The 264,943-nt window shown below is 41.3% G+C and overlaps 2 protein-coding genes across 4 annotated transcripts; one reads left to right on the top strand and one right to left on the bottom strand.

Annotated features, from left to right (window-relative positions):
• Nucleotides 1-36,074: 36,074 nt before the first annotated feature.
• Nucleotides 36,075-190,890, top strand: GRIK1 (glutamate ionotropic receptor kainate type subunit 1). Of its 2 annotated transcripts, XM_035115111.2 has the most exons (17): nt 36,075-37,369; nt 121,755-121,922; nt 125,918-126,175; nt 129,483-129,664; nt 135,184-135,237; nt 136,841-137,014; nt 140,760-140,903; nt 155,223-155,330; nt 163,747-163,860; nt 164,332-164,535; nt 165,462-165,685; nt 172,830-172,948; nt 178,665-178,882; nt 179,291-179,516; nt 181,648-181,898; nt 184,253-184,418; nt 190,405-190,529. In XM_035115111.2, the coding sequence occupies exons 1-16, from the start codon at nt 37,246-37,248 to the stop codon at nt 184,400-184,402; spliced, it is 2,718 nt and encodes a 905-aa protein (XP_034971002.1). In that variant the 5' UTR covers nt 36,075-37,245; the 3' UTR covers nt 184,403-184,418; nt 190,405-190,529. The 2 variants fall into 2 exon arrangements, with proteins under 2 accessions (XP_034971002.1, XP_034971001.1); XM_035115110.2 differs by lacking the exon at nt 184,253-184,418 and having other exon boundaries at nt 190,405-190,890.
• Nucleotides 190,891-225,313: 34,423 nt separating this feature from the next.
• BACH1 (BTB domain and CNC homolog 1) lies at nt 225,314-256,729 on the bottom strand. 2 transcript variants are annotated; one of them, XM_060273622.1, is made up of 5 exons: nt 255,271-256,729; nt 241,062-241,355; nt 236,717-238,075; nt 234,212-234,418; nt 225,314-232,152 (listed from the first exon to the last, which is right to left on the bottom strand). In XM_060273622.1, the coding sequence occupies exons 2-5, from the start codon at nt 241,296-241,298 to the stop codon at nt 231,874-231,876; spliced, it is 2,082 nt and encodes a 693-aa protein (XP_060129605.1). In that variant the 5' UTR covers nt 241,299-241,355; nt 255,271-256,729; the 3' UTR covers nt 225,314-231,873. The 2 variants fall into 2 exon arrangements, with proteins under 2 accessions (XP_060129605.1, XP_034971589.1); XM_035115698.2 differs by lacking the exon at nt 255,271-256,729 and adding an exon at nt 239,950-239,991 and having other exon boundaries at nt 241,062-241,151.
• Between the last annotated feature and the right edge of the window lie 8,214 nt (nt 256,730-264,943).

Here is a 264,943-nt window from a genome sequence, read left to right on the forward strand (position 1 = left end):
AATCCACATTCATAAAAATGATCTTTGAAGAATGGTACTTCTGATAACAACTGGTTCTCATATCACCCTAATAAAATAGTAGGACGAGATCACACATTTCTTATTCATGACCAATGACATTTCCATGCCTTTAATACATTTATATAAAGAGCAGGCTGATAGTCAGAATTATTGCAAGCACCTCCCCTGTTTGCACCACCCGAACATGCATTTGGACAGAGGTGCAGTTGGAGATTGTCCTCGGTTTGAAATAGTGCCGGATCTACCATTTCACCATAGGGGAGCAAAATTCTGTACTGCCTTTCATGTCCTTGAGAGTAAGTCCCCATGCTATACCTAGGGCAGTGTGTCTCCACCATATGCAGGCAAACCACCCAAAGTCAGTCAATCCACAAGGAATTCTTACAAAGCAAAATAATGCCCTCCCTTCCCCTTTGTCCTCCCTCCCACCACTGAGAGAAGGAAGTCTGCAGATTTATGCCCCATCCTGCCGCTGCCACAGCTTTTCACCTTCTTCTTCCTGGAGTGGGCAAGGAGGGTCACATGCTGCCTAGGTTTGGGCCTGGGTTGAAAATAGTGTGAAATGCCTTGATTTTTTACCTGTATGGTAACGTGGTCGTTTTTGTCCTTTCTATCTGTCGCATGTTATGGTCTGAAGAGAGACATGGTATCTACATTTACATTATACTGGCTAGTCCTTTAGAAATACTTGGATATGATGACTATTCATCTGTTCAGGGAAACTGACCAATGTCGTTTCCATATCCATGTTGCTGGTATCCATTATTACTAGCTCCCTCTTTGTCTGATTCCTTTATTGTTGTGATTTTATCTTTGAATAAGTCTTCAAGGGCAACTCTCCCAGGTATTGGTTGAGTTCTAGCATAAGATAGCCTCTGTTTTAGGGTCTTACAAAGTTTTGCTGTGCATATTACTAAAGCTGGCTGCTTACTTGAATTTGGCTTGAATTGTGGTGGCACCAGGCAGTGGCAGCTCTCAAATTTCAGTGACGCCCTGTGCAAAGCTAAAATATGGCACGCCCACCTTTCTTGCTCCATGCTACACCATTGATGTGGTGCCCCCTGCAGCATGCTCTCCAGTGTGGCCAAATTAGTTGTGGTACCCTAAAACCGCCTCTACACCTACACCACTGTTCTTTATGTTTATGTTTTACTAATGAACCCACAGATAATACTTCACCAAATTTAATGCTAACTGTAGACCCTTTCACAGATCTGTTTAGTGTCTGTTCCAAGTGCAAATCAGGAGACACTTGACTGAATATTGCCTTTGTTCCTTTCACTATTAATGTTCCATTAATTATTTCCAAGATGCCTAGTGGCCATCATCTTGAATCATGAACCCCTTGTAACTCTTGACACTAACTTACATTTAGATATGAGTGAAGGACACAAAAATGAACATCTGGTTTCAAGGTGTCTGGTGGCTGCCATTTTGAATTATGAGGCCCTTGCAACTCTGAAAATTCACAAAAAAATGTGAACAAAAAAAGATGTTCACAGAAAAATGAACATCTTTGCCAAATTTCAGCTTTAACGGATGCACTTCAAATGAAACCACAACATAATTGCTTGTACTGGGTGACTATAACTGAGAGTGGATTTCCCTGTTTACTTTATGCCCTGAATTGCTTGTTTTTAATATATAGTGCTCTATACCATGCATACAAATGAATATGGAAAGGGCATGTTTGTAGTTCTTTCTAGTAACCCATCAGTGAATTTCTATCTAACTATTTATTACAAAAGCAGGTGTTCCCTTTGCATTTTGATCATAAGGCAGGAAAAAAGGCAGAAAAAAATACCATCTCAATATGATCTGTAATTTTCCAAAAGCAGGTTTGGCTGGCCTAAGGATAGTAACACGTTCATGGTTATCATAGCATAAAAGCAGATCTGCTGGTCATTCTCTTTCCACAGTATCTCTGAAACATAACTTGAATAATAGAATCATAGAATCAGAAAGGACTATGTGGATCAGCTAGTCCAACCCCCTGCAATGCAGAATTTTTTCACCAAGCATGGGTCTTAAACCTACAACCCTGAGATTAAGAGACTCATGCTCTCCTGGCTGAGACATCCCAGCTGTTAAGTTCATTTGATCTCTTTTCATATGTACCTACAGCCCTCTTCAAATGGCAAGGAGCATCACACATAAAGTAAATGTGCAAAGTGCATCTTAACAGCATTGGTAGAATCCTGCAGAATGACAGAACCTCAACAGTGAAATTATAATAATGAAATGCCAAGACCAGCAATCACTGTTTGCACATTCTTTCCTCGTCCCCATAGCCACACTGCATATGGGAGGGGTGGTTGTGGTAGAATGCTGTATGGAATACAAAAATGTTGCTTGAATAGTGAGGCAATTGTTGGTGCATAAACAATTATTTTCCAACTCCCAACTGATGAGGAAATGCTGGCTGAGAATACCAATAAGACTACTAGATCTACCTGTAGTAATTATCTGCCGATTCATAAACAGAAATAATTTCACAGTGCATACACACACACACACACACACACACCTTTCTTACCAAAATACATCCCTTTCCTAGTGCCCCATTCCATCTATGGAAATGAAGTAAGGAAAGAAAGGATGAGTTAGCTAGCTGCCAAAGTTTGCAACACCAGTACTTTGAAGTGGTTGACTATGGCTCATGTTATTCTGAGGTTCTGCACTTGTGGCACGCTTCAGCTGCTATTCAGATCTGAACTCAGAAATCTGATAGTACTCATTTAATATGAAACAAAGATGCCTAGGAAATCTTTTGGTCAGCACTCTTCCCATATGTCTAAACATGCAAAGAAATAGACATCAACATGTTTATATTTTTCTTAAATCTTCTCTTTTGGATTGCACTGAATGCAAACTTTATTGATGAATTTGTAAGAGCAACTTCCACCAGTGATTTTGGTAGAAAGAATCAATTAATTCAAAGGTTTTCTGAGGCTTGTGGACAACTGGAGGATGGGGAAAAGAAAGCAAACTGTGTAGTGCAGCAACATAAGACACAAAAGTCTTCAGGCTTCCAAACCGGAGGGACTTTCTCAAATCCACACTTTCTGAAACAATATGATAAATTTGCCTCTTAATGCAAACTAAGTCAAATTTCTCCCCCTTCTTGACCTGCAAATCTTGAAGTGGAGTAATACCTGCAAATCTTGAAGTGGAGTAATGAAGGGGATATCAATCAGTAATGAAGGGGATAATCAATCACTTTGATTATGATTGGTTGTGGCAGCTGTTATCAGAAATTGCTTCAACTGCATTTCCCATATACATTTTTACATACCTTTTCCCTTAAGGAATGTTTATCCCATTAAATATTCCCAATAACAAGCAGTAGCTTAAGCATAAAATAATATACATCAATATTCAGATGAAGTTTCCTGTCTATTTTAGCTTGTAGATTTGCTGACCTAGTGGCCATCTTATCTAAAGAGACATCCAGTCTTTGCAAATTTTGTGTAATGGTTCGCTGAAGCCTATAATATACTGTTTGTCCTTGAAAATGTTTTATGAGCACATCACTACACAAACGCACATACACACATTAGGGAGCTTAATGGAAATATTTTCTTCACCGCCTGTTCATTTACTAGAATTTCAGAGACTTATTTTTAAAACTATTTTTTCATTCATTTAGGAAGAATGTTATCCATTTAGACGAAAATGTTTTCCCTCCCATAAGTTTTTATGCTTGTAAGGAACAGGTATTACATTTTTTTTTTTAGCTATTGTGATCATTTTTAGGAGACGATTTTAAGTGAGTGAGATGCTAACAAACAGAAGGGGTATATTCTAGCTAATGAGAATCCACAATATCCAATTTAAAAAGAAGAGATCCACCCTTAGTAGGGATGTATAATAGAAAGGAGAAGCATAAGCTGAGTTCATTTGCTGATGAAATGGCATGATATGCTAACAATCAGCCTAACAGTGCAAGCCTGCTCAGAAGTCAAGCATGGTCAAGCTGTGGAACTCATTCCCCCAGGAGGTAGTGATGGCCACCAGCTTGGATGGCTTTGAGGGAGAAGTAGACTAATTTGGGGAGGAGAGGGCTATCAATGACTAATAGCCATGATGGCTATGTTCTACCTCCATAGTTGGAGGCAGCAATGCTTCCGAATATCAGTAGCTGGAAACCAGGGGAGGGAAGAGTTCTCTAGTGCTCATGTTCTGATTGCTGATGTCACACAGGCATCTGGTTGGCCACTGTGAAAAAAGGATGTTGGACTAGATGGGCCATTGGTCTGATCCAGCAGTCTATTCTTATGTTCTTTAGTCCAGGGGTCGGCAAAATAATGCCCGGGGGCTAGATCAGGCCCAATTGCCTTCAGGATCCGGCCCACGGACTGTGTGTGGATCGGTGTAGGGATTCTGTTCATTCGGGCTGCGCCATCCCCCCCCGCACCATTCTATTTCCCCCCTGCCTCCGTACACACCACGGCGGCACCTCCCCCCTTTTCCCTCCTGGCTTCTCCCTGCCCTGCCTAGAGGAGGAAGGGGGCTGGGCTGAGCTGGCTGAGCACCATTTTAAGCAGCCCTTTCATGCTCATCTTTCCTCCACTGGCGCCGCCACCACCGCCACCACCGCCACCCTGGTGCTCCTGTGGGCCAGAGAGCAGAGCAGAGCGGACAAGCTCGCTCTGCCTCCCCACGAGAAGCAGCAGCAGCAGCAGCAGCAGCAGCAGCAGCAGCAGCAGCGGTGGCAGTGGCAGCAGCCCCAGGTAAGCGATGGTGCTGGTGCTGGGGGGTGGGGAGGAGGCCTACTTGCCCCCCTCGCCTCTTCTTCCAGCTCCCCCCCCCCCGGTGTCACTTCTTCGGTCTGCCACAAGGTCTGAGGGACAGTGGACCGGCCCACGGCTAAAAAAAAATGCTGACCCCCAGCTTAATCAATCCCACTGCATTCAGTTTAAATATATACATATCCCCCCCCTCGCCAAATGATGCAAAGCCATTTCACCATCTTAGAAGAGGCAAAATGGTGAATGCTTATTCTAAGGTAGTTCCTGGAACCAAAGTTTTTGGAAGTTCTTTGAAGCTCTGCATTCCGCAGTGGTACCTACTTATTAACTTAATGATTTGCTTGTTATGTCTATATCCCACCCTTCTTCCAAGAAGCCCAGGGTGGTATTCATATACTGTATGGTCCCACTCTTTTTAAATCTTCGTTACAGCCCTGTGAGGTAAGATAGAGGGAGGGCTTGTCCACAAATGAGCATTATATAGCTGTTAACTCACTTCTTCCTCCCATTCAAATTAGACTGGAGTAGTAGTCCATACCCATTTGTGATTGATTTTGTATATAAGGAGCAACTTCAGTCTTTCTCATTCTTACCAATACCTGTTTTTTTCCTGTGTTTATTTGTTGATTCTGTTATGCTGATTAAGTACCAACAGGGCAAGCACACTGTGCACACATCTTGTTTTTATAGATATATAAATTTTTCCCGTCCAGGAAGCAAGCGAAAAAACACAGTCAGGCAATTATAAATTTGTTTGTGTAGTTGTTGTTTTTTTAAGATAAGATATCTGAGGGATCAAAATGGGGACAGGGGGAAATCCTCCATTCAGGAGCATACTGGAAATAATTATGAGTACAGATTTGGGGGAAAAGAAAACATTGAGGAAGTAATGAGCATGGAAAAGGGAGCAGCAGAAAGTGATGATTCATCTACTCACCCCAAACACCAAAACAACCCTGACTAAAGCAGTTTGGAGCTAATTTCCTCCAATTTATTGGATTATACCCAGATTGGGTGAACCCAAATACAGTAGTGCCTCTGTTGTCGAACGTTTTGGTTTTCGAACGTCGAAAACCCAGAAGTGAATGCTTCTGTTTTCAAACGCGCCTTGGAAGTCAAACGGCTTCCGAGGCTTGTTTCTCAATTTTCTCAATGCGATTTGCTGACCGCCCATTGAGTCAAACGGTCTTCCGAAACAGGTTACATTCAACAACCGAGGTACCACTGTATAGAGAGGAAAGCATGGAGTAACTTCATGTGGTCCTATGAAAATTAAATGGGAATGCACACACCCAATAAACCCAAGTGTGGACAAGCCTGAGAGACAGTAACCAGCCCAAGATTATCCAGGTCCAAAGGTTTTTAAAAGTGAAAGTCTAACTGATTAATTGACTAAAGACTGAAGTCCTAATTCTAATGAAGCTGAAGTCAGTAAAGAGATCCTTTAAAAAACATGACCTTTTTAAAAAAGCAGGCAACTGAAAGAAAGTATATACCGTATGTAAGATTACATTAATTATTTGTCACCAGGGGAGTAAATTCTAAGTAAACTTTTGGGGTGATAGATTTTACTCAGTTCTACTGCCGGTAAGTATAAGCTCATGTTATAATTGGGAAATAAGGTGGTTCTGTCTGTGACCACCAACAGTTCACAGCTAAACAGTGACATCCGATGGCTAATGAATGGAGCCCAGGTGTTTATATTCTCCTTACCTGGCCTAGCCTATATGTTATGCTCACAAAGGGAAGGCTGCTTTAAACTGTTACTATGTAGCGGAGGCATTCAGTACAAGAACAGTTAATACCATGGATCCAGTGACTTTTCTCCATGCCTTTCCAAGCAGTGGCAATTAGTTTCTCTTGGTATTGACACTGTAAGCAGAGCCAGAATCAGGGCAAGTCAATTATGTAGGATGCAGCAGTAGCTAAACATCACTGAAGGTTTAAGTCAGAGATGGGAAACCTTTTCCAGCATGGAACCATTCCCTTGTCAGCATTTTCTGGGGGCTGCATGACTGTGGTGGGGGTGGTGGCCTGGGTTTTGCCAACCCAGTCATATATTGCCTTAGCTCAGTGTAGTGTGGGAATGGCTGCTTATCCCTTTTTTTGGTGGGTTGCACTTATAGCCCCTTGTGGGTCTGCCACAATCTTCAGCTGCCAGGACCCACAGACTTGGCTGGCCATTGAAATTTTACCTGGCCAGCCACATTGCAGGGCAGGACTGCCCACCCAAACCACTAAATTTGAACGGGTCTATCAGGGCCCCGAACACAGATAGCTAGGGAGGAGCAAAGTGGTTGTGTGGTCACAATGCCATTGTGTGAATTGGTTCCGACTCCCAAGGGGTCTTCCTCAGTTGTCAATGAATGTGTAACATACAATGTTGTCACCAGAATTTTGTGAGAAGCATTTGGTCCTTAGCATTAATTTTATCATCGTTTGCCACATTTGTTTGATGATAAGGCTTCATTTGGTATTGTGCCAATAGTATCTTAGAAATTTCATTCATATGTTTTAGGTGCGTACATACGTCTTGTAAGATTAAAGTTGAATTATATTTTTGTACAAGGTTGCAATTTTTTGTACATTTTTGCCCCTTCCAAATTCTGTGACTAAGGGTTCATCCACATTTACCCGTACCTTTTGCCCCACGTTTTCTAGGCACATGCCCACGCTTTCCCTGTATGTGTCTCCCCCCTCCCCCCGCCACTTTCCCCAGGAAAAGCTGGTAATTTGTGCTGTATTGGAGCAAACAGCAATCCAGGTTTTCTGCAGATTGCCATTTACTCTGATTCAGTGGTAAAGAGTAGGTTTCCCTGGGGAAAGTGCTGGGATAAAAATGAATAAAAATAAGCTGTACTGGAAAGCAGAAACCTGTGCCTAGAAATGCTGAGCCAAAGTAAATATGGATGAACCCTAAGTCAACAAAGAACTTGTCTATTTCCAGCGGATGTAGGAGAGGAAAGAGCAGGAACAGCGGGAGTGGGAAAGGCAGCTTCATTCAGAAAAAACAGCTAGATAATTTATGTTTGAACATCAGAGAAAAGAAGGACGAGCAAAGGGAGAAAGAAATAAAAAGCTGAGGTTTCATAAGGAATGTCCAAAAAAAAAATACAAAGGCATCTTTGGAGATAACATCATGCCTTTCCCTCCCCCCGTAAACAGAAAAAATAGTTATTTAGGCATTCAGCAACATGCTATTACAAACATTCTTTCTGTGTGAGTATATCAGCTTGTTAGAAGGAATTACTGTATTACCTCCTCCCCCGTACACCATTTTGGGGGTTCTTCGGAATCCCCCAAACAAATTTCAGGGTGGGTGGAGATGGAGGAATGTCCCATTGCACAAGTAGATGCCTTTCTGCAGGGGTTTTGCTGATGGGGTTTGTTAGGTGAATCATGCCTTTCATAATTTGTGGTACGAAGAAATTATTTACGGTAGCTTCAACAAGTTTTCTTTAAAAAGGTGTAGAAAATTACTTCTATTCCCCCCCCCCCCATCTAAGCTGCATTTATGTGAGATTTTAATTTCACTCCATTATACCAGCCACTTTGACAGCAACACTGGGCACTTTCTGTGCCTACTTTTAAAAGCCTGTTGGAAAAAAATTCTATTCTGCCAGCCCTAAGAGTACATCCCCTGCTATCATGTGGTCTATCATGTTTGTTTTTAATTTATTTTTGTTTTTCACTTGTCACGATTGTATTGCTTGCTTTTATATTTTTATACTGTTATAAACTGCTGTGGTATATTTTTATGACACAGCGGTATATAAATATTTTACAAACAACTAACTTGGGCCTAAAAAAATAACAGGGAGCCCATATAGAACAAAACACTACATGGCTGGGGACAAAGGGTACCTTCTTCTGTACATGCCCTGAATGCTTTATTTATGACTATTCAAGAATGCCCTGTTTTCCCACCATGTTGAATCGCTTCTCCATATAGAATTCGCTTTTTAAATAGGCCTACAAGACCCTTCAGGAAGCCTTTTCTGGTCAACTTATTTCTCTGCTTCTGGTTGTTTTTTCAGAACCTTTTCAGTCCCTAAATAGAGGAAACCCCATTATAACTTTACTTTTCATTCTTTTATTGATACATCAGAACAACAACAAAACAGAAAAACAACAAAAACAATATACAGCAATAAAAAGAAATTAGAAATTAGATAATGACAATAGAAGTTACAACCAACGAAACTTAAACATTTACACCACGTAAATATAAATAACATACAATTTTGACTTCCTTCACCCTGATATCGGCTTTTTAATTTATTTCTTTTCAACTGTTTCCTTGGTGAATTATTGTTATGATTATCAAACTGTTGAAGCTGCTGCAGGGGTTAAGTGTTTCTTGCTTCAATAGTATTCAAAAAATGAGTACAAGCTTACCAGAGGAGGATGCTTTGATCCAATGAATTAGAATTGACATTTTCCTTTACGTTTCAGGGGTTGAAAATGTTAATCTTCATTTTGCAGCTCTATTAATCAGTTGGCCAGAACTGAGACACATCTTCTCTTTTTACTGCAGCAGCTTACAAATAATTCTTGATTCGAACCTCTGACCCGGAAGTAAAACCCTTTGAAGTGCTCAGTGTTCACCATCAGCAGCCCAGGTTGACCCCACCAGCCAGAAAAGCTGTTGCAGATATTTTATTCACACTGATTTCAAACATCACTCATCATCCTGACCTTGCTTCGCCTTAAGCCACTTCTGCGTTCCTCCAAGGACTTTAGAGCCCTGATAGAATACTTCAGGAGTCTGTCTCTCTTTCCTGGGCAGCATTTGTACTGCATGTCGTGCCAATAAGATATATTTGAATATAAATTTATCTGGCATACCGTATACCCCTGCAGCACAGGTTACCGGTGCTTTGAGCAATTCCTTCTCTCCTGCATCATCTCTGTCCTTTTGATCTCATTTTGCTTTTTGCTCTTTGTTATTTCCTTGTATATGTTAATCAAAGCTCTGGAGAGTCATTCCAGAAGCGGGACCTAAGGTGATTCTTGAAGTGAGGATTTGCGCACTGCATTGCTGTGATCTGTATGTCTGATCATATTTATTTTTTCCACATTAGTCATCTGCCTTCATTGAATACTACAGGACATCATTCATTACAGCTATACCCTATTCATAGAATCATAGAGTTGGAAGAGACCACAAGGGCCATCCAGTCCAACCCCCTGCCAAGCAGGAAACACCATCAAAGCATTCCTGACAGATGGCTGTCAAGCCTCCACTTAAGGACCTCCAAAGAAGGAGACTCCACCACACTCCTTGGCAGCAAGTTCCACTGTCGAACAGCTCTTACTGTCAGGAAGTTCTTCCTAATGTTTAGGTGGAATCTTCTTTCTTGTAGCTTGAATCCATTGCTCCGTGTCCGCTTCTCTGGAGCAGCAGAAAACAACCTTTCACCTTCTTCTATATGTCACCCTTTTATATATTTGAACATGGCTATTAAATGCAATTAGCTGGAAATGATGGCCCTTAGTTTCAAAATATATAGTACTTTAAGCATGCGTAAGACCACAAGCCACTGAAATATTTGTATGGACAAACAGGACAGATTGCTCAGAACCCACTGGAGTATGGTCCCTTACAATTAGCTGTTAAGTGTAATTAATTGTAACTAATAATTTGGACCAGAGTACAAATTTCCTTCCTTGCCATGCACTTTCATTTTGTGTTATGTCTTTTTTAGATAGCAAGTGTGAGGGGCAGGGGCTATTTTATTTTGGTGATCTGGTGATCTGGATAGCAGGATAAACATACGTTGAATAAAATGGTAGTTGAAGGATAGAAAGTTTTGGTGTAAGTCGTGTCCTACTCTTCATGACCCCATGGACCATAGCATGCCAGGCACTCCTGTCTTCCACTGCCTCCCGCAGTTTGGTCAAACTCATGTTAGTAGCTTCGAGAACACTGTCCAACCATCTCATCCACTATCGTCCCCTTCTCCTAGTGCCCTCAATCTTTCCCAGCATCAGGGTCTTTTCCAGGGAGTCTTCTCTTCTCATGAGGTGGCCAAAGTATTGGAGCCTCAGCTTCAGGATCTGTCCTTCCAGTGAGCACTCAGGGCTGATTTCCTTCAGAATGGATAAGTTTGATCTTCTTGCAGTCCATGGGACTCTCAAGAGTCTCCTCCAGTACCATAATTCAAAAGCATCAATTCTTCGGCGATCAGCCTTCTTATCTTGGTGTAAGATAAGTTCTTACCTTGGTGTAAGATAGGTATAGTGTATTTTGTGATGGTAAATTGTGTGCAAGATGTTTAATTTGGCAGTGTTGTTTTAGGTTGATACATGAGATTTTCTTAAAATTTCTTATCTGCCTGGTTGTAATTTACTGGATTATCTTGTATACTTTGTGCATTTTTCTTGGAACAGAGAAAGTTTCGAAACCAGAATATCTCCCCCCCCCCCCAAGATAAACCACAACCCGCACTTTATTTAAATGTTCACTTCTGTACCTTCCTTCCTACACAGTTTTGGTCTCTTGTTGTTGACTGTTTACACCCAGTTGTGGAGCCAGGTGCATAATAGTGTTCAAAAGCAAACATCAAAGGCCTCTCATTTGAAAGGAACATCTAACTTGGGTAGCTGAGCGGCACAAAGGGTGTTCTATTGCTGCATCGAAGAAGATGCTTGAGTAACATGATAACTGGAAAGTCACTCATATCCAGGTACTGGTATTTAAGCATAGTGTTCATACAGCCAAACCTGCCAGCGACCAGTCCTTCAGGCATTTAGCCAGCAAACTGTTTCTTTTCCATTATGCTTCTATAAATGTCTTTTTAATTGTCTGCACCTCGTTGCTCTTTTCTAATTGTGCAGTTTTATGGTGATTTTAGGAATTTTTACTTGTTTTGATTTAATTCCTAAAGTGGGATCTGTGGTATAACATACCCTCCAATACGTGGAATCCGTAAACCAGGACACACGTCTTCCCATCTGTGCTCCCACATGAGTCACATGGCCCACATGAGATCATGGAGCCCCGAAGACATGCTAGCAGGGGCTGTGTTTTGGGACACTCTGCAAGATTGCAGCCCTGAAAAAGTGGTGTTCTTGGAGTGAAATCGCATGAGATCATGGAGACGAAAATGGCCACCATACTCTTGTGAAAGAAAAAGTGAAAACTTGTGATATCTGGGTTTGAGGATTGAAGAAAGATTGGTTTTTAGAAAGTGGAATAGCTGGATGTTACCTTGGAGTGAATATTTTGAATAATTTTCTATATATAGCTGACAGACGAAGAATCAGAAGTTCTTTCCCCCCCCCTCTTTCCCTCTTTTTCTTTCTTTTTCTCTTTTTGAATTGTGTTTTTACTTATAGTATTTAAAAAATTGGGTATTTGATATTAACTTTTGTATATCTTTTTTCAAACTTTTATAAAATCTTTGGGGGGGTGTGTACAAAAAAGAGCAATTCTTCAACAAGCTTTTTAAAGTTCAAAGGCTGTGGATTCAAGAACTTTACCTGAATACTTGTTTGTCACAAAGAGCTATATTTATAGGCCACTTTATTGCAGGATTAAGAACTCTTAAGTTCAAGTATGGGCAACGGGCTCAAGCATACTCAGGTATTTACTGGACTGTGGACATTATGCTCAACTGAGCTCAGAATTTTCCAGTGTGCTGCTGGCATGAAAAACTACAAAGTACATGCTCACACAAGATTGCCAAAGGATTTCTCAATTACTGAATTGATTAGGACTTTCAAATCTTTATTTCAAAGACAAGATCATGCAGATGGAAGCATTAGGCACTCCTGCTAATGCATCCTTCAATTAATGGGCACTGTCAGCAATAACAAACACTTGTCTGCTTCCATTTTAAATCAGCCATGCTGTGTATTTCTTGCCTCCTTTCTTCCAGTTAAATTGAGAGTTAAAGATGTAATTATTTTTAAGATGTATTACCACTGAGTGATACAGAGCCCCAGGGGTTTAACTGCTTTATTGACAAGCAAGGAATTATGTTGGCAGCTGCACTGCAAATGCAGTTTTGCAAACGGATGACCTGATCATAAGGGACCCATAGAGCTGAAACCTGAATTGAAAGCCACTGCTGGAGAGGCAGGACTCTCATCAAAATGAGCCAGATTACAGGTGGCATGAAAGGCTTCTACTGGAGAGAAGCTTGCAGTTGGAGGAGATCACACTTTGCTTGATTGACAAGTAGGTTGACCTATTATATTTGCTAGTGTCACTTCATACCACAACTGCATGAACATTGCAACTTTACATCCACGCTGTACTCAATGAGGATAATATTTAGCCATACCCAATGTCCACCCCACCTATGTCACCATAGGTGCAAGTCAGCACCCAAACAGCTTATATACTCCCAGTATATGAATCCCACACAGGAAGGCCATTACTCCTGCAATAGACATTCAATATGGGGATTTTCTCTCTCTCTCTAAGCTCACATTGCACCCATCTGAAGAGAAAAAGGGTGAAGGCAACTGAGCTGAAAGAACACTTTGCACAAAATGTGTCTCAACAACACGCAGGGGTAGCAGAGCATATTAACACTTCCCTGCCTAGACCCCTGACAGAAACCTCTCTTTGGGACTCCAGTTGCAAGCTGCAGCAGGACAGACCACCTTGCAGAAGAAAGGAAGGGGAGAGGAAGCAGTCAGCTCTACATGCAGGTTAGGCTTCTGTTGGCAAAGGCCAGGCTCCCCATTCTGGTCATTGCTATTGCTAGCTAAACATTCACAAGCATTTTTGCTGTGCAGGAAGACAGATGCATGCATGCAAAACTCCCCTACAACCTGCAAGGGGGTAGAGGCAAGTAAGATCACAGCAACTTCAGTGTTCCAGTGTAATTAATTTTGAAAAGAATACACACTCGTGGGGAAGGATGGTCAAACTGAAAGATGCCCGCTGCCCCTTATTGCACTTCTATTTCCTATCCAACCTGTAAAAGATACATGGACATTGAAAAAGAAAAAGAACACACACTCCTCAAGCCAGCCCCCTCCCAGGCTTGAAATTTTGAAAAATGTTTCTCCTGTTCCCTGTTCCTGATAACATTGCTGGAAATGCTGCCCCACTTTTCATGGTCTGCAAATGGGGTTGCAGTAAGCAGAGTAACATCCCTGGCACAGTTTAGCTGTCACCTCCTTGTGTCTCAGTTTTGACTGTATTCCTGTCGGCACTCACCAGCTGAGTTTGCTGTTAGAGGGAACGGTATATAGTGTGCTGTCATTTGGGGTGACTGTTATGATTAAACATTAAATAGTTGCATATTACTTACTGATACATCTTTTTAACAGTTTGTTTTTTTATCACCAGTATCAAATATGGTTCTGACCTTTCTACATGCTGGCGACAGCTTCTGGGTGGTCTGATTAAACCAGAAGCTAATTCAAATTGGTGGGCTTGTTTTATTGCCCCTCCACACCCAGTTTAATAACAGTGGGATATGTCAGGGTTTGGTAACTCCATAAACAACCAATAATATATATGAAATCAAACAGAAAATACAATAACCTTATCCCCACCAGCTTTGAAAGAGCTTATTGCAGTGTATGGTGATTATGCCCGCAAGCAAACAACAAATTGTAAATTAAACTAATACCAGGTTTACCATTAGGAAGCAAACATTTTAAGAAGGGTGGAGGGAAGCTAAATTAATCCCAAAGTGGATTGGGCCCCCTCATTACATAAGACACTAATCCACAGCAAAAGCCCTTTTAGTAACATATGGGCTGCAATAATTTCCGGTGCTTTTTGCTTCTTAAGCATAACAAGCTGTTAACATAGGGAAGTTTTCTCTGCATTAGAAGTTTGTAAAGAAGTGCAAAATGAAATCTCCCATTTAGAAAGAAAGAAAGAAAGAAAGAGAAAGAAATGATGTTTGATATTGATAGTTGCTTTTTTAAAAAGCACTTCAGTATTTCACATGCAACTGGAGACTCCCACAGTTATCATTTGGTTGTTAATTTAAGGAAAGCAGGACTTATTTTAGAAAAGTTAGGTGGTTAGAGTATCTAAATCCTTCATAAGGCTGATGTTTTCTTTTCCAGCTCTATGCAAATGATTGTAGAGGAAATTAATTTTGCTGAGACTCACCCTGCTCACAGCATCTTTGCCACCAGTAACAGATCTTTGCCTTTTGCATTGCCTTTTGCTTATCCAGTGTCAGCAAAATGTTTCATTCCAGAAATATTCAATCCCCAGACTCATTTTCTATTAACTCCAAACCATTGAAGAGAATCTGTATAAGGGAGGAAGAGGGATGCACTTCATGAAAATTTAAAGTTTAATCACCATTGTGAACGTACCGTGAATTATCTTTCTAAATCTATTCATTATAGGCATTAACTAACGTGGCACTAGCATATATTTTTTCCAAAGCATAGGCGTATTGTCAGTTCAAACGACAAGTTGCTATTTAGAACTCTTCTTTCTCTTACTGGCTTTTTGTTCTTTAATGCAATGCTTCTCAGAGCCCAAACATAGAGAGGGGGGCAACTGACAGCTTGGTCCATCAATTAAATCTACACAAATTTTCCCTGGCCTCACTTTACATGGTCTTCAGCACCTATTGAAGTCACCCAGTATTCCACCCCTATCATAGTCCCTTCTTTCCTGTTCATTTCTTGCTCCCTCCCTCCAACCTGGCTTTTAAAACTGTTTCCTCAATCGTTCTGTATGGTCTTTGCACACAGAGCATCAAGCTAACTTCTTCTTCTTCTTCTTCTTCTTCTTCTTCTTCTTCTTCTTCTTCTTCTTCTTCTTCATGAAGAGTACAACTGTGTGGGCACTGGAAACTTCCATCATGTGGGCCCATACTTCCCTCACCTCGATTCTGTACTCTGTCTCACTCTGCCAAGCTTCTCTGGCACTCCACTGAGTGGGGTTCACTGTGCAGGCACATTGTAAGGCTGGTGCTGATGTATTGCCCTGGAATCTTCCCCATTGCGGCTACTTCCTGCAATGCAGGCTGATGGCACAGCTTGGCTCCACTGTGGCAGCTCCAGGTGATCTCAGAGACTCTGCTGTGCTGCTTGCTCCCTCTACTAGTGATGCCAGCCATGCAGAAGCTATGTATCATCCACCTTCTGCCCTGCAACAGTAAAGGCACATCTGAGCTTGAGGGAGGAAGAACTCAGGCACCCATTGTCTCCATCCCCAGTCTCTAGAGGCACCATCTAGTTTGGTGCCAGCATCGAATACATGCATCATGATCATGCAGGGTTGCTAACTATAAGGTGTGACTGTGCAATGGTGACGAAGTCGATAAATTAATTCTGCGTGAATGTTTCACTGTGTGGAACTATAGTCTAGAACTATAGAACCCAAGTGAAAATTGTATGATTAAATCAATAACAACAATAGGATTAGAAAAGACAGGATGGGTTGAGGAACTGGGATGAATTTAGGCAGAAAAAGCTTCACTCCAACAGCTTCGTCCAGTGCTGTTTTTCTAGAAAAAGAGGTGTTAGAACTCACCATGAACTCACCCTCATTTTCTTAGAATGGCAATGGCGCCCACTTGAGAGGGGCTGGAACTGAGTTCCTGTGAGCTCTAGCTGAAAAAAAGCTGCAAGGGGAAGAAGCATGTGAGACCAAGGTTATTTGTTCCCTTGGCATCCAATGGTAGAGACATTATTTTCACTTTTTAGCAAACACTTGTCTGTAACAGGGAGGTATGGGGATTGTGTCCCAGACACCATGAAAAAATTGAGGGGGAGCTTTGACTCAGGATACCTTACAAAGATCCCATTTTGCCCCTGACAAGTTCAGAATCTTCTAAACTCCAGCCTGTGGCTCAGGATTTGTGATTCACCCAATCATTTGCACTTCCCTATTTTATACATTCATATACTAAAACATGGCGTACTAAAACATGGCGTGCTATGGTCCATGGGGTCACGAAGAGTCGGACACGACTAAACGACTAAACAACAACAACAATACTAAAACAGTACTTTTTAAAAGAAATATTTTGCTTGTTTAATCAAAGATGCGTTTTTAGCCATCAAAGAAATATTTTAATCAATTAATTTAACCAATTAATTGTTTAAAGTTTGTTGCTCAAAACAAATACACAGTCTTCCTCTGTTTATCCCTGTTTATCCCTATCTCCATCCCTATCTCCCTACTTTGTATTGTCTCCCCTGCATTACATTTCATGTTGTAAGCTTGTCTGGGCAGCAATCTGTCCTTTTGTACTTCATAAAACATTATGCACATCATAGATGATTCTATATACTGTAAGTCATATTTAAATATTCATTAAAATTCTATACTGCCCTCCAGCTGAGGATCTCAGGACAGTTTACAATATAAAAACAAAACAAAAAATACATAACATAGTAGCAAATGAAAACAATAACGAAAACACAGTAAGTAAATAAATAAATATAATAATAATAATAATAATAATAATAATAATAATAATAATAATATGAAGAACAGGAGACTAAAGAAAACGAACTGACTTCTAGGTCATGGTGATGTATGCAAAGGTGAAACAGGTGAAATTGCATAGACTACTCCCTTTTGTTCAATTTGAAACTGAAGCTGTGTTAAAAGTCTAGAACACACAGCTAGGATGTAAATGTATTTCTTGACTGATTATGCAAACCCATACACTCACCTCACTGAGATTCGGGCTTTAAACCATTTATTCCTTTTGTGGGATAAAAATATTACTAGAACACAAAGAAAAGATAAAACTTAAATTCTCATTGCAGCTATATGCCCATTTGATGTAAGACTTTGTCTGAATACGAATATTATCTCTATTATTTCCCTCAAGTGTGTAATGGTTTCCATTAGTAATAATAGTAAACCTATCCCCAAAACTGTTGGGGTTAATAACTTACTGTTTGCAAATTGCTCTGGAAAGTGCAGATATACTGTTCGCACTTGGGGTTGTTAGTGGGCTTTGCTCATGGGCAGCAGCGAAAAGAAATTCTGCCTCATCACAATTGCTCTGTGAATTTTCAGCCTTTAAAATAACTACAATAGTTAAATTTATATGGCACAGGAGATGCATTGATCTGGACACACACTGACTGGACAGTGTACTGCCACACAAACATTAAAAACAAGGAACAGAGCTAGAAAGGGGAGTAACTGTTTTTTTCGTTCCCTCATTCCTTGAAAGCAGAAATAATAGCTGGAAGTAACTAGTCTATATACTGTATATGAGATGGTAACCTGTGGCCCTCCAGATGTTGTTGAACTGCCTCTATGGCCATTACTCAGTGATGATAGAAATTGTCATTTGACAACATCTGGATGGTCACAGGTTCCTCATTACAGTGATAAAGGCAGTTCAGTCTCATGGTTGATGTGTTATGATATGTTGCTATATACAGCCCCAATTCATGCATCCCCATAATTAGTGGATCCCCAAACATGAAGAACATTAAGTTGAGCCTTGGTGGATCAGGCCAAAGGCCTATCTAGCTCAGCATCATGTTACCACAGTGGCCACCAAGATGCCTATAGGATAGGAAAGCAGTAGCGCCATCCCACTCTGCCCTGTCCTTCCTATAGAGTCCATATCCCATTATATGGGAGGTATTGCCATTTTCAAGACACACAATCAAAGACACAATAATGATAGAGAACCTGCCTTATTTATTATTTGCTTATTTGTTATAAAATTTGTCACCTAGATGTTGTTGGACTGTGACTCCCATGATTATGATTGATTGAATTTGTATACCGCCAACTCCTAGGAGCCAAGGGTTCCCCCCCCCCCCCATAAAATATTAGAAGCCCCAATCCCTAAGTTGATGAGCATTGATTCAAATGATGTGCGTTATGTGGTCAATTATGTGGGACAGGGCTTAACTGGCACCCCAATATTTTATTCAAATCGGCACTCTCATCATGCCTGACCTTTGGTCATACAGGCTGGGGCTGATAAGAATCGGAGTCTGAAAACATCTAGAGCAAGGGTTGTCAACATCATGGCCATGGGTTCAAGGGTGCCCACCAGTACCTCCCATTGCACATGCGAGAGTTCTCAGCAAATATCCCCTCAAAAGTCCACAGCACATGTGAGACCCTTGGCTATTTCTCCTCAGTTTCTGTTTGCACTGGCTTGGCATCTTGCCACACTGAAAATACACACACTCCCCTTCAACATGTCCATGTTTCTTTGGATGCCAGCTTGAACACCTAGCCTCCCTTCCATTCTGAATAATGAGAGGTGCAGATAGCTTCTCTCTAAGATCGAGTGGAGTGGTGGCTGATGTAAACACCATTTCTTCCACTGAGCAGGGGCATGCTCACACCTTTTTGTAGACCTCTCTCTCTGCTCTTTTAGATGTGGCAGACACTTTTAATTGTGCCACATACATCCATTTTGCAACTGGCACTCACAATACTTTCTCAAAATTTGGGGCCTCTAGATTGGCCATCCTCTGATCTAGAGGGCCACAGGTTTACCACTCAGTACTCAAGACTGAGTACCTAGACAGCATCTTAAAAAGCAGAGACATCACCTTGCCAACAAAGGTCCGTATAGTTAAAGCTATGGTTTTCCCAGTAGTGATGTATGGAAGTGAGAGCTGGACCATAAAGAAGGCTGATCGCCGAAGAATCGATGCTTTTGAATTATGATGCTGGAGGAGACTCTTGAGAGTCCCATGGACTGCAAGAAGATCAAACCTATCCATTCTGAAGGAAATCAGCCCTGAGTGTTCATTGGAAGGACAGATCCTGAAGCTGAGGCTCCAATACTTTGGCCACCTCATGAGAAGAGGAGACTCCCTGGAAAAGACCCTGGTATTGGGAAAGATGGAGGGCACAATGAGAAGGGGGCGACAGAGGACGAGATGGTTGGACAGTGTTCTCGAAGCTACCAACATGAGTCTGACCAAACTGCAGGAGGCAGTGGAAGACAGGAGTGCCTGGTGTGCTCTGGTCCATAGGGTCACGAAGAGTCGGACACAACTAAACAACAACAACCACTCAAGACTGCTGTGCAAATGATGTCTGAAGGGAAATCTTATACATGTCTACTCAGAAGTTAGTCCCATTTAGCTCAATGAGGTTATTCCCAGGTAAGTGTGCAAAGAAGTGCATCCTACATAATGCTGACTTGCAGAGGCGTGGAAGCCTTGATAGCTGTGAGACTCTCTAGAGTTTTCCCCCTAATATGTTACTGTGTTAAACCAGTTATTGGACTACACATCTCATCCTGATTTGAAATTAATGGAGTTGTAATGAGCCAAGCACACCAAAATATTCCTATGATATGGTTCAGTAGTAATCAGACATCTCATACATTTTTTCTGCATGTGTTGTAAGCATCATAGCTCTCAAGAAGTCAGAGAGGCACAATTTGAATATAGTACAACATGAATGTTGCAAACATCCAAATGATTCTTTGTATCCATGTCTGTCTAATGAAATGAAACTATTTCTCTTGATCCTTTCTGTTTTGTTAGCATTTTCATCTGCAACAGTTACATTTCCAGACAATTCAGAAGTTGCCTTTTGCATTCATTTCCTTCAGTAACAATATCTGAGTTCGTGGCAGCAGCCTAATAAAGATGCATTGCTCTTACTGTAGCTAATATATCCTGCTCAATATACTTGTTACAGCTTAAACTTGCTTTACATTTTCTTCAAAAAGAACCATGGTTGTAAATCCCTGGGTGCAGGGGCGGGGGGGAGAGGTATCACGAAACAAGATTCAAAAGGCAGAATATTTCTAAAACCTGGTCACGCCAAACCATTCAATAAATAAAAGGGGGTGGGAAGCAACTTAACAAGTAGAACAAAACCTGTTCTATGAGCCATTGTTGGATTTTGCAGATTATAACAAGTACAGGCTTGGCAGATCGCTGTCATCAGGCTTGGCAGATCTCTGAGGATCACTCGCCTCAGGTGGGTGGTGACTGGGCAGTGCAGTGTTCTCCTGGATGCAACTGATCATCTCTAGACCAATCTCAGTCTAGTTTCCGATCTAATTTTGAAATAGCAACTGTTTGGGTCACTCTGATGGATTATCTGTGCAGTGGTACCTTGGGTTACAAACACCTCGAGTTACAAACACTTCGGTTTACAGACTCCGCTAACCCGGAAGTAGTACCTCAGGTTAAGAACAGTAAGAGCTGTTCGACAGTGGAATTTGCTGCCAAGGAGTGTGGTGGAGTCTCCTTCTTTGGAGGTCTTTAAGCGGAGGCTTGACAGGCATCTGTCAGGAATGCTTTGATGGTGTTTCCTGCTTGGCAGGGGGTTGGACTGGATGACCCTTGTGGTCTCTTCCAACTCTATGATTCTATTATTCTACCTCAGGATGGGAACAGAAATCGTGCAGTGGTGACATGGTGGCAGTGGGAGGCCCCATTAGCTAAAGTGATACCTCAGGTTAAGAACAGTTTCATGTTAAGAACAGACCTCCGGAACAAATTAAGTTCATAACCAGAGGTACCACTGTATTGGCAGAGACAAAAGGGTTATGTGACCCTGTTTATTTTCCTTGATTTCTCAGTGGCCTGGCCTTCAGCATCACTGACCATAGTATCTTTCTCTACTTTATGGGTTATGCATTAGATGAATTGATTTGTGATTATTCTACTCCTTCCAGTAGGGCAGGTTCCAGAAAGTGGTGCAGGGAAACTGTTATGCCATCCCATGGGAACTGAGAAAATGAGATTAACACAGACAATAATGGTAGGAGGCATGTCAAAAGATTGACTTCTGAAAACATGTAATGATTCAGATTTTCTCTGCATCCTCCATATAGCTTTTACATAAATGTAATTACAGTACAAAAACATTTTAGAGCAGCATTTGTGTAAAGAAAACATTGTTGTATGTTTTTTTTGTGATCCAGTGTTTTCTAGTGGTTAGAGTGGTGGTCTAGGACTGGGGAGATCAAGGTTCAAATTCCCATTTGGCCACTGGGTAACATTGGGCCAGTCACTGCTTCTCAGTCTAACATACCTCTCAGAGTTGTGGGGATTAAACGAGGAGGGGGAGAATCATGCATGCCATCTTGAGCTCCTTGGATAAAAATGTGGGATATAAATGCAATCAATCAATCAATGCATATTGTTTGTGGGAAACAGCCTGGGAAACCTACCTTCTCCACTAATGCACAAGAGCCTATGGACATTGGGAAGTAAGCAACCAATTCCACCATGTCTCTAAAAAAGACGCTAAGCCAGTATCCCATTTGTAGCTTTGTCTACAGTTGTACCTAATTTAAATGAAGCTGTCATGATCTGCTGGTGTTCTGGAATCGGCTGTGCTCAGAACAGCTGACCACAGCCACTAAGTAGACAATCAGCACTCTGCTAGTGTCATCCCTAGCAAAGTGTGCTGCTAATGTCTAAGGACACCAAGAGACTATTGCTTTAGCTGGGCTTACAATTTGAGTGTAAACATCAGTTCCAGCTGAAAAAAGCCCTGCTTTTCACTGGGAACACCTGGGATTGAATATTGAACTTTATGCATGCAAAACATACACTCATCCACTAATTACAGAGAAGCTTTCAGCCATGTGAATCCCACCTGCAATCTGAATTGCTATAGGTTTACCACCCCATTGGTTTTCATAAGAACCAGACCTGGGTCTCTCTGCAAATTAGGTAATTCCACTCAGATGGCCTCAATTGTGGCTTGGTGTGTGTGTGTGTGTGTGCGTGCGCGCTTTATGACAAGACTAAACTGAGCCCTGACAGATCAGTTGGGCTGAACAGGGAGAGAGCAAAGAAAGGTATAGAATAGCATTCCTTTCAGTATAGCATCCAGTTAACTGATTGTGAATTACAGTATTGTGGCTTTTCCCTTGTCTCAAATACCAAGCATACAAGCATTCCTATTTATGTTGGGGCTTGTAATGGCCCTATTTCTCATTTGGAATGAAAAAGACTCTACTGCAGAGGATGAAGAACCGGTGACCTTCCAGATGTTTCTGCACTCCTTTCATCCCTGCCTATTGGGCCATGGCATTTGGGACCATTAGGATTTGGAGGCCAACTTCTCATGGAGAGCCACACACTCCCACAACTGCTGCTCTGCATTCTTTCCCCTTCTGGCAGTGTTCTCCAAGAGCACTGAATACATGATCTGGGAACAGAACAGTTTCCTCAAGCAAGGAATGAATTCAAGGAAAATAAACTTGGGGAATTAAACTTCAGTGTGCCTAACTAGTAAATGATAAATATTTTGCGCTGTCCCTCAGGTAATCACAAATACTAGTTTAAAACCATAAAAACATTTAGAACCTTTTCCTTTGCAGGAGGAATTTATTTTAGCTGACAGAGTAAAGCCATCTCTCATCTCTGGTGCTAATACAGCATGTAGTTTGTGACCTTTTCTAAGGGACAAAATGTTTTGCCCGTATTCCCTTTCATACTATAGCGGAAAGTAATGAGTTCTGGGTTGCTTTACAAGTTCTTCACGTAATGTAAGAGTGCCTCTGTAGCCATGAAAAGACAGCTGCTTTATTGCAATAACACAGAGATTCGAATGGAAGAGTCTTAGGGCTTTCCACACTGCAGAGTGCTGCAGCATAAGAACTGCAGACAGCTGGTTCAAGGGACTTCTTGCATCAAATTCCTCTCTTACCATGAACACGGTTTTACTGTAGCACTTGATGGGGTGGGGAAATGGAATTGTGAAATAATGTTGCTAATTTTACATATAAGTTAAAGCTTCCTTTTAAATAATTGTAAAACAGATAAACAATGAATACTCAATGACCGTTTAAAATCAATTCCAGCTGGAAGATAGGCAGTGCAATTCTATTGATCTTTATTCAGCAATAAAATGTTTTACATGCAGCAGTGTGCTCCTAAGTAAGCAGAGTTGCGCCACTGCAACCCTAAGCCTGCTTATTCAGAATTAATCCCTTTCTAAATGCAAAAAAAGAAATAGGAATGATGATGCATAGTAGTAATACTTTTAATTTGTACACCACTTTTCTACACAGATGTACCCAAAGTGACTCATAACCAAGAGCAGAAATACAGTCTTCATATTAGCACAATACACTTATAGAACAGTTAAAGCAATCCACCCAAGCATGCAAATGTATAACCTCATAAAATTAGCCGCAATCCTTCCTGGAGGAGCATTCCTGCCTGGAATGAAAAGGATATCTGTAATCCAAGGTAAAGCCCCAAACCGCAGTGCCAATACAACAAATTCTCTAAAACTGCTTTCTGAATATAATGAACTTGACATAAATATTAAAACTCAGGGCATACTTTCGGCTTCCTTGTGTTGCAAAGGCAGGCTGCAAACAAGGTCTGACTATGCAGAAGACCATGTCAAGAATAATATCGGCTGTAGGGATAAAATAAGAAAACCTTGTGTGAGTAAAGTCTGAACAAATCATGAGAAGCATATATGCATTTGGGGCACACAGCCTCCTAATATGCCCTTGTCAACAAACTGTCATGGTAGGTCATATCCAAGGTCTGTTTCAAGTGGGCTGAGTAGAGAGGAAGGTTGGTAGAAATTAGTCAGAGGTCATCTTCTTAGATGCAACCCAGTTACAACCAGTATTTTACCTTGAAGCTCATGAGGAAACCATGGTCTATCAACCTAACCAAGGGTTTGTAGTGAAGGGAAAACAGGATTGTAAACCATTTTGTATGCTGACAATATATTTTTTAAAAAATTCGTTAATCTCTTCCTATATGTTCCCTAAGTCACATATCTTATCTCTATATCTACCACTGTGATCTATTAACCTGTGTTTATGGGTGGGTAGTTTTGATATTTCTTTAGCATTCCGGTCCAAAGGCCTGGCACCCTGCCAAAGAACAGAAATACCATAATATAGCGGTGAAGCAAAATTAATGTAATACCCAAGGTAAGGTAAAGGGACCCCTGACCATTAGGTCCAGTCGTGACCGACTCTGGGGTTGCGCGCTCATCTCGCATTATTGGCTGAGGGAGCCGGCGTATAGCTTCCAGGTCATGTGGCCAGCATGACAAAGCCACTTCTGGCAAACCAGAGCAGCACATGGAAACGCCATTTACCTTCCCACTGTAGCGGTTCCTATTTATCTACTTGCATTTTGACATGCTTTCGAACTGCTAGGTTGGCAGGAGCTGGGACTAAGCAACGGGAGCTCACCCCGTCACAGGAATTCGAACCGCCGACCTTCTGATCAGCAAGCCCTAGGCTCAGTGGTTTAACCACAGCGCCACCTGGGTCCCTAATTATTTGTACAGGATACAAATTTGTACAGGATACAAATAATTATGCTGTAACATTTTTCTCCTTCAAATCAATGATGTGCAAATCTATAGTCTCTAAGATGCTAAACAGATATATGGTGCAACCGTACTTGGAATGCCATTCTGGTCTCCTCATCTCGAAAATGTTATTGTAGAACTAGAAAAGATTCAGAAACAGGTGCCCAAAATGACCGAGGGGGTGGGACCAGCATTATCAGAAGTCCAAAGAGTTCTGGCACACTTCCAGCTTTTGAGGCTTCTAGCCATAATAAAAACAACAATGACAGCAGCTGAAAGCAAAGAAGGCACTGAAAACAGAGCAAGAGGTATAAACACATGTGTTGCTGTGTTTTCTAACAGAGAAATAGCTTTGCTATTTCGAGGAATGAGAAGGCTTGGTTAAATTTTAACACTTGCTGAATCCAGGGATCAGAGGGGTCTGGCATAAAGCTTAACACTCCAAACTCATAACACAGTTTAACCTGGTAAGATGTTTTAAAATATTTCTCCCTGTCTAATATTACTGATGCTGCAAACACCCACAATTTCATTTTTAAAAAATGGCATAGCTTTGGACTGGGTATCAAGCTTATTGCATCCAAAGGGATGCTGAACCCTTCTTCCTTCCTTCCTTCCTTCCTTCCTTCCTTCCTTCCTTCCTTCCTTCCTTCCTTCCTTCCTTCCTTCCTTCCTTCCCTTTGCTCTTTAACTTCTGCTTCTTTTCTTAGAACTGGGCTGGAAGAATATTGCCTGGGATAACAGTCCAGGTAATCTCAGTCAGGGAAGCTCCGGGTGACCTAATCCATACACTGCTTTGGGAATACAATTTAGACACCATCCCATTCCCACTACTACACTTACCTTATACAGCATAGCAGGGCTGGGGGAGCTGTGTTCCTCCAGACAACACTGGACTACAAATCCCATCATCTCTGCCCACATACTGGTTGGAGCTGAGGGGTGTTGGGAGTCCAAAAACACCTGTAGGATTCACAGGTTACCTGTCCCTTTCACAGGGAAATACTATTTCAGTTATCAGTTTTCCAGCTGAGGGGAATAAAGATGCCACCATTTCCCCTTGCTATTATTTGAAACACTCAATTATTAGTACTCCCGCTTCTTTTTCTCCTCATGCCAAAATGTCAAATTCAGAACCAGATGTGGAGCTTATGTTACCTAAGGTGAGAAAAACACCACCTGAACCAACATGGGAAGATCAGGAATTGGTGCTATTCAACATTACACAGAAAGTCTGCAGCAGTCCAAGGGATTAAAAATAACTGTGTTGATTGATTTCTCACTTTTGCAAAGGCATTTTTTTATTGCTAAAAACACTGCATTATGTATCATAGTCACAGTGGAGGAACTTGACCTATATCAAATGGATTGTTTCAATTATCTGCACTTCAAGATAATTAAAATTAAGAATCACAAGAAGTCCAAAGTGATCTATGGGGAAGGCTGGCAGCGTACTTGACAACGTTACTAGAGATACGGTCGACCTTTCCTGACCTCAAGTTTGATCCATGTACCTAACAATAAGCACGAGGGCAGAAAATGGCTCAAGTTTTTCTCCACCCCAGCTATCACACAGTATTCTGAAGCATCCATTTTCAGTTGATGGCAATGCTGGCAACTAACTTCCAGACGTATTCACAATACAGCAAAAACAAGCTATCCTGACTGAGATATATTATCCTGTCTCGTTTTGTGCAGAAAACACAATGAAGTGTTTCTATAGGATCAAATAACAAGATAGTCATCAGCTAGCTGCACTGAACTCATTCATGCAGCAACACAACAGAGTGGACAGAATGTGAATTAATCCAAAGTCAAGGATAAAACAAAACAAACAACAGAGCTGAAGTCTGTGCGGCCCATTACCAATCCATATACTACTAATTGTATCTGTTTTTATTTGGGGTGGGGTGGGGTGGAAATCAAATGAAGAATGAAAGAACTAGGTATTGGGAGACAAAGTTAAGGGAAGCTGCTTGATTTAAATAATTGTTTCATTGGGATTTATTTATTCATTACAAATTTATCTTATTGTTCTTCCAAAAAGCTCAAACCAGTGTGTGAACACGTGTATCTACTTCCTCGTTTTTTAAAATCACAATCCTGTGAAGTCAGTCAGGCTCAGAGATAGTGGCGGGCAACTTTATGGCTGCTTGAGGATTTGGTGCCCAGCCCTCCCTGCACCTAGTTTAACACTCTAACGATTACATAATGTTGGCTCACCATGAATCACAAACACAACAAGAATAGAAGCTCTTGATCTAGTTAGCAGATTGATACAAGTTTTATCTCTCAATTCGAGTTGCAGGTTGGAGATAGTGGAGGTGGGGGAGGGAATGGCACTGACAGCATCCTTGACATAACCGTGCCCCTGCTGCCTAGATATGCCTCCTACACAGCTGGTTTTCACACATTGCTCCATCCTTCCCTTCATCACATTCCTGCTACTCTGACTGCTTGCACCCACTGACTTGAGTCTGTCTCTCTTCTCTGGCTGCACTGCACCTTAGTCATTCCTTCCCCTTTGCACCAGTTGGTTGTTTGGCTGCTGGCTTTGGTCTGCCCCGTGACTACACTCCCACTCTTGTGATCTTGAAAGGATTCCACAGTTGGTGATGAGGGTTTGTCACTGCTTTTGGCTTTGCTTCTTTCCTCTATGATGGGCTTCTCAGCTGCTTGCCAGTCACTAGCAGTCTCAGACTTTATCTTGCTCCTGCTCCCAGATCTTGGCTTAGATTGTACAACTTCGTATAACGGCAAGAACCCCAAACTGCCAATGATGTTGACTCATTAGTCATGACAAAATGTAATTTATGAAGCTTTGGGTTTTGAAGAAAAGAAAAACCATATATTATTCCATACGTATCTAATTCAGACATAGCTGGGAAGTAATTCTATAGGAAAACAGATTTCTCTTTCTTTCTTTCTTTCTTTCTATCTTTTGGTACTGAGGGGTGGGGAGAGAATAGTGGGTTGGCTCCCAAACACTGTTAATGTAATAACATTTGTGGCCAGCATTTATTTATTTATTTAGAAACTCAGTATGCATTGACAATAAATTAGAATTTCTGGGTTGGGGGTCAGAAGATTGTGTACGTATGTTTCTAAGAAGTGGGGCGGATATAAGAAGTCTGGAAAGCATTAGAATCTGAGAGGAAACTGTTTAGAATCATATATTGATTCTAAGCGAGGTACAAAGGACAGAGTAGATGTGTATACAATATGCTAAATTAATCTTGAGGTGAGGAGAAAAGAAGTATAAGGAGAAATCAATAATAAGTGAATATATAAAGATAATAAGTGAATGCTGAAAGGTACGTTCAACAAGGAAGGTTGCTAAAAGTTCAGTGTTTTAGAACATTGTGTGCCAAACCTGTAACGCCCACAACAGAAATACTCTGGATCAATTTAAAGTAAATGTTACACTTCCCATCATAAATATTTTTTAAATAATTTGCTGCTTGTAGCGTTTCAACAGTTCCATAGTTCAGTTAAACATTGTGTCCAGTAATGTTGCTTTGGTGAGCTATATTCTAAGCATTTAGAAGCTGGTTCAACACACTTTATTTTGGGCTGTTTGTTTTCTTTTCTTTCTTAGAAACAATACATTCCCCCCTCCAACAGATATTGGAATGTGATATTTTTGTATTAATAAGCATGTCGTTGTTCACAATAGGCTGCAGGTCACTGATAAGTTTGAGAGTTTTCACAGTAGTGACAAGTTGTTGTTTTTTGTTTAGTCGTTTAGTCATGTCCGACTCTTCGTGACCCCATGGACCATAGCACGCCAGGCACTCCTGTCTTCCACTGCCTCCCGCAGTTTGGTCAAACTCATGTTCATAGCTTTGAGAACAATGTCCAGCCATCTCGTCCTCTGTCATCCCCTTCTCCTAGTGCCCTCAATCTTTCCCAACATCAGGGTCTTTTCCAGGGAGTCTTCTCTTCTCATGAGGTGGCCAAAGTATTGGAGCCTCAGCTTCACGATCTGTCCTTCCAGTGAGCGCTCAGGGCTGATTTCCTTCAGAATGGATAGGTTTGATCTTCTTGCAGTCCATGGGACTCTCAAGTCTCCTCCAGCACCATAATTCAAAACACAAGTAGTGTCCTGCAATTTTCTCTTCTAGGTCTGTCATGTAGACGATGGTTCCTGAATATGTCTGGCCCTGTTGATCTTCTCTTTCACTTTGCTGAGTAGGTATTGTAGCCTGAGGAATGCCTGACATTAATTCTTCAGCTGTGAATGTCTGTCTCATTAGTCTGAACAGATGCATTCAGGATCGCTCCAGTAGCAGTCCTACATCAAAGCTACAGGGATAAAGTTTATAATGTAGGACATATAAATAGCCTTCATTTGACTACCCTAAGCTGGACTCTTGAAATAAAAGTCAAATTTACTCCCATAATAGGCCAAGTTGCCGTAGCAATTTTGGCATGACTTGAAACAACAATAGCAATACATTTTAAGCAACCTAAAATAATTGGTTGTGTTGTTGCAAGTAAGCTCCCATTTCTAATATAAAGGGACATATAAGGGGCATAACATTTATGTTTGTTCAATTTGGTCCAGTTCAAATTGATTAAATATTTTTAGGCTGCAGGCCTATGAACAGTTACCTCAGAGCTCAGTGGAACTTCTGTGCAGGATTGTGCTGCTCGCTAATCAATTCATTCTATTCAAATATATTTGCATATTTTATTTCCATATTACCAAAACTTCAGTGGCCGAATTCAGAGGCCTGCACTACGTATGCCCATGGACTGACATGTCCAGTGAGATTTTGTGTGTTTTCCTTTAGGGAGAAGATCCCCATGTTGTTTCACTAGCTACTTATGAAATCCTCTGCTGTGCCAAAAATTATGATGAGGCATGCAACATGGGGGCTGCTGTTAAACAACAACAACAACCCAAAGCACCTTTGGAGATGTGGAAATAATGGTGCAATTATTTGGACTGTTGGCCATTAAATTGCCTTTATTGAGGTTTAAAGGAAGTATATTTTACATTTAGAAGACAACTGAAGGAAGCCCTGTTTAGGGAAGTTTTTAATGTTTGATGCTGTACTGTTTTTAATATTCAGTTGGAAGCCACCCAGAGTGGATGGAGAAACCCAGCCAGATAGGCGGGGTATAAATATATTATTATTATTATTATTATTATTATTATTATTATTATTATTATTATTATTATTGGAGAGGGCTGCAGCTCAGTGATAGATAGACCATCTTCACTGCATGCTGAAGGTCCCAGGTTCTGTTTTGGGCATCTCCAGGTGTGGCTGAAGGAGATCCCTGTCTAAAATCCTGGTGAGCCACTGCCAGTCATTGAAGACAATACTGAACAAAGTAGACCAGTGTCTGACTTGGCATAAGGCAGCTCCCTACGATCCTAAATAACTTCCAGTATAACAAACAGGACGGCTACGCATTGTTAGAAGGAGTTCTTGTTTTTGTTCTTTAGTCGTTTAGTCGTGTCCGACTCTTCATGACCCCATGGACCAGAGCACTGTTAGAAGGAGACACTGTCTTAATTCCCCCCCCCTTAATTTGCTATTATGATAGCACACCAGAACCAAAGTAGCTAAAGCCAAGTGTGCTCTTAACTCAGTTCTTGTTGTTGTTCTTTAGTCGTTTAGTTGTGTCCGACTCTTCATGACCCCATGGACCAGAGCACTGTTAGAAGGAGACTCAGTCTTAATTCCCCCCTTTAATTTGCTATTATGATAGCACACCAGAACCAAAGTAGCCAAAGCAAGAAGTGTGCCCTTAACTCACAACCCAATTGATTACAACCTGTCCTCATCAATTAAAACTGTCCCCCAGCAATTAACTGATCAATTTAGTTGATTAAGCTACTGATGAAAAGCTGCAGCCCTGGGGAAAGGGGCTTTTGTTTGGTGCTGCTTGCAGGGGAGCCATAATGTTTGCAAGCATCAGTCGAGACATAGATTCGCCTGGACTGATCACACAGAGAGACTCCCTGCCAGTGCTACGCATGCCTGGCAACCACTACTGCGAAGGCTCTGCATGCAGTTGGCAGGTTCCACATTGTAAGCGGCTTGCAAGCATTGTGGTTTGCGAGCATGGAGTGCCTTTGGAGCTTAGAACATTCTCAAGGTATTCCAATGCATTTTACTAATGCATGGAATTAAATATTGGCAGTGCAATGAATGAGTAAGCAAATGTGGCAGTCAGCCTGCTCTGAACAGCATCTCACATGCAAAAGGCTCTGGGCGCTGAAATCTGCTCAACACAGAAAGGAGCACTGGCCAGAAAAGAGCTGGGATTTCCTCTTGACTCTTGTTTGTTTCATTTGAGGGTACATCAGGATGCTGGCCAGAGAAAGGCAACAGCGAACATGATTTGGATGTGAACTGAAACCTAGGCTGGTACTTCAGACAATGCAGTCCTCCAAGTGCACTGAAATATAGTGTTGCCACTGGATACTAATTCAAGAACTGATGTGAATTCTGAACTGTTGACTCAAGAGGTCCAGAGGCTAAAAATCTCCAGGAGAGCCATAATAAGAACGGATGACATTCTCTTTTAAAACAAATTTGCAAATATTGCCTGTACCTTTCACACACAGTCTATTTTGATTTACAGTGTGTTTTCTACCCCCTGCTATAACAAAGCAAGTACTTAAAAGTTAAGCAAGACTTATGCCTAAGGTTACTGTTGGTAAAATTTTAAATCCTCACATCATCCTTAATTGGTACAGCCTAGCATAGTAATACAGTTTGAACCCTAGAATCATAGAGTTGGAAGAGACCACAAGGGCCATCCAGTCCAACCCCCTGCCAAGCAGGAAACACCATCAAAGCATTCTTGACATATGCCTGTCAAGCCTCTGCTTAAAGACCTCCAAAGAAGGAGACTCCACCACACTTGGCAAGCAGCTCCTCACCCACAATAATACAACCACCAGACTTAACATGGACACTGGTACCAGAGCCTGCAATAAACCCAGATGCCAACTTTGCTGCCACATACACCCGGACAACATCATTACTGGCCCCAACAACATCCAACATACCATCTCAGGACTATTTAATTGCTCATCTTCTAACATTGTGTATGCCATCAAATGCCAACGGTGCCCTTCAGCTCTCTATATTGGACAAACAGGCCAAACCCTACGCCAAAGGATAAATGGACATAAATCTGACATCAGGAACCATAAGACTGAAAAACCAGTAGGAGAACACTTCAATCTCCCAGGACATTCTATACAAGATCTCAAAGCAGCTGTTTTATTACAGAGAAATTTCAGGAACAGACTGGAAAGGGAAGTTGCTGAATTGGAAATCATTACCAAGCTTAAAACCATGGAAGCACCTGGGATGAATAGAGACATCGGATTCTTATCTCATTATGCATGATCAAGCTTTCTTTAGCACCTCAGCCCAGGACTAATTGCAGCCATCAGCAGCCATTAACACCCATCTACAGGTTTACCACTCCCATCAGCCCATCTCCCATTCCCACCCACCCCCACCACCCTCTGTATATATATAGGGTCTGACACTTCTGTTTCTAGTGTATCTGAAGAAGTGTGCATGCACATGAAAGCTCATACCAAAATATAAACTTAGTTGGTCTTTAAGGTGCTACTGAAGGAATAAATTTTTATTTTCCTCCTCTATATGACATCCTTTTATATATTTGAACATGGCTATCATATCACCCCTTAACCTTCTCTTCTCCAGGCTAAACATATCCAGCTCCCTAAGCCGTTCCTCATAAGGCATCGTTTCCAGGCCTTTGACCATTTTGGTTGCCCTCTTCTGGACACGTTCCAGCTTGTCAGTATCCTTGTTGAACTGTGGTGCCCAGAACTGGACACAGTACTCCAGGTGAGGTCTGACCAGAGCAGAATACAGTGGTACTATTACTTCCCTTGATCTAGATCAGGCATCCCCACACTTCGGCCCTCCAGATGTTTTAGACTACAATTCCCATCTTCCCTGACCACTGGTCCTGTTAGCTAGAGATCATGGGAGTTGTAGGCCAAAACATCCGGAGGGCCGCAGTTTGGGGATGCCTGATCTAGATGCTATACTCCTATTGATGCAGCCCAGAATTGCATTGGCTTTTTCAGCTGCTGCATCACACTGTTGACTCATGCCAAGTTTGTGGTCTACCAAGACTCCTAGATCCTTTTCACATGTACTGCTCTCAAGCCAGGTGTCTCCCATCCTGTATTTGTGCCTTTCATATTTTTTTGCCCAAGTGTAGTACTTTACATTTCTCCTTGTTAAAATTCATCTTGTTTGCTTTGGCCCAGTTGTCTAATCTATTAAGGTCATTTTGAAGTGTGATCCTGTCCTCTGGGGTATTAGCCACCCCTCCCAATTTGGTGTCATCTGCAAACTTGCTCAGGATGCCCTCAAGCCCATCATCCAAGTCATTGATAAAGATGTTGAATAAGACTGGGCCCAAGATAGAACCCTGTGGCACCCCACTTCCAGGATGAGGAGGAGCCATTGATGAGCACCCTAATCAAAGCCTTTTTGTAGCATTTGAATAGTCTAGTGTTTACTTTTGAATATTTGTATCATACATGAATTCAGTAGCTGGCAGTAACAAATATCCTATGTTTTGTTATACTTGTTCATTTTCTTGTACTTTGCTTCCTGTGTGAAAAAGCATTTACATGATTTTTAGGAGTAAAATAAGTTACTAGTACAGCCAGTGCATTTTCCATTTCAATTTTGTAATTTTCTGCTTGAGAAACATTGCCTTATGTCAATGAAGTGGATAGTATGGTGACTGACTTTTAAATTGATACTTGTCCATGCATCCCCATTATGAATCAAGTCAGGAGAGCAGTGGAAATAAAACTTGTTAATCATCATTCAGTCATATTCCGTCAGTGGAAACGACAATATATTGGCGGGTCCCACATGAATGCTGCTGCCTTTGATTCATATTTTCATGGAATTCACAGGTAAATTCCTTGCAAAGTGTTTGTAAATTATGTTTTTAAATGCTGCGTTGCAGGGAACTGATCATGGCAGGCCAGAACTCCCCACATCTTGGAGCCTGATTTTTATCTTATATTTTCAGTCTCCAGTAAGCCAATTCTGAATAAACCCTGTTCATTAGGAAATCTATGTTTGCATGAGGATTGTTTGGTAGTCAGCTCCATGGAGAACATACAGTATAGGGACTCACTGCAACTAGAATAAATATGGCCTCTGAGATGCAATCCAGACCATAGCTTGCCACAAGCTGAAAACAGGTGCACTCAGAAGGTTACTAGTGGGTTCAGGTAAAAGGTAAAGGGACCCATGACCATTAGGTCCAGTCGTGACCGACTCTGGGGTTGTGCGCTCATCTCGCATTATTGGCCGAGAGAGCCGGCGTGTAGCTTCCAGGTCATGTGGCCAGCATGACAAAGCCGCTTCTGGCAAACCAGAGCAGCACATGGAAATGCCGTTTACCTTCCCGCTGTAGCGGTTCCTATTTATTTACTTGCATTTTGATGTGCTTTCGAACTGCTAGGTTGGCAGGAGCTGGGACTGAGCAATGGGAGCTCACCCCGTTGTGGGGATTCGAACCGCCGACCTTCTGATCAGCAAGCCCTAGGCTCAGTGGTTTAGCCCACAGCGCCACCCTGCAATCCAGACCATAGCTTGCCACAAACTGAAAACAGGTGCACTCAGAAGGTTACTAGTGGGTTCAGGAGGTTACCACTAATGTGGTTGTGAAAAAGGGCAACTGCTTTGTCCACCAGAAACCCAAGCCATGGTTTGGCCCATGTGGGAATGCCAAGCAGCAGCAGGCAAATTGCAGTGGAGGCTTGAGATGAGCACCACACCCCATAGTGGCCTTTGACTTGACTTAACCATCCGTCCAGGGGCATTGCCCCACCAACCTGCCTTGCCTCCCCCATGGCCCTGGGACTCCTCATAAGGAAGCTGTTCCTGGAGGAAGAACTGTGAGGGGAGAGGCTCCATCAGGCAAGGTCTTCTTCCACCTGCCTTGCCTCACCCTCCAGTCTCTGTTTTTCAATTTGTATTGAATTTTTTTTATGCACTGTGGCTTGCTGTTGTTTTATTGACTGTTGTTTTGAAATTATTTATTGTAAATGTTAAGAGTGGGTTTCTGTTTAATTTTCATATGCTGATATTATTCTATACTATTCTAATGATTGTTGAGTGTTACATTATTTGATTTCTTATTTTAAAGCTATGTTTTATTATCACATTTTTTATTGCATTAGATTGCTATAAGGGTGTTTTGTATTTCATTAGATTCTGTTTCTTCAGCTTGTAAACCGCCTTGAGTATTGTATGATAGAAAGGCGGTATACAAATTAAAAGTGATGATGATGAACCTCAGCCTGCTTGTCATCTTACTTACATGCAGTCTTGGGAGCATAGGAGCCAACTCCCAGGGGCTAAAGTTCCTTTGCCCCCCCCCAGTAAAATATGTGTGCATTCCCATTCAAATGGTGTGTACCACATCTTGTGACTGATTGCATGGGGTGGGGCTTACCTGCGCCCCCATATTTTATTCACGTTGGTACCCCTGCCTGCCAACTTCCTCTGTCTCCTACTTGTAGGAAGGAGGTGGCTCTGCCTGTCATTGACTCTCGCGCAACCTCCCATTTGCCAATCGTCTAGCATGGCCACTTGAGGTTCCTGGCAAGGAACAAGGTCCCATGGGCTTCTCAAAAAGGTTGCATGCTGGATATGAGGTGTTGGTTGCTGAAGTGGCTCGCGGGAAAGCCATCTCTGGACTCCCCCCCCCCCCCAAAAAAAAGCAGGAGGAGCGATGAATTCATCTGCAGGTGCACTTGGTCAACTGATGGACTGTCCTTACTCGGGCAAGTGAATGAGCCTTTCAGGTTATTACTATGATCGCGACATACCAGCGTAAGGGAAGTAATAAAGTGAAGCCCGTCACAATTCTATAGCTGGGTTCAGGCCATACTTTTCAAGCACCTGGCTCCCCCTCCGAATCATGACTCGCAGCTGATCCCTATATATGTGTATCAACGCAGCCCCTCTAGCTTTATTGAGGGCGTGGCTGCAGGCTCTGGCACGCTGAGCGCCCTCAACTCGCGCCACTTTCCACCCCGGGCAGCTTGCTGGGCTGAGTAAAGTAAGTAACCCTCGGGGAGGGAGAGTTTTTAGTCTGGCTCGCTGCTTAGCCCCGCAACCTCTAAGCGGCGTTTCCGAAACGGGTTGAGCTTGCAATTAGCGGCGAGCGAAAGGCACTCTGCATATGCTCAGCGGCGCTGTCTCCTCCGATCTCCGCATGCCCGGAGCTGAGTCTTGGCAGCGGCCCCCGAGGGACCCCGGTTTAGTATAGACGTTCAGTAGGCCTATTTAATTCGGTAGAAGCCGACGAAGGGGCAGGAGAGACATGCCAAGCGGGTGGGCCGGAGAGGAGAGCTGCGCCGCCTGACGTCACCAAAGGATTTTCGTTCACTTTCCGTCCAATTGATCGGCTTCGAGTTGACAGTGTCCCCTTTAATGAGCCCCGAGAGCGGCGCCGGCCAATGCGGAGAGGAGCTTTGCCGGGATCATCAGGCGGCGAGCAGAGAATCAATCAATGCTGGAGCGAAGGCGCCCAAAGTAGTTTAGTTTGTGCGGGGAAAGAGAGAGAGAGGGAGGCAGGCGCGCACGGAGAAGCTGCGCCTCGGTCCCCGCTCCCATCTGCTGGAGATCCGCCTCGGCCAGGGGACCTTCCCGCTTCCCCTCCCGCTCCAGCCCGGATCTTTTCCCCGCTCGAGCGCCTTTTCTCCCGAGGGACACTTTCGCACTTGGCGGCAGGTCTCATGAGGGAGCCGCGTCGCCGGCCATTTCGAGCGGCAACTTTCCAACCTCACGAACCGCTTCGCTGATCTCTGGGAGGAAATCTTCCTTCTCCCCACCCCACCCCCCACCCAGAGAGAGAGAGAGAGAGACAGCATCCCCGACAGCTGTTGGATGCAGAGGGGTAGCGTGATGGACTAAAAGGGGGAGAAAGTGGGGGTGGGAGACGACGGGAGAGATCGTAGTGGATCCCCTTAAGCAGCAAGATCGGCAGATCTTCATGGTGTAAATATAACCCATCCACACACACACGCCGCGATCCGACCCCCTGCACCCCCCAACCATCCACCACGCCGCTCCTTACCAGGATGAAACAAAACCCCGAGCAAGAATGAGGGATCGCGATCCTGCCCGAGTGGGAGCAGCAGCTTCTGCATGAGGGGCGAGCAGAAGCGGGGCCGAGAGGCTGAAGCATGAATCCCGGCGAGGAGTGAAGAAGATGGAGAGACCCCTTTGCTGCGAGCCGAGGCACTCCGCGATGGAGGCCGGCGCAGGACTCTTCTTCCTCCTGCTTTACCTTTGCCTAGGCGTCCCCCAGACTTCCCAGCAAGTGCTCCGGATCGGTGAGTGCCGGGCGAGAGGGGGGCGGGGGCCCGGAACGGCGGGGCTTGGGTGTGCATTTGTTTTACATAGGGGAAATCCGCCTTGTTGGCTTTTGTGCACGAAATACATTCTCCCCACCCCACCCTTTAAAATAACAAATCGCACGCACAGGGATGAAAATGGGGTAAGGCATCCCCGCCCCATAACCACGCTGTGAGAAAAATCAATTGGCAATAATTCTTCTATGCACATGTATTTCTCTCTGTGTGTCGGCTATATGTGTGTATGTGTCTATATCCTTCACATGACTTGGAAAGCTTGACTTGTTACCTGCTGAAGCGCTTGCCCAAGTCCGCAGTGTGCGGGGGTGAGTGGGCACACTCGTAGCCCCGGGCTGCTGAGAGGCTGGCTGGCTGGCTGCAGTGCATGCAATTGACCTCTTGCCTCCCCCACCCCCCAGCTCTGGTCGGTCCCTGTTCCTTGGGAGGTGTCTATGGATTGCCTCCTGGCTTTCTCTTTCCTCGTGTTTCTTGGATGAGTAGCACTCTCCCCCCACTTTCCAAATGCAGCTACTCAGGTCTGAGAAACAGACAGAACGAGCAAAAGATTGTGTGCGTGTGTGTGGGGTTTTTTAAGGTGAGTTGCACTCTTCAGTACTCAGCCCTGAAAAAGGAACGGTTTTGTTCCCCTTTAGGGCTCCCTTTTCAGGTTATCTTTGGTTTGGAAACCACTCTGTGTATGGATTTCTACCCCCCACCCCTTGCATTTGTAAGCCCGTTTGTCATTTGCAAGAATGGAGCAGTAAAGGGTTAATTTCCCTGCCCCCCCAACTGAATTCCATGTGTGTTTGTGTGGACCACTTCCATATAATTTGATGTGGCAAATCTCTTGTTTGTGAATCCCCTGCCCTGCCCCCCCCCAGTATTAATGAAAGATACCGAAAGTACAGAAGTGTGTTTATGTGTATGAGAGCAAGTAGGTTAGAGGGTGTTAGTTTACATTAATTCTGAGTCAACTATGTTCTGGTGGTTCTATTCAGTCACTTGAAACTGATGGTGTTGAAGTGCTCATACTTCACATCAAGTTCTTTTGGGTGTCAAACTAGGGAAATGTTGGCGGCTTCTCTCTATTTAACAAAGCACAACCTTGAATAAAATATACGGCATTTAAAATACCGTACTTGCTGACAGGGGATTTGAAGCTAGTGTGGTTATTCTTTGTAAAAAAAAATAATGGCACCCAAGAAACAGTGTGACTTGATGACTTCAAGGAGCAAGCCAGAAAGTGTTTCTTTGAATCTGAACAAAGTGTTGGAGCTAAAAATTGTACAGTATTGTTGACCCATTGGGGTGATGGTGTGTCACAGCTCTTTTCCCCACACTGATACTGATTACTTGGCAGAAATACACCACAAAGCCTGCACATGTGTGCGGTTTACTGTAGAGAGAATTAAAGAGAAAACTTTGCTCCATGGAAACCAGGCAAAGTTCAGAGGAAGTGTTTCTTCCCACAGTGGACTTCTTGTGTCAGTCAAGTGAGACAGTGAATACAAAGTATCAAAAGAAACGGAAGCAGACACTGGGGGAAAGCAACAAGCAGAATACATGACTCAAGCAGGATTCCCAAACATGTTTCTTTTTGCTGACTGAACTTGCATAACAAAGTGGCTAACAGATGCATGTTAAGTTTGTCCTTTAACCAGGAAACTGTGGGACTATCTCAGAGATTGAATGCTTTGTAACTGTGAAGAAAGGCCTATTAAATGGAAAGGAATCCAGTTATATCCATAGGCATGTGGCTGTATAATTTGAATTAAGCTCCAGTAAAAATTGTTCTCATGCTGATAGGATCTCTCTCCTACAAAACAGGCAAAATGTTCCTTGCAAGTCGAGTGGGACTTGGCGATGCTATTTCATATCTTTCTTTTGTGAGTACGTAACTGTTTTTTTGTATAGGAAAATGCCTATATCTCCTCCAGTCTGAATAGTGCTTTATAACATGAGAGCACAGTGCAGTAGCAATATAATAAAGGGGAAAAAATGCTGCAGGGACATATGCATTAAAAATTAAAAGCAGCAATAATCCTCATACAGCCATGTTTCTGCGAACCTCGGAGACCTATGGTTGAAGGGTGGTATATAAATTCAATAAAAAGAATGTTTCTGAGATCAGCCATGGGAAACTGTCCACACTAGACAGTGTTCTGTAAGAACCTACATGCAAACATAAGTAATGGAAAGAGTCCATAATATGCCAAAGGGTTATCTTGGGTGTTGTTCCTGAAAGGCCTTCACTTGCATCCTATCTAACCTTGATCCTGAGAACTCATATGCACTCTACCTACATGAATAATCCTTGTAAAGTCAATGAGCCCCCCCCCCTTGTGATTAAATGGAAGCTTGATGCGTAATGGGAATATGTTCAACAGTGTGCGAGCTGCTTTAGAGAATGCACATCAAGATGGGCTTAGGATGCAATCTCTGAACTAGTTACACTTAATTATTGCACTGAAATTGTTGTGGAAACTATATCAGATTATGGAAGATGAAAATGGCAGATCAGCAGCCCTAATTCATCTTAAATTGCTGTGCTGTATCTGAAGCCTGATTTCATTCTTAAGGAGCGTTCTTAGCTGGCTAGCTGGAAAATCTCTGTCCTCCCCCCCCCCATGTAGTAATGCACAATTAACACTGACCCTTATAGTTTCTATGGGGCTATATTGTGTAAGAAGGCAGAAAGGGGCTCTGTGTTCTTCCTGTTCTTCTTCCATCCACTCAAGAGTGATACAAAGACCCTGCTGTGGCTCATCTGTGCTACACAGAAATTATGGGAGAAACACTGGAACATGAACACTTGTAGCAACTTAAGTTAGGGTCCCAGGGTTGCACTAACTCTTCTGATCACTAAAGTGAGGAGCTATCAGGTTGATAGCTTGAATCTCTGCACTCCAGAACCCAGAAAGAAGCACGGACATAATACAAAACCATAGTCTAGTGTTGCATCACAAGCTTGCTCTCCCATTCCTTCTCGCTCTTCAGTGTGACTGTGAGAAGATGATGGGAAATGTCCACTTCCATTTACAACTATTCATAATTTGTTTTGTCCAATTGTCCGGTTGTATGGTTATTTTAAAGCATGATTTGTCCAAGCAAACTGAGAGCAAACAATAGCTTCCGATCCTGGCTTCAGATAAACTAGGGATGGGAAACTTATTGCCCACCAGCTGTTGTTGCGCTCTAACTCCCATTGGCTCCAGTCAGCATGTCCAACAGTCAATGATGATGAGTTGTTGTACAGCAGCATCTGCAGGGATGAGCCATAGTGAAAACTAACCAAATTCCCAGTTAAAATAAAATAAAAATCAGCAGTTGGTTGAAAACAGAAGCAGATGCTTATAATCTCTTCTTGGCCAGATCAGACGAAGAATGCTAAGTGGGGGTTTGGGGTGGGGAATATACTTGTGTACCTCACTAAAAGGTATTTGTGCCGAATTTCTCAAGACTGTACACCACAGGATGACATCATATGGTTAGTAACTTAGCAGGAATTAGTCTACTATAGGAGTACTTTGCTGTTAAGCTCAGTCAGATATGAAAACTGACAGCATTAACAGATGGCAACATCTTCTTCCCCAAACTGACAAGGGGAATTTCAAAGAGTGAGCTTCATAGCTTCCATTTCCCCTCATATGATGAATTCTTGCGAGTCTGTCCTATTGTATTTCTTAAGAAGGGATATCTCTTCCTGTTCTTTGACACATGGCAGAGCAGGCTCCGGTGCAGAAACTGTCCATACACTCCACAATTTCTTATTGTTCCATTTATCTGCATCATCTTGAACCAAAGTACTTATTCCCAAATAAGTTTTTTAAAACCGCAAACAAACAAAGGTAGAGCAAGTAGAACTGCAATTGGGTTTCTGTTGGTGGAAGGTGTATTAGTTGCACGTCCAATGTTGCAATTTTGACCATGCTGTGCTGTTGCCATGTCATTATCACTTATTAGAAACTGGTCTTGGCTTTTAACTTCAGGACCTGGTTTTGAAGTATCTGCACCCATGAAAAGATACAGCTGCATGCTTTGATTCTGTCCTAGAAAAAAATATTTTCTTTTTATCTTTATTTTCTTATTACACTGAAAATATATGTTCTCCTGTCTATATTGATTAATAAATCTCTTCTTATTTAAGTGAGTCTGTTTTCTGCCAAAATCCACTTAGCAGGATTTGCTAAAGATTGCAATTATGTCTATTGCTTGGTTAAGCTCTTGGGAAAGTGTTCATTTGGGAATGTAGTGTGGAAAGGAATTGAAAGGCATGCAGCACAATGCTGTGCAAGTTTAATCTGAAGTAAGTCCCTATGTGTTCATAGGTTCAATCCTAGGTTCATTGAGATCTACAGAATGACAGGGATAACACTCAGCACTAAGGCAATGATCTGCCATCTGAATTAATTACTAGCAGTTGGTGACATCAGGGCCATGTTGGTGTAAAATAACCTCCGAGGATACTGACATTATTCAAAGTGTCTGTATGATGAGATTAGTATCGGAGTTAAAACTGGGATAAGTGTTCAAGTTACCAATGACACCTAGGTGTTCAGGGCTAAGGTGAGGAATAAGCAGCCTCCAAAACAGCTCATTTCTATGCCACATACATTTGCGTAATGTTTACATGCCTTATTCTACCACTAGAACTTCTGTTACAACTGTGAGTGCTTTGATGACTCACCATTGTACTAGCCAGGCAGAGAGCCTTCTTGGCAGTGGCACCCTTTCTGCGGAACGTCCTCCCATCAGATGGGGAGATAAAGAATTAAACAACTTTTAGAAAACATCTGAAGGGAGCCGTGTTCAGGAAAGTTTTTAATATCTGGCATTTTATACTTTTCTATATATTGCTGGAAGCCGCCCAGAGTGGCTGGGGAAACCCAGCCAGATGGGCGGGGTATAAACAATAAAAAGAACAATAATTTCAAAATGCCTATTGGCAGATGCTTATGACATCACAGAGAGCACTAATAACATCCCCTCCACATATCCTCTCTAGGTATTTAGTATCAGACCTCATAGACTGGAGTTGGCAAACTCCATCCACAATCTAACCATGTTCATTTGAATGTCTGCAAAGGGCCCTGGATGTATGACTGTATGTATATAGAGCTAGCTATATGTAACCGATAACTTGGCAAATGGTTGCTTCTGTTTCCCTGAGGAGCCTGAGAGATGGGTGATTTGTCAACATCAGCAATTGAGCCCACAGCTATGCAATTATTTCTACTCAAATCTCTTAATGTCCAGCTTTCTCTTATTCAACAAGTCTGGCTTCAGTTGAATTGCACTTGTGTATATATATATATATATATATATATATATATATATATATATATATATACTACTGATTATTAAAGATGACTAACTTGAGAAAGAGGTTAACTTAATATGAATATTGTCATAGGAGGTGGGGAGATCATGCAAAGTTCTTAAGGTAGTGTCAATTATTGCTCTTACCCTTGGTTTAATTTTTGGGAAATTTCATACCCATTTTTCCAAGCACTAAGTCAGTGCAGTATACACTGAATAAAAACTTCTCAGAAATGAAAGGTTCAATTGTGTGATGCAGTCTCAAAGTACTGTGCCCCCAATTTACTGGGAAGTTGTCCTGTACAAACCCCATTGAAGTGAATTTGTAAAACTCCCATTCATTTCAAAGACGACTGATGCAGGCAGCTTCTTCTGAAAACCTTACTGAAATGGAATAAAATTGCACTGGAATAGGGGATCAGAGACTTACTTCCTCTATACATAAAGAATGGACTGGCTTTTTGACAATATAACATTTTGATTTCAGTGGGTTACTGACTTTATGATTTCCAAGTACATGTTACAAAAGCCTTTCCTTTGATGTATGTGCTTGCAATGCACTCCACAGTAATAGCAGAAATGTTATTTTATATATGCACACACTCTCATGTATATTACAAAAAAGAGTCCAAGTTCATGAACCCAATACTGTACATTTGATTTGATATCCAAGAATTTTCATTTTCTGTAGTGAGAAGAAGATCAAGACTTTATCAAACAGTTTATGATGCTTTGATGAGATTAACTAGTGGATGATACAACCTGACCCCTCAAAGTGGAAATATACACGCAAAGCTCATGTCACAGAGCTCCAGCTGTTGGGGTCCTTGGATAAGAAGTTGTCCACCGTAGTCACCTTGTCTGAGTGGGACCACCTCTTTCATCTCTCTGTCATCACTGTTCATCAACTTGCCTTCTACATTGGCCTCCATCTGTAGAGCTGTCCAAAAAGAGAGGACAAGGTGGGTGGAAGCAGTTCCTCCTCCTTTCGCTTCTCACTTGTTTAGAAGGGCCAGATGAATCAGTAGTGATAGGAAGGATATTGTACAATACATCAAAAATAAAATAAGCAATAAAATACAATTAAAAACCATGCAGCATCTAGAACAATATATTACAATTGCTAGAGCAGGGAGAAAAACAATTAAGTGGTCCACAAAGATGCTCAGGAATTTTCAAGGCAAGTTTGAGAACTATGTGAACAGAGCATCCTTGAAAGGGGCTGGCTGGCACCCTGAGCAGGAACACTCCACTCTGCCGTATAAAATTTTTTGCAGGCCCAACTTGACTATAATGAATATGTTCAGTCCTGTGCTTTTTCACTGCTTAATGCCAACGTGTTAATCAATCTTGCAAAGGCATCTTATTACAGTTTTCTATATGTGAGTGAGAATTAGTCCCTTTATCATTACTGTCTTAAAACCCATGGTTACAAAAATATATTTACACCAGATGAATAAAAGGCAAATGTCCTGAAAATATAGTAAACACATATATTTATCAGTTATGTGAATTGATACTGATTGATAGCTTTGCTTGTACCAAAATGCAAACATCCATTTAGCCAAATGAGGATATGATGATGTAGGGATTAGAAAATGCCTGCTGCATCACATTTGATTATTGTAGAATATCTGCTTTTGAATGAGCAGGAATAAAAATGCCACATTCTTTTGAAATCCATATGCAATCAAAGAGCTATGTTTTTCATTTTTAGACAAAAAGTGGCAATCTGAGTTTTATATTGCAAAGTCCATCACCTGCAGGTTGTGTTGTAATTTGTTTAATTTGCAACAATTTCACATAAATTACACACCTGTTACGAAAGCCCATTGATTGACTATTACAGTTGTCAGATGAATAGTCATGTGACCAACAGCTTCTATTGAGATTTTGTGTAACCACTGTAAAAGAAACCCATTTTGTTATCAACCACATATACTCCAGTCCAGCAGACAAAGTGACATTCTCTATGGTGCAAGTACGACTGCACAATTCCACATACTTGCACTCCTCAGTTTCAGGAGCTGCTGCAGTTCTTGCAGGAGGAAGTTCTCCTGTTTGCCTACCACTGGAAGGGAGCCTGGAGATGCCTATTTGTGCCACACCCAGGACTCAGTTGGGAATCTTGCCTTCACCTTTCTTAGAGTACAACAGTATATCTTTCTCCTGTGTAGATTAGGTTAGCTCATGTGGAATTTCAGCAGTCAGAAATTGAACCCCCCTCCACTGCAATATGTTGTTCACATTTTAGTGTTCTATTTTAGACGCCATCATATACAGCTAGGCAATTCATTTAAGAGGGAAACCCCAAAGGTTAACATTTTAGAGACAGATCCAGCTGTTGTTGTGATGCTCAACTGTAGATAGGCTAGAAAACCAGCAGTGTAAGGTGCAACAAAGGCACGAGTCCCCAGGTCTGGTTCCTTGGGGGAGGGAATCTACTATGCAGAGAGAAGAGAGAAGAGGGTATAAGCTGGGCATGCAAGATGCAAACTGTTGCCTTGGCAAACCCAAGTCTGACATGGAAGATTTTATCACCCTTTAAGGTCAGGAAAAAATTCATTTGGTTGGAATAATTAATACGGAGCCTGAGACAACTTAATTAAATGCTGGGAGCCCTTTCTTCAGGATCTCTGAGTGGCTTAGCACAAGGACAAGGCAACACAGAACCAGAGGTTCAAGTCTTTAGCCCCAGAGACTCCTGTAACTCTTATTATGGATCACCCTGAATATAAATAGAAACCACATTTTTATTTAAAATGTATGTATACAGCCCTTCATTCTGTTCAGAATTTCAAGGCTCTCTCTCATCTATTTAGTAGTAGTAGTAGTAGTAGTATTAACCTCAATTTTGATCCTGGCCTTCCAAAGGAGGCAGTTGTATAACATCATAAATAAAGCATTTTTTTAATTAAAAAAGGAATTAAACACTGAAAACATATTTTCATTATATATATATATATATATATACACATACATACACACACATATATATATAGAGAGAGAGAGAGTTGCTGAGCATACCAGTTGCCTGGAAGCAGAGAAATGCTTTCAGGCAACATATAAATGATGGCAAGATGGGGGACAGCATCACTTCAGTAGGGAGGGAATTCCATAATCAGGATGCTGCCTTTTGTGGGTTGTTGCTCTCTGGGCCGTACCTACCACCAAAGTTGGGTTAAACATAAAAGAATAGGAAAGTGAGGGGTGCCAGTGAAGAGCCCTCCTAAGTACTTTAAAGCATGTGCTAGCAATATGCTTGGATAAACAAAAATGTTTTAGCCTGGCATAGAAAAGCTTCCAATGTGTGAACACAAGGTAAACCATTAGCGGGGATGGAGACCTCTTGATGATGGATGGATGGATGGATGGAGACAACTCCCAACACCCTGGACCATTGGCTATGCTGACTGGGGCTGATTGGAACTGGGAGGGAGCCACACTCCCTCCACTCCTGCTTTAGAGAATACATTTGTCTTGGCTATTCCAGAGCTTTGGTTCTAGCAGCTGAGGACTATGCGAAATTCTATGATGGGCTGCAAAAACTTGGTTGGGACACTGGCTCCCTCTGCTGCTCCTTCCCACATGCTGCGACCTTACATAAAACTGATGTGTTATGGTCCTGTGTGAGTGCCTGGAGGCGGTTGGAGGATGGATGGCGGCAGATTGAGGTTGAACCCTGACAAGGCAGAAGTACTGTTTTTGAGGGACAAGAAGCGGATAGGCATGGAGGACTCCCTGGTCTTGAATGGGGTAACTGTGCCCCTGAAGGACCAGGTGCGCAGCCTGGGAGTCATTTTGGACTCACAGCTGTCCATGGAGACACAGGTCAATTCTGTGTCCAGGGCAGCTGTTTATCAGCTCCATCTGGTACACAGGCTGAGACCCTGCCTGCCTGCAGACTGTCTCGCCAGAGTGGTGCATGCTCTAGTTATCTCTCGCTTGGACTACTGCAATGCACTCTACTTGGGGCTTCCTTTGAAGGTGACCCGGAAACTACAACTAATCCAGAATGCAGCAGCTAGACTGGTGACTGGGAGCGGGCGCCAAGACCACATAACACCAGTCTTGAAAGACCTACATTGGCTCCCAGTACTTTTCCGAGCACAATTCAAAGTGGTGCTGCTGACCTTTATAGCCTCGGTCCAGGATACCTGAAGGAGTGTCTCCACCCCCATCATTCTGCCCAGACACTGAGGTCCAGCGCCGAGGGCCTTCTGGCGGTTCCCTAGTTGCAAGAAGCCAAGTTACAGGGAACCAGACAGAGGGCCTTCTCGGTAGTGGCGCCCGCCCTGTGGAACGCCCTCCCATCAGATGTCAAAGAAAAACAACTACCAGATTTTAGAAGACATCTGAAGGCAGCTCTGTTTAGGGAGGCTTTAATGTTTAATTGATTATTGTATTTTATTTTTCTGTTGGAAGCTGCCCAGAGTGGCTGGGGAAACCCAGCCAGATGGGTGGGGTATAAATAATAAATTATTATTATTATTATTATATATCTAAGTGGCAATGGACACTACAGCTTCAGCAGAATGGTGAAGAGGCGACTCCCATATGCTACTATTGAAAGCTTGCAGTGAAATTGTGTGCTCTGCTGCCAGTGTGCATAGGATTAGACTTTAAGAGCCACACTTTATCAAATATGTTTGTATTTTCCAGAGGGGATAACTGCTACATTAATAGCTTGTCTAGTTATTTTTTCCATTTTGGTTTGCTTTTCTGATTCTTACTGTGGCTACTAATCACTTCAGGGGACTAGAATAATATTCGTCTCTGATATTTTCTATCCAACTCTCCCAAAGCCGGCAAAACTAGAAAGGTCTTCATATGCAACGGTTCCTGTTTCTTATACTGTAATTTGAATATGGTGCCTGATATTCTTTCATTACCTGAACCTTGAGATCAGTTCACATAATATTTAGTCTTCTTCCACTTATTTATATACCCTTTTAAAAAGTTGGTCTCAAAGCGGTTGATAGAAAAAAGAAAATAAATATACCGTAGTAATAGCACAATGGTGGATGGAAGGCTGTATGTTTACTAAGTATTGACTCTTGATATAAAAGCTTTTTTATTGCATTGTCAGAAAAATTAGCACAGTGGCTGAAGCTTTGTGGAGGAAAGGCAGAATCAGAGTCCATTCTGGCAGTTTGGTGGGACATTGTCGCATATGTGACTAAAAACAGATGTCCCCATTATGCCCCTGTTCAATATGAGTCTTTCTGCAAAACCTCCGTTCCTCCTAGTTTATCTGACATGCTCTTTCTTTCTTCCCTTCCTCTGCTGAGTACCTGAAAAGACAAAGGAGACAATTGATTTGATGGTGGGGTTTGTTGTTCTTTTTGTTCTTTTCCTTTGTTGTATTCTTATTATCTGCAAATGATTTTTTTACCACAATAACCACAATACATAATAAAAGAAATGATATCACCACTATGTAATGTGACGAACATGGCCAAAACTTCCAGTTAAAAGCCCTCTCCTTTGTCTAAGACTCTTACTGCCGTCCCAGCCCTCAGCTCACTGGAAATATCAACCCTAGCTTCAAAGAGAAAGCAAAACCACCGCAAGGAATTTCAGATAGCCTACCTTCCAAAAACAGAGACTCTTCTTTCACCAGGGTCCCATGTCCTGAGCCAAGAAAGGTCACTCATCATGTACATTAGTTCCAGTTTCCCTCATGAATCTGCTCTTTCAGCAAATTCTGTAATGCTGGGCAAACTCAGCAGCTCCCATGATCATGGCATTAGTTTCTCAGCCAACACAAGGATGACTGGCTTAACTGAGCAAGCATATCAACCGGCAGCCGAGGCCCATCGTGTTTTGCCTCCTGAGGTGAAATGAGAATGCGCAATGCTCCATGATAATCTTTTCTGTCCACAGTTCCCCCACTTCCACTGGAATGGCACCCAATTTGCCAATCTTGGTGAGAGCCAGGGCAGTTCAGAAGGTGTTGTCTCTCATCTTCTCTGCCCCAGGGCAGGGAAGATGAGCAGCTATGTTGTGCACAGAAACAGCCCCTCTCATCAAACTCAGTGAGAGCTGAGCTGGGGCACTCTGGAAGATGGAAGCAGTGGGGAAGGCAGGGCGCCACCTCTTGTGCTTCTACCACCTGAGGCGGGTGCTTCACCCTGTCTCATCAATGGGCTGGCTCTCCCAACTAGTTCCATGATTTGGTGTAGGCTCACCCATCCATCAGTACTGCTTAAATAATGTCTTGAGCCCAGGTCCCAGGGCTGAGCTGAGGAATTGCTGCACACTATTTTGTCTAACAGTTGTCTTTGGCCACATGAATATGTTATCCTCCTGCCCAGGTATATTCAGAACTGGCCATGAAGGTGTATTGCAATAATAAGATATACTAGAAATGTTGGGTGAGAAATCAGGCCTCTGCTTTTCTCTCCGCTTTGCACCAGCATGTAAACAGCATCCAGCAATTTCTGGCTCTGACAGATTCCATGCTTTGCTATAGTTTCATAGCAGTCAATCAGAAGACTTGGTGCCATAGGAAATTCTGATGTGAGAGAGGTCTTTCTTCAGGTAATTTGCTTACTTGAGCTTGTAATTTTATTTCAGCATAAAAATGAATGAATCAAAGAATTGGCAAGATGTTATTCCTTGGAGGTTTGTGTCTTGCTCTGCTGTGGTATTCAAACATGGGTGAATTTCAGATTTATGCAAAAGGCAACCACTTAGATTCCAATTAAATCCAAATGGTCAGTAATTAGCTCTTGTTTTAAAGCCTCTCAGGAATTCTAAAAGAAACAATCTTCAGAAGGAGCAGCAATTAGAGAATGATGCTAGATTATGCTTAAATTCCTTTAAATTGCATTAAAACTTGAGTTCTTTCTGAAAGATAGAAAGCATTTCAATAACTGGAAAATATATGGATAGGAACAAAATATATAATTGTTTGCAATGTGCATTCAGATTTATAAAAGATAATCTGAAGACTAATTTGAATACAGAACTGAACATTTCTTGCCCTCAGTGGCTCATGCTATAGTCAATGCCTTTGCTGCAAAAATGAAGGCACAAAGGTTTGTCCTGAAAGCTCCATAAGCCATTAATTAATGCACAACTAAATTCCTCGCCTTACAAATGGCTGATATTAAATAAAGGTTGAAAACTGCCCAATTTCTTGCCATTTCCACCCCAATGATTTACTGTGTCATTCTCAGCTAAATGGAGTATACTTTTTAATCAATACAAAGCTCCGTCTGCACAATACATTTAAAGCAGTATGGAGTCCCCATACTGGGATCCTGGGAACCATAGTTTGTGAAGCATGCTGACAGATGTTAGGAGACCCCCTGTTTCGTTCACAGAGCTACAATTCCCAACATAATTCCCTGGAATTAGGAATTGATTGTTAAAGCACTCTGGAATTGTGGCCATGTGAGAGGGAATAGGCATCTCCTAACAACTCTCAGCACCCTAAACATACTTCAGGTCCCAGGATTCTTTGGGGGAGCTATGACTACAGTGGTACCTCTAGTTACGAACTTATTTCATTCTGGAGGTCCATTCTTAAACTGAAACTGTTCTTAACTAGAGGCGTGCTTTCGCCAATGGGGCCTCTTGCTGCCGCTGGGCTGCCGGCGGGCTGCCGGCACACGATTTCCGTTCTCATCCTGGGGCAAAGTTCTCAAATCAAGGTCACTCTTCCAGGTTAGCGGAGTTTGTAACCTGAAGCATTTGTAACCTGAGGAGTTTGTAACCCGAGGTGCCACTGTATTTAAAGTGGTATGGAAATGCATAGCGTAGATAGGGCCAAAGTTGTTTGTGGCTTATGACTGCAGTGGCTGATGTATTGCTTCTTTCGATATGTACGTATCCAAGTCCCAAGGGCAGCAGTGGAGACCCTTATCCAAGTGCCCTTGCTACAAGAGAAAGGGGTTTCTTAGCAATGGCCTGTGGGTTATGGAATGCCCTCCTCAGAGAGCTGGGTCAGGCACATACTGTACTATAATGTCCTTTCAGCGCCAGGCATTTCACAAACCTTTTTAACCGCCATGCTTTTAATTTCCGGCATTGTGCTGTATGTTCATGCATTGGCTCAACTCCATGGAAATGGTATTTATTTATTTATTTATTTATACATACATACCCTGCCCATTTGGCTGGGTTTCCCCCGCCACTCTGGGCGGCTTCCAACAAACACCAAAATACATTAAAATATCACAAATTAAAAACTTCCCTAAACAGGGCTGCCCCTTAGGTGTTTTCTAAATGTCAGGTAGTTGTTCATCTCCCTGACCTCCGATGCAAGGGCGTTCCACAGGGCGGGCGCCACTACCGAAAAGGCCCTCTGCCTGGTTCCCTGTAGTAAGGCCTTTTATTTATTAGTTGCCACTGCTTGTGATCTTTGGCTTCTCTCTCTGATATTAAATTACCATTTTTATCATTGCTGCTGTGTATTCTTGATGTGTATTTTAAAATGTTTTTTAGCATTTTTGTATGCTGTCCAAAGTATGTATGCGTGTGTGTGTGTGTGTGTGTGTGTGTGTACACGCACACACACACAAACATATATGTGTGTTCACCTAAAGCAGGCTTCCCCAAACTTTGGCCCTCCAGATGTTTTGTCCTACAATTCCCATCTTCCCCGACCACTGGTCCCGTTAGCTAGGGATCATGGGAGTTGTAGGCCAAAACATCTGGAGGGCCGCAGTTTGGGGATGCCTGACCTAAAGCAATGTGCCTGTGGTTTCCAGGCAGTCACCAGCTTGAGCCTTCAGAGCATACCCTGGATTTATATACCTATACGTGCATACAATGTATCAATATATATGTGTGATCTCTCCCTCTCCCTTTCCCTCTCCCTCCCTCCATCACAGGTTTTCCATATCATGCTTAGTGTCCCACTTCTGCAAATAATTTCACACCCAATCAATACTGAAAACACTTCTCCTAATTTTCCCTACTCAAGGGGCAATTGTTTTCATCTCCCATGCCTGCTATAAAACTAAGTACATTCTGTTTATACTGGTGGAGGACAACCTCTTCGGTGTTTTCCCTCCTCTCTTCATTATGGACTATTTTGTACATACTGTTCAGTAATAAAGCTTAAATCTTTCCTCCCCTCCAAGTATTTTAAGCAACTGCCTTTAATCTTCTTTTCTCAGAAAGGCTTGATTTGACTGACTGGTCCAGAGATTGTTCAGCAGTTAAAAAAAAATCCTGTCCAAAGAACTGATTAGTTTTACTGCATAGCTTTGGATCTGTGACCTCGAAGCCCAGTTTGTCCTAGTTTATGGAGAGTTTATGATTTAGGAAAGGGAATGTTCCCGTTACCTTGCTTTCGCCTTTCTCTGCTGATGCAAATAAAACTTTACAGTAAAATAGTTGTTTAAAATCAAATGTTTTAAACAACAGGCTTATAAAAAAATAATGATCAGCTGCCTCTATAATTCATAAGTGATTGTATCAATTTGCCACTGAAGTGAATGGGAATTGTGCAAAAACACTCAGGTGAACAATGCAGGAGATAGTTGCTGCACTGCTCCTTTGCGACTCTTGTTCATTTCACATGGAACAGTTCCCAGTGGACTGCATTCAAAGTAGCTAGTATTTATTTTTTCTTTTTCTTTTTAAATTGTGTGTGTATGAGTATGAATACTAAAGGAGACCCAACTACTCGTATTCACAGCCAGAAAATTATGGAGGGTGTAAGAACCTTTTCCTGTTTTTACTCTTGTTTCTGGCACAATCTATACAGAATTTAAAAGGAAGGGTTTAGCATGCAGTCAGCTCACTCCCACTGAAGACAACAGGCTTTTAATGGGCTTGAACTTCAAGTATCTTACTATCCCTATCTTGTTTGTTCTGACAATGGCTTTAAGAGGTCGATCAGCGTAGTTGTTATTTTACAGAAAGGTGACTGTGGTGGAAGGGACTCCAGATCAAGAACCACTTCTCACTTTACATCTTTTAGATGTACACCAAGTGTGTGCCTAAAAGTGTGAAGTATGAATATGCTAAACATTCCTTTGAAAACATGTACACTTTGTGGCAAACTTGCTTGTTTGGGGGCAATGCATAAAATGGTCTAATGTTTGTATACTCCATTCACAGAAACATTAAGACCTCAAAGTTACTGTAAACGGTATATGATGCTTTGATTCTGCCATGATAACATTAGTTATTTTGTGACGCTAGGTCCATGGAATCTTGATCTGAAGAGTAGAACATATTGCCAATGGAATGAAGTTAGTTACTGTAGCAACAGTATCACATTTGTATAACTCTTAGTGCTCTCCACGTGTTACCATTAAGTGTTAAGGAAACGTGTGAGAGGTCACCCCAGTTCATTCCAGGGTTCTAAACATAAGGAAGACCTCAGCAAATACATTTCAGGCAGTTGTATTCCACTAGTAGGAGAGTGATGGAAACAGCAACAAAGGACTGCAGATCCAGCGCATTGTTCTCTGTTGCCTGACCCTGTGATTTCTTAATGCTTAATGGTAGCGCTGGAAGAGAGCTTGTTTGATTGTGGTAATCTGTGTAGATAATAGGCTTCTACAGATGGACTGAGCCATTCCTATGGGTACATTAGCCTTCAACCAGAATTTTAGCGATCATTTGGCTATTTAAGAAACATCTGGGGTCTAGGTCAACTCCAATTAAAACTGATAAGAAAGGAGCTTCCCAATTTTATTCATAATGCAGTTGAAGTGGGCCTATAAGGAATTATTTTGGCCTAATAAGGAATTATTTGGCACCCTTTGATGCAAAGTAAGCTAGCTGCCTTTCAAAAATAAATATTTTACCAGAACAAGCAATGTAATTCTACTGGGGAATTCTTCCCAATATTTGGAGAATCAGCATAGAAAAAGAAAGGGAACGAGTAAAGAAATGAAAGGGAACAAATAAGAAAATGAAAGGGAATGAATAAGAAAATAAAACTCAGAGTGCTCCTAGATAGCAAATTCAATCAAGCATGAGACTCCTAATCTCAGGGTTGTGGGTTCGAGCCCCACATTGTGCAAAAGATTCCTGCATGCAGGACCACACACACACACACACACAAATTAATTCTTCAAGTTGGGTAGTTATAGGTGCAGAGCTAGCAAAGCGACTAGAGGGAGGGAAAATCAAAGGGCAAAATGGCCCACTAGCTGATTTCTGAATCTTTCTTTAACATCTACTCAGAGGATGAAGGAAGCTACAGTGGAACCTCGGTTTACGAACACCTCGGTTTATGAATTTTTGGTTTACGAACTATCCTAACCCGGAAGTTAGTAAACCAAGGTGCCTGAGGCCTACTGAGCGTCCAATGCCTTCGGGGAGGCCGGGCCTTCGCTCCGATGCCTCCTAGAGGCCCGGAGCGAAGGCCCGGCCTCCCCGAAGGCATCGGAGCGAAGGCCAAACCTCCCCGAAGACACTGGAGCGTCTGATACCTTTAGGGAGGCTGGGCCTTCGCTCCGATGCCTCCCAGAGGCTGGGGAGCGCTTCCGCGGCTGGGGTGCAGCCGCGGAAGTGCTCCCTGGCCTCCGCGAAGGCATAGGAGCAAAGCGGATTAATCCGTTCTAGACGAGGAAAATCACCTCCTAAAGCAGCAGGGCCTTCGCTCCGATGCCTTCACGTAGGCCAGGGGAGCTCCCGGCCTCCGCGAAGGCATTGGAGCGAAGGCCCTGCTGCTTTAGCGGGTGTTTTTACTCGCCTAGAAAGGATTAATCAACTAATCAAGATAAGATAAGATAAGATCTTCTGCATTATTTGACAAAGAAGATGAGAGTGTTGCTAGATACTCTCTTCCCACTCCTATACAATTTCAGAGTACACTCGTATCTAGGCAAATCATTCAGATCTTTTAAAAATGTCAAAGGTTGGCAAATGTTCCACAAATGTGTCCTCACGACCAGGACATTCCCCTCAGTTTGTGGTGAAATGTTTCATCTCTTTTCCTTTCATGCATCCCATCTCCCTGGAGGTTAGAAATCTCATTTTACTCGGGCTGGTGATAAATTATTCAACTGAAATAAGTAGAGACCATAAGGATAAAAGTTACCTTCAACAGACTTATTTGCGCACTCGATTGTCCTGAACTAATGTGGTTTTTGCCTGATCGACTTGAGAAAAGGGACTCTAATCATATGTACATTAACGGTAAAGGGACCCCTGACCATTAGGTCCAGTTGTGACCGACTCTGGGGTTGCGGCGCTCATCTCGCAGTATTGGCCGAGGGAGCCGGTGTACAGCTTCCAGGTCATGTGGCCAGCATGACAAAGCTGCTTCTGGCGAACCAGAGCAGCACACAGAAACGCCGTTTACCTTCCCGCTGTAGCGGTACCTATTTATCTACTTGCACTTTGAGGTGTTTTCGAACTGCTAGGTTGGCAGGAGCTGGGACCGAGCAACGGGAGCTCACCCCGTCGCAGGGATTCGAACCACCGACCTGATCGGCAAGCTCTAGGCTCTGTGGTTTAACCCACAGCGCCACAGGCCAATAAGGAATTTGTTCCTTGCTGAGCACCTGCATTTCAGTGCTTGGGGGCAGGGTGATCATTCACAGGTTCTGTTTCCGTTGAAGCAGAACTTTAGGGAAGTGGCTGTAATTTTCTGATAACTCTTTTCAAAGGAAAGCATGGGGCGAAAAAGAAATTATGATTTAAAATATTGAAGATGACAGCCATCTCTTTGATATGCCTCATTTAACAGTAAAAGTTAACAGACAAGTGTCACGGGACTTTCCCTGTCTCTGATTTACTTGGGAGTTTCTGAGAGTAACTGGAAAAATCCATCGTTAGAGCTTTTTTGGCATTATCATTGCTCTGACATTTGGTTTAACATGATTATAATTCTATGTAGGGTCTGGCAGTAAAACAGATAGGAGTTTTCTGCCAGATCTTGTTCCTCCACATGTAAAGGGATTTCTATTTTGTTCTTTCCCCTTTAAGGCTTTTTTTCCTTTTTAGTATAAAATTATGAAAATGTCAACATGGATCTGCAGCTCTCAAATTTGAGTTTTCTCACAGGTAACTGTGATAATTTATGATGGGGTGGGGATATCTCCACAGGGACTCTTTACCTTTTCATTACACAGTGATGAAGCTTTTTGGCAAATGCATTCCCATATAACCTGATTGAAATTTCATTGCTATTTTGGAGAATCTAGAGTTGTTTACATCTTATTGGGGCAACTTCTCTGGAGGGATTCACAAGGGATCTTTCCCCCAAGAAGAAACCCATAACTGTGTAGCAACTTTTCATGGATCTCCATTGCTGATAACTTTCCTGACCAGATTATCAGGATAATCAGAGCAGATTGTGCCACTGTTTTGTCGCACTGTTCTGGGAGTGTTTGGGGAAAGGATACAACTATTGAACCTCCTAAGATGAAATTTGCACAGGAACTGAAATGGAGTAGTCTCAAAGGAAAGTCTGGAGGCCCTCCATCAGCATGTACTCATAAGGAATAGACACAGCTTTGCTCACTAAAATTTGGAAAGGAAACTGATAGAAAATCCAGAATGTGCGACCTCAAAAATACTGCTAGAAAGTGATCTGCATGCCTTTGTGTGACTGACAAATGTCCGCAATGGGGATAACTACAATCTGATAAAGTGGGGCCCTCTTAAAAGTGTGCATGGAGACAGATTTCTTCCAGTCTAGGAAGTCACCATGCTATTCTGTGTATATTCCGCTAGGTTTATTTCTTTTAAAATCATGCAAAAAAACTGGGGGTCACTTTATATATGGGTAGTGCATAGGGTGGCTGTTTGATTGGTTGCTGCCACGGCTGTTCACGGCTATTGTGCGTGCTATTGGTTGCTGTGTCAATGGGTGGTGTTGATCTGCTGACGCTGCAGCAATTGGGTGGGTGATTGGCAGCTTCTGCTGGTAAGGTGATAGACGAAAGGTAGATTTTACGATGTGTGGGGCTGAGCGATTTTTGGCAACCCCCCCAAAAAAGCTCAACAACTCTGTGCCATCTCCCTCCCCCCATTTTCTTAAATTTGAGTCCCAAAAATAGGGGGCGTCTTATACACGAAAAAGTACGGCACATAGTTTTTGCTCAAGGGCTGTTGTATAAATTGCACCCTAGTTTATGTTCTCTCAAAAGTAGCCCCACTGTTTTCTATGGGACTTGTTTGCTACTTACGGTAAATAAGATTGAAAGTTCTCCATTAAAAGGTACCATGTTTAAAGGTACCATGTGGGGAACCTGGAGGACAGATACTTTGTGCACATTAAGGTATTTTTGTAAAACTGAAAACACTTTCTTACTGACAATTTATCAGTGTTTTAGAAAGTGAAATGTCATAGGCTTTTGGGAAATATAGGAAAAATACAGGAGCCAGCATATGAGTAAGATGTGCTGTGGTATCATGCAGGCCCTTTTCTGGTGATTCAGTGTTGCATCCAGTCTTGAACAAAGGACTATACAGCTGCAAATACAGTGGTGCCTCGGGTTACAGAAGCTTCAGGTTACAGACTCCGCTAACCCATAAATAGTACCTCGGGTTAAGAACTTTGCTTCAGGATGAGAACAGAAATCGGGTGGCGGCAGCATGCCGGCAGTGGGAGGCCCCATTAGCTAAAGTGGTACCTCAGGTTAAGAACAGTTTCAGGTTAAGAACGGACCTCCAGAACAAGTTAAGTTCTTAACCCGAGGTACTACTGTATAACATTTTAAGAGTATTATACAAAAGTGACACTAGCTGGCGATGGTGAGCTAATGGTAAATTCAGCATACGGTATATTTTAAAACTTTTTTTTTTTGAAAAAGCATTTTCACAGCATTTTTCCTATATATCTAGAGTCAGCCTAAGTCTAGTGCACTAAGTTCTTTAAACCAAACACGTATCACTGAGAGATAACTCTGTCTTGAATTCAATGAGACACACATGCTGAAGTATTGCAATAATGGAGCACAAAAAGAAGGAGACGCAACATAGCACTAACCTGTAAGTTACTGTACTTCGGAAGTAGAGTCTCATCATATTCAGTTTATTATTGCATGGCCGTTGATTTGTGATCAGTTTTCATGCTATGTAGATTAAAGGGCTGTGGCGTGCATTTTTCTGAGTATGTACATACGTTCACATCTGGTGTTTCATATCACACCATGCTGCTGAATATTCTGTCGTTCACGACCAACTTTTCCAAATATTCTGTGAAGTTTCAGTTTGGCAGCAGTTTCCAAATTTTATAATAATTTCCAAAATGTCTGCAACTTCCAAATTCACAGGGCTTCATGTATAGTGACGGAGTCTGTAGAGAGATCTTGAAATTATCTCTCTAGAAACAACAAAAGCGCCATTAATTGCTGCTTGGTTGATTTATATTTTGACAAAAATATATTATTCTGACTGAAGGCAGCACCAGCTAATTTGTTGTTATTCATCCATATAATTAAAGCACATTAAGATTCTCAACTTGAAAAGCTTTGAAGAACTAAAGGACAAAGCCCTGCCTACATCTATGCCCCATCCCCAACTGGTGATTGTCAGCGATTGTCAGGGTTCTGAGGAGTGTGCAGTGGAGGCAGGGGTCCCCCGAGGCTGATCCAGGAGAGGGACTCAGTGATTTACGGGCTTTTGTGCCATCTGTGAAGCAGGAGCCAAGGCTGAAGGAAGGGGAAGAGTCTGAACAATTAGAGATTGGGAAGGATGTGCAAGACATGTCAGAAGCAGAGGAATGGACTGTTCCTGAAAGGAGTAGGCTGGTAGAATTTCCCCCACCCTCTTCCCCACTGTCTCCATGGACCAGGAGGGGCTTGAAGAGGCAGGCATAGCAGCAACATCTGTATAGGATGTATAGGAGAAGGATGTATAGGATGTATAGGAGAAGGCGTATGGTGTTGTCGTAAAACCTATACCAGTGGATCCCAAACTCCCCACCCATGGAGCCCTTGAAAACTACTGAGAATCTTGGATAGACCACTTAATTACTTTTCTGCCTGATGTAGCAATTCAAATGTTAATACGATCAAAAGACCAAAAAAGAAACAAAACACCAAATAAGAAATACCAAAAAAGAAATAAAAGCAGTACGAATAATTTTAAAAACCAGTACAGCTGTTCTTTTTCAACTTTTATTTGCCTTTTCAAAAACAAGAACAGAGCATATTTAACCCCCTCCCTTCCCCTTCCCCGTCCAACTTGCAACTTCGTACCAAATACAGCAGGTATACATATACCATATAACTTCCCTTCCTCACCAGCACAGCTGTTCAATGTAATGGATGTGTCTTCTCCCATCTTCAACCACTAATTCACAGACACATCACAGACCCACCTGCTCACCATTACAGTTATGCAGCTACCAATGCTGGATCAGGGCAGCTACCGTGTTTCTCATATTATAAGACAAGTCTTATATTTATTTTTTCCTCAAAAAAACACACTATGGCTTATTTTCAAGGGTTAGGGTTATTTTTTTCCTCCTCCTCCTGCCGCGGCCGGCATTGCTGCTGCGCCTATCACTATGTCTTATTTTCAGGGTATGGCTTATATTCCTTGAATACTTAAAAATCCTGCTATGGCTTATTTTATGGGTATGTCTTAAAATATGAGAAACAGGATATATCACATTAGTGGTTAGACAGAGGGAATTCTTTTCATGCTCCCCACTGGTTTTTTTATTGGCTCTTTATATGAACTGTTTCCTAAGGGGCACTATTCCAGCCAGTAGTCTGATCAAATAGCTCAATTTCAATCTCAATCCTTTTTTGGCATATATACAAGATTCTGAAAGGTTTAGTACCATAAAATCACTCAGCAAAATCTGCATCTAACCATTAAAATACTGCTATGAATCCTGATTGCGTGTTGCAGAAGCCTGGTTACTATCTCCATCTTATCCCCACCCTGGGTAAACATTAGGAAAGCTACCTTACATTTATCTGACTGCCACACCCTTCTAACAACCAACTGATTAATGAACGTAGATTGAATTGTCTGATACAAAGGGCAGTGCAAAAGAACATGAGTGAAAAAGACTGATTCTATATGACTATGTCCACAGAGGCATAGTCTCTCCATGTGCGGTGTTTTCGGAAATCTCCGTTTCCGTATTGCCAAAGGCAGTGCATTCAGTCTCACTAGCAGGTACCCCCTGCACTGATTCAGGTTGGGTTGGCCAGATGGTAGAGATAAATTGTCATTGGTTGTCCACATCGCACCACCCCCAAACTTGCACAGACACTATTCCTGATTTGGCTACTAAGTTCTTGAAATTCCTTGTCTAACAATCTGCGTTTAATTATCTCAAACACAGGAATTCCCAATAGGCAGTACATTGAGTCCAGTGAGATTCCTATCGGTTTAATTTTGTTCTCAATCCCTTTTAACTCCGCTGATGCTTGGTATTCAGCTAACATGGCCACAACAGGACTATGAGGTTCAAATCTGTAATGCAGCGACAACCAAAATTAAAATGTTAGCAGCCACGCGTTTGTTACTGAGAGTCTTATGTTTGTTTCTAGACACAGGGCAATATAGGGGACACAGTTTGGTATACCAAAAATTTAAGCCCAATCCTACCTGGACATCTGCTTGGAAGCAAGTCTAAAGTTCTGTATGGCATGCTTATTGCAGTCCTCGTCTAACCAAATTCAATGTCAACACACTCAGTGTGTTAAATTTAGCTCTCCCTGATCTCTCCTGACCACTCTCTTTAGTGATATATGACCAATGGATCATTTTAAATATGTTTTCTGGAGAAGTTCTCCCCATGACGACCCTTTATGTCCATTTTCATTTTGCTTGCTTTCCCCCCCACACTTGCAGCCCACCATGTCACAGTGGATTTTGCTTCATTGGTTGGATAAACTCCCTGGAGCCAACGGTCATGCACGGTAAAAACTAATCTTTTGTGAGATGATGTAATGGCTGGGGGGGTTTTGCTAGATAAGTTCAGCCTTGGTGTCCCTGGTGTTTTGTCCCAAAGCACAGGCACATAAAGAGGATAAAGAGAGAAATTGGATAAAAGGCTAAAACTCCAGCTCATAATTCCTCCCCTCAGTGCTTTCAAGGCAACAATGGAAGGTTGGCATTAATCTTACACAAACAGGACAGAACTGTATTTTGCTCTTGCTTGCTTTCCCCACACCTCTGCCTGCCATACTTTTCAGCCTACGGGGCACACAATTAGAAACAGAACTGCACGGACTTTAGAGCATCTATGCTGTGAAACACAAATGCACTCCTCACAAATCCAAGGCATACAGCAAATTGCCGGGAGATGTATAAAGCTTCAGGGAAAGCTCTGCTGTGAACTCTGCCATGTTATAGGTCAAGACTTGAACATTTTAGACATCTTCGGCGGTTGCATTTTATCAGAGTGCAGGAACTCTCTCCTGGCAATGGTGGATTGATTCATTGATCCTTCACTGGTGTCTGCATGGCCAACAGCTTCTTCCTGGTTAAGGAGCAGAAAAAGCACTGGTTCTTCCAGCTTATTCATGTAAAACGAAAATAACAAAACAATGCAGCTGATAGTCTTTCTTACTCTAGAGTTTTATTCTTCAGCAACTGATAGGACAGAGGGCTCAGCAGGCAGGGGAAACACCAGGTTGTTAGTGCAGATGACAGGATCTTTATAACAGGCAATCATGATGGCATTAGTGTTTATCCACTGCAGTGCGAGTATAAATCACAGCAAATGGGCTTTCCCTTGGAGTTGGGATCTGTTGTTTTATTCCTTCCCAGAAGCAAATGTTTATCCACCAAATCATCAATGTGTCAGCCATGGTTTATGCTTAGTCCAGGGAACTGTCTGCTGACTCTCTCCTTAGCATCACCAAGGGAAGGCAAAGGAGCTATTGCGTGTCTCACATTGTCAGATATTCTCCAGCAGAGGAATTTCTAAGTTAGACTCTCTTGCAAATGCTAAATAGCTGAATCAGAACTGATGTTGTAGTTTGAATTAATCTTGGCAAGGGCGAAGACGATGGGCTGGTTCACACGTAATGCCCAGCCAAATGATGGCTTAGTGTGAGCATGCAAGGGTTGAGGGTTCCTGGAGAGGAGATTTGAATTGCTGTTTGCTCCTCAGTCTTGCTTTTGCTGTGATGCTGTAAGATGAGCCATAGTCTGACATAGTGTGATGTGCAAACCTGGCTGATGGTTTCCTGCCCCATTCAAGAGTTTAATTTACAGAGTTACTATCATTGTGATTGATGTCAAAATGATGGCAAGTGATTGGCAGGTGGTTGTCTTACCCACTTATAAAAGTTGGCCCATGGGGATGGGGACAGATAGTCATGTGGCCTGAGCCAAAAAAAGTTCCCCACTAAGCTGGGGAGCAGACAGCAGTTCAGCTATGACTTTGTATCAGGGGTGAGCAACCGGCAGCCTTAAGGCTGCATAAAGCTTACCCTAATTACAAAAGCCCTCTGCAAGTTCAAATCTCAGACAAAAATGTCTTGTCTCCCTGTGTCAGCCCACTGGTCAGGGAGGAAAGGAGAGAGTGAAAGGAATGTCACTCTTCTGACTCTGATTCTGTCCACTGCTGGGTTTGGCCCCACTCACAGCTGCCATGGGGTCCCTGAAAAGTAACCCCTAAGGGAATTTGACCCTCTGTGGGAAAAAGAGCCCCTTTTCTGTGCCATATATGCCTGTGGCTGTGATGAATTACCTTATTTTAAAGATCTATGGCTTTTAAAATAAAAGTTACTCTCAAAATGACAGAATATTATCAGGTTCAAAATATTAAGAACAGGTGTAAGAAAGCAACCTCTTTTCCTCTGTGGTGCCTCTTTTGTCACTTGTAACTTTCTTCCCAGAAAGTGAATTTGTCTTAAAAGCATTCCCCCCCCCCCCAACTCTCTTGCTGGGAGGGAGAACTTGTTCCCGCTGGGATTATCCTGCACTCACTACTATTACATATGGTTGGACACTCATTATTATTTTTCTGACTAGAACAGAGAGCAACCAAAAGGCAAGATCACATTTCATGTTTTCCCCATCTCAGCCAGAGCAGCTGGAGGGCGAAGTCCCAATAGATTGCAGTTAAATGGAAAGCAAAAAACCAACAACCCGTTATCCATCAGGGTTTCTGCCTAAGACTTTATTTCTCTGCTTCAGCATGACAAAAGCAGAGTCTTTGCCCCCCCCCCCCCGCCACAACTGTCAGTTGAGAAACTGCTGAGAATGCATAGCTGCCAAGTTATCCCTTTTTTAAAGGGATTTTCCCTTATGCTGAATAGGCTTCCTCGCGAGAAAAGGGAAAACTTGGCAGCTATGTGAGAATGGCATGGAGCTTTTACTCATACCATTCTGAAGAGCTTCCTTATTTTTTGGTCTGTAGCTCTGAGCAACTTCAAACCAGCAGGGTTTTTGGAAATGCTCCTAGCAATTCCTCTTCAGAAATCCACTTGTGCTGGAGCAAAAGTATGCAGTGCACACCATGGAGTATTCTCATTTCCTGAATATGTCAATATACAGCAGATTCTACCTTAAATTCAGCCACTTTCATTATGTGTGAACCTGGGTAGTTTCTTCGATGGGCACTAAGATCTTTACTCTTCAATGCAAACTCTTGTTGTTCTGAGTCATTTTGGTGTCCCTTATTTAGTCCAGTAGGCAGCTACGGTAGCTTTATGGCAATCGACTAAAAGTCCTAATCCACAGAAAGATGTTTAACAGTTTAAACTGAAGCTTGATTAATGACACGAGAAGATTATCAAAGGAGATTTAAGAGTAACCAAGGGTAAAATGAAGGACTTGAAATATCCTTTTTATTTTTATTTTTTTAGGAATAATAAAGTGATCTGTTGGGATAGTCTAATGTTAACATTGAGGACCTAATACACTAAGTACTTACACTGGAGTACCGGTACTTTTCTCCAAATTAATTGCACCCATGTAAGAGGCTGGTAAATCATCCCGGTGTTTGTTTCAATCTAAAATTGCCTTGCAAACTACTGTAAAGGTCAGCTTATATTTTACTATGAAATGTATACGACTAGGAATAATGTGGTTTTGCAGCGCCCGCATCCTGATACTGCTCCCCATGTTGCCAGTTGTTTTGAGATCATATCATATAACTATCTCTTGCCATGAAAATGTTCCCTCGGTTCTTGCATGGAAAAGTCAAAAGGTTTCCCTTGGTGCGATGTCTGAACCATTTTTTGTTTCTTGTTTAACATTGTAGAGATAAATCTATCAAGCATGTGTTCATTTATTTTGAGATTTTGCCCTATTCCAAGGGTAATTTAAAGCAATTATGCATATACATGAAGGATCAGTGCTCCCAAATGCTTCTCAATATGAGGGCCAAGTCTGCTCATTACACATCAGTTACATAGAGGTCAGTTGAAAGAGCTCGTGCTGTGAAGTTATTTGCCATGTAGGTTTCCCAAAGTGCGTGGTGGAGACATTCCAATCACTAGCGAAGGATGTTTCATGGTGGCCATTGGCAGTGGGAGCACCGCATGGTGGTGGCTATAATATATGGAAGGGGCCTCAATATGTGGATTGGTACTGTAGCATAGAAAATCTCTATGCAAACTTCAGCAGTGCTCAGGCAGAGCCCCCCCCCCAAATGTCTGCATTCCAAGCATGACCGAGAATTGTTTCAGCACAGCTGGCAACAATTGGGAAAAAGCATCAATATGGGGATGTTGCAAGGCACATTACTCTTAGATAAGCTGTAACCGTTTGTCTTCTTCCTACTTCAGCTGGACAAAACACAGCCTCTTGCAAAAGGGGAAATATCTATCGTGACATGAACTCTAATCCACTTAATAAAATAAACAGTTCCAGAACTGGTACTGGATCTGCTCTGAAAGTTACCTTGTATGTTACCCAGAAGCAGCAGCAAAAGGATTGCCAAGCTACTCTCACACACACTATCATGGTGCTTCCAAATATTCTGCAAAGGGGGAAAGTTTACATGGAAAAAATAGTGTGCCGTCCCAATGTGGGGATAAGTTCTGCCATCTGCACTGTTCTTTGAAGTATTAAAGAGGATAGGCAGGAAGAAAGAATGTACCTATAGGCATGGTTAACCTCCAGTTTGAGGACCTGATCTGCCTCCCTGTCAAAGCCACTGATTTTGGTGGGAGCAGCGGCAAGTAAAACAAAACAAAACCCCCAAACCAAAACATTTGAGTACACACAGTGCTGGGGTAAGTGGAACCAAAGCCCCCACAATAGATTCAAATTGCCTTTCCTGAGAAGGAAGGTCTGGCTGTGTGCCTGCCTGTATGTATGTATGTGTGATGTTTGCCAGCTGGCTCAGGCCAGTGGCCCATCTAGTCCAGCATCCTGTTCTCACAGTGGCCAGCCAGATGCTTGTGGGAAACTGGCAAGCAGGATTCAAGCACAGGAACTCTCCCCTCCTGCGGTTCCTAGTAACTGGTATTTAGATGCATTACTGCCTCCAACTGTGGACATCATGGCTATTAGCCATTGACAGTGCTCTGCCCCATAAATTGTCTTCTAATCCTCATTTAAAGCCATCCAGGTTGGTGACCATCAATGCTTCCTATGAGAGTGATTTCCATAGTTTAACCATGCTCTGCATGAATTTTCTTTTATCTAGCTCAAATCTTCTAACAATCAGCTTCATTGGATGTTCTCGTGTTATGAGAGAGGGAGAAAAACATTTTTCTATTCACTTTCTACATGCCACCAGTGCTTTTCTCTCTCTCTCTAAAAAAATGTTTAGGGGTACTCTCATTTTCCTACTCATATTGAAATACTGCCCATCAATGAGGCCAAACTTAGATTTACAAAATGTTTAGGGGTATGCGTACCCCCAGAAAAAAAGCACTGCATGCCACACGTAATTTTATAACCCTCTTATCATGTCACCTCTTACTGCAGCCTTTCTTCATAGGGCAGCCTCTCCACCCATCTGGAATGAAGGGAGAGCTTCCATTCTTCATAGTCTCCTTGCTGAACATTAGTTGCCAGACTTTTCTGTGTCACCAACCTGAAGTTCCAAATTAATAATGATGCTTAATTCATTAATCAACTTAGAAAGCAGCAACACATATCAATAACAAACTCTGCATCAAACAATAATTTGAGCTTCAGTCCTTGGATCCAGCAGTATATGCTTTGAAGCCTTTAGACAGAGTCCCTGTAAGTGGCTGCAACTGCTTCGTCCTCCTCTGGCTATGATTTTACGCTCCAATAGCAAAGGAAGTCACAGGTGATTCTTGGCACCTCCGGCTAGCTGGCCATTCTGCAGGAATTCATTATCAGGCTTTGCCTGGGATGACCCTGACAGGCTTTCGGCTCATGAGCCCCAGATGCTGCTGTGCCCTTATTGTCAAATAGCTTGCACTTCTCCGGATCCCGATGGAAGTCTGAAGGGCATGTCACAGGATAGCAGGCTTCATCATTTGGGTCTGAATGTTTCTGACACTAGATTTGTGACCCCCTTTCTGGTCTCCATGCCAAATGTTTGCTGTTGCCATTTATTCTTCTGAGAAAGACCAACAAACCTCTGGTGTAAGTGTGGGTGTGGGTGTGCGCGCATGCATGTTATATACAGTGGTACCTCGGGTTACAGACGCTTCGGGTTACGCGTTTTCAGGTTGTGTACCGCAGGAAACCCGGAAGTACCGGAAAGGGTCACTTCTGGGTTTTGCCACTTGCGCATGTGCGGAAGCGGTGCTGCAGGATACAATTACGTATCACGGATTATGTATCACGTATATATATATATATATATATATATATATATATATATATATATATATATTGTGTGTGTGTATGTGTGTATAATATGCATGAATGTTAACAGTGTGCAGTGTCTTTCCTGCCATTACATAACTTACTCCATAAAACAAATGTGCCTCATGTAGTAAAGAAGGAAAGAAATGATAACAGCATTTAAGAAGGCATAATGTATGTTTCGTACATATCCAATTGTACACTACGGTCCCCACTCATATGCAGGCATGCACAACAATGTGGATGGGACAGTGGCTCCGGGTATGTATTTGCATCTGAATTGCAGTACTGGAAAAACAGGGGTTTCCCGGGGAATACGGGAGACTTGGCAGCTATGGTTGATGTGCATGCACAACTGCTCTGTGTGCAGAGGTCTCTCAATCCATGAAGGATACTTGAGTGCCGAAGCTTTATACCTCTTTCCTGGCTTGGGTCAATTATGCCAGTGTTTCTCAACCAGTGTGCCTCCAGATGTTTTGGGACTACAACTCCCATCATTCCTGACCACTGGTCTTGCTAGCTAGGGATGATGGGAGTTGTAGTCCCAAAACATCTGGAGGCACACTGGTTGAGAAACACTGAATTATGCATATGCCACTATGTGTATCAATGATGTCTATATATGTAAGAGATGCACCACTATTTCCTGAGCCCTAACATCAGAGCTATGTGGTTGGCCTCAGAACACGAGACTAGTTTCCTGCTCCCAGCAATCCCAATATAGCCACCAATCCTGCCATTGTTTAGGGGAGGGCCTACTTATCTCCTAAGACTTCACGGGGGGGGGGACTCTATCATGTTCCCTGAAGTACCTTTTAAACTTTTAACTACCCGGCTTTCTGCTCCTTTTGCGAGTTGCTCTCTGGTGATTAAGTCATTTCTACCTGCTGACGTTGGGTCCTACTGTCCCTGCGCCCCCAAACTAGAGGGCCCAGGGACTCATCGTAGTAGTTATTCTCTTTCTCTGAGAGAGCCCAGTGTTCTGCTGCCTCACTTTGGTGTGTTTGTGTCTCCCAGTCCCAAGAACACTGTGGTGAAACAGTAGCACTAGACCCTCTTGGAGAAGTCTGCATTGGGATGGGGGTAACTATTGTGCTGACTGAGACCCTGGACTTTTGGCTTGGGAGTGCAAGGCATGCTTGCATAAAATAAATGCAACATTATTATCTGTAACAAAATTCCCTGACACAAGTATGAAAATGGCTGAATTATTCATCCATCACTACTCCCTGAAGGCTACCACTTCAAACAAGTGATTGATAAATGTTTTTAATTGTGCGCATGCACACACTTGTTGCTTATCTTATATCTCCATCTGAAATTCGTTTCCTTTGGATAGATAGAGATGCCCCTGGAGAAAGAGTACTCCGCTGCGAATGCAGTGAAGCTTCAGAAATACCAGGCCAAAGACCTGGAAAAGATATGATGACCAAAGCCTGTCTGCTAACTAATAAAATAAAAAACCCAGCCCACCTACCACCCTTCCAGTTTCTTAAGGCACAAAAATGTGAAGACCACCCACAGAAATCTTGTTTCTGATTCCACAGGTGAAAGGACAAGCTATATTTTTCTATCTCTAAAGGCCTTATCTTTTGTGGTTTTGAAATCTGAAAATGACATCTATCTTTTTTTCCACCAGCCAAGAATATATCATAAATTTAGAATTCAAATGTGCATTAAATTATCTAGTGGAGCGTTCAAATAATCTTGTTTACGTTAGCCACAAATTCACATTTAGAATGTGAAGGTGCATTAATAGTATGCAGGGCAGGAAATTCAGCGGTGCAGAGATATTATTGAAAGAATTTTAGCAACTTCCTAACAAATAATTGTGACTGGAAGGAGAGCCAGAACGATAAAGCATCAGCAATGCTGGAAGTATCAGTACAATATTTGCTCCCACCGAGGCTGTTGTGTGGATGCACGATGCAGGGATGAAAGCAGAGAAAGGTAAAGCAGTGGAAAGAAATCTGAACAATTGCATACTGCCAGTGATAATGTCAGATAAGGGCAAACGGGATGGGGAGGGGAGGCAGGTGGTAGGGTCAAGGCAAGGAAGAATAACAAAGCAACATGAATACAAAGTGCAAAACACAGACAAGCTCAAGACCCAAGAAGAGGATTCTCAGGAGACCCACGACTAATTTAGTAGATAAGATTTATACTTTGTTCAGCTTTGCTTGTTATAAAAGAAACTGATAACAAAAGGCCACAATTTCTCAGAGCTTTTTGTCTCAGGAAAAGCAAAAGTCAAGCAAAGAAGAGAAAGCAGTTGTCAATTAGAATACTAGAAAGTAGAACATGAATGATACTTTGGCATTCGTGCTGAGTGGGTGGTGCTGTGGTCTAAAGCACTGAGCCTCTTGTCCAAGGTCAGCAGTTCAAATCCATGCAACAGGGTGAGCTCCTGTTGGTCTGTCCCAGCTTCTGCATACCTAGCAGTTCGAAAGCATACCAATGCAAGTAAACAGGTACTTTTGCAGTGGGAAGGTAAACAATGTTTCCATATGCTCTGGCACTCATCACGGTGTCCAGTTGCGCCAGAAGCAGTTTAGTCATGCTGGCCACATGACCCAGAAAGCTGTCTGTGGACAAACGCCGGCTCCCTCATCCTGAAGTGAGATAAGCTCCACACCCCATAGTCGCCTTTGACTAGACTTAACTGTCCAGGGGTGGATCATTTACCTTTTTGCCTCATGCTGAGCAAATCTAGGCAGAATCGCTTGGAAGTAAGTCCCACCAAAATGAATTCCATGAGACTTCACTTACAAGTACAGTCATACCTCGGGTTACAGCCGCTTCAGGTTGCGTCTTTTTGGGTTGTGCACCGCGCCGAACCCAGAAGTACCGGAACGGGTTACTTCCGGGTTTTGGCACACGCGCATGCAGAAACGCCCAATCGCGACCCGTAGGTTGCGAAAGCTGCAGGTTGCAAACGTGCCTCCCACACGGATCACGTTTGCAACCCGAGCGTCCACTCTAAATGTGTGTAGGATCAATGTATAAATGAAATGCAGCTAATATTTACCAGTAAAGCTGAATTCCTTAGTACACTTGGAGACTAAGGATACAATCCTAATCAAGCTAACTATGGAAAAGCAACAGTCTTGTGGGGCCTTAAAGGTAAAGGTACCCCTCACCATTAGGTCCAGTCGCGGACGACTCTGGGGTTGCATGCTCATCTCACGTTATTGGCCAAGGGAGCCGGCGTACAGCTTCCAGGTCATGTGGCCAGCATGACTAAGCCGCTTCTGGCGAACCAGAGCAGTGCACAGAAATGCCATTTACCTTCCCACCGCAGTGGTACCTATTTATCTACTTGCACTTTGATGTGCTTTCGAGCTGCTAGGTTGGCAGGAGCTGGGACCGAGCAATGGTAGCTCACCCCGTCGTGGGGATTCGAACCGCCGACCTTCTGATCGGCAAGCCCTAGGCTCTGTGGTTTAGACCACAGCGCCACCCGTGTCCCTGTGGGGCCTTAAATACTAACAAATTGATTATTGCACAAGAGAGAAGGAAAAATAAATAGTGAGGTCATCAGACAGAAACAAAATGCAAACATCACAAAATCTTAAGTGTTTGTAAAACAATTATATCAACTGTTCACAAAGTAGTGTTGGTGATAACACAAACATTCTGGCATTGACAAATTACCTAACACCTTTAGTGGCATAAAACCAGTTCTCTCTATTAAGGCAGAAGTTAATGAACTACATGATAAGTTGCAGTTTAGTGGTTTCAAGCTGATGTCTATCTTTGAAGTTCCATTGCTCAAGACTGACCTATTGGAGGTCATGTTTTACAAGGCATGCTCTTATGCTGTAACATTACTTAGAACACAGATGGACAACAGTCAGCAGCACTGAAGAAATGCAATACATATATATGACATGAGTTGAAAAGCATTGGAGCATAGGGAGTCAGGACACTGATCTATCCCTCTGTCACAGAAAACAATGGAGGTGAACTCAAACGGTTGGAGAGTTACAAGCACCTGCTGTGGCTGTCGAGACTGATATGGGAGAGACATGTTTTGTTGCAGCTAGGGCATGGTTGTTCTGGTGCAGGTATACCATGCCGTGTTCACAAATTACCTAGTTCATGCAATGTGAAATGTCTGAGTTGGCACTTGAGAAATCAAGATATGGAATTGTAGAAACCCTAAATGTTGATGGGGACGCGGGTGGCGCTGTAGTTTAAACCACTGTGCTGCTTGGACTTGCTGATTGGAAGGTTGGCGGTTTGAGGCCCTGCGATGGGGTGAGCTCCCGATGTTCCGCCCCAGCTCCTGCCAACCTAGCAGTTTGAAAGCACACAGTGCAAGTAGATAAATAGGTACCGCTCCGGCGGGAAGGGAAACACCATTTCCGTGCGCTGCTCTGGCTTCGTCAGAAGTGGCTTAGTCATGCTGGCTACATGACCCGGAAGCTGCCTGCGGACAAACGCCAGCTCCCTCAGCCAGTAACATGAGATGAGTGCCGCAACCCCAGAGTCGTTCGTGACTGGACTTAACTGTCTAGGGTCCCTTCACCTTTCAATGTTGATGAGATCAGGCTTTCCCTCAATCTGCTGCTGCACAAAAGCAGATGCAACAGCTGAAGTTGCATAAACAAGAGAAGCAGCAGCAAGCACACCAACCTCAGATCATTTAAACCTCCAGCTAGAGATTTGCGGTTGTGCAATACTGCAGTGCATCAGTGCTATGGGGATAAGTATGCTCTGATCGGCTTGAGTGTGCGTTGCAGAGAGTGATGCTTTGCTTACTGTAGCCTTAAGAAGAAACCTATTCACTGGTAGTACTTTGGTGCTGCATAAAAACTTTCCTCAATAACCAACACAGCTGTGTTGTGGGGCTGCTGTCCTGGGGCAGAAATGGACTGGGATTCTCATGCTAGCTGCATATACACTAACCGAGGAATAAGTCCCACTAAACTTAATAGAACAATTATTGGGATTGCACAGTAAGTCTGCATTGCTGCTAACTGGCCAATATATCTTTTGGGAAGCGGCCTTCCTCCCTTTTCAGCCCCTGATAGATGCTGTTTTTAGATTATGGATCTCGAGATTGTCTCTTGCTTCTGTTATTAATTTAAAGCAAGCTGTCAGCCTTATCCCTAAAGTGATTTGTCAGCAATAGACAGCTTCTGTGATTTTATAAAAATGCATCTGCTGTATGAATATTTTTTTCTTTTTTATGCCTGTTGAGTAGAGCATAAATCCCATGATATTCTCAAACATCATAGTTTTTGCCTCCTATTTCTACAAAGCAGGGCAACTCACCTTACATTGGTTTTCATTACCTCGGGTGTCATTATTTGTAGGGGAGAAAAAAAGGGTCCAGATTTCACTAGGGTTTTAAAAAATAGAGTCTGAATTAACTTTAGGAGTTGCGCTGATTGGGGGGAAAAGGTCTATGGGGAACCTAATTTGGAAATGCTCATTTATCATGATCAATGGAGTGGAACCTTTATGAAAAAAAGTAGTTACCCTCTTAGAAGATCCCCTCAGTGGGGATTTTTAGTCATTAATTTGTCCCTGCTCTTGCAAGAAATCATAAAAAGTCGCCAATCACTTTAATTATTCAAGGGCAGGCTTTTTCTTATTGTGTGACACCACCACCCCATTTAATAAGGTGGGAGTGGAATGTGTTGAAATTGTAAAGTTATGGCATGTGCATATATATATATATATATATATATATATATATATATATATATCCTTTAAATAATTTTTAAGACTCGGTCTGTTATACGTAATACAATTTGAAGGCCACAACAACTGCACAATGCATCAGTTAGTCCAGACAAACATTGACAATTCTGCTCAGCAATCTATTGATTTCAGTTGACATTCCTCCTGAAGTGTACGTGTTTGGGATATTTTGGAAAGACCCTGGACATTATTTGATAGCGAGTTCACTCAGGCTATTGAGATGTGAGACTGTACCTTCAGCAACCAGTGAACAGTTGCTGGAAGAAGCATTTTGATATACACTGCCCCCAAATTAAGGGACTGGAGTAACTCATTGGAATGACAATTCCTGTGAATTTATCAGCATTGGCCACTCACTCACATTCACTAAAAACATTCTAGGTAAAATGTTTTTGTTTTTTTTAAATTTTAACACCAAGTAAATGTGCTCTCCTGTTTTGTTTCTGAGAGGCAAGATGGATTCCCATTGAGCAGCTCGCTTGAATGAGAGTTGGAGGTGAACTGAGGCCTTTTGAGCCTCTGCCTCCAGTCCATTTCTCTAATGCCCCCTTTCGGGGAACTAAAATATCCAAAAGGATCAGCCCTCTGGCCTAAATATGGGCACTTCTGCATTCTAGGCTCTCCCACATGGAACATTCCTCATGCCAATGAACCATAGAGAAAATGTGAGAGGTTCCTCAGATCCAGGGAAAGTCATCCTTGAGGGTCCCAGCTCTGGTTCTATGTGTCCTGGTACTCTGGGATCTGGTTCCATGAGCTCCTGCCTGCCAGTCTTATGTTCAGTTCACCAGCATAAAGCTCAAAGCCTGCTCCACATCCTCAGCTGGTGACAATGTAGGGTCCCACTCACAGCTGGATTTTGGAGTCGTGCCGTGTCTCTTTATCCAGTCTAATTCAACAGCTATTTCTCTCACTCCATATGATTTCTCTCAAGACATATAAACATAGGCTGTTGATATCTGCAGCCCACACTGGGGGACAGTGCCAACTTGATGCACTCCAGATGTGTTGGGCTACAGTTCCCATCATTCCTAAGTGACCTTGATGTCTTGAGTTGTAGCCCAAAACATCTGGTGGGCACCAGCTTGGGAAGTCTGATCTACACTGTGTACCATGCCAGAATTCCCTTAAGAGGGGTGCTATATGTCCCGATTCAAGAATTTGAATCACTTGCGTACAACAATGTGTGCTTGTTTATGGAAGGACCTGGCATTTTGTGGTGCAGAACTCTCAGGTCCCTAGAGAACTAGCTATGCTTTTGTGTTGCAATCAGCAACAAGCATTTCATGCTTGATGGGCTGGATCTATGTTGTGGTTTGGAGAAGTCAGTGGCAATTGCCCTATTGATTTATATAGATTTAGTGGATTGCACCTTAACTCTTCCTATTTTATCTTATAACAATATTGGACTGGTAGCTGAATAGTCACAGCTGTCCCAATCCATCTAAAGGTATATATACAGTACACAGATTATGTGCATGCATTCCTAGCAGGATGAAGCATGCACAAACAGATCCTGTGAATGCAATTGTCCCTCCTAAAAACAATCACTGTGGCTTTATGTACAAAATCATAAAATCATAGAATTGTAGAGTTGGAAGGGACCATGTGGGTCATCTAGTCGAACCCCCTGCAATCGAGGAATCTTTCACCCAACGTGGGGCTTGAACCTATGACCCTTATATTAATACTCAAGTTCTACTGACTGAGCTATCCAGAGTCCCTATTTAGAAGTTAAAATCCCACCTATCAGGTGTGTGAGAGAAGGCGGCACTCAGTGGCATCTGGCTTTTTAGAGCCACAACTGCTCTGCACATTGTCTACATTTTATTGACTCTTTGTGTGAAGATGTTAATCACTGATACACTTTCAGAAACACAGAAACGCTCAGATGTAAGGAGAAATACGGTATGTGACACTTGCCAAGATATATGCAAATCCTTGTTGACAGATGCTGGCAAATTGTAATTGAATTTCAGCTCCCAGTAAATATTCTTTTTTTAAAAAAAGAAAGAAAAACAGACTTCTAAAAATATATTTGGCACTTATTTTAACATTAAAAATGTTTGTAGGGTTTGCACATGAATGACCAGTATAGTTCCAGTTGTAGTACAGTGTATGCATTCCAGAGGAAGTTTTATTCAAATTCATTTATCTATGCAAGCGTGTTTGTCAATCAGAATCTAGATGCCAAGTAAAGCAGAAGGGCAAGGGGCACATACTTCTGCCTTCAAATATAGCATCTGGAGACTGATTAATTTCGAAAGGAAGGGAAGCAGGCTGGACCAAGACATACCAAAACACACAGAACCAACAAACTGGAAGGAAATGAAACGCAAAACCAAACCTAGGCCTTTAAAAATAGTAAACTTTACTAGAAGATAGCAATAGCTATGACAAATCTAAACATCACACATTTATGAAGATAAATTTCTCGCCAATCCCCCTAATTCTATAGGACCACAAATCATGCCATTCAGTATAGTGATCTAAGAGAAATGCTAACTTTTCAAATCTTTTAAACTATTTCTAAATTGTGCCCTTACAAGCTAAAACAATATAGAAGCTACTAGATTCTAGGGTGTCAGTAGGACTTTTTAATGGTAAAACTATTGCCCTTGGGAGTTGTAGGATTTGCAATTTTTACCCTGATGGATGGTTTATCCTTTTGATTAGCATTGTAAACAAGTGGGTATGCATTCCTGTTCTGTCCTGCAGTTCCCTCTTTGTAAAACTGCACCTGTTTGGATGCAATCAGTCTCTTTGAAGATGGATATGCCAAATGTGGCTGGTAAGCATAAAAATGAGACCAGGAGTTCCAGCTAGCAGATATTTACACAGAATCCATTAATAAGTTTGGAAGGGGGAAAGAAACGAAATGAGGCAGTGAGAAGATGCGCACGATCAAAAGCAAAACAAGTAGGTTCTCTTCAGGCAGAAAATAGGCACATTATTATAAAGCACATGTTCCTCTCTGAAAAATAAGTACCATATTACTGGCACTTAATGGCATTCCTATCGGCAACATTTCTCTTCCGATTAATCCGCTGCACGGTTGAAGTGATCCACTTTTGTGCGCTGGCTAATGTGATGCTTTTGAGTGTTTGATACGCCTCCTCTGAAGTGTTCTTCAAGAAAGGAGCACATTCAAAATGTGGGAACTCTCTTTCACTTATAAGACCATAGGCAAGTGGGTGTTGAGCATTAGGTCTCTGATGTTTTGACAAAAGCAAAGAAGGTTTTTGATATGTCATGCACTTAAGAATCCATAGCACTGGCCGTAAATGTGATTATACCAAATGTATATTTGTTCACAGCTCTTTTTCTTTTATGCTTTCAGAGAACAAAAAAGGGCAATATTTCTAGCTTTGCTTCATAATAAATGTTACAATGTATGATGTGTGTGAATCAATCTTATCTGCGCAGACCCAGCAGAATGAAAGGTATAATGACGGAGGAGTGAAATGTCAATACATAATTCATATCTGACAGTGCACTGCAATGAGTTCTATCAGGCAGCACTTCATAGCAAAGAGAGGTCCTCAAAAGCATCTAAAATTCATCCAGCATCAGCTCATTGTGTTTCTGCTTGGGTGGCAGAATCGATCATTTGAAATGAGCAAAGTGCCATTCTGTACCATCGCTAAAGCAGATGTGAGAAAGGTCCAGGTCTCCCATTCTGGCCAAGACACACCTAGCCAAGCAAATCTTGGATGGAGTTTCTCAAGTGCACCAATAACAGACCATTCCAGCATCAAATATAGATATTTTTTTTAAAAAGCTAAAAACTAATTTTGTCATTTTCATTCCATTTGTCTTCCTTATGAATGTCTTGCCTTATACTTTAATATTTAGTTACAGTGCCAAATTCTTGCAGTTATCCTAGAAATAGCAAATAAAAAGTCAGCACTAAAGTGGCTTTGGATTGGGATTCCTATTGCCAACTGTGGCATTTTGTGGCAAATGATTCATGATGCTCAAACTCATGCACCTTTACATAAATATGAGAAAAAATAAATTCCAGAAAATACCCTCAGTTGGTAGCCAGTTTTATGTTTCATACCTTCAGCTGGTGTAATTTTTTCCTACTGGGATATGGCCATCAGTAATTAAATAATAATAATTTTATTAGTTATATGCCGCCCATCTGAGTAGGTTGCCCCAGCCACTCTTCCAGCAAAGTACTGTATATAAACACCATATGCTTGCCATTAGCTGCATTAAACCCTCCGATGGCATTGTTAGTTAACAGTTCCTTTTCAAGCTATCATGCAGTAAAAGGTCTAGTCTGTTATTATCCTGCCACAAATGCATAACGCTTATTATTTTTTTATTGTTGACAAAATGCAATCCTTTTCTTTTTTTGGGGGGGGGGGAGGAACTGCACGCTGTTTTTTCTCTGACAAAGTTTGAGCTTGTGGAGGATGCAATTTATGGACAAAAACAGCAGAGGTCAAAGAGAATAACAACTACCAGACCTTTAGAAGGCATCTCAAGGCAGCCCTGTTTAGGGAAGCTTTTAATGTTTGATGGATTTCTGTATTTTAATATTTTGTTGGAAGCCGCCCAGAGTGTCCGGGGGAGCCCGGCCAGATGGGCGGGGTATAAATAATAAATAAATAATAATTATTATTATTAGTCAAGAGAAAATGCTTGCAGTCATTATGTGCCAAAGCTTCAGAGGGAGAAAGCCTGTGACCCCCACACTGTATTTTTTCCAAATTGTTAAACCATGAAGCATAAGTCTTTTCTAGCCTCAGATATTCCTTAATTAGAAATCCAAAAACTGGTTTAAGGTGGACGTTTATTGAAGGGCAGCCCCAGCCCAACCCTATGCATATCTCTTTATGCATTCAGTGGAGCTTGCTACCAAGTTGCGTGTGTATAATGTTATAAATGTAGTTATTGCCTTTATGCATGTTCACAGGAGTTTGGATCCTGGATCCAAGCTATAGCCTAGGTGAGCAGAAGTGAATGAATGAAGCTCTGGTTTTGTCCCACCCCTTTCTACAAAAACAATTGTCAAATCCGTTATACCTAGACAATTCATGTAAAATTTTAAAGTCTCCTTGACTATGGCTTTGCATATAGAAGGTGCTAGGTTCAACCCCCCTGGCATCTCAAGTTAAAAGGATCAGATGGTAGAAAATAGGAAAGAGTTCTGCCTGAGACCTTGGCCAATGCTAGGCTTGATGGGTAAATAGTCAGACCTGAAAAAAGCAGCTCCCTGTGTTCAATTTTCATGGTCCATACTCATATCTGAAGAGAGATGCAAATGTGAAATAAATAAAGTGAATTATAGCACTTATGAGTCGTGAATGCTTATCCATATCACTCTTCTGATCCATTGATTAGAAAGTTTCACTAGACGCAGGTATGATTCATGAGAGCAAATCTGTGTTCTTAAAATATGATCTGGGATGAGGGAGGAAGCAAGTCTGGCATAGCTCAAGTGGCAGCTTGAAGAACACAGCTTTTAGAACAGCCTTTTTGAACACTGAGAAAAACAGGATTTGATATACTCATTTACATTTACCTTCAGCAAATGCAGAACATAAATGTCAGAATCAGAAAACTGAGTGTAGGGAGGGGAAGTGAAGAATTATGTATGGTTTCTTTCCATGGCTCTGAAACATGTTGTAGGGCATAAGCAAAATATAGATTCCCCCAACCCTTGACATCTGCTATTTTATTTCATGCATGATTTCTATACATACTATATTTTGCTATGCAAATAATGGTAATTAGTATGGTTGTGCATCAGATTTGGATAAATTCCACATCTTGAGCCAAATGAGGCTGATTTGAAGGGATCTGGCAGGTGTCTGAGCTGAATTGGGCTCTGAATTACACTAGGCCAAATCTGGGTCCTCTCAAAGTCTTGTGAGTGATTCAGAAGCAAAGGGAGAGGCAGACATTCTTTCTAAGCCTTCCATATAAAGGAAACAACCAGGGTGAGTAATTGGGGGAGAGATGGGTAGTGTAGTTTTGTGACTTAAGGGGAATACAAACCTGCACTTATCCTTCTGAAATTTGACAGTATTAATGCCCTTAAAGGGTGCTACTATGCCTCACACAGTTCTGGCAACAAATTAAAAAAAACCACCACATTGTAGATGTTTCATGTTTTTTGTGTGTGTGTGTGAACAGACACACACACACCAGAATAAAACCTCAGCATTTATTGTTTAGAATTTGGTGATCTTTATTTACTCTGGTGATCAAGGTGCTACAAAGCCTACATTCCTGTTGGCATCCATCTGTCTCAGGAGACAATGATGCCAAAGAGGGTTGGGGCAAGAACACAGCCCTGTTTCATGCCACTCTTTACAGGGAAGGCGTCTGAGGATGAGCCATCATCTTGAACGGTGCCACATATGGAAGAACACAATCGTGAAGCTTAGGTGGGCATCCTGTCTTATTGAGCACTGTGAAGAGTCCTTTTTGGCTGATGAGGTCAAAGGCCTTTGTCAGGTCTATGAAGGCAATGTACAAGGGGCGTCTCTGCTATCTGCAAGCAGATGAAGCGATGGGCAGAGCACTATCAAGAACTGTACTCACAGGAAAACATGCTCTCTAACTTCAACAGTATCCAGACTCTGCCTGTCTTGGAAGAGCTGGCTTGTCCCTCCCTCTCTCCCCTGGCGAGCTGAAAAATGCCATCAACTCTCAGGCATGTGGTAAAGCCCCAGGACAGGATTGAATCCCAACAGGTGCTGAAGGCCGGCTTAAATTCTTCCCTGATGACACACCTCCATGGCCTCCTCTTGCAGTGTTGGGAACAAGGATCCGTGCCACAAGACATGTGTGACTCCAGCATTGTGACCATCTACAAGAACAAAGGTGACTGCCAAGACGGCAGTAACTACTGTACTGTGGGATCTCCCTGCTGAACAGAAAGCCTACATATGTCAAACAATTGGAAGGGTCTTCTTCCCCGTCATCCCTTTTTGAAGATGGGGGACAACATTTGCCCACCCCCCAGTGTGCAAGGATATCACCTGTTCTTCAGGAATCCTTAAGATTATAGACAGATACTGAGATTATATCCCCAGGCTCTTTTAGTACCCTTTGGTGTATCTCAGGCATCCTCAAACTGCGGCCCTCCAGATGTTTTGGCCTACAACTCCCATGATCCCTAGCTAACAGGACCAGTGATCGGGGAAGATGGGAATTGTAGTCCAAAACATCTGGAGGGCCGAAGTTTGGGGATGGCAGGTATATCTTATCAGGTCTGAATTCATTTAAAGTAGAGAGGATTTCCCTTATCATCTCTTTTCCTGTCTTGGGGTGCAGCTGCTTCCTTGTATTGTTTATTTTGTTATCACCAGGTTAGCCACTGCTTTCCTTTTGGGTGACGACGGAGGCAAAATAGGTGTTGAGCAGTTCCGACTTCTCACAGTTAACCTGCATCCTAATTTTCTACTTAAGTTCTCCCACCCCAAATTAATTCTAGAACAAATGTGAGGAGAAAAATGTGCTCATCAAGGATGGCTGCACTTTAATCTATTTTAAATCCTCAACTTTAATCTAAATCCTACAAGTCCGAAGATATTAGTCCCTATTCTTCATGCTGCTTTTTGTAAAATGAATTCTTTTCCAATTATGAGGGGAAATTATATTATTGTTTGAGAAAGCCCATGAGATTGATCTCCAGAAAATCTACACAAGTTAACTTTTCTTCCATATCTTCCTCACAGTAAGCATAGTTGTGGACAGGCAATCAGCAGAAAAGTGTGAGAACTTCTGACCCCTCTAATCTCAGACAGTCATGTCATGCTGTAATTATTATTGCCATTATCTTTTGCCTCTAAAATATGTTGTCTTGTAATCAGATGTATATGAAGGCTATTTTTATTACATTTATAAGGCAGCATACATAGCTCTCCCATATTTTATTCTCATAACAACCCTGAGACTGGCCTATGGTCACCCAGGAAGGTTCACAGCTGAGGGGGGACTTAACCTGGGTCACCTCTACATTTCTAGCACATCTCTCTAAATATGAAAATAGAAAGCAAGGGTGTTTCTAAGGGATCTTCATGACTGTTAAGGTGAATAAGAGAGGTGAAACTGAACCAATGAGAATTTTGAATATAACTGAATCTGCATTTGTTTACTTGAAAATAAATATTACTTAGGGAAAAGTTCATAAAAGAGCAACTAAAATGATCAAGGGGCTTGAGCAAGTGCCCTATAAGGAAAGGATACAGTGTTTGTGGCTAACTAATGGGGGGATATGGTAGGGGTGCAGACAATTGTACACGGTGGAAAATGTGGATTAAGATATTCCTTTCTCCTCGTTTTCTCGTTCTTGTTCCCAGAACACCTTACAAAAAAACAAAAACAAAAACACCTTTGTGCAAAAGGACACGTTTTCCCCCTGTGATATCACACCCACATTGTCTTGGCAAACCCCCCCCCCCATCTGCACAGTGGTACCTCTACTTACGAATTTAATGCGTTCCGAACGCACATTCGTAAGTCGAAAAAATGCAAGTCGAATCCCATAGGAATGCATTGGGAGAAAAAAATCGTAAGTTGAAGCAACCCTATCTAAAAATTCGTAAGTAGAAAAAATCCTATCTAAACCGCATCCAAGATGGCGGACAGAGCTCCATTCGTAAGTAGAGTTATTCATTGTAGATGGGGTCAAAATCTGTTGCAGCCCACCAACAGGAAGAAGAATCCTAAGAAAGCTGTCAGTTTTCCATCATCTCCCTCTGCCTCTCTGTCTGGCAAGAAAACAAGCTCAGCCTGTCAGTTCTGATTAAACCCCAGCACCCAAGAATCCAGAGGGGAAAATCTGCAACCCAGGGATCTAGGGGATCCCTGTTGCCCCACCAACTCATAACAACATGAAAGCCATTCCTTTTTTTAAGTGGGTAATTTACAGATTTATAAGCTTGGATCCTTAAATAAGATAGATGAAGGAAGTCCATAAAAGGAAAGTTTCCTACCTCTGTGACCCTCCTGCAGCCTTCTGTACACCCTGAAAAGCCTTCCCAGGAGATGGGGGGAGGCGAGTGGAGCCTTTTGAACAATGTGAGATGGGGCAAGAATGGGGAGTGGGGAGAAAGGGATAGGGATAGGAAGAAGTGTAGGACCCAAGCCAATGTCATTTTTCAGTGTGCAAGGACCCAATTAAAAGCACTTCACTTATGTTTGTTCTTTGAGACAAAGTTTGACAATAAATGGTCATGGTCACCATGACCCAGCACTTAAGATAAGCTTGAATGTTTGAGCAAGGCTGCACTCAGACAGCACATTATTTTCCTGATGTTTCCTCACTGCATAATTTCACGTTTCATGTGATCTTTCACATGGTGTAAAAGCCACTTCTGGAAATCTCACAGAAGTTTACTGCTCTATTCAGTGTGAATTGCTTTCAGAACAAAAATCCATTTGCAACCCTATTAACCCGGAAAGTTGCAGGAGCTGTGCGCTGCAATTTCCCTGTGGTTTTCATGGATCATACCACTGCCACTCACATGATGAAATCTTGGGCGGTATTCTGGCATACAGTTCTTTCGTGGTTGAATCATGAGGGAACAGAAGCACACATGCATATAACGGATGGCAGCTTTTCTGCCATGTATATTCCACCAGTCCTGTTCAAATGCAAAAGGGTACCTGTGAGATGTGACCTACCTAACCAGCTGCTGCTGGTTCCCCATTGGTCAGAAAGAGTTAGAGGTCACTATAGAGACAGCCTTTCAAAAGCTGAGCTGCCTTGCAGCTGCATCTTTCGGCCATCAGGGTCCAGGCTGGGTCTTGCATACAACTGAAGAAATTCTCTATCTTCACTGCCTACTTGTAAGTGGACCATAACAATTATATAGCAGTATAGTAAATAGGCTAGGATCAGTCCCGTTGTAGAGCTACAGTGCTCTGGTTTATTTTGTACTCTCTTGACTTTCTGCTTGCTTTCCCCTTACCTTTTATCTCTAATAAAGTACCACAGTGTGGGCTGCCTTTACACTCTGAGTAATTTCTAAGGGAACTGTCTGGGAAAACAGGGTGTGTTGGTTTCAGAGTTCCTGGGTTTTAGGAAGTTTAGTGGGGTCTGTCAGGGAAATGAGCAAGCTGCTTTGGTCTTGGGCAAGCTTCCACAACCTTGGCCCTCTAGATGTTTTGGGACTACAATTCCCATCATCCCTGACCACTGGTCCTGCTAGCTAGGGATCATGGGAGTTGTAGGCCAAAAACATATGGAGGGCCGAGGTTGAGGAAGCCTGGTCTTGAGGTAGAATAAGGCAGCTGGGAGCTAGCTCTGCTTTCTCCAGCAATTTGTATGTAGGTTGAACCAAGAAGTTCAGGGTGTGCCAGCTCAGAGCCTTTTCAAATTAATTGCTTTGGTTCATCCCAGGTTTCACCCATTAGAGCAGGCACGGCCAAACTTGGCCCTCCAGATGTTTTGGGACTACAACTCCCATCATCCCTAGCTAACAGGACCAGTGGTCAGGGATGATGGGAATTGTAGTCCCAAAACATCTGGAGGGCCAAGTTTGGCCATGCCTGCCTTAGGGGCTGTGTGGATAGTTTGAAAAGGGTGGTGATGGTGGCAGCAACTACTGGAGAGTAAGACCCAGCTGGCAGCAGTTGGGCAAGGAAGAGGGTATGAGAAACTTTCCTGATTCCCCTTTGTCACAGGGGGAAACCCCAGTGCATATTTGGGGTTGGGTGGGAGGAAAGGGAGGGCAAGTTCTGTTGTACAAGCGGACTTTGTCCTTGCACAAACCTACCTGGACTGGGAGATGTTTGTCTTATTGTAAAGTTCTTGTCCATTCCATTTGCAATTATCTTTTTGTTAACAAATGCATGAACAGAAACATTCCTACAACGGTAAAGATACATTTGACGAATTGCAATAATTAGGCAGTACTTCCAAACAGGAAAAATAAATTCTTTAAAGGCGCATGCTTTGAGTTTTAAATTGCTTTTGCTGTCCTGGGTGCATTTTGAGAGATGGAAGAGGATTTGACTGTGTATCTGCATTGGGTTCATTCAGTGTTCAGCTTCGTTTTAATGAGCAATCAGGCATGTTGCAGCAATGAGAGATTCTTTCTTATAAGGAGCATCATTGATAGGGAAGGATAATTCCGTTTTTGAATAATGCAGGGAGGGAAATTAACATCAGAATAGCATGTAATGAGAATAACAGAGGCAAAAAAGCCAAGCAGTGCAAAAGGATGTATCCCTTGTTCAACTTCACAAAATGTATAATGTGGTGAAGATCCAGTATGTGTTGTGTCAAAAATAGGGCTTCTTGAGTTTTATTCTGCTTTAGAGGAATTTTCCTAAAGAAAAGTGTTCTGCAAGAACAGTAGTGGCTGAAAACAGCCACCAGTTTATTTCTTTTTATAAGTAATTCACTTATTGTGCTACCAGATTTGTAGAAAACTAAACCAAACAACCCACCTATTTTCAACACTGCCAACTCCCAGTCTCAAGGCAACATTTCCCATTAACAAATGCATAATATTGATAGCCTGTTGTCTTTGTCCATGGAGTTTTCTTGGCAGGGATACTGGAGTGGCTTGCCAGTTCCTTCTCCAGGTGGATCACGTTTAGTCAAAACTCTCCACTATGACCTGTCCATCTTGGGTGGCCCTGCATGGCATAGCTCATAGCTTCTCTGAGTTATTCAAGCCCCTTCGCCACGACAAGGCATTGATCCATGAATTTTAAAAGATGATGCTGTTAAGGTGCTACACCCAATATGCCAGCAAGTTTGGAAAACTCAGCAATGGCCAAAGGATTGGAGAAGATCAGTCTACATCCCAATTCCAAAGAAGGGCAGTGCCAAAGAATGCTCCAACTACCGCACAATTGCGCTCATTTCACACGCCAGCAAGGTTATGCTTAAAATTCTACAAGGCAGGCTTAGGCAGTATGTGGACCGAGAACTCCCAGAAGTGCAAGCTGGATTTCGAAAGGGCAGAGGAACCAGAGACCAAATAGCAAACATGCGCTGGATTATGGAGAAAGCTAGAGAGTTCCAGAAAAACGTCTACTTCTGCTTCATTGACTATGCAAAAGCCTTTGACTGTGTCGACCACAGCAAACTTTGGCAAGTTCTTAAAGAAATGGGAGTGCCTGATCACCTCATCTGTCTCCTGAGAAATCTCTATGTGGGACAAGAAGCTACAGTTAGAACTGGATATGGAACAACTGATTGGTTCAAAATTGGGAAAGGAGTACGACAAGGTTGTATATTGTCTCCCTGCTTATTTAACTTATATGCAGAATTCATCATGCGAAAGGCTGGACTAGATGAATCCCAAGCCGGAATTAAGATTGCCGGAAGAAATATCAACAACCTCAGATATGCAGATGACACAACCTTGATGGCAGAAAGCGAGGAGGAATTAAAGAACCTTTTAATGAGGGTGAAAGAGGAGAGCGCAAAATATGGTCTGAAGCTCAACATCAAAAAAACCAAGATCATGGCCACTGGTCCCATCACCTCCTGGCAAATAGAAGGGGAAGAAATGGAGGCAGTGAGAGATTTTACCTTCTTGGGCTCCTTGATCACTGCAGATGGTGACAGCAGTCACGAAATTAAAAGACGCCTGCTTCTTGGGAGAAAAGCAATGACAAACCTAGACAGCATCTTAAAAAGCAGAGACATCACCTTGCCGACAAAGGTCCGTATAGTTAAAGCTATGGTTTTCCCAGTAGTGATGTATGGAAGTGAGAGCTGGACCATAAAGAAGGCTGATCGCCGAAGAATTGATGCTTTTGAATTATGGTGCTGGAGGAGACTCTTGAGAGTCCCATGGACTGCAAGAAGATCAAACCTATCCATTCTGAAGGAAATCAGCCCTGAGTGCTCCCTGGAAGGACAGATCGTGAAGCTGAGGCTCCAATACTTTGGCCACCTCATGAGAAGAGAAGAATCCTTGGAAAAGACCCTGATGTTGGGAAAGATTGAGGGCACTAGGAGAAGGGGACGTCAGAGGACAAGGTGGTTGGACAGTGTTCTCGAAGCTACGAACATGAGTTTGACCAAACTGCGGGAGGCAGTGCAAGACAGGAGTGCCTGGCGTGCTATGGTCCATGGGGTCACGAAGAGTCGGACACGACTAAACGACTAAACAACAACAATATTGATAGCAGAGACATACACTTTACTTTCTCTTCATGACGGTTTATGGCTTTCCAGTGCCTGTATATACGGCAGAATAGAATCAAAATTCCAAAGACTGGCAACAAGGTTAAACTCTTGAAAAAGTTAGCAAAGACTGCACTATTTATTAATTGTATGTCCTCTTCAGGCATTTCAAATAGGGGAAAGTAAATCACATGAGGGGAAGGCAGTGGGGTTGAGCATGAAGATTTTGCTACCTCTCTGTCATTCTGCTTGTTGCCTTCCAATTTTCATGGAGGCTTCTGGCGTGTTTTAGAATCCTGGAAAATCCAGGCTCCAAAATATGTGGGGAGCCTCCACAGACACAAAAGGCTCCTGAGTCCCAAATTCAGTCAGCTACGTTCTAGGAGTAACAAAGCAACCCTAAGAAAAGGAAGCCAGAGGAATTTATGTCATCTTAAATTAAATTAAATTACGATGGCCTAAATTACCCATAAGGAATGCGGGTGGTGCTGTGGTCCAAACCACTGAGCCTCTTGGGCTTGCCGATCAGAAGGTTGGTGGTTCGAATCCCCGCGACGGAGTGAGCTCCCGTTGCTCGGTCCCAGCTCCTGCCAACCTAGCAGTTTGAAAGCATGTTGAAAGCATGTCAAAGTGCAAGTAGATAAATAGGTACTGCTCTGGCGGGAAGGTAAATGGCGTTTCCATGCACTGCTCTGGTTTGCCAGAAGCGGCTTAGTCATGCTGGCCACATGACCCAGAAGCTATACGCCGGCTCCCTCGGCCAGTAAAGCAAGATGAGCGCTGCAACCCCAGAGTCGGTCACGACTGGACCTAACAAAGGTCCTTTTACCTTTACCTAAATTTCCCATATTCCCAACTCCAGTCAGGATCAGGTCTATTGCCTGCTGAACAGGCCTGTGCTTTTAAATAGAGTTTGACTTACAACACCCTTTTTGCCAGTGTAAGTTTGGATGGGTTGCCAGGTAACATGACTGGGTTAAAATAGGTTTGGGATAGGTGTCTCTCCTAGCCTCCTCCTGCCCCCTTTGAGGGACTTACACTGGCATAAGTTCTTCCAGCTGAGCTCTGGCTGATTCAGCATAGCTCCATCTCAGCCAGGTTAAGGGACTTATGCCAGTATATCCCCGGTTCAGCTGGGATGAGGGTGTTATTCTGGCACAGCCTCAGCTTCGCCAAGGCAACCCAAGAGGCCCCTATTCCAATGTCACTCATTCCTGTGGATCTTGAGTTTGGATTGTGCTAGAAGGTGATAAAAAATGAAATAAAAGAGACAGAACTAGTGCACTCATAGTCAATATTCCCTTCTGTAAGTTTACTTTCTCATATTTGGAAGGCCTGAAAGTGGGCTGTCGACCAAGAATCTCTCTCTCTCTGTCTCTGTCTCTCTGTCTGTCTCCATATTAGGCACAATAAAAAAATTCCTTCAGTAGCACCTTAAAGACCAACTAAGTTTTTATTTTGGTATGAGCTTTCGTGTGCATGCACACTTCTTCAGATACAGTGAAATGGAAGTTTCCAGGCACTTATGTAGGGAAGGGGTGGGGAGGGGTGGGGATGGGGAGGGGGGATCACTCAGAAGGGTGGTGGAAATGGGTGATTGACTGGCTGATAGCTGTTGATGACCGCAAACGACTGCAAATGGTTTTGCATGAAAAAGCAAGGGTTGAGATGGCTGAAGATCGCTTATCATGTATAATGAGATAAGAACCCGATATCTCTGTTCAAACCAGGTCCCTCCATGGTTTTGAGCTTGGTGATAAGTTGCAATTCAGCAACTTCTCTTTCCAGTCTATTTCTGAAATTCTTTTGTAGTAAGACAGCTACTTTGAGATCTTGTATAGAATGTCCTGGGAGATTGAAGTGTTCTCCTACTGGTTTTTCTGTCTTCTGGTTCCTGATGTCAGATTTATGTCCATTTATCCTTTGGCGTAGGGTTTGGCCTGTTTGTCCAATATAGAGAGCTGAAGGGCACTGTTGGCATTTGATGGCATACACAATGTTAGAGGATGAGCAATTAAATAGTCCTGAGGTGGTATGTTGGATGTTGTTGGGGCCAGTAATGGTGTTGTCTGGGTGTATGTGGCAGCAAAGTTGGCATCTGGGTTTATTGCAGGCTCTGGTACCAGTGTCCATGTTAAGTCTGGTGGTTGTATTATTGTGGGTGAGGAGTTGTTTAAGATTGGGTGGCTGTCTGTAGGCAATGAAAGGTCTTCCTCCCAGAGCTTGAGAAAGGGAGCGGTCATTGTCCAGGAGAGGCTGTAGATCTCTGATGATGCGTTGTACTGTTTTAGCTTGGGAGCTGTATGTGATGACTAGTGGTGTTCTGTTATTTTCTTTTTTGGGTCTGTCTTGCAGCAGGTTCTCTCTAGGTATCTGTCTGGCTCTGTTGATCTGTTGTTTAACTTCATCAGGTGGATATTTTAGTTCTAAAAAGGTTTGCTGTAGATCTCTTAGGTGAGATTCTCTGTCTGTAGAGTTGGAACAGATGCGGTTGTAACGTAAGGCCTGGCTGTATACGATGGATTGTTTGGTATGTTTGGGATGGTAGCTAGAAGCATGTAGATATGTTTGTCGGTCAGTTGGTTTTCTGTATAAGGTGGTGTCTATACGTCCATCCTGTATTTTTATAGTAGTGTCCAAAAATTGTATTTCTTGCATAGATTGGTTCATTGTTAGGTTGATGGTGGGGTGAAAGTCATTGAATGTCTGGTGGAAGGTTTCCAGGGTCTGTTGTCCATGTGTCCAGATAATAAAAATATCGTCAATGTATCGCAGGTACAGGAGAGGTTTGAGTGGGTAGGAGTTAAGGAAACGTTGTTCTAAATCTGCCATGAAGATGTTGGCATACTGTGGGGCCATGCGGGTGCCCATGGCTGTGCCGCTGATCTGGAGGAACAGGTCATCACCAAATTTGAAGTGGTTGTGGGTAAGGACAAAGTGGCAGAGTTTGGTAGCAAAGTCCGCTGTGGTTTTATCTGAAATGGTGTTCCTTATGGCTTGTAAACCATCATTGTGTGGGATGTTGGTATATAGAGATTCCACATCCATAGTGGCTAGTATAGTATTGTTAGGAAGATTGTTCAAATATTGTATTTTCCTCAGAAAATCTGTGGTGTCACGTACGTAGCTGGGAGCACTGATAGCATATGGTTTCAGAACAGAGTCCATATAGCCGGAAACACCCACTGTAATGGTGCCAATACCTGAGATGATGGGGCGTCCTGGGTTTCCTGGTTTGTGTATTTTGGGTAGAAGATAGAAAGTTCCTGGCCGAGGTTCCGCTGGTGTGTTTGTGAGGATCTGTTCTTGGATGTGTAGGGGTAGCTCCTTAATAATCTTGTTCAGTTCTTTTTTGTATGCTTGTGTGGGGTCTGAGTCCAATTTCATGTAAAAGGCAGTATTGGAAAGTTGTCTGTGGGCCTCTTGGATGTAATCAGTTTTGTTCATGATGACGACAGCTCCACCCTTGTCTGCCTCTTTAATTATAATGTCTGGGTTGTTCCTGAGATTTTCTATGGCTCTCCTTTCAGCATGGTTTAGATTTTGTTGTAAGCGATGGTGTTTTCTGGTCACATCCGTTTGGATTCTGTGGCGGAAGCATTCGATGTACAGATCTAGTGTGGTATTGCGTCCATCAGGAGGGGTCCATGTGGAGTCCCTTTTTGTGTAACTTCTTTTCGGTGGTAGTTGGTGGTCAATGTTCTGTTCATTGATGCGTTTGGAGGGTGATGGTTGTTCCCCAGTAAGTTGAGAGGTGTTGTGTTGTGGGGATGTAGTTTGTTCTACTTTGTCTTGTTCTTGTGTGTGATGAAAATACTCCTTCAGGCGTAAACGGCGGAAAATATTAGGCACAGTTTCTCCTCTGCATGTGGCTCCATCAACTCCTGATGGAAGACTCATATAAGCTTTTATCACCATTTGTAGCAAGTAGACTTTGACAAAGGGCACATTTTCAAAGCTCTGCCATTCATTCTGCAGGTTCAAAGCTGCACCTTGTCCCATTAGATTAAAAGCCAACAAGCAGGATACTGGGTTAGCTTTGACAGTTTGGCTGAGAAGCAAAGATCCACTATCTCAAAGACATATTACTTAAAGTGCACTTGCCATTAGCTGAATTGCAACAAAAGTGTATAGTTGTTTATTTTGTAGTAAGGGCAGGAACTTTGGCAGCAATGGGAAAGTATCTGCCTATGGATCAGAGGGTTCATGCCCTGAATCACACTAAAATTGTGGTTCTTAGTGCTATAGCATGAGGGCTGCTATTCAAAAGATTTGAAACTGCGCTTGAGAATATGTTGAGATGAAGTTGGGGTGAATCCCCTTGTCCAGGGATCCAGAAATCTGTGCTGGGCAATCCACTCCTGCTGTGCAAACTCCACATGCTTGGTACCAGCTATCAGGCTTTTCTCCATTCATATTTAGCTATTACAATCCTTTCCTTCCCTGACATAGGAACTCATAGTGGGGCCTGGGGCCTGCCTCTACTCCACTGGGTTCTTGTGTGTACACAGACATAGGCCTGCCAAACTTTACTCTGCTTTATCCACCTATAGCAGAACAGATCTGCACAAAGAACATAAACCAGGTATGTTTTTGAATAGTCACAGCAGCAGCAAAATCTAACTCTGGGGAGCAGATATTGTCCATCTCCGTCACCCCAGAACATCCATCCATCACCCTTGCCACTAATGCCAGGAGCTGCAAACTTCAGTTCCTCTGTGAGGTAATGCCTTGCCCCTCTGGAACCAAATCATCTGAGGAGACCTGATCTTGGTCACCATGCCAGAGAGGACACCAGGGGGGGAGTGGGGGGGAGAAGTTCTCCCTTTTGTAAAATATTTTCCTCAAGGAGCTTTCCAGAAGCAGCAGCTAGAACAGCGGTAGCAGTAACATTTAACAACCAGGGAGAGGACATTTTACATCATCATCCCTGTGTCATTGAAAAAAATAACAGTATTGTGTTACTTTATGAAGAATTAGTACTGGATTTGCTTGCTTTCCAATTCTTTCCCGGTCCTTTTCTTCTTTGTGTCCATTGTAAGCTTGTGAGAAGGGAAAGGGCCCTCATGTTCAAGCTTTGGCATCTCCAGGCAGGGCTGGGAGAGAGTCCTGCCTGGAAAGCCTGGTGGTGGTGCTGCCTGTCAGTGTTGGCACTATTGAACTAGGTGGGGGAATTATTTATTATTTATTAAATTTATTGGTTGCTTCCTCTTGCCAAAGGCAACTCAAAGTGACTTACAATAGACTGACTCAAGTACAAGGCAGTTTCCGATGTTCCCCATCTACATTCCCAAGGAACACTGTTTTTTAATATTTGTATAGCATCTAGAAAACTTTAGATGCTTTGTTTTAGTTGTTATCATTACAAAGTCTAAATAGACTGCCTTAATCAAATGTGATACTGACACATGTTGTGATGATTTTAAACATGAACATTTCCTAGCCTTATCTGTCAAGAGAAAAAAGTTGGAGAGGCTCATTTAAACCACCAGGAAATCATCTCGTCCCTTGTCTAGAGGGAGCAGCTTTTCATGCTCGAAATGATAATAAAAGCACTCCGGCAATTAAATAGGCATTTGTGTTAGAGTTATAACTTCCTTGTTTCCCACCTAAATCATCCTAGGTTGTTTAGAAACTCTGAATTACTCCACATCATCTCAGGAGGTTCAAGAAGATGAGGCCAAATTAAAAATGACTTAATATGTCAGAAAGAATCGCAAGATTGTAATGTGACACTCTGCGTCTTGAGGATTGCACCTGCAGTGTGGCAGGGAATTAATGAGTAAGATCTTGGCAGTATTAATTTGAAACAGTGAAATTGCCCACATATGTCTTAGCATGCCTTCCTTAAATAGAGAGCGAATGTGCATGAATGCAATCAGAATCCCCCTTCTTCCCTTCATTGGCAGCAGTCTGTGAGATGATGGGCACAGCTACATTTCTTCTTCACATCTAAAACAGGGATGAAGTGTTCTACTTTTTATAGTAAAAAGATAGTAAAAATGAGCGCCAGCCCAGCCCAAACATTGGGCAGAGTGCAGCGGCTGCTTCAGGCAGCTGTTTTTTGATATAATGAAAGGGTAGCAGATTGTGATTTGACTAATTGATTATTTATTGATTATTATGGTGTTTCCATGGCTTGTGGGGTGAACACAGAGGTTTGTTGGGGTTTTTTCTGCTTCAGGTACCAAAATAACTTGGCTGAGGAGGAAGATAAGCAGGACTTTCATACATGTCCTCTACCTTATGCATAGTGACTTGAAATTTTTGTTGGCACTTGGTCCAAAGTGAGGTTTTGAAGATTGTGATTTGGGGAGAATCAAGGCTGCCCAGGGGTGGCAAAGGTTTTATTAGAACAAAAGTTGAGCCCAGAACTTGTCATTGTCTTTGCTTAATTTGAAGCAGATATGATTCTGAATATGTGGCAAGTGTCTGTCCCTCAACTCTTGGCAGCTCTATTAAGAGCATGTGTGGCTTTAAAGAAACAAAAAGCTTCAAAATATAATTGAGCCATTAAAATAAGCCAAAAGCAGAAACACTTTAAGAGTAGCACCCAAATAAAATAGAGAAAAGGGAATAAAACGAAAATGATAAAGTCTGGCACTAGAAAGACACCACAATTGGCTCTCAGCCACGCTGGGGAGCCATCACTAAAAAGGCCCTCTCTCTGGTAGCTCCCAACTTCTCCAGCCCAACACCAACAGCTGAGGTATGGTTAAGGGGCTCTGTGAGAATCTTCAAGTATGGACACCTGTAAGTATGGCCAATTAAATGTGGATATAAGCAATCCTTCAGGTTTGCTGCCCCCAAGCTGTGAAAGACTATAAAGATCAAGATCACCACTTGAAACTGGGTGCAGAAATTGACCAGAAGCTTATACTCATTTCCCATACTTTATTGTCTATTGAAGACAGAACATTTTTACTAAACCCCAAATCTCCCCAAAAGTAATGTCATTCCTTGTCTGATAATCCACAAAGCTCATTTGAGAAGAAAGCATTTTGTTTTCCACAGTTTTGACTTCTCATTCAGTGCACACAACATGTTTGCTCCTGCCGTTTCGGAAAAGCGCGAAGAAGAAGAAGAAGAAGAAGAAGAAGAAGAAGAAGAAGAAGAAGAAGAAGAAGAAGAAGAAGAAGAAGATCAATGCATATAAACATGGCCATTATGTATTCTTCAATAAGATTTTGTTGAAGGTCTAAACTAAAACTCAGCAGCCGTGAGCCAACTGAGGAGGTCAGAAATAGTTCTAATCAATCAGATAATTAAGTAATTATGAAAAACATATAAATTCCTTAACAGAACAAACCAACCCCTAAGTGGTGTGCATGAAACAATGAAGAAACCATTGCGTGTTAAAGGCAAGTATACATAGCTAAATTATCTCCTGGGTAGGCTTGCTGGGGAAAAAATGTTTTTGGCAGGTCTAAAACAGCAAGGTTGGGTGCACTGCTTAATGTTAATAGGCAGTGCTAAAACACTGGTTCCTAGCAGATATGGAACAAACATTAAAAGGCACTCATAAAGGGGGATGTTCCACAGATGAAAGCCCTTGAGTAGCCACATATGGGGCAAGGTGATCCTTCATGTAAGCTGGTCCCCAGCTGTTTGCTGGCTTTATTTTCTGCTTGTCCTTTCATACAAGTGTTGAGTGCTGCTGTGGGCAAATCCACAGTGTGTGTTTGTGCATAAATGGTAGATACAGGGTTGCTACTGAGGTGCTGCTCGGTGGCTGCTGACTGGAAAACAGCTGCCCATTTGAACTTTCTACCACTTCATTTTCCCACTGGATGCAGAGCTGTGAAAACATAAGGTGTCTTGTGTTGAAGAAAAGTGAGGGGAAATGCTCTCCACAGCAAGTGCTTCTGGTATGAGTGAGGGCCAAACCAGATGTAATGTCAGAGATGTGAACTTTCATTTCTAATGTGTTTGTTAGTTAGAAGCAGCCACAGAAGGGGGATTTTAATTTTAACTCTGGCGCAGTAGAAGGGGGGAAGGTTAAATCCTATGCCAGATTCAAATTTCCCCTGCCATGGAGCTAATATCTACTGACAGATTTACTCTCCAAGAAGTTGGAGACCTAAGTGTCGGGGGCATATTCCCCACGATGGCAGTGAGTTCCATAAATTAATTACACATTGTGTGGAAAATTAATTTGTTGCATTATTTTGAGAGGTTAAGATGGAATCCCTTTCGTCTCTGCAAGAGAGTCGTAAGCGGTCATTATTGTGGTGTCCGCACCTCAGATTTCAGTTTTGTCTTGTACTTGCTCAAGGCCAAAGCTGTGTACCATGCCATACATTATTACTTACCCTGGGGGCTGTAGTTTAGCCCTCACAGAGCTTACAATTCTCAGCATCTTTAATGGACTACAGTTCCCAAAATTCTTTAGGGAAATCATTTGGCTTTAAATGTATGTTGTGCATGCAGTCCACGTTTTTTGGTCTTGCGCAAATCACTTCTCTCTCAGCCTCAGCAGTTTCCTCTCTTGTAAGTGGAGAGTGTGGAGCAGTGAAACAGGATGGAGGTTTGAAGTGGCTTAGTATTTGATGCTCAGACCACTCTCTGCTTTTCTGTCTGTCTGTCTGTCTGTCTGTCTGTCTGTCTGTCTGTCTGTCTGTCATCAGAACTGGAGCAGACCAAATAGGAGAATCTTGGCCAAAGAAAAATGTAGTGAGAATGGCTTGACAGGGTGGGTGGGACTTGTTAGGATCGTCATTTTTTTGAGACCTCCACTGCCCCTGGTTTCCTTGGAGAAAAAAGCAGGATAGTGTGCCAATAAATTTTTTAAAAAAAACGTTTAAGAAACTTTCTAGAGCAAGTGGACCAAATAATAATGCTGAGAACTGCGTTACTGATATCTGCATAATAGGAAGATAATTGGCCCTATCAAAACCAAATAAAAAAGAAATTTGGGTTAGAGGCTACTTACAATGTTACACTCATTGCAAGCAATTCATCCATCTTTAGCTTCCGGGCATTAAAGAAGATTTAATTTTAAAAACAAAACAAGATCTGGAAGTTCATTCATAATTAAGGAATGGAGGCGTGTATCAGGCAACAAGCAGCTTTTGCAAGCACTAAAATGTTGAAATGGAGCCAAAGACATTTCATAATGAGAGAAGTCATTTATTGAAGCCTTTTATTCTCCATCTCAAGAATGGTGGGTTCAGTAAGGGAAGCATGCAGAAAGCATGCACACGGATGCACAAGCCAGAGAGACGTCACCTCTGGTAAGGTTTGAATTCCTAGCAGCTTGTACTTTGATTCCCTTTATTTCTCAGATTGGGGCGCATGATTAATTATTTGATGGATGACTAACTTTTTGAAGGAGAGGCTGAGAAGTGACTCAGTGCTCAGGGAACAATCTGCCAGAAGCAGGAGCGATTTATTGAAAACATGACATTTTCAAAGGGCCTCTGATTTGTGTGCATGCATAATGTGAACATTCTCACTGGTGTGCACAAGAGGGCTCCTAGCCGCAACTCAGCCGCTTTGGAAAAATATGGCTGGTTGTTTATGAGAAGTCCATTGTCATTTATAGAGAGTGTTACCTCCCTCGGCACAATATCCCATTTACAAGATGGCCTGGTGTAGGTGAGTGCATAGGGAAGGAGGGAGAAATGGCAGCAAGTGCCCAGAATAGCTCATAGAGGAGGAGAGATATTCATGTGTTTGCGCCCAAGGAGCTCAGGGCTGTGTTTTAGAATATTAGAAGAAAACCGAGAGAAGCCGAAATTGTCAGATTTGCCCACCCCTAGTGTTTCCCACCCCTGAGCTGGCCTATAAGAGCCCACTCTTCCACGAGCTGCAGTCATAGCTGCACGGATATTTGAACCTGATTTCCCTGCTCCCGAGCTCAACTCTCTAGCTCTGACTCTGAGGTGGCACAAAAGGTAGCTGGTGGAGTCACACAGTCTACTAGGATCTTTAGAAATCCAGCTTTCATTGGTGTATATTAACTGATCCAGGGACCCAAGTGTCCTCGACCTTCTCAGTATGTGCCTTTTTGGAAAAAGTGGTGTTTAAGCCAAGTGTTGGCCCAGTGGAGTAACTTAGCTTTTCTTTTAAAGCCAGCTTTTGGATTTCTCTGGGCAGGATATTCTAAATGCAAGTAGTATTCTGCATGGAAGCTGCTTTTCATGTGTCTGCACACAGGTCTGGGATAAGAATGAATGCTGTCACTCGAGCTGTTATCTTTTGTTTCACTTTAACAGCCAGGAGCTTTAAATAATCTCTGGTGGCAAGGTTGTGGGTGTCGGCCCTTTCTTCCTCCATTGCAGGATGAGAAGATTGCAGCTGTCAGGGTCGGAATAAACGCTATGGATGAGAAAAATAATTCCACTCTCATACCCTATCATTTATCCGATGGAATGTTGATAACAGATAAAACAAAAATTGCATTTGGACTTTAAAAATCCTGTTTTTTGATTCCTGTTCTGAAATCCTTCATGCACTTACAATCCATGCTTACGTAAAAAGTATAGCATATTCTTTCAATGTGAGCATTCTCCACCATTTTTCACCTGAACATTTGCATTTGGGTGATATTGTAGCCTTTCTTGCATCAGATATTATGTATCCTTGCTATAGTTTTTAACCTTTTGAAGCTTAGTCGTCTTCATTCTTGTGAGCAAAACATGCTTGCATGAGAACAACAAAAACCACAAGCCATGATGGCTCTGCTCTGCCTCCACAGTCTGAGGCAGCAATGCTTCTGAATGTCAGTTGCTGGAAACCAGAGGCGGGGAGAGAACTCTTGTGCTTGCGGATTACCCACAGGCATCTGGGTGACCAATGTGAGAACAGGATGCTGGACTAGATGGGCCACTGGCCTGATCCAGCAAGCTCTTCTTATGTTCTGTGGATTGTCTTCAGCTAAGTAGTACGCAATGTAGGCACATTAAAACCAGTGGATTTGATTAACTTAAGCCCACTGTTTTCAGTGTGTCTACTGTACAACTTAGTGCAGGGGTGGGAAACTTCTGACCTAGGATCAAATGTAGTTCCCCAACCTCTTCTATATGGTCCTTGAGATTCTACCTACTAGGCCCGCTTCGCCCCCTCCTTGAGTGTTTTATTTTGGGGGGTTGTCCTTGATTTCTTATAATGGTCCTTGCATCCCTGGATGGAGAATAGAGAGGGGTGTGCAAATGTGTAGAAACCATCCTTCTACATAAAGGTAAACTTCATATTCATTGCTCTGCACTGGCCACTGGAAGAAGTGAATGGTTTGAACAACAGCAACAATTTATTATTTATACCCCACCCATCTGGCTGGGTTTCCCCAGCCACTCTGGGCAGCTCCCAACAGAATGATGATGATGATGATGATAATGATGAGACAAAATATCAAAAGGTTCCCCAGTCCTGACTCACTTGGATGGAACCGTGTATACACAGTCTTAAAGCTACAAAGAAAATGTGACATAGTATGGCCATGTGAGACACACAAATGTACCAAAACATGTGGTGTATTTCGTCAAAGTAACTTATTGAACAGACTGAAGAAGGGGAGCACCATGACGGCCGTGGGCAGTATTTAGTCCTTATATGGTAATACAGATATCCAAGGAATCCTTGAAAGAGAAAAGCAACTGGTCTTGCTCCCACCCTCCAGCCCTTTCTAATATATTTGTACACAGGTGGATACAAAGCACACTATTGATAAACAGAGAAAATGAATGTAAAGAAAAGCCTCGGTGTGCCTTTGGTTTGGTGCGTTGTTCAAACCTGGGCTTTTTATTAAGCTTTTTCCAGACTAGCCACAAGATCAAACCCTGAAGGCAATCTGTGTGAGGAAACCTGTTTCCATGTTCAGATTTCTCATGACATCATGGTAGTAAAGTATTGGTTTCTCTGGTGTTTCCTGTCAGGAGTGAGTTCCTTCCAGCTCTGATATCTGGATAAACTACTGTGGCATTTGTACTCTCCCCGCTACCCATGAACCAATATAGCTGCCTATAATTTTTGTATAAGGCATTCTACAAGTTTGGTCCCAAAATACATGAGAAAATAGCTGCTATTTTGCTTTGGGTTTTTAAAAAATTGAATATGCTATTTTCTTGCATTTATATTTTAATAGTGACACAGATACCGCATGATATCCAATTAAGTCATACTCAGAGTAGATCTATTGAAATCAATTGTCTTAAGTTACTTAATTCCATTGATTTTCAGTGGGTCTGCTCTGAGTATGACTTATGTTTGATAATTTGGATATCGTCCAGTCTTTAAAAACATTCAAGAAGAGGATTTTGAAGACTGTGAGTGATATCTAAATAATCAAACATTAGTCATCCTGTAAAAATCTATCTAGGCTATACAGTACTTTGAAAATGCTTACCTCAACTGGAGTCACATAAACTGTCAGACCTTTTAAAAATGAAGGCTATTCAAAAAAATCTAGCTTATAAAAATGTAATTGATTTTTTTTGAAGAGTTATTGACTCTGGCAGGCTGCTGTTGTACCATGGCTGCACCTCCAATACAAGATTTAGCCAAAATTACTATATGGGGCATAGTAGCATTTCAGTAACAGGTCATTTTATATGTAACCCTTCCACAATTTTGTTATATAGGCTACAAGTGACAGTTCCCCAGTTTATTTGTGCATTTTGTGCAGATCAACAATGCCAACTTCATTTCAACACAAACAATTGTTAAAAACGCACTTGAAACAGTTTTTATTTAGAATTGTGTTGGGAATAAAGATCCATAGTGTGACATATCTGCACTTTCAGACATCTTATCTCTCTGTGTCATTTAAAAGAATGAGCTTCTATGTAGAGGAAGATAACATCATTTGATTTTTGTGGTGGTTGTTGTGTCATTTTTTTGTAGCAGTTACAAAACCAGTCTAATTCTAGCACTGTATTTGCTCACTGTTTTCAGAATGATTTCATTTTAGTAACAAATAGAGCATTATTGGAAACTGTCTCACTAATTAGAACTGAGATCCCAATGACTTTGAAGGGATGTTGTCTGCAGATCCGGGTGTAATATAATACTTTATGCATATTTTTTGCTGCAAAAGGTTTGTGTGTCTCACTCACTAAAATTAGTTGGCGTTTTTGAAGAATTAAACAAATGACCCCTACCCCAAATTGCAATGAAAATAAACCGACTGGTTCTGTCATGTTCTAATTAACACTTTCAGATCATATAGACTCCGAAGTGCAATGGAGTTTTCAGACAATGCAGTTGCCTTTAGGGTTTAGTATGGAAGCATCTTCTCCGATATCCCTCTTCCTCGGCTTGCTTCTGAGCCAATAAGTCCCATTAAACTCAACTATGAAAAATAACACCCAAATAAAACGCCTTCACTTAAAAAAAGAAAGCAATCACAAAAACTACTGGACTTCAAATAAGAACCCAACAGCTTCAATTATATAAAACCAGAGTTACAATTTAACCACCTGGTTAAGTGCACACTAAGCATCTGCTAGGCTTCTCTCTGACGGGCTGTTTATACCTTTTTTATGCATAAATCTCTTTGATGTTTCCCCCCTTTCCCCACTCCTACTGTGGCTCATCATTCTCAGAAATACCTATTCATGCAAAGTGAAGCATTTTTCTGAGGACTACTTATTTAATTAACTAACAGACAGGTGGGCTTACAGTCTATATTTATAGAAGTTACTCAGAGGTGAAAAGGACTCAAAAAGCAGTTGTGAGGGAGAAGGAAACGGCAGACCACAGCAACAGCGTGGCCAGCACCCTCCCATGCACGCCACAGCTGTTACAATCTGATTGCATTTTATATCTTGCTATACAGTTTAAGACAGGTATCCCCAAACTGCGGCCCTCCAGATGTTTTGGCCTACAACTCCCATGATCCCTAGCCAACAGGACCAGTGGTCGGGGAAGATGGGAACTGTAGTCCAAAACATCTGGAGGGCCCAAGTTTGGGGATGCCTGGTTTAAGACTTTGGGTCGAGCCATGCTAGATATTAAAATACAATATTAGCGCTTACCGGATGAATTCAATGACTGCTGGTACAGTACACTGTGATATGACATACTTATGAAATGTTTAATAATAATTAATTTGTTTTCATTTGAAGCATTTTTACCCATATTTTTAAGTTTAAAAGGCTCCCAGAATGGACTGTAAGATCTGTATTAAGATAATCCCTGCCCTTGGATTTAGAATCTAAATGATATGAAACACAGGGGGAAAGGGATAAGTTGGCAGGGGAACCAAGATTCTATGTTTTATGGAATCATGGAATTGTAGAGTTGGAAGGGACCCGGAGGATCGTCTCGTCCAATGCCCTGCAATGCAGGAATATGCAGCTGTCTCCTACAGGGATTTCACCTGCAACCTTGGCCTTATCAGCACCACACTCTAACCAACCGAGCTAACCAGTTCTTTCTTTTATTAAATTTATATCTCACCCTCTTTCAAAGATCACAGGTGGTTTATGAAATAAAAACATGAAATACATAGTATATTAGCAAAAACAACATAACTCCTTATTATATTTGTATGTCACTGTTTGACTGAAGCCCTCAAAGTCACTCACAATATTAATAAAATGCAATGGATACAATACAATGAATGCCATGCACTTATAAACAACACCAAACATGATCAGCTCGAGCAGGAACACTACTTTATCTGCTTGTTTTTCCCTCCAGTTCATGCCCATAAGCCAGTTGGTGGCAGGTGGCCCTATGGCTGAGAAGGGGATGCTTGTGTTGCTCTAGTTCTGACAGGTGCTAGGAAAATGCTTCTACCATTTCTTTGTTTGCAGTTTAGCTCAAGCTTTCTTGACATAGGATTAAGCAGTTAGAGTCTATAGAGCAGGTCCTAATAAAGACCCAGAAACCCCTTTAAAATGTGATTTAAAGTATTTTCTTGCAAGAGTGCCAGTTTCCTGGTCTGTAGAATAATCTTATAATTGCCACTGCGCTTTTGAGCTTTTAGTTCTTGAGAGAGCATTTAATCCTTCTGCAGATTTCTGCAGGCACATTTTGGGCCCAATTTGCTTCTGGTGTATTTTAGAGCAGGTAGCATTCCTTATGACGTGTAATTAGATAGTGAATGCATATGTAGTATAAAATATGTTTGAATTCTTTTCTCATAAATTGCATCCTGGATTATCCGAGAGCACAAAATTGGAGGCTGGAAGCTAAACTTAATTCTGGCAGCCATTTAAAATAAGTGATTGGGTCGTTTTCCAAAGGCAAGCAAGTTCAGCAGGTACAGTGAAAGGCAAACTGCTTTCCAACCCATTTTAAGTAAACAGTTTAATTATGAAGTTATATAAGTGCAACTGCAGTCCCTTGAGTGCAAGAAAGGATATTGGCAAAGGTTTTAATGTATATAGAAGAATCTGCAGTGAACCATAGATGCTGCAAAAGAACTTGGATTTCATTTGTGTGCAAGGGAGAGACTTATTTTCAGATGTTTAATTTTTTAAAAAAAGAAATCTGTACAATTAAGGTTTGAGTTATGAAAGCATTTCCAGGGTGCCAAGAAAAACATTATGACGCAAATGTGAATAAAATAGTTATAACTGCTTGCAAGTGCACTAAGCACTGAGACATGTTGCCATCTCCAGCACCTGCAATACATGGATCCAGTAAAGAAATAATAGGAAAATGTGGTTTTCCACAATTTGAAAGAGACTGCCTGGCCCATGGGTTGGGACACACCCTTCTCCTTTCCTTTCCTTGTCAGTGAGAAACAAATTGGGAGGGTTTGCTTACAAACTGCAGTGTATTAAACTGTGGTTCATACTGAAGTATCTGAAGTAGCCAGTTGTCTTGATTTGTAAAGGGAAGCTGCATTTGAAATACTCCTTTTATGGAGTACCTCCATTAATTGCTATAGGACTATTCCACAATAAGCGGATTGTAGATCACAGCTTTGAGCAAAAGTGCCAAAATATGGAAAAGTTTGGCTTGTATAATTAGGGACGTGATTCATCCCAAGGTTAGTGAAACTGAGTATATGGAAGGTATCAGTATGAAGAGCTTTGTTGGATCAGAACAAATACTCTGGACTGATCCAGCAGAAATAAGTGTGTGTGTGTGTGTGTGTGTGTGTGTGTGTGCAGAGGGCCAGCTAGAGAAGAGGAAGAAGGGATGTGGGCTCTACCATGTCTTCAGTGATCACTCCCTTCTCATGTAACCATGCCTTCCTGGGGACTCCTATGCTCAGATTTTGCATGCAGTCCTTTCCCCACCTTTTAGTAGCATGCTGTGATGGATTTTCCCACCAGCTTTTGGAACTATTTAACGTTTTTTAGGAGAACATTGTACTTTGCCACTGCCTATTTTGGATATGGTTATAAATTGCAACAGCCAGCTGCAGTAATCTATAATAATCTGTTCCATGTTTAGGACTTCCTATTGCTATGAGCTCAGCCATAGGGCTGCTGTGTTATGTCCATCAGTGTTGAGAAAAAACATAATCTGTGGGTTGTAGCACATGACTCCAAGTTGCTTCAAAATATTACAGTTTCCTTGGCAGGCAGCATACACCAGAAAGCTCTTAATTAAGCTGATTTGTTTCTATACAGATTTTCCACAATTAATTGTGGTGGTGTTCTCTCTCTCCCTCCCCCCCCCTTTTCAGCAAAAGAGAAAGCTATTAACTTTGTTTAAATGTTATCTGTGATTAGGAGTGCCACTCTGCTGAATTCATATATGAAGCAAAAGCACTAATGTTTAATCTGATTTTCATTTTGAGTATGATGCAATAGAGATTGGATCATTATTTTCTACAGGTAGCTGCTTTTGTATTTCATCAATTGGTGCTATGGATAAATAGTAGAATGCTATGCATTCAGTGGAATCCAGACAAGTTGTTCTTGAACTTGTTCCTATTGAAATCAAATTTTGATCAGCTCATCCTGTTCAATTTCAGTGGGACACAAGTTCAACTAATGTAGTCTGGATCCAACCCGATACTGTATTCATCATATTGTGCCCAGGCTTTTGTACAGAAGGCTAGCTCATGGGTTCTGAAAAGTCTAGTGGGAGGGGCTATCTCCACAAGAGCTGACTAAAATCTCTACAATGTCATAGAGAATTCCTGGAAGAATCACTTCAGTTTGCATGTGGTGCCAGCCAAATAAAAAGCAGGGCAAGTGAACATTAGAAGAGGCCTGCTGGATCAGGTCAAAGGCCCATCTAGTCCGGCTGAAATCCTGGCAAGCCACTGTAAGTGAGAGTAGGGAATACTAAGCATTAAATGGTCTGATTCAGCATAAGAAAACTTCCTACTTGACGTGTCAAACTGCTGTTTTCCTTGCACAACAAGAGTGTGGGAGCAAAAATCAAGCCACGTCTCTTAGGTGTTTTTTGTTGTTGTTGTTGTTCAATGTGTGCAGAAGAGGAAGGCATGGTACAGTTGGTGTCATGATATGAATTGATTCTAAGGTATGGCATCTGCTATTGTATCTATCCAAAAATATGGATTGTTGTCATGATTTTTGAACTATCTTTGAAAAACCGTTTCAGTTGCTTCAGCATTTCCTAACAAGCTCTTAAGAGCTAAAAGTGCAATCCTATGCATGTTTACTCAGAAGTCCCACTTAGTTTAGTTGAAGTGCACTTCCAAAGAAATGTGTAGCATTCATTTTCCATTCTTTTTATAAAAGAAAGTGGTTTTCTAAATACTTGGAAATCTTATGCTAAATTATATTTACTCTGACAGGTGATTTAAAAGTAATAGGTACCTTACAATAATGCTGATAAGGGATAGATAATACCGCTTGAGATTGAACTATTTGAGAAAATAATGGCTGAAGCTCTGCATGAGTCAAATGGAATCTACTACAAGGATAATCTCTGGCTAAATGTTAAGCTGTAGGGGGAAGCATAAGCTTCAATCAACTGTTACAAATAATTTGATCCCAGGGCTACAAGTGCCTTAAATTAAATCCTTCTCAGCAGGATCCAATCTAAATCATTAAAGGCATGTCACGTAGAGCACTATAATCATCTTGTATGTGTGCTTGATTTATGAACGAAAAGTACAGTAAATCATAGCTTCTAATTACCTGGGTCTCTTATGTTCAGAGTCACGCAGAATACTACATATTAATAACATTACTAATACCCCTCATTTTCCAAACTTGAGGGATCCATCCCAACAGGACTAGTGCAACTTTTCTTTAGCCCAACTGTTTCTACCTCTACAAGGTAGCTAGTATTTGTTTTTGCATTATTCTTTTTGGGCAGGAGTCTGTGCTTTGCCTTTTGAGCTCACAGGGTTTTTAAAATTTGACAGGCTCGTCAGAAATGCAAACCACTATTGTTAGAACAGCTGTTAAGCTTATTATCCGTTCCAGAAGAGAGCATAAGACATGAGTGCTGTAGGGTCTGCATGGGATGAATTCCTGTTCCATGCCACTCACAATTAAAGCCGATGGCTTTGGGCTACAGGTGCTCTGTGCTCTATGTGCCCTATAGCTTATCTTATCTACATGTTGCATTGCCATCTCTTAGGCTGCCCTTTTGTTGATTCCATCCACGCTCACACAGTAAAGGTACATGGTGAAGTACTTGGTGTCCCACAGCAAGAAAACTTCCTTTTTTAGGTTTGGGTCTCAACTTTTTTTGTCATGTTACAGGAGCTTTTAAATTGGGTTAGCTTTAGGAAACCAACAGGGTGAAAATAGTAACTTTCGTGGCAGGCATCCCCAAACTCTGACCTCCAGATGTTTTGGGACTACAATTAGGGTTGCCAGACTGAATAGTGGACAGTACTTCTGTGCCTTTAATTGCCCTGCTCTGAGTCTGGAAACCTTAAAGAGAAACCAGCAGACACTTTGCTTGGAAATTAAACAAAGGGTCTGCTGGTTTCTCTTTAAGGTTTCCAGACTCAAAAGAGAGCAGGGCAATTAAAGGCACAGAAGTCCTGTCCACTATTGAGTCTGGCAACCCTAAGTACAATTTCCCATCATTCCTGACCACTGGTCCTGTTAACTAGGGATGATGTGAATTGTAGTCCCAAAACATCTGGAGGACCGGGTTTGGGGATGCCTGCTTTTGTGGTTGCTTGAAAGGTTGGGGATTGTGTCAACCTCAGTAGTCGGGGGATCCTGTGCCCCATATTAATGGGGGAAGCCAGTAGGAGCTGGGAATACATGATGGAAATTGTTTTCAAGGGTAGTGTAAGGAAAGGCATGCAGCAGAAAGTAGGAGAAAGTAGTACATAGAGAGCCTCTTTGCTCTGCAAGTTTCCCATCAACTGTGGAAGTTGTGGAGAAGACCATAGGTGCTGTATACCAGATGCTTCTCCTAAGCCTCTATATGCTTATTGGAAGGTACAATAGTTGGTGTAAGCTGCATGGAGGACCTGTGGTCAGTGTTATTCCATACCACGTAACAGGGGCAGGGTTCAGATCTTAATGCTGCCAGAAAGAAGTGTACAGAATACGGAACCTAAGATTGGATTTCATGACAATGCTACTACAAGACCACTCTGAGCTATTCAGTTTCGTCAACTATAACATAAATTAATTTAATTTAAGTAGCTCAGGGGTAGCCAACATGATGTCCTCCAGATGATGTTAGACTCTCACCAGCACTAGACAGTGGTCAGGGATGATGGGAAGTGTATTCCCACAAAATCTGGAGGGCACCACATTGGCTTCCCATTCCTTAGTCCTAGCCATACCTTCAATCCACATTCAATAATGGGGTGTGTGAATCAGCTAGCTTCACACCCCACATTTTCAGTATGCTAAACAGTAGTTGCAAATTGCAGTCTTTACATGTACAATTGTACATAAGTAGGTTCTTTCACTTGACTGGGACCCTGCACAAGATGGTCCATGATCATTTGTACAGGTCCTACCATGTATGTATACATCTCCATTTACATTTCTACTGAACAGGCACAATCCTATCCCCCACCCATCAAAGCATCCAATAAATGCAATTTGAAGGTGTAATGGGGCTCTAAGACTGCAGTCCTACTACAGCATAAGCCCCACTGAACAAAATGATGAGCAAACACGCATAGACTTGCATTCCATGTGTCTCAAATTGCACAAGTGAATACAGAGAATACAAATTCACAGTGACTTAGCAAGCCAAAGGCAGGAGAAGCCACTCATTGCAAAATGTGTGTGCTCCATAGGACTATCATAAAAGTTTTCACTGAAGTTGCTCAAGTTGTTCAGAGCTTGTGGATGGAGTGAAATCATAGCCCTGGAATGGCTTGTGAACCATACTTTATGCCTTATAACAGGGGTCCCCAAACTACGGCCCCCGGGCCGGATGCGGCCCAATCGGCCTTCCAATCCGGCCCGCGACGACCCCCGCCGCCCGCTGCCGCCGCCCGCTCTCACGGCGCGCGGCGCAGCGACGATCTAAAAAATCGGCAAAAAATCGCCGAAAATCCTTTGTGCGCATGCGTATGGGCCTCTCCCGACCCGGAAGAGGTCATTTCTGGTGCACTTCCGGGTCGGGGGAGGCCCATACGCATGCGCACAAGCGATTTTCGGCGATTTTTTTCCCGCCCGTGTGCGTGTGCGCATGCGCACGGGCGCGCACTCCCCCGCCCTCCGGCCCGCTGCGCGCGCACTCCCCTGCCCTCCGGCCCACCGCGCGGTCGGCGCGGCGGGCACCGGCCCGCCGCGCGGTAAGTCTGGGGACCCCTGCCTTATAATCTTCATAAGCTACTACATTTATTTCCTTATGTGGTAGATAGAGTAGTTTTAGATTTAAATTAAGCTCCTACCAATGCATTGCATCTACATAGCTCCAGACAATAGTTACTGTTAATTCTGGTGGTTATGTTTATACAGTGGTACCATGGTTCTCGAACGGAATCTGTTCCAGAAGCCCGTTCGCCTTCCGAAATGTTAAAAAACCGAAGCACGGCTTCCCATTGGTTGCAAGAGGTTCTTGCACTCAGTGGAAACTGCGTTGCATGTTCAGGTTCTGAAAAATGTCCAGAAATGGAAGCATTTACTTCTGAGTTTTTTACATTTGAGAACTGAAACGTACGACAACGGAGGCATTCGAGAACCGAGGTACCACAGTAACTGCTTTTTTTTTGCTTTTGTCTCCCAAATACAATTGGATGGTGTGTTGCTGGGGTTTGATTATTACATCAAACTTGTCTTTCTGAGCTCAAAAATATGGGAGAACAAATGGTCCTGGGTTGTAAAGTTCATATTTTTTCTATTAATACAGATTTCTGGTGCAGATATTACACATTTGATGGAAAGTAAGGCATGCACATGCTGAATCCAGGTTCATTAGGTTGCACATTGCCTAGTCCACAAACCAGCTAGACAGGATTTAGGTGTAATTCAGTTTAATACTATTGGGGACCAATTAGAACTCTACCAGCTGAAACAACAGGCCTTTGCTTTTAACAGGTACATTGGGTTATATACCTAATTAAAGATAGAGCAGGAAATGGTCCCTGTGCTGGGATGGTTGCTAGGCCCAAGAAGACTCTAGCAAATTATGCCTTTGCCATAACGGATCTAATATTTTCAATAGGTTTAGCAAAGACTGCATAGATTATTTCTTTTTGGAGCAACGACCTGACACTTGCAGTTCTTTGGTGTTCTGTGGGTTATGAATGTCTTTCCTCCAGGTTGCATTTTCATTTTTCCTTCTTGAACATGCACATAAAAACTGGGTGTGTGTGTGTGTCATACCCTTCAGGTAGAGACTTTGTTGCTAAAATGTTATTTGTTCTCCAACAAGTCACCTGTTGAACATTGCCCCTTATATCACTGATGAGGACTGACACAGCTCACTCATCTTCACGTCTGTGAAATTACAGTGTGGTTGTTCACAGTTCTTTTAAAACTGAGTGCTTCTCTAATCATGGTCAGTAGTCCTTTAAAAGAAATTAAAAGGTGCCCAATTACTTCATTCCCCATAGCACTGTTCTGCCGTTTCAAGACCAGTCTATATACCCATTTATATAGCATTTTAAGAGATCAGAATGGCTTCCCACCATCCCTTTCTCTAGCAATACAGCCATTCCCACTGCATTCCATTTGGAGATTAGGGCTACAATAGCAGCACATTCCTTAAAATGGGCCAGGTGAGAAAGAAATTTTCCACACATGCCAGAATGACTGATGGTTTGGAAGTTTGATTGTCTTCCCCTGTAGCTACAGCGGTCAATAGACGTCGCTGCCAGTTTTGTCCATAGCTGGTTCCTGGGGATTAGATCAAAGGCCTGCTTAAAGTCGATAAAGGCGACATGGAGGGCTTTTAGGCCTTTGCCAGCATATTTGTCGGCCAGATGGTTCAGGATTAGAATTTGGTCTGTTGTCGATCTTCCAGGGCGGAAACCCGCTTGTTCCTCTGCGATAATATTGCTCTCCATCCAGATCGTTAATTTATTGAGCAGAAACCTTGAGTAAATCTTCCCGATAACATTCAGCAAGCTGATTGGCCTAAATGAAATACAACCAAGTAAAATGCCACTTTATTGTGGTGGTTCTCTGTTCTCATCAGCTGCACAGCTCTTAGAAGTACAGATGGGCTAATCAGTCCATTTCTGGTTCACGTCGCTTTCATGTGTGTTCACTCAGAAGTCTGTTCCATCCCGTTTCCACATTAATCTTTTTTTATTTATTAAAAAAATCTGCAGGAAGAATTGTAATTAAAAACACATTTCCATTTGTTAGTTAGTTTTAAATATTTCTTTTCCCGGAACACGTGATGGGGAACAGCAATATGATCATAAAAATACAGCCCTATAGTATAATATTGTATATACTAAATATAATTCAGCCAAGGTAAAACCATCCCCAGTCGCATCAATAAAATAACAAAACAGCATATCAAACCCAACCACCTCTTGCACAAGGTGAGAGAAACAGGTGGGTTTTTTTATATCTGTACATCTTAAAAGTTAGGGACCACTTCTGAGAACGCGCTGTCCTTAGTGTCCACTAGTTTAACTGATCTTACAAGTGGGCCAGTCTTAAAACATGGGCAGGTTTATATGGATGCAGACAAGTAACATGGCTGCAAACCATTTAGGGCTTTAAAGGTCTAAACCAGCATTTAAAATGAGTCTGGAAATCCACTAGCAACAAGTGCAACACTTTAGTTAGGGTATACCACCTGATGTACCAGTCTAAGGGTGCAAACCCCTACCCCCGTTTAGCTTTGGAATAAACCCTGTTGAATGTATGTTCTGAGTAGACATGGGTAGATTGAAGCCCAAACTGGTAAAAGGCACGACTTCTGGCCTTCTATTAAAATGCATGTAAAACAAATAAGACTTTGTTTTGTTTCTTAAAAAAACCAGAGAACTGCATTAGATCATTCAGGAAGTAATTGAAATGCCTGAATAAGGCTATGGTCTTATTTAAAATAATAATATCTATCTTATTTCACACAGGAAGTATTTTTCAGTAGCTGGCAAGGAAGTGTAGGCTTTTGGAAAAAAACATTCCCCCCTTAAAAAAAACAAAAAAAAAACTGTCATAAAGCAATCCTGCCATTTTAACCAGCATAAACTTGGTCTCTTGAGTTAGGAGTGGGTGCAGACAAGGCAGTATCTTGGAATTTTAGTATTCACTAATGATGGCATGAATAGAGCATTTCTCAATTCAAACAGCCCTTAGTGGACTCAGAAGCAGTAATGTTCCAGATTGATAATTGCCAAGGAAGTTTCAAAACCCAGACCCCTTACTTTTAATGTCTATATGGCAGCCAAGAGACATCATTTAGAACACAGTCTTGTAAAGAAATTAAAAATGAGTGCAGTTCCACATGTATGTGCTGATGGAAAGTTTCCTATCAGAGTGCATCATGGGTAAAAATAGAAGGATTGCTAGTAACGCCAATACAACTGCAGTTTTCCCAAAGGGGGTGATAAAGTGTAGAACAAGCCCCTTCAATGTAAAATGCTTATATAGTTCTTGTTTCATGCACCCATTAGTGCTTTATACTTGAACAGTCACATGACAGAAGACTGAAGAGAGTTGTAAAAGCACTGTTCTGGCAGGAAGGGTCTAGTGATTTAAGCCAAAAGCCTCAGGAGAGACTTAAGAGGTCTTTGGATCCTAGCCAAGAGGACATCGCACAACATCAGGCAAAGGTAGCAGCTTCCCTCTGTGAAATGCTGAAGTTTTGTTATACCAAAATGGAAAGTGTTTGGTGCTAATATTATCTGCAACCTGACCTTGTTGCTGGCCTGAAAATCACAAGAAACTGTTTCAGCTTAAAACCTCAGTATGGAAATATTTTTGTCTATAGCAGCATCAAACATACTGTTATTTCTTCTTCTTCTTCCCATGAATGGCTGTGTCTGCTTGTCACATAGCGACAGACTCGGTCAAGTGTAAATGGTCCCTTATGCAAAAGCATCAGAGAACAGTTCTGCTTGGATGGCAACAACGGCTTGAACATATTCCAACACAATTCACCATAGTGCCCTTTTATCAGATGCTCTCAATGCTCTTTATAGCTTTTAATCTTTGCTTGGTCCTAACCAAGCAATATTTAATCTGTGTCTTACATCTTCTACATATTGAGCACTTATCTGTATCCTACAATGACAACCACAGTCATTGTGTACCAACTGAGCATGGTCAAAGATATTGATTTGTTCGTTGAATGAACATGTTTTGCTTTCTATAGACAGAACATAAGGTTATGTTTGGAACATTTTCAAACTCCTTCCTCCAGCTATGGCATTTACCATAAAAAATTAGGCAGGAATGATTTACTTAGGGAGCAATCCTAACCCCTGTGGTGGATGGGGCAGCATTGCCTCGCTGCTAGCCTCCTAGCTGACCCTTGGGGTTCCCTTCCAACTCTACAATTCTATGATCATGGGCAGTAAGCTACTGCTGATGATCCTCCTGCCAACAAGCCAGGAGAAAGGATGCTGGCAACTTTTGATATAAAACTCAGCGTATCTTCAAAGGAGACTAATCCTCTGGCCAATCAGCTACGAGTCTGGACCTGGCATAGTGCTAATAAGGGGGAAAGCTTTGGGTAGAACAGAGAATCTGCTGCCCCGTGCTCCCCAGGCCCTCATTAGAATGGCTCTGCATATCTCATCCAAGTCCACTTAGCAATTGGATGCCTCTTAGCTATCCTCAGAGAAGGAAAACATGTACTCATTTTGTATTGGTGCTAAATAATGATGTGCTACTAGATGGCTGTGCTGAAGAAGCAAATAACTAATACCTACCTCTCCCAACCTACCCTCTTATTGCATGATATACTTTATGGATGAACAGTTAGTAAATAGGTCATTTATCTGATGTGATAACATTTCATTAGATCTCAGAATAAACTAATCTTCTCAGCTAGTGGTATTCCCACTTTCATCTCTCTCTCTCTCTCTCTCTCTCTCTCTCTCTCTCTCTCTCTCTCACACACACACACACACACACACACAGAGAGAGAGAGAGAGAGAGAGAGAGAGAGAGAGAGAGAGAGATGTTATCTAGAAGGTGGTGTGTACATTTTCAGTGGTACTCACATGCTTTTGGAATCCTGTCCCTCTCCAAAGGAACACTGTCTGGGCTCCTCTCTTGTGGTCTTTCTCTAAATACCTTTTATTATGCTAAGTCTTTTGACTGCTCTTATTGCCACTCTCCTATATAATGTTCCAAAGGAAACACGAACTCCGGGTAGGTGCCTGGAATCTTGCACTGCTGTGGACATTGGTGCGGCGTGTAATGTTTTCAATCTGACGTTGCTTTTATTATGTTTGTTCAATAAAAATATTAAATATTTAAAAGTTTTCACTGTAAGCCACTTTGTGAAAATATGTCATGAAAGTCAGGGTAGAATTTTTTTTACATTTAAACAATTAAATGTGTATATTAATTGGAAGATATTAAGCAGTGCAGTCATCATGGTTCTTAATGTTCAATCCTAGATCCAACTGCATTGCATTTTTTCACTGTCTCTCCCCCCTGCATGAAGTAGAAAAGAGCACACACATTTCCCTCCTAATCTCAAAGTTGTTCCAAAGATCTAGGTAGATCACTCCCTGGAGTTGAGAAGAAAGGGAGCTTATTATTTCATTGATCAATGAAATGCCTTTGCAGTTAGTTCAGAAGAAAAAGGTAGCAGGAAGGGAACAAATCAGATATAACTCAAAAGACAGTGTATTCTAATTTCTCTTTCTTTCTCTTTTATTTTGATTCCAAAAATCAAATTGTTCTTTTAAAGCTGTGCTATATGAAAAGGCTGTGATCTCAGCTAATCCTTGCTTTTCCAGGATAAGCTGAGATTTCTGCAGCTACAGTAAAAACCTTATGTTTGTAAGCGCCTTATAGATAACTAATGGGCACTCGAGCAGTGTAACTTTTGATGAGGAAGACATAATGTTTATTTCTTTGTACAGATAGCCCATATAACAGATAGCCCATATAACAAGAAAGAGGACTGGGTGGGGAGCAAGATCAAACCATTACATGTCTTAGTTCAAAAATACAGTATGCACAAAAGATCTTTTTCTTGAGAATCTCTTTACTTCCCACCCCAAGGTGGTGAGCTATATTATGATGATTATATTTTATTTATTATTTTGTGGAACACTTTCTGCATTATAGATTGCTACATGTGATTAACAAAGATGTGAGGCAAAAGTGATAATCTGACATATTGATCTCTATAATTTCATTTGATTAAAAATAACATTTTTGTTATTTCACACTGCTCAGGGTTTGCATCCATCTGTGTGCTCCTTCTCTTGGCTGTGGATAATTATCAAAAACATAGACCAACACTATTGAAGGAAGTTACTGTCAAGGTTGCTCTATTTCGATTCAGTCTCTAATCATCTGCAGCATGATATGGGCATGTTTATAATGTCAAAGCAAATTTGTAGGATCCTTGCTGAGGGTATTGCGGGAAATCAAAATTTTGATGTGACATAGTCGTGAAGGGAATTTCACACATTACAGTACTAGGCTTTGGGTGCCCTTTGACAGTGTAAACAAGATTATGAAAGTGTCAAAACACTCTCTTCTTCTCTTGCTCCTCTGTTTCTCACTCACATAATTCCTCTAACAAGGATGGTCAAAAAAATATGTTTTGTTTTCTGAAGGAAGCCCAGAAAAGGGCTCCATAGAGGATTTATTCTGTCCAGAAAAGGTATCAGTTTCATCATTTCAGAGCTTCATTCCTGTAAAGGAGCTCAGGTTATGTCTGTATGTGTATAATTTCCCCCATTTGCCTCCTGGACTTCAAGGCAGTAGTGGTGACAAACTCTGAGTTGTCATAGGAGGGCTCATTTAGCTGCGAAGAGGCTTTTTTTTGCCAGGGGCCTCCTTGGGAGGAAGGATCTACTCAGGAGGGAGAAGTTAGAGGTGTAGATACCCAGGAAAAGGAGTGGCTGGCAAGAGAATATAAGACTCTCAGTTGCTCTTAGACTCTTGCTGGGATAACTGATTCTACTGCGCTTCTTGGCTCAGCTTCCTTCAATGCGCTCTTGCTTAGCTCCTGCCTCATCACTACCGTGTTTCCCCTTTTTTAAGACACCGTCTTATTGTTTTTTTTACTCAAAAAAACACACGGTGTCTTATTTTCAGGGGATGTCTTGTACCTTAAGGCCTCCTCGGAGGGGCCAGGCAGCTGGCTCGGGGTGCTGCTGGGCGCTCTGTGCGGCGCTGCAGCAGCAGCCGGTTCCAGGCACCAAGGCAGCTGCCTGTTCCGGTGGCGGGGCGGCAGGCAAAAAAGAAAAAAAGAGGCCAGGCTGCTGCAGGGCATTCCGAGCGCTTGGCACTGCGGAGCGCTCCGCTCTGCAGCTGCCTGTTCCGGTGGCGGGGCGGCAGGCAAGAAAGAAAAAAAAGAGGCCAGGCCGCTGCGCTCCGCCCAGGGCTGCAGGGCGTTACGAGCGCTCGGGGCTGCAGAGCGCTCCTCTCCACAGCTGCCGGTTCCGGTGGTGGGGCGGCAGAAAAAAAGGAAAAAAAGAGGTCAGGCTGCTGCAGGGTGTTCCGAGCGCTCGGCGCTGCGGAGCGCTCTGCTCTGCAGCTGCTGGTGGCGGGGCGGCAGGCAAAAAAAATAAAAACAAAGAGGCCAGGCCGCTGCGCTCCGCCCGGCGCTGCAGGGTGTTCCGAGCGCTCGGCGCTGCGGAGCGCTCCGCTCTGCAGCTGCCTGTTCCGGTGGCGGGGCGGCAGGCAAGAAAGAAAAAAAAGAGGCCAGGCCGCTGCGCTCCGCCCAGGGCTGCAGGGCGTTACGAGCGCTCGGGGCTGCAGAGCGCTCCTCTCCACAGCTGCCGGTTCCGGTGGTGGGGCGGCAGAAAAAAAGGAAAAAAAGAGGTCAGGCTGCTGCAGGGTGTTCCGAGCGCTCGGCGCTGCGGAGCGCTCTGCTCTGCAGCTGCTGGTGGCGGGGCGGCAGGCAAAAAAAATAAAAATAAAGAGGCCAGGCCGCTGCGCTCCGCCCGGCGCTGCGGAGCGCTCCGCTCTGCAGCCGTCGGTTCCGGTGGCGGGGCGGCAGGCAAAAAAAAGAGAGGCCAGGCTGCTGGCTCAGGCGCTCCGTGCGCTCGCTGCTGCAGCAGCAGCCAGTTCCAGGCCCCTCTGGCTGCCTGGGTCCCGCTGGCTGGCTGGAGCGCTCGGCGGTCTCGTTCTACACGGCATGGAGGTATGCCTTATTTTCGGGGGGTGCCTTATGTTTCACTGAAACTAAAAAATGCTGCCATGGCTTACTTTTTGACTACGTATTAAAAAAGGGGAAACACGGTAGATGTTGGTCAGACAATACAATGAATAAAAGCATGTCAGTTAACCACTACATTTCATACGCCTGCTTAACTGGTTATTCTGATACTTCGCCAGCACATGACTGGTGTTCATAGGCACACAACAATGTTTTTGCTTCTCAAGCAACCTTTTAACATGCTACAGACACGTGCCCGCTGTGCAAAACTAAGTAAATCAGGTCAGTTGTTCTTTTAAAAAGGGATTCATTACTGAGAAACTCAGGAGCCTGAATTATGTCAATAGAGCCATAGGGAAATACTTTCAGGCTTGAACGCCTAATTGAAAAAGACTCTGTTGGGAACCAGGAACCTCCATATAATAAACTATGTTTTATCTATCCTGTCTGTCTACATACATTTTATTTCATATTTGTTATTAAGAAAGTTGCACTCAGAGCAGCTCACAAAAGACAACTTTATATTTGTGGCGAATCAGAAGGACTGGTTGATTGACTAACCATATAAACACCCTCACTTGTTGTCAAGGGACACAAGATGACTGCCCTCTTCCCCACAGACAACCATATAGTTATGCTTCACAGGGATGCTTGTAAAGCATCCCTCCAGGCATACAGTCATCCACCCAGAGCATCTCCATATGAGGTAGCAATGTGGGTGTGGGATGAGTTTTAATGGGTAGGAGGGGATATATTAATTGGGTAGGAGAGGATATATTAATTGCAATTTATCCCTCCACATGCAATTTATTCAACCCACATGTGTGGGTTAAAGTTTCAAACAAAATTAAAAGCACAGGAATTAGGCTGTAAATTAGGCTGTTTTGAGCAATCCTAACTGTGAAGTAAACTGGCTGCCCCCTTCTTACCCTGCTTAAAAAAGAATCAGACAGCAATTTGGAAAGTAAGTTTAGAAATAAGATTTACGTCTTGGTTCACAGCAGTGGCAGCAGTAAAAATTATGTAGGCACAACTGGAGCAAGTGAAGGCATGTCTGCATCCAACGCTGGTCAAAGGAAGAGAGGGAGGGAGTGGGGAGGGAACAGGAAGTTACACCTGTGATATAGGAAGCATGATTCCTTGATGCCTTCTCTGCTGCTACCCAAATCCATATTTATAATTGATGTCGCCTAATTTGTTAGAAAGGTTTGCATATAGAACATCCTGTCTTAGCTCACCTTCAAGACTTTCTCAGCTCTGTGATTCTGCTTCCCCAGGAGTTATGGCAGGAACACATAAGGTTGAAATATTAATTTGATCACGGGGTTAATGTTAATATGCTGTGACAATGTCTCCAGCTGTAATGTCCAAAGGTATTTCTGTACCTATGCAATTAATCTGACTGAAATGTAAATGGTTGCCGGAAATATCTAATAACCTTCCAGCCTCATTCTCATCTAAGAGTGTGAGAATATGGTGATTTTAATATCTCTGTGTGAGTTCTTTGCATGTCCTTAATTAATTCATAACTGCACAAACAGAACTTCACTATACATAATTGTATAGTAATTCCAGTGGGAAAGTCAATAATATTAGCTCTGAGGAGAGTCTACCTGTACTTTGTCCCATAAGGCATTTAAAAGTGAGTTCCCTTCTGGTCTTCATTCTAGCCATTGCATTTTGTTTACTTTGTTTATAGCTACTTTTCGTTCATGCTTATCTCGTGTTTCTAAAAGTACACTGTATTTAATGATACACTGTTAAATAAGTGGGTATTTCACAATTATGCTTTAGTTATTTATAAAAATAATGAAATAACCCTCTTGTCCTGGTTTGAATCTATGTTAAAATGAAAACAGTGGTGTGGTACATAGTTTCCAATGGAAGCAGAAAGACAACATTAAAGCTGGGGTGGGAAGTCTGTGCACCTCCAGATTTTCCTGGACTACAACTCCCATCAGCTGCAGACAGCATAACCAATGGTCAGGAAGGATGGGAGCTGTAGTCTACCGTGTTTCCCCTTTTTTAAGACACCGTCTTATTGTTTTTTTTACTCAAAAAAACACACGGTGTCTTATTTTCAGGGGATGTCTTGTACCTTAAGGCCTCCTCGGAGGGGCCAGGCAGCTGGCTCGGGGTGCTGCTGGGCGCTCTGTGCGGCGCTGCAGCAGCAGCCGGTTCCAGGCACCAAGGCAGCTGCCTGTTCCGGTGGCGGGGCGGCAGGCAAAAAAGAAAAAAAGAGGCCAGGCTGCTGCAGGGCATTCCGAGCGCTTGGCACTGCGGAGCGCTCCGCTCTGCAGCTGCCTGTTCCGGTGGCGGGGCGGCAGGCAAGAAAGAAAAAAAAGAGGCCAGGCCGCTGCGCTCCGCCCAGGGCTGCAGGGCGTTACGAGCGCTCGGGGCTGCAGAGCGCTCCTCTCCACAGCTGCCGGTTCCGGTGGTGGGGCGGCAGAAAAAAAGGAAAAAAAGAGGTCAGGCTGCTGCAGGGTGTTCCGAGCGCTCGGCGCTGCGGAGCGCTCTGCTCTGCAGCTGCTGGTGGCGGGGCGGCAGGCAAAAAAAATAATAACAAAGAGGCCAGGCCGCTGCGCTCCGCCCGGCGCTGCAGGGTGTTCCGAGCGCTCGGCGCTGCGGAGCGCTCCGCTCTGCAGCTGCCTGTTCCGGTGGCGGGGCGGCAGGCAAGAAAGAAAAAAAAGAGGCCAGGCCGCTGCGCTCCGCCCAGGGCTGCAGGGCGTTACGAGCGCTCGGGGCTGCAGAGCGCTCCTCTCCACAGCTGCCGGTTCCGGTGGTGGGGCGGCAGAAAAAAAGGAAAAAAAGAGGTCAGGCTGCTGCAGGGTGTTCCGAGCGCTCGGCGCTGCGGAGCGCTCTGCTCTGCAGCTGCTGGTGGCGGGGCGGCAGGCAAAAAAAATAAAAATAAAGAGGCCAGGCCGCTGCGCTCCGCCCGGCGCTGCGGAGCGCTCCGCTCTGCAGCCGTCGGTTCCGGTGGCGGGGCGGCAGGCAAAAAAAAGAGAGGCCAGGCTGCTGGCTCAGGCGCTCCGTGCGCTCGCTGCTGCAGCAGCAGCCAGTTCCAGGCCCCTCTGGCTGCCTGGGTCCCGCTGGCTGGCTGGAGCGCTCGGCGGTCTCGTTCTACACGGCATGGAGGTATGCCTTATTTTCGGGGGGTGCCTTATGTTTCACTGAAACTAAAAAATGCTGCCATGGCTTACTTTTTGACTACGTATTAAAAAAGGGGAAACACGGTAGCAACACTCAGAAGGCCACAGGTTCCCAGTCCCTGCTTTAAACCATCAGCCCCAGCTAGCTTGTACAATGGTCAGGAATGGTGAAGATGGCAGTCTAACAATATCTGAAGGGTCACACATTACCCACCTCTAATACACCCCACTATTGTCTACTCTACACTGACTTGCAACAGCCTTCAAAAAGTCAGGCAAAAGTTTTTTTGCAGCCTTGCTAACTTTTAACTGGAGTTTGTTTATGTTAGGTATAGAACTGAGAGCACTTACATGCAAAGTACAACACATTCGATAAAATATCAGATCTGTTATTGTTTTTGTCTCAAAAACTGTTGCTACTTGGTATATGCATTTATGTTCTCTAGTGTGACTTATTTACTAGACACTTACTGTAGACAGATCAAGGTCAGAGCATACACAAGATGTATGACATGACTGCATTTTGAAATAATGATTTTAGTAACTACATCTTAGTCCAGTCACCTGAAACATCCATCAGATGTTTAATACTTTTACATATGTGATCAGATGGCAACAGTAGTACGGAAAGATTCAGAGAAGGAGGACAATGGAGCTTATCTTATGCTAAAAATTCAAACATATTATTATTCCTTAATCTGTATATATGCTCATTCACCCTCCCATTTGTCCCATGAGTCCTAGGCACGGCTCCAAGAGGTTTGTCTTTTATCTTGCCTCTTTCTCTGACAAAACCTGCTGTTTATTGCTGAAACAAAACAAATGTCAATTGGGTTTTCAGCAGATTGACGTTTGTTCTGATTCAGCAATAAACAGCAGGTTTTGTCAGGGAAAGGGGTGGGACTGAAGAAAAATGTTTTTGACCCATGCCTAGAAATCACGGGACAAACGGAAGAAATCATGCGACAAATGGAAGTGCCCTCTGTCATACTTCCCTCTAAACTAAATGCGTCAACCGTTTGAGCCTTCCTTGTAAGGGAAAATGCCCCCAAACCTTCAGAATTAGAATGCATTATTTGCATCCAGAGTCAACCCTTGGCATCTCCAGTTAAAAAGATCAGGTAGCAGTTATGCAAAAGATCCTCGGCCTGACATCCTGCCAGTCAGAGTGAATAAAGCTGGGCGAGATGGACAACTAGTCTGAACTGGTATGAAGCAGCTTCCTACACTTCTGTTGTGCAATTTAAAACAGAGGCAAGGAATCTGTGGCCCTTCAGATGTTGGACTCCATCAACACCAGCCATCGTGGCCATTGGTTGATGGTACTTTTAGTCCAGCAGCATCTAAAGGTTCCCTTCCCCTGCTTAAAGGATTAAATACCACATTCTTCCCGTGAATTTATGAGAGTTTTGGGAATAGTAAAGGATATGCTAGCGTCTTTAATCCCACAGGAATGTTCTAGCCAATCCATTTTGAAATAATCATTTGATTGCTTCAGGACGCAATTATTGGCACGTTTAGAAGAAAGTATGCATCATTCAGTTCAGTGAGACTCTTCAGTAAACATACATAGGATGTGGCTGTTAATCTGAATGTTCCAGGCCTTTATAAGGCTGCAAAACCTGTAATAGAATGGACCTGTAATTTTACATCAAGCAAATGAATTGGGAAATTATAGGCTTTACCTTTAAAGACCTTCCACTCAGATCTTCATATGTATACTCACTATAAACTGCACATTTGTCCAAAGATCTGCACTGACTTCCATGCGCAGACTTTCCTAGCATTTTTAATGATTTATTTCATTATCTTTTTTTATATTGAGTTTCTTCCTTGTAGCTCTTTCCAGGCAGTTAATTTCTAAGATACACTAATTATGTTTACCTATATACAGCATCTGACATTTTATGGGTTCTCCATCAAGGCTGCCACTTTAATCTTCCATTTCACTGTCAGTCTAGAGATTATGATTCACAAGCTTGTGGGGTATTGAGTAAATATTGAAACAGATAAATAATTTGTTACTTGCATGTATATCATGATTCCTTCTACAGGAAAGCTCATAAAGTGTATTCAGTTTTTTATTTTCAAAGACGAACCACTGGAGAACTAATAACCTCATAAATAGTTTGCACATTTAGATCATGCGGTGGGGGGTGGGGTGGGGAATCAATGCCAAAGCAAAAGCAGCAGATTCAGGGAAGTGATTTAGCTTTATGGTGTTAAGGGGACTAAATATTGGCATGAACAAAGATGGCACTAGCTAAGCGTAAGTAATGACTGATCTTACAGCTGAGGAACTTTCCAATCTTTAGTCTGGAGGCTCCCTTTAGTTTCATTAAATAACGAGGCTGAGTACACCCAGCAAATAAAAGTGGATCTGATGTATACTATATGTACAATGTTCTTCTTGTGTCCAGACAATGTTGATCCATGGTAATGGATCCATGGTAATGGGGGGGTACAATGTACACCCCATGTTACTCACCTGTGGAACTACTGAAGGGCATCATGTGGATGTGTGTGTTTTTAACAACACACATGTAGGCCCGTTCTCATGTAGCCACCCCTCCAGACCTTTTGTGGAGGAGATACACGAAGAAGGGCCTGCATGATGTTTGCAGGATTTGGGTAGATTCATATGGAGAGAGGCGACCCTCAAGTTTCTGGGTTTGGAGGAGTATCAGGTGATTGGAAAGTCACCAGGTCTTCATATCTCTTCCCAGCACATCCTCTTTTTGGTCCTACCATGTCACAGTTCAATACTGGTGGGGTAACAGCCACAGAGGTGGTTGTACAAGTCAGAGGAGGGAGGGGAAATGACACTTGATCTCCCTTTCCAAAGTTTGAGCTCTCTCTATCCTCAGATTGGGAGATCCAATGCACCCTTTGACCATTGGTGTGCCCTCCCAAAGACTTTAGGATTGCAGGAATAATAAACTATACTGAATTAGAAACCTGGAGTTGATTATGGAGCCTTATTTGATTGCAATCTCAACCATGCTAGGCTACTGTGTCTCAAGGCTAGTTGATTACTAGAAAGGAGAAGATCCAGGCCTGGCTCTTTCCTTTCCATGTGTCCAAGGTATCTAAGAGGATATCTACTGTCTTGTTCATAAATTACATGGAATGTCTCTTAGGCAGTCCTATATCACAAGCAAGGCGGTGACCCTTTTTGTAACACCATTCTTTATTATCAAGCTTGTGCAGGAAAATAACTGGCTGAACTGCAAAAAGTTTGCATTTATAGGAAAAGCAGGGTTCTGCAACCGCAAAAGGTGGGCACCAACTCAGTGAATGAGCGGACGATGACAAATAGTAGCAATGAAAGTTATTTGGTGCGTGTTCAAACTGACAAAGGACTGTCAGATGTTTCTTGATGGCTGGAGGGAACTTATAGATATAAATCTTCCAGAGATTACAGGAGTCCTGATAAGAGAAAAATATGACAGACAGATCTGACTGACATTAATTTCAGCATGTAGCTCAGTAGTTGGTACTATAATCCAAACGAAGTACTATTGGGGAATGCTAAGTAGAGTGAACCAAGGGACCAGTAGACTGGTTGGTAATGTCATTATTCATTATCTAAAAGAATTATGGGATAAAGAATTGTGAGGCAGCTGTAATATAGAGGGATACACAATAAAATTGTTTAAGATGTGATCATCTATAAAATTACATGTTATTTAAATGGTAAACCCAATGTTACTTGCTTTAAAAGTGTATGACATTTCAATCTTATTTTCTTCTAAGAACTATTAACATTGTGACTGCTGAGTTAAAATGTAAAGTAGGTTGTAATTCTACTGTGTATTTCCATTTCCTGATTGTCAGATAATGACTATGCTACTCTATACCGGTGACATATAAAATCAAAAGAGCCCTTGCAGCACATTAGCAGATTATATTTTGTTGACTGGGAAATATTAAGCAATATGTGAATTGTGAATTTCACATGGGGAAATAAGTGACTGCAAAATTCAAAGTATTCTCTAGTGGATAGCAGTAAATGAGTAAATTATACATGCAAATCAAGAGGTGCAAGTTAGATGTGGCTGCTTAAAGAACTTGCTTCGAAATATGCTGTTTATTATGCATTTCTCAAGCCCCACATTTCCAAAGTTTAATCTAAGGGGCATTATCTACAGTACATGTTCACATACAGCTGGGGCGTGAGAGATATTTATTGAAGTAATGACAGGTGCCACTAAAACCGGACCTCAAATTTTAAAAATACGTGTTATGTTATTATATACTATACACTTACAATCTTTATGTTGTGATTTACTCCTTCATGCTGTTATCTCAATAGAGGCTGAAAGATAGAGGCCTGGTTCAGACATCACACTTACCATAGGATGCAGGCCACTCACTATCTTTGTTGCCCTTCTCTGGACACATGTAATCTGAACCTGAAAAACTGGTTCATCTAAACTCTGGTTTGTTTGAAACAAGTCACCTTCCAACCATGGTTTATGAAGTTAGCTTATTTCAACGAACCATAACTACCCTGTGGTTGGTTGAAATCAAAATTTACTTCTTCATTTATTTCAAACAATTTATATACCATTTGTTTTTGTTTGTTTTTTAAAAAAACCCTCAAACCGGTTTACCTTCTCATTATCCTCTTGTGTTGACCAACTGATGGTTAAGCCATCAGCTGAATACCAATATACCAAGGTGCTACAAGAAATAGAAACCGCTCTCTCCACCATTTTTTTCTCTCTTTCTTGTTCTGAAATGGACATTCCTTATTTTCATTTAGATTGGTGTTGTATGTAATGACATGCTAAGACAAGCTAAAACATGACTAAAGCTTATTTTTGTTGTCTCTTTATTTTCACAGGAGGGATATTTGAAACTGTGGAAAATGAACCTGTCAACGTGGAAGAGATAGCTTTCAAATTTGCAGTCACCAACATTAACAGAAACAGAACACTGATGCCTAATACCACATTAACCTATGACATCCAGAGAATTAACCTTTTTGATAGTTTTGAAGCTTCAAGACGAGGTAACTTTCGAAGTGACTCTCAAATGCTGTGCCCACATTGCCTCTAAAAGTTTCTGTCTTTCCTTGTAGCAGCTAAATTTAGCTAATGAATGTCAAATAGGTTGGGTTTATTCAGTATAATCTGTGACAACACACCCAGGCCAGCATATTTCTTCAACCACAATCTAGGCCTTTACTGCATAATTATCTGAAACAATCTAATTCTTTGCTTTGTATAAGATTTGAAATGGCTGTAATTGCTTGCGATATTGAAATATCTAGAGAGCCATGCTGAGCTTATCTTCTTTGCTAATATTTAGCTCTGTGATAGTAATAGTATGCGACAGAAAATCAAACATTTTCTCTCTTCCCTGCTTATAAATGAGCAGCCTTTCTACAGTATGGGACATGTAGTATTTCAGTATTTAATCTTCAAGCATTTGTAAAGGGTTGTGTGTATTGATGTGCACCACAGAGATACTATCAATATTTTGAAAGAGCAGACCGGTTACTATCCTTGCATTTGTTTTGCCTGTGTGTCTGAGTGTTAGTTTTTGTAAAATATTTTTAATTAAGCCCTGACCATATAGGAGTATCGACAAAATGCCCCTGGACCACAGTCTACTTGAATCACAAAAGTCTACTTCAATCAGGTCAGCCTGAAATGGTATAACCTTGAAAGCAGAAAGCTTTTCTAAACAATAACTTTTTAAATTAAAAATTCATAGAGGGAAGCCCCACAGAATGTTAAAATGGAACATTCGTATCTGCATTTTTGAGCATTTATTTATTTATTGAAAACTTATCCTACTCTTCTGAATTAAAATTCTTCCAAGGTAACATGCATGGTAAAATAGGAATACATCAATTGTAACAGAATAATAATAATAATAATAATAATAATAATAATAATAATAATTTATTATTTATACCCCACCCATCTGTCTGGGTTTCCCCAGCCACTCTGGGCGGATTCCAGAAGGATATTAAAATACAATAATCTATTAAACATTAAAAGCTTCCCTAAACTATTGTCTGCCCCACTGAAACTTCTAAGGAACAATTAAAATAAAGTTATTTAAAGCATGGTTAGTTAAGAAAATAGTAGTAACAGATCCTTTAGCTGAATAAAATTTCCTGCCTAAAAACTACCTTAATCAGGTTTATGAAAATATTACGGAAAATTACTGTTGGATTTCAAGGTTGTAATAAGTTTATGTGAGTAGCAGCAGCATGGTAGATGGTTTCATAAATTTATTTGCTAGTAAACCTATTTGATTTTCAGAAACTGAAGTCCATTATGTAGTGAATACATTTGCAGAGTGCATTCGGAATCCTTTCTTAGTAATTCATGACTCTGATGCCACATGTGGTTCCATCAGAAAATGTACAGGTCTTTATTTCAAAGGACCATGAGATAAATTACCATTTATATGATATATGTCAAGAAGGCCTCTAAGAGGTGAATGACTAGTTGTGCCTAAGAAAAATCAACATTCCCAAGTGGGCTTTTTGATGAGGCAAGACTTCTGGTCTGCATGTAGATTAGATGGTGTCAGACATGCCTTGTTTCTTCAGAGAAAGATAAATGGATTAAATGCTTGCTTGTCTAGCATCCTGAGGAACAATTTAATAAATTGCTAAAAAATTCTAATCCCTGTGGAATAAAGTATAAATACTTCATGATCAGACAGTTGTATCCCACATCCCTTGTTACCTTGTCTCTCCTCTTCCACCTGCCTATACCTGCTCTAAATTTAGTGTACTCTTCTTGTGGGGACCTCACTTTTGCAAATTATATTGTGGAAGGTAGCATATGTAAACAGAGGCCACTAAACAGATAATAACAACAACCATGATAAAAGTTTGAAACATAACATAATGGGGCTAAGGTCATACCATCAATTTCTCTGACAACTTTTCCGTAGTAGATGATAATCAACCCTGTTTGCTTTCATCTCTTAGTTAGATTCTCATTGTTGGCCAGTTGGCTGAGGTGATAAAATCCATATTGCTACATTGGCAAGCTGAGAATATGGGTTAACTTGATGCAAGTAGATGAAGGACATATCCAGGTTGAAATGCTGTCATTGTTTACTGTCTTTCAAGTCACTTCAGGTAGCTTTATATAGATGTGATAGTTGTGATTAGAGTTGCAGTTGAGTGCATGGTGACACACGCATGCACACAGTCTTTTACTAGATGCTACAAAGGGCCACTCCAAGACTTTTTTCTGTCTCAGACAAAACCACATATGGAGCTACCCAGGCAGAGTCAATATGTGTAGTCCCGAAGGCTGGCCAAGTTATTTTGGTACCTGATTAGGAAAATCCCCTCCTTTGGCCTCTCCTTTGGCCTCTCCTTTGGCTAAGCATACCATAATAAAGCATGACATCCCAAATCAATTGCCTCTTCCAATTTCTAATGGCAAGGCTGGCCGTGCAAAGTTCTTCACTGTTTGACTGTGGAACCATCCAGAACATCTGCTTTGGTCCCAGTCTCAAAGCGAGAACAGGCTCATAGCTTTCAGAAAATGATACTTTTGGGATGGTTTCATTTTCATTGGCCGGGTGGCTCTTAAGTGCTTCTTCTGACTACCTTTAAAAGAAAGCAGTGGGCAAACTGCACCTTTCCGCCCACATGTAGCCCTCAGTCTAATTTCATGTGGCTCTCAGCCTAATTTCAAAAGCAATTTGCAAGTGATCCATTCAGACCTCTTGCAAGAGTGGTCTGTCCCTTCTGCACCAGCAGAGGCAGAGGAATGGAGAATCTGAGAGAAAGGGGGTGACCAGCCCACTTTTGAGAGCCAGTGTGGTGTAGTGGTAAAGAGCAGTAGACTCGTAATCTGGTGAACTCGGTTTGCGTCTCCACTTCTCCACATGCAGCTGCTGGGTGACCTTGGGCTAGTCACACTTCTTTGAAGTCGCTCTGCCCCACTCACCTCACAGAGTGTTTGTTGTGGGGGAGGAAGGGAAAGGAGAATGTTAGCCACTTTCAGAGTCCTTTGGGTAGTGATAAAGCGGGATATCAAATTTCTTCTTCTTCTTCTGACCCTGCACACCGCTTCCTTAGATGCTCAGTGGTAGATTATTCATCAGCAATACCTTTAAGTGTCTTAATGTAATCTCTGCATGATGCTTGGCCATTTGAAATCAGCACATAGATATTTAAAGGAATTTTAAATATCAGTAAGGAATTTCTCTGATTTGTTCCTCAATATATTATACTTTATCATGAAAGAGGCAAATTTAAACATGAATCATACATGCTATTTCAAGGATATTAAAATGACTCCAGTCTTATAAAATAATTTGCATTTTATCAGGGACTCAGACGGGACTAACATGTATAATATTATTTTGATTTCACATTACTGGAATTCTCGCTTTTAAAAAATGATTCAGTGCATGATAAACATTAGTGTAATGTGCAAATCTCTAGTTCCATCTTTGCTTTCCTCAAAGGTCCACATAAAATGAGTACATCTCACAACATAAAGTGTCACCATGAATAATAGTAGCCTTTTATCCTCTATGAGTGTTTGCCTTGAAATTAACAAACTATAACACCCTTGGATAGCAATTTGTCAGGTAGCTTGGAAATCCTTGCTGTGCCTATTGCAATGAAATGTATCTATGGTCACTGTGCCATGCATCATAATTCATAAGACTTTCATTGGGTGAATAAATTACAAGAATAGCTCAGGGCTCCTGAATGTCTCACAATCGTGACTGAGGGATTTGAAGGCAGCCCTATTTAAAAGTAATGAAGTGAAACCCTTGCATTATTTTTATTTGAAATTCTTGGGGTTTTGTAATAGGCTGTATCCCATCTGTGTAGTTGAAAACAATGATGTTATAAAGTTTTGATGAGCTGGCCCTTGCCGCCACCACCCTAATTTTGAACTCATTTCCTCCCAAATTCAGCAATTCCACCAATTCAGTTAGACAAAGGAGCAAAAGAGTAAAATGGTCCTACAGCATTATTGGTCTTTTCTTTATCCCTATCTCATACAGCATGTGATCAGCTTGCTCTTGGGGTAGCTGCACTCTTTGGACCATCTCACAGCTCATCAGTCAGTGCGGTACAATCTATCTGCAATGCACTTGAAGTTCCACATATACAGACCCGATGGAAACATCCTACAGTGGATAACAAAGATTCCTTTTACATCAACCTCTACCCAGACTATGCAGCCATCAGCAGAGCAGTGTTGGATTTGGTGCTATATTACAACTGGAAGATAATAACTGTAGTATACGAAGACAGTACAGGTAGGCATCACAACACTTTTTAAAATACACTGTTTATTATTATTTATCAACTTTATATCACACCCTTTCTCCTGAAGAAGTTTATGAGCTATGCCAACCCTTTCCCTATTTGAGTACCATTTTCAAGAACTAAAAGAGGAGAGTGAAAAACAGACTGAAAGAGAATGTATATATTTTCTCTCCTTTTCCTTTGTGGAATATTTTCTTGCCACTGCACATGAATGCAAGTATATATATAGATGGGCACGTGTTTTCTGGACATCAATTGTGGATCAGACATTTTCCTGAATCAATTCCATTTCCTTAAAACTCACCGGTAGCTATTATGCGGAATTTTGCTGCCACAGGACAGTATATGACAAAGGGATCATTTTGAGCCAAAGAGTTCTTATCAGTATACGGAAATTACACCTGAAATTATTGTGCCTGAAGCTCCATTTTTCTCTGTTAATGTAACTTGTGTCACAGTGGCTGAACCAGGCTCTTTGCTGCTTAATACAGCTGAGCTGTGGATTTACAGCCAGCTTCCCTCTGCTAGCTCATCAACTGTATTAAAAGTCCTTTCAGGAAGCCTGTGAACCCGAATGTTGCAGCTTGAGGCCTCCCTTTTAGCAGCCAAACTATGCTTTGTATTGTGCTACTACAATTTCCACTTGAATAATCATAATGGTTCATATTCTGTATTGGTTTGTGGATGCTTAAAAATGGAAAGGAGAGAAGCAGTCTACCAAGGAAAAAAGTCAATTTTCCTCATGCAATGCGAGGTCTTGAGCAAAAGCCAATAGCTCGCAGCATAGCAATCACCACTTCACATCAGAGGAAATAGGGTGATACTTTATGCTGCTTTATACTTCAGCTTGCATTCTATTAGTGCACTTCTAATGCCAGAGATGCTAAGTAGGTTTGCACAGGAAGTAAATCAAATGTGCTGGCAGGCTGATGATTCATTTTCAAAATTACCATTTGTCAAAAGGGCTTTTAGGCAATTCTTGGTTTAATTCAATATCTGTTTCTAAACAGCCCCATTATCCTTTGGCTTCATTGGAGAGCATCGTAAGGGTGTGTTTATGTGTATGAATGAGTAAACGAATTTTGTACATAACTGGACAAGGGATGCAGAAACTCCTAAATGTCTTTTTTAAAGCAGAGGATTATTTACCTATTGACCTCAACAGACAGCAACCTAGTGTATTTTAAATATTTGCAGCCCGATCCTCCACCCATATTTGGATATAAACAGATTTGAATACAGTTGTAAGCACCCTTTCTAGGAAGTATGTCTGAATCAAGTTGGGCTTACTTTTGAATAAGTAGGTATAGGATTGTGCAATACACCTGGCTCAAGTCAATGGAATCCAGCATCCTGGACCCCTGCCCCGTTTATTTCTGCATTACAGGACAGTGACTGTTTTTGTCAACCACGGCCAAATGATTCAACTCAGGACAGGCTGAAAGATAGCTCTATTTTCAAGAGAGGTGAAAGGCTTAGGAAACTGGCAGATGTGTTCTGTCTGCTGACCTTCAGGGCTCTGGATAGTAGTACCCTAGGCATCCCTTCGCTATTCAGTTCTACACTTATTGTTACTTGTTGATTTGGTTAAAGATAAAGATAGGCAAATAAAGAGAGAATTTCCAGGTTTGGGGCAAGTACTCTTTAGTGAGAGAACCCCAGCAGAGATTTAAAATCACAAAATATGCAGCAAAGTAAAGTGCAGGCTGTTAGACGTTTAAAATATCCTCTTCTAGGTTGCTTCCTAAATTACCCTCTTCCCTTAGCATAGAAAGAGACCACACATTTGTTAAGTTAAAAAAAGGTTTATTTACAAACTCTTTAAAGGTCAGATTCATGTGCTTTTCCATAAAGCAGTTAGAAAACACAAGCAATAAAACATGGGTTATTAAAGGTGACTGTTTTTAAATTATTTGTATAGAAACATAAAGATGACTTAAGCCACACAGCTAAGCTGGAGCAACCATCTTAGAACTCCTTACTGGTAAGGATTACATGGTGGAATGGGAAGGGCAAAGGCTGGAAAACCCTTACTCCCAAGTTGAGAAGAGTGACTGGCATAGCTGCCAAGTTATCCCTTTTTTACAGGGATTTTCCCTTATGCTGAATAGGCTTCCTCGCGAGAAAAGGGAAAACTTGGCAGCTATGGTGACTGGCAGGACAGCTTACTCTATGGTCTTAACCCATTCATGCATTAATTAGAGCATGTTGGTTATATATGACTGATTATTCCACACTACTATTCCACACTCAGTATCTATTTGTTTCAATGGGTTTTCTAGAATGGATATTTTTGCAACCACTTCTGTTTCTATGACCTCTTGTTTCTCCCTTAGGCCCAGCTAGCAACAGCCACTGCACTCCTACACCAGCTACTCTAGTTTTGGGCACATGGCTAACTTTGTTTTTTTGCCTCTTCCCCAACTCCTCCTGGTTCCATTTTTGTCTGAGTCTTGAAGTTGGCCACCATTGTCGCATGTCTCCCATCTGAACAATGCTTTAAATGGCTTTCTGAAGTTTGTCAGCATTCTCTGGCGTGTCCAGTAACTCCAGCAAACAGAGCTGGGCTGATAAACTACATGGAGCAAAGAGAAATTTTTATAGCCCTCCAACAATGTGACAGAGAAGTTTAAAGCTGGGAAAGACCAGAAGTTAAAATCAAACACATATTCCACTCCACCATTTCACAATGCTGACTCAAGGAAATGGAAAATAGAGAGAGAACACAACCCTCCCCAGTTTCTGTTTGGTCAAATTAAATGTTGGCTGAAATATCAGACCGGCATTCATCTCAACACCTTGCTAAACTGGAGCTGTCTTTGGATTCCTGGCTGGTTCTCTTACCACATAGAAGTCGACCACAATATTATTTGTACCATGAAACAGAAGGGCAGGCCTTTCATTGCACTTTCTTTATTATTTCATTGCTTACTGATCTTTAATGTAAATTAAATGCCAGGTTTTCAGAGTGTTTCTTGTTTAATATTAAAGGATGTGCTCTTTTGGGAGAAGGGTGTGGTATAATTTTAATAAGTAAACAATTATGTACCAAAAAGTTTCTAAATTTATTTTCAGGGTGTGGTTTTTTTCCAGGGTGAATGTACCCATAAAGCAAAAAGAAACTTCTTAAGCTTCACCAGTGAAAGATCTGATAAATGATATGCTAACACATTAAGCTTTTATATGGAGTAAATTTGAAATATATTGTGGAATGGTGAAATAAAATGTTGAGTCTAAATGACAGTGAAGATTCATTGCACAGAGCAGCTATTTGAATGATTGGGTGTCATTTTCCAGGTCTAATTCGCCTGCAAGAACTCATCAAAGCCCCTTCTAGATACAACATTAAAATCAAAATCCGGCAGTTGCCCTCTGGGAATAAAGATGCCCGGCCTTTACTCAAGGAGATGAAGAAGGGCAAAGAGTTCTACGTGATATTTGATTGCTCACATGAAACAGCAGCAGAAATCCTTAAACAGGTAAGAAGGAAGAAAATGCCCATTTGTTTCTATCAAAGTTATCATGCCATCTGCTTTTCAGCTTCTGGGAAGCAATAAAACCGCATTCAGGTGGATTAGATTTTGACTCATTATCACTGTGTTGAGCAGCTATTTTTCAACAGTGGGATTCTCTTTGAGCCTCTTTTGGACAAGCAAAACCTGTCTGAACATCTCTCAAAAGCCGATTTAAAGGCTATGAACATGTGGAAGATTTCAAAGGTTACAACCCTGTGCCTGGAGAGGCTCTTGCAGCTTTTAATGATGTCCTGTACTTGTGTAGCAGTCAGAACCAGCAGCTGAGGGTAAGCTCTCTAAACTGAGAGTTTCCTTAGCTCTCCCATATACAGTGGGACCTCAACTTACGAATTTAATCCGTTCTGAATGCACACTCTTAGGTTGAAAACTTCGTAAGTCGAGTTTCCCATAGGAAAAGCGGTTTCCCATAGGAATGCATTGGAAACGAAAAAATTCGTAAGTCGAGGAAACCGCATCTAAAAACTCGTAGGTCGAGGAAACCACATCTAGCCGCGAACAGGTTTTCCGTTCGGATGTCGAAAAAATCGTAAGTGCGTGGGCACTTTTTTCCCCTCTCGTAAGTCGAAAACGTTGGATGCCGAGTACTTCGTAAGTCAAGGTCCCACTGTAGTTGTTCTGGTTAGGATCCCAACAAAGAAAATTAGGCTGTAAAGCTCTTTAGCGCCTGATCTGCTATCATGCATGGTAGGCTGAGGCAGGCTGAAGTGCAAATGTGTATCCCTGACTACCGTATGTGTTTGTGAATGTAATTATGTTGCAGCCACCAGAGGTTAGGAGCAGGAACTTCCCTTCTAAAATTTATAAGCCCAGCACAGTGCATTGTTGGTGCAGTTGATGGGCATTGCCATTCAAATGGTGTGTGTGCACCATGTCATGTGATTATGTGCCCCCCCAATAATTATTCAAGGAACAATGGATGGTTGGGCCTTCTATGAGCAGAATGCCCACAATTCCTGCTCAAATTAAGATTAGCATAGTGAATTGATGCTTTTGAATTATGGTGCTGGAGGAGACTCTTGAGAGTCCCGTGGACTGCAAGAAGTTCAAACCTATCAATTCTGAAGGAAAACAGCCCTGAGTGCTCACTGGAAGGACAGATCCTGAAGCTGAGGCTCCAATACTCTGGCCACCTTGTGAGAAGAGAAGACTCCCTGGAAAGACTCTGATGTTGGGGAAAATGGAGGGCACAAGGAGAAGGGGACGACAGAGGACGAGATGGTTGGACAGTGTTCTCGAAGCTACGAACATGAGCTTGACCAAACTGTGGGAGGCAGTGGAAGACAGGAGTGCCTGGCGTGCTCTGGTCCATGGGGTCACGAAGAGTCGGACATGACTAAACAGCTAAACAACAACAAATACGTGTGAGGCTTTGGATTGGCATTTCATGCCCAAACACATCTCTTTGTCTGCTGCCTGTGTGCATGCACACCACTTGTTCATGCATAGGCTCTATACACAGTTATGAGCTCTTCAAAGAGCTGGAGTATAAAAGAGGCGCACTTTTGCAAAAAAAAAAAAAATTGAGATAGAAATACCTTATCTGGATAGAATAGAATAGACTAGAATAGAATAGAATACTAATTTATTAGCCAAGTACCAACACATACTTGGAATTTTGCTTCAGCTACATTGCAATGTAAACGTACCTTATACAAACACCGTTGCACAACACAACAGCGCTGCAAAGGAACCCCACCCATAACTGGCCTCTAGTTCCGCTACACAAATACGAATTTAACAGTTTGATGGCACAAGGGGAAAACCTGTTCCTGTGCCTAGCCAGTTTTGTGTATAGAGACTTGTAGCGATGTCCAGATGGAAGTAAATCAAACAGATGATGACCAGGATGCAAAGGATCTGCGAAAATTCGCTCTGCTCTCTTCCTAGCTCGAATAGACATACAAATATTGGAGTTTTACACAATTTTGGAATGCAGATAATTCGATGTTTCTTGTACATTAAAGCTGTAAAAAGTTTTCTAAGAAATTACTCCCACTGTGTTCAACGGGGCTTACCTTCTTGAAATATGTGTAGGATTACAGCATTAGAGTTTCACATAAGTATATTCTTTCAACAAACCCTGCTCCTCTATTCTTTCTTCAAGGGTGTCTTTTTATCATGACATGAAAATTATTCTTCCTGTCACATATAATAATTTATTATTTCTACCCCAGCCACTCTGGGCGGCTTTCAACAGAACATTAAAAACAGAATAAAACTTCAAACATTAAAAACTTCCCTAAGCAGGGTTGCCTTCAGATATCTTCTAAAAGTTGGATAGTTGTTTATTTCCTTGCCATCTGATGGGAGGGTATTCCACAGGGTGGGTGTCACTACTGAGAAGGCCCACAGAGGTGATCTCTTCCTTTCATCAATTCAGTGAGACTTCTGATGTATCTTTGATAGCACCTTTCCTCTGCCTCAAAAGTTGTGGGGGATCTCATGTATAGCATAGCCTTCGTAAAGGGTGGAGTCACTAGAACTATTAGCATCACCTGAGCTCAGCAAATCCCATTTCTGCCTTAAACCCACCTGCTTCTGCTTCCCAATATCAGGCAGTTTCTCCCAGGATAGAGAGTACTGAAGCCCTATTTGGGTGATGAAGATCATGCAATCAACAAAGCAGAATGGGATTAGATGAATCAAGTATAGATTAGAACCTGTGCTTATCTGGGGGGTCAACTCTATGGAGTTTATTATTTGTTTAGGGTTTAGTGTTCATGAGGGACACCACTGCTGTATCTTTCTGGGAAGCTATCAGAGCTGGGGGAAACCCAAGAGAAGCTTTTTGATCGTAGGTGATTAAGTAAGAAAGAAATAGGGGGGGGATAGGTAAGAACCTGATGTCCCAGTGAGGCAATGAGAAGTCTGGAGGGTAGCTGGGTTGCCCAGAGTTGGAATATTAGAAAGGTTCATAACAGTATTCCTCCCTCTTCTAATATTATGGAAACATAGCCAGTTTAAATTTTCCTTACTGGCAAGTGCGCAACAAAAGCAAAATCTCAAACCACCACCTCCCACCACTGCTTTCTCTCCTCAAGATATCATTTCTTTCTTCACCTGAGAAAGTTTAATTTTCTATTCAGTTTTTCTAGTCAAGGGCTAATATGGCCACTTCTGTCTGATGTGACACATTGTGACCAAAGAATAACTACCCTTGTCATATTCAAACAGCAAAGAAAAGCAGTAAGTAATTATAAGTATAGCTGCTTGATTTCCCCCCAAGGGTAAACTGCAGAGAGAGAATTCCATTTTCAGTATGATTATAGCCTGGAAATCTGAAGCCTTTATATGTCATACAGCAGAATATTATGGATTGTCGTTTGGGGGGGGGTTAGCTGAGGTAGAGATGATATTTTGCTTGAATCCTATCTGTAATGGAGATACGATTTCATGTTATTAAGTAAAGCCCCGGACAACATTGAATTCGTATCTAATACTTCTTTGATGGAGTTTGTAACCTCTATGATCTGGAGAAAATTGGCTGGTGGTATCTATACCAACAGATATCACCAAGCTGTTCAGTCAACAGATCTTATAACTCTGCTCAGTCTGTGATATTCTTAAATTCTTTGAACCAAAAAATTCTACGGAAAGAATTTACTAGTGATGAAAACTGAACCATCTAAGCATGCTAAGCTTGTGTCTTTTGATCTGAGTTTCAAAGTTAGGGGGAGTCAGACACCTGCATTTTCCAGTTAATTTATCAGCCTCAAGACTTTTATTCTGTATTCTGCTGACAACTTTTCTGGATTTGGAGGAAAGGCATAAAAAGGGGGGTTGAAGGAAGCCTGCCAGAGAGAATGGAAGGATGCAGAGGTTAGTAATAATCTTTGACCTTAGAGAAGAGGTGGTGGCGTGTACTGCAAAGCCAACCACTTTCTTGAGGTTCTAGCTTGCTGGCTGTGCTGTTGAGTCAGGATGTGGCTATGTGTGTGTGACCACTAAAGGTGTTATTTTCCGTCTCAGGGTAAGTTGTACCTCTCACAGAGCGTTTCCTTTAAGTTACATAGATCTGAACCATATTAAGCCTTGAATGCTATGCCTAATCATTATTTTAGGGGTTTTTTGTGGCTCCTTCGAGCAATCAATTCTCCATAGGCATTCACCATTTAAAGAACAATTTCTTTGGCTACTCTGTCAAATTTATTGCTGTACATTTACACTAAAAGCTTGTGCGCAGAAGGAGCCCACCCCAGGATAGCAATATGAGTTCATACTATACGGGCAGCACTTGAATACAACAGCAGCTGTTATCTGTTACCCTGTAGTTTGGACCTGACTCTGTTTCACAAATCCAGCATTATCACCTTGATGAAGCTTGTTTCTACCATACTCTTCCCACTCCCTGGGTAGAGACAAGGACATTTGAAACTGCTTCCAAGTCTTGGCTTCCTCAAGTGTAATGGAGAAGTTACCATTGTGGTGGTGGTGGTGGTGGTGTTGATATTCTCAATTCTAAATCAGGATATTACGATATTCATAATCACAATTTGGTAAGACTTTGGCTAGCTAGTGCATGTTCTGAAGGCAAATGAATCCTCCATCTTGTAGCTAAGCATGGCTGGGGGCCTGGGGCTGATCAGTGTCTAGAGCAGGCTTCCTCAACCTCGGCCCTCCAGATGTTTTGAGACTACAATTCCCATCATCCCTGACCATAGCTGCCAAGTTTTCGCTTTTCTCGCGAGGAAGCCTATTCAGCATAAGGGAAAATCCCTGTAAAAAAGGCATAACTTGGCAGCTATGTCCCTGACCACTGGTCCTGCTAGCTAGGGATCATGGGAGTTGTAGGCCAAAAACATCTGGAGGGCCGATGTTGAGGAACCTTGGTTTAGAGGGAGGACCCTTTGGGAAGCCCGTGCATGCTGCCTTGAGTTCCATGATCGAATAAATATGCTCAGTGTTTTGCTGTTGTTGAAGGGGTGGGGAGGTACTGGTTTATCTAGTGTTCCAGAGTATGTCTGTCTGCTTTCCCCATAGCTCTTCCCTCAGGAGAATTGGGGGCTAAGGACAGGGAGTACAACCTTACAGTGGGGAAGCAGCAATATGTGTTAAAAACAAAGCATACCACTCTTCCTTCATTCATTCTATGCTGCTGATTATGTACAAACCAGAAACCTACCTGCACAAATGTACCAAATATGTTTTATCAGACAATTCTCCACTCCAGAGTTTGAAATCTTGTCCCAAACCAAACCCCTGTTCCCTGAAAAAATAAAACCTCACTTTCCCATTTCCATTTTTAAAACTAGCATACAGGTAAGAAAAGTAAGATAAGGCACAATCTAGATATGAGGCTATTATCCCTCAGCACCACATACAGCACCGTGCTATTCTGTAGATCTGCAAAAGCAATATAAGCCCTGCAGGCACCTGCCATACAAATATGCTCATAATTTATCGCATAGATTGCTTATTATTTGTGTTGTGCTTATCTCCTCCCCAATTCGCTTTCTCAACAGATCCTCTCCATGGGAATGATGACTGAATACTATCACTACTTTTTTACAACCCTGGTAAGACATTTTGATAAATTTGTATCCATTACAGCACTGGTAGCTAAAGACCTCCATCCCCTATGATCTGTGTGTCAACCATTATAGATGAAAAGTGCTTCTTAACTGTATTACTGTTGATAGCAAAGCCATCTTGCAATAGAGGTGGCCTAGTATATCTGTCACACTCACCAAACCTATTCCCACCCCACTCTCATTTCTCTGTGCTGCATAGGGGAAAATAGAATTGTATGCCTGCGAATCCATACTTCAAAACCATATCAAAGGAAATTGGGGTGTGTGGGGTGTGGAGAGAACCAAATCTAGGCTATTCAAAATTTTGTGTCTATTAGGTTATCTTATTTAACTCATTACAGTGCTTCTCTATGATAGTGGAAATGTTAATGTGCTAGAGTCATGCTACCCCATCCTAGTACTGTATTGTTATGTGATGAAGGCTAGGCAAAAATATTCCTAAATAAAAATACTTAAGGTGACACATTTTTGGCTGTGTTGCTTATTTCTACGAGACATAGGAGGTATATAGAAAGGAAACTAATTTGTCATGCCTTGTGAGACCCTTTGTTGTTGCTTACAGCCAATTAAACACATTTTAGCTCATGCAATATTTCCTTCCATAGGAAAGGCTAGCAAGCTTTTGCTTTGTATCCTATAATTTAAAGAAGCAATTGCAGTATTGTAAACATTGTGAGGTTTTAATAGTGTGACTTAAATCCTGCCAGAGATTGACAATGTTTCTTCACAAGACTGTTTATATCAGCATCAACAATACTTTCCTTTGAAACAAATCCTGACAAGTGTCTCACACTTTTTGGGGGGTCCATGACATTGCTTATGAAATGTGTCACAAAAATAATATCACTTAAGGCATCCATTATATCCCTGCTTTGCAAACTTCTAATGCACACAGAACTACTTCTTCACCAGCTTGACACATATATCAGACACAGTGACTGCATGTTACCAAAGCTGGCAAGGCAGCAGAAATATGGTGCTCATAAGTACTAAACCTGTGTTGTTCATCACACTGCTGTAAGCTTTTTTCATTCTCAGGGCTAGAAAGTTTTCTTAACATTGACCAGCCAATTTTTCAAGCTTTTCTTCCTTTTCTTTTCATTTGTAATAGCTGTAACATTATTACTGGGATAATATAAATCAATACCAGGTACTGCACTGAAACTTGCTTATAAAATAATGTTGTGAGCATCTAATGTTTTATGTTCCAACAAATCAAACATGAGATATATTATAAATCCTACTGTGCTCCAAGTTATTCAGATTTTATAATGAATGTCATTTCTGGTGAGCTTGGAGTCTGGTGAGCTTAAAGTCAAGGTGGGGAAAATAAATCCTACTCAGATCAAAGCTATTCAGAGTTTATAATGAATGCCATTTTTGGTGAGCTTGGAGTCAAGGGAAAACAGTACAAGGCTAGGAGAAAAAACAATTCCTTGGTTCATGGGCCATGGCTTTGAAACCCATTGCTACTCTAGGTTGGCACTACTAGGCTACAGGCTTGACTCAATATATAGGATGGTTCCTTTTATCATTAATACAATCTATTCCTTTATTTTTTTTCAAAAATGAAACCTTGATGATTTAGGATTTGTTTGCACTAGACCTGGAACCCTACAGATACAGCGGAGTCAATATGACTGGATTTCGCTTACTCAACATTGACAATCCACAAGTGTCATCAGTTATTGAAAAGTGGTCAATGGAACGGCTACAGGCACCACCGAAGCCAGAGACGGGTCTCCTAGATGGCATGATGACTGTAAGTGAAAGAGCACTGTCCACTATATCCACAATGTCCATTTTCTGTCCACAATGTTGGCAGTAAATGGTGTCTGCTCTGTGGTCTTTCAGCTGCTTGATGAAGACATTTTTTTTAATGTCTGTTGAAAACCTGTTTAAAATGTTTTCTGGTGTTGCTTAAAATATTTGCTATACTGCTTTTAATCTCTTCTGCTGGATGTTTTATGCTGTGGTGGTGGTGGTGTTTTATTTAAGGTTTATAGTTGTCTTTTACAGTACAATCCTATGCATGTCTACTCAGAATAAGCCCCACTAAATACAACGAGGCTTACTCAAAGGCAAGTGTGTGTATAGAAATGGAGCCTTAGCATTTCTAGCACTCTATGCCACCTAGAGAATTGTTACTTGGTAGCAAATAAGGATTGCTAAAAAATCATAGAATTGTAGAGTTGAATGGACCCTGAGGATCATTCTAGTCCAACCCAATAATAATAAGTTTGTGCCTTTGTTTTTGTTTTTTTAAATATATTTTTATTAATTTTCCAATTAAAACCAATTATATCACATTCATTATTTCAAATTATACACATATATATATCAATCAAACCGAATGTTATGCCAAATCATCTAGAGAATTTTTTATTTGGGTTCCCATGCTTCAAGAAATTGGGGATTCCTCGCAACCGTCCACTGCCGTCTTTTTTCTAAAGTTCAAATCGTCCTCCAAGTTCATAATAATCCAGGTCTTCCCCTTACAGTCACATAGATGTTTTCCACTTTTAACCGATTGTTTCCCGGCTGCTGAGATAAATATCAAACAAGGTTTCACAAATGTTCTTTCTCCTGTGTGGGTTAATCAGTCCAGCCTCCCCATAAATCTTCTTAGTCTGGAGCTCCCTGTTGCGTCGAAGCAGCGCCATCTTAAAAAGCTCAAATCACTTTCGTTTTCTCTCATAGCCATGAAGATTAACGATCTTTATAAAATTTACAGCTTTTCCAGGCAGAAGACCCAAACATCAAACCATAAACTCTTGGTAAATTAATGGATCTCCTTGCCCTATAGCTGAACTTAGCTTCAGGTCGCTGCTCCAATTCAAAGTGCGTCACAGCTCATAAATCCTCCGAACGCGTCCAGGACTCCTTCCGTCCGACTAGGGGGGGGGCTTTTCTCATCGGCAACTCCACATCTTTAAAAAATATGCTCAGTAACAACAGTTTATAAAGTTCAACTCACACAGTCTTTTGCTCCTCTTTCACTCCAAACAAGCCAGGACATCGCGTCTGGGAAGGTACGAAGTAACTCATATGAAGAAAAATAAAAAAAAAACTCAATTCCCTTATCGCTCCGTCCCCATCAATCCTTCTTCCAGATGATATACGGCCTTTGACTCCTCTCCCTCAGCAGCATAAATTTCTCAGCAGTAAACAGCGCTTCTTCCCCTCCTTCTGAAGTATGTCCATAGTTTTAAGACTAATTATCTTCTTTAACCATGGAAATCCCCGCCATGCAGATTAGCGTCCGGGAGTCCTGGCCCTCGTAAGTGCTTTTCAGCCCAAGCTCCCCCCACTCCATAAACAGTCGGAGTGGGTCTGGGGGCATCGCGGGCCAGCGGCCCCTCTCCGTAACCCCCGGAGAGGGTAGGGGGTTGCCATTTACTCCCCTAGCAACCGCCAAATTCCTTACGAAGGTCAGAGGGATGGAAAACAAGTTTGTGCCTTTGGCTGTTGGAAATTTCAGCAGGCGTTGCTCTTTTCATCACGTACAGTGACAAGCTACATCTATTGCCAACCCTTCTTCTGTGCAGGACGGCTCTGCTCCCATGTCAACTCAGTGCGCAACAGCTGCGAAAAAGGCAGATTCAATGCTAGCTATCATTAGGACTGAAAATAAAACTGCTGATATTATAAAGCTGTTACACACGTGTATTGTACAAGCACAGTCGGAATGCTGTGTACAGTTCTGGTTGCTTCACCTCCGAAAGGATATTGTAGAGCTGGAAAAGGTTCAGAAAAGGGCAATCAAAATGATCAAGGAGATGAAGCAGCTCCACTATGAGGAAAGGTTACACAACATTTGGGGTTTCTTAGTTTAGGGGGGGGGAATGAGTAAGGAGACGCATGACAGAGGGGTATAAGATGATGTATAAGATTATAAAGTGAAGAAAGTAGATCCCAATGTCTTCCAATGAAGTACAATACTAGAATACTCAAACAAGCAAAGGAAGGACTTCCACACAGAGTCTATAGTTAAAATACAGACAACTCTCAATTTACGCTGGGATTATGTTTCAGGGATACCATGTAAAGCCAAAATCATGTATAGTTAAAATGGGGGTAGGCAAACTAAGGCCCGCGGGCCGGATCTGGCCCAATCGCCTTCTAAATCTGGCCCGTGGACGGTCTGGGAATCAGCGTGTTTTTACATGAGTAGAATGTGTCCTTTTACTTAAAATGCATCTCTGGGTTATTTCTGGGGTTTAGGAATTCGTTCATTTCCCCTCCCCTCCAAAAAATATATAGTCCGGCCCACCACATGGTCTGAGGGACAGTGGACCAGGCCCCCTGCTGAAAAAGTTTGCTGACCCTTGAGTTAAAAACACATAGGGTTTAATGGCAGGTGTAAATGCTAAAGTCTCCCCCTACCCCCGATGACTGCACCCTTTTTATTTTTCATTTTTTAAATTGCCAGTCGCGTAAAGCTAAATGTGCACAAGTTAAATGTGTATAAGTTGCTAGTTACCTGTATTGTATTCGTTCCCACTGGATGTAGTGATGACCACCAACCTGGATGGTTTTAAAAGAGGATTGAACCAATTCATGGAGGATAAAGCTGTTAAAGGTTACTAGCCATAATAACATAGGTTTTACATCCACTTGCAGAGGCAATGTGCCTCTGAATAACTGTTTCTGGGAGCTGAAAGTGGGGAAAGTGCACTCAGGTCTTAAAAGTGTTAACACTACCGGTATGAGCAGTGCTTCCCATATAATCTTTCAGATCTAGAACCTGGCTTTAACCACAAACTACAAATGGGAGCCACTTTTAAATTGTTTACCTATCATAACCATCCTAAAAACCTAATATTACCCCCTCCTGGATCAGACCGAAGGTATATCTACTCCTGTTCTCATAGTGGCCAACCATATGTTTTTGGGAAGCCTGCAAGCATTTGTAGTTTGTGGTTAAAGCCGGGTCCTAGATCTGAAAGATTATATGGGAAGCACTCCTCACAATAAGTTAACACTTTTAATTTATTTTCAAACAAATCTATTGATTTTATGCAGATCCTAATTTGTGTGCCAACAATGATCACAAATCTGTACTATATTAAGACCTGTTAGTAAATTCAGATCGCATTGGATTGCAAAACTATCTAGTATTTATAAGTAGTGTAAGTAGGTCAATGAAGCATAGAATTAATCTATTAATTTCCCAAAAGATTTGCAGTGTGTGAAGTTTTATAATAAATAATAATGTGTCTAATTAAATAGATGAGTCTTTAACTCTATCCATTGGTCTGATAGACTCAACAAACCTCTGTCGTTTAAATGTATAATTGCTCACTAAGGGCCTGATCCAAATAAGTTTTGCTGGCCAGAAAACAAATGTCCAAAATTAGACGCTACTCTTACATAATCACAGATAACTGACGAGAGTACTACAAGCCTTAGACACAGGGCTCATATTTTGGAATGAATGAAGGGGAAACCAGGGGATGGGACTGAACATGTTGTCTTGAAAGTGTTTTCTATTTTCCCACATACAGACAGAAGCAGCTCTGGTGTATGATGCTGTTTACATGGTTGCAGTGGCTTCCCAGCGTGCCTCCCAAATGACTGTCAGCTCCCTGCAATGTCACAGACATAAGCCATGGCGTTTTGGACCTAGATTTATGAACCTGATAAAAGAGGTAAGCATGGACCATTTGCTGGAATTTGGAATAGCCTTTTTCTCTATTGATGTTTAATACACTAGGAACACTCTCTACCACACAATGCTTGGTGTCATTTCTAGTGTTTAGCTAACAGCAGAATATTCACATATCCTCTTTACTGAAGGAAATTCCTGGTACAGTAGTTAAAACTTCAGCCTACAATTTGGTACAAAGCAAACCTGACATAACTTTTGAAGGGGTATTAAAAGCAAAGATCACCACCACCCCCCACATTTGAACTATTAGTTTAAGGTTTCTAGTGAACTTTCCACTGGGGGTTGGGGGGTGGTTTACATTTTTGTAAGCCTGTATCAGCACACAGAGCTTGGGGAAACCAAAATATAATCATTTTCAGTTAGAATGTTTGCTGCTAGCACCAAAGAACATAAATATTGAAATGTGAGTATCAAATTTGTCTCTTTTTAAACATCAATTCCTAGAAGTTAATTTGTGTGATATTTTGATTATTTCAAGCTTACAATTTCTATACGATAATAGACTTGCACAACTGTATATTCAGATCTGATGAGTACTGTGCTTTGTTGAAACAAGCCAACTTCTATCAATGACTTATGAAGCTTCAGAGTGATTTCACATTAGCATGTGCTCACAACAATAAATTATGGTTAACTGTAATTCCAAGTGAAAGCTTTCATTCTCCTATTCACTTGTGTAAATCCAATCTCTCTTATGCTTGTTCCTGTCACAAGAAATAGTAGTTGATTGTGATGTCCAAACAGAGCTAATGCCTGAATTTCTACACATTTTTCTGTTTTTCGAAACTCATCTAATCCTGCGCCATATACAAATACAGTATATGTTTCACAACATCTATTCAGTCATCTTAACCCAGATTTACATTCCAAACCCAATTCCTCACTAGTCTTCCACATTAATTTCCCACAGCATATAGCATATCAATAATAATGAGATTGTGGAGAAGTTTATCAAAACATTTGTGAAACATTTCCAACCAGATTGTGTCATTGCTTAAGCATTTTTCATAGAATGCCTTAATTATGTTATGCCCCAAAGCAACACAGCTTCTCAGTAAATGTAGTTCATGGTCTAATATGTGACTTTATTGTACAATTCACATTTATTGTGTACAGCTTGATTCTGCATGGCACATGAGATCTGACCTAATTACTGGTAGTTTCACAGATAATTTATTTTATGGTCTATAACATATTAACTCAAAAGGCTCAAGCTTCTTATCTTTTGAAGTGTTTTTGGGGTGGGTTTTTTTTTGTACTTGGCAAAAGAGAAAAATGACAATCACCATAATGGATTGATAACTGCAGCACACCACTATGCTGCGCTATTTCCACAGCAGTAATTGCTTTCAAACTGTAGGGTGTAATAGATAATGCCAGAGCTTATCTATGACTTCCTATTTTTGCTGCAGTGTGTACATATGTATTTATTTATTAAGAGGATTTATATCTCACTACTTCAGGCAACCGCCTCTCAGAGCGACGAATGAAGTTCTTAAAACAATAACAATCCAAGCAACAAATCCCTTTAAAGAGCAACTAGATCAGCAGGGAAACTTGCAATCTGAGAAAATTAGACATAAAGCCCAAATATCTAAAAGTAAGAAGAATAAAATTATACTGTATAGTGCATACGTGTGAACACTGAGCTATTCTGAAACCTTTGGAAAGGCAGCATAAGGGCCAGCTACACATTATGTGGGAGATCTGTGATTCAATTTCAAGGCATTTTTAAATGGACAAAACTGCAATGCATTTGTAGGGGACTAAGAATTTCTTAAGAGCTAATAGATAATAGAAAAGAGGTGTTAAGTCCTTTTCATCTGTGCCCCTTTCCCTGTCTGACCTGCAAACATACTTAGCTGCTCCTTGTGCAGCAATCGGCATTTGGGAGGAGAAATTTTGATCAGGAAATCACAGCATCCGCTACTCTGAAGAAACTTTTAATCAACCCCAAGCTATATGTCCACAAACAGTATTGGATCCCCTCCTTTGAAATTCTCCTATCAAATGAGTTTTAGTTTTATCTGATTGCTGAGTTTCGCAAAAGGAAGGATCTTCGCAATAACCACAAAATAAAAAATAAAACAATTGCCAAGGAATATTTGCCATTTAGCAACTAATTTCTATTTATTAGAAAAGTAGATTGCTGGTTTACTTTTTTTTCCTCCTCGCTTTTGCTAAGTAAGAGAGGGAGTAACAGTTGTGGCAGCACCAGTCTTACCTAGAACTTATAGCCCTGCAGTACTAGACGTTTTAAAGTAGACTTTATTGAATTGTCTGCCTGTCCCTTGATTTTGAAAAATGGCTGTGCTTTAGATGCAACATCTTACCATGTACTTTGAACAACAAATGTCCTACAATATCCAAGAATGTACAAAATGGTTAATATTTCAACAGAAACAGTAATTAATGTTACTTTACACAAACCCTAGATATTATGTATGAGTGTAGGGAACATTAAGCTTTTGCTGGAGAAATATAAGCTTGCTGGAATCCTCTGGATATTCCTGCTGGTTTAAGGTAACCTAACTAGAGTTCACAAGCTAGGTTTTGTGTGGGTGGATATTATATACAGTACATTGCCTAAGATCAGCATTCAGTTACAATCAGACGGGGAGACTAAATCCTTTCCAGAAGTTCCTGTTCCTGTGACCTAATGCCATTTGATATCTAAATGATACTCTAATCCTTCGCCCCCTCATGAAACAGTTTGCAGACAAATCTATATTCCCCGCCAGACAAAGAGGAAATCAGGTCATTCTCTTGCAAAATAAAATATATCTTTTTCTTCAGGACAACTAAAATCAGTTCGGAGCAATAGTCTTGCTATTTAACTCACTGTCTCCAGGGATGGCTAACCTGTGATTCTCTTAATGAAGAGAACCTATGAGCCTCAGTTGGCATGACCAATAGTTATAGATTATGGGAATTGTATTCCAGCAACGGTTAACCAGACCTGATTTATAGGGAGAAAAGCTATTTTAAAAACCCAAAGCAGAAGAGCACCACCACCAGGCTCCATGAGCAAGGAAATGAGATAAATGCAAAATATACACGCCCCTCATAAGTAACGTATTGAGGATGTACTAAAGATTCCTATTAGCAGCAAACAAAGAAGGGACTGTAGCTATTTGTCCAACTCTAAACCCTTTGTGAAAACTAGCTAAAGGAGAAATAAATAAACAATAGATGAACAAAAGGAGCCAGAGGCTCCACAGTCCCCTTGAGCTTTCTCTGAATATATTTGTTACTTTTTCTCAATGTATATGACATTTCTGCATTTCTCCAACTCCAAAAACCTTACAATTATGGCGTGCAATAAATATGGATTTAACATTGCAATTATACAGTACAATAGATATGGATTTAACTCAAGATGAAAACTTAATTTGTTAAAGTTAACATTTGATGATGATTTGAACAATTTTCACAGCATGCTGATTACAGGAAAATAACAGGCAGCTTTGCATGAGGATTGTTAGTAGAACTCAATAAACCTATGAGAGCTTTATAATTTGATAAGAAATATTAGCATGAAAAATATGTTAAATTATGCCTTGAAGTGCACATTCTAGTTGGTAAAATGTGCAATGACTTATGCAGTCATTATAGTAATTATACAGTAAGCAGACGAAGAATAATAGAAAGCCAAAGAAGGGAGAAATCCAAAGCATGCTGTTTATTATTGTTCAGTGTGCTGAACTAAATGAAAAAAAAAGGAAACTGCATATTGGAAAAGAAACTACAGCCAGTTCAGTCAAGGCCTGAAAAGCACATCCACACTTCTATAATTTTTATACTAGTTTAACTGTTATGCCTTCCCCAAAGAATCCCAGGAATTGAAGTTTGATTATAGCGCTGAGATTTCTCTAGAAGCACTCGCAGAACTTCAGTTTCCAGAATGTCTTGAGGAAATGAAATGACTAGTTGTTGTACTATACATATCCCATGAGGCTTAAAAGTCTTAAATAAAACTACAATAACACATACAACTGAGTTGTGAATCGGGCTATACATCTGGCTCAGGGAATTAGATAACTTTCCATGGTCATACTTCCAAGGAAGAAAGGTGACTTTGTGGCTCACAGATCAGATCAGTGGCTCACAGAACTGCGGTCCTTGAGGAATATAGAGATATTTGGTTAATGGGAATGAAGACATTTTATACTCTACACACTAAACATTCTTAAATTTAGACTTTACTTGAGCCGGGCATGCCAAATTTATTGACTGCTGCTAACACAGTAGGGGTTAGATAGTGGAAAGCTGCCATCTGTCCAGGAATGGCTGTTAAAAATGTCTGGAACTAAGTTGTTGGAAGGTATTCATAGAAGATCTTATTATTTGTATTGCTTTATTTATTATTGTTTACTGGAAAAGTAACTATGGATAAATGCTGCATAGAAGTTTGTTTTTGTAGTAATAGCTGATATTGTAACTGCAACAGTATAATAAAAAAATCAAAATATGAAGAGGTGGGGAAATGCCAATTCAATCTGTCCAGATTTTCCATGACTCCTATGAATTCAATTATATGAGCTAAGCATATACAGTGGTACCTTGGTTTACAACCATAATCCATTCTGGAGGTCTGGTTGTAAACCAAAACAGGTTGTAACCCAAGGCGCACTTTCGTCAATGGGGCCTCCAAAAAAAGGGTTGTAATAAAAAAAAGGTTGTAATCCAAAAAAAGGGACACGCACTTCCGGGTTTGATGTGGTTGTAATCCAAAACAGTTGTAATCCAAAGTACCACTGTACACAAAAACACACAGAGAGCTCACATTGGATAGTTTGTAATGGCCCAGAGATGGTGTGCGCTTTGTAGTACTTTCAAGCTTGTTTATTTTCTTGAGCTAGTATAACACAAAGAAATGTTTGCTTCACACCAACTTCAAAAGACTTTTGGGTCAGACTGAGCTGCACTTAGAGTAGCTCAGTGTGGGAAAGTTTCCCTAGAATGGCCAACTACTCTAATTGGGTACAGTCACAGCTAAAAACTTCTGACTGATCTTATCGCTACTGTTGGCTAGAAACTATGGTGTAATATTGATTCTCAATTATGCATGACTAATAAATTTAGAGAAAGTGAAACAATGATCTCAATCAATGGTACAATGATAGAGTTTTTCAGGGAAAATTGCATTTGCTTGAATTTAAGATCGATACACATTCATATTCAATCTGTTTTTATTAAGGTTAATAACCTCATTTAAAAATATAGATTTCAGATATTATTGCTGTGACAATGTATCTTTCAAATACTGCAACTATAGATGAATTATGCTTATTGAGACAATGTTGACCACTGAAAGTTAGCATCTCCTACACAATTCGTTAGTTATATTATAAATTAATGCTTCAGTTGCATGCATATGTGGTGCCACTTTGTGCATGCATAACCTTGGTTCAATAATCTGTGACAGCTAGCTTATCAACTAGGGTGGCAATAATGGAAAGAGCTAAATCCAAGTTTATGGTGCCTTTTCCAAACAACTACCCAGCATGTTGACAATAATCTGAGCAACATTTTCCACACACAGGGTCTGAAGATGGATTAGGCCCCTCTTTTGCAGGGACTAAAAATTCACTGTTCTACAGTGACTGCCTTCTGCTGATGCAACTGTCATTGGCATCTATTAATTAATGCCTGTTTCTAGAGGCATCTATTGTCCTACACCAGGCATGTCTAAGCAGTTGATCACGATCTACTGGTCAATCACAGGGGTCCTACAGGCTATCCTCCCCCCCCCAAAAGCTCAAGAACTATCAGCAATGACAATGGGTAGATCACTGCCAGGTTTTTTTTATACTGGGAGTAGATCACAGTCTCTTGGGAGTTGGACATGCCTGTCCTATACCATCTATCTATCCATATTGATATGGACCATGGAAGGGATGCTCCCCATATGATGGAGCCAAATAATATGGTAAGTGCTTGTACATGGCATGAAGAAGGAGAAATTATCATGAAGTTGCCATTTTGGTTACATCACCATGGCAAGCATAAGAAGCATTCCAGCTCTCTGGCACAATATTAATATTGTGGGGCCATGCAATCTCACTGGGTTGCCGGTCAACAACTATCTAAGAAGTTACACCATTGAGAAACATATTTTCACAACCCGTTCTATAATAATTAGAGAACCCTGGGGAAGGTAACTGTGCCCCTGAAGGACCAGATGCGCAGCCTGGGAGTCATTTTGGACGCACAGCTGTCCAAGGAGGTGCTGGTTAATTCTGTGTCCAGGGCGGCTGTTTACCAGCTCCATCTGGTACGCAGGCTGAAACCCTATCTGCGTGTAGACTACCTTGCTAGAGTGGTGCATGCTCTGGTTATCTCCTGCTTGGACTACTGCAATGCGCTCTACGTGGGGCTACCTTTGAAGGTGACCCTGAAACTGCAATTAACCCAGAATGCGGCAGCTAGATTGGTGACTGGGAGTGGCCGCCAGGACCACATAACACCGGTCCTGAGAGATCTACACTGGCTCCCAGTACGTTTCAGAGCACAATTCAAAGTGTTGGTACTGACCTTTAAAGCCCTACTGACCTTTAAAGCCTCTGTCCTGTATACCTGAAGGAGCGTCTCCACCCCCATCGTTCAGCCCAGACTGAGATCTAGCGCCAAAGGCCTTCTGGTGGTTCCCTCATTGCGAGAAGTGAGGTTACAGGGAACCAGACAGAGGGCCTTCTCAGTAGTGGCACCCGCCCTTTGGAACGCCCTCCCAGCAGATGTCAAGGCAATACCGTGTTTCTCATATTATAAGACACGTCTTATATTTATTTTTTCCTCAAAAAAACACACTATGGCTTATTTTCAAGGGATGTCTTATTTTTTTTCCTCCTCCTCCTGCCGCGGCCGGCATTGCTGCTGCGCATATCACTATGTCTTATTTTTGGGGTATGGCTTATATTCCTTGAATGCTTAAAAATCCTGCTATGGCTTATTTTATGGGTATGTCTTGAAATATGAGAAACAGAGTAAGCAACTATTTTACTTTTAAAAGACAACTGAAGGCGGCCCTGTTTAGGGAAGTTTTTAATGTTTGATGCTGTACTGTTTTTAATATTCGGTGGAAAGCTGCCCAGAGTGGCTGGGGAAACCCAGCCAGATGGGTGGGGTATAAATAATAAATTATGATTATTATATTATTATTGCTGGCATCTTCTCAGTTGCCAAGTACCTCACATATTTTACCACAGATTGTCAAAACTTTCACTTAACCAAGAACTACTTGAAAACTCACAGACTGCTTTTTTGAACAGAAGAGCCACAGTTGGTCTAGTACAGTTACATAATTACTAGACCCAAGGTCCTTTAGTTCAGGATGTGGAACTTATTCTGCAACAGCAGCTAGGGATTATTAATTAAAGCAGAGGTCCCTAAACTTTTGGAGTCTAGGGGCACTTCTGGAAATATAAGAAGCTGTCACGGAAACCACAAAATACCCATTTCACAGAAAAAGTGGTGGAACTTAGAACCTCCCACTTGAAACAAACAACAGGAAAAATGTCTGCACCTCTGCCCCAAACCAAAAACACATAAGAAAGAAGGCATCATTTCCACAAAACAGCCCCAACCAATCAACCAACCCTCCAAAAATATTGTTTTTCTTTTTTAAAAAAATGGGGCAAGGGGCCTCGGTTAACACCAAGGAGGATATCTGAAGGCAGCATGGTGCTCATACTATTTTAAAGTATTTTGAAAATAAAATTCAATATGTGTTTTTATTTTGAGCTCCTTTTATTTCATTAGAATGTATATGTTGCTCTATATGGAACATTCAGGATTAGTAATAACAAATAAATAAGCTAAAATCAAATTAAACTGCAAAAACAACAGATGTTAAATCCCTAGAACATTGCCAACTTAATTTTTGGTCTTAAAATTCGGTTAAAATAGGAAGATATGAAGAGTCAGACACGACTAAATGACTAAACAACAACAGGAAGGATAGGACATGTTCCCTGAAGAAAGTCTCTGGAACAAGTGGAAGTTCCAGTATTCTTGGATGGATATCAAGGATGTCTCTCCAAGTACCATCACTAACTGAACGGGTAACATACTCTAGTGACTGGCAGGACACCGACAAGTATACACTAGAGCAGGGGTCTGCAACCTTTAAGACAAAAAGAGCCACTTGGACCCGCTTCTGAAGAAAAAAAAAACTGGGAGCCGCAAAACCATTGCGACATTTAAAACAAATATAACACTGCATATATTGTTTCTTAACTTAATGCTATATATACAGGATCGTGCAGTCAGCTGTCAATCTGAAGAAAAAAAGGACTTTCACTTAACAGTTCTTGTGCTCAGGTCTTGCTTGTGGGTTTCCCACAGGCGTCTGGCTGGCCACTGTGAGAACAGGATGCTGGACTAGATGGGCCATTGGCCTGATCCAGCAGCCTCTAAAGAACACACTGTTCTCCACTCCCAGCCTAGTTCCCTGACTCCATTTCTAAAACTGTCCAAAGGGGTAGCGGCTTCCTAGCATGCCTAGATGTAAGCCCCTCATCCTATACAGGCTGCCACCCCTGCTTGCTCCACTCGCCATCCCCTTTGCCAACCCTATTTCCCCCACAGCTCACCAAACACTGCCCCCTTTACACCTAACGGTCCTAACCGAGACCCACCTCTCTTTGCACCTCACCCAGCACCTCACCCATCTCCCTGCCTGAAGTCCCTCCCCTCCCTGCTTGGCCCAAGCCCCATGCCTTTTCAAAAGAGGGGGAAAGTGCTTCAGAAAGCAGTTTGCCAGACAGCTGTTTTCATATGAAATTAAGGTTGCAAACTTCTTTCACCACTCCTGCTCCTTTGAGCAACAGTCTGGCCTGGCAGAAATTAACAATCAATACTGTAGAGGTGTTGTTGTTTTTTCACAGCACAGAGATAGCTTATGATTCATTTCCTCTGTATGTCGGGTGCAGGAATTGTTTAATAATAAGAACCAGTTGCTCTTTACAGTTTGATGGGTCAGTGCGTCTGGCTGTTAACCACAAGGCTGGTGGTTCGAGCCTACCCAGGGATGGCTCACAGCTGTGGGCAGGATTCCTGCATTGCAGGGGGTTGGGCTAGATGACCCTCGGGACCCTTCCCATTCTACAATTCTATGATTGTATGAAATAATCCTTTAACCAAATATTAAGTGATGCTTTATTGCATTCTCTGGATTTTTAATACAGCTGTTCCATGCTCAAAACTAATCCAGTTACAGAGCAGGAAAAAAGGCATGGAAGAGTATTCCCTTTTCCAAAGGGAAGGAGGGGGGAAAGGCAGAGCGGGCGAAGAGGGCGGGGCACACACACAAACCACAGGGGAGCAAGTAGAGGTGGGGAAGTGTAGAACGCTGGCTGTGTAAAGCAGCCTTTGTCAACCTGGTGCCCTCCAAGAGACTTTGAATCAGCACCAATCAGCAAGAGATTTACTGTATTGAAGTATGTATTGAAGGGGGAGAGAGCTGATATTGCAGCTATAGAACAGAAGCAAGCAAAAAAGGGGGGTGAATGAAAGAACAGTGCTCAAGAATGTGAAGGGTAGGTTTATATTGTAGCAGAGCAGAAAGAAGAACTTATTCAAGCTCCAGTTCTGACATGCAAGGAAAGGGGGCAGGGGAACAAACAGTCTCTCTCTCTCTCTCTCTCTCTCTCTCTCTCTCTCTCTCTCTCTCTCTCTCTCTCTCTCTGTGTGTGTGTGTGTGTGTGTGTGTGTGTGTGGCAAAGGGGGGCAGAGAGAAGAAGGATGCAATGAGGATGGGGGGGGGATAGAAGAAAAGGAGGACCAGTTTGAGAGGGAAACACCGTGAGGGGGGGGGGGAGTGAAGCGAAAACTGAAAATCCTAAAAGGAATTTGGGGGGGGGAGGAGTGTGGGGAAAGAGAGAGAAGCATGGGGAAAGGGGTGGAAAGAGAAAATAAAAGAGAAAAGTCACTATCAGGTTTGGATTGGAAAACAGCCTTGCATCCTGTGGAATACACTTCAAATGGTAGATCTTGTTAAAGGAAACCACTTTTTTATCATTCAAACAAAAGGTCAAAACACCCCAACATTTAATTGTTATTTCCTCCGTCCTGTCATCAAAAGGGGGCAGGAAAAAGGACCTTATACATTTTATGAATGAGTAACAGATGGGACTCTAAGACTGAGGAAACCCCTTTTTCAGCTCCTGACTTCAAAGGTGCTATGTGTTTACACTTTCAATCCACACTCTCAATTGGGAGAGATCAGATAAGACAATAGGTGTGCATTCCAAACCCGCTGATGTTACAATGGACTGATCAACGAAAAGCAGCCAGCAAGGAGGCTTTACTTTAACAATTAATATAAAATTGAGATTTTAACCGATTCACAAAATTCCAGTGCCAGCTCCCCTCTGCTACACAGAACTCATAAATAAAGCGAACCAAGAGCACTCGACCACCCTCCTACCCTTTTCCCCCCCTAGGAAAGAGACGAGCCCCCACCCCTTACACACCTCTCCCGCTCGCCCCACCTCCGCCTCCCGAGGAGGCGGCAGCAGCAGCAGCAACAACACCATTTCAGCGGCTCCTCAAAAGCTGCCCTTTCTCGCAGCCGCACCCGCCTCTCTCTTTCCCAGCAAGCGTGTCTCTTTAACCCTATCAGGGCTGGGCTATCCGTGCCTCCGTCACCCAACTCTTCCAGCCTCGGCAAGTCCACCATTTCGGAGCCGGCGAGTAGGAAGCCCCGATAGGGTTAAAGAGGCTGCGTGAGCCAGGCAGGGGCAGAGAGCCACGGCAAAGCTGTAAAGGAGCCGCATGCGGCTCCGGAGCTGCAGGTTGCCGACCCCAGCACTAGAGGAAGGGGAGTCAGTGATTTCTCCTAGGAAAAGGAGGCTGCTTGCCCGCCCCAACATCTTTCTGGAGAAGAAGCCCTGTTAGGGGATTTTTCCTAATCTAGTTTTTAAAGGCAGTTAAACACTGACAATCAAATGTTCGTTGATGACACATTCACACTTTGAAATTAGTTCAAATTAAGATGTTGCTGGTTGTCTGGTCAAATAAGTAAGGATATAATGCTTAACCCAATTGCTTTGGAGCAATCTATTTTATAGATTGGATTACAGCATCTGTAACTACAAAAGTGGACAACTTATTGCTTATGGAGGGTGTCAGTTAATGAGAAGGGCAGGCCCACCAGCAAGTCAATAGGAAATGTGAGACTATTTTCTGAGACAGAGGTGACAAAGGGCCTGTCAACTGAAAATTGACAATTCTCTGGCAGAACCATCAGGAGAATGACTTTTCAGTGAGAGCTCCTACATTAAATACCATTTACACTCTTGGAAGAGCCTATTCTATGAACCTTAAATCACCACAGACCTCTTAAAAATTCCACACTACTATCCGTAACACTAAAAAAAAAACAACCCTGCAAATGCTACGTAAAGGATTTAGGTGCCATGTGATTATGATATTGCTTACATGATATTCATTTCAGTAGATTCAGTTCTAGAGATAAAAAAAGATGGAAACTTAATCATACTTCTGTCAGTTTTGTGTACACCATCCAGGTTCATTGTAGACAGCTATCTACAATGTGTTTTAACGTAGAATAGGAATAAACATATAGCTGAGAGAACCTGAAATTAGAATTGTAAAGCAGACACTGATGAGTTTGCTCTATTATACCGTAATATAGTGTGAGCCTTTAAAGCTATTTCATGAAGGAGCAAGCTAAAGATCGTCTACACTTGAAAATCTATTTTCTTCTAGTGTTACAATGGAAGTCACTACCTAGGAACTAGCCAAAGGCCAGTTTGTATATAGGAAACGTTGGAATAGAAGACTGTACCTGTACTGGAACTGTTTTTAAATATGGAATTGTTTTAAAATGCTTGCATTGTTTTTAAACATGGAAGTGTTTTTGTTTATTTATTTAATATAGGGAACTGTTTCCAATTGTTTTTACACTTTTGTGGTATTTTTGGTTGTAATGGTTATATAATTGCTTATTTTATTGTTGCAACCCATCCTGGGACTTTATGGTAGAGGGTGGGCAAGAAATAAAACAAATAAATAAATAAATCATGTATAAAATATTTCTTGCATTAGAAACCTTTCAGAGTTGTTGTTTTTTTAAAGAAAGCTTTATGAAAGAAACTGCAGCAGTTTGTTGCCTCAGATGGAACAGCAAAGCATGTGCGCTCTCTCTCTCTCTCTCTCTCTCTCTCTCTCTCTGTGTGTGTGTGTGTCTCACACACACACACACACACACACACACACATGCTCTCTCTCACACACTGGTTGTAGCCAGTGCATGTTCAGTTAATTTTTTTTTTTACATTGAGGCAGAAACTTCACAAACACCTTTCTTCCCCTCCTTGGCAATAAAAATACAACTATAATAATGTAAGTATCTAGTCATTTCTTGTCCTTTTATAATGTCCCAAATCAGATGCCTGAAGCAGTCTCCTTAGTCTGCCCAGTGGTAGGTCTGAAGCCTGCATACAAGGCCACCTCTGCCAGCTTTTTCTTAACAGCCTCTCAAGGCAAAGCTGTTACTTTTTACTCAGGTTATCATGTATATTATTGCACTCTCAGCAGTGATGCAGTTATTCATAGCAGTTGAGGCTAAGAGAGTTTGTGTGGGAACCAGAAGAATCAAAAACGTTGGTTGTAGACTTTGTGCCCAACTACCAAATTAATCATTCCATTATTCCCAGTAAAAGAAAGGAACTGTTAAGTATGTTTCTTGTGACCGCATTTGTTAGTGTGCTATGTAACAAGAGAACACACAACCATGTTTTTTTGTGGTTGCACCACATTATGGAACTCTCTCCTGAGTTATATTCACTTAGCATCTTCTTTTAGGCACCGGGAGAAGTCCATCTTGTTTGACAGTTACCGTGTTTTCCTGAAAATAAGACACTTTATTATATTTATTTTTCCTCAAGAAGACACACTATGGCTTATTTTCAGGGGATGTCTTGTTTTTAATTACGCGTCCAGCCTCGCCTCTTCCTTGGCGGCCTCCAGAACTGGGCCTATCACTATGTCTTATTTTCGGGATATGGCTTATATTGTGCAAATGCTTAGAAATCCTGCTACGGCTTATTTTATGGGTATTTCTTATTTTCGGGGAAACAGGGTAGAAGTGATTTTTACTGCTCTTTTTGTTTCTGTTAGTTTGGCTGGTTTATATCTTAAGTCTTAATGTTTCTCTTTCTTTGACTCTTTTGGTTAATCAGTATTGGATTGTTTTAATTGCTTTAAGTGCTATATAATTTGTCAAATTGATTTTGTAATTGTTTTGAGTGTGTGTGTAGTTTACTTCTGGACTTTGTAAGTCACCTTAAAAGCAAAGTTTGATGGAAAGTTGAGGCAGATTTTTTTTAAATAAACCAAGTAAATCATCCACAAAACTCCATTCCTGTCTTTCCCTCCACCTCCTTTCTACAGCTTCTCACAACAATGCATTTGATTTTCACAATTCTCTTCCCTTTGTCCGCACCTTCATAGGCAAATTTTCCATTATGTGCTCCCACCAAGGGCTATATTAATGCCAGAGCTCAGCCCACGTATCTGCCTCCATTAGTTAACCATTAAATCCTCAAGATTTTTTTTTTTGCAAAAGTTCTGATCTCATTTCCTTGCTCTCTTTAGTTCCTTACATGGACACACTGCTGTTTTCAGTAAACTACCCCAGTTGCTCACACTTGACTCCCTTGTATTTTGGTTAAAATGTGTTGGATCTGGGCCAGCTCTACAAGACATACAGCATGTCCTCTGGAATAGAGCCAGGGGTCACAGTGAAAAACAGATTCTTTAGCACAGTTTCTACTAAATTTACAGTCATTCTTGCTTATTCCCTGAAAGCAGAAAAGTGGTTTGTAGATGTCCTTATGGATTCCTTGCTGACTGATAAGGTTTCTTTGTGTAACAAATTGGGTTAATGCCTATCAGAATGGCATCTCTGTTAATTTTTTAATCCCAACAGTGCAAAGATTGGGCTGAGACTAGAACATATGACAGCTCAAAACTCTTTGCAACCCCATGAATTGTTTTTGGTTTGAATGTTGTTGATGGATAATGTACCATGGGGACGCTCCCCAAGTTCCATGCACATGTTGTTTTCTGTCCTTATTATATAACTATTATATAACTATTGATAATGCATTGAGTTGAATAAAAACAGAAAATCAATCAAAGAAGATTTTGAAGTTTTTGAAAGGAATTCTACGAAGAAAGAGAGATTATGTGCAATTATTTTTGATGGGCTTGAAAAGTTGAGGCCTCACATTAAGCTAAAGTGAATTATCTCTCTCTCTTTTTTCTCTAGGCTCGTTGGGATGGTTTGACAGGGCGAATTACTTTCAACAAAACAGATGGCTTAAGAAAGGATTTTGATTTGGATATTATTAGCCTCAAGGAGGAAGGAACAGAAAAGGTAACCAGTTTGGTACCACTGTGTGCATGCTGTGAGCCAGACGGTGCAGACAGCAAGATTTTTATATATTCAAAGGCCGAAGGAACAATTAATATTGGGCACCTTGCTGTACAAATCTCACTGAAATTAATATAAAGTATGAGCATTTTTCTTCTTGTGTGCATCTCCCAATCATTTCAATGAAGTTTGTTCCACCAGACATCTTTGTGGTGTGCCAATTGACAGCATTTTACTGAAGCCTACACACTTAATAGAAGCAAATAAAAGTGGGTAGTTCAAAAGCTGGTAGTTCAATTTTTATTTACCTCTTGTAGCTCATAATAATTTCCAAGTAGCAACCTGGATATAATACCCTCACCTAATTAGAAGCCACCTACCTGTGCAATTAGCACGAGGAACTGTGTGTTGCACAGGCAGTTCTCCAACCCAATTTAGTAGTAGAGTGCAGTGCATAAAGCCCTATAGAGTATGCTGCAAACGGGGTGATAAACAGTTTATTCCCCCATTCTATTCTCCCTACCTAACAGCTGATTGGCAGCATAGCAGCTTATTTTACAGGGCTTTGTGAATTCCACTTCCACTAATGCACATGCACTGATAGACAAGGGTCCCTGTTTCTACTCTTCACATCCGAGCATCTTTGAATTATGTCTAATGTCATCATTTTATATCGGAAATATTTTTTCAACTATACAAAATAACATTCATAGCACCAACCCTAAACTCTAATCTTAACAAAGAAAAAACTGGTTTGTATTCCTACTGAAATAAGTGAATTGGATGGCACACTTTGGGAAAATATACACACACTCTTGGATCTTCATACATGCACAGACTCTGATAACCAGCTTGTATATTGTTTACTTCTTACCAGTCCTATGGTTCTAATGCAATTTCTCAAAAATAAATGGCTTGAGGATTATAGTATACATATTTGGTAAAGAATGGTAGTACAGTACTGTACTTCTTTTTTAAGTAACCCTCCGCCCTGTTTTAGCTATGTTTTGTCTTTTTCAGTGTAAGTGAAGCAATGATTATTGCCCCAACCTAGTCATCTCCTCCACACACTGCAGATGCACATGCACAAGTGTCCTGCTGCATAATTGACAGTTCTATTGATACACTTTCTGTATGCAAAGGCAGCTGTGGGATTCCACAACGTGGGGAAATGTTGTGAAGAAAGGGCAAGGATCCACAATGCTTAGAGGTGTGGATGGGAGCAGGGAGTTGTCCTTGGCCTTGTGCTGAGTTCCGGAGGTGCTGTGCAAGTTGAGAGGCAAGACCGCACCCTGTCAAGGCCAGAGAAAATGTATGGACCTCTGAGTACAGAATCACAGAACTAGAAAGTTGGAAGGGACCCCAAGGGTCATCTAGTCCAACCACCCACAATGCAGGAATATCAGCTAAATCGTATTAAGAGTCTCATGCTCTACTGACTGAGAGTAGGAAGAGTTCTATATCTCTGCATGCGGAAAACAGCATCTGATGCAAGCAACTTATGCCTGATAACTGCTACAGTCAGATGACTGCCCTTTTCTCGCCATAGCTACAAACAGCTGTACACATGTGCCTTTCTTACACAGAGGGAATTACTCACATGCAAGTGTATGTTGGCCTATGGTCATTGCCGCAGCAAGGCCACCTCATGTTAATTAATAGAGTACACTTGTTAACATTTTCTAACCCCATCTGAATTGCCCATGTCTGTCCTCCTGCCTTGCGAACATTGCATACTTTGAGAACTATGAATATGATCTTTCCCCATGGGGGCTCAATTACCTGCATGAAGAGCTTTACAGAATTCAGCCCCCCACTCCAGTATGTGCATAGAGGTACACACAAGCACGTTATCTCTGGCATTTTAATAATTGAACAGAAGGAAATAGCTGCAATGGTGATAGGCGAACACACAAAAATCCCATTTCCCAGGGAGCCCTGATATGTTGGCATGCCTTTCTGCCCGCATTGAGGGGTGGAACAGATGAAAACAGGGCTCTGTTTAGTCCTATAGGGATTCTTTCACCTGCTGAGCTATATATACATAAGCAAAGATCATGTCATATATATTCTGTTCATACTGCTTTCATCAGCTTTTGATTTAGACATCACACCCAAGCGAAAAGGTCAGGCACAGTCATATTTTATCAAGACAGTCTTGAGAATCCTATAAACAATAGAGCTATCTAAACCCTCTATTTGTTACACAAGATGAAACATAAATAGCCTGCCTTTCTTAATAACATGCCTTGAGAAGCCAGCGGGGGGGGGGGGGGTTCACTAGAAGAACAACGTAAAACTACTCCAATCCAGAAAACTTGATTCCGCTTTACAAAAGCAGCTGAAAAGCTATTAAATCTATGTGTTGTGTGACCCCCAGTCAAGTTGATCTACTACTGACTAAATTATGGATTAACAAGACTATTTATATAATAGGGAACTGGTCTGTTTTTGGACTTCAGGAGGGGGGGCAGGAGATGCTGGGACTCAGTGCAGGAAATCCACACTGTTATCCACAAGCAAAATATGCATTAGATTTATTTATTTAATCAGGGGGCCTGCAGAGAGAAGAGGTGAGGCACTGAATTCATTCTAACATGAGTAAATTTTCTAATTTAGTTAAATGAAAGATCAGTGCTACCAATTATTAAACACAATAATGTCTCAATGCTACAGTAAGTGGTTCTGTAAGTGTACATGCTATAAGATTGAAATGAAAATGCTAAGACTATGTAAAACATACAGATTTGCTTTTCATTTTGACTGAAGAACTGTTTTGTGTCCCTTTCTGTTCTTTTCTAAATTAAGGCTGCTGGTGAAGCTACTAATAATTTATATAAAGTATGGAAGAAGGTTTGTATATAGACAGATGATGTAAGAAACCTACAGGTTGAGTCTGAAAAAAACTCTTCCTTGGGGTTTTGACAAATGGTCTCCAATTGCAGTTTAGAGACAATAAAAGTCGGTCTTAGAATACACTATGCTATGTAGTATAGATTTTTGATTAACCGCTACATTTTATCTATCCAGTTGTAGAGTGCTGAAGTCACAGTGAGTTTTGGCCACAATCCGCTGAGGAGTCAGAATTATATGTAACAGCTTTCACTTTAGGGTGCAATCCTGCTCTTAGCAATGCTCATTTCAAGACCCAGTGGGATTTATACACGAGTAACAAGGCAGCTGGATTGCAGCCTTAATATTTTGCAGTGAAACTGGAAAAATAAAATTAAACAATAATGGAAGTCACTGTATTTTTACAAACTGTCTCCCCCCCCCCCATTCATATTTTGAAGATTAACGCCAGAATTAATATTATGGGAAAGTGTGTGATTGTTTTAGGATATATCCCTTCGTAGATATTATTTCTTACCACATTGGTGCCCTTTCTAATATATTGGGTTTAAATTATGCAATATACACATCTCAGGAGGAATGCAGCATTGCTGTGAATATGATTAATAATCTGTGGATCCTGTCCAAAGGTAGCTTAATGGAAATCGTACAAAGCTGGACACCTGACTTTTGCCAATTCCTCCTACCCAACTCTCTGTGTCATATCCTATGCTGTTGCAGAGGCTCCCCAAACCTCAAGAACAGCTTTCTGGGGGAATGGAGGTGGTGGGGTGCAGTGAGTTGGGCGGAATGGTAGCTATTGGGTGCTCCATCTTGCTTAAGTGGGCTTGCTTTACATTAGCTTTTGGCTACAATCCTATGTGCAGATATTTAATCAGTTTATACATCACAAATACTTTTCATAAATCACACTCTTCACTGAAGGGGTGAAGCTGGCATCACTCTGCAGGTGCCCCATCTAGCCCCCACCCTCACCCCAGTGTGTCAGATCAGGGGTTTGGCTTCCTCACTAAATTGCATTCCTTCTAGTTCAGGCTTCCTCAACCTCAGCCCTCCAGATGTTTTTGGCCTGCAACTCCCATGATCCCTAGCTAGCAGGACCAAGTGGTCAAGGATGATGGGAATTGTAGTCTCAAAACATCTGGAGGGCCGAGGTTGAGGAAGCCTGCTCTAGTTCATCAGCATTTTAAGAATTCCTTTACAATAATAGTCTTTTTCTATTGAATAGTGAGATCAGGTTATGGGAGTCTGAAATGCTGATTACCTTTCCATTGTATCTGATGACAAAGTGTACAAAACTAGGACCAAGTTTTAAACACTATCTAGATGTTACACCCTAGTCCAAAACATATGATATAGAAGTACTTTCCATTTATTTTGAGAAAGCTTACTTCCATGTAAATGCCATAAGTGGCACTGTTTGCATGCACTTAGCCCGCCCTGTCCATTAAGGAGCTTCTGCAATTAAAAGAGAAATAGTGTATGCATGAGAACAACATAAGTATTTTCCTATCACAAAGCAGGAAGCTCTCATTGCAGCCCACTGGTTTAAACCTAGGATAATGGTTATATATCTTGCAACAATAATTTATATCTATCTCTCTATCTATCTAAACTCCAGGCACAGTATTATTAGTTACAGCTTCTCATCATTCTCACTATAACCTAATAAAATGCCCAATTATTAAACTTATTTTAATATGCAGTAAACAAGTCAAAGATTTTTTTAAAAAAATCAGTTTTTCTCATCAACTAATGTGTCATGATTTGACATATTATAACCAATCTATGTGGGCTTTCACCCCCTCTTTTCATTGTTGGTAGTTCAAGTTATTATGCTGAATTAATTGAATCCAAATTCTAATGAATTTAAAAAAATGCACTGGACACTATTTTGTCATATTTCATGCTTTGAACTTGTCACTAAACTGCAATAAATCTCCTGAATTTACCCTAGTGCTGTGGTACTTTGGTCTCGTTCCTTCATTGCCCTCCTGACCTTTCCCATAACTGTAAGGTTGACCTACACTCTCATTCCTTTGATGCTAATGTACAGTACTGTATATATATTGTATTCTGTAAGTTTTGTGACTGTATTGTTCCATTTTTAAATTATTTTTGGTATGAATGTGTTACAATTTCTCATTGTCAACAATTCCACGCTCAATGTAAGTACATCAGGAAACCTACAGGACATTGGTCTGTGGTAGCCAGGTGGCGCTGTGGTTAAACCACTGAGCCTAGGGCTTGCTGATCAGAAGGTCGGCGGTTCCAATCCCTGTGACGGGGTGAGCTCCCGTTGCTCGGTCCCAGCTCCTGCCAACCTAGCAGTTCGAAAGCACGGCAAAATGCAAGCAGATAAATAGGAACCGCTACAGCGGGAAGGTAAACGGCGTTTCCGTGTGCTGCTCTGGTTTGCCAGAAGCGGCTTTGTCATGCTGGCCACATGACCTGGAAGCTATACGCCGGCTCCCTCGGCCAATAATGCGAGATGAGCGCGCAACCCCAGAGTCGGTCACGACTGGACCTAATGGTCAGGGGTCCCTTTACCTTTACCTTTACTAGCACAGACATTTTACATGTATAACCTGTAGTTCAACCTCTGCTATCTTCAGCCACAACCTATCAGGTTGAAGGGCTGGGGAAAAGCTTTGCCTCAGATTTGAGAATTGCTGCACAGTGATAGACAGCATTGGACAACATGGCTCATTGTTCTGACTTAATACACAGTAGTTCCTTACAGTTATGATTTTATTGCAAAGACTGCAAAGAAAAAAAACTGAATCTATGAATAGTGTATCTTCCCCTCACTCCCGGCAAACCTACATTTTTATACAAGTATTTCATTTATTTTAGAATCAATACCACTGAATTGATTCCCTCTGAAAGTGAAAGAATGAAAGCTTATAGTGAGAAAATAAAAATATAGCAGTGCTATTCCAGACATACAGAAGCAAAGAAAAGGATTAGATAGTTTGTTCCATGATGATACTGACAATCAGCCCCAGAATACTGAAACAAACAAACAAACAAACAACCCAAACATGGTCATTATTTTTGAGCACAATACTTCAAAGAATATAGCTTTAATCATGAAAATTAAAGCAGGGATGAGGTATCAGCAGGCCGAGACAATAAAAACAAAGTAATTTCCTAAGAAAGCTAAGGATAGCCTGCAGGTTTTCACCCACTGAAAACCTGATTTTTTTTATTCTTTCATCTATAGTACAGCACTTTCCTATAATGCCTTGTATACCTGAAATATCTGTAACAGCTCAAATAACAATTAAGTATTGTACTTATTACCTCAAGTACAATACTTTTCAGAGAGGCAGTTCACACATTCCACTAGACATCACTGAGGAATCAACCCAAAGATGCTGATGGGCCTTAAAAAAAAGTGAGGCCCTAATTTGAAATTATCTCGCCAAATTCAATATTGACTACTGACAGATAATGGTGTCTTGCCAATTTCTGATTTCAAAAATAGTGCCCATCCAGGCTGAATTAAATCTACTGGGTCATGAGAAAAGCATAATAGAACGCTGGCAGATTATTGGCAAAATGGAACAGATCTGATGGATCAGGACTGAAATCTGGCAGGAGCTTGACAGAATCTGATAGATCACTAGTGGAGCTTGTGTGTTTCTGCTGCTATTTGTGCGGGTGTGAATCATTCATTGGGATGGATCTGAAGATCTAACCTTTTAGACCCTGATACAAGTCACAGATGCCCCAAATGTGGTTTTACTGGTGAGACCACTAAAATAATGGTCATTGCAGAAGTTCTAATGGTGACCAATGGTATATATAAGATCAGCAAGACACAGATTCATACAGACAGCATCTTATTTGGCAGTCTTGGTATACAATATTATCAAGTGGTCTTAGGAAGCAACCTGAATGAAGCATCAAGAAATCCAGATATGTATTAAACATGTACTAATATAAATGCTACCTAGCTGGTGTATTTCACTTTCATTCATTCATTCATTTTATTTGTATGCCGCTTTTCCACAAATAACTCATGCTCAAAGCGGCTTACAATAAAGAAATAGGGATGCATTTCAAACAAACAAACAAAAACAATTTCACAAAAACACAGCAAAACAAAAATATTATACGTATAACAAGATTACTTTAAAAACATGCAGCATCCATTAGCAAAAATAACAAGGGCGCTTCACAGTTTCACCTAAGAAGCAGAAACACCCTCTCCATTCAAGTAAATGCCAGCTGCAGGAATCCAATTAATATGCCCATTTTTTATTTTGTAATGCAGAATGCAGATGACAGGTACATGGGATCCAAGCATCCTTTGGGACTATGTGAGCTATTTGCATTGACAGTGAAGTCTTAGCACCAATGATGTAGATAGTGGAGGAGAAGGATTAAACTTCTTCCCTCTGACCTGCAGTCCCATTGCTGTCCCCCCCCCCGCCCCGCCCCGCCCCGCCCTGCAGAACTCTTGTTTATAATACTAAACATGTGGATTTGTGCAATCGACATATCTGCTTTGGCCCTATTGTTGGTAGTTTCACACTGGTCATTGATAGCTATTTTTCTTCCCCTGCAATTCCATTAAAGCCTAAGGGGGTGAAAAATTGAATTCATGCACAGTTGATTTTACAAGTATGTTATTGTTTGCTTTGTAATTTACATGCATGCCACTAGATGGGATTTCAAATTCCACTGAAATAAGAAATCTGCCGCCTGAATACATAGGCCTAAAAGTCCTCTTGTTACAAAATGCTCTTGGGTTTGGAAAAAAGGCCAAGGCCAGATTTTCCTGCCTCCTTTGTTTTAATTTTCTGAGCTATCACTGATCAGTGGGTCATTTTATTGGTTCTGTCATATACAAGTCGCAAAGTAACTAAAATAAATCTGTACCTTCAGCAGGTTTCAACAGAAGAGAAGGGCCAGTGAATATAGCAGCCTATTTCAGCATATTTTATAAACTGATGGATTAGAAAGGAAAGGTTTTCTTACGTTTCCACTTCACCTTTACAAAAACAACCACCATGAACTAGACATTTAGAACAGAAATCTAGGTGTTCCACAATGCAGGCTGGTTTGCTTAAACAAAAATATATAGCTTTAATATTTTTATACATAACTAATGTAACACTCTTATGACTAGGCCATCTCAGCCTGCTTTATAATGAGCAATGTGTTTCCCTCGACTAACCGTACTCATAATCCATCATTTATTATAGATCCGTTGCTTTAAAATGCAGCTGGTCTACTACTTTAATATCCTATACAACTTGTTTGTTGCTCAACTGCTGTAACGCAGTGTTTCTCAACCAGTGTGCCTCCAGATGTTTTGGGACTACAACTCCCATCATCCCTAGCTAGCAAGACCAGTGGTCAGGAATGATGGGAGTTGTAGTCCCAAAACATCTGGAGGCACACTGGTTGAGAAACACTGCTGTGACGTACAGTTCTGCCTAAAAAAAAAAAATCCTGGGCAGAACTGTCAATTGCATTTTTTTTATATGAACTATCCTTTCCTTAACACAATTAATGAAGGTTGGCAGCCATTTATCTAATTTGTTCTATGTAGATTGGGCTTTGGAACTCAAACAGTGGCCTTAATATGACTGACAGCAATAAAGACAGATCTACCAATATCACTGATTCGCTGGCGAACCGAACACTCATAGTCACCACTATTTTGGTAAGTTTTGGCATGCGTTGTTGCTACTCTTCACAATAAATCTTTGGTTTATTCACGGTGCCTTTACTAACTTAATCACTACACCTTTTTGTTCATTCATGAAAGGTGTTGTCAGCCTCAATAAGTTTTAGCAGGGGATCTTTCCCATCCTACCCTCCCTGCACACTCCATAAATCTGCTACAGAAGGTGAGGAGCAGCTAATAAATGCTATAAACAAACAAACAAACAAACAAACAAATAAATGTGAACTTTTCAGGGATCTTTGGGAAGCATTTTAGTTTCTTCACTAAAAATGTATAGCAGACTTTCGGTTCTGCCATAGTTTTATGCTACTGTGCTATTCTTTATATAGTATTTATTCTTCTTAAGTAGCCCGTGTACAATTTTATCAAGCAATTAAACCTTTCCTGTATTTTATCAATCACAGATGTACTCAATTTCTGAGACATGCCTTGTGTCTTTTCATGCAGGAAGATCCGTATGTCATGTACAAGAAATCTGACAAACCCCTTTATGGCAACGACAGATTTGAAGGGTACTGCTTGGATTTGTTGAAGGAGTTATCAAATATTTTAGGCTTCATCTATGAAGTGAAACTAGTGTCTGATGGGAAATATGGAGCCCAGAATGACAAAGGAGAATGGAATGGGATGGTCAAAGAACTCATCGATCACGTAAGATGGAATCATCTTCATGCTAGTCAACTAGCAATAGCTGAATACATATATATTTAAACTAGCAGGCCACTCTGTCTTTAAAAAAAAGGCAGAATAACCATTTGAGATGCAAGAAGAATTAGAATGGGAAAGTGTACATATACATATACTCAGGAATGAGTATGGTTATCAGTTTCTGCATAGAAACATTTTTTTCCTGCGAGAGCCAAATTTTCTTCAATGCGGTAAGCAGTTTAGCTGCATCTTATAAGAACTTTGAAGGCTCCGTGTCAACAGCCAAAGAAAGCTGGATAGATCACAAGGAAGTGGAAACCTATGACTACTTTTTCTCCATACACTGATTGGTCCACTGTATCTGTTTATCTTGCCACTTTGCTCCTCTAGGGTATAATCCCCACCAGCTTTCTTTAGCAGCAGGGAGTCTACATAGTTCTGAACAAGCAGAGTCAGCCCATTTCTCATGTGGTGAGCACAATGCATAGTCTAGACATGGAGACGTCTAATATGCGCATCACTTCTCTTGGAAGCATGGGTGGGCCTATTGTAGCCACAACCACATGAGGCCAAGATTATCTGCAGTGATACATTTGTATTTCCCACTTGAAAGTTTTGCTGTGAAAGTGTCAATCTGGAAGTCCTATGGGAAAAGGCTGCGACTGTTTTAATGCTTCTTCAAGGCATCACTGCACCACACATTCTGAATTATTACTATGAAATTAACATAGTTTGAATGATGCTATCTTTCCTCCCCATTGAGCTTCAATGAGAAAGTTGTTTTTCATTTAAATTTTATCAGTGCTTACAGTTATGGGCAAATGAATCTTATTTGAGTCAGTACGCTTGAGAAAAGTGAAGAAATAAAAAATGTGGGTAATTTTTTTTATATAAAAATGACAATATTATTTTCCATTTTTTGTCCTCAGAAAGCTGACCTGGCAGTTGCTCCTCTCACCATTACCTACGTAAGAGAGAAAGTCATTGACTTTTCCAAGCCCTTCATGACGCTGGGAATCAGTATTTTGTACCGGAAACCCAATGGCACAAACCCTGGTGTTTTCTCCTTTCTAAACCCTCTTTCTCCTGATATTTGGATGTATGTCCTCCTAGCTTGCCTTGGAGTCAGTTGTGTGCTCTTTGTCATTGCAAGGTAAGTTGAAAGGTCATGTTTAACACCAAGCCACATTAATAACTCCTTTACTATACATTGTACACTGACCACATACATTGTTCTTGTCTCCAAAAATAATAATCACATTATTTTCTGTGCACTATTCTGTACACAATATTGTGAACTCCAGAGCTTTATTGTTGTAGAAACAGGAAACAGAAGAATTTGTAGAGCAGCTGGGGTCAATTGGCATATTAAGAAAGGGTTAGTATTACCATATTAAGAAAAAAGAGTACTATGTTTTTATGAACACTTAAAAGCCCCTTTACATGGCATCGCTGGCTAAAAATAGCCAGAGTTAATAAGAATAAAATGAGAATATGCAGGGAAGGGATGGGACGGACGGACAGACGGACAGGAGGACATACCTTTCTACTCCTTACTAAATTGTGAAATGTCCCTTTGGTGCATATATTTCCGTAATGTGGTAACATTGTCAACACACTACTATATTAGCACTTGTTGGCATCCCTCTAGGCAGTGTGTATGGAGGTTGTAGACTACCCAGACAATGACCCCCGTCTTGGTCTCACTGATGTTAGCACAATGCTTCAGGTTACTTATGATGGTGCAGTTGAGAATAGAAGGGCTTCACACTATCTCTTGACTTGACTATGGCCAGGATCTGCAACATGTCACATGCACTGGGGGAGGGATTGCCAACTAGATATACAGCTTGGAGTTACTTTGTACTATAGTTTTTCTCTGCAAGGCATTTAACTAGTGCTTTCCAAAACATAACTGAGGGAAACATGAGATGCTTTGGATTTTTTATTAGATTTTTTTCAGTGGTCTTCCCTCCCACTACCTGATTCAACCCTCTGTGTCTTCTACAAAGCCTTTACTGAAGGTCAAGGCATCTTTGGCCTGGATAATGTGATGAAGCTTGTACAACCTACCTCCTCTGATTTTGAACACACACATCCCAGGCCTTTCCCGGGGGGGGGGGGTGTTCCCCTGACCATTGGGGGAGAGACTTTATGGTTGTGCAGGGGTCCCTACATGCAACACAGCCCAAGATCAATAGAATGGACATCATCGGGCCCCTGCAGAGCTTGTCTGAGGCCCAGGGCGGGAATCTTGTTCTTGGCATGACACCGTAACTCCAGCAGGCCAAACAGGACTCCCTGACTACCGTAGCTTAGTCCTCCGAAGCCCAGGGCAAGTGTACCTGGCTGCTGCCCACCACCTCCATGGACCTGTACATAACTAAACAGTGTCTTGCTGAGGCACACTGTCACAAGCAGAGTGTTGGTTTGCTTCAAAGACCACTTGCAATACATTTGCAGCAATTTCAGATGCCACCTAGAACATTTTCCAGACTCTTCCACAGTATGTGGGGATTCTGTAGCTGGCATACTGATGCAGAGAAGTTCTCTACAAAGTAAAAAGTTTGGAAACTCCTAAGTTACATCATAGTACTTTGAATAAATCAATTTGGTTCAACCAAAGTGATTTTCAAAGTAGATCTGCTATCAAACTGTACTTTTTAGGGTTGTTTCATACTTTAAAATGAACAGTTAGAGCAAAATATCCAAAAACCGTATTCAACTTAGTTGTATGTGTGTCAGAGAGAAAAGCAGAGAGTTAAATTAATGGTCTGGTTTTCCATGCAAATCCTAAACAAGGCTGTTGTAAGTGCAGCCACCGTTTACAGTCATAAACTCTGGCAAGCTCTGCTCACTGTACCATGAATAATAGATTTGACTCTGCATAGACCATGAGCTCATACATGACTAATAACAATCTGACCATCGTTGACAGATTTCCTTTGTCTTCTGTGTAATGAGCCAAGACTGAAACTAGCTCTATTCTCTAAAAAAAAGATGGGTGAAAATAAGTAACCTGCAACTTCCTCTCTCTTAGTAAGGGCTTGATTCAACAATGCCAACACATGATGCTCTGCATGAATGCCAATCTCCAAACGCTGACATATCCACTTAGTTGTAATCGCTAGATATGAGCATTTTTTGTTATTATTACCAGCTTTCTCTTCTGGCAAAGTGTTTGTGTCCTCAACAGTTATTTGAGAAGCAGATACGTAGCAGTATTTTCCTGACATGGAGATGAAATGATAGGAAAGGCTTCTGCCAGACATGAGCTCTTTAGGATGCAAAATGTTCTAACAGAAAAGAAAGGTGGAACCTCTAGTGCTTCCTTCCCTTTCATATCAGGACAAAATGTTTAGGTGCTTCTCCAGTTATTTGGAGAAGCTTTAAAGATAAAGGTTAAATGCTTTTAACATTCTAGAATTTTTAACGGACAAGCGAAGTGTCCAGACAACAGGTCAGGGGGCCATGGATTCCTAACTAGAATAAAAAAACACCCCACAGGGATCTTTGCAAGTTTACCATATATATTCGTGTATAAGCTAAGTTTTTCAGCACATTTTTAATGCTGAAATAGCCCCACTTGGCTTATACTCAAGTGAGGCAGGGGCGAACGAAGCATGAACAGTACCTGGGGCGGGGCACACCGACCATATGGTGCATGCACAGCACTGCTACGTACAGCGTGTGAGTGCACCGTCCGCACGGCGGCAGGATCACCTGCTCGCGGCTGCAGCCACCGCTGCCCGTAGGGGCGGTTTGCTGAAGGCATCGCAAACATCTGCACGGCTCTGCTCGCTCCCTCTGCCTCACGCGCCCAGCCCTTTGCCCCGCTTCATCAGAAGAGCCAGGCATCGGGCGGGTGTGCGAGAGAGGGAGAGCCGGGTAGGTCGCTCTCTCCGCCCACACGCACCTCCCCCACCCTACCCCACTCCGCCCAAGACAGCGGTTGTGACTCTGAGGTGGCAGCTGTTAGAGCATGAGCAGACACAGGCACAGATGGTGTGCCTCGGTGAGGCGGTGGCCTTTGCCACTGCTGCTGCGCCAGCTGCTCCTCCTCCTGCCACCTCTCCATCCTTGCTGTGGGGGTGAAGAGGTGGCAGCAGAGGGTGTAGCCACGAGCAGAGGATCCTTTTATTTTATTTTTCTTATTAACCCCTATCTGGACCCAGTGTTTCCCACCCTAGGCTTATACTTGAGTCAATAAGTTTCCCCAGGTTTTTGTGGCAAAATTAGGTTGGCCTCACCAACCTCTCCAGGATTGGCCGTGTCAGTATTGAACAATGGGCAGTGGGGCTGCACCACTCAACTAAATTCTCTCTGGCTGAGTCGCTGCAGCACACCAGGTGGAGAGGAAGAGAAGGGAGACAGGCAGGCGAGGTCAGCATGGTGCAAACACACCAGCAGAGCCAATCCATTTGCACTAGGCCAACCTTACTGCTGCCTCCACCTCTTTGGGTCAGTATGCAGCAGCAACTCAGCTGGAAGGAGGTAAAATGAGAAGCACAGCCCCACTATGTTCTCTGCTACTGCCCTGTATAAGAAATGGAATCCATAGAAGTGTTTTCAGAACTGTGAGCTATGATTTTGGACAAAAATAACTTTGGGATATATTATACTATGATTATCAGCACATGCTCACTTTGGGAGAAAAGATGGCTAAGGAGCTAAGGTAACAGCACACAAATTATTTTTTTTAAATGCCAGAACATTCTACTTATACTTCCAAATTGTTTTTTATCTTCCAAAGCTATGATTCTTTTTGCCATTCATTGGTGATATTGGTTGTCTTAGATTTTCTTGATCTTTTGTGTGCCAGATGTGAACTATTTTCCACATGAAATGCCTAAGCTATTACAGCAGTGCGATATAAATGGAAAAGTCATTTGTTTCTAATGATACAAAGCTTTTAGAAGCAAATTATATTGGGATTATTCTGTGGGTCTTTCTCAGTCCAAGAAATGTGCCACTTTGGGTGACTGTCTTTCTTGAAGTTTTCATTATGTTAAAGAAATCATTTTAACATAATATATTTGGAGTGTAGTTCAGTAATTCTACCTTGTTGTCCATTTTAAGAAGCCAGTATCTGAACAACACAGTCACACTTTATTTGCATTTTTGCAAACATCGCTATATTGCTTATGCAACCCTAGCACAAATGCTTTGCTTTTTAATACTGAATGCAGTATTAATAGGACATAAATGCACATATGTGGAGTGATAATTGGTTCTCTTCCTAGGGAGCCTATTGGTTGTGCCAGAATTGGAAAATTTTAGACATCATGCCTGCACTGTTTATAGAATGGGGCATCTAGAGGTAGATTCGATTCTGCAAGAGGGTCTTGAAGTCTAAAGAAAGGAGGGGAGGTTTTGTGATGTCCTGCAGCCTTGTGAGTGGTTTAACATATTCTTAATGCTGCTAAAGGATGTTATGTATGCATACTATTATGCCTAGCCGCAGCCACTGACTTCCGCCAAATTAGAATTTAATCCAATTTGATGTATTTCTTTCACAGCAGCGTCCTGCACAATATGTTAAGAGCCTCAGGCTTGCAATGAGGTGAACAGAGGAAGGTGAATTGGATTAGGTTTCAAATGCCAATTGCTCTCAATATTTAAAGGGCATTTATGTCTTTTATTTATTTTTACATTTATCATAACTATGTAACAGTGATTTCCTTGCATCTTACAAACAGCTAATACTACCTCAGATTGATGACTTTTTAAAAAGAAATAAAAGCTAGAAGCGGTGATAGTGACCAAGGACGCAACAAAATATACTGTACTTTTTGCTGGATACATCAGTCTGAAACAATTTTGTTGAATGTTTTCCTATGGTTGATGGAACATGCATTCAGTAAATCTAACTGAACCAATGTCAGTCCAAATCAAGGTGAACTAGACCTACAATGTAAGTCCTGTAGGTCTGCCTTCTGCTTCCTGTAGGACAGCCCTGCAGTTGACAGGAAATGCAACATAGTATGCCACATGACATAATTTGCCGTGAATCCCAACTTTGAGAAAGACATAATAATAATAATAATAATAATAATAATAATAATAATAATAATTGGAGTGCACCTTTATCTACAAGGTCTGAAGGAAGTTGCTCCTACTCAGCATTATGGATTATATTCCATGATTGTCCTAATCAGAAAAGACCCACTGAAGTTAATTGACATGACTAATTTAAGTTCATCAATTTCAATGGATCTGCTTTGAGTAGGAGTTAGTTGAATACAACCCTGTGTCAGTATTTTTTAAAAAGAAACCAGGTCCCTGTAATCAGTGGAAGTCCTTCATGGCTGTAATTCAGCATACAGATTTACTTCTATTTGACGGACAAGTTTTAGGTCCATCCATCCATCCATCTTTTGTTCCACAGATTCCAGATAGAGCACATAAACTCATTTTCTAACAAGGGAGCAAATCATACTAAGGTTATCTAGAGGGTTAAGCAATAGTGTGGGCGGGAGGTGACACAGATTATAGACCAATTTAGACTGGGTTTTAGAATTCAGTTGGAGTTAACTATTTCCCCAGCTCTTTCCCCCAGTGCATGCTGTCTGCCATAATCGTTTGCTCTCGAGAGACCTCCATACTGTGCTAGTGTTGTCCATTGCTGTCATTTTGAGTATAATAAGCATGCCGTGGGGGAGCCAACAATAAGTAGGCGATGGGTAGCAAGGGACAGCAGGTAGGTCAGCTCATTTAAAACTGTCATATGAGCAGGTGTAACTCTTGCCTGGAGGGCAGATAGAGCTCTGATGGTCAATTAGACTCAATGCTGCTATTCTTGTGCTTTAAATACAAGGACTTGGGTTTTTAAATGTGATTTTATATAATGCATGTATTTTTTTCTTGAAGCTATATTCTGCATCCTGTGTTACAGTTTTTTTAAAATTATCTATTGTACCAATAATGATGATGTTATTTAACTAACAGCATCCTAAACTAAAAACTGTTTCAATTAGTGCCTTCATTATTATCAGTGTTCATTGCTTCAAGCCTAGCACAGCACTCTAGTTGCAAGAGTGCATAAATTCAAAGCTTAATTATATTGTTAAAACAGCAATTAAAATGTACTGGCATGACATTGTCAATTAAAGCCATATTCATAAACATCACAATAAAAGTATGCCCTACAGCTGTGATAATCAGCAACAGGCAGGATTCTGTAGCTAGGACAGTCCTAAAATAATTTTGTGAAGTATAGATCACAAAAGAATATAGTGTCCATTTTCTGCAAGAACTGAGGCTATCCGTTTCCAAAAGCGTAATTTATAATTTCTTCCATTGACCCCTATAATACTTGAGCACAAGAACTCCTTCACAATCAACCAACTTTTATTAGCCATCTCATTTCTGGAAACACGTGTCATAGATCAGCAAGTAGAAATAGATTATTTCTATTTTTCTAGAAATGTGAAACATAGATACAAGAGTTAGGAAGAGCCTCGCATCTGGCACCACTGGGATATATGTGTGAAGCTCCTGCATAATGAGAAGATGAGAAGAGTACTTGTAGACACGAAAGGGGTGTGTGGTGGACCATGTCCAATTATGAATCCACACTATGTACTCAAGTGTTCGGAAATATTTCACCCCTTCAAAATGAATGTATGTGGTCAGCACAATCCTGGTATTCACAACTGCAGTATGAAGCATGAATTGACCCTAATTTGTGGCGCCACAAATATACACATCTGAGTAGTTAACTGGATGGAAATGATCCGAACATTTATGTGGATCAATTCCTTTTCCAGAAATCAAGCTGTTCAGGCTGAAGTCCTGTAATACTTACTTGGGATCAAGTCCCACTAAACTCATTGAGGCTTACTTCTGGGTAGGCATGCATGGGGTTGCACTGCCTGCCTGGAGAAAGATGAGAGCAAACTGGAGAGTACCATATTTGGCAAGAACACAACTAGGGCAACGGTCTTCTCTGCATCACAAAGAGTCTTTAAAATTATTGTTCAAGGGTCACCTGGAAAGCAAGTATTTGGAAGCAGTTTTCCTTCTCTTTGAAAAGTGTGCTGGGCTTATTATAATCAAAGTACAATTAGTTAAGGCATGTGACTGACTCTGGTGCTCTAAAACCTGCCTGCTGCATTGCCAAGCTGCCTTGGAACTTCTATGCTGTGGTTGTACATTTATGAATATGGCCTTAATTTTCTTCCCTTTTGTTTTCCTCATTAATCTTTGCATTTTGCGCATTGTTCAGCAGGTTTGCTGGTGCTGTCTGTATTTTTTTTAATCTGATGTTTACAAACTGTTTCTGTTAACTACCACAGGTTTACACCCTATGAGTGGTATAACCCCCACCCGTGCAACCCTGACTCAGATGTGGTGGAAAACAATTTTACTTTACTTAATAGTTTCTGGTTTGGAGTTGGAGCTCTCATGCAGCAAGGTACACCGGTTACACCTCATTACTGCACACATCCCACAGTCTGCTCAAGAGCTTCTGTGCTGGTAAACTCCACCATTTGTAGCTCTAGCATATACTGTAAAACCTGATCTACACAAGAGACATGCAACAACATTGTATATATTAACAATTAAAAAAGGGGTCCGGGGAAGAAATTAAAACTTTTTAAATCCAAAGTAAATCTACTGAAGGAAAGCATGCAATAAAATGCAAAGGTTTTATTTATATCACATGGTTGTACTTTGATAGGCAAAATCTAAGGAGCAAGGTAGTTTTGGTGTTGTTTTCACTGAAAGCAGTAATCTATATGAATCAAACTACAGAAGAAAAGACTTTTCAATTAGACTTTATGCCATTATAAAACACTGATAAGGCAAGGTGGTTTTTTTTTAATAGGGCCACAATACATTTTGTGGGAATCATTATTTCATGAGCATTTGTCAAACTTCTATTGCTTAAAAATCCCCAAACTTAATTAATCACTTTTCTGCAGGTCTTTATGGTTTTGCCTCTTGTAAATGCATCCAGCCTTTGACACCCACAACGTCCTAACAGCTGTTGATTCTGGAAACTGCACAGAGATGCTCATTTTACAATGAAAGGAAATGAGGTGCAATAGACGTGAAGAATCAGCGGTGCATATACTAACCATGTGTGTATATGATGTGTTCATTCTGAGGCTCCCATTAATAAGCTTTTGCCTCTCTGTGAGGTGCGTGTTCAGAATATATGTTCAATCATTGTGAACCCCCTCAAAAAACCACACACTGAGAAAATCATGAGAATAGTGAAATGTTTAATAAAGGCATGCAAGTGAAAACACCCCTAGACCAACTCAAAGAACAATTAGTATGAGGAATAACAATTGGGGTTGAGTAGAAATCAAACATCACAACTACATAAGCCTGATTTTGCTGCTAACACCAGTGGGAATTTGGCCATTGATTCTGTTCCCTGTAGTATATTAGGCATTTCTTGGGCTAAGTGGGAAGGTGGGCACATGTCAAGCACAGATACTCATAGAATGGATTCTATCCAAGATGAATTGAAAAATCAGCTTCTTGTTCTAGTTTGTCAGTAAAACACAGACTAAGGTTTTACAGTATTGGACAGGTCTATAGTTGTGAATGCTTTGTGTGTGCAAGTACCCAAATACATTGTGTTCTGAATGGCCTGCCATTTTTGGAGTTTACCATCATCCACAGCAAACTGTGGGATGCCGTGCCTACTAGTTACCACTACCTTGGGTACATGACAGTCAGCCCCAACCAGACTCTGCTTGTCTTTGAAGAAGCTTTAAAAGCAAAAAACCAAAATTGTAAGTTGAAGCAAATGTTTCCATGTACAAACTTGTGGTACGTGTGGACTGTAAGTGCACCATCATTAACATGTAGAGTCTGAACAAGAGATGAATGGTTGCTAACCTCTGCATCTATTGTTATGCTCTTTCTTGTTAACAGAAGCTGCTTGTTGTGCTTGATTGGAAGCCACTGGTTTATTACATTTTAAAATGTGATGATCAGACTTTCTCTTTTCTACAGAGCGTGAGCAAAGTCTGGATCAGGATTGGCTGTCATGTCTGCCATAAAAAGGCACTAGAGAGTCTTCAGCAAGTATTGTCTGACTCTGGTTCTTAATAATAGCATTATTTTCTCACACCTCTTATTTAGGTTCTCTATACAAATACAGCATATTTTCTTTGAAAGGTTATCAAAATACTTGGCAAATTAACTGACAATGTATAGAAAGCTACACAGGTCGTGGCTCCCACCTTACTAGTCTATTTAATGACAGTGAAATTCCTCTGAAATGAGTATACAGTACCGTGCTGCTTTTAATAGCAGTATCTTATGAATGAAATAAAGCTAAGGCTGCAGTCCCATGTCCATTTATCCCCCTAAACTCAATGACACTCTTCCTTTAGACAGATATAGTATTTTAGTGTCAGAACACAAGCCTGTGCTTGGTAACAAAATTGCAATAATAATAGCAATAGTAAGAATAAAAGAATTAAAAAAAGAACTCCATAGGGCGTATGCAAGAAAAACACTAACCCGTGAATGTGATCAGGCTGTTAAGCATACAGTATTCTGAATCTTGGGTCCCCTGAAGAAAACCTTCTGATCCAGCAATTTTCTGCATGTGCCACAACTCTGATGCACATATAGAACTACTAATTCACAAGTGTTTTAGCTCATGCACTTCACTGGGATGAATGGGGCAACAATAAAGCTCCACACTTACAGGTCTGCTTCCCTCAAAAAGATTATTAGGGGAAATTGCACATAGAGGAGCTTCGTGTGTGCATCAGAGCTTGCATGAAGCTCTGGACTGAGGCAAAAGACAGCAATGATTTCTCTTGAATATATTTTTAAAAGATCTGCATGCTACCCAAGTAGGTCCAAAGGTGTTCATTCTTTAGCTGTGCTGAATCAGCAATCAAAATTTGTAAGTCATCATGGTCCTATGAGCCAATTGCTTGCCTTCAGCTTCTTACTTGCTTAAGGCAATTGCTGATGGTGTCCACTGACACTTTACAAGCTCAGCAATTTTAAACCTAACCAAATCTAAAAGAGGTAAAATGGAGACTTTCTGTTTTCACTCAAGCAACTGAGTTCCTTATGAAAGAAAATCAGAGGAAAGAGAAATTAGAATTAGCTAGAGGTTGAAACCTTTCAGAACTTCTCGGTGTTTTATTATGGAACACCTATCTAGGAAGCCAATTTTCTTGATGATTCTTCCAAGTAACAATGGTCTCTGAAATGTAGGTAGCCATTATTATCATCTATATTCATTAAAATGAGGCATTAAATCAGTGTCTACATAATTTATATTCCTTTGCTGAGCTTTTAGTAAATAATGTTTTCATGAAGAACTGAATCAGCACTCTTTGCAGCTGCCTCTTGCACTGGTTTAGATCAGCTGCAGATCAAATCGAAGGGCATCACCCCTGGAAGAATTGGTGTGTGTAAAAATAAATTGTATTGTTGGAGTGCCAAGGAAAAGAATTATAGTGGAGATAAAGATACTGGTTTTAAAAATAACATTTCTGATATTAATAGGAAGCTTTGGCTGCAATCCTACATCTACTCACTGGGAAGTAAGTCATGTTAAATTCAGGAAGGACTTGCTTCTGAGTAACGAGGAGTACAATCCCATTGAACAGTCACTATCCAGCTCTTACTGTAGACAACTAGTGACCCTGGGCTGAGATGATCATTCATATCCAAAACAAAACAAACAAATCAATTTAGTTCAGTGGTACTCGCATGAGTATTGCACTTTAGCTGCTTATCTGCATTGGGTGCACACATGGAAGATTGCCTCTATGTGCAGATCTTTGCTGGATCAGGCTGTTAAATTTTTAAGCAGCTCTGCATGTGCCATAAATATGCAGATCTCAATCCAAAACTCAAGCAATATGTCAGATTACCAATCTCATTTACAAAGAAACGTGTTTCGCAAGTATTGGAAGTTATCGTTCCATGTACATACATAGAATACAACACAAAACGAAAGAATAGAATCAGAGGCACCTACTTAACTCTAAGTAATTGGAGCAAATTCCCATCAATTACGCTCAAAATGCCTACATCAACATGCTTGGAGCCTTGACTCATTCTTAGCGCAGACATATTGATATAAAGAGAAGTTTTATTTTTCAGCTATCATTTGGAAAATGATGGTCCTTTTTCAGCCATACAGTTTATAAACTAATAAATCTGCCAGGGCCATCGATCTTTTTTATTCATCTCATATAATTGTCTTAGAAGCACTTCAGTGCCAAAAAATGTTTGCTGAACAAATTGTATCAAGTGTTTAGTATCCAGCTCAAAATTTGACCACGCTGATGTCTGCTTTAGTCCAATAAGCATTTAAGCATGTACTTTGACTCAACTGTAAATTCAGTAGGAGCAGAGACTTGCAGTTAAAGAGAAGATACACATACGATACCAAGGCAGCTCACTGTGCTGTAAGTGGCAGAAAATGTGATTTCCCAGCTGAATTGAACAGATGAGCATACAGACCCTGCCCGGTTCCTTGTTCTCTCCCTTTTTGCTACATCCCTCTCTTATACCTGGTGAAAATTAGCAAAGCTCTCTACTGGCTGGTTCCCAAAATGGGGAGCCACACTAGATGGGATGTTAACTGTGTTGATGTACTTGGTGTGCTCAGTTTTTATTATGCAAATACAGGGTCAACCCAAACATGAGGAGGAATGAGACAACTGTTTTGGGCTGTGGTCAAAGGGAAGCAGTGAACTGTCCCAATCCCAAGTGCCCCCAACTCACCTCATTATTGGCCAGTAGTCCAGCTGCTGCTGCCAACACTACTAGATGCCACTAGTGAGAAGAGGTAGTGTGGCAGCAATATTTCTGCCTGCCTCTGGTGGCACAATCCCTTGTTCCAGCTCTGTATAATAGTAGCTACAAGGAAGCCTGAGCCCACCTTGCACCTATGAGGTGGGAAAGTTTAGCAATGTGTGCGAGTGGGAGCTTTTCTTGAAAGGTAATTAACTTCATGTTTTGCCCAGAAGCTGGAGGGTACTTTGTTAATTTCCCCTGGATAAAGCAGGAATAGGAAGGGGAAGCAAGCAAATACAGGGAAGGCAAAGGGAATGGAGAGGGCCGTGCTAACATCTTGAATCAGTATTTGATTTGCTAATATGCTTGTCTGTCAGCTCAGCCATGAAGAGTAGACTGACTTCATGATGCTTCAAGAAAACTTTTAAGAATATTTCTGTCTTCCGTGCATTGAAAGGCTATGCAGGGCAAACAGGGCTGCTTCTGACATAACATTTTGACTTGGCAGTGATTTTGAAGTGGTCCTGTGAGAATTTGTTAATTCTGAAAGGCCTATATGTCAGCAGGCTCTCTAAAATGGTTACAGTATATATATTTAATGGGATCACTTCAGAAAGTCATCCAATGAGCACCAAATATTAAGTTGGAACCATTTTTACTGGGGCAGGGATGGGGAAATGGGTTCAAATTAATGCACTAAACATATAGATAGAACTAAATCTTTAATGTGGGGGAAGAATTTTACTTTCAACAATGAAATAACATGAACATTATCCATTTACTGTCCTAAGCTTGCTGCATCTTGTGTTGCTTCACCACTGTTGTCCATTATGGCTTAGGGTTCTCACTTTTAACTGTCCCTAAGAGCTCAACTGTATATTTAAAAGAAAATTTATGTGTTTCCCCCCTTTTCCCTCTTACCCATTTAAGCTCTGTAGCTGTTACTGAAGTAAGCCTATTCCTCCATGTGATTTTGTGGTACCAAGCCATTACTGAAGTGGAAGGAAAATCATTCACATTAATATAAGTTCCTAACCACATTTATTACAGTAATGTCAATGAAACTTACATCTGATTAAGTGTGTTCAGCATCACAGCCCAATTATGTTACTGGGATCAGCAATTTAGATATATTATTAATGACAAAGAATTTTGGGGGGTGAATTTGGAATTCAGACCCAAGGACATCCATGTGTTTATCATTTAGCATTCATACTTCTTTTTCAAAGTATGTTTCCTTGTTTAGTGTTAACTCTGTATGTCTGCGATTATTGCATCAAATCATTGTAGTCTGTTGTTTATACATTTAGCATGTTCCAAACGTAAGTCCGTAGAACTAGTTTGACATTTCTTTCAGCCTATTTTAATACAAATGTTTTGATGGTGTTATATAGGATCTGAGCTCATGCCAAAAGCTCTTTCCACCAGAATAGTTGGAGGAATATGGTGGTTTTTCACCTTGATCATAATCTCATCCTACACTGCTAATTTGGCCGCCTTCTTGACTGTCGAGAGAATGGAATCCCCCATTGATTCTGCAGATGATCTGGCAAAGCAAACTAAGATAGAATACGGAGCTGTTAGAGATGGCTCGACTATGACCTTCTTCAAGGTAAGATGGTGCCAACATTGGTTGCATTATCAGGTGACAATTTTTATTGAACTAGATAGTAAATGTGAATGGAGAAAACAAATGATATTCCGATATTCGTATCGGAATAGCTGCGGGAAACTGTGTGTGACCTGCACTGTTCCATTGCCAAACCCAAAGATCTTTGCTCAAAGCCATACTGCTCAGTCTGCAAAGGAACCCTCCATTGCACAAGCAGCCCAAAATAGATTGGCGCCACCAGCAAAATATAGCAAAATATATCTGAATGGAAAAGATTCCCAATTCTCAAAAGATTCTCCTACACTCAACAACTAGAGCTGATGCCAACTAGCCATGTGAGGGTGTTTTTGTTTTTTTAAAAGTGTGTGAGTAGGATCTATTTCTGACACTTATGACTTCTGTTCTTAGAAATCCAAAATATCAACATATGAGAAAATGTGGGCATTCATGAGCAGCAGGCAGCAGACAGCGCTGGTAAAGAACAATGACGAGGGAATCCAGCGTGTGCTCACCACCGACTACGCTCTGCTGATGGAATCAACCAGCATAGAATACGTCACTCAGAGGAACTGTAATCTCACCCAGATTGGAGGGCTCATTGATTCCAAAGGTTATGGCGTAGGAACTCCCATTGGTGAGAAGTATATGAATATCAGTGGTGACAGCTAGACTGTGATAGATAAATTAAAATCCGTTTTATCTGACACATTCACTGCTTTGCAAGAGCTCTGGTATTTTATATTATTTTATTATATTATTTTATATCCTCTTCTCATTTTAATGAGAAAAAATGAAGAGGCATTCCAAATCGTTGGAACTTTTCTCCCTTAGAGGTTCAACTAAAACCCAGGCCTCAGCAGCAGCAAGATCAATTGCTTTGACCTGGTAGTTTTCAGCATTTCCCTGCCCTCTTTCCCTACCAGCTATTTTTGCTTCCTCAACTGTGCTTGCCTTTTTTAAGGCACCAAGGTGGGCTACTAGGGCAGCCAGGCTGGGGCCTTTTTCATCAGAAGAAGTTATAGATGGAGGTGGTTAGTTTGAGGGGGACAGTTTCTTTTGGTTAGTTTGAGGGGGATTAGTTTGAGGGGGACACTTTCCTTTCCCCTTCTATACTTTGAAACCATGCCTGGCACTCGCCAGATAATTGCTCCTCAGTTTCCTTGGTCCTATAGAGGAAAGAGTAGATTTCATGGGAAGTGCAGGCCTCTCCTTGCAACATCTAGCAGCTTATTCTTCTCCAGATTGACAATATGCAGGCTGCTCTCAGAAAAAGCAAGAGTAAAGCCAGGCACAAGGCCTCTTAGGGAAAGCCCAGCAAGGCCCCAGTCATCTGGGTACATTGGACCACACCTAGCACAACAATGGCATGTTTTGCATGAAAGGGAGTAATTCTAGGGGAGCCCTCTGGGCCATGTTCTCCACATGTGTAGGGCTACAACCTTAATATGACTAATAAATACTTTCAATAATTTCAGTAAATTTGAACAATTGTGTCAGTTCATCATTCCAGTTTAATGCTGCTGATTTTTAATATTAGGATTCTAGATTAGCCTTTAAGACCAGGTTTATCCAAGTTCTCTTAATTTGTAAAGTATTGTTGCATTTTGACTAATGTTCCAGACTGTATTTGAATTTCTTTCATGACAGCAGTCATCAACCACTGCCCCCAGGAGAAAATGCAAAAGTTCCAAGATAATGATTGATGCACTGTAAAGATTTCAGGGCAGTGATAAAGATTCTATGCTTCAAGCCCCAAACAATGGAGGAATAAATTAGAACAGATGGTAGCTCCTTGGGGAGAACGTATGCATCAGAAATACAGCTGGGAAATGTAGTTATAAGAGGTTTCTTATATGATTAATATGAATTTAAAGAAAGATTTGGGAAGATATATATGTGTTTATGGTGAAATCAATAATCTCAACGTCATCCACACAATTGAAACAAGCAAGAAAGTTAAAATATTTCATAAACTACAATGATTGCAAAGTCAACAAACTCAAATGTTTTCTTGCATTTTTGCTCTGCAGTGTTATCTTTGTTGTTAAACTGCCAACAACAACAAAACAAATGCACAAGATGACTGATGGGAAAGTCAGGTTTCTCCAGGATTTACAGACATGTGGCAACTTTGTCAGCCTTGCCACTAACAGGAGGTGTTGGTTATAGGAATGGATAGAAAAGTATATTTTGTCCAAATATTAGGAAAATATTCTTCTATATAGATGGAAGAGTTGGAAAACCAAAACTCCAAGGCACTTTCTACATTTATAATAAGCACGTTTCAGGATTGAACTCTTAACACCAAGAACTTTATCTGTGATTAAGGTCTGATTAGTGCTGAATAAATTAAAGGTTTAGGTGTCTGGCTGTAATACAACTTTCCTTTGGGATAAAGAGCAGTGTTATCCAATGAACAGAAAGTTGGATCTCAGGTCAAAGTCCTACTAAGCCATGAGATCAATGGCTGAACAAAGAAATCACCAAGATTCAAAAAGATTAAAATGAACTATTGCCCATTCCGTGGTATAACAAGCAATATGAGTAACCAGCATAAGTAACATTGTGACAAAGTCTAGTTCTGGATGCCTTGAATGCACACTGTATATTTTAGTGCTCTTAATAATGTCAACTTATTAATACTACTACTACTACTACAGCTATACAAAGAGCTGGATCAGACTGGTAACTCTACTTTTGCCTGTGCTCTTGCCTGAATGTCATATTCAATCCTTCTTGTTTTGCTTCCCTCCCACCCTGCCCAGGCTCTCCTTACAGAGACAAAATCACTATTGCCATTCTCCAGCTACAAGAGGAAGGAAAGCTGCACATGATGAAGGAGAAGTGGTGGCGAGGCAATGGTTGCCCAGAGGAGGACAGCAAAGAAGCCAGTGCCCTTGGTGTGGAGAACATTGGGGGCATCTTTATAGTGCTTGCAGCAGGACTTGTTCTTTCTGTGTTTGTAGCTATTGGAGAATTTATTTACAAATCAAGGAAAAACAGTGACATTGAACAGGTAGGTCGAGTTTGAGTGGGTCTGTATGGTAAAAAATTGTGTTCGCATGTGGTTTGAGATTGAGAGACTGAACCCCAAAACTGCTCCCTCTCCATAGATTCCAAAAGACTATCTTTGTATACAGGGTCATTTGCCAGCAGCAGCTGTCAAGGTTATGTTGTGACCTGGCAATACAGTACTTGCCTCTTTCTGCGTAACTGCTTCATTGCAAGGCAGAATGCAGCACTTAAGCTACCTACTACCTAAGAAGCAGGTCAAGACCCAGGTTAGGTTTTTGCAGGCTTTGGCATTTCAGTGTGAGAGCTCCCATAGGAATCTCAGCTTTAGAATAGGCTCTATGAGTCAAACTCCTCCACTAACAGTCTGCCAGACTTTCTGGCACTGCCTTGTGTACATTTGTTAATGAGGAGAGGGAAGTACCAAGGGCTCCATCCAATTTTTAATACTTGGCAAAACTGTGCAGAACTTTTTGGCACAGTCAATGTTGCGCACAGTTGTTGTTTTATTGTCGGAAAGCAAGCATAGGCTGGCTTGGAAGGAAATAAGGCAGAAATATTCAGCTCTGGATGTAGTCTTGCTGTATTTCCAGCTGGAAATGTATGTACCAGTTGATTTGGGACACCCTATAATGACACCAAAGCAGATGATCGAGAGCTAAATTCCCAACAGCAGTACAAGAGAACAGTGCCTCAGCACCTGCTACTCAAACAGAGAGGTTACAATGTGTTGCTGACATGCCCATCCTAAAAGCTGCCAGAGTGGCTTCAATTCAATACTGTACTTCTGGAAAAGCCGTGGCCAATCCTGAGATTATAGCATGGGTGTTTCCTTTGCTATGCAGCAACAGAGAGAGCTTTCCAGCTCTGCTCGAGTAATGCAGGAGGCTGATGCAGCCACTATGGCTTTGAGGGTCTGTATGTCTGAACCACTAAGGATAGGATCAGCCTGCTATTTTGAAATCTATATTTATAAACCTACCTTTGGAACATCTTTACTTTAAAATTAGCAAATAATGCATGGCGAGTTGCCTGATAGATGGTCGCTTTGTTATTAGAGCAACTATATAATACAGCAAAGGTCAGTTGCTTCTATGCAAATTCTGCTGAAATGACTGGGGACTGCACAAGAAAAGTGCTTGCTGGGCGGCATCTGTTAGCTACAGACTTGAAGCCAGTAAGAAACAACACATTCATTTCAGTGGAACTGATAAACTCCTACTATGTACAGAGCAGCATTCTGTGCATCACAAGAGGAGAATTCTGACATAATACATATCATATTTATGTAAAATCAACTCACTGTACGGCAGAAACTTGTAAAGAGCAGGGATGGATGAGCAGCTGCCCCTATTTTATTATGTAGGTTGGTAGGTTCTGCCCTGTCTGCCTTAAAAATTACCTTGAAAATTTTAGAAAATTAATGTTGGCATAACTTTCTTCTTTGTTTTCATTATGAGATTATGTGCAAATGTTAATGGTCATCAGGATTCCTTTTTGCACTCTGATTTAATCAATGTACACATGCTAATCTTATCAAGATTCCTTTTTGCATGGTGTCAGCAGAAATTGGGGGGGGGGGTGGAAGTACATGCTACATATGGCATCAAACTCTCTGCATGTGCAGAATTTTGAGAAGTCAGAGAATCAAACCCAGAAAAATGGTGGATTGGTAACACATCACTGCCACTCTTTTAAAAAGTTCAGGTAACTCAAAACTCCAGAATCTCGGAGGAAATCTCATATGCATCCCTGATGAATGGTAATATGGGTATTATTCTACTCTTCTATCTTCTCAAATAATTAAGAGAACTGTGAAGGGTAAAGCATTCGTACAGATTGCTTGGTTCTTGAAAATATGAACATTTAATAATCTAAAGTACAAATATACATGATCTTCAAAGGTTAACTTATGGCACCTCCAGACTGCCACTATTTTGCGGCAGGAATTAAAGCACACACTGGAAGTTTAGGTTTGCTTAATGAACCGTGGATTAAAGGGCTCTTTCACAACAACTCCATTTTTAAATGATTTTTGTTGTTTGGAAAGAGATAGGGAAATACAGTGAAAAGTATAGAATGAACAAACAGGAAGACATACAAACACCCTACAAGCAAATCAGGATGAATGCTCAGTAATCAATCCCCCACATAAGCTTTGTGCAAGAAAATCTTAATGAATGCTCAATAAACAGGTTGCCTGGAGGGGCCATTAATTTTTCATATTTTTGACAGTTTTCATTTCCCATGTCCTATAGTTTTGGTATCATTCTTACTTTAAACTTTCTTGTTGGTTTGCTTAACCATTATTATCTTTATTTTTCTTTCTTCCATCTTTTCCTTTCTGCATGCGAAAAGGCCTTTTGTTTCTTTTATGGACTGCAGTGCAAGCAAACTCATCCATCCAACTCCACTTCTGGGACTACCTTATCTACGGAGTTAGACTGTGGCAAATTAATTCGGGAGGAACGAGGGATTCGAACACAACCCTCAATCCATACTGTATAGTTACAGTAAAGCAAAGGTGTGTGCACCTAAGGCATACCTCTTCAACAATGTACATTAGCAGGAAACCATATTTTGGATGGAATCCAAAGAACATGGTGGGTTGTATTCAACACAGCACTAAGCTAAATCAGCGCAAGGATTTCTTCACAATGGAACTTTCCTCTCCACAGCCCCTCTCTAAATCTCTTCTGGGTTCCCCCCCCCAAAAAAAACCCCAACCTCTGAAGCAGATTTGAGTAGAGAATGTAGGGAAGGGAGGGAACCCCCTTTACACTTGCTAATCCTTCTGCCAGCACAACTATTTAGTTGAATACTACCCACTGTGTCAAAGTCAGTTCTAGGCTAGAGTTTCTTATAGAAAATAGAAAATGGCTTTTGAAAGTGAGAGGACTTTCAAAAGCAGGTTCTGGTATGTTATCATGGACTGCTTTTCAAAAATTAAAAAAGAAAAATCCTACTAGGCATACCTACCACTTGAGTGTCTAAAATACTTCTTTTAAGCTTTTTCTACCAAGGGGACCCAGGTGGCTCTGTGGGTTAAACCACTGAGCCTAGGGCTTGCTGATCACAAGGTCAGCGGTTCGAATCCCTGTGACGGGGTGAGCTCCCGTTGCTCGGTCCCAGCTCCTGCCAACCTAGCAGTTCGAAAGCACATCAAAGTGCAAGTAGATAAATAGGAACTGCTACAGCGGGAAGGTAAACGGTGTTTCCATGTGCTGCTCTGGTTCGCCAGAAGTGGCTTTGTCATGCTGGTCACATGACCTGGAAGCTGTACGCCGGCTCCCTCGGCCAATATTGCGAGATGAGCGCGCAACCCCAGAGTCGGTCACGACTGGACCTAATGGTCAGGGGTCCCTTTACCTTACCAAGGCTTTATGTTCAAACTGTTGGATGATTCTCCAGTCATCCTGAGAACTGATATAGTTAAAGATGCATTCTAAATGCCAGCGTAACAGAATGTTATAATTAATAACTGTTGTTTGGTAAAATACAAGATACATAGGAAAGGGCTCCTGCACATCAGATGTAATCCCTATCCACAGTGCATTGTTTTGGAGCAGGCCTACATTCCCATTCTCTTTTATGAGGATATTAATTCCTATCTACATTGCAAGGTCTGTTGTCTTGGATCACCAGTAATGTGCCTTGCTGCTTACATCTGTTTTTGGATTGGGGTCAATAAATTTTTACCATTCTTTTTGCATGATTCAGCATTTTCAGGTAAGACGAATTTGCTTGCATTATATCCTGGCAGAACTAATTAGAGTACCAGCACCTGAAACCGAGGGTTTTAGATAATAAGTTTTATCCTGCACTAAAAGCCAATGCTGTTCTTTCTTATCCAATCATAAGCTTTCAGGTGCCTGTTGACTTCTGAGAACTACCCCCACGGATACAGACAGTTCCATTCTTTCCTGACAGCTTTGTGTCTGTGAAGTCAAGATTTTGAAAAAAAATAATCATATATTTCTAACTAAAATCCAATTGATAGAATTTACCAAATAAATTGCAGTATTTATTTGTCATAAAATATCTAGACTTCACAAGCCAGTAATGAATCCGATTTCCAAATTACTCTAGTATAGTATCATAATGTACAGTGGTACCTCGGGTTAAGAACTTAATTCATTCCTGTTCTTAATCTGAAGCACCACTGTAGCTAATGGGGCCTCCTGCTGCCGCCGTGCCGCTGGAGCACGATTTCTGTTCTCATCCTGAAGCAAAGTTCTCCCGAGGTACTATTTCTGGGTTAGCGGAGTTTTTAACCTGAAGTGTTTGTAACCCGAGGTACCACTGTATCTGATAACACTGTCCATTTTCATATCACTTCAATTAGTTAACCTTACTTTGTGCTTCAGCCGTGTTGTATTTTCCAAATACAGTTATGAGAATGTTTTGGGCAAAATGCAATGCTATCTTGCAAACTCATAAATACACTCAATCCAGTTGGGGCCATTACATGTGTGAAAGCATGCTCCCATGCATTTAGAATGGGAAACTGCTTGCACCAGCTGTTTCCCTTCCCTGATCCAGCACCTGGAACTGTGTTTGCAGAGCCCATTTTTAAAAACTGAAATCTCACCTATCATCTGTACTATAGCCAGTATAAATATTGTAGAGTTGTGGTCAACAAAGTTTTACTCAGAGTAAGTTAAAGGTAAAGGGACCCCTGACCATTAGGTCCAGTCGTGACCGACTCTGAGGTTGCAGCACTCATCTCGCGTTATTGGCTGAGGGAGCCAGCGTACAGCTTCCAGGTCATGTGGCCAGCATGACAAAGCCGCTTCTGGCAAACCAGAGCAGCACATGGAAACACCGTTTACTTTCCCGCCGGAGTGGTACCTATTTATCTACTTGCACTTTGACGTGCAGGAGCTGGGACTGGGCAACGGGAGCTCACCCCGTCATGGGGATTCCAGCTGCCGACCTTCTGATCGGCAAGCCCTGTGGTTTAACCCACAGTGCCACCTGTGTCCCTACTCAGAGTAGACCCACTGGAATGGACATGATTCTGTTTGAGCCACTCCTTTCAATGCATCTACTCGAGTAAATATCACTCATAATTTGTCTCTCTCCACCTCCTTAAAATTCTTCACTTTCCACAGTTGACAATGTTTGCAGTAGGTCCAGGACTTACTGGGAACCCACTAAGGACAAAGATTTCACAACACACTTAGGCAACTTGTTAAACTTTAAAACTGCTCACAAACTTACACCCCAGTTATCATTGCTTCTATTTCAGAGCTAAGCTGATTTGAGTGGAAAGTTATTGTGATCAGAATTGTAACCTTAGACATCAACAAAACTTTTAGTTTAAAATAAGATTCAAGGAATGACACGGTGTCATCGGTTGACTACTTCAAATTATGGTCCTAAATGCTCATTCCCTTTATTTACACAACATTGCACTTTCCTCCTGTTATGTAACCATCAGTTTGGCCCAAGGCAGCAGAGTAATAATTTAATTTAATTTAATTTAGAGCAATACTTTTATGAATTCTGCTTCCAATTTATGCCATCGCCAATTGATCAACATTTCTATACTCTCCTTGACTTCCATGTTCTGTAAGCTAACTAAACCATGGCTACAAGCTGTGTATCAATGACTCACTGTTTTCTCTTGTATTCACTTTACCTTTGTATCTTGTTTATAAATTCCATGTTATAAAAAAAGAATCTTGGCAAAGGAAAGAAAACAAGTCAATGGACATGTTGGATGTATTTCTGACAGGCATGCAACTTGCACATGAGGTTTGCATTCAGCTCCCGTGTAATCAATCTGGCAGCAGACCAGGCAACCCATTAGCCTGACTTTGCCCTTGCACATTATATAGTTCATGGATTTTCAATATGAGTGGTACCAGAGTCACACAACCATTTGCTGACAGATGCACAACAGCCTTTTCCCCACATACAGCTAGGGTTGCCAGACTCAATAGAGGACAGGACTTCTGTGCCTTTAATTGCCCTCTCTTTTGAGTTTGGAAACCTTAAAGAGAAACCAGCAGACCCTTTGCTTGGAAATTAAACAAAGGGTCTGCTGGTTTCTCTTTAAGGTTTCCAGACTCAAAAGAGAGCAGGGCAATTAAAGGCACAGAAGTCCTGTCCTCTATTGAGTCTGGCAACCCTACATACAGCTCATTATCTCTAGATTATAGCAGATGTGTCTTTTTTATTTTTACTATTTACAGACATGGACACTGCTCATTGGTTGTTTTTAAAACAAAACAGAAACTCTAATTTATCCAATTAAGATAAATTTGAGCGTATTACTGAAAATTTTGATACCTTTCCATCTCCATTTTCCTTACAATTCTGACATAGAGCATTTCAGATGTACTCCATTCCCCCCCCCTTGTTCCCACATGATCAGAACAGTTTCTACAATGGGTATCTTGTGGCCCTTCAGTTGGCCCAGGCAGCATGTCCAAGTGTCAGAGATTATGGGAGTTGTAGTCCAGCAACATCAGCAGGCCCTAAGAATAGCCACTCCTGCTCTAAGCTTTTGGATTTATTTTTAAATTCTTCCTTTCCTGAAAAGCAAACGCTAATTAAACATTCTGAGATACCTTCCTTCCCATATTCTGTGGGAAACAGACTCATTCTGAATCAGACAACTGATCTATCAAGCTCAGCATTCTTTACACTGGCTGGCAGCAGCTTTTGAGGGTTTCAGGTAAGTTTCAATGAGCTGTGGTTTTTCACCGCAAGCAATAATTTCTGTTGTCCATCTGTCCATGCATGACATAGACTAGAATTTAAAGAAAAACACCACTTCCAGCATAGCAATCTTCACAATCTGTTTCTTTGTTTTTAAACAAAGGAACTAAAAACTCCCATTTCAGTGTAGTATATGGGAAGGGAAAGAATGAAATCCCTGTTGGCTGCCTAGAAGTCTTCCTACATACCTCAACAGGCTCAGTAAATTATAGCTCGAGTCCTTTCCAGTTTCTTTCTTGCAATTTAGTCTCATTGTTACAAAAGAACAATTGATTGCAATTCTTGAGACGAAAAAGGAAAAAAAATTGTACATGGGTTTCAGAACTCGGCTTCTGGTATTGGCACTTGGCTATATAATCTGGGTGCCCACAAATGTTTATTACTGTTAATCTATTTCTTTGTTACTTCTCACCACTACAGTGATATGTTGCTGCTTAAAACGTTCCTGTTTAAACTGTTCAAGCATGAAACTTATCTAAGAAGTTCTAGTCACTCTTTGAAAGAAAGAAAACAAGCATTCGTCTTGCTCCCTACTTTTCAGTTTATGACACAGACTTAAACAGGAAAATAAAGCTTTAGAAAAGCCTTTTGCTATTGCATTTTGGTCATGCTGAAAAAAGCATGAAAAAAGTTCAACACAAAAGACAGAATTTTGACTACATTTTTTGGTACAGTAAGGGGCAAAATGTACAGTAAGGGACAAAATGACAATGAGATAGAGCAGGTGGTGAGCAATATAATGAGCAACCAAAATAAGACTAAGTACTTGGGTGTAAGCTGATTTTGTTCTGTTGAAGTCCATGGTAATGAACTAGCTAAAATCCCAAAACTTGGATTTTGATCAGGACGTGCAAGTTTAGCCCAAACATTTGTACTAAGCTGAGGTCCCAATCCTAGCTTCATTGCTGCCTCCCTTTGTCAGTTATTCAGAGGAGTCTTCAAGGGTGGGAGAGTTCACTCATTGCGCTGGTGACAAGAGTGAAAGGGGTATTTCCTTGCATTACTTAGGCAATGTTGTGCTGATTCCCTCTCTTCTTGCACTCAACTGAACCTGGTGAGTCACTGCAGCACAGCAAAGGAAAATAGCAAAATTCATCTGGTTGCCTAATCAATGTGGTGGTGCTTCCCTTTCTTCCAGTCCTTTGATGGGGCTCACTTCTCTTGTGGAGTCAAAGTTTGAAAACAGCTGCAGAATAACAAATTAAATGCATGGTTCAGGGTTTTCAGAAACCCACCACAGCACAAGCACCATTTTGCTCCAAAGTATTGATTTTGTAATATTTTGGCTCAGTGCTATTTAGATTAAAATGTATGCTGATTAATAGTTTTTTTTAACTGGCAAGACTTTGCAGTAGGATGCAAGTTATAAGTCTGCTAAATCAACAAATCTTGGTTATCCTCATTTAGATTTTTAAGGGTCAACCTGAATTCCATCTGAGGCTGGGTATTATTAAATATGTGATTCTACTCTTTTGCAACCCTTATTTCTGTGTAATGCCAATTAGGCAGATTCCCAGCATTGGGACATACACATTTCAATAAAGAAGCAACCAATATTTACAATTTCTGGGGTCATAAAGAATCCTTTACACATCACACCCCTAATTCAATTCTGCAAATTCACAGTAATAGTGGAAGAAATCTAACTCAATGAACTGAGATACTCAAACTTCCCAGTTAGTACGTCCAGAATCTAGTTGAAAATTAATTGTGCAAAATAGGGTGACAATCTGTGCTAAATGTAATTCTTAATTATTTTTCCATCTCCCACCTTCTACTAGTGTCTTTCTTTCAATGCCATAATGGAGGAACTTGGAATTTCACTCAAACACCAGAAGAAATTAAAGAAAAGGACAAGAACTAAAGGGCGGTCGTCATTCACAAGTATCCTTACTTGTCATCAGAGGCGGACACTGAGAAAAGAAACCATGGCTTGAATGAATTCAACTTTCCCCATGAAAGAGATCTGGAGTAAAAGGCAAAGCGAAAAACTTTTGATGCCTACCAGTCAATTGTATGGAGGGATTTTTAAAAAGAGACAGCTTACATCTCAGAAATTCAGTGTGATTTCCCCTTTTTTAATCTCAAGGTGGTACAGCAGATTCAGAACTCACATAAGACTGATGTACTACAAATCACCCAGGAAACGTCTCACTTTTACTTTTGAAATGATTTGTATGGTCACCTATTTTGCATCTCTCTCTACTACTTCCCCATTCATTGCTGTATGTGCTTTCTAAATGAATAAAAACAGGGATTTTTCAGTATGGAATTATTCTTTCACTTCCTCATCAGAAGTTACCTGACATTTTCTTCTTCAGCATAATTACACTGAACTCAGGTAGCTGCCATACAATGAAGGTCAAACTGCCCTGAGACCCTTGGGTATAGGGCAGTATAGAAATTAAATAAATAATAATACATAATCACTTAATAATGCAGCATGCTGCTTTATATCTTGTTTTTCCTTAAATTATTATATATAGAACGTTATTCAGCCAAAGGCCTGGTTATAGAGAAACATTTTCACCTGGTGCCTAAAGATATGTAATAAAGGCACCAGGTGAGCTTCTGTGAGGAGAACATTCCACAAATGGGGAGTCACCACAGAAAAGGCCCATTCTCATGGATGAGGAACACAAATAAGGGCCTCAGATGATGATGGGGAGAAGTGGTCCTTGACGTATTGCAGTCCTGAGCCGTTTAAGGCTTTACAGTATACGTTTAAGGCACTTTTAATTGGGTCCAGAAACTAATTGGCAGCCATTGCAGTTAGGTCAGAATCGGTGTAATATGCTCAAACTGTCTTGCCTCAGTGAGCAGCCCAGCTGCCAAATTCTACACCAGCTGAAGTTTCTGAAACATCTTCAGAAACAGCCCTATCTATAATGCACTGTAATACAGTGGTGCCTCGCTAGACGAAATTAATTCGTTCCACGGGTCTTTTCTTATAGCGAAAAAATCATCTAGCGAATCCCATAGGAATGCATTGAATTTTTTTTTGAATTTTTTTTTGCCCATAGGAACGCATTAATTGAATTTCAATGCATTCCTATGGGAAACCGCGATTCGCTAGACGAATTTTTCGTAAAACGCATTCGTCTAGCGAGGTAACCTCCGCTCGAAAAATCCTTTCGTTAAGCGGAAATTTCGTTAAGCAGGGCATTCGTTAAGCGAGGCACCACTGTAATCTAGCCTAGAGGTTACCAGATCTCTGAATGACAAATGAGTGAGTTTAGCCAATATGTTAATAGGACCAAATGCCGACAGGAAGTTCTACACTTCCATGATGGGAAAGGGTTAAGAGCTGGTGTCCAAACAGCTTACATGAAAAAATCAAATACATAATACATTCTATCAAGTTCCCCCTGAATTTGATCCAAAACGAGTTTGGGGGTGGCTGCTCAGGTGAAATCAGAATAATTTCAAGTGATGAAAATAAAAAACCTGATGAATATAGGGGAGCTCTGCACCTCTAAAGATACATTGCCAGATGAATTTGAACCTTTCTGCTCTGGCAAAACATCTACAAAGTAGCAAAAAGTAACAGTAAGACTAGCAAGATTTATCAGAGAGATCTGCCCATCTCTAGGCTTCAGCTTCAGCTCTCAGATGATCTCAGAAAGCTTTCTAGGGCAGATCTATGGAGTTCTGCAGCAGAAGACAAAAGAAATTTTCTTTTCTCAGTGCCACTGTGATAAGACACAATTCTGCTTCAGGCACTGAGGACACACAAAACCATTACTGTGAAGTAGCATTGTGTACATGAGCAATGAAGAGTAAATTTATAAATCATGCATGTTCCTCAATCCTCATTTTTAGTAGAAGTGTCATGCTGCCACCACTATTGGGTAGCCATGAGCTGAACTGAAGTTTGCAATTCTGCAACTAAAGAAGATAATTTCAGCAAAATCATGCCCATCTAAATAACGTGTGCGATTTATTTATATGACAGACTGTATGTGTTCTGGACAGAGGACTTGGATTTTTATTTTTAGCATCCACCCCCTGCTTGTGTATTGCATGGAACAATGTGCACATCAAGGAACAAATCATTTTCACATCTTGAAAAGTCAGAGTCATGTGGGCAATCTAACTAAATACAAAGAAATAAAGGCAAGAAAACTGTGCTCCCTCCTGCTTAAAGCAGGATTCCACCCTCCTGAAAGAAACTTTTTCTGAGTGTCACAATTATTTAATGTTCAGACTGAATAATGACCGTTCCCCACATAAAAGGGGAGGCGCATTTTGCGCAGTCACACACAGGCCCCTGGGATCCCTGGGGCAGCCCTAGAAGTTCGGAGGCCGGCGCTGCCTTCCCGGGCTGAATATTGGTGGCCTCCGCCCACACAGTTACCTGTCCAATTCAGCTTGGGGAGGCATTGCTGGGGGGATTGGCCAGGTAGGAGGTAACCTTACAGTGCACACAGCAGAAGCAGAGTCATTCTCAGGAAGCAGCCTGCAGGCCTTGGGCAGAATCCTTTAGTCATCTACATAAAAGGGGGGCCTGGGGGCGGTGACCCCCCGCCCCCATCGCGGTGGCGATAACAGGGTTCCTGTAAATGGGGCTAGGGGGAGGCATTGACCATATGCCCAGAGGCTGTCATTGCCCTCCCCCTCCAGCGATCGAGGAGGGCGGGCTATCTGCTTGAACATATGTTCTCCAGAGCTAGCCCAACCCCTACACATGCTGGATAACCCTGAAATTACCCAGATCCCCGAGTGGGGGCTGGGAAGGATATACGCCCAGTGCCTGAGCCAAGGCCTCCCTACATCTGAATTCTTAATAAAGTTGTGGCCAATTTTAATCCCATAGAACGTTGTCTTGTGTCATTATTTCCGCTCAGGGGCTGCCTGGGGGACTCCGCCTGTCCGCGCAATACTTTTATTCAAAACAACGCACTCTGATTCTTTAGCTCTCCAGGTTTCAGTTCAGAACTAAAAGTAATAAATCACATAAACGACCCAGGGGAGAAGGTGATAACAGAGGGGGCAGGAGGGAATAAATGCACAAGTGAATTGTTCATTAGGAAATGTTTTGCAACCTCCTGAATCTGATTGTGGGAGAATTTTTAATTCATGACACTAGTCCATTTTCATAAATTTCTTTTAAAGAAAACTGCATCAACACTCCGCATATTAGCACATGTTTTGCACTACAAATTACAGAGGGCTAGCTGAGCCTGTTCACAGAATTCTGTATTGCATTTAAACAGGAAGCACTGCTGCAAGCCATGCAAACATTCACTTCACCTCAACATCCTCGTCAAATCTTATTACCCAAGATACTTGTCATCTGGAGATCTACTTGTTGATTAATCTCAGTGAGTTAACCATGTAGTACGAGGCTCAGGCACATGGATGTCAGTACATGACTATCTGATTAGGTAATAGTGCCATGCATTTTAGGCCCTTTTGGTGGAGAATTAGCAGCTAGATCTTCTAAGTAAGACAAATAGTCCAGTTGGTTCAACATCCATCCTGCTTCTAACAGAGACAAGCCAGATACTTCCAGGAAGACCACAAGCCTCTCCCTATTGAAGTGGTGTCCAAACTTTTTTCAAAGGGGGCCAGATTTGATGAAGTGAAGGGCTGTGGGGGCCAGAGTTGTTGAGCTTTTTTTTAGGGTTGGAGTTGTTGAGGTTTTCTTCGGATTTTGCCCCAGGAAATAAACTGCCACAGGGGTCAGATTACGCTGACCGGCGGGCCCCAAAATGGGCTTTGGACATGCCTGCCCTATTGTTTTTCCACCAGATATTTACCTTAACTAGTGGCTTCCACCACATCTTGTGAAAGTGTATTCCGCAGGTTCTATGTAAGTGTTGTGTCAAACAGTACTTTCTTGGTCTGTCTTGAATCTACTATCAACCACAAGTGTTATTAAGAAAGGGGGGAAATATCTGCATTATATTAATTTCATCCACACCATAAGTTGTTTTTAAACTATGAGCATGTTTGTGTGTGTTTTTTTTTAAGGGGTCTCTAATGCTGGAGGTTTCCCTTGCAGAAAAGATGCTCCAACCTCTTGGTCATTTTCATTACCCTTTCTGAACCCTTTCTAGTCCTTCAGTATCCTTTTCTGAGATGGAGTGATTGAACTGTGTGCAGTATTCCAAATGTGGCTGCAAAATATATATATTATAAAGACTATATCATGACACTAGCTGTTTTATTTTCAGATCCCTTCCTAATAATCCATAGCAATGAATGAACACAAAAGCTGGCATTTCCATGGATCATTTCATCATTACCCCAAGGTGTATTGCATAGAAAGTCACAGCCAGCATACATCCTAACAGTACATATACAAAAATCTGACTTTATTGTCTCAGAGAATTTATTATTTATATGCTGCCCATCTGACTGCATTGCCCCAGCCACTCTGGCTGGCTTCCAACAAATTAGAACATAAAACATCAAGCTGGAAGCAATCCCAAGGATCATCTATTCTAACTGCCTGCAATGCAGGAATATGCAGCTATCCCCTATGGGGATTGAACCTGCAACCTTGGTGTTGTCAACACCATACTTTAACCAACTGAGCAGTCAGCACTCTGCATCAATTTTCACCTTCTGAATAATTTGCTAACACTTGAATACAGTATATGGTTGCCTCACTCCTGACATGTGATTATTTATGAATTACATAGAACTTTTCCCAGTACAGATCCTTGTGGGATATTGATCCTTAAGGGGCCCTGCTGATTACTTTCTTCCACTGTGAAAACTATCCATATATTCTTTGCCTCTGCTTCCTGCCTGCTAGTCAGTTACCAGGGGAGAAGACAAAAGCTGCTTGGCTCACTTTGATATATTTCACCACTCTCCAATTTTGTGTACAGAGGCTCCCACAGAACATAAATATGTCCAGTTGGCTGAGGTTCTGACTTTCCCTCAATGAACTACAATGGTATTGCAAAGCTATCTTGCACTATCAATATTTCATGGCACAGATAAAGCAGATCTTTATAAATCCATAAAATAAACTTAGAGAGCCTCTGAAATTTGACAAAGGTGAAGTTAAAAAAAGATAAACAGGGAATTGTCGCTTCATGCATCTTATCCATTTTATGTAACAGAACAGCTTAGTTTCCTCTCTGATACTTGTCTGGTGTGGTTTATACCAACACATGTATGTGAGAAAGAAGCATCTGAATGAGTGGTAAGACTTGTATGAGAGGGGAGGGGACACTCAGGTTCAGGGACTAAATGTGGCTCTCTAGGCCTCTCTGCCTGACCCTTGGGACTCTCCTCAGGCAACACCAACTCCTCTATCCAGAGGCCCTCTGTCAAAAAGACCAACCCCTTACCCACCTTGCTTCATACCCTCCTTGCACGTTGCTGGCTGGAATGTGTTTTGAACTATGATAGTTCCTCTTGCTTGACAGGATAGAGAATAAAAAGGGGAGCATGATTTTCTGTGGAAAGCAGCCTACATACAGAAGTAACAGTTATATTCATTTCTCCAGCTAGTTTTCGCTCTTACCCTTCCCACACTGGTATGTGCCCCCCCCCCAATGGCTGGTCAGAAATGAATGTGTTCCTTTGGCTGAAAAGAATTCTCCACCCCTGATGTATGTGATGCTCTGTCGAGCGGCAAGATTCTTATGTTTCTATATGTCGTTCCTAATAAAAAGAAAGCAGTTTATGAACCTACCTGTTTCCGCCAAGTGCTGGCCTATTAGCAGAATCTATCTGGGCACAGAATACTGAGTAAGTACAGTACACCACCCCTGGGACCTAAAGGCAAAAACAAAACAAAACACTGAAGTTTCTGTAATAATCACTAAGGTACACAGTAAAGGAGAAATGCAGGTTAGATTTTTAGTATGTATGTTCCTTAGCTGTTGTTGCTTTTATTTAAGGTCCTGCCAACATAGCTAACAACATATTGGTATTGTGTCTTCTAGGGGAAAGACCTAACCTACAGCCCTAACTGAGACCGAATAAATCCTTTTCTAATGTGTGATGGTTTTATTCTGGAAAGGGTCTCTGCAACCTGGACTTAGCCCTGCATAATCTCATAATTGGCACATTACTGTGTGTGTTTTTCTCAAACATTCCCAATTAACCAAAGAAGATACTGTATATCTTTACTTCCTAAAGGCTGGCTGTGCTAATTTAACTCACAACTGAAAAATTGACCAATAGAAGTTTTAGAATACGGTAGATCATCATCATTTGAGCCCAAAGAAAATATATCATTCAGCAGATAAAGTTAAGTTCCAAACTGAAGTAAATGTATCTGTGTAAACTACAAATACAGGTACAATACTGCAGTTTCAGAATTGCATTCATTCTCTCAGTTCTCCACTGCTTTGGGGGAAATGTCAGAACAGCATAAAGCAGGATAGTCCAGAATCACCATAAACAGCTTGGAGAGGAAAACACAGGAGTAAAACATGGGAACACACTAGACTGCTGTGATTTACTATTACATGTTGCTTGAGTTGGCTAAAATGCAAGGTGATGGGTGGGGTAAGGTGACAAAATACTGATGAGGTCTAGATTTCCAGGGAAATCTTAGTAAAGTACCAGAAGATCTATCCCTAATCCTCTTTTCCTGTTACATACGGTTTCAGTTTGGGATTAATGTTCTGTGTCCAGAGGAAGGGCTGGTGCATGTTACACACAACAAACATATTTTAAAAAATAAGAAGGTTGAATTTAATGGAAGGGCTCTTTCCATTCGCAGAGGAAAGTAGAATTCCTCTGATAGAGGAAGCCATTTTTCGCTAATTCCACTTTTACCCTGTAATCCTGAGCATCACCTCATGTAGTTGTGGAGAGCCCCCCAGTCCACTGGAGCAGGTTTTTTGGAAGGAAACAGTAAAAGGAATATGCAGAAATTGCATTCTTCCCACCCTTTCCTCCAGCATTAGACGCAAGCCTCTGTCGAACCTAATATGTCTTAAAAGGTAAAGGTAAAGGGACCCCTGACCATTAGGTCCAGTCGTGACCGACTCTGGGGTTGCGTGCTCATCTCGCATTATTGGCCGAGGGAGCCAGCGTATAGCTTCCAGGTCATGTGGCCAGCATGACAAAGCCGCTTCTGGCAAACCAGAGCAGCACATGGAAACGCCGTTTACCTTCCCGCTGTAGCGGTTCCTATTTATCTACTTGCATTTTGACGTGCTTTCGAACTGCTAGGTTGGCAGGAGCTGGGACCAAGCAACGGGAGCTCACCCCGTCACAGGGATTCGAACCGCTGACCTTCTGATCAGCAAGCCCTAGGCTCAGTGGTTTAACCACAGCGCCACCAATATGTCTTACGAAACCAGAAACATAAATTTGATCTTATTCTTAAGAAAGCAAGTGAATTGTTCCCCATTAAGAGACTTTACTGGTAATTATGCTAGCCTAGTAAAAAATGAAACAAAACAAAACAAAAACAAGCATAGATACAATCTGGCAAAAGAAAAAGAAAACTCCTGGTTCTCTTCAGATCATATTTCTATTAGACAAAATCAAGTCATTCTGGGATGAACATGCAGCAGCCAGTATGTAATTCTATACTCTGGGCATTAGCTACGTAAATAAAGGCATTTCTATAGTATTGATCACTTTAGTATTTGAGGGCTCATAAATAAATGCTGGTGGCACTGTCTAGACCTTAGCTAAGTTTAAGGACAACTGTTTTTCTGAACTTGTCAACCATAAAATAAAACATTCATAATCACCCGTTCATAATCACAACTGGCTATAAAACAAATCACACATGAATTATGTGGAACATAACTGTACAAAATACAGTACCTCAATAGGCCCAATTCACCTTTATTGTTGGATGCTAGAAATCCATAGAAACTAAAACAAATCATAGCTAGTTCTTACACTTATCGTCATACATTTGTTCAACAAGAGGACTAGAAATTTCTTAGAATGCTTTTGTTCATTAATTTTTGATTTTACACCATTTAATTTACATAAGAAAAAGAAGTGTCACTGGGATCCAGCTTGCTCAATCTGATCCCTTTTCTTTGTGCAACTTAGCCATATATAAATGAAGCCACAGATAATAAAGCTTAAAAAAGAGAAAGATGATTTACTTAACTGCCGGTAGCAAAATGACTCCCCAGAGGTCTTTATAAATAATATACCACATTTTTCCGTGTAAAACACGCCCCTGTGTATAAGACACCCCCTATTTTGGGGGACTCAAAATTAGAAAATGGGAGGAGATTGCCTCCATGTATAAGACTACCCCCCCTTTTAACATAATTTTTTAGTAAAAAAAAAACCCTAGTCATACATGGAAAAATACGGTAACTATTTTTCTCTATGTGTTCTTCTGCAACAGTGTGCTTTACTTTGGACATCTTTCTCCAAATACAATTCACACCTGGCATTGTTTATATATCTTTGACTATACTGTACAGTACAACTCTCCTTGAAGAGGCTGAATGCTACATTCTTTGGTATGCCTCCCATTGAGCAGCTATTCTTTGGACCAGAAAGTACTAGTTACAGAGCAGTGGTATCCCGAAAAAATTTGTTTATAACAGAATGCTCCATAAACAAATGGCAATAGATGTCAATTCTGACTCTCATACAGAGGAAAAGCAAGAAACCTATGAAAAAATGTGAGCAACCCCAGAGTTGTCCACGACTGGACTTTACGGTCAGGGGTACCTTTACCCTTACCTTTGCTGATAACCCAGAATAACATACCCATGCCTCAATGTGCATAGAAGTGGTGACAGGGCAATGATTGGAACATCACTTAAAAGAATTTTCCTTTTTTTAAAATAAAAAAAACCCAAACCTGACTATATGCACCATTTCCTGCCTGCACAGTTATGTAAAACAGAAAATAGAATAGAATAAACTCTCAGACATATCTCATCTAACCTGCATCTCAGCTTTTACTGGAACACTCTGCATTTCTAAGGATAGAAATATGAAATCCCAAAGGGAAATGTCTAGCATTCTCAGTAGGCGGTCAATGAGACACAGCGTAATGAAATATGTACATGAAGCGTAATACTAGCTTCATCAGCCGAACAAAGACACGGTGATTGGCAGTGATTGAAGCAATTGCTTCAACACTTATGCCTTAAGTGTTAAGTGCACTGATGATACTGTTTCCAAAATGATGAACCAAGTTATTGATGCAATGATTTTTACAAGAAATTCAGCTCTGAGAGAGTGAGAATCTTAAAATGCTAAGCATTTCCTTCCTACATTCAAGCTGCATTATCATCCACATTATTAACAAGGAAGGTCATGCAAATAATTTGCAGGAAAAGGAAGAGTAAATTGCTGAGGGGAATGGAAAAGGGCACAAGTTTGTTTTGGGTTTTTTTGTCCACTTTCTTCCCACCATCACCATTCCAGTTCCTCTTTCCCTTGCAATCTGTTCAGTGATGAAAGGAGATCACTCACTTTGACACCACAATTAATGGGAAGGTTTTGGCATCCTAGGACATGTATTATTGGACCCATAATTTTTAAAAATGAATTTTCATGGAGGGAGGGCGTGCATGAACTCAAAAGTACACCTTAAAATCATACAGAATGACATTTTTAATCTACATTTTAAATAAGTAGGTGTGCGTTATTAAGCTTTTAATGAAACATTTATTTTAATAGTAATCTAAAGAAACTTGGTATTTAAGAATTAGCTACCGTAACAATGTAAACAACTCAAAAAGTTACTTTGGTGTTGCTGCTGCTGTTTTAAGAAAATCCTGCTCAGCATAAATCTCTGGAACAGGCTGGTATTGTCTCCTGTCTCTGGACAACAGCAAGCCAAGGATTATTATTATTTATTAAATTTGTATGCCGCCCTATACCCACAGGTTTCAGGGCAGTTCACAATATAAAATGACAATATAAAAACACAAAATTCATAGTAAAAAACAAAAACAAAACCAACTCAACAATCCACAACCCCATAACATGTTGCACCAATCTCATTCCGAGGTATGTTTCGCCATGTATTAACTATCTGTGTTGTCATACTTGTTTGTGCATCATCCAGCAAAATATGATGCACGGTCATGCAATTATTTCCGTTTGCAAGTGTGCTGAGAGAGTTGCTGCCAGAAGGTTTTGCCCCATGCCAAACGTTATGGGCAACAGCAGGCAAAGACACATAAACGTCCTACATCACTCCCGAGGGGGAGAAGCACCACTTCAGAAATTTCTTGCCACTGTTTGTATGGTTCATCTGCAAATATGCCACCTTTCCCTGGAAAGACTCGGGCACACAGCATCGATCCTGCTTTCATAAACTCTTTGACTGTGCAGATAAAAGATCTCAGACAGCAGGCCTTGCCTTGCACTAGGTTCCACCAGGGCCCTGGCATGAACTTCCCCTACCAATCAGTGGTGGTTGGGAAACTGGAGTTTGAATGGATTATGCAGTTTTGATTTTAAAAAAGAAGAAGCAAAACTTTCCCTCAGATCCATCTGCAGGAGAGTCCCCTGATCAGACACAAACCGTGGGACAGATACTAAAACATAAGGCGCTACTTGCCAACAGGGAAGCCATGCTTACCCATAGTGACTGGAGCAACCCGGTCAGATGGGCGGGGTTATAAGAATTATTTTGTTGCTGTTGTTGTTGTTTAGTCCAGGATAATAGGCAAGTATTGTCCTATATTTCACACACACACACACACACACACACACACACACACACACCCCAAAAAACCCCAAACCCACAGCCTCCTATCCCTTACACTTGGATTATACAAAAAGTAGCAAGTCTACCTGGGATGAATGGTTCAAACTTCCTTCAGCTCCAGCTCTTAACTAGATAAAGCTCGAACAAATAGCAGCAGACTTTCCCAAGCCAAAGTCTACATCCAACTCAGGACTTTGAATATCCTTTTTGCTTCCCCAACCCTCCTACCCAAAAAAGCAGGATTGCTGGGGAAGGGGGTTGGTCCCAGCAGAGGTGGGACTCATAGTTCTAGCATATTCTAGAATAAATCTGAAAACAGTCACAAATTTATTTTGCTGTTCCCTCCATGTGGATTTGAAAGACACACACCCCCCAAAGATAATAACTAGGCAAATAGGGCTCACCCTTTAAAGCAAGGTAGGCCAGGTCTGCCCTGAAATCCACTCCTTCAGCTCGTCAGCAGCTCTTAATTAAAATGGCTTCCAAAGCCCTGGGTTGCTTCTCTCTCTCCCCACCCCAATTTGCACACCTGCTCTTAAAAGCCTTGGAGCTCCTTAAAGTAACAGGCCTACTAAATTAAGCCACTTCTTTACTATTTGATTGATTTCTTCTGTTTCAGTGCCACGTTTCTTTCAAATGAACCCCAGAGCGACTTACAAACAATAAATAACAATAGCATGACAGGACATCACAAATCCTGCATAAATCATACAGAATAATTAACAGTCGTCAGCAAAACAATTGCAATCTATAAAACACTGATAACAAATCAACAACTACAAAATAAGCTAAACAACTCATGTAGGTTACATAGGCTTAAAAGAAGGGTGTCAGGTGCTAAATCACATTGTCTAGGGGAAAACACAAAACAGTATCTAGCATGTTCAGTGTTTTCCCCAATTGCAAACCCGGGCCAGGAAGAATGAAAAGGGCACTAGGGAGGGGGATTCATGTGGTCTGTATGGGATTTCCCTCACACTTTATGGTTATAAAAATTTGCCCTGCCTGTTTCTGCTCTCCTTGTAATCCTTTTGGCAGCAAAGGTGAGCAAGCAGTGAAGCACATAATTTTACAGTGGCAAACAGGAGGACTCAGAGTCCTGTCAGCTGGCAGCTCTTTGTGTTGATGAAGAAGGAAAGGAACCTTTCTACTCAGCTAAGGCATTTCTGCCATATGCGCAGTCTCCCTGACCCTCTCAGGCCAAGGGCTAGCAGATGTATGCTGCCTTCAGCTACTGGGGATATTCCCTTGCAGCTAACGCATGCACATAGGAACAGCCTGTGGCCAAGGAACATTTGGGGGATTTGTCAGGAAGCTTGGTTTGAGTCCCACACACTATTTTTCTGCAAGGATACTTTACCATCCTTGGAGACGTTCTTTTCTCCTTTCTTGGTTGCCTGGAAAGACACCTTTGATATTCACAGACTAGCATTTAACTTTGCTATTAGAGGGGTTACTCGGGCCCAAGTGTGGTTAGTCAGGCTTTTACAGTGCTTTCCCATACAGGATGCAATATAAACTACTGTTTATACAGTACAGCTTCACAGGGAAATAACATAATTCACTTTTATTTATGCTAATATTAAACAAAGAGAAACATTGTGCCATAAAGACTAGTCTTGCATTTAACTATGTAAATTAACTGGTGGCAAACTCTGACAAATAACTTAATTGCCTTGTTTCAGAGCTCACGTGACACATCCTTAATATTAATCTGATGTTTTCAACAAAACAGTAGAGTATTTGCATTTTATTGTGTGCATTCATACAGTGTTATGAAAATTAGCCAAGTAGCATTCTTCTTATTCTAATAATTTCCCTGCAACCCCAGGTTTATCTGGAGTTTTTCTCCATGGGTCATTTCATTCTGGGAATCATCTTGAGCAGAGGTACTCTCCAGTGCAATACATATAAGTGGTTGCAGTCATAGCAAGTAAAATATTCCTATTTTAATTGCAAGAACTTACCATCTACTTTAAAAACAGAACAGTACCCAAATGGAAAAGACCCAAAACATTACAATTAGAAAAAATGCAAGCAAGCAACTTGTCTATTTGCAATACATTGCAGTATAGTTTAGGTCAAGACTGTCCAACATGTGGTCCTCAAGGGCTTTTGGGGCGGCCCTTGACAACGTTTGACATCCCCTCCCCAGCCCTCACATTGCCTTCCCAAAGCCAGGTAAGCGAGACACTGGGCTTTGGGAAGGAGATCAGGGGACTCTAAGACCCTGCCAGAGCCTCTCAGTTTATCTGGCTGTGGGAAGGCAGATTATCTGGCTGTGGGAAGCAAGAGGGCTGGGGGGGGGGGAGCATCAAATATTGGCCTCCCCTCCCCTCCCCCGTGCAACAAGGCAGTGTGCAGCCTGCCACTAACATGTCAAAATATATTCTTCCAGTGCACTCGGTATGAAAAGTTGGGTTGCCCTGATTTAGGTAATTTACAGACAGATTAGATATGGAGCATTAATCCTGATTTATTTGCACAAAGTTTGTGGGAAAGTTAGATGGCTTCATTGAGCATTCTTTCCAATTTGTTTGCATTCTCCTTATGTCAACAAGTCTGATTTGCGGGGGAAGTCAGTATGTTGTGCAAGACTTCCAAATCAACTTCAATAGCACAGCCTGAATTTGCTGTTTTGTGACTGAATCCCAACCAAAAATAGAAGTCTGAAAGTTCCTGAATATAGATCATTGCATAATTTCTTTGGGGAGATTTGGGGTAGAAGGATTCAGAGAAAAATCTTTACCCATTTTAGAAATAATTTATCTTTGTCAAGTTTATCTGAAATATTTCCTGATTATCATCACGAATGTGCATTAGTTACAGTCTTTAATCACAAAATTAATCAGCCATTTTATTTACTGCATTCCCCCTTTTCTTATAACTCGACATATCTTTTTCAATAATCAAGGCAAGTGAGGATATTGAAGACACATATTGCAGAACAAGGTGAATTATTAGGAAGGCTTTCTCTTATTTTCTAAAAGAGCAAAATTCTAATATAGTTAGAGACAAGACACAATGTAGAATGGTATGCTGTGGTTGTGGCTATTTAGGTGGCAGGTCACAAAAGACACAGTGGATATTTAACTAGTAGATTCTAGGTGAGATTAACTCTAAAGCACAGCAATAGCTTTCTCACAGTGTAAAGAGAAAGAAATAGCGAGGACTAAAGGACATCAAATCAAGATTCAGGAGAGCTTTGCACAATCCTATGTTGTAATGACAGCTTAAAATTGTGGTACGTTGATGAATTCTGAGATTGGATTTAAACTCTTTAATTTGGCTTGCGGGTATTTAATCTCTTAACTTTGAATTCTTAATCAAAACTCAAAGCAGATCTTTAATCTTATATGTAGCAAATAGAAGATTAGAGACCCATGACCTGCCTCTAGTACACAGCTGCTTTGCTCCCCTTTCTTCCTTTCCAGCAAGAGCAAATATAAATGACCGAAGCAGGAAGGGATTATTGGAAAGCGTATATGTTAAATGGTCCGATTCTCTTTCATCCAATATACATGCTCTTGTGCCTTCCCTCCCTCTGTCACCCCAAAGGATGAAATCCACTACAAGAGTGAGAGAGAGTTCATGTGTATTTTTATAATATTAAAAGAAAGCCATTCCACTTTTAGAACAAGACCAGTATCAAATTCTTGAACCATGTCTTATTTCAAACTCCTTTGTGTCTCTCAAAATCAAACAAACAGCACAGACCACTTAAAACAGTTAAAACAAAAACACCACCAGAAACAAGTGATGACAAAAACACATCTAGACTACAGAAGTGGAACGTGTGGTGTTCCAGGTGGAGGAGGACTACAATTCCCATCATCCTTGATCATTGGTCATACTGACAGGGGCCAGTGGAAGTTGGAGTCCAACAACAATTGGAGGGCCAACAGTTCCCGACTCCTGCTCTAGACTTAAAATGATCTAATAGTAATACTAATTTTCTTACCTCAAGGAGCCCTAGGAACTGTGGTTCTTTATGGAGTAGACTATCAACGTCCCATTCTCAGCACCTCACAAAACTGCAGTTTTCAAGATTCTGGGAGAGCAGGCATGACAACAGAAACAATATAATACCTTCGGAGTATGGATATGTTTTTATTAGTACAGCTGAACTCTAAAAAAGAATACACAAACTCACAGACATTATGTTAGAGAGAGAGAGAGAAAAATATATATGTCGGGCTCCATGAATTGGAGGATGAACTTCCTCCTCTGAAAGTGGAGGCTCCCTGCATCTGTTAGGGTCCTGATTTTCCAGAGGTTCTAATACATGGAGAGCCTTCTGATACACTATTTATGGAATCTGTTTACCATTCATTTATGAATCATCCAATATAGAGTAGTCAGTTGTACACATTTGTATTTGTTTTCCCCATCCAGTTAAGTCTGCACTTCTGCACACTTACCTGAAAGAGCTAGTTCCGTTAAGTTCAGTAGTGCTTACTTGTGACTGATTAGGATTGCACTGGGAGACTTTTTCCCTTCCAACTTTACATTTATTTATAGTACATTTGATTGTAAGGCTGTCTTCTTATGTGTTCCTAAATAATTGATATTAATAAGCCATCTCCAGAGACTGCACGTATCTCTTGCAAACTTTCATAAAAAGCTACAATATACGACAGAATAATTAATTGCTTTTTCTTGCCATAAACAGAATCTAAATATATTTTGGGGGAATTTAAAAAATAATGATCTTAACTGAAAGAAATAATTTTCTTAATTCTGTCACAAAGTTTTGCAAAGCATTTGCCCAAAGTAATTCACATAATCCACAGATTTGCAGCAGGCGGTATTTCCTCACTTGAGAGAGATAGCTCAGGAATGAGAAGCCCATCACTTGACATATATCCTTCAGGAATTCTACCGGTAGCAAAATCTCCTCATGACCAAGCAAACTGAGCAACACAAAAGAACCCTTTTGAAATGGGGCCTGTTACACTCACAGCCACAAGGCAATGTTCTATTATGTCAAGCACAAAAAGTCTACTGCCTTAAAGCTATATCAACTTAACACTTTTAATGTACTCAGCTGCTAGATGGACAATCTGATTCCTTCAAAAATATCAGATGGGTAATATTAATTCAGGGAAGACAGCAACAAACAGAAATTATAAACATGGGTACACATTGACCATCTGGCTATTTAAAAGTTATGACAATTGATTCCTTTCATCTAAATCACGGGTGTCAAACACAAGGCCCGGGGGCCTAATCCGGCCCGCCAGACCTCGTCATGTGGCCCGCGTAGCCGCCGCCAGTAGCCGCTGACAGTAGTTCTGGAGCCTGCGATTGGTCGAGGGTCAAAACCGGGGGCGGGGCTGCAGGCGGAGGCCGGGGCGCTGGAGCCGCGCTGACGGCCTTGGCCAGGGAATTTCAATTTCGAATGAGGCTGAGGGAGGCGGTGGCACAGCGGCCAGACGGGGAAGTGAGATGCAGCAGGAGGAGGAGGAAGCCCGCCAAGGAGGTAGGAAAGCCCTACAGGCGCCGCCGGCAAAGTTGGTGCCAGGACGGAGCAGCGCTGGATTTTTTTTTGGCGGGCTTTGCTGTTGTCTCCGAGAGCGAGTGAGTCGGCACTGGGGAGCCGCCGCCCGCCGCTTCCCTTCCTCTCCTTGGCTGCATCCGGGAGGTGGGCGAGCGAGCGGGCGAAAGGGACGCGGAGTGAGCCTGAGGGGGAAGTAGGCGAAGCGCAACAGCCGCTCTCTTGATGGAGCTGGGTTTCTCTTCCCTCTTCCCCCGTTTTCTCCTCATAGGCACTCGGGAGGGTGCCTGGCTTTTGCTCTGCCCCCCACCCCCGAGCCGCCCTTTGGCTTCTCAGTTCCGTCGGAGCTGCTCCCCGGGGGGCGGCCGGGAGGGAGGCGGAGACGACGGCACGGGTTCCTGCTCTTCCTGCTCTGCCGCCGCCTCCTCTCACCCCTCGTGATGTAGGGCTCCAGATGGAGTCGCCTCGCTGTTTGAGTAGGTGGGAGGGGAATTTTTTTTGGGGGGGGGGGAGGTTTTCAAGCCTCCTCTGCCTGCAGTCCCGGTAGGGAGAGGCGGCGGCGAAGACGACAACAGCGCGGGTGGGGGGAAGAGCAGCTCTGAGGCGAATATGCACGTCCACTGGGGCTGCCGCCGCCTTCCTCCTCGGGAAATCCGCTGCCCTCCCTCAGCGCGAGGGGAAGGGACTCTGGCGCTGAGGAGGGAGGATGCAAAAGCAAAGCAGGGAGTTGGCGCTGCACTGCATGTTCCTGCCCCTCTCCAAAGCATGGGGTGGGTTGCACTGCAGCGTGTGGCATCCTGCCTACCGTGTTTCCCCCTTTTTAAGGCGTAGTCATAAAATAAGCCATAGCAGCATTTCTAAGCATTTGAGAAATATAAACCGTACCCCGAAAATAAGCCATAGTGATAGGCGCTGTGCGGAAGAGAGCACTGAGCTCCCCGAGTCAGCAGCAGCAACGCCGGCCGCAGCAGTGTTTGCTGAGTCCTTTCTTGCTTTTGAGACTTGGTTACTGTGCTGGCTTGGGATGGTGTGTGTGCAATTGCTGTTGCTGCTTCGTGTTTTTCAGCTGGATTCTCTGGGTTCTAAGCACTTTCCCCCGTTTGTTTGCGAAGCAGCACTCGGCTGCAGCCCCTGCCTCTCCCGGCGGCTGCAGGAGGTTGCAGTTGATCGCTATCTCCTTTTCCATTTCTTTTGTCTTTGAGCACCCGGCCCCGCCCCCTCTCCCCTTCGTGGAATGAAGAACGGAGTTTTAGCAGCATTTCCTCATTATAAAAAAAAGGTCAGGAACTTTTACTTTAACCTCAAAAATGGGATATTTCCTCTCTCTAAAAACAACTCTGACCTGAACACCAATAAAACGGGGGTAGATCACCTCCAGTTTATAAATCCGCAAGTAGATCGCAGTCTCCTGGAAGTTGGGCTCTATACTTTGGCTGATTGCAAGCCTTTGCATCTTTAAAAAACAAAAACCATGCGCCTCTCAGTCTTAATTTTCCTTTAATTCATCCCCCTATACCCTCCTCCAACCATTGCCTCCTTCCATTCCTTACCCCCCTCCATCTCTCCCCACTTCCCTCACTCCTGTGCGATCTCATTTAGTCATATACTTGCTTTTTCTGTTGTGTTGTCTATTTTATATTTAATATTATTACCCTTTATGATGTTATTTTTTCCCTTGCGATAATTATTTATTTTTTATCTTTAACTAACTTTCCTTTCCATATTTTTCCATATATAACTCAACACTTTCCCATTCCTTCTTAACTCTTTGGATAGAGTGCCCCCCATTATTGTTGTTAATTTTACAATTCCTGGATTTTTTATGGAACCGAACAGCTCGGGTGCTTCAGAATGTGCCTTCTGTTGCTACAGGGCTATGGGGCTTCACTATTTGACCCCCCCCCCAGGTTGGGATTTTTAAAGTAGTTCTGTGGGTCCCAGGGCGCAGAATCACCCCCGATCCTTTCCTTTGTCTAAACAGACCTCTTCCCCCCTGACTTTGGAAGGCTGTGCTTCAAGGGTGATACCAGGGGTTTTTTAAGACCTGCGCCTCTTAAGGATTGTTATGGTCCATAACTTCCATTGCTTTCTAAAGGGTTGGGGGTTTAAAGCACTGCCACCCCCACCCCACCCTGCAGGCGCTCGGAACTGGCAGCGCCAACAACGCGCCCAGCAGCGCGCAAAAGAGAGCACTGAGCGTCCTGAGCCAGTGGGTCCCAGTTGTACCAGCACTTTTTTTAAAAAAAGACACCCCCTGAAAATAAGCCACTGTGTGTTTTTTTGAGGGAAAAAAGTTATAAGACGGTGTCTTAAAAAAGGGGAAACACGGTAGCGGGGTTTGGGTGTGCGCAGGGCGGGAGAGGGAAGCCATCTGCAGGTTTTTAATCCCAGCAGTGGCTTTCTCCTTCCTGCCGAAGGTTTAGTTGAGCCCCCCCCCCGCAAGCCGTCGATCCCCACCTTTTGTTCAAAATTCCCTCGTTTACATCCCCTCCCACACACGCGCCATGACGCAGGAATGTGATCCGCGTGGGGGCGGGAATGAGCTTACATCATTACATAAAAAAAGAATAATTAAATGCAGTGACAATAATTTATGATAATAAAGAGTGGACACATAGTCCTACAGACACAACCGGCCCTTTGAGGGTGACCAAACTGCTGATGCGGCCCCCGATGAATTTGAGTTTGACACCCCTGATCTAAATGCATGTTTGAAATAATTAAGCATTCCTATAATATACTTGATGTTCCATGCAGTAATGGATTTGTTGTTGTTGTTTAGTCGTTTAGTCGTGTCCGACTCTTCGTAACCCCATGAACCATAGCACGCCAGGCACTCCTGCAGTAATGGATACAGTAGCTGCAATAAATGACAGTATGTTTCTTAATCCCTTCTGTTCATGATTGCTATAAAAGGTAAAGGGACCCCTGACCATAAGGTCCAGTCGCGGACGACTCTGGGGTTGCAGCGCTCATCTCGCTCTATAGGCCGAAGAGCCGGCATTTGTCCACAGCTTCCGGGCAGTGGCGGAGAGCAGGTGGGGGTGGGGCTGGCGCACGTTCTGGGGGCAGGGACTTTTGCAATTGTATTTCTTTTCTACAGTAAACAGTGGCTGCTTGACTCACTTCTGATTGTGCTCATCTATCCGTTTGTTGGATCAAAGCAAAGAAGAAACAGGTGAACTGTGGAGATGGGGTGAGGAGCAACCTATTTATTTGTTTGTTTGTTTGCACAGGGATTTATACCCTGCCCTTTAGTAAAATTCATTCTATAATTGTAAGCAAATACCTAGCCTACCTGAATTGTTCTGCTTCCCAGGCTTATACGGTAGATCAAATTGAGTGTGATGTTAATGTAATGCTATTTAAAACAGAACACACTAAAAACAAAGGACATTCATTATTTACATAAACCCATGGCTTATTGCACATGCATTAATTATATTCACAAGACTTTGCAGGGCAAGATTACCACTTAATGTTTGTCATGCTTTCAGCCCATTAAATGGCTTTTACAAGGGGAAACAATATATCTGGCAATTTTGCTTCATTCTAACAGAAAAAACATATACTACAAAATGTGAAAAATTGATCAAATACTGTACATGTAATTCTTCAGTAAGAGAAGTGGAAACTTTTGCTTGATTTGGCTGAGATTTTTCCATTTTGACCACATCTTGCCCAGGCTGTCCCCATGCTCAACAGCCCTCATCTCCTTCCTCCAGTTCTGTCTTCTTCACATTGCCTGGGCTTGCATATCCATCCTCTAGATCACGGGTGTCAAACACAAGGCCCGGGGGCCAAATCCGGCCCGCCAGACCTCGTCATGTGGCCCGCCGAGCGCCCCAGCCAGCGGGACCCAGCAGCGGGACCTTGCTGCTGAAGCGCCGCGCCGACAAAGCGCCGACAAACAGCTGGGGCGGGGGGGAGGGAGAAAGGCGGCCGGAGCAGCGCTGTGTGGAGCGCCCCAAGCCACAGCAGGAGAAGGAGGAGGCAGCTTTGAATCCTCCTCCTCCTGCCATGGCTCGGTGCCTGGAAACGGCTGCTGCTGCTGTTGCTGCTGCTGCTGAAGCACAGACAAAGCACCCAGCAGCGCCGCATGGAGGAGGAGGAGGATTCAAAGTGCTACAGAGCACTGCTGTGTCCCAGAGGCTCGGGACTCTCCGCACGGTGCTGCCGGGCACTGACCCGGCAAGCCGCCTCCTCCTCCTCCTCTTGCCTCACCTCCTCCTCCTCCTGCCATGGCTCAGCCTCAAGAACGTGAGCTCAGCAGCGGCTCAGCCTCACGAACGTGCAACTCTGAGGCTTTATGCACTTCTCCTAAAACGGACACCCGCTGCCTCACGCTGCACGGGAAATGCTTTTTGCCCCTGGGTCCCTTCGCACTCTTTTCTGGCGCTGAATCAAGGCGGCGACCCCCCCTTCCCTTTCTTTCTTCCTCTCTCTCGTTCTTATTCTTTCTTTCCCTCTCCTTCCTTCCTTCTTTATCTCTGTCTTCTCTCCCTCTTTCTTTTTCTTTCCTTCTTTATTCCTTCTTTCCTACTCTTCTTTCTCTCACCTCTTTCCTTCCTCTCTCCCTCCTGCTCCCTCTTTTCTTTCTTTCTTTCTTTCTTCCTTGCTTCCTTCCTTTCTTCCTTCCGTCCTTCCCATCTTTCTTCCTCTCCCTCATTCTTATTCTTTTTCCCTCTACTTCCTTCCTTCTTTCTCCCTTTCCGTCTTCTCTCCCTCTTTTTCTTTCCTTCTTTATTCCCTTCCTTATTTCCTACTCTTCTTTCTCTCCCCTCTTTCCTTCCTTCCTTCCTCTCTCCCTCCCACTCCCTCTTTTCTTCCTTCCTTCCTCCCTCCCTCTCTCCCTCCCCTCTCCTCCCCTCCCTCTCCTCAGAAACATAGGATGCTGCTTTATACTTCTGGCCCTTAAACCCTGGAACCAGGAGAGCAGCTCCAGTGAGTCAACCTCAGCCAGTCCCTTTGGTGAAGGGTGGTGGCTCACTGGCAGAACATCTGTCCTGCATGCAGAAGGACCCCAGCATCTCCAGGTACTAGTAGCTCTGCAAAGGTCCTGCATGAAACCCTAGCGAGCCTCCACCACCCAGTGCAGTTACCAAAAATCATTTTTCAATAAATTGTACAATAATTGTACATTTGAATATCTACTTGCCATTATTCTGACTATGTTTCTGCTTTCAGAGCTAGTTATTACTTACATTATTACAAAAAACAGTAATAATTGAATGCAGTGACAATGATTTATGATAATAAAGAGTGGACACATAGTCCTACAGATACAACCGGCCCTTTGAGGGTGACCAAACTGCTGATGCGGCCCCCGATGAATTTGAGTTTGACACCCCTGCCTAATATTATATTACCCCCTCCTGGATCAGACCGAAGGTATATCTACTCCTGTTCTCATAGTGGCCAACCATATGTTTTTGGGAAGCCTGCAAGCATTTGTAGTTTGTGGTTAAAGCCGGGTCCTAGATCTGAAAGATTATATGGGAAGCACTCCTCACAATAAGTTAACACTTTTAATTTATTCTCAAACAAATCTATTGATTTTATGCAGATCCTAATTTGTGCGCCAACAATGATCACAGATCTGTACTATATTACAACCTGTTAGTAAATTCAGATCACATTGGATTGCAAAACTATCTAGTATTTATAAGTAGTGTAAGTAGGTCAATGAAGCATAGAATTAATCTATTAATTTCCCAAAAGATTTGCAGTGTGTGAAGTTTTATAATAAATAATAATGTGTCTAATTAAATAGATGAGTCTTTAACTCTATCCATTGGTCCGATAGACTCAACAAACCTCTGTCGTTTAAATGTATAATTGCTCACTAAGGGCCTGATCCAAATAAGTTTTGCTGGCCAGAAAACAAATGTCCAAAATTAGACGCTACTCTTACATAATCACAGATAACTGACGAGAGTACTACAAGCCTTAGACACAGGGCTCATATTTTGGAATGAATGAAGGGGAAACCAGGGGATGGGACTGAACATGTTGTCTTGAAAGTGTTTTCTATTTTCCCACATACAGACAGAAGCAGCTCTGGTGTATGATGCTGTTTACATGGTTGCAGTGGCTTCCCAGCGTGCCTCCCAAATGACTGTCAGCTCCCTGCAATGTCACAGACATAAACCATGGCGTTTTGGACCTAGATTTATGAACCTGATAAAAGAGGTAAGCATGGACCATTTGCTGGAATTTGGAATAGCCTTTTTCTCTATTGCTGTTTAATACACTAGGAACACTCTCTACCACACAATGCTTGGTGTCATTTCTAGTGTTTAGCTAACAGCAGAATATTCACATATCCTCTTTACTGTACTGTACAGTAGTTAAAACTTCAGCCTACAATTTGGTACAAAGCAAACCTGACATAACTTTTGAAGGGCTATTAAAAGCAAAGATCACCCCCCCCCCCCGCATTTGAACTATTAGTTTAAGGTTTCTAGTGAACTTTCCACTGGGGGTTGGGGGGTGGTTTACATTTGGGGAAACCAAAATATAATCATTAAACATTAAAATGTTTGCTGCTAGCACCAAAGAACATAAATATTGAAATGTGAGTATCAAATTTGTCTCTTTTTAAACATCAATTCCTAGAAGTTAATGTGTGTGATATTTTGATTATTTCAAGCTTACAATTTCTATACGATAATAGACTTGCACAACTGTATATTCAGATCTGATGAGTACTGTGCTTTGTTGAAACAAGCCAACTTCTATCAATGGCTTATGAAGCTTCAGAGTGATTTCACATTAGCATGTGCTCACAACAATAAATTATGGTTAACTGTAATTCCAAGTGAAAGCTTTCATTCTCCTATTCTCTTGTGTAAAGCCAATCTCTCTTATGCTTGTTCCTGTCACAAGAAACAGTAGTTGATTGTGATGTCCAAACAGAGCTAATGCCTGAATTTCTACACATTTTTCTGTTTTTCGAAACTCATCTAATCCTGCGCCATATACAAATACAGTATATGTTTCACAACATCTATTCAGTCATCGTAACCCAGATTTACATTCCAAACCCAATTCCTCACTAGTCTTCCACATTAATTTCCCACAGTATATAGCATATCAATAATAATGAGATTGTGGAGAAGTTTGTCAAAACATTTGTGAAACATTTCCAACCAGATTGTGTCATTGCTTAAGCATTTTTCATAGAATGCCTTAATTATGTTATGCCCCAAAGCAACACACCTTCTCAGTAAATGTAGTTCATGGTCTAATATGTGACTTTATTGTACAATTCACATTTATTGTGTACAGCTTGATTCTGCATGGCACATGAGATCTGACCTAATTACTGGTAGTTTCACAGATAATTTATTTTATGATCTATAAAACATTAACTCAAAAGGCTCAAGCTTCTTATCTTTTGAAGTGTTTTGGGGAGTGTTTTTTTTGTACTTGGCAAAAGAGAAAAATGACAATCACCATAATGGATTGATAACTGCAGCACACCACTATGCTGCGCTATTTCCACAGCAGTAATTGCTTTCAAACTGTAGGGTGTAATAGATAATGCCAGAGCTTATCTATGACTTCCTATTTTTGCTGCAGTGTGTACATATGTATTTATTTATTAAGAGGATTTATATCTCACTACTTCAGGCAACCGCCTCTCAGAGCAACGAATGAAGTTCTTAAAACAATAACAATCCAAGCAACAAATCCCTTTAAAGAGCAACTAGATCAGCAGGGAAACTTGCAATCTGAGAAAATTAGATATAAAGCCCAAATATCTAAAAGTAAGAAGAATAAAATTATACTGTATAGTGCATACGTGTGAACACTGAGGTATTCTGAAACCTTTGGAAAGGCAGCATAAGGGCCAGCTACACATTATGTGGGAGATCTGTGATTCAATTTCAAGGCATTTTTAAAAGGACAAAACTGCAATGCATTTGTAGGGGACTAAGAATTTCTTAAGAGCTAATAGAAAAGAGGTGTTAAGTTCTTTTCCTCTGTGCCCCTTTCCCTGTCTGACCTGCAAACATACTTAGCTGCTCCTTGTGCAGCAATTGGCATTTGGGAGGAGAAATTTTGATCAGGAAATCACAGCATCCGCTACTCTGAAGAAACTTTTAATCAACCCCAAGCTATATGTCCACAAACAGTATTGGATCCCCTCCTTTGAAATTCTCCTATCAAATGAGTTTTAGTTTTATCTGATTGCTGAGTTTCACAAAAGGAAGGATCTTCGCAATAACCACAAAATAAAAAATAAAACAATTGCCAAGGAATATTTGCCATTTAGCAACTAATTTCTATTTATTAGAAAAGTAGATTGCTGGTTTACTTTTTTCCCCTCCTTACCAGTCTTACCTAGAACTTATAGCCCTGCAGTACTAGACGTTTTAAAGTAGACTTTATTGAATTGTCTGCCTGTCCCTTGATTTTGAAAAATGGCTGTGCTTTAGATGCAACATCTTACCATGTACTTTGAACAACAAATGTCCTACAATATCCAAGAATGTACAAAATGGTTAATATTGCAACAGAAACAGTAATTAATGTTACTTTACACAAACCCTAGATATTATGTATGAGTGTAGGGAACATTAAGGTTTTGCTGGAGAAATATAAGCTTGCTGGAATCCTCTAGTTAGGTTACCTTAAACCAGCAGGAATATCCAGAGTTCACAAGCTAGGTTTTGTGTGGGTGGATATACAGTGCATTGCCTAAGATCAGCATTCAGTTACAATCAGACGGGGAGACTAAATCCTTTCCAGAAGTTCCTGTTCCTGTGACCTAATGTCATTTGATATCTAAATGATACTCTAATCCACGGGTGTCAAACACAAGGCCCGGGGGCCTAATCCGGCCCGCCAGACCTCATCATGTGGCCCGCCGAGTGCCCCAGCCAGCGGGACCCAGCAGCGGGACCTTGCTGCTGAAGCAAAGCGCCGACAAACAGCTGGGGCCGGGGGGGGGTAGAAAGTTGGCCAGAGCAGCGCTGCGTGGAGCGCCCCGAGCCACAGCAGAAGGAGGAGGCAGCTTGCTGGGTCAGTGCCCAGCAGCGCCGCACGGAGAGTCCCGAGCCTCTGGGACGCAGCAGTGCTCTGTAGCACTTTGAATCCTCCTCCTCCTGCCACGGCTCGGCGCCTGGAAACGGCTGCTGAAGCACAGACAAAGCACCCAGCAGCGCCGTGTGGAGGAGGAGGATTCAAAGTGCTACAGAGCACTGCTGCGTCCCAGAGGCTCAGGACTCTCCGCACAGCGCTGCTGGGCACCGACCCGGCAAGCCTCCGCCTCCGCCTCCTCTTGCCTCACCTCCTCCTCCTCCTGCCGCGGCTCAGCCTCATGAACGTGAGCTCAGCAGCGGCTCAGCCTCACGAATGTGCAGCTCAGCCTCACGAACGTTCTGAGGCTTTATGCACTTCTCCTAAAACGGACACCCGCTGCCTCACGCTGCACGGGAAATGCTTTTTGCCCCTGGGTCCCTTCGCGCTCTTTTCTGGCGCTGAATCAAGGCAGCGACCCCCCCTTCCCTTTCTTCCTTCCTCTCTCTCGTTCTTATTCTTTCTTTCCCTCTCCTTCCTTCCTTCTTTATCTCTGTCTTCTCTCCCTCTTTCTTTTTCTTTCCTTCTTTCCTACTCTCTTCTTTCTCTCACCTCTTTCCTTCCTCTCTCCCTCCTGCTCCCTCTTTTGTTTCTTTCTTTCTTTCTTTCTTTCTTTCTTTCTTTCTTTCTTTCTTTCTTTCTTTCTTCCTTCCTTCCTTCCTTCCTTCCGTCCGTCCGTCCTTCCCATCTTTCTTCCTCTCCCTCATTCTTATTCTTTATTTCCCTCTACTTCCTTCCTTCTTTCTCCCTTTCCGTCTTCTCTCCCTCTTTCTTTTTCTTTTCTTCTTTATTCCCTTCCTTATTTCCTACTCTTCTTTCTCTCTCCCCTTTCCTTCCTTCCTCTCTCCCTCCCACTCCCTCTTTCCTTCCTTCCTTCCTTCCTTCCTCCCTCCCTCCCTCCCTCCCTCCCCTCCCTCTCCCTCTCCCTCTCCTCAGAAACATAGGATGCTGCTTTATACTTCTGGCCCTTATACCCTGGAACCAGGAGAGCAGCTCCAGTGAGTCAACCTCAGCCAGTCCCTTTGGTGAAGGGTGGTGGCTCACTGGCAGAACATCTGTCCTGCATGCAGAAGGACCCCAGCATCTCCAGGTACTAGTAGCTCTGCAAAGGTCCTGCATGAAACCCTAGCGAGCCTCCACCACCCAGTGCAGTTACCAAAAATCATTTTTCAATAAATTGTACAATAATTTTACATTTGAATATCTACTTGCCATTATTCTGACTATGTTTCTGCTTTCAGAGCTAGTTATTATTTACATTATTACAAAAAACAGTAATAATTGAATGCAGTGACAATAATTTATGATAATAAAGAGTGGACACATAGTCCTACAGATACAACCGGCCCTTTGAGGGTGACCAAACTGCTGATGCGGCCCCCGATGAATTTGAGTTTGACACCCCTGCTCTAGATCCCTCCTCCTCTCCTCTCCTAGGCTATCCACGCTGTGGTTCTTACCGCCACCTTTCTGTGGCCAAGTGAACTGCAGTGTGACGAGATTTTTACAATTTTATATATGAGAGAGATATTGTTGAGATACTTAAGGCTTTGGCTCCCCAGAGGGAAGAAGTAGGTGATATTTTTCCCTGGGTGTGTGAGGTCCCCTTTTGTGGCAAAAGTCATTTTATTTTCTGGAAGTCCTGCCTGCCTGGCAATATTGTGAGAGCACTCAGCAAAACAGGTGCCCTGAATGACAATTTGAAGTAATTAGCTTGTTTACCTTTAGTGTAAGAGTGGGGAATCTCAGGCCCAGGGGTGCAGCGTGGCCCTTAGATATCTCTTTCTCTAGTCCTCAGGGTTCTCCCCAGGCCCCACCCTTCCTCAACCCCACCTCCTTGCCTACCCAGCTTAGCACACACACACAGAGTGTTTGTTTGTTATACCCCATCCATCTGATTGGGTTGTCTCAACCACTGGGGGGGGGGCTCCCAACAAAAATACAGGAAAAACAACATCATCAAGCATTAAAAGCTTCCCGAAACAGGGCTGCCTCCAGATTTCTAGGAAAAAAATTATATAGTTGTTTAATTATTTGACATCTATTGGGAGGGTACTCCACAGGGCAGGTGCAACTACCCACAATGCCTTCTGTCTGGTTCTTTGTAGTTTCACTTCTCGCAGTGAGGGGACCACCAGAAGGCCCTCAGATGGAACTGGGAGCGCCATCCAGAAAAGTTTCCCGATCCCTGCTCTGGAGAGCCTCTCTTTGGATAAGAGAGAAAGAGAACAGATGGATTGAGCGGATGGAAACTGGGGAACTGCTTGCTTTCTACAGCTACCGGGTATCCATATGGACACAGATCTGCCCAGGTGAACTGTTGGAAAGCAGGTAGTTCAATTGAAACAGATTCTAAGATAGCCTTTTGAACCCAGGACACACACACACACACACACACACACACACACACACATATATATATATATGAAAAATTCTGCTGGAGCCCTGGCAGCTCATTGGATCTCCATCATGCATTACAAAGTAAGAATCTTTTGGCATTTTCTGGGCAGAAAGAAAAAAGCCTTGAGTCAGACAAAAGGTAGGCTTCAGATAGAAAGGGATTGTCCTTGGCCAAAACAGTGTCTCATTAAATTCCAACTGAATTATATTTGTTGTTATGAGTATACTAGCCACAGCCTGTTCTGTAAATCACACTGTGAGAATTTCTCTCTCTCAGTGTGAGCTTTACTACTCATCTGTTTCAGTTCCTGCCTTTTATTCACAAGCATGATTTGACATAATTGGTAATAGGGAGCATATGCTGAAACAAGCATATTTTTCGCAGATGCATTTGTACTTACTGTTTTGTTTAGTCAGAGAGCACTTATTTATTTACACTGGAAGTTGTCAATATCCTTGAAAGGAAAAGAAGACTCACAGATGGGTGCTTTCCCTCCTGCTTTTGAAGCAACAATTTCCTAGTCTTGTAATTTAAAAAGCAAATAAATATGTGTATATCAATACAACGGAGCAGAAGAGTTAATTGTCAAATTCTATTCCCATTTATGTTAATGGGACTATTTGGGAAGACTAGGTGACCTTGAGGATTACCATTTCTTCATATAAACATCTGAGAAATTCACGACTGTTTCTTATAATCCAGCATAGAAGAAATAAAAATAATAATAGTATATGCAATCCCATACCTACCTAAGAATAAGTCCACTGAACTCAAAGGCATTTACTTCTGAGCAGACATTTGTAGGACTGTGTTATAAATTGGGGTGTGTGTGTGTGTGTGTGTGTGTTTGGTCCAGCACAAGAAACAGGCAACCACATTGGAATTGATGTGCTGTCTAGTTTTATTGCTTAGTTTCATCAGTGTTTCAGTTGTAAATGACTATTTACAGAGTTTTATGCCTAGTAATAAACATTTGCTATCAGCTGAAAGGCAGCCAACATTTAGATTGGAAATGATATATTTATTGTAAATCAGATGGTCTATGGAGAGGGGAATGGGAATGTTTGAGCCAGGCACAGAGAACTATGGGGATTGTTTACCTCTTGACTGTAGCAGGCAAAGGAGTGGTGGTGGAGAAACGCCAAAAGAAAGTTTACAGATGTGTCAAGGAAGACAGAAGGCCCTCTTCTGAAGATCTGAAAACACATATAGGGCAGGGACACTTGATCATTCTGGCTGGGGCTGGTGGGAGTTGGGAACCCAACAACATTTGGAGGGCCACAGGTTCTCCATTCCTGATGGTTCTGATAACCTGAGCTACTTCTATACTAAAGGTAAAGGTAAAGGGACCCCTGACCATCAGGTCCAGTCATGTCCGACTCTGGGGTTGCGGCGCTCATCTTGCTCTATAGGCCGAGGGAGCCGGCGTTTGTCCACAGACAGCTTCCGGGTCATGTGGCCAGCATGACAAAGCCACTTCTGGTGAACCAGAGCAGCGCACGGAAACACCGTTTACCTTCCCGCCAGAGCGGTCCCTATTTATCTACTTGCATTTTGATGTGCTTTCGAACTGCTAGGTTGGCAGGAGCTGGGACCGAGCAACGGGAGCTTCTATACTAGCCAATTGCTAATTTTGGTCCATTCACTCCCTACTGATCATATAGAGGGTGTTGTCAGCAAACCATTGTTCTTTTGTTTTGTTCCTTTTTAGATCTAATGCATTCGGACTGGAGGGAAAACCCTGAAACACTGCAACCTCAGCGATTCTATTTACTGCCGACTCTCCCTTCTATAGACTTCCTTATTGTGATGAAACACAAGTACTGTGAATACTTAATGCTTTTTGTTTTCTCGTAGTTTTGACTGAGGTGGGACAGGGCATGTAAGGGCCTTGTGTTGAGTCAGAGAGCTCTGCAAAGCCTTCACAGGCCCACTGAAAGTGGGGAGAGTATCCCTCCCTTCTATTAGTAATGTAGAATTGTGAGGATTTGAAAACAGCAAGAGGCTGTGCTATTTTATAAGACTCAAAGTTGAATTTTTAATATCGAAGAAAGGGTACTAAGGAGGAAGACATGATTGAAGTGTGTACAGTTATGCACAGTATGGAGAAAGTGAAAAAAGAATGTTTTTCCTTCCTTTCTCATAATATTAGAAAGCAAGATCTTCCAATGAAGGTGGGGTTGGGCAGAGAGGCAAATGCAGAATTAATTCCCACAAGTTGTAGTGATGGCCTCTTGGATGCCTTTAAAAGAGTGAGGGATAAATTCATGGAGTATAAGACTATCAATACCTAGTAGCCTTATGGCTATGTACGGCACTACAGCAGTATACCTCTGAATCCCCGTTGTTTTTCTGGTGGCCATAATCCCCCCTCCCCCTCCCCCATAACAATACTACAGAATAATAATAATGCCAGGTTTGAGGCATTTGAGGTAGATGCAAAGCAGCTGCTAGGCTGACATTACAGTTGTTGCTGCTGCTGCTGCTGCTGAGAAAAAGCTCAACTGATGTTTACACTTAACTCCACCTACCTGAAGTATTTCTCTGCCACCCAAAGAAAATTTAGCAACGTTGCACCCCAGTACAGTTTTAAGTGGCAATTTTTGCTGAGATCTAAGCATGAAACCCTTGCTGCTTTTAAAGCTTTATTCCATAAGAGAGTGGAAGGGGAAAAGCCCCTTCTCTTGCACTAAGCTTTGGAGTTCAGAAATAAGAAGCCCTGCATTCTGTAACCCAGAGCATTGAGATGTGTAAAAAGTGCTAATGGACGACAGTACTTGTGTTCTAGCACTAAAAGGAAATTTGTCTCCCCCCCCCACTCACCCCCCACTCCATCTTAGAGGGGTCTCATCAAATGGCTTTCCTCATACTTCACTGTGTGAATGGGCCTTGTCAGATGTTATTACAGTGGCCATGTGTCCTACTTTACAGAGGAGAGCCCTCTGTTTAAGGCGTCCTCTATATGAAGCAACCAGGGGTGGTTTAAAGATATTTAAAACTAGGAGGTGTCTTATAGTTGCTCACCAACAGCACCTGAACCACAGAATGAGCAGGTACTCAAGTCACCTGGGCACAGTCTTCCTCCCAAGGCATTTCTTAGGGCAAAGCTTTCTTAAACCGATGCGTGCTTTTCCCAGAGCAGCGGGGGACTCAATTTACAAATGGAACACACTCAACATGTTCTGCTTCCAAGGCAAAGTTCACAAACCAAAACACCTAATTCCGGGTTTGCAGTGTTCTTAATCCAAGTTGTTCATAAACTAAGCTGTTCTTAAACCAAGGTACCACTGTATTTCAAAATCCCATATCTATACTAATTTTAACCTGTTTTAGTATTTTAACTTTTGTCTGTTTTTAAGTACAGCTGTGGATTTTTCTTGATTTTATTGCTTTATCTTTTTGTTAACCACTTCAATGTTTCTTACAATCAAGCAGTGTATAAATTTTATAAAATAAGTAAACATACATACATATAAATCTTCACATGTAAGTTTTATGCAGCTGTCTCTCCTTTTTGGTGATGTTTAAGAGGTCACCCTGGCTATTAACAGAAATGTTGTACATTATCAAGTGCAGTAATAGTAGTAGTAGTAGTTGTAGTAGTAATTTCTTTATACCCCAGCCACCTGGGCAACTTCCAACAAAATATTAAAAATACAATAAAACATCAAACATTTAAAACTTCCCTAAACAATGTGGAACAGCCATTTTTTAAAACTCTATTTACAGCCAAGAGTAGAAGAGTAATATCTGAGCAACACCAAGGAATTCCTATTGTGGGAAGTGATTCTGGTCCCCAGCCTTTTGGGACTTTAAAGCTCATCACCAGCAGTTCCAATTGTCCCTGGGGGTGCTCTCACAGATGCTGAACCAATTGTACCTGTGGGATCACACACTCCCAATAAATCTAACTGAGAGAAAGATTAAGTCATATCAAAGAGCAAATATTTATGAGTTCTCCAAAGGGTGGTCTAGAAAGAAAGAAAGAAAGAAAGAAAGAAAGAAAGAAAGAAAGAAAGAAAGAAAGAAAGAAAGAGAAAGAAAGAAAGAAGCTATCTCCTTAATTCAATATTTAATGTAGCACAATGTGGTATAGGATTTTCACATAATTATTCTATGATCAAAGTCATTACTCAAATAGAATCCCTATGGGAAGATTCTTGCTGTATGCCTATAGTAATCTCCAAACCTTGAACCCCTACCCCATATTATGACAACACACCTACACAAGAGCTGCGCTAGAAGAATTCTTTACATATTGCCTTGGGTTGCATTTGAAATGAATGAAACCTTTGTAATGAACTCCAAAGCTTCTCACTCCACTTTATTGGCTTACTCCTAATGTAATCAAAATTAACATCACTCATGCTAAATCTGCAAAAGAAAACACAGATTAACATTGAACAGTATTTATTTGCTCAATGCCAGATGGAGGAGTATAAGCTTAATTTTGTTTTCTCAAATTAATAAAGCTCACACACACGTTACATCTGTTTGGCTATCAAAATTCTAAACAAGGGGATGTCATGAAGAAATAAATTTCAGCATGTGAAAATAACCCATGTGATGTAACAGAAAGCTGGAGCTCAGCAACGTCGACACTTTGGAATTCTATGTGGAGAAGTGAGTAAAAACCCAGGCAGTCTTAATAGTTAAATGTTGCTGCCCGTTGGTTAGAATCCAAAAAAATGGAAGAGCTACAACTGACAATTAAAGAATGGCTAGTTAAAATCTGGAAAGTGGCAGAAATGCAGAAACTAAGAGTGTTGTTTCAATTGTGGGGTAGAAGACAAAATTTATAAGTAAATGGCTCCTGTTGATGGAATGTATGAAAAACAGATATACCATGTATATTGATGAATATGATAGCATCACTGTTTGGTAAGAGCATACTGTCAGAACAGTATGGATTTTATTGACATTTTGTATAAGTGTGTGTGAGAGAGAGAGGGAGATGGATGTAAATGTGGTACTTTTCTTACAGAAAGGGAATACAACGATTGATAAGCATTTAGCGAAATGAGTGAGTTTATAATTCTGAGTATTTTTCATATTATCTACATTACATTTCTGAGTCAGTCTCCAGACACTTTATTTTGGCATTTCACTCAGCAAAACACACATGCAGAACTCTTCGGGGCTATACATACATTAACACAATAGTCATTATGATTAATAAAGGGGTATCCAGTTGGAACTTTGGGGGGGTTAAGGAACCAGTCAGTTTCATAACAGAATTATGCCCTGCAAGATTTAATACCACACAACTGTGTTTTTCCTTTGAACGTCACTTTTTGATATCCTTAAACTCGCCTTAACAGCAGATGAAATGGGTGGTTTGAAATGATACATTTAGTGAGCTAACATTAGCAAGCAGGCAACAATGGGGCAAGGTTTATTTTTCTTCCGGAAGAGATCGATGTCAGCTGATACTATTTTTTACCCCACTAAGTAGTCATGCTTCCTTAACTGGGAAGGTAAACTATTTAACTTGAGAGCATTAACTCCCCTCTGGTATTATTTTTCATAGACTGGACATTCTGTGGTTGGACCGAGGACTATCGTGTTCAGAGTGCACTTATGTGTAACTCCCCGATTCATAAAAAATGATTACCTAAGATAGCTACTGGGTGCCTGTGGCGAGGAATCTACTGTAATGAATCTACTGACAGGACCTGAGTTGAAGAGTGCTGCCTGCCCTGTGTAAATGCTGACCAGGCTGCCAACTGTTATCAGCACTGGCAATGAGACTATGTCCACCACAACACCTGAGGGCAGCAGGGCAGGTAATGTGGCACAAGACGGGTTCCAGGGCACACACTGCTCTATCTTCCAAGAGCATGAGACTCTTCATCCCTTGGTCATGGGGTTGGGCAAAAGATTCCTACACTGCAGAGGGTTGGACCACGATTCTGTGAAGTCGTTTTGAATCATTTAGAAATACCGCAGACTAAAACAGAGCCCTATCGTTCATCCTCTGATTCTCTCCGTTTTTATGTCCTGCTTTCCTAAAGGCAACATGCTATGTTTAAAAGTCATTAAATCTAATTCAGAAGGCTCAGAAAGTCATACCTGGGACTTCTAATTTTGGATACTGCATTGTTAAATGTGATTATGGCTTTGCTTTTACATGAAGCCTGCTTAATTGCCAATTTCATGAATTAATTCTCTGTTTGTGATTTAATACCTCTTTCCTTTTGATTTAGTTAACAGCATGGAATAAGCACCGGGCTAATGCTGCAGACAGTGTGCAAGAGTCTGCTGCCATCTCCTGTTCAAAGTTGGCAAGTGACAGCAACCATCCTTGGAATAAACCTCAATTATACAAAGTCAAGGCATGCACATCATGCGTTCACACCCACCCAACAAGTTTATGTAAAAATGACTTCCCCTCTAACATTCTAGGCTTTGCTGATAATGAAAATGTATGCCAAAATGGACTGAATAACTTAAGCACCTAACTCACACATTGTATTGCCCAGATTAATCATAACATGCACGAGAGGAAAATGGCAGAAAGTCACACATCTGAACCAACCTTTGGCCTGGAACCTAATAGTTGTGTACCATGATGGCTTTGCAGTAGTGCAGGTGTGGGGAACCTTTGGCCCTTCGAAAGTCGCTTTGATTTGTAGGTCTCATTGACTTTTTGAAGTTGTGTTCTCAAAACTTCTTCAGCATATATTTAAAAGGAGGAGTTGCTGAACGACAACTCCCATCCGCCCCAGCAAGCTTGGCTGGTGGTCAGGGATGGCGGGATCTGAATGAAGTTCAACATCTGCAGGGCCAAAGACCCCCACACTTTCTGCTCATACAAGGCAGGCAGGGCATCCCGTTATGACCGATTCCTCCCCACCAGCTTCAGCCATCTGTGCTACATCTCATTCATGCAGCGGCAGAAGGTGGCTCAGCCCTCAGCAGCAGTTTTCCAGGGGCACAGGGGCTGGCTGTGTATGTTGCGGGGAGAATTAATGGAAACTGGTTGCACGAAGGAAGTGCTTTATGCTAGCACAAAGCCATCAGTGGCTACCTCCCAAAATAATAACAGCTGACTACAAAACCTTTTTTTAAAAAAAGTAAAGCTAAATTTAGACAATCTTTACAGGGAACTTGTCATAGTCATGGAGACACAAGTGCGGCATTAAATCACAAGCTGTAGCCCCAGCTAGCATAGTTCCAGTTATGTGACGTCACCCTCAAGAGCAGCTTTTTTGGGGGGGGGGTTAAAATGCTGCAGAAGAAGAGAGGAGACAGGGAAACCCCACTGAACCACCATCAAGCCTTTGTTAAAACTACCAATTTGTACTGTGTGTTTTATTGTGCCTCTGTAAGCTGCCTTGAAAAAATCATTTAGTTTAAGCAAGTTCAGGCCAAGAGCTTCCAGAGAAACTGCCAACCATCATAATCATCATCATCTACTACTACTATTCAAATTCAACAGAGCACTATTTCAATTTGAAACCAGATTAAGAACAGCAATAAAAAGGATTTCATCAGGTGCTGAAAGGTTATTGATTTCAGACCCAGCTGTGCCTACCTGAGGAAAATCCCCTTCAACTGGGCTCACCAACAGCTTGGAATGTGGAGCGTTAAATCAGGAGAGTTAAATTAGCTGTAGAAATACAAAGATGGCAGCTGCCTGGATATTTCAATGGGAAATTTGTAAGCAACCCTGGATTTGTATACTGAAAGGTCGGTCTGAAATAGTTGTGACTGAATAAACAAATATCCTTAACTGGTCTGCAACTTTGTTATTTTTTTAACAGTCTTCATTTTTCCTCAATGAGTGAACTGTTGAAATGTACTGAGAATAAGGGCTTCTTAATGTTTAAACAAGCTCGTGCGGGGAAAAGCTAAACTTGATGTACCCTCATGATGGTCCCAAGCTGTTCAGAGGGAACCCACAGCCTTCCAGATGTTGCTCAACTACAACCCCAGTGGTCCTTGAAAACAGGTGGGCTGCTGGGGTCTTGCAACATCTGAAAGACGAGGGGTTACTCACAGCTATCCTAGAGGTAGGCATGAGGGAGAAATTAATTCCCTTCATGTTGTACATCAACCTACTTTATTCAGTTCTTGAACCAAAATACAGCTATCCTTCAAAATGTGCACTTCTCCAAATTTTGTGATGCGGTTTTCCAGTGAAAATAATAAACAAATGTTATGCAAAACTGCATACAAAACCCATCTGCTACCGAGCCAGTTTCAAGGTCCTGAATGACTAAGCAAAAGGGTGGGTGCATGGAGGGCAAGTTGTTAGCAACCACAATTTGTGACATTGCACAACATTGTTATAGATCGGGGACAAGTCTGTTGAGCCATTATTCAATTTCCCAGATTTGTGGATTTGAGCTAACTTGATACCCTTAACTCTGGTCTTAAATAAGTTTTTTATAAAAAATAATAATAAATGCATTTACCAGGGTTTGAAAAAGGAAACACTATTACAATGCTGGCACCCCCACCGTTTCACAAAGAACCTGACTCTGCCTTCTTGCAAATTGGGCAGATAGATAGATAGATATGCTGTTATACTTGAGGCAAAAGAGTAACAATAAAATCAAGAAACTGACTTGCTGATGTAAAGGTCAAGCAAGAAAACTGCCAGTTATATGAGACATTTCACTGTAAAATTGATATTGACTGCATGAAGTCTATATAGCAAGCAGAACTCACTTGCTGTACTTCCCTCTGTAATACAAAGCTCTTTGTGACACTATTAAAAGGATGACTGTGAAAATGGATGCAGATGATCACCACTGAATGACAATTCTTAGCTTGCTTCCTGGTAGCTTCATGGGAACTAAGATTGTATAATAACTCTTCACCAATGCTTGGAAAGTTCATTTTAAAAAGGAGCAAGCTCTAGCTCACGTTAACCCAGTTCCAAAAGAAGCTAGTTCAAGCTAATGTTCATACTCTTACAAACTAGTTCAAGTTCATACAGTTGAACTTTTTTAGCTTATGAAGTTCATCCTTGGTGATAAATAAATAAATCAGTTATCAGAATATTATAATAGGGCTGCCATACATCCGAATTTCCCCGGACATTACCGGGATTTCAGGCAGAATTGACGTCTGGGGGACATCAACTCAACAACTTTCGGGTTTTCCTGAAAGAAGCTTAACAATTCGGGTGGTTTCCTCAAAACTACTTGGTCTTTACTTTTTGAAATATGGCAATCCTATATTATAAGCTGTGTTGAAGTATAGGGTCCAAAGGTAAAACAGGGGCCACAAACAAGTAACGTACGACAGAATGCAATGTAAAGCAGAATGTACAAGTAATGGAAAACAGAACCTTCTCTCATAATTGATATTTCCATACTAGAATAGGCTTACCCTACTTAATTTATGCCTCCCACACAGCTATTAAAGCCACAAGGCATCATCTGCTTTGTTCCTATACTTGTACTTTTGCCTGCAAGCTGCACCTGTTGGAAGAAAGCAAATCATTTTATTATGAAGATGCAGGATATGCCTCACATTTCTTCCCTATGCTTGCTCAGCAACAGCAGTAGTTCTGGGTCTGCCTAGTCAGTCTTAGAATATTGCTTTCTAACTTTTATAGATGTCCAACTAACCTGGCTAGCTTGAAGAGATTAAAGTGAGGAGGGAAACCTCATAGTGGTCTTCAAATATCACACAAAACATGGAGCAGTCTTGTTCTCTGTTGCTCCAGAGGACATATCTAGAACCAATGGTTTAACAGATTGCAGCAGAACGTAAGAAGTTTCCCAACGTTTAGAGCCATTCAGTAATGGAGGGGAGTTGATGGGCTCTCATTCACTGCAGGTATTTAAGCAGAGGCTAGATTACCATCTGTCAGGGATGCTGTCGTTGCATCCTGCAATGCAGATCATGCACTGAACTGTGGACTGGATTATATGAATTCCAAAGTCCTTTCTAACTCTATGGTTCTATGAAAGGTGGAGACTAATCAAACTAAATCAAAACACCATCACCCTACACTTGGAGAGGTAAGGTTTGAGTTATATGCACAATAATTTATTACATCAGCATATGGATTTCAGGTGTGCCCAGGCATGATTTAGTTCAGCAAATTTATATCCCACCTTTCAACCAGTTTGCAACTACAGGCAACTCTTCATTTACAAGCGTTCAATATGTGCATGACTGCACACACACACATCACGTCAAATCTGAAAGTGGCATCACACAAAGGGAGGAATGGGGCAGTACAGGAGCAGAATGGGATGTTTGCAGGCTTTTTCAATGGTGTTTCAAATATATGTGATTTCACTTAAATGAGTGTTGCCTTAGGACAGGCACCCCCAAACTGTGGCCCTCCAGATGTTTTGGCCTACAACTCCCATGATCCCTAGCTAATAGGACCAGTGGTCGGGGAAGATGGGAATTGTAATCCAAAACATCTGGAGGGCTGAAGTTTGGGGATGCCTGCCTTAGAACGTAACCCCTGTGTAAATTGGGAGTTGCCTGTATTACAAAGTAGTATAAGAGCACATGGATGTGCTCCTGCTCGCGTTACCCGTCACCCCATTGCTAACCCCTTTCTCCTTACAATTGACCAAACCCCCTCCTTTTACATTTCACCCCCTCCCTCCCAAAAAAATTCTGGACATACCCACCCCATTTACCCATGAGGAAAAGCAGCTCTGAGACTGAAAGCAGTTCCACATTCTTGGTTTAAATAAAGCACAGGGACATAAAAAGGAATTGTGTTTTGTTTAAAAGTGGAAGCAAAACCTTATAATCTATTTGCAGCCAAACAAGGCGGCTTAATTCACATGGCATGAAACCACGGTTTTTTTCTATGTCTGAACTACATCACTGTATGAATAAGCCCTTATAAGCAAGGATTTCAGAAACTTCCTAAGAAATAGATAGTTTTATGACCCAAAGCTTAACCACAGTAACAAATTATGTTTGTTTCTCCAAGTTAAGAATGAGACTCAGGAAAGTGAGTTTTAGGAGTTTTATTCCAATTCAGTAATATTTGCTGCTTTAATATATTATATAAACTGTATAAATAATGTTATTTCCAGAGTTCAGCTTTAGTAGTACTAAATGAATCAATCAGTATGCATCAATTCTACAATGCCAAAATTTTACAAAAATGAAGACCTCCTTAGAAAGGGTAGTGGTTTTTATTGCATTAGAAAACACTGTACTATGAAAGATATATAATCAATTGTAATTAATGGAGGGTCATTTTTTACAATCTTGATGCTGTTTTGTTGTTAGAAGAACACCTAACAATTTGCCCAAAATATTTTAAACTACTTTTGACATGCCTTGATGCAAATATATTACAAGTTCAAAACTGAATGTTCTTGGCTGAAACTAAAAATAATAATACACATTTTACCTGAGAGTCTTGTATATTAAAATTGCCATTGAAGTTCATTCCAAATATTTGCAAGTTGATGTTTTAGCCTTTCAGTGTTTGCACACAACCTGAGGCATCACTGTACAAACTTTCCTAGAGGTAGCTGATTGGGTATTAAGCCACCTCCTTTTTTCAATTAGGTATTAGAAACTGAGCATATTTAACAATTCCTATAAAAATGTGAACTGAACTTGGAGCTTCAATTCACAGACCATGTGTGGTATTCAATTAAGTTTTACTTAACGTAGACCTGATGAAATTAGCAAACACGACTACATTAGCTCCATTAATTTCAACAAATCGACAGAGAGCAAAACTAGTTGAATACCACTCAGTAAATTTATTAACCAACAGCACGAATGCAGTGCAGGCTCGGATGCACTGCTCTACTGGGCAGTAATCCAGTCCTCCAGACTCTTTGTTAGTTGGCTTTTGAGAGACAGAGACTTAAGCCAGACTGCCCCCGCCAACTTCAACACTAGCCAGCCCATAGAAAATCCAGTTCCCTACAGATACATCCTTTCAAAACACAGCTACTTCTTTAAAGTATAATTTTTACATTATAAGCCTAAACAAATTTGGCACTGCTAACTGATTTGTCAGAAAGGAACAGGGTAGATCAAAAGGAAGTTGAAGCATATGACTCCTAGGACAGAAGTTATGTGAACTCTTCAAGAGTAAGTGCCTTATTAAATGCACACAACCCCCAAAATCCTTCCCTAAATTATCACAATGGAATTGAACATACACAAAAGAAAACAAGTGAACTTAGAGAGGAACTTCCACAATGAAGTCAAAAGTCTGTAAGCTGTGTAAATCATAATGCTAATTCGTGACAAGTATTTATGAATACCACTGCAGCTTTGAATGATATTGAAATCATTCTATGAGGTAGTGTAGTTTTTTGTAATACATGCTGGTTATTAAAAGTACTGCTCAGATTATGTATTTGGCCAAATGTTCCCCTTGTATGTTCGCATTATATTTTATAAAATGCAATTTTACTTTCCTAGAGGCTAAAGTCAAACTAACTTAACCAATATCTTAGCATGTTAAGAAATAGCAGATCTACTATGCTAAAATCTTGCAAAGCAGTTATAGAAAGATGATCCTATACCAAACATAGGTATAAAAACAGATGCCTGTTTTGAGGTAGGAAATGAAGAATTCCATTGGCTTTTGCATTTGTAAACCAGCAAACATATTTGAGGTTCTGTAGATAAAGCTTCTGTTATTAAGAGCAATTACAGATTTTATATGGATTTTCTGTAATTAATACAATGCAGAGAAGCCTACCATAAAATTCTCTATTCTCTTATTTTTAATAGTTAGAACTACTGAGGAATCAAAGTGATTCTATTTTTATAAGTGAAGAACAAGACAATGAAAACTTAATATAAATTAACTATCCATTGAATAGTTTTTAAATACATCTGAACTGGTCCCGCTATTAATAGTAAAAGCTGAAATCCTTCTAGAATACTTGATAATTTTAATTCTCTTTATAACCACTTATCAAATCTCAAGCAAGAAGCACAAAAGTTATGTCAAGCAGAACCTTAAGTATTGGGGGCAGTATCCAACAATGCCTAATGACTTTTGCCCAATGGATAGAATGGAACATCCTCTCCTGTCTCCTCCAGTCCCCCAAGCAGATTGGGTGGGTGTTTGGGGGAGAAAAGTAAACAAGAGTCCCACTATGTCAGCAGAACCCCACTGTTGCAGCACTGGGTGCCACCCTTGGAAACCAATAAAAGGACAACACGCCAAGAATGAGAAAAGTCTCTAATGAAATGACCCACTATTCCCAAAGATGTGTCACCAGATGTATTTATTCATTTGAAACACATCTAGACTGGATTGTTGAGGGAATTTTTAAGTAGGCAAATTGTCCCAGTTATTTTGATTCATATGGCACTGGCAGCCTAAAGCCTCTAAATTGCACAACAGCTCCTTCACATGTCAGAAGAGAGAAGCCCATAATTACTTTTAGGGTTCACAGAGAATGGTGGATAGTTAAGCATAAGCAGATGCACACTAGTCCTCCTAAGCAATCAATCTTTTAACCCTGCTAGTAAGAGTGTGACAAAAATACGGTTTTTCTGTAGTGCATTTATCAAGTCATTCATTGATGAAAACTGGCAAGACCAATACTGTTCTGCACACCTCTTTGGACACAATGTTTTCTCAGATATTATTATAGGAACTGGACAATTGTTTGTGCTTGTCACATGCTACTTTTACATTTTTGGTAAGTGGAACTCTAATCATTTGTTGATGCAACAGAAAGACCTGCAGATAATTCTACACACAATGGCGTTGCAGACATAACATCAGCTGGTGCTGGTTGTTCCTTCTCTGGGACCAAAAACGAAAGTGGACAATCAGAGGCAGAATATTTTGCAAGAATCTGTATTTGCTCATGACTCAGTGCTGCTTCCTTGAATACTTGTTGGCAAAGTCCTGTCAGATTCTGCTTTGTCTCAACCAGTGTTGACAAAATTTGATCTTTCTCCTTCAGCAAGTTCTCTTTTTCATTTTGCTACAGAAAAACAAAAGAGTAATAAGTTTGGTACTTTGCTCTGAAATACACTGTGCAGCTTTATTTTATTTTTTTAAATCTAAGTTAAATTATACTTCCAAATGTGTGGATTAGTTTAGAAAAAAGCAATAATGGATGACACTAGATGGCTTGATGTGTACTCATTTACAAAAATTAAAACGAAATGTAACACAAGTTCAAGAACAGTGTTAAAACAATACTAATAGCTTCTCCCATATAATGACTACAAGTACTGAGTTCAATGTGGTTCCGAAGGAGGTGGGAATATGCTCACAGCTCAAAAGTAAAGCCAGAATGTTACTTATGTGCAGCTTTAATTCAAGTGGTCTAATTCAGCAATCTAATGGGCTATATTTGTAAAAGGGTGATACACTGCACTTTCAACCCATTTAAAGGTAGCAGTGTGGATAACTGGTATCCCTTGGACAAAATGCAGCACGCTGAAGAGTGCTGTTTTGTCTGAAGATACCCATGTCTCTTAATGTTTCCTAGACTCTTGCTCCTTCACTCAAGTAAATGATGGAATTTTCTGACATGATTAGTATCAGACCAAATAATCTGTGGACCGCTTCACACAAGCAACCGGAAGAAGCACACCTTCACAAACACAACTAGGTAAACTGAGCAGGGAAATCTAATTCTAGCTACTGCGTGATTTTATTTTAAAGACTTACAATAACATAATCTGCAAGCTTACAGCCCTATGTGAATGCGTTTGTACCAGAAAGGACGTGTTAGGCATTTTATTAGCAGCCATGTTTATGATGGTCCAACACAGAGCTATTAGGTGGGTGGCAATAATCCAAATTTCCCATTGCAATAGGCTCTACACAGATAGCTACATATACCTAGGGCTGAAGAAGCATATACAACAAGAAGTAGTGGTACAAAATAGTCAATCGACAGTCAAGTTTCAAAACTTGGGTACTCTCCTAATGTTTCCAGCAGCTTCTCTCTTTAATAGCATAATTGTGTTGTAACAATCAGTTGTATAAATGATATTTATAAAGTAATAGGGTAGCATATCATTATGATTTTCACTTCTAAGATGTATGTATAAAAATGGGAAGAAGTGCAACACTAGTTAAGCCAGCGTGGATTAGAAGTGTCTTTTTGTTTCTGATAAAGTGTGTACTCTGGATGAAAGAGCCCTTGCTATAGTAAATGGCATCTTTACTACAGATGACTCAGGGACTGCTGTTCTAGGCAGAATTACGAATCACCACTGCCTTATAAAGCAATTTGTTTTGTTGGCATGGCACCACATACCAAACACCAGGGTCAAATATACACCTCAGAACCAACACACATTCAGAAACAGAAAGACAGCAGCACTGAGATTTTCAGGACATTTTTCAAAATTCCCTCCATCGAGATACTTGCCACCAGTAAGGTTATTATTAACCCCCACAATACCCTATAGAGAGACCCAAAAAATGTAAAGTTTTTCGAGAAGTAAGAAAAGACTCATCAAATACACACTTTGACCATCACAGAATTTCCCCCATCACTGATGCAAATGCTATTGGTGAGGCAACATGACCTCAATCTCCCTATAAGAAACACAACCTCCAGAGCCTGGAAAGAGAGAAAACACACAATCCTCCCCGACACAGCTTAGCACAAAGCAGTGGAGATGTAGCAATGAAAATGCAAAAACAGATGGTGAAGGTGGCTGTGGTGCAGCTACTGCTCTGGCTGTAAATGAAGTAGGTGGCTAGCCTGACAGGAGGGAGTCAAGGCAACAGCCTTCTTGTGCTCAGCTCCTCCTTGCAGGTTGCCAGCTCATCTCTAGAATGCACAGTTCTGCACTGCCACCTCCATGTACACAGCTTCTCCCTCCAGCTACTTACTGCCCATCAGACACTTTGCTATAGTGGAGGTAGAAAGGGAATGGGAGTCAAAAAGATCTCAGGCTGCTCAACAATACAGCTATCTCTGAAAACTTAGAACCATGATGAAAGGAATTTACAGGTGTGGCAAAAATGATCCAGGATCCATTTGAAAATGTAGGTTTAAAAATGCTTTTCACACATACCAGTTTCTCTATTTCACACTCAAGGTTCTGTATGCAGTCTAGCTTTCGCTTACGACAGCGCTGTGCGGCAATTCTATTTTTACTTCGCCTTCTAATATCATGGATACAGTCCAGCTCTTCTGGCGTCAATTTGTGCATTTTTAGAAATGACTGAAAGTCATTTCTAGATAGAGAAATGATCTTCTGTGGATTAAATGGCAGCTTTACCTGGAAAGTAAATATAGTTTTAGAAAATTGCACACCCTACTGTGTTTCAAAATGTGGAGACCCATGTCCTAGTGCAATCATTTATGTGAATGGTTACAAGGCCAATTGATTGGTACGTTAATAGCTTAAAAGTTAAAATCTATATCTAATCACCTTAAGAGTCACATTCAGAAAGAAACACAACCACTTTGTATGCTTATAGTGCAAATATTTAGAGCAGCACATGGAAAGGAATGTTTTCTTATCTAACTAAATCTGCAATAATGAGGAATTTCTGTATAAATGTCTGACATTTGAAGTAGCAATCCTTAGCAAAAAGTGAGGCACATGAGCATTTAAACATCAAGTTAATTTAAATCTTTTCAGCAGGTCTATTAGACATTCTGAAAACAGTATGTTAAGTATGAGGTGAACTTAAGAGTAACAGGGTTTTTCAAAGATGAAGACTAAACACCTTGAAAATATTGATGTGGTCAAAACCTAGCTCCACTTTAGAAAGCCATACTGTGCATGATATATGAACAATTAGAATGTATAGCCAGTCTCCAGAATCAGTGGGGCAAGCTGTAGGGGTGGTTTGCTTCTCACCGTTCAATTCACTAAACTGAACACAGGGGAATTCAATAATCAGTTAAGAGAAAGTACGTGGGGGAATCAAAATGCTGTTCTAAGTAGAACCTAGGTTGGTCCAGTCTGTGGTTGGGAGGGTGATTATAAGAGATCGATCACATTATATTAAGAGCATGCCTGTGCAGAAGAGGAGCTGTGCCTAGACACCTTTAGAGAAAGTGAGAGAGGGAGGGCAGGATCCATGCTGGGGCCTCAGTTTAACTGGGGGAAAATTGTGATAGGGCTGGAAAGTGGAAACATAGCTGGATGGTACTGTGCTACAGTTAGAAAATTGGGGGGTCAGCAGGGGACAAAGAAAGGAGAGTGGTGGATAGGTGGCGATAGAGTGGGAATAGGGTGAGGAGTAACAATGGATTATTTTCTGACTGATTAAGATGGTCCGAAACTGGAACATTTTATGGAGCTGGTTGATACATCTGGGAGATCCGGAGTCCAGGGGAGGGGGGGTAGAATTAGATAAATGTGGCTAAAGGTATGATAGAAGAAATAACATTTGAATATATGGAAAATTTTGGGGGTATAAATGTGAGGCTAAAGGAAGAATAAGAGATGGATGGAAAATAAAGTTAGATTTGGATTAATTAATGAATTAAAGGTTGAGGGTATTCATTTTTGTTTTGTTTTTTGGAGTAGATTAGCATTGGTTGGGAAATAATGGAAAAATTGTGCCAGAATGATTTAAGATGATAAAAGAGAATTGCTAAATTTAGATTTAATAAATGGACCCAGTGTGGGGGGAATCGAGGAAGTCCACAAGGTTAATGTTAATGTAATGAATAGATATGTTTTTGTTTTGTTTTTTGTTTTTTGACTATGTTTTATTTTTTATTTTGCTTTTTGTGTTAAAATGTCTGAAAACCAATAAATATTATTTAAAAAACGAAGAAGTGTATGTACACATGCAAGAGTACTGGGCAGCCCGGAAGCCAAAAAGTTCAATGGGTCACATCCACCTGTGCAGACAGAGGTTAGAAAGGTAGCTACTGCACAATACAAAATGACCCATATTTATATCCAGAGTAAGTGTGACCTGTGCATGATCCCAAATTTTGAAAGGGGAGTCTTTTGACAGACTACCATGCAATCTGGTTGGGAAAACGATCACAAATGCTATTCTGTGTGGCTTGTGGAAAGAAATTTACATTACTTGCAATAAAATATCTAATTGTTCAACAAAAATATTTTAATGGAGGACAGAAATTATGCAAAACTGACATTTTCATACCAGAATCCAATATCAATTCTACTGTGTTACAGTGCTTAGGCAGTGACAATTCCACTCTGATGGTTATTATTTTGGAACTGGTTATGGGGAAGTACCTTTAGTTGCAGGTACGCATGATGGAAAACTAAGTCTAAAAATAAAAGTGTTTCTTCAATCCCAACAGCCATTTCATCTTTCAAAACTTAATATACTTCTTAAGGCAGGTGTTGCAAGTGCAAAGTCAGCACAATTATGCAACCCATTTCAACAGAATTTACTTCCGAAACAAATTCATTTATGATTGCAAACAAAAGCTGTCATTCTATAAAACGTTTGTTCATTTTAAAGTGAGGAGGAAACTCTTAAGCTTTCTTTTAAACTTTCCAGTAATAAAGTGAAAGAGCTCTCTGAATTATGAAATGCAACTTTTGAGACAGAAAGGGGGATACTTTGTACATTCTCACCTCACATTCCTGTTCTCTGGCAGAACAGGATTCACTGTCTCCTTCTGTATCAGTTTCAGATTCTTCTTCCAAGTTTATCACACAGGTGTAAGAGCACTGATCTGATTGCTGTTCTGGAACACAGTCTCCACTATTATTATCAGTGCTGTTTTCAGTTCCAAGATTACTGATGAAGGGGCAAGTGACAGAGCTCAAAGTTGTAAAAGTTCTTTGAGGGCCATGCTCAGGACTGTCACTGATCCTGATACCTAACCAGGGGCACTCAGTTTTCTTTTCGGAACAGACCTGCTCTGTAAAGTCTTTTGATGATGCAGGAGACAAGCTGACTTGACATGCTGGATCTGTGCTGTAAACATCACTCCAAAATCCTTTTGCTAGTTGCTCTGCTATCTCTCTCTCCACACTGCTGCGATTGCTAGGCGAATTGCTGTTCACATTTTCTCTGTCACACAAATGAGATTTCAAAGATGGGCCCTCAATGTTTTCATTCACTGATTTGCAACTTCCAGCTCCGGAAACAATGCCATTTTTTTCAGCGACCTCTGTATTGCTCTGCATACCACTCAAAGTCAAATTACAACATTGATCGTATGTATTTAAGAAAGAGGCAGAATAAAGTCCGTGAGTGGCAACAGAAAAATTGTGGGGGGCAAAAGCAGAATCCATCTTCTCCACAGAGCATTCAATACTTTGGAACAGAGGGGTTGTCTCTTTTACGAACTCTTCTTTCCCATCTTCTTCCATCTCTACCTGAGCATCTTCACATTTTGTGACTGGCTGCACAGCTGCACAGTCAAGAGATTTCTTTATAGCACCAGTAGTATTTGATTCAGTCTGATGAACAGATGCAATCTCTTTAATACTGGAGTTGGACTCCGCAATAGCGACTTTATCATTTCCTAAAGCTTTTTGGAACTTCCTGTATTTGGGATATAGGGACTCTAAACCAAAGACATGACCCCTTTCTGATACAGACTCACAGGTCTGTCTGGCATTATCTTGCAGAAGAGACATTTCCAAATTTTGTTCATTTTTGCAGGCATTCAACTGAGGATTTTGAATGCATTCATTTTGTAAAATGTCATCCACACCATCTATTTCTAGAGCCCCATCATCAGCACCTATTTTACGAAGCTCTTTCTGACAGCGCTGTTTACAACATTTTTGGGGGAGGTATTCCCGCCGGCCTGATTTATGGTCCAGGAATTTGAATTTAAGAAATTGAAAGCAAGATTCCTCAATGTCATGTACTCCCAAAAACTCTGCACACTTGCAGACTTCAGCCACATTGTCTTTATTTAAAATAAGTTTGGAAGTGTATGCAAATTGAAGCAAAGGTTCGAATCCATTTAGTGTTACCTGTTGCAGGGAAGAGGAGCAAAAAGATGCATGTTAAATTTCTATCCTGCAAAAGACAAAAATGACACTTGTATGAAAATTAACCCTTCCTGTTTAGCAATGTGAACCATTAACAAGTTATGATTAAAACAGCTTCTAAATAACCACACTTATTTTTGGCTTGCTTACTCTCAAACAGTCTAATTGCTAGACAAACAAATGCTACAATCTACACTAGAAAATATAAGAAGAGAATCAATCAAAACTTTCAGTAAAAGAACAAATGCATACTTGGCAGGGCACTTTGACTATACAGAATTTTATTACAAATAACATTTTGTAGAACTGCGATAAATTCTATATACATAGGTACATTTGTTACATGGTGGTTCAACATCTAAAGTTATTTGTGGCTACAAAGGAACAGTAATCAGATTGATTTCTATTTTTCACTTTTTACTGTATTTTCACTCTTGAAGCACATCAGCACAATCTGTCCTGAAAATCCATTTTTATACATAGGGCATTCCAACTTATCCTATGCAATGTTATACTAAAATGCTTCTGAAAGACCAATGGATCTTGTAACTGCAGCCAAACACATAGGCAGTTTATGCATGCACGTGCAAAGAAAAGACTAAAGCAGGTAAGAAGAGAGTGAAGACTGAAGTAATGAGGAGAGGTACCAGAGTTTGCTGTTACCAGACTATTGAAAACAGTTAAAAGATTGGAAGCTGAAGACTAGAAGTCTAAGCATGCAAAACTGGTAACCTGGAACACACATATATTACATAGAAGTTTCATTGGGCTTTGTGAAAATATCAATACATTATGTGGAATGCAAACATGGTGGTAAAGTTGCAGTACAAAGGAAAGAAACACGCTCAAAGGGGCTGAAAAAGGAGCTCATTCTACGTGCAGCCATTGCTGCTCTAAGATCTGAGGGGGAAAGAATGGAGGAGGCCTGTGATGGTCATATACCACTATGCTTCAGTGCCCGTTAGGAGTAGGTATTTAGTACTCACATTCTTTGGAAACAAACTGAATAACAAAAGTGGGACTATGGAGGTGTGTGTGTGTCTCAATGCCAACACAGCATATTTCCTCCATGAAAGGATACCCTGGAATTGTTCTACCAAAATGCAAAACTGATATTAAAACATGCAAAATAATAATTATTGAAAAGCAGATGGATAATCTATTTTTGTTTCACACATCTTTCCTGCAAAAAGGATATGGATCTTGAAGTATATTTCAATTCAGCAATATGTACCTTTAGACCAAGCCCTAAATTAATTCAATGTATTCTGTTAATATTTTAAAGTAAATTCATTTGGAATATAATGGATTTGTAAAAGTACAGATATTGATCCCTATGATGATGATCCCTATAGAAGTTTTTTCCTGGTGCTGTTACTAAGCTATCTCTGCTGTATGAAGGATGTTTTTATTACAGAAAAGCATGGACAGACAATTTCTAGGAGTTGGAGATGCCACAGCAATGATTTATAGGGTACCACAAGCATTGTGACACTGGTGGCTTGACTGAAGCACACCCACTACTTTGCCTGGATTATACTTCTTGGAGAGAAAAGTGGCTAAAATGTACAAGAACACATAATCAAAAACTTGTGCAGTGGTATCTCTGGTTATGAACTTAATTCGTTCTGGAGGTCCGTTCTTAACCTGAGGTACCACTTTAGCTAATGGGCCCTCCTGACACCGCTGCGCGATTTCTGTTCTCATCCTGGGGCAACGTTCTTAACCCGAGGTACCACTGTATTAGTTTTTAGGCTCCTAGAGTATTAAAAAAAGAAGTTAGCTGTAGAACAGGGCACTACACCAGGATGCAACGCACTTAAGACTGTTCAAGACACAAGCAAACGATGGCTTACCATCTATTACATTTGTTGTAGGAATTCTGTATACTTTTTTCCCTTTTATGGAAAGAGAAAAGTTTACATTGAGGAGCTACAGAAATGGAAATTCAAGTGGAAGAAAATAAAGGAAGTACATGTAGAAGGACTGAACAGGAAGAGAAGTTCTTTTTGTCAGTTTCAGAATTAATGTAATTGTGGTTATTCTAGAGAACTGTTTACATGGTTGTTTGGGAATCATGAAGGTTTCAGTTTAGCTCTTCCTTATAAGCTCAGAACCTTTAAACATGAGTGAGCCTGTGTTTGTATCTTTAGTAGGAAAAGAAACTGATACATCAGTTTTCTCACAATATTGATAAACACCCCTGAAATCAGGAGTGGCTGATGCAATTATCTGCAGATTAACACTTGATATAAACTGAAGGGGACAATCCAGTTAACTGTGAGCATGAAAATATGCACATGAAGCTCTTTGCGTCCTCCAAACTTCTCTGCATGTGGAGGAAGAAATTAGTGAGGGAAAGATGTGGCAGGAGATTGGCTCATCCTCTATTTTATCTCATACAGGGCACAAAGTATTCATAGACTTTATAATCTTGGAATAATTTAAATAAACACCAGATTAATACATATCTGTTCTCCCAGGCACCTGACAGAATGTGACACGTCGGTTAGTAGTCTGTCTGCTTCCAAGTTAGTGTACTGTTTTATTGAAATGTATCTTACAGTGTATTTTGTGTTTTTATCTTGTATTTTGTTGTTGTGAACCACCCTCAGATGTTCAGATGGAGGCCAAAATTAATTAATTAACTGTAATAATGATGATGATGATGTTCTTCATGTCATTGCTTTTTGGTGTTTAACCTTCTTGTAAATTGCTTAAGAGACTTTCTGTTATAGGCAGCTACTAAGTCAAATCAATAATACTAATACAGAAGGTTTTCTGCCCTCCCAGAAAATCATTCTATGGCTGCTTGACATAGTAATTCTAAATATCACTTGTATGCTTTCACTAATAGTAATATCTATATCACCTTGAGCAGGAACAACATTTTTAACATGTGAGTAGATAGAATAGCATACATAGGAAGAATAGCATACATAGGAAGTGAGCAAGCAGCAGCACTTACCTCTTCAGGTAAAATAATAAGATCAGGTTCCACCTGACCCGCAATTCTTGATCGGAAGTAATTGCTGCAGGCTGCAAGCACAGAGCGATGGGCCCGAAATCGCTGATCTTCCACTAAGATGGTAACATCACAAAAAAGGTCTTGCTTCCTCTGTTCGTCAAGGCTAAGCAGAACATTGGCACTGTGTACTGAAGATTCATATGCAAAAACCACACTGTTCCTTTCACTTAAAGACATTCTGTATCACGTCTGTGGATAAAGATCTCAGAGGGAACATGCTTCTATTCTTCACACCTGAGATAAAGGAAAAGTTTTTTTTACAGAATGCTCAAGAATACAAAACACCATAAAGTTAAAGGAATCTAAACCAAGAAAATGCATTGCAGAAGATACTATCACCACTAAACAAAACTGTCAATTATTAATAGATGGATTTTATAACCTGTATATGTGGTCTAATCAGGTGAACAGCATAATTTTTGTTGTTTTGTCGTTTAGTCATGTCCGACTCTTTGTGACCCCATGGACCAGAGCACGCCAGAAACTCCTGTCTTCCACTGCCTCCCGCAAGCATAAAATTAGTTTTAAATTTATTTTCACTTTTCACGATTTTATTGTTTGGTTTTATGTTTTCATTTTGTTGTAAACCAGTGTGATATATGATAAAACAGTAAATAAATATTGTTAGGGTTTTTTTTTAAAAAAAAATCCAACTGAAAGGCCTTCACCAGGAGGCTTGCCTGGCTCCCTGCTTACTATCATTTTCATCCTCTAAAAAGTTAAAGATAGTTTAGTTTACCCAGTGTGTTGATTTGTGGTCCGAGGCAAAGGCATACACTATTCAAGTACATGTATGCTGTATATCTGTTCTATTCTGTTGTTTCAATGCTTTTATTTATTTTTGTTGTGACCAATAGCAGACACATATATGGTAGTAGTAGTAGTAGTAGTTCTATTTTAAATGTTAATATCAAGTTGAGTGTTGTTGGGTTTTTTAAACCACCACACACATAAAAGCCAAACACAAAACCACAACAATCTAAGGTAGTTGTAACTGTGTGCAAAGCTAACAATGTACATGGGAAATTTGCTACACAGACTGAAAAAAGGAAGTTTCAAACCACTGAAGATGTAGATCAAGGTTCATCTACCCACACCCTAAGCAGAACTTTCATTTGGTAAATAACAGAAGTTGCATAAATTGAATGCAAAAATGCTTCTAATTACTAGCTCTCTTCAATGTTCTGTTTAATGAAAATGTTAATTTAAAAAGTATCACAACATAACACTTTTCAGCCCATGTTTTCTTTGACAGAAGATTCTTTCACCAACTCTGCCTGATAACTGGAGACAGATGGCTGAAACTCACTCAAAAGCTGGTAAACTAGCTGCATATCTTTCTAACTGCAGGACTGTGTTACTGTAAAATGTTCTACATAGGATTCATAAACTTCATCTGGTGCAAAATATAGCAGCTAATCTCTTTACAGTCTTGGGTTATCAATGGCATAGTACACCAGTGCTTCAGCATCTGTGATGGCTTCCCGTTTCTGGACAATGGATAAAGTTTGTAAAATCCAAGCTGTTTACCAACTACCTAATAAATGTATTGACCAACTGTAGCTCTTGAACCATTGTAAGGCCAAGCCATTCCCTCCGCTGGCCTCCATTGGATGGCAATATTAATTCCAGCTCTTTTAAGCATAATTATGAAAAACAGCAAGCTAATTCTTATCACCTGTCTCCATCAAAATGTGCTCAGTTTACAAGACTGCATAAGGGGTGGGGGTGGGGCAGAACTTCACATCGAAGGAGTCATACCTGAATTTTTTGTCAAGCTGAGTCATTTCTTCCTTGTGTATCTCTAGCTAAATACATTCTGCTTATGCAGGGTAAATTGTGCAACCGCACTGCCTGAGCGAGTCTGTACAAATGTAACTTGAACTTTAACAAACAGGTCTGTTGAGGAAGCAAACAGAATGAACGCTCTTTTAAATTTATGGGCTCCAATATTAGAAATGTTGTAGGATATAGAAGTTGGGTGGAGGGATCATTGCAAACTTAGAAGAACAGTCAGTGTCAGCTTTGGGAACACATCCGCCTTCATATCGTAATGAAATTCCACGTCAAATTAAAAAACTAACACCACATCTTTAGTAGTCACACATGGACCAAATTTCAAGGAAATTTCAAGGTATTACACATCTCAGGAGCCAAAAGGAGACTCTGAATCGGCAATAAAAGTTAAGTAGGTACACAAATTCAGTAAGTGGGAGCAGATCATTACAGCTTCAAGTTTTCCATTCCATCACAAATTAGTGCTTTCAATGAATATGGCCCCTAGGCATGCTGTTCCAGAACAAAAGCATTGTTGTTCTTTCACATATACTACACACATACAAATCTAGTCCTACATGCAGCACATGGGGAACAGTATTTACCCTTAGGAAAGGAATATTCTGGTTGCAAGGATATCCCACAATTGCCCACATTCATGTTCGGAAAACATCTCATGACTGCCTTTGCTAAAAACCCAAATTATAAGGTGTGCTACATTGAATCTGTGTTTTGAACCTGCTCTATTCTAAGTCACAGGAGATTGTAAACATATGTAAAACAAACCAGAAGGCTATGAAAAGTTCCATAGTAAGACATCCCTAAGGTAGTGCTTAGGACTGAATTGGGATCGAAAGGTAGGATGAATACGGTATGAAAAAAATGGACATGTTAGTTTGTAAAGTTAAACCTTTATAAATATGTTATTACTTCCCTGTACCATTGGGGAAAGTTTTTTAAAATTAAAATAAAATTAGTAAAAGTCTTCCTAATTTTTTGGAAAGTATATTGGATTGCAATATCATGTATTCAACCATGATGTATGGAAAAGATTTGAGTTTCAAAACAAGGAAAGAATTAGTTTATAATGTTGTAACTTTGAGAATCAAGCTATGACTAAACCACAGATCTATATTGAGTCCAGAAAATCTGCATTGACTCAAGCAAATACTTCCATTTCAGAACTGGGTAAGATACATAAGCTTTTTCACAAAGACACTGCACAACTTTCATTAATTAGTGTCCAGGGAGAAGAATAGTGCCTTAAGTTGCAACACAAAGGTTTCTACCATGCAATATTGCTGTCCAATATAAAACAAGATTATTGCAATGTTAACTGACAGAATAAATAAAGGCAACTGGATAATGTTCAAAGAAGAAAAGTGTACATATTTAATATAGATGCATCTGACAATCCAACCTAAAAAAAAAATTCTTTTGTTGACAACGCATTTCCCAACTGGTGTAAAATATTGGGGGGGGGGGGGGTAAAAGCTGTCCACTTAGGACATTTACATAGACAAGTAGCAGTAGCTATTAAATGACAGTTGGCTATCTAACCCCACCCCAACCACCTCCCCGTTTATGGAGGAAGAGATACGCTTTGAATGAGTGCCTGCAATAGTTAAGAGCTGCTGATTCATTATGTTATGCTGACATGGCATGAAACAGCATTTTACTGAAAAAGTTACTGCCTCACTTGAGCGCCCTTACTTTAAAGTGACCAGAATTATATATATATATATATATATATATATATATATATATATATATATATATATATATATATTAAAATACTCAAGGGCCATTCCGTGAAAAATGAGCCTGATAAGAAAAAAATTATTTTTAAAATATACTTATTTTACTTATAGTTTCATTAACTAAACATATTAAAGTTCAATATTCCAAAGGAAAAAAGAATTTGAAATTATTTTTTTCATGAGAAATTTGAGCTTGAAGTTTCAGTATCACTTTTCTGATTGTGTAGCTTAATTTTGTTCATTTAGGTTGGCATTATTTTTTAAAGATAAACAAAAATTGTGGTTGTCATTGTTGGTATATTATTAAAGTGAATAACTTTGTCTACACATTGGACTTGAAAATTTTTAAATAGGTAAGTTATTTCTATTTTATTTTTATTATTGAATGGGATGCTGTTTCAGTGTCCCACCCGTGACAGCAAAAGGTACAAAAGTTTATTTTGTGATAAAACTAATTTATAGGTTATGTTTGTTTTATTGTGGGAGTATGTATTAGAGTATAACACACCTATCAATAATAAAAATGCAGTTAATTAATGTAAACACCATGAAATTTTAATAATTTTTTTCTGTCCCACCCGTGACAGTTTTCAGCTTGTTTTATTAGGTTGCTAACTGTTGTAGCTTGAGTTAGTGATTTCAGCAAGTGATTTCAGCTCTCTGCAGACAGGAGACAGATTCCTCATGTAATAATTCTTTATTCTGGCAAACAAGACTGAGGGGACTGAGGAGAGGAGAACTAGCTAGAAAGAGATACATTTTGGAGGGAACAATCTCAAGCAATCACAAAGCTGCCTTTTGGTGGAAACCAATAAGACTAAGGAGCCAAATGCAGCTGCTTGAATGAACCAATAGTAGCTGTTCCTTCTGGAACAAAGGCAGTTACCGTTACTTTACCCTAATGCGAATACATACAGTAATACAGATAATATAACCTTTGAATCAATACACAAAATGGGAAAGACTACATCTGCAGAACGTATGAGAAAGCTGCGTGAAAAACTAAAACAAGATAAAAACAAATGTGAAAGCTTCAAAGAAAAGGAGAGGGTCAGAGATAAGAAGAGGCGAGAAAAGATGAAGTTGGTAAAGAATTTGTCTGCAAAATCACTTATGGAATACAGACGGAAAGAAACTGAGCGCAAAAGAAAGTACAGACAAAAGATAAAAGAAAAAGAATCTAGGCCAATTGGCGACACTACTATTCCAGAGATTGGGTCATTTAAATGCCCACAATCTCTTGGAAAGGCTGTTACCAAAGTTAAAAGAGTGTTGCCATTAAGTCCACGGAAAAGAATAGCCGTGTTACGAAAGCTTGTGTATGAGAGTTCACCTCAAGCGTCAAAAACACTATTTGATAAAAGCCCTAAACAGAACACCAAAAGTTCTATTATTTCACAAGATAATATCGCAAAGGTCCATGAGTTTTATAATTCAGATGATATTAGCAGGCAGGCACCAGGAATTAAGGATGTCAAATCTATTAAAGATCCAACAAGTGGAAAAAGAATCAAAATCCAAAAGCGGCATATGAATATGACAGTCCAAGAGGCCTATGCCTTATTTAAGATTGATAACCCAACAGTTGAAATCAGCAAATCAAAATTTTATGAACTGAGGCCTAAAAATATTGACTTAGCTTCTCAAATGCCACACAATGTTTGCGTTTGCAAATACCACGCTAATTTCAATTTCCTAATTGAAGCCATAAGTAGGAAAGACATTTTTTTTCCTTCCACACATTCTGATCTTTTGAGCCTTACTTGTTGTGATTTGGAAAATGAAAAGTGCATGAATGGTGAATGCAAAAAGTGTGTACTTAATTTGCACACCCTAATTGATGAAGACTTAAACATGTCGTCTGAGATTTTCTGGAAGCAATGGAAAGATGACTGTTCTAGCCGGCCTAAGGTTTTTGAAGCAAAAGGAACCATAGAAGAAGCTGTCAATGAGCTACAAAATCAATTTAGTAAATTTAAGAAGCACTTCTTTGTAAAGCGATTACAAGCTAAAGCTTTCAAAAATATGAAGGACACAGTAGCTGATGATGAGGTGATTCTTCAAGTGGATTTTGCTGAAAACTATTTGGCAACATCGCAAGATGAAATCCAAAGTGCACACTGGACCCACAACCAAATCACAGTATTTACTGGTTGCGCTTGGACTCAAGGCAAAGTACGTTCTTTTGCCGTGGTTTCGGATCACTTAACCCACGACAAATACTCAGTATATGCATGCCTAAAAGCCATAATTGAAGAACTTAAGAAAGAATTTAACAGACTGACAAAGGTCAAAATCTTTTCTGATGGGTGTGCTGGTCAGTTCAAAAATAAGTACACACTGTCCAATCTGTGTTTTATGCCTGAAGACTTTGGTGTTGATGGGGAATGGTTTTTTTTTGCTACATCCCACGGCAAGGGTGCCGTGGATGGGATTGGTGGATTAACTAAGCAAGCAGTTTGGAATGCAGTGAAACAAAGGAGAGTAGTAATCAATTCAGCATCAGATTTTGTTAAATGTGCTGAAAAAGCAGTACCGAGAGTGAAGTTTGTCCTTTTAACACCTACTGATATCAGTGCAAATATGGCGATGCTAGATGAGCGCTGGACTTTGGTGAGGAAGATTCCAAACGTGCAGTCCAACCATTTTTTTAAAGCTAAAGACAAAAGAAGTTTAGTTTATGGACCTTCTTTTCAAAAGTCCACCCACGTAGTCTTCACAGAACTGTTCAAGTTAAAAGTTTCTGATGTTTACAGAGATTCTGATAGTGACACAGAAAAACAAGATGGTGTAGCAAGTTGTACAAATGAAACAGATGTGCCGGTGGTTGGAGTGAAGCCGTTTGTTGATGGAGTGACTATTGGGACATATGTTTTAGTTGAATTTGAAACAACTACAAAAAGACAAAGAACCAGGCCTACTAAATATAGATATGCTGCAATATGCCAAAGTAATGTTGAAGATGATGGAGAAGTCAAGGTGATGTGTATGCGAGCAGTTAACAATTCTGGAAAGCTGTTTCAAGTTGATGAAAAAGACATATCATATGTGCAGTTTGAACATATTCTTAGTATCTTACCCCAACCTAATGTTAAACGAGTCAGAAGGAACATTTTTTATGAATTTACTGAAAATGTAGATGTGTTTGAAAGTGGTTAATTGGCCCAGAGATGGACTAGAAGAAAATATTTTTAAAATAGATTTTAATTTTAGTAAATACAACATTATACTTTGTAGGCTATAGTAGATAGTAAGTATAGTAATAGCAAAAGGTTTTTTTGTAATTATTCCATTTTTAACAACCTTAATTGTATGTTAAATCAAGTGTATGCCAGACGCGTCCCACCCGTGACATTTCATTGTCCCACCCGTGACAGCATTTTTTCCTTAATTTTGTATCATTAAATTTCTTAACCTAAATTTCTGATTGCATAGTTGTAACCAATAAACATTGATTTAAACAGATATGCTGAGTTTATAATTGATTCACCTCCCAACTCACAGAGTTTTTCCATAAATCAAACTTATCTCAAGCTCCGTGTCCTTTTTTTGTCCCACCCGTGACAATACTTTAACATTTAATAAAATTGTCAAAAATATCCATAAAAATAATAAAAAATTAGTAAAATGTTCAGTATCTTATTAAGAACATAGTTCAAATTTTGGTTGTTAATTTTTATGTATATTTACATTCTTACACATGTGTGAATACCAAAAAACATGGTCCAAGTGTCCCACCCGTGACAATGGAATGGCCCTCAAGTTACAAGCATTTGGTTATTATGGTGAGCCATTGCAAGCATTTTAACGACTGTTATTTGGGGGGGGGACCACTATATGATTAAAAACATATTCTAGATTTTGGGATGTTGAAATGATTAATGCATATAAATTGGGAGAAACGGTTGGACTAGGACCAGGAAGAGCCAATTTTTTTAAAAAAACACTCAGCCTGAAATTCTGCTAGATGAGCTTGGGCCAGTCATTATCTCTAAGTTACTTCTCAGGATTGCTGTGAGAATAAAATGTTGAACCACTTTATATTTCCCTGAGCAACTTGGAAGATATTAGTGTAATGAATATACACACAAGATATATATTAACATGATAAAACTGAATGCTTATTAATGTTGTGAACCAATGTTAAAAGAAATAGGCACCTTAATGTATCTGAGTCCATAACAGATCTCACAAATACCACACTTGGAAGAAATTTGTATCATTAGGTACGGTGACAAATTATGTGGTCAGACTGTCAAACTAGGAGAGATTTAAATACCTGAGAAAGCCATGAAGATCACTGGGTGAACTTGGTCTAGTTACTCCCTTATTATCAAACTAGTCTCCCTGTGGGGATAGAATTTGGGATGGGAGAACCATGTATACTACTTTGAGCTCTTTGAGGGCAATAATAACAAATAACATAATTTGTATTATTGTCCTGTGTAAGTGCTCTTAAACATGCAGTTCTCTTGACCAAAAATCAGGAAGAACTTCCTGGCAATAAGAGCTGTTTGACAGTGGAACGGACTCCCTTGGAAAGTGATGGGCTCTTCTCCATTGGAAGCTTTTAAAGAGATTTTTAAAGAGAGTTGGATGGCCATCTGTCCAGGATTTTTAGCTGTCCAGGATTTTTTGGGGGGCCCCTTCCAATTCTACAGTTCTATGAGTCTATGATTAATGTCTGCAACATGTTGAGTGAACATGGCCAGGAGACAAGAAATGTTCAGTGGGCAGGAGGAAAATAGGATGGCCATTTCAGAGAGGAAAAAGAAAGATAAGGTATTGAAGGACAAAAGAATGGGAGGAAAAAATATTTATACTTGGCTACAGGAAAGCTGAGCTATGGAACTTCTCTCCACAAGGAAAATGTTGCAGCAAAGAATCAACAGAAAGTGATGTCAGTGTAACTGCTAGCTGATAATTTTCAGCTTTCACAAGGAAGCCCTGGGGGGTAAAAAGTTTATGAGCCCCAGAGCTAGATAGTGGGATATGTATCAATAATCATCATGCCAGAAACAAGGAGAAGAAAACCAATGTGTTGGTGCCCACTCCCCGAAAGCACCACTTTTAACCCTTCTGTTGGCTGCTATCACCCACAGAGCTGACAAATATGATGCTTGGATAGAATTACATTGCTTCTGGAAGTGAAAGAGTTAAAAGCATTTTCTCCTTACATTAAAGTGTTCCTAAAAGTCAGCACCATGAAAAAAATACAATGAGAAGGGTTTATTTTATTTTATTTATATACTGCTCTTCCTCTCAAGGGAACCTAGGGTATACATGTGTCTACTTATCAGAGAGACCCACATAAATTGGAAATTTGGGGACATCATAGCTTTCCAATATCTGTTTCAATAATAGGTGTAGAAATCATGCTGTGTGTTACAATTTTTAAAGTCAAAGCTTCATACAATATGAGGGAGTGCACATATAAACTTACTTTAGAGAGTTCAACTTCTATTTAGTTGAAGCCTTACTATATAACCTCATTCCGGATGTAAAAAATACAAAGGTATTTTTACGCAAAGCAGCTCTAATACCGGTAGTAATTAGTGAAACTGTGACGGTTCTTACAAGTCTTAACTGCAACAAATGACTCCAGGACTTTTCAAATTAGCACACAAATTAGTATTATCCTAAAACCTCTTAATTCAAAGTGCTTGACACTGCTTAGCTTGCAGCTGCAATCCTGTAAATTTGTGTCCATTGGGCAGAGCAATCAAAACCCCTGATGCACCATGATGGAAGATCTAGATAAGGCACAGATGCCCCTCTGCCCAGGAGGGCTCAACTGGTAAGGAGACGCCACAGCTGTGGAGGTCCTTGGCATGAAAGGGGGCGGGCTGCGGGTGCAACAATAGTCTATTATTCTGTTAAGCCCCACTGCTGCCTGGCCAATATTAGGACTACCCCATGAATAAAAGGTAAAGGTAAAGGGGTTGCGCGCTCATCTTGCATTATTGGCCGAGGGAGCCGGCGTATAGCTTCCAGGTCATGTGGCCAGCATGACAAAGCCGCTTCTGGCAAACCAGAGCAGCACATGGAAACGCCGTTTACCTTCCCGCTGTAGCGGTTCCTATTTATCTACTTGCATTTTGACGTGCTTTCGAACATGAATACAGGGTTGTAAATGGGTATCCCAGTCCCAAACAGATTACTTGACACAGGTAGGTAGCCGTGTTGGTCTGAGTCGAAACAAAACAACAACAAAATTCCTTCAGTAGCACCTTAAAGACCAAGTAAGTTTTTATTTTGGTATGAGCTTTCGTGTGCATAAGTGTGCATGCACACGAAAGCTCATACCAAAATAAAAACTTAGTTGGTCTTTAAGGAGCTACTGAAGGATTTTTTAAAAAGATTTTTTTAGATTACTTGACAGTTTTAGGAATTTATTTCCAATAAGTTTAAGAAGAAGCAAATTAGTATTGCCACACTAAAATGAGCAACAGAAATCCGCCATTCATTAAAACTGAAATCCAATACATACTTACTTGTGATTAGGGCTTATTGAACTCAATGTGGATTATTTCCAAGAAAATATGTGTAAGATTCCAGGGTTGGGTATCTAAATATTAGTTTGGAAGGTGTTAGGCTTCATTTACAAATGTTGCGCTTCCTTTCGACTGAAACATACTCTTATACTGAATCTCTTAAAGTCAACTTTAAGAACAATCAGTATTCTGTGTCACCACATATTATATCATCCCTAAACCTCATCACACTTTTGAGTTATCAGTTAGTAGATAGTCAGTAGATAGTAGTCAAACCGTAGGAAGCAACTCAAGTTTGCTTTTGAGTAAGCATGCACAACTTAGAGCTGCAAGGCTTTTCTGGAAATTCTGAACTTCCCATGTGCTCCCCACCTGGAATCTGATTGAGTGAAGATTATTATGCAGAGTTGCTTATACTGGTCCAACACCAACACTGTAATTAAGGGGGGGGTAGTATACTATAGACCATCTGGCTTCATCCAAAGATTAGTTCTTCCTTCCCAAATCAAAATGGAATCATGGAGTAGGAAATGCATTCCCTGTACAAATCTAATGCCAATTTGTGGCAGTCCTTTCCTGAGTGCATAGATCCCAACCAGATATTGGCTGGTGAGGAAAGAAAGGCTTCAAGTACTTCAGAATCCAATCCATACATGGAACTTTGAACTCTCCACTTTCAGCTACTCCATGCCCTCAAGTACAACCGACTCATCCTTTGAGAATTGCTCTCCTAATAGCCCAATCCTGAGCAGTGGCGGAGAGCAGGCGGGGGCGTGGTGCGCCACCCGTAGGAGCGTGGCACACATTCTGGGGACGGGGACTGCCGCCTGAGGGGGTGGGGTGCCCAGCGCGGGGCAGCCACGATGGCGCCCTCGGGATTGCGCTGCCCGGGGCGGAGTGCCCCTATTGCCCCCTTTCCTACGCCCCTGATCCTAAGTATATTTTAAACAAAAAGTAAGCTCCATAATGTTCAGCGAGACTTATTCCCATCTCACCCTATTCCAACAATTTACACTATTGCAGACTAAGCACACTTACATTCAAGGATACAGAAATTTATATCCACCTCCAACACTGTCCTTCATCCAAATGAAAAGCACGGGGTTTTAGATATTTCCTACTAAGCTTGAAAGGTACTCCAGTCACCTCCGGAGTGAAGTGTGACTGTGGGAGTTATGTCCCCAAGCTCTTTCCAGCTCCAAGGTAGAAGGGGTAGGTTTGTCCCTGTCCTGATAAGCCTCAGAGATGCTCCAACATCTCAGCAATTTCAGAGCCCTTCCTAAACTCAGGGTAACATCAGGGAGAACCTCTGTCCTTATTGGGGATTCAGAAGGGCAGGAACCCTTATCAGAATGAAAAAGGTCTCATTAGTGGCAAGAGATGCTTAGGTTTAAATGAAATCAATGGACTTACAATGCAGGTGTTTATGATTAAGCCAAGTTAGGAGATCTAGGCTTTAAACTACTTGATAAAAAAATTCCTTCAGTAGTACCTTAAAGACCAACTAAGTTTTTATTTTGGTATGAGCTTTCATGTGCATGCACACTTCATCAGATACGAAGTGTGCATGCACATGAAAGCTCATACCAAAATAAAAACTTAGTTGGTCTTTAAGGTACTACTGAAGGAATTTTTTATTTTGTTTCGACTCAGACCAACACGGCTACCTACCTGTAACTTAAACTACTTGGTTCATTTATGATATTATTCAGACACTTTTCCATGAAGTTCAAAGTGATAGACAATAATAATGAAATCACAAATACATTTAAAAAATCGAAATAAAACAGTCTGTCCATGATAAAACAGTAGCCAAGACCACTCTGTGCAGAATTTGGAGCTGAAGGTGATAAACAAAAACAAGTTAATTTTTGCCTTCAGAAGCTCACTAAATACAGGTTAAGGGAGGCCTCAAAGAGGTTTCCCTATTTGTTAAATTTTCTGCTGTTTTATGGGATTTGAAATGAATGCTTTATATTTGCTTCTAAATCTTGTAACAGAACAAGTGTAGCCAACATGCATTCAGAGGCACAAATTCAAACCGGGGAGGGGGGGGATGATATGAAATGTAGTTGGGCTTGTTTATCTATTGTGGTACAGCTTATGCCATGCTGCCAAGAAAAATAAAGACATAAGGAGGAGGAAAGAGAGCACAGCTTATTGTTTACCTTACCTTGGCAGTTTTTCATGAGCCTAGAGATCTTTTGGAAAACACAATTAAGCTGTTTGTTTAATTCAGGTAATACATTAGTGGTGTAATATATCTGTAACAGACCTTGCTGAAGTGCAAGCAAGGGGACATATTAAGATCTCCTTCAAGTACTGTACTGGCCTTTTAATCTACTATGTTCACCTGTCAGGTGCAGCTGCTAAATCCAATGGGTTTCTCCCCCATTACAAGTAGACATGTTTGGCTACTTTCTTTCTAATTTGAAGCATTCCACTTCACAATACTAACTCAACTTCTTGACATTACATTTCATCAATGTCCCTAAGAGGAACACTCAATGTTTCAAACTAACCTCATGATCCTGTCCACAGAAGATATGGGATCAGCTGATCCTGCACATGTTTACTTGGACACAGTTTCTATAATGACTTATCATTAAGGGTATGTTCATATTAGCAGCTTAAACACAGTGAAATAATTTCCCCCTGCTGTGTTTCAAGCCACATGTGCATAGTGTTGCTCACAACACAGAGAAGGGGTAAGGATGTCTTCACATGACATGCATGACCTTTTTGGCTTCCAGGCCATGCAACCCACCTCCCAAAAACTCATGTTCATGAAGCTGTCATCTGCACATGTGCGCTCATCCGTGCATGTGTGATGGTTGTCTTAAATGTTCACATTACCACTTATCCCTTCCAGCTCTCCAATTCTTTGATTCTATTATTCTATGATTCTATCCCAACCCAGTTGGATTTTAGCCGGTTTGAAGAAAAACTCATCTGTGTTTTTCAGCAGAAAGACAGAACTGTTTCTCAAGAAAATAATGGATCAATGTAGATACTTCTTCAAAAACTGGCAGTGGGAGAACACTGCACACTGGATTCAGAGTAAGCGATAAAGTGAACTTCAGGGTTGCATCCTTCAAGCTGCATTTTAAGCACATTCACTCAATGCTGCCAGTGGTTTAGATTACTTTTATTTTTCTATTCGTAATCATTTGTTTGCTGCTTGCACTTTTAAAAAGTTGTGGCTTTTGAAACTACTGTTCACCACCCACAGAATTCTAAAATCGCTATTAGGCCAATCACAATACCACAAAACACAGGCAAAGCATTTCAGGTCTTATAGTAGACCAAGCGTGGCTGGCAAGAAAGCCATGCGAGCACACTGGGCACAAAGTCTTGAGATGGAATGTAGCAGGAGAAAGCAGGCGTTCAAACGAAGCTGTCAAGTAGGCTTAAAAGGTTGCATTCCATAGGCCCAGGCAACGCGAGTTATTCCGACGTGATACAAACGGAAGACATAATAAAACCACGTCCAACTATGCCCAAACGAACCTTATTCTTAGTCAGAGAGTTTAGCTGTAGACTGCAGTAGCCTGCGGTGGTTCGTCCACAGAAAACCAACCCAGCTCCTTGTGACTCTCTCTGTGGCCAGCGGGTCTTACTGTCAGTCCGGCTCAGGGGAGAAAAGGCACACGAACCGCCCCCCCCCCCCAGGTCCGGCAATCGGACTCTATAACCACAAGATCGAAGGAGCAGGAGGGATGGGTCTCTGCCCCGAAGAGCTTACACGGGGGCGGGAGGAACACTGGCGGAGCCACTTAGACCCGCGAGGCATCAAGAGCCCGACGAATGCGCTTCTATGCCTGTGGCCCGGACACCGCCGCCTCCACGACTCCGGCATCCGCCCCTCGAGCCACTTCTCCGCCTCGGCTCGAAAGGGCAGCCGAGCCTCGTCCTCGTCCTGCTCCCACCCCCCTCCCGGACGCGGAGGAAAACATGCAGACTCTGGGGAGCCTCTCGCGGATTGTGCGCCTGCGCTCTCGCCCTCCCTGCCGCGCTGTCCCCGCAACCCGCCGCGCGCCGCCCACGAGCCCCGCTCCGCCTGCCCGCCCGCGCGAGGGTTTATACCTCCGCCCCAGCGCCGCCGGCCATCTTACTCACCCGCCTCAGCCGCAGCTCCCTCAAGCGAGCCTGAGCCACTTCGACCACCTGCCTCGGGGCCAACTCCGCCGCGGCTTCTCCAGGCGCTGCGCTGCCCGACCACAGTCAGGTGACAACATCACAGCTGCCTCCACGAGCTCTTCGCCGATTGGGCGCTGGTACCAGCTGACGCTCGCCCTTTTCCCTCAGCTCCCTCCTCTGACCCCCGCCTCGGTGTCCCCGCCTACTCCCTCAGCTGCGCATGCGCTCCTTTCCTGTGAAGGCGTCCGTTGACGTTCCGAGCGAGGCCCCCTCCGCACCGCTGAACGCGAGGGAGCGGAAGTTGGTCTCTCTCTCTCTCTCTGCCTGCGCTCGTGTGGGGAGAAGGAGAAGGGCGGCATCGAGGCATTTCGCCGCCTGAGGCGGAGCGGCAAATGTTGCCTTCTATAGTAGTACCCAAAGCTGGTCGAGTTACCGGTAGTTCGGCACCCGAGGCGGAAAAATGCCGCGAATGTTTCTTCCCCCGTCCCTGGCACCTAATACTGTAAATACAGTACAGTATTAAAGTAAATAGCTAACCATTTGCTGCCCTTAATAGCTAACCATTTGCTGCCCTTAATAGAGCTACAGTTCCTTCCCAGCACCCTTAAACTATGGTTCCCATAATTCTTTGGGGAAAGCTATTATTGTTAAAGTGACAAGAGTACTTTGAATTCCTCAGCTGATGGGTAGCAGCAGCAGCAGCTCAGTCTTTGTGCGAGCAATATGCGATAAAATAATGAGAATAAGTAGTGGGTCCGTGATGCATATTTTGTTTAAAGGTCCAGGTCCGAATGATTGAAGACCACTGATTTACCCAGATTTGTCTATTCTGCCTTTCATCTTCAAATGTAAGACCTTATAATGATAAAAAAGAAGAGGAAAACACTTTAATTATACTGCTATTTGCTCTCTCACAGAGCAACAAAACAATGCCATTCAGTCATTTCATAACTGAAATGTATTTTCTCCTTAATAGTTTGAAAGTGGATTGATTGATGGACCTCTTCTGGCAGCTTTGTTCAAAGCCTTTGAGAAGGAAGGAGCTGTGCAACAGCTACTTTTTCTGTGGCAATTTATAGCTATTTATACGAACATTTATCAGTATGTACTCCACAAATATTCTAATTCATCAGAAGCCTAACATTTGCTAGATGGCAGTTACTATGATCAACTGAAGTAAAGGCCGAAGGATAAAGAATATAAAATTCATGTTTTGATTGGCCCACACCAATAGAAATAAGCTTTATCTGTACCTAATAAAAATAGCTACTGTACAGGTCACATATTGTTCATTGCCTATAACGTAGTTTACAGGGAATTATTTTATCTCACATTTTTGCTTATGTTGCTGTGTTCCAAATAGAAACTTATGTGTTCCTTGTTCCAAAATAGTGGTGCCAGATGCAAAGGTATTTTTTCTTTTTTTTTCTTTTTTTGTTTAAAAATACACTTTATTAATAATAATTATTTACACATATAACATTAACATAGAGAAAAAGAAGTTAAGAAAACAGAAAAAGACAAAACTTAACAAAAACAGTAACTTAAACAGAATAATATTATAATATATAATAATATTATAATATCTCTAAATCATAATTATAACATAACAAAAATAGAAAAACTGACATAAAAAAACCTTAATCGTCAAACAGAACATAAAAGCTTATAATAGGATCAAATAAGAATAGACAAATCATTCTTTCCGAGGGTCATCCATACTTGGCCCCTTATTTTCCCAAATTTTAATCTAATTCATTTTGACCATTAATGTTAAAAGGCTAACCACTAACTGCCCTCCCCCTGCCCTCTCCCCCTGATGACTTCCAGTCATTCCTATATGTTGATTATCTTTCTTTCTTCTGGTGCATACTCGATTTGATTTTTTTTCCCTTCTCTCTGATTTCCTTGCCTTTCCTACCTCTGCCACAAGATTCGCTTATTCAACCTTATTTTTCATATAAAACTCGAAGGATTCCCAGTTCTTGCCCGCTTTTTCTCTACCCAATCCTTTGGAAATCCCATTTTTAATAGCCAAATTCTTATATCCCACTACTTTCAATAGCCAATCTTTTATGTTTGGAATTTTATCACTTTTCCAATTTTGTGCGATTAGGACTCTGGCGGCTATGGTGCTATACATTACCACGCATCTGTTTTTAGCCTTAATTTCGTCACTTAACATACTCAAAAGAAATATTTCCGGATCTTTCTTGAATGATGTTTTGGTTATCTTTTTTAACTCCTTATATATTTCATCCCAAAAATTTCTTATTTTTTTACACCACCACCAGACATGTATAAATGTTCCAGTTTCTTCCTTGCATCTCCAGCAAGACTTATCATTTCCCTTGTATATCTTTGCCAGGCGCACCGGGGTTAGATACCACCTAAATTGCATTTTGTAGATATTTTCCTTTAAATCATAACTAGTTATCATTTTGATATCCCTTGTCCATAATTTTTCCCAATTTTCATACATTATTGGTTTACTCACATCTTGTGCCCATTTGACCATTACATCTTTTGTTAATTCATCTTTGGTTTCCCATTCCAGAATCAATTCATACAAATTTTTTATAAATTTATTTCCCCCTTCCAATATTATTTTACCAAATTTAGACATCTCTTTTTCGAAGCCAATTATCTTATCTTTTTTAAATCTTTCATTAATTTCAAAATATTGTAACCACACATTGCAGTATTTTCTAATTTCATTATAATCTTTTAATTTTAAATTCCCATCTACCTTTTCTAATAATTCATTATATGTTGGCCAATTGCTTTCCATATTTATTTTTTTAACTGATATTATTTCTTTAAAGAAACAAAGGTATTTTTTTCAATGTTCCTTATTACGTATGTCAAAGTGTTGGAGACATAATAAAAGCTGAACCTACTGACATTCTCTCTCTTCTGCACCATTTTTACAGGCATAGCATCCCGCCCTTGCTTGCATCTGGTCTTCTCAATATCTTTCATTCATTAAACTTAGTTTAAAACAAAACAAGGTCCAAGCCATCTCTTCTCTCTTCCTTCAGATTCCTATTATGTGAATTCTTCAGTTTATACTGCATGGCAGAAATGCACTGCAATAAAACTAGGTGGGAAGCAAATATGATCAATTTAATTTGGAGAAATAATAATCATTATTCAACTGTGTATTTGTCCATTGATGGTGGTGACCATTGATTATGCTATAATTCATACTATTCCAGACCTTTCACATGCAAAACAACTGCTGGTTCAGCGTTTACTCTGATTAATTCATCAAGCCCCTAAATATTTGGAATGATTTCCGTTCTTCCTTTTAAAAAAAATGGGGCCACTTCCACTGGCCTTCCTAGTATCTCACCTCTCAAATTATATCAACAATAAGCTTGGCACATCAGGCAATTGACCAGTCCAATATTGTCAACAGGCTACCTATTATTTTGCTGCTGACAAATACAGTATTGTCAGGTAGAAATTGATTGTGTATATGTCAGCTTCCTTTTTTTATTTCATAGTATGATTTGTTAGCAAAGGCAGGAAGAAAGACAGCATGCACTCACGGGTAGAAGACCTGGATTCAGATCCTTAGTCATTTACTTTTGTAAAGTTGCTTTGGGACTTTTTTTTTGGTAAAAGGTGACTAATTAATGAAATTAATATATTAATGAAATTAAAATTAATAATAATGCCCAATAGGTGATGATGGGCTAATCACACACTTTCAGTTCAATATACCTCACAGGGACTTTGTGAGGATAAAACGGCAAGAATCTCGGGTTCTTCAAAGAAAGAAAAAGGAGTAACTCCACATTCCATATTCAATTAAAAATAAACTGCCAGTGGAGGGAGCTCACATGCTGCAGTGCCACAAAATCCAGCCCATAAGTAGAAGAGATGCTGGAACTACTATCCAAAGATTAATAATTAAAAAGGTCAGTTTAACCGGAACTCTGAGTTCATTCTGAATAAAGAGCTCAGCATGAGTGTAAGACATCAGAGGCAGCCCAAGTCAAGTAGGGAAGCCCCACTGGTTCTTACCAGACATCCTTCCCAGAGTGGCTGGTGTGAATGGGAATCCCCCTGTAATAATGAACATGTGACCAACGAGTCATCTATGTGCAGGCCTAACAATCTTCCATACCCATTGCCACATTTAATCCAGGCAACACCTCTAATTCAGCCTTGTCAGTGATGGCTTCGATTCAGTATGCATGACCTCACCTTAATTGAAAGAAAGCACCCTCTTTTGTACAGTATTTTCTGAGATCCAAAGTGAGCACAGGGACATTCCTTGAACGTAATCTGAGTGTTTAAGGTGCCCATGTGACTCCATGCAACTCTCAGGTTTGCTCCCAGGGTCAGTTTGCCAACTATCTTATTGGGACCAGCAACTTGACAGGTGGAAGGAAACACTGTCAAGCCTTGCACACTTACTGAATTCATTAAAACACAGGTTGAGAATGAGATAAATAGTAAAAAAAATTCTAAGCCACATTAGAACATATTAACACATTTTTGCTACCCTTTTAGCTTGGGTTATTATGATACTTTGTGGTTTCGCACTGATAAGACAAACAGCACGAGTAAGGACTTGCTTCTTTAGAATGACACAGCAAAATGGGTTCACCTTAAAGGTTCAGAAAGAAGATATTGCTGAACAAAACAAAACATCAGTTTCACAATGACTGTGCTGTTATGCTTTATAAATCTATAATTTTCATCCTGAAAACATAACAATAGAGGACACTTTTTTATTATTATTGAAATGTTTGCTGACAAACCAGACTATTCCTAAATTGCAATACAAGGGGGTTCAGGAAGCCAAAACAGGGGGAAGTAGAAGGGTGCTACAAGCTGAGGGAATACTGTTGAATATTGTCTTTTTACAGCATTAAAATGTGACTGAAATCACTACAATAGCAGAGAGCTGAACTAAACAGATTGGAAGAGGGCACTGCTATCTGTCCAAGCCAGATTCCATTCTCTTCCCACAAGTCTTGAAGCCACGTGGAATCAGGGCAATAGGCTCCACCCCAAACTTCACACACATTTTATGCAGAGTTTACACATGTACAGTGCACATAGTTGTTCTCCACACTGTCTGAAATCCTGAGTTTTGCAGGGACCTTGATTGCATGAAGAGAGCCAACACGCATGCAAGCAGTACATGCGCAGGCCCTGTGCAGAATAACTAATGGATGCAAATAGACCCTAAGCACAATTCAAACCACAGCCCCTTCAATACAGCTTAGTCTCACGAATAGGAACAGTGCTTTCAGGTGGTCTGTTATATCAAAGTGGCAACATGTGAAGGGCAGTCGTTGCCATGACGGTGGTTATTTATTTATTTTTACTCCTTGCCCACCACCACTAGTGAAGTAAGTGGGAGGGAAATTCACTGCACTGGTTGTGGGCCTGGTGTGTGAAAATCCACCATCCATGGGAGCGTGGTCACTGGTCATAGACGAGAATAGGCTATGGCCTAAGTCTGATCTTCCCCTGTGAACATCCCTTTCTCTTTCCCACTCACAACTTAAATCTGTTTCAGCCATTCCATTGGCATATCTCCCCCAGCAGAACAGTGGCCCCAGCACCTTCCATTTACACATATCTGAGGTATTCCACTATTATATCAATCATGGGAGTAGATGTTCAAGAAGGCATCGTTTTCCATTCCTCCCTGTATCTGTCATATGCAGCATTGTTTCCAATTCACTGCCATTCACCTTCTGTCAAAAACAACATTGGACTCAGCTAGACTGGTAAAGAAAAAGCAATTTATATGTACAGGTAGGTAGCAGTGTTGGTATGAGTCGAAGCAAAATAAAAATATCCCTTCAGTAGCACCTTAAAGAGTTGGTCTTTAAGGTGCTACTGAAGGAATATTTCAATTTTTATGTGTTGTATATGCGATATAACATTTTGCCACCAGATGGCGAAGTGGAGTCCCGTTGTCTCTACCCGTTTTCTCTGTTTAAATTTACAACATTTAAACCGAAACACTTACTGGGTAGTTGATGCGTCTAGAGATCCAGCCACTGTCTCGCTGACTGCTATGGGGAAAATATGTAGCTTATGTAAAATATGTAGTTAATTACGTTGCTTGCCATTATGTTGTTGTACCACCTACATTTCAACGTAAACACAATGCAAATGGAGAGATAACATACTAAATTACATATCATTTGCAGACTGAAAGCAACAACAAGAGCAAATACCAATTGTATTCACTGCATTGATTTCTGTTTTGAATATGGTGCAAATAGGGGAATTTCCACTGCCATTTCTGTTGTCTTCAGAATTCTCCAACATCCTTACCTCAGAGTAGCAGGTCTTGCATTCTATCAGCGTAGAATTTGCCACATCCTATAGCCCCTCAGCTGGCATATCTTAAATATACAACTGCTTTGTCAATGTATAATAAATTAATAAAGAATAAAGACAGACTCTTCTTCCCTGTTTTGAGAATTTCAAAGAATTGCAGAGTTGGCAGGGAACCTGAGGATATCAGGCATGTCCAACAGGACATCGTGATCTACCGGTAGATCACTGGATGTCTGCTGTAGATCACTGGATGTCTGCTGTAGATCACTGGTAGATCATTGCCCCCCCCCAAAGAAGCTGAACAACTGTGGCACCCCTAAAAAAAAGCTCAACATTTTACCTCCTCCCTGAAAAAAACTCAACAACTTTGACCCAATCTCTTGGGAGGTGACCACCCCTGATCTAGCTCAACCCCCTGCAATGCTGGAATCACTAGATCACACATGACATATGGCCATCCAACTTTTGGTTAAAAACCTCCAAGGAAGGCAAGTCCAATTTCTATGGAAGCTTCATAGCTCAATGTTGCTTCTGCATGGACTACTATACCTATGAATTTTCAAGGGTGACCCACCGAGTGCATCCCCTCTGAAACAGTGCTATTGAAAGGGCATATGGTGTATTGGTGCTGAACTTATACAAAATGTATAATTTGTGACAAAATGTATAAATAGGTAAGTGGATGCTCACAAAGGCTTTTGCAAGTCTCCCACCTTCCCTTTTAAATCCCCAGTTTCGCTCTGTTATTTTTGCAAGATTCCTCTTCCCAATTTAAGATGAGAGCCAAAAAAATGTCTGACAGGTGAGCAGCGTTTCCCACCTGTCAAATTTGGTCCACATGTTAAGGCTCTGGCCAAACAGATTCCCTACCCCTGAATTAAATGAATACATATTTAAACATAGTTCTCAGAAATGTCTATAGTTCTGCTTATTGGTCTTCATTTCAACTGTAAAGGAAATGAGGCAGCACAAAAAAAGAAACTGCTGACTGGAGACATGACAATGTTTTTCTGGGTATTTTCTGAGATATTAGGTTTGAAGAATTTTACAATCCACTAGAGCAGGGGTCCCCAGACTACGGCCCCCGGGCCGGATGCGGCCCAATTAGCCTCCCAATCCGGCCCGCGACGCCCCCCGCCGCCCGCTGCCGCCGCCCGCTCTTACAGCGCGCGGTGCGGCGGCGATCTTCAAAATCGGCAAAAAATCGCCGAAAATCCTTTGTGTGCATGCGTATGGGCCTCTCCCGACCCAGAAGAGGTCATTTCCGATGCACTTCCGGGTCGGGGGAGGCCCATACGCATGCGCACAAGCGATTTTCGGCGATTTTTTCCGACCGTGTGCGCATGCGCATGGGCGCGCACTCCCCCGCCCTCCGGCCCGCTGCGCGCACACTCCCCTACTCTCCAGCCCACCGCGCGGTCGGCGCGGCGGGCACCGGCCCGAAGCCCGGTAAGTCTGGGGACCCCTGCACTAGAGTTTACAATCAACTACTCTCTGCCAGATTTCACAATGGTGGTGTATTTAAGGGCAGACACTGTTCTGATGCCTCAACAGAAAGTAATTGATATTTGTCATTTACATAAGTTGGTCAAAAGATCATAGAATTGTAAAACTGTAGAGTTGGAAGTAACCCTGAGAATCATCTAATCCAATCCGCTGTGATGCAAGAATCTCAACTATTTCATAAAAACATCTGCTTCAAAATCTCCAAGGAAGGAGAATCCACCACAATCTCCCAAAGAGTCCGTTCCATTGTTGAACAGCTCTTAATGTCTGAAAGTTCTTCCTGATATGTAGCCAGAATCTCCTTTCTTGTAACTTGAATCTATTGCTTTTGGTCCTAGGCACCGGAGAAGGAAACAAGCTTGCTTCATCATCCATGTGACAGTCCTTTAGATATTTGGAGATGGCTGTCATATCTCCTCTCAGTCTCCTCTTTATCAGGCTAAACATACCCAGCTCCTTCAACCATTCCTCATAAAGCTGGTTCCCAGATGCTTAATCATCTTGGTTGCCCTCCTCTGCATACGTTCCAGCTTGTCAATATCCTTCTTAAATTGTGGTGCCAAGAACTGGACATAGTACTTGAGTGCCTCATCCAACATGCAGAACAGATGCCCTCTCCTGTAGAACACAGCACTGATCATGTAGAGGATGAGACAATATTTTTATATTCTAGTGCCAACGTGTATAGGGCTTTGTACACTGGTACCAACATCTTGAACTTAGCTGGGTCCTAATTGGTAGCTAATGCAATTCTTTCAGCAGCGGTGCAATATGATGATAATATTCTACCTCAGGGAATGTTTGAGCTGCTGCATTTTACCCTGGATACTGCCTCTACATCAGCTTCCTTTACATGCATAGAATTCGACTGCATAAGTCCATAGCATTCCCATTTGCTGATACAAAAAAAAGGTAGATAATGAAGGTTGGAAGCCATTGCAAGTAAACCTCAAACAAGAACAAGGTCTTAGTGCATTTAGTATTGGCCTAGATGGTGGTGATGATTCCTTCTTTTTCATTTGCCTTTGAAAAGTGGTATTTACTGAGGCAGGGTAGCTTCTTATACAAGAAAGGGTGTGGCTGTATTTCATTATCATTCTATGATTTTTAGCATTATATAAACACACACACACACACACACACACACACACACACACCCCTACCTTGTTTCCTCCAGAATGATATTAAATAAGAGATAAACTTAAAATAATAGAAACACTCAAAATAGGAATGGGCATCCATAGGCGAAGTTTCAAATGCTTAACATCAAACCAAAATAGTCATTTTGTTTTTTCAGCTGCACATCTCATAGTTGGCCTGAGCTCACTGCATAACTAGTGTATTTTTAAGCTACTCAACTTAAAACTGCTTATCTTTCCTAGCCGTGTGTTTCTTAATACCTCTGCTCCAACTGAAGAACAGTCTTTCGCAACCCCAAGAGAACTTGGTTTTGATCAGTGCCTCAGTGAAACAAAGCAATTCATAAAATCCCTTCTGTAGTGCACCTGAGCAAAAGGCACCATGTGCAACTCGCACATCTACTGGCAAAAATGAATTAAGAAGCATCCCTAACTGTGAACCTGTTCCTTCAGGCAGAATGCAATCCTGTGGTGTGTAAACTACAAACACAATAAAGGTTAAACTAATAATAAAGCTTAAATGAAATATTTTCAAGTTCCATTAAAATCAATGGGAATTAAAAACACTCAGCTTTCATGGGATTGCTCCCAAAGCAGTTTAAGTTTCACCTCACATGTGATTGTGTAAGAAGAAGTGACTATTTCAGGGAACCATGACGTATGTTTACATTGAGGACGAAACGCTATTC

This window comes from Zootoca vivipara, chromosome 4, assembly GCF_963506605.1.
Source record: "Zootoca vivipara chromosome 4, rZooViv1.1, whole genome shotgun sequence".
NCBI lineage: Eukaryota > Metazoa > Chordata > Lepidosauria > Squamata > Lacertidae > Zootoca > Zootoca vivipara.

Coding starts and splice junctions, on each gene's coding strand:
- BACH1 (XM_060273622.1), bottom strand. CDS start 241,298: ATGTCTTTAAGTGAAAGGAACAGTGTGGTTTTTGCATATGAATCTTCA. Junction 238,076..241,061: donor TTATTATTTTACCTGAAGAG/GTAAGTGCTGCT, acceptor TCCCTGCAACAG/GTAACACTAAATGGATTCGA. Junction 234,419..236,716: donor CCAGAGAACAGGAATGTGAG/GTGAGAATGTAC, acceptor TTTACTTTCCAG/GTAAAGCTGCCATTTAATCC.
- GRIK1 (XM_035115110.2), top strand. CDS start 37,246: ATGGAGAGACCCCTTTGCTGCGAGCCGAGGCACTCCGCGATGGAGGCC. Junction 37,370..121,754: donor CCAGCAAGTGCTCCGGATCG/GTGAGTGCCGGG, acceptor TTATTTTCACAG/GAGGGATATTTGAAACTGTG. Junction 129,665..135,183: donor CAGCAGAAATCCTTAAACAG/GTAAGAAGGAAG, acceptor CTTTCTCAACAG/ATCCTCTCCATGGGAATGAT.